A 240,992-nucleotide genomic window follows, 5' to 3' on the forward strand; every position below is an offset into this window, starting at 1 on the left:
AAACTCACATATTGCTCCCTGGGCCCTGCTCTGCACACGTCGTGTCCCTCAGGCAGATGCCCCATCACTGCTGCATGTTCTGCACCTCAGTGAGGAAAAGACACGGGTCACTCAAAGCTTTCCTACATCCTACTTTTTTTTTTTTTTGCAGTTTTTGGCTGGGGCTGGGTTTGAACCCACCACCTCCGGCGTATGGGGCCAGCGCCCTACCCCTTCGAGCCACAGGCGCCGCCCCGTCCTACTTTTTTTTTTTTTTTTACAACTGAGTCAATGAGGCTTGTGGATTGTTTCCCAAAAAATAGATGCCACCTCCTAGGAGCTGGGGACACTGCACCGGCCCTTCATGACCAGCTGTTTCCTTTCTTCCTCTTCGACACGTGCAGGTCTCACCGTCAATGAGCCGGCCGAGCTGACCCAGATCCAGCACTCACAGCACCGCAGTATCAGGGCTGCACCCGCCTTTTGCCAACAAACAAGACTTATAAAGGAATTGACGTCAGCAGATCTTTGTCAGGATAAGTTATTGTGTTATAGGGATGCAGATTTCTGGCTGCAGATTGTGTCAAAGTTGCTTCTAAGCCCAAACTCTGGATGAACAACTATGATTCCATTGTCCTATGGAAAAGGGAAGCACTATGGCTTTATTGTCCTAAAAAAAAAAATGGCAACACAGAAAAGTTTAGGAAAAGATACTTTTAAAAACTTGGATTAGGTCATGTCCATTAAAATGTAGCTTTTCTTTCAGGCCCCAAAGCCCCAAATTCCAAGCTGAAGAGTCAGATGCCGCCTCCAGATGTTCAGTTCTTTCTATAACCTCCCACTTCCTTGCCCCCAAATGCCCGGTGACGGCTATCAGGTGGGAATGATTCGTTCCTCACTTGAATAGACCCTTTAAGTAAGTGTGAGTCATTTTTCTGAGATAAGCCCTTGGCATGAAGTTGTACAATCCTTTTCTAAGCATCGCTCGTGTAAAGGGAGCAGAACGACTTCAATGCTGGGTTTTTAACAGGTGCTTGGAATGGGCAATGCTGGGACTAGAGCGGTTGGGGGCCGGGGAGGAGGGCTGAAGACCCTTTGGCAGATGACGACCCACCTGAACATGGACATTCGGTGCCGTCTCTGCAAAGCCAGGGATGAAACACAAGTGTTTGTTCATCCACTGCACTTTAAGCTGTCATGTCTGCAATGTCTAATAAGTCATTTTTAATTAGCTTTCATCTAACGTGGTGCTCGGCTGGCGCCTTTGTGCTGCTCTCCGGAGCTTTCTACAGGAGGCCCTATTTTATTGGCCACTGATACATCTGCTTAGAGATATCTATCATCAGAAAATATGATTGGTGTTCCCATATGACAGTGGGAGCAGCATTATAAAGCAGCCCAGCTATGATGGGGTGGGCAGTGAGGAATGCCAGGCCTTTGCCTGGACCAAGAGCTTGCCTTTCTATGGCGTGGGCAGTGCTGGACACCGTGCCTTTGCCTGGATCGAGAGCCTGCCTTTCTATGGGGTGGGCAGTGCTAGACGCCGTGCCTTTGCCTGGATCGAGAGCCTGCCTTTCTATGGGGTGGGCAGTGCTGGACGCCGTGCCTTTGCCTGGATCGAGAGCCTGCCTTTCTATGGGGTGGGTAGTGCTGGACACCGTGCCTTTGCCTGGACCAAGAGCTTGCCTTTCTATGGCGTGGGCAGTGCTAGACGCCGTGCCTTTGCCTGGATCGAGAGCCTGCCTTTCTATGGGGTGGGCAGTGCTGGACGCCGTGCCTTTGCCTGGATCGAGAGCCTGCCTTTCTATGGGGTGGGCAGTGCTGGACGCCGTGCCTTTGCCTGGATCGAGAGCCTGCCTTTCTATGGGGTGGGCAGTGCTGGACGCCGTGCCTTTGCCTGGATCGAGAGCCTGCCTTTCTGGGGCCACAGCAGACCAGGACCTGAACACCCAGGACCCAGGGACTATTTTGCTCTCGACTTTCCAATGATTAGGAAGGTGCTGAATCTAACTTCCTAAAAAGGGCACCAGGAAGTGAGTTCTGTCTGGCCATCAGCCTGGACTGGGGTTGGCACTTTGGACAAAGCAGAAAGGAGCTAACAGAAATGAAGACTGACTTGGCTACGTGTGGTGACCCTGACCATCCAGCACATTTCACAGGGAACAGGTGGAGGTGCAGGCTCTGCTTTATGGAGCAGCATTAGGGTGATGATTGCCTTTCAGAACTCCTAGAGGGCTGGTCACCATGCTGTACAGCAAATGTCCGACTGCCCACTGCTTTCCCCTCATACCAAAACCAAAATGCCATCCCGCCAGCTCCTCTGTTTACTCCTCGCTATCTCCCCTCCCTGCCCTGCCCCTGTGGTATCCTCAGTTCACCTTGACTACAGGGGTGAGGGGCTTGACACAGAGGGAGGGAGGGCAGGTATATGACCCACTGAGATCACGGAAAAATCCTGACTTCACGCAGATTCAGCCCATTTTGGCCAAAGCTGGAGGGAAGCTCTATTCAGTGAGGGCTGTGGGAAAGGGTTAGGGTCTGAGAAGAGTAAAATTGCCCCAAATGTCTGGAGGTACAGGCTGCAGAATGGAGGGTGAATGAGAGATGAGGGCATCTTTGGAAATCAGGCAGGCCCTTGAGGTTTCCAGACCTGTCCACTACCTCTCTCTCCCGTGAGGGACACTCAGGGGTCCCAGGCTTGTGCCGAGGGTCAGACAGGTCCGGGTATGTGTCTGTGTGATAAGTGTCCAGCCAAGTAACAAGCACACCCTGGCCCCTCACCACCCCAGCCCTCTGGCCTCCTATTTCTTTGAGGATAAGTTCAGACCCACCCTGGGACAGGCTGAGAAATGTCATCATGCCCACGTCTTCAGATGGCCCCACTCCCCAGGTGAAGCCATCCCGTGTTCCTTGCAACTCTCCTCAAGAGCTCGGCTTTGAGAGGTAATTCAGGCACACACGGTGTCATTCATAGTTTTGCTCATATTGTCACAAAGATCTGGTTTAGGAAGCGGAAACTCCTGTGTTTTACACTAACGAGATGAACTGCGTTCCAAACGCATCTCACCGAGAGCACACTATGCAATTGCAGGAGAAAGAACCATGTCCCCGTGGGGACACTTTGTCAGTTCACCTATGTGCACCTTGTCAACGCGGGTGTCTAGCAGTGCGCTGACACCCACTTTATGAAATCAGATTGGAGGTGGGCACCTGAGAAATGCCCAGGCTGGGTGCCAATACACACAGCAAGGAGAACCTATTTCATTTTAAAAAGCTAAATCTGAATGTTGAATTTCTGTATGTCTTGTAGACATCATACTTTTATCTAATAATTAAGCAAAGGTGCTGATTCATGTGTAGTGCAAAAAAATTCCACTTTTAAAGCGGAACATTTTGAAAGGGCATGTTAAAATTTCCCTTCAGCCTTTTTCAAACACTAGCTGATAATCGGAGTGTCCTGTAGAAGGGGACTACCCGCCCCCCACCGCAAGAGGACACGTCCCAAGAGCCCTGCAGGTGCAAACAGTGGACGAAGTTGCTCGCGGACACAAAGCGCCACCTGCTGCCACCACCTGGAAAATACCTGTCAATTAGGAGCTTGGTTGAAAACAGGTTGGAAAAAAAATAAAACAAAAGGATGGGGGAGGGTGCTATGCATTCTGTGTCCTTAGGTCCAGTGTAGGTACCTGCAGAACTCACCGGGATGGCTCTCCCCCCACGTCCGCAGTAAGCGCTTCCCTCCGGGACTGGGGTCCTGTGCTGAGCACGGGGAAACACAACCTGTGAGCTGTTTGTTACAAAACAGCGCTCGCTCTGGGGCAGCAGCCTGTCTCTGTGCAAGGCACGGAATACATGAAAAATGCAAACGGAATATCTTGTCTCTCCTTTCTTTCTTTACTCATTGGCTACCCGCACTCAGATTACACCTGGGCAGGGGCTGCGACCCGCAGGTCTAACCCCACAGGCTGAGCTGCATTTGCTGCAAGCCAGCCGGAAGTTAGGAGCACATCAGTGTCCCGCCCCCGCCTGTGGGGCGAGGCCCAGGCTTCCCAGCTGGACAGTCCCCAGCACAGGGAGCGGGCCTGGCTCCCTCTCCTCCGCTGGCTTAGGTTTCCACACGTCCTTTATTTTTCCTTCAGGGCCCCTGGCCGACCCCTGGGCAGTGTGGATGGGTGGGAGGGAGCGTTTGCCCGGCTGGACCTGGCTGGACCTGTCCCCTCCGTGAGGGGCCGAGCTGCAGAGCTGGAGGGAGACGGGTCCCTCTTCACTCTGTGCACACAGGGCTGGAGACGGTTCCCGAAGGAAGTTCCTGAAGGAAGGGCCCCCTGACACCGCCCAGCAAGTCACTCGGAGACACAGCCTGTCTTGCCAGCCGCAGTGCTGAGCCCTCAGCGACTAGATTCCTCCATTTTAAATATTTGAGTGGCCAATTTTGATATGAGGACAATTAATGACAATTAAGGTTATGGGGGGGAGGAAAAGCAGAAAGAGGGAGGAGGGAGAGGGATGGGGCCTTGGTGTGTGTCACACTTTATGGGGGCAAGACATGATTGCAAGAGGGACATTACCTAACAATTGCAATCAGTGAATTTTATTGTACCCTCAATGAATCCCCAACAATAAAAAGAAATAAATAAATATTTGAGTGGCGAGTTCTTTCTGGCAGTTCACCCTAAAAGATGACCGTGTGTCATTCACTTCTAACCTGATCTTGGGCTTTGTGTATCTGACTCACAGGGTAGGTCGGCCTCGGAGCGGCCATGGTTGGTCCATCAGCGTCACAGCCCCTGGGCACAGACTTTGCAGAGAATGATGTCAACAGTAATCCTCTCATTTATGCTGAAAGTTCAACTTCTTAAAAGGTGTGCCCTTACTTGCACTGGTATTATCAACACACAACAGCACAAAGGGTATTTCCTGGTGGTGTTTTACGCTCATTTTTACACGTACTGTAACATGGGCAGCTGTGGGGAAATGTCGGCACACCTGCAGGTTCTCAGACTGGGTTGCCACCAGGGAGGACGCCCCTTCTGATAACAAGTGTCCCCTCCTGAGGGAGTGCAGAGGGGACAGGTATTCATGGACTCAGATATTATATGTGCAGAAATGCGGAGCGTGCACAGTTGGAGAACTGGTTGTGCTCGAAGCTTAATGAAGGCAATCTTTCTCAGCTCTGGAGTTGTTCAGATTGTTTTGGGAACATAGGTTTTTTGAGGGGGCAAAAGTGTTTTAAAGCCTGGCCACAAACCACCCCTCACATAGCAACAATTGGTTGCAAGAAGTACAATTTTATAGAGTAATTTTGGATGCTTTATTCTCATGACAAAAATTCACTTGTGTGGTGCAAATAGCTATGGTGCCCCCTCTCAAATAGGGATAAAATATACGTATAAAATAGTAAAATGAGAGAGCCAGTCTCAACAGTTGAAAGAGCAAAGCTGATGAGCCTGAGAGGCAAGTTTCAACATCGGGAGAAAGCGAGTAACCTTGTATATCTGATTTTTATTCCAAGAAAATCACACACTGATGGTTTTTGAGAAAGGAATAGAGAGGACAATGGGAGCCCCACAGAGAGAGACAGAGCACGGGCCCCTCCATCATTCAAAGCAGAGAGGGAGAGGAAATGAGTTGCCAAACTTGTGATTAATGGGTTTATGTCCAGAAATGACAATTCTGTAGTTGGAACAATTTCAAACGTGCTAAGTTTAAGCGGAAAAAAAAAAATCATTTTTGCCTTTTCCAGTATTAAAAAAAGATTATATTAACGCACTGAGTTTGTAGCTGCCCGCCATTCACTCATAAACCTTTGTAGAATCAAAGACTTTGTAAAGTTTATGGAATCTTCAGTCACCAGAGACAGAAGAACAGGCAAGGTAGTCAGTCACCCAGAAAGGTAAGAGTGCAGCTCGCCAAACGGCAAAGTGTTCCCAGAAACAGACCTTTACGTTGTGCTTAGCCAGTGATTGATTTTGCTAGAGTATCAGTGAATTTCATGCCTGGGTATGGATTAGATGCTTTGCGTACATTCCAGGATCTGGAAAAGCTATTCAGTTGCTGGCGTTTAGGTGGAGGGAGAACAGACGCCCCGTAGTAAACACAGATCGAGCTCCTTTTGGCTTTAATTGTGCCCACCTGATCTAAGTTAATTTCGGTTTTAATCGATGTTACATCTCTAACCTTAATTAGAAATTCCTATTGATTCTGGCTGAAAAACAGTTTATTCAAGGCTGGCATCTTAATGAAAAACATCTTTTTAAGTACAAACATAGCTTCAAAAGGTAAAAAAATAGTTTTGATTTACAAAATGTAAAATAAGAAAAGATGTAATGTGTCTCTTCAATCACTGTTGTCTTGTTAACAAAACAAAGACCACACTTACTCATTATGAAATGAACCAGGGATCTTTCCATAGACAACCAGGAAGAGTTGCTCGGGGCCTATCTGGAGAGACAGAGCAGGGAGCTGCACGGCCTGGCCATTATCTTATACAACAGCTTTTTCTGCAGGATATTAAAACACTTTATAAATATTAATTATCCTATTCATCCTCATCACTTGGTATGAGCCACAGACATTATAGATGGCCGGTCACCCAACTCACTCAGCTAAACATCTCAAGCACCTTTCACATGTGGTCATTTCCATTTCAAAATGCTTTCACCTCCCCGTTATTCAGAGGCGTGATTGAGTCTGTGAAGGACCCAGTCCTCTTTGGTTCTTTGTGCCTCCCATTACTGACCACCTTTGAATCACTAACCATTGCTGCCTCTCTCCACCTCTCTCTACATGATAATTTAGCAAATTAGAAAACGTACATCCATAAAAATAAGGGTAAGCCACTCAGAAGCTCGTAATCACTAGTAATTACCACGAATATTTGGTGCGTATCCATCCCAAAGATTTTCTAAACACATACAGTTAGTTTCATCTCCTTCAGTAGTTTTGTGTTCATTAATATCATTATGTTAAGTATATATAATTATTTTACTATGTTATAGACCATTATTTCTAACAGCTGAATATCATGGCTGAGCCATAATGGAATTAACTAAATCCCTGTACCTAAACATTGAGGTCGTTTCTACATTTCTGCTGTTTTAACTTCTGCCTCTGTTCCAGGTAACCAGCCTGGTCTGTTTCCTTCCAAACAATTCTCAGCGGCTGAACAATTATATAAAGACTATTTACACATATAAAAGGTTTTTGTTATTGTTGTTTCCTTTACAAAAATAGTTTTATACCCTGCAACCTGCTTCTCTCATTAAAAAAAGAATATATTATGAAAGTTCTTCCAGAGAATCCTTTTGACAGCTGTACGATATTTTATAATATAAACACATCATTATTTGTGCAGCCATTTTGCTTAATGATGTTTCCTTAATCATTTTCTGATGCTTTTTGCCACACAAATAATGCCGTAGCACACATTCTTGGCTATATTAATAGCACTGGCATATTCGTGAGCACTATCTTAGCGTGAGGGCAAGGAGGTAGGCCTGCTGAGTGGAGCAGCGTGTTTGCAGCGTGGATAGATCTCTTCCAGACACCTCTTCCTAAAGACATCCACAGCAACTTGGGGCAGGTAAAAGCTGCCACGGCTGTTCCTCTCACACAGGTGCTCCCAGCGAGAAACACCAAGGATCTTCTTCATGAACATACAGGCAAAGCAACTGTTGCGCAGAAAAGTGCCAGGACTGTTCAGCTAAACATTTCAGAGCTGGGACCAGGTCTTGGTTTCCTAATTCTTTGACAGGACGTTTTGCATAACTATAAGCCTTTTCCTGGGGGGTGGAATATTGGTGACTGAGGAAGAAAAGGTGTATCAGCCAGCTGTTGTTGGATATCAAATTACTGCAAAAACCTTGGAGGCTAAAACAAGGGCCCATCCTGACTTCCTGCCTACAGGGCTCAGCAGTAGGGCTGGGCTCTGTGGGAGGATTCTCAGGTCTGAGGGGCTTCCTCATGCATGTGTGGTCAGCAGGGGTTGGCTGGGCGTCTTGGCTCTCCTTGCTGTCTCATCCTGGAGAAGGCTAAAAAAGAGTGCAAGTGTGTCAGGTGTCCTGAGGCCCAGGCCAGAGCTAGCACCTCCTGCCATCGTCTATGGCCACAGAGAGTCACACACTAGCCCAGGTCCAAAGGATGATAACACAGGCTCCTTAACCAGAGAAGCTGCAAAGGCGCATTTCAGAGGTTGTGGGTGCAGGAAGAGGTGGACAGTCGGAACCACGTCTGCAATTCACGTGCCAAGTTTTCAGCTAGATTAATTCTTTCGTCTAGTTTTCAAACAATTGCTTTGGTATTATGTTGACTCAGCTGGTTGGAAAATCACGGCTCTGAGTCTGTGAAGGACCACAAATGGGTAGGGATCTCACAAAATGTGCACGCCCTCTCAGGAGTAAAATTAATGGAATCCAAATCCGTGCCATACCAGTTTGTGGGTTTATGGCATCAATTTGGATTACGTATAAGCATAGAGAGGGTAATATTTGTAGTGAAATCTCAAAAAGTTTTCCCAGGATACCTGAGCACATGTGGGGCACTATCATATTAGGTCAAACCTCTTTCCATTTTTAAAAATAGATTATTCTGATAGGAAAAATTAATCACTGCAGCCATTTCATTCTCAGCACCTTTGGGTACCTCATGCGTAGACTTGCCGAGGTATCTGCTTTATGGCTGTTTGAGAGCATCGCAGCCTGACAGGAGGCTGTTTGGGGGTTGCCTGTGCCTTCTTTCCAGCCTGTCTCTGTAATTTTCCATCTCACACAATGAAAACCTAAGAGTGCCCTACCGGCCATAAACAGTAGGCAATAAATAAAGTTAGACGTGGTATACTTTCTTCTAATACTCCTCACAGAAGTGTGATCTTGGAGATGGCGGGTCAGGTGAGGGGCCATAGGCACCCTCAGGGGGACTCCTGTGTGCTGGGGATACAGGAAACTCTATATCTAGAAGTCTCTGGTTTCAGCCAAATATAAATGGATTTTGGATGTCAGTTGAGGACAGGAAGAAAGTACATACATGTTAATAATTCATTTATTCTTTCCTGAATTGGCAGCAGGTTGGACATCGGCCTCCTGGGACGCTCCTGTGTGCCTACCTACAGGCGGGCATGGAAGGAGAAGAGACTGAAGGGAAATTGCAGAGTCTTTACACAGGGCAGCTGGCAGCCAGTCTGAGGGTGCACTGGCAGCCTGTGGATGCACAGTGCCTGAGTTGCCCACCTCTGAGCACAGGCAAGGAGCCCTGTGCTAAAAACACCTGGGATTCTGTGGCCATTCATGGTGGAAATCCCCTGAGAGACTGAGAATATTTAACATGCCTAAAACAAGCAGGTAGGGGAAAGTCCAGGTTCAATTAGAAGTGCTTTACAGGCATTCCATGCAAGAAATTCCTGCTCGGAGGAATCAGGGTACCAGGAAAACTGGATACCCTATTGTTTATGTAAGGGTAGGAAAAGAAATGGGTCGGTGATTTGTTTCCATAGTGACTATTATTAAAATAAGGCACACTGACACCAAACACCAACTTATTCTCCCTATTCAGGCCTCTTCAAAAGGCTGCTTTAATCTGAGTTTGTTCTGAAATATAAACAAGAAGACCAAGTTATATTTTTCCATAATTATTTTTGCCACTCACAAATATTTTTTAAAAACATCAAATTAATGTAATACAAATTCATGCCATACCAGTTTGTGGGTTTATGGCATCGATTTGGATTACGTTAATGTTATTGTTTTTAAAAATATAATGAGTGATTTATATATAGAAATTGTGTTCTGGGTATTTGTAATTTAATCCCAAATTTAAAAGTAATGCTTGTTAGTGCTTTTTCCCCAACTACAAGATAATTTATTTGCTGTTGGTGATCTTTGAGACCACATCGTGGGTGTTTGGTTTATAAATGTGAGCATTTACTCTGTACTCCCAGATGGCCAGTTTAGTCCCCTACCCCCTGCCCCACCGGGCACCAGATGCTGTGTATTACATAATGGTGATCATAAAAGGCCTTAATGGGTAGGGATCTCACAAAATGTGCACGCCCTCTCAGGAGTGAGGGACGTCCTTGCATGACAAAGAGCTGGAAATTAAAGCCACACACACAAATCGGTGGAGTGATTTCTGGCTCAGCTCTTGGAAGGGTGAAAAACTCAGGGAAATTCCCAGGCCCCTGTGCCTGGAAGTGTAGTTCCCAAGGAGCCCGGCCTGCCAGGGTTTCAAGCCCTTGTGGTTCATTTCGTTATCTTCACCCACACAATCATCTTGTTTATTCACTTAATCATTACTTCAGACTGCAAGGAGTTCCACGTGGCTAGAGACCCTTCCAGGTACTGGGGATGCCAAGGTAAGTAAGACAGAGTTGATCTGTCACTGACTAATTACTCATAAGTGTTAAGGAAGCTTGGTTAAGCATGAAGGATATGGAGTTAGATTCAAGTTCAAATCCTGACTCGCCACTTTCCAGCTGGATTTCATTGTGTGTGTGCTTTCCCCCTACTCACCCCACTGACCTGCCATAAGGGGTAAGAGAGAGAGTCCAGGGTGCAGGTGTTCCCAGGGCTCACTACACGCTTGCTCTTGTTGTGGTTATTATAATTATGGAACTCACAATCTAAATCCGATGTTATAGATGAAACTGGCATCAGTAGAAATCTCCATGATTTAAAATGTGATTAAAAGCTACACAGACCTGTGCTAAAGGGCAGCATTTTGGTCAAAGACAGACCACGTACACCGAAGTGGTCCCCTAAGATTAAAATGGAGCTGAAAAATCCTATCACCTAGTGATGCCACCACACTGTAGCACGATGCGCCTCTCACGTGCTGTGGTGACGCTGGTGTGAACACACTGGCCACACCGCCAGCCACAGAAAGGCGCTGCTTGTCAGCTGTGTAAGTGCATGGTCCTGATAGTGGCAGTCACCGTGTTACTTGTTATGTGTTTACTTCTTATTATTATTTTAGAGTTTATTCTTTTTACTTAGGAAAAAAAACCGGTTAACTACAAAACCTCAACTGGACGGTGTCCAGATGAAGGCATCACTGTCCCAGCTCCATTCCAGTTACTGCCCCTGAAGACCGGCCAGGGGGACAAGATGGGGAGGGGGCAGACTGTGATATTGATGACCCTAACCCTGTGTAGACCTAGGCTACTGTGTATGTTCATGTCTTTATTTTTAACAAAAAATTTACAAAGTAAAAATAAATTAATAGAAAAAAGCTTATGGAATAAGCATATAAAGAAAGAAATGTTTTTGTACAGGTAGAATGTGTTTGTGTTTTAAGGTAAGTGTCACTACTGAAGAGCCAAAAAGTTAAAAAAAAAAATTAAAAATTTTGTAAAGCTTATAAGCTAAGGTTAATTATTGAAGAAAAAAAAATAAAAAAAATTTCCTGTATCCTGAGTATGTTGTGCTCCTGAAGCCCATAGCAGTGCCTGGTACTGCCCGAGGCCTGCACCCGACCCCTCACCCCACTCCCCCCACCCCCACTCACCCACACTCACCCACATTCACCCACACTCACGGACCCACCCAGCTCCACGCCAGGCCTGCAGGCTCCATTCATGGTCAGCGCCCTGGACAGGTGCACCAATTTTTATCTTTTTTACCACCTTTTTCCTGAATCTTTTCTGTGTCTAGAGGTGTTTAGATACAGATACCCCCCCCCACCCCACATTGTGTACAGTTGCCTGTGGCACTCAGCGAGGTCAAGTTGTCATAGCAGATGCTCAGCCCAGGAACAAAAGGCTGTAGGTGTGGGGGAGGCTGCAGCACACAGGTGCGCACACCTGCACTCCCTCACGCACAAGGAAATCACCCAAGGAGGCGCTTGCCAGGATATAGCCCTGTCGGTAAGTGGCCATGACCCTGACAGGAGAGCAGACTCAGAGTGAGGACTTTGACCCACAGCACAGCAGAGCTAATCACTCAGTCTACAAGAAGGGAAACTGACCACCTGCAGGGGAGTTCTGCCCCTAGCACTTTATGTCACAGCAACAGAGGGAAGGCATTTTGTTGTGTTCTGTTTGGAATGTGTCCAAAATCCGCGGTTGGTCGCACTTAGCAAGAACAGCCCTCTCCTTCTTTCCTGGGGAGGAGCCACATTCTAGCAGACCCAGGCCAGGAAGTCCTGAGCCAGGGCAATCCAGTACCCTCTTCTCCAATTGTTCATTCTGAAAAGTGAAATCAATTATAACCCAATAAAATCAGAGGAGGCTGTTCCTTTTATTTCCTTGCTTTTGAGGTGTATCTGCCAAATTAAAAATGGACATAACTGAAACATAAATTACTAGTGACAGAAAGCACAGACAAGTCCTGGAAGTTCCAGTGATCATCAGAGACAAAACAAAATGCCAAGTGACAAAACAATGGCGATCAGTTGGTTTTCAAGTTATTTAACAAGTTTCTTAGCAGAAGCATTTCTGTTTAAAAGAGTAAACCACTTTAAAAGAAAGGAAAGGAAGGGAGGGATGGAGGAAGAAGGGCCTATCTTTGAGAATCTGACTTTGTAACTAGTAAAAAAGCAATATTCCTGTTTATAAATGACTCTTAATGAAAGAATTAATAACAGGATTCCTTTCATCTTTGCTTTTGTTTTATTTAAAATTTCTTATGAATTTGGGAATTTTATTAAAAAAATTAGAGACACAAAGGTACAAAGAATTATATAATAACATCATATATCTACCACCTGGCCTAAAAAATCAAAATCAAAATTCCCATTTCTCTCCTCACTCACAAATTTCCTCCCCCAACCATGGTAACCATTACCATGAATTTGATGATTATCACTCCCATGAATTTCTAAATACTTTTTAACATACTGTATTCTTATGTATCCTAAACAATAAATAGTATTTTTGGTATATTTTAAAAATTCTATAATTGATTTTGTTTTGCAAATGGTATATAATACATTGTTTTTACCCCCAACATTTTTTCTGCAACTTTTGTTCTTGTGAGTGTGCCCTGCTAGCCTTCATTCATTTTCACTGCTAGAAAGTGGTCTGATGGGTTGATATGTCACAATTTATTATCCATTCTTATAATCAGGATTCTCTTTAAATAGAGCATTTAAAATGTTATTTAACTGAAAGGCAGGATCCCAGATGTTGAAGGACCGCACCTGTGAGATTCGGATACATTAAAGGATAAAAGTTCTGTGTCGTGGACGCTAACACCAGTGCACCGACTCTCTGCAGCTGGTGCCAAGACTCTGGGTACTGCTGCGGAAAAGCAGTGGGTTAGAAACCAAGTTAATGCAGATGAGGAATCACTTACTTTTGTGCCACTCCTTCACCAAGCTGAGTGACTGGAACATAAATGGCTGTAAGAAATAGTTTTTTCTCAATTACTAAAAACATAATACAAAATAGTAGGCAATATCATAACATATAATATAAAACAGTAGGCAATAATATAAAACATAATATAAAAAGTAAAGTAAAAATGTATTAATAAAGTAGCAAAGGTGTGCATGTGTTTGCGCGTGTGTGTGTGTGTGTGTGTGTGTCTTTGCAATTGAAATAATATACACATACACTTAGGAATACACCACACAAGAGCTGCGCAAACAGGGTCTGGATTGCGGGAACTCCACACATTCACTGAGGAACATGGAAGAGATTAACAAGTGGAAAGAATTGTATTAAAAAGAAATTGTCTCAAAGCTAATTTTAAATTTTAATAAATATCAAGGAAATTTTAAAGGGAATTTTTTTGGTTAAAATAATTCTGAAGTTTGCTTGAAGAAATAATATTAAAAACAGCAAAAAAAAAAATCCAGGAAAAAGCTACTAACAACATTCAAAATATTTCTTTGGGGGGTTAAGTGTGGTGGGGAGGGAGAGGAGAGGCCTCTGGTTTCCACATACGCCCCAAACTTGTCCTTAACCTTATGTCTGCACTACAATGATTACAAATATAAAAAGACACACTTTTGGGTACAAAATAAAAAGTATTGTGTTGCACCTAGCTACACAGGAGTAGACAGAGATGTTAGTGGGGTGGAAAAGACAGCCCAGAATTGTTGTAAGAATTAAAGATAAAAATATCATTTTAAATCAGTGGCACAATTGTTAATAATTTGCAAGTGAAATAAATTTAAAGCACTAATTCAAACACCAATTCAAGAGTAATTAGAAAAGTCAACTTCAAAACGAAAATTTTGTTTAAAAGGGAAGAAACCACAAACCAAGGAAATAAATCCATAGACGGGTGTGTGTGTTTGGGGCATGGTAGAATAGAGACACACAGTGAAGGGTGACACGTTCCAGAAAAGCACGTAAGTAAAATTTAGAAGCCGGTGACCTAAAGAGAGTACTAGGCATTAAAATGATGTCAACATTAATATTAAATTTTAAAGATTCTTTATAAGTTAAGGATAATAAACATCCTAATAAAAACCGGCCCAATAACATAAACAAATAATACAAAGAGGAAGAACCCAAAGAAATAAAAATGTCAGTAAGTCCAAGAACAACTTCAAATTTCTCTCGTACGTAAGTGCATGTTAAAGTAACTGTGAAACTCCGGTAACAGTGAATGAACACATCCCGTGTGCAGCCATTGCTAAGGCCACAGGTGGCTTGGAGTGCATCCTGGGCTGAAATTACTCTCAGACTTTTAGGAAAAAAAGACACCTCCTTGTGAAGCCTCCTGCACCAGGTGAGCAGGACAAGCAGCCAGGCAAAGCATCCCAACCGCCCAAGGAGCTGAAGCCAATTCAAGGGGAAGAAGGGGCATGTCTCCAAATCTGCCCGGCCCCTCGTTTCTGCCTTCGGCAGTAAAATATGAAGTAGAGGAAGAGAGAAAAACATCTGCTCTTCTCTTTTAGTTTGTCGCCAAACCCCTGAAGTGGTGGCCGGAGCTGTTTCCTGGGCCTGGACACCTCCCCATCCCTGCCACCTGCCAGAGCGTCCCTGGAACTCAGTGCTCATTCATGGCTCCTGGGTGAACCACTTCACAACAGGTGTCAAGGGGTCAGTGTGTTTATCCCTCCAAAGAGAACACCCGCGGCGGCGCAGCCCTTCTGAGAAGCATGGCTGGGGACCCAGGCCATGGCTGGAACTTGCCCAGCGTGGGAACAACAGTCAGGACGTGGCGTGAGAACAAGCAGTGAGAGCAAGAAGGGGGAAGGGTAGAATGTGAGTGTCTCAACGGTGACACATGTCACATCCCTGCTGCCAAGTTTCAGGCCTTTCCACAAGGACTCCCACAAGCTGTGTTCTGTGATGTCTTCCAGGACAACCAAAACTCTGCAGAGACCCCTTCAAGACACACCCACCCATAAAGAGAAAATGGGCCTGCTGGGCAGTCAGCACCTGGTCTGGAGCACAGCAGCTCAGCTCCCAGAGACAGAGACACCCTCCAGCTGGCCTTCCCACGGCAGCCTGGACCCTGTTTCATTCTGCACCGTATCTGCGAAGACTGCAGTAATGGCAAGCTTTGGTCCCCAGCCAGTTCTTGGGAGGTGGAATGGTGCGACTTTAAGGCATATTAAGGAGGCCCCAGAGAAAGGAAGCCAGTGGTACGGGCACCGCATCCCGAGGGGACCCTTTCCTTGCTGTGGGCAGGCCGCCCTCCCTGCAGACCAGGCCCCCGGTGTAAGCCACGGGTTCCTACCTGGAGAGAAGGAGAAGCTCCCACTTCTTGGTCCTTTTACCACACTAAGCAGAGTGGCATTTTTATATTTAGTAATAAATGTAAAGACTACAGAAGTATACATATTGGTATATGTGTGTTTATCTAGCAGAAAAACCATGCTGGCCTCCAGGAACCACCTTCGAGGCTCAGGAGGCCCGAGGCTGCCTGGCAGGTGCTCCTGGGGCCTCATCACCACCACTGCGGGTTCCTGGGTCCCACTGGCCACTTCCCAGGGGCTGGACACCAGGCTGCTGACCAGGACACATGTGATTAGCAGCATCACATGGCCCAGAACACACATGTGCTTATGCATGCAAGGGCCTGGCACACCCACCCACCTGTGGACAGGGCTGTGGGGGATCTTCTGGTAGTGTGAGCACGTAACTCAAGCAAACCTTTTGATACATTAAACGTCTTTTTAAAACAAGACAGACATTGAAATTTCAATCCTATTCACGGAGTTTCTAAGTCTTCTGTTTTATAAAATCACCTGTTTCTACAGCCCCTCCCACTCTGTTTCTTGAGGACAGGGGACACACAAAGTCAACACACTTGTCACTTTGTTTCCTGGAGTCTTTTTTTTCCAAATATGAAATATTCCTTTCATCTGTTACAGTTCCTGAGGATTTACTTTCTCATTAATTATAAAAAACAAACCTCGGGTGGCGCCTGTGGCTCAAAGGGGTAGGGCACCAGCCCCATATGCTGGAGGTGGCGGGTTCAAACCCAGCCCCGGCCAAAAACTGAAAGAAAAAAAAAAACAAAACAAAAACAAACCTCACCTTCAAAAAATTGCAGACAGAAAGTCACCTAAACGAATATGACACTGTTGCAACAGACTGGGACCTGGGCCACATTAGCACTGTGGGAACAGGAGCTAGTCCTGCATCCGAGGGAGGCGCCAGCACCTGGAACATAAGCTGGGTGGTCCTGTGCGCACAAGCAAGTTCTGACGTGAGATCCTACTGCAAGTAAGTCCTGGGCTTCCCCCTGCCCTGGCATGGCTGACTTGTTCCTGTAGAACTTTTCAAAAGTTTATTAAAAGGCGTGGCTTAAGAAACCAACCCTGGATAAATCTCTCTCTTATCCCAAAATCTTTAAATATTTGCAATTTAAAAAGAGGAAAAATAAAGTGACACACTGCTTTTAAGGACAGAACTAGGACCAGCTCTTACTACAATGAGCTCTGTAATAAATATGTATCTGTATAAATACCCTCAACTCCCTTTTAGGACCAGGACTATGTTCAATTCACTAGTGATTTGGGTCAAAGTTGAGGGTGTATTTATTCAATGCTAATATAATTATAGGCATACTCCAGGGCAAGTGTTTGCATGTAAGTTATCTCAGGTAATACATGTAATCCCAAAACAAAGGTGTGGGAAGCTACAACCTCACCTGAGGCCCTGAAGTAGAGGGGGGTGAGGGAGTGCCCACCGCCCCATGTCTGTGAAGCAAAGCTCCACGGGTCCCCTCAATGCCTTCTTGGTTCTGATAGTCTGGTGCACTCTGATTCAAGGCACCTGTTCGTTAGAAGGCCAAGAGTCCCACAAGAGTGGGGAAGCCAGACTTCCAGATGCAAAGCCAGGGTGAGGGAGCTCTCTGCGCCTCTTCCAGAAACACCCACCTGGATGGCAGAAGGTGTATCAACATTTCCAGCATATTGCATTTGTGCATGGAGATCAGGAAACAGGTCATCTGGAGTGCAGGGTGGGTGGGCAGGTGCACAGTGGACGTCAAGGATAGTCCAGACAAAACTCGAGATTCTGAGGTCTCACTCCCCTTCTTTCTTCAGCTCTGTCCTCTGTGGCCCCACACCCCCAGCCAGCACCCAGCATGGCTCCCAGGGAACCTGAACTTCCACATCAATCCCCCACTGCCCCAAACCAAAAACTTCTGTTTTTCTTTCACTCTTTCCAGTACTTCATCCTGACAGCATGAGCTTCTGTGATAAGGAAGTGAGTGGCTGGAATAATTTCTACAAAGGTATAAAGGACTCACTGCCAGCCCAGTTGACCATCCCTCTCCCAAAGAACTTTGCATTTTAAGAGTAGCAAGTGAATCCAAATGGAATCCCAGGAAAGGTCAAAGTTACTTTCATTTAAGGAATTATTACTATGTAAGCAAGTCTATGGGTAAGTCAGAGCAGGTCACCCACTCTTCCTGCCTTGCTCCCTCTCTTCTGCCTGGAGATACTATTGATACAGGCTAAGCATCCCTTGTCCAAAATGTCTAGGAACAAAAGTGTTTCAGGTTTTGGAATTTTTCAGATTTTAGAATATGTGCATATTCATAACAAGATATCTTAGGGGTGGCACCCAAGTCTGAACATGAAATCCTTTTATGTTTTATATCTATCTTATACACATAGGCTACAGGTAATTTTATATAATATTTTTAATAATTTTGTGAATGGAAAAAAGTTTTGACTGCATTTGACTGTGACCTGTCGCAGAGTCAGGTGTGGAATTTTCCACTTGTGGCATCACAGTGGCACACAAAAAGTTTTGAATTTTGGAGCATTTCAGGTTTCAGATCAGGATTGCTCAACTGGTGTGATACTTTAAAACTATAATTTCCAGACTTTGGAGGATGCATTTCCATTAGATATCAAAGAAAGCACCAACTCAGTTTTTTGGTTTTACATATATATGCACAACTACTGCACTAATATAATTTGTTTACCACAAACATATACATTTTAAAGGGTGTGATAAAAATAAACATTTAAAACTCTCTTATCCTAACTTTAAAAATACGTTTCTGCTTTCACTCTAACTTGTGTTTTTAGTGCAAGTGGTCGGACTGAACACACACACCAAGTGCAGAACCAGGACTGCCAGTGAGCACACTCTGCCCACCCTCCACTGCCAAGGTGTTCACTCTTTCTTCCGGGTGTCTGTGTGCCTGCCTCATGCGGACAGGTCATTCTGTACAGTTATCAGTAAAGTGTGCTTTTCTCATTTTATTTTAAAAAATGGAAAGTTAAGAGTTTGAATGGCTCTTACTGTATACTGGTTAATTACTGTGGGGTTCCAGTCACTGATCCATACATATCCTTTAAAACAGTAACAGGCTCAGGGCCAGGTTTCACGGAGCTTGAGACTTTTAACAATTTTTGAGGAGAATAAACTCAAGAAAAACATTTGGATGGCTCACTTTTGCAATTTTTAAATGTTTGTGATCTTGAAAATACATGGCTAGGAGACTCCAGGACCACATAAGGCACCCCCAAAGGCCTAAGAGACCAGCTTTCAACAGCCTCGGGGAGGCTCCTCCTGAAAACAAGACAGCTTGGGAAAGAGGGCTGCTTTGCAAAAGGCTGCTTAGTGGACTGGAATTTAAATTTCCTTCCCTGCTTGGGCTCTTGTCAATGGGCCATCGCTCTTAGAAAATCTACCTTTTGGGATGAACAGTTTAAAGACCAGAGCCTGCAGCGCAGAACTTCCAGATCAGTAAGAACAGGAGCTCCAATGTTTATGTAACATCACAACCATTCACTGCGCCTCTTTCCTTTATCTCTTCCCTCCTAAAACACACACTGTGATCTCAAAATAGCAGTGCTCAGGGCTTGAGCGGGACGTCTAACGTTTTAGTGAGGAACACTCTGGACTTACTAAAATAAGTCACGCTGTCAGCTCCTACCCATTAAGGAGGGGCCTATATCCCGTTTCCTTAAAGGAGAGAAATTTGAGATGAAACTAGTCTTGCAGAAATCTCAGCAGTCTCCCTTTTAAGGCATTGTTTTCAAAGTAAGATGGCAAAGGAAAATCCAAGAAAAGACCGTGTGTAGCAGAGGACATTCACGGCCCTGAACACTGGAAGGCAAACAGTGGAGGGGGGATGTCCTTGCGGTAAGTATTAGTAAAGTGTTAGTGCATACAAATTCGGTGGAAGGTGGGAACACCCAATAAATTTTACTTTACAAAAATCACAAATCCATTTCTTCTTTTGACCCCTGAGTCAAACATATGCATCAGACATGTGGCCCTGACTCCAGATCATCCTTTTCTTACATGTTTGTCTGCAGCAAAAAATGCTGAGCTGAAGACGGCTGCTCATGCTCTCAGGGGGCGCGCCATGTCTACTCCCCGCGCCCAGCCGGTCACGTGAGTGGGCCGGTCACGTGGCTGTCACGTGTCCACAGGCGCACGTGCTCGGACCTGCTCTGCCGCCCTTCTCGTGGAGGCTCCAGGTGGCTCTGGTGAAGTCAGGCCCCGCTAAGGGGTTGACGAGGGCCGCTCCCCCGGCGCTGCCCGCGGGCCGTGGTGGGTGCGGAGCCCTAGGAAGAGGCTGGCAGGAGCCTCCTAAGAGGACGTGCGTGTGGGACGAGTTTCCGCAGCAGTTAGTCGGTAAGACCCTCCAGATCAAACGTGACCTCTGTCTAAGAACAAACGAGGGCTGGGCAGCCCGGGCGCGTGTCCCCGGCTGCGGCGATGCCCAAAACAGAGGGGCTGGGTGGCAGGGAAAAGACGAACATCTAGCGCAGAAATTCTGGAGATTTTCACTTGAAGCTGTCGGTAGAGCTCAGAATGTCTGACTTTTAAAAATCGAGGTGAGCGGGCGGCGCCTGTGGCTCAGTCTGTAAGGCGCCGGCCCCATATGCCAAGGGTGGCGGGTTCAAACCCGGCCCCGGCCAAACTGCAACCAAAAAATAGCCGGGCGTTGTGGCGGGCGCCTGTAGTCCCAGCTACTTGGGAGGCTGAGGCAAGAGAATCACTTAAGCCCAGGAGTTGGAGGTTGCTGTGAGCTGTGTGAGGCCACGGCACTCTACCGAGGGCCATAAAGTGAGACTTTATTTAAAAAAAAAAAAAAATGGAGGTGAGCATTCAGGTGGGGTGTAGGAGCCCGGGCCAGCAGCGCGGGAGAGGTCCCTGCGTGGTCCTGGGGCTGGCCTGGGCGCTCTCCAGCTGTTACAGCCGAGCCGCGGAACTGCGGACAGCTGGGCAGCGTCCACGGCTGCGCACACGTGTTCGCAGTCTGCACACGCGCTGTGTAGACGCGGCCCGCGGCGAGTTGAGGCGGCGTGTCCCTCCCGGGCCGGAGCCTGTAGCTTAGGCACCGCTGCCACCTGGTGGCCGTGCCCCAAATTACGACGCTGGTGTTTCGCTCGATGGTTTTGTTTTTGTTTTTGTTTTGGGAGATGAAGGAAACCCCCTTTAAAAGTGGAAAATGTGAGCCTGAAGTTAAGAAGCCTCAAGATATGTGACAGGGGAAGGGAAGAAGTTGAAGACCAGGACAGGATAGGTTATCCTTTGAAATGTTTCCACTGTATAGGGCCCACCCAAAGTGGAAGGACGGACATGCCAAAGACGGAGTACCAGCTGTCTGTTTCATGCACCACCTGGGAGTCTCTGTTTTTACTCTCTTCCTTCATTCCAACGTCAAGTTTCTTAATTACGCCCATACTGCAATACAGATGACACTGGCAGGATGCCTTGCTCAGACCTGCAGCAACCTGCCTTCCAGCAGAACCAGCAAAGAACAAGATACCTCCCCTGCTCTAGAAAACAATCCTCAATAATAACAATGCCAGCTTCAGCCATGCTGGTGTGCGTCACCACGCGAGTCATCTTTGGGTGACATGGAACTCATCACTAAGTTCTGCATTTGTGACCAGTTCTCCATTTTAATGAAAGATGGAATTCGAGAGGCCCCTAGATGGGCACCGGTTCATTGTTGGCATTGCAGTGTGGGGTGGGGTGGGGGGAGATGCAGAGTTGCAGGCACCAGCAGGTGGGCACACTCTGAAGCGAGTGGGCCGCTCTGAGCTGTGTCCTGGGCAGGATGAAGAGGCGGCCTCCCACCTGGTGCTCAGGTGCAGGTGAGTGACTGGCGGTGGAGAGCTGTGGCCTGCTTTTTACTCCTCTCTTCTCAATATCATTAGAACTCGGTTTTAAAAACACCCATCTCCTTCTACATCCTGGGTGTCAGGCAGACACTAAGCTCTTGGCTCAGAAGCTGCCTGGGGTCCACACCCCTTAGGGCCTGTCCTGACCCACAAGAAATGGTGCCAGACAACCACTGCCTGGTGATTTCAGGCAGACCTCTGAGTTCTTTTTTTTTTTTTTTTTTTTTTGTAGAGACAGAGTTTCACTTTATGGCCCTCGGCAGAGTGCCGTGGCCTCACACAGCTCACAGCAACCTCCAACTCCTGGGCTCAAGCGATTCTCTTGCCTCAGCCTCCCGAGTAGCTGGGACTACAGGCGCCCGCCACAACGCCCGGCTATTTTTTGGTTGCAGTTTGGCCGGGGCCGGGCCTGAACCCACCACCCTCGGTATATGGGGCCGGCGCCCTACCAACTGAGCCACAGGGGCCGCCCCGACCTCTGAGTTCTTTGATCATCCAGAACCACAGGACTCCTGAGACAGAAAGCTTCCTAAGGGCCCCACTTGTCAGAGTCATTTCACACAAAAGACATGCCCCATTCTTAAGGTAGTAACTTGGCTGCATGGAGGTGAGCTGGGTGGGGCCTTAGGAAACCCAGGCTGTTGGTCTTTGGACTCAGGAATTAGCAGAGTTCCTTTTGACCAGTCAATATAAGCACAGCCCCTGTAGATTCATGGGCTCAGCCTTCACTGCCAGTTCCCCAGACCTCCCGTCCTTCCCACTGCCCAGAGAATGCATTCTGGGGCCAGCTGTCTGTTTCAGAAGATAGATGCCCTGGGAAAGATGACACTCGGGCTCTACGCACCCTGCCCTGTGGCTCTGTGTCTGGCAGGGTGGTCTGTGTCTGGCAGGGTGGTCTGCAGGTACTTCCACTGTGCAGACTGTTATTGGGCTGGAGAGAGAGGCTGGGATCCTGGAGTTGTGTCTTGACTCTCTCCCCATTGACTTTTCTGGCCCTAAAATGTTACTAAGATTTTTCCCGTCCTAAAATTCAGTCCTTTTGACTTGGCTTTACCTTCGGTGGATTAGAGATTAGGACCTGGGGTCCCAGAGACCTAAGTCCAAGCACTTACTAGCTGTGGGTCTCTGAGCAAATTTCCTGCCCTCTCCAGGTTGACCTCTCGCTGTATGCACATGGAAGCAATAACTGTGTCTCATGGGGTTGTCAGAAGCACTAATCTGAGATGCTGTGTGTACAGGTGAGTGCTTGGTGTGGGGCCTAAACTGGCTGAGAGTTCAGTCAGTAGACGCTGCGCCCCGTGAGTTCACCCCCTTCCCACACACCACCTTGCAGTTGTACCACAGAAAGCAGAGTGCCCAGCAGTGTCCTCAGCTGCTGTCCCCGTGCTCTTCAGAGCCCAGTGTCCCAGTCTGCGCTGCAGCACTTCCAGGTTCTGAGGCCTGTGGCCTTACGGTTTGCTAAGCCAGCTTAGGGGAGGAGGAGGAGGGCAGAGGTGAAAGACGAGGCCAGGTGCTCCACAACTCACAGAATTCCTTCATTAAACGCAGCACATGACACACTAGGGCTGAGAGAACTTGCCACTAACACATGACTTAATTCAGACACGTGCAAGTGCACGGAGAGGTAAAACGCAGCCTGAAGACTGCCCAGTGCCACAGACAGGCACGTTGGAGCCTGCAGGTTCTGGGCTGCCGTCAGGAGGCCTGACTTCTTCCCGCTTCCCGCTCCCCCTCGGACTGTATCACCGTAAACTTGCCAGCAAGCTGGAACTACGAATAAGGAGGTGCAGGTGCAGGTGTGCCAAGTGCATCCAGTCCTCCCCTCTCGTTTTAGGCCTGACTAGACTCGCACAGGGGAAGCCACGTCGGCGCAGGAGTCGGGCCCCCAGCCTGCAGGTTCAGGGGGCAGGTGTCTAAGAGCTGCTCTGTAGGCCCTCTGCAGCCCCCTCTTCTAACTGCTGAGGGCATACATCTCTAACTGCTGTCTCCAAACTCTCCTGGAAAGGGCCCTGCACCGGGCAGGGAGGAGCCCCCACAGGCGCTGAGTGGGGTGGTGAGTGGCTGTAAACAACGTGCTGCTAAAGCCTTGGCTGCTGAAGCTCACTGTCCACTCAGAGCCTGTGGATGAGCCCCCTGGGCCACCTGAGACGGAGTGACACTCCTGGGGATGGAGAACAGCACCAGGTGAGGTGGGAAGCAGCAGGGACAGACTCCAGAGGAGATGAGACATCACGGCGGGCAGCACCTCCCAGTGCTGCTGGCAGTGTGTTGTCAGGACATCTCCACAGAGACCTGCAGTCCAGGCAGCGTTTGGCGGGGCCTGTCCCAGGTGAGGTGTGCTGTCCCTGCTCCGAGAGTACAGAGACGAGGTCTCAGGCTGGGGGGAGCAACAAGGAGCCCCAGTGGCTGTGGGGGGGATGGTGTCGCCCAGTCTAAGAGAAGTGTGAGGTTGTGTGGAAATTGTCACCGGGTGGGGCCCACAGCCCTTGACCCGGGCTCCCACATCTCCCACCTGCTCTGACCCCTTTCTTCCACCAGCCTGAGGCACATCCTTAGTACCTACAGAGCATGGGGTTCAAGGTCAGTGATGAGAGCCAGGCCCCGCTTCTCGTGCTTTCAAGCTCTCATGGTAGACACTCTTCACTAGGCACTGAACTTCAGGAACAGTTGTACAGAAGCAAGTGGCATTACCAGGAAGGTCACAACCAGGCAAGGTTTCTGGCCTGGAGCACCGACCAAGTGTGTGCCCTCTATCAGGGCCCGCCAGAGTTTGCATCGTCCCCTCCAAGTCAGGTGCTGAAATGTAATGTCCACTGTGATGTATTGAGAGGTGGGCCCTTTAAGAGGTGATTAGGCCCTGAGGATACCTCCCTGACAAATGGGATTAAGGCCCTTATAAAGGACACCTGCCCCACAGGAAGACACATCATTCCTCCCCCCAGAAGTCACAGCCTCAGCACCCTCCTCAGATACTGAACCTGTCAGCACCTTGATGTTGGACTCTCCAGGCTCCAGAACCGTGAAGGAGAAATCACCCAGTCTCAAGTATTTTGTTTCAGTATCACAAATGGGCTAAGATATGGTCTTATGTGCCGAGCCCATGATTGTTCTGTAAAATGAAAATAAATGCACCTTTCCCGGGGGTGGTCATGAGGCCTGAGACAGTCTGCCAGTGACCAGGATGCCACAGGAGCCTGCCGGTGGTGGCTGTCAGGCAGTGGTTCAGGGACACACTCTCAGGAGGACAGGATTCTGCCAACTCATTTCTGCCACATGGAAACTGTGTGATAATCTTTCCTTCGTTTGGGTCCTCCATTGCAGGAACCCAAGTCCTACGATGAAGTGACCAGAGTGACCATGGTAAGGAAGTGCAGTGCATAGAGGCTAGAGCAAAGGATGGCCCTAATGGGTGAGCCCTGGCCGTAGGTCATCCAGTGACAGGCCAGGGTCCATGGGTAGTGCCTTGCAGGGAAGGGAAGCTGACTGTGTGCCGGACACCTGCACATTGGGGCCGGGGAGCAGCTGTGCTGAGTGCACACAGGAGCCACTGTCTTAGGACGGGTGTTTTTAGGATTCCCATTGGACAGGGACACGATGAATGAAGGGAAACCCTAGAAAGGAGGATCTTACAGTCTTGAGCAGAGGGTGACAAATTCTTCTGTTGTGTGAAGTGCTGGATAGCAGCTGTCTTAGGCTTTGTGTCTGCACAGACTGGTTCAGTTCTTCAGCTTTTCCACTGTGCACAAGTAGCCACATGCAGCACAGAAATGAGTGGGTGTGGCCATGTTCCCAGAAAACTTCATTTACAAAGCGAGGTGCTGGGCTGCATTTGGCTCTTGGCCTAGTTTGCCAGTTCCCAGTATCGGGGAAGGAACATGGACACTGCGGCGAGCCCAGACCGCGTCTCTGCTCCGCAAGGCACCAGCTCTGCGGCCTTGGGCTCATTTCCTCATTAGTAAAAAGGGATTAACAACATCTGCCTCTTAGAGTCACGATGGTGTGTGCAAAGCTCTGAGGACACCCTAGTGTGTGAGGGCCTCTGCTGAAACACCCAAGTTCTGGGGGTAGGCTAGCTGCAGGCAGCCCTCGTAGGCCCTGACAGTCATCTTCTGCCTCATTTGTTGGGCCTGACTCAGAGCGAACAAAGAGTGTTCCGTTCCATTTGCCCACAGTGCAAATCGAAAGAATACTACATTTGTATTCTTGAAGAAGGTCTTTCCAAACTCACTGATGTGTTATTTCAAACGCTGGCAGCGTTCAGACCTGTGTGGAGTCCCCTGGAAATTCCACTGCACCAGAACATTGCCTGCCCTAAAATTTTAAAATCATAACAGAATTCAAAACAGATGTACCAAATCTGGGAGGGCGAGAGCAACCTTAATTTGCTCCTTGGGAATGCCCTTCATAGCATGTTTTGGGCAGACAATGTGGTAAGAGCCCAGCAATAAAAGATCGCGGCAGATTCTAGACACTGCAATTTTGGCTGTTTGTGTCAGAGAAAATCTGGAAGGCGTGGAAACTGAAACAGAGCTGGTACTCAACTGACTGAATTTATGGCTCAAGCTTTCAGTAGAATACCTGTGTGGAAGACATCACTAATCACAGCAAAGAGAATTTGGAGAGAAAAAATAGATGTAGCTCAGGTAGGTGGAGCCGTTCACTGTGACGCTGATCAGGACTTAGGTATTTAAAACAGGAACTGAGAATGTGGAGAAGACTACACCGGACTGCCACGAATACTGTGAATGTTTGTGAATGGACCAAGAGAAAGACAACACTATTGTGATACCCGGGCTTCTGTCCTCGTTAAGTAAAAAGCTGCTTCAGTGATTACTAAAGCTGGATGGAACAGCTTTCAAAGAGCTCATTAAGAATGCACATTCTTAGGAAAAGGAACAATAAAGTCTTTAAAAAATAGTTTGAAAGACTGAAAGATTGCCCCTAAGACAAGGAAAAAGACAGAGATGTCTGCTTCCAGCTCTGGTGTTAAACACCGTGTTGGAAGTTCTAGGTAGAGTAAATCAGGCTGGACACACAACTTGAAAAGGAAGAAGTAAAACTATTTTTATTGCAGATTACATGGCCTGGTGTATAAAATCTTAAAAAATAATAATTTAAAATTTTAAATATCCTATTAGAGTGTCTTAGTGTATTTTCTGTTGCTATAACAGAATACTGCAGACTAATTTATAAAGCAAAGAAATGTATTTCTTACAGTTCTGGGGGCTGGAAAGTTGAAGTTGAAGGGGTTGCATGGTGAGAGAGCAAGAGTGTGCCATCCCAGGTCTCAAAAATCTCCCCAGCCCTGAGGACTTCATCTAATCCTAATTATCTTCCAAAGGCCCTGCCTCCTGATACTGTTACCATGGGGATTAAGTTTCCAACACACGAATTTTAGAGGGCCTAATAAACTACATGGATACATGATCAATGCAGAAAAATCAGTTGTGTTTTAATGTACTATCAATGAAAAATCGAAAAAGGAGATTAAGATGACAATTCATTTACAGTAGAATCGAAAGAGTTAAAATACCTAGGAATAAATTCAATCAAGGAGGTGGCAGACTTGTATACAGTGCTGAAAGAAATTAAAGGCAACCTATATAAATGGAGAATCATCTCCGATTCATGGATTGAAAGGCTTACCATTGTTAAAATACAAAGCAATCTACAGATGCAAATGTGATCCCTATCAAAATTCTCATGGCACTGAACCAGCCCAGAATGAGCATCTTTTCACTGCTTGTTGGCCATTGGTGTATTTTCTTTGGAGAAAGGTCTGTTCTAGTTATTTGCCCATTTTTAAATTGGTTTTATAGTAGTCGTTTTATCGTGTCACAGAAGTGATTTGTATACCCTCATCAGATACTTTAGCCAAAGAATTTTATATCCTGCCAGAATAAGCTTCATAAATGAAGGAGAAATAAAGTCTTTCCCAGCTAGGTAGACACAGAGCATTTGTGACCACCAGACCAACCCCGTAGGGGGACTGCTTGAAGAGGTCTTAAACGTGGCGTGAAAGGCAAATACTAATCATCGTGAAAACACAAAAAATACGAACGTCACAGAGCTTATAAAGCAATCACACAAAGGAGGAAGAGGAAGGAATTAAAGGATATCATAACAGAAGTTCAGCAAATCACAAAGACAAGAAAACAGAGGAAAAGAACTTATGAAACAACTAGAAATCAGCTAGGAATGTGAGAAGAGCAAGGCATCATCCGCCATGTTAACCTTGAAGGTAAATGGATCAATGCCCCGCTTAAAAGATACAAATAATGGACTGGTTTAAAAATCATGTCCACATTTTTGTTTTGTATGTTATTATTTCTGGTGTTCCAAGATTCCTTCTTTTATAATTTTTTTTCTTCTGTTTTGGAAAATGTCTTTAGCTGTTCTTTTATGGCAGGTCTGCTAGCAACAGATTCTCTCAGTTTTCCTTCTTTCGAAATGTCTTCGTTTTCCTTTCATCCTGAAAATAATTTCCCCAGATATAAATTTCCAGCTAGACAATTCCTTTCCTTCAGCACTTTGAAAATGCCACCCCTTTCTCTCCTGACCTTTACAGTTTCTGCTGTTGGTTTGATGGGTTTCCTTCATAGAATGACTAGATAAATTTTCTCTTGCTGTTGAAATTCTTGAAATTCTCTCTCACCTCAAATGTAGTAATTCTGATTATAATATGCCATAATGGTGTCATTTTTGTGATGTATTTGCCTGGGGATTGGTGAGCCTCCTGTACCTGAATGTCTGACTCTCTTGATAGTCTTAGAAGTTTTCATCAATTCTTTCCTTAAGTAGAATTTTTAAACTTTTTGACCTCTCTTTCCCATTGGGTATACAGGTAATTTAAATTCAGTGAGTTTTATGTAGTCCCAGATGTCTTGAAGCATTTCACTCATTCTTTTTTATTTACTTTTCCTTGTTTTTGTCCAACTGGATTGTTTCAAAATACTTTCCTTCAAGCCTTGAGATTCTTTCTCTGCTTGGTATAGTCTGTTGGAAGCTTTCAAGTGTGTTTTATATTTCCTTCCTTGAATTTTTCAGCTCCAGAATTTCTTTTCATTAAAAAAAAAAAAATCTGTCTCCTTGGTAAATTTCTCACTTGTATCTTGAATTGATTTTCCAATTTCTTTGTATTGATTTTCAGATTTCTCTTGCCGCTTGTTGAGCTTCTGTGGAATCAGTCTCTGGAATTCTCTTTGATTGGGATCCGTTGCTGGACAAGTGTGTACCTTTGGTGGTGTCCTATTTCCTTGAGTTGTTCATATTTCCTGTGTCCGTCCATCAATATTTGCACATCTGATGCATCAGTCACTTGTTTCAATTTTTTAAAATTTCTTTTGAATGGGAAAATGTTTTCTGAAGATGTACGCATGTTACTGATTAAGTAGGACACTTTGGTTTTGATTTGGCATGACTGCAGTAGTGTACGCTTTGTTTGATTTCTTGGGCAGTACATGGAATCAGTGGTATCTGTGATTTCCTCGGTGGCTTAGGAAACAATTATTAGTGGAAGGCACAGTGAAGTTTTGCTGGGGACTTGCAGCTTGAACCCCAGTGGTGGAAGCAGTGGGCTGAGGATGCTGATTTTAGGTCCCAAAGCAGCTTATGCTAGCAGCTGTGTTAGTGTGTCCTGGGGGGTCCAGTTCTTGGGCCTTCAGATGGCTTGCTTAGGAGCTAACAATGGAGCAGAGGTGAGTGTGGGCAGGTTCTCAGGCCCCTGAACAGCAGCAGTGTGATGTGGGAGGTGGCAGTGGCAGGGGTGGAGCTACCCACTGGGGCTCACATCATCTGTACTGTTCTTATTAGCAGTAGCTGTGGTGGTTTGGGCAGGTGAGTCCCCAGTCCCAGACCTTCCTGTAACAGGGTGATAGGTATTGTCCCAAGTGTGAGACCTTGGTTTCCCCTGTCCCCTCCCAACTGGCTATGTCACCTTAAACTTGGCCTGAGGGCGAGGCATGGCCCAGTTTTACATTCTCAAACTGGCTGTCACCTTGGGTCCGTGTCCTGAGAGGGTGGGGCCCCTTGCAGGTAGACGGCATGGAAAGGATGATTGGGGGGTATGGGGGTGCCATCTGCTAATGTCTCAGTCTCATGGGGGCCTGCAGCAGGGTGGTGGGAATTGTCCTGAACACTTGGAAATAAACCAGTAGAAATGCAGGGCTGTGGGTTAATCTCCCAGCAAGCCTGTTTTCTGTGCCCTGTTCTTATGGTCATATGTGTTCTGCAGCCGGTGTGGTTCAGGGGCATGTGGGGTGTTCAGACAAGAGCAAATGTAACACCCCACACACACACAAGCCAAAATCATCCGCTCCAACAATATCATCTGTCCCATGTTTCTCCATTTTGGTTACAAGGACATCAAAATTGTTCATGGCTTCCAAAAACAACAGTATCTAAATTCTCCAGCAAAATTTTCTTGCAAAAAAGAAAATTCAGTTAGTTGGGTAAATTGATTAATAAAATTCATATTGGCTTTTAGTTTTTTGTTTTTCTGAGAGGCCTCCAAATATCTATGATTAGAAGTATTCTAGGGCCAGGAGTAGTGGCTCATGCCTATAATCCTACCACTCTAGAAGCCTGAGGTGGGTGTATTGCTTGAGCTCACAAGTTTGAGACCAGGTTGAGCAAAAGTGAGACTCTGTCTCTACTAAAAGTAGGAAAACTGAGGCAAGAGGATCTCTTGAGCCCAAGAGATCCTCTTGGAGGAGGATCAGCTGGAGATTGCTGTGAGCTATGGCGCCACGGCCCTCTCTGCCCTGGGAGACAGCATGAGATTCTATCTCAAAAAAAAAAAAAAAAAAAAACTAGTAGTATTTCAGGGTTTTCCACCTCTCCTGGAGACATAGCAGGACCCCTCGCTCCTTAACACTGTTGCTCCTTCTAAGGCACCTAAAGGAGGTGGGGCAGCCAAGTGAACAAATGCCATCAAACCTCTCCGCTGTATGAAATAAAAGACACAGAGTGGGGCTGCCTCTCAGACAGGGTAGCTAGAAAGTCCTGGAGGGGGTGAATTTGAAACAGACCTTAGAGGCTGTCTGGGGCCACGGAAGAACCCTGTGGCAGAAAGAGGGGACCTCTGTACCCAGCCCAGCTCCATCTTCCACGAAGCCCACTGTGGGAACTCCTGTCCTTGGGCCTCTGTCGTGTTCCAGGGAATCCACAGAGTGTTCTGGTGAAGCCTTTTATGGAACGAGCAGGTGCACTCCAAGTACAAAGGTTCTGACCAAACTGACGTGAGTTTTTATGCCCCACTGCAGTCTGTGCAGAGAAGGCACCATTCACAGTTACCAGATTTTAAAATAATACTCAACTACCTCAAGCAACATCATTTTAAACTGGATTTTGTTAGGTTTTTAAATTTCACTATGGTCTATATCAGTTTAGAAATTTATAAATGCTTTGTTTACTCAAGTTGAACTAATTGTCTTTAATGATACGTACCAGTTTGGTTATTTAAATTATGGAAAGCATCATACCAAGCATGTAGACTGTTATTATAAATATAAGAAATTAAATGTATAATACATTAAGGTGCTTGGACATTTTAATACCACTTAGAAATTACAAAGATTTTAAAATAACAATCTGTTTAAAATTCAAGAGAATGGAATATAATTGATACTTTCTTAAACACTGCAGTACTTCAAGCAGCACACACATTACCCTGACCTCATCACAGCCGTGTTGATATCGGGGATCTTAACTCCTTCGGTGATTCAGGTGAAAGAGAATGGAAGAAGATGAGCATTTGAATCAGTAGACCCAGTGAAGAGGGTCACCCTCACCAGCATGGGTGGATGCCATCCATTCCCTTCAAGGCTAAAACAGAACTAAAAACTAGAAAAGGGGGTGAATTTACCCTCCCTGTCAGAGCTGGGACATCTGTCCTCTTCTGCCCTCCAGGCTCCCAGGCCTTCTAATGCCACTGGGGACTTTCACCTCCAGCCCCCTGCCTGGGTCCTTGGGTATCAGGCCTTGGGACTCAGACCAAATTGCACCTCTGGTTTTCCTGTTTCTCCAGCTTCCCGATGGCAGATCATGGGACTTCTTGATGCAGGTGGCATCATGGGACTTCTTGACCTCCTTAATCACATGTGCCAATTCCCACGGTAAGTGTGTGTGTGTCTCCTATTGGCTCTGATTCTCCTGAGAGCCTAGCACAATCTAATTCCTCACAGATTGTGGGCTGGAGGCCTTTCCCAGTTCTTGCCCCAAGGGTCTCTGCTCAGGGCAGTTCATGCCCGGCATCTGGCTCCCCCAAAGCCAGTGAGTGAGTGTGAGCATGAGGAAGCCACAGTCGTTTTCCTAACATTGCATCCCACGTGCTGCAGCTTCTCCTTAGACACGAGTCCCCAGTTCCGTTCACACTCTGGTGGAAAGAGTTACAGAAGTGCGAGAGCACCGGGGGGCGGGGGGGGGAGGAGGCTCCCTGGCTGTCTTGGAGGCCGCCTGCCACTGCCTAGAGGTACATCCTGGCGATTCCCCAGATTCACTCCACATGCACCACCTTCCAAAACCTAGCCCTGCAGTGAACTCCTTGGAACAGGTGTTCTCCTTGGAACAGTGTCTCTCCAAAAAACAGTGTTCTCCAAAAACAGTGTCATCGCCATCAAGTACCCGCTGCAGGTGGCAAAAGGGCATTGCTGCAAGAGAGTCAAGGATGACAAGGAGAATGGAGGATGGCAGGCGTGGACTACGTCAGGGGACAAGGGGCAGGGAGGGCCAGGGACAGGCTAGCTAGCACCACCATTTGGGTGAGCGGCTTGGAGGAGGAAGCCTGTACCCATACTTCTGAACCTCTGCTGGAGACTAGAAGCACCTTAGGACAGATGGGGCAGGGGGCACGATTTGAGAAGCTGATGGGGAGGACCCCGGGCTCTGTCCAGGACAGGAAGGAAGGGTGGGGAGTGTCATGTGAGAATGTCCCGTTCTCATGGTCCTGCTACTCGCCCCTCCCCGCCGCATGAGCCTCCCTGTCCTGTAGCAGGGTAGTGACTATCCAGGAATTCATGTTGTGGTATCGCCTCCACTCTTACGTTCTCATCCTGATTCCTTTGTTGAAGGGCAGCCCCCAGCATCTCAGAATGTGACGTGTTGGAGGTGCAGCCTTTGCACAGGGGAAGCTAAATGGTATGCCTGCATCCTTCTGAGAGGGGAGCTCTGGACACACACGCCAGGCATGGCACAGGGCCACCAGGAGCCCAGGGGAGGTGGCAGCAGGTTTTCCCTCCACTTCCAGAGCCACACCGGTCCCTCTTGGTCCCCAACTTCCAGTCCCCAGAACTGTGGGACATTGCATTTCCATGTCTGAGCTTCCCAGTTGTGGGGAGGTGTTTGGGCAGCTGAGCTGACCACTGCAAACACGAGGGAGGACAAAAGCAGCTTGGGGAATGACTCTGAGTGGCTCTTGGGCCCAGAGCTAGGGGGTCACTGTGACCTCTGTCAGTAGGACAGGTTTGGGGGTATAAATGTTAGAGAAATGGAACACTAGTAATTACAGAGAGAGGCTAACTTTCTTCTGATGTGGGGATGGTTCGGGGGGCTTGTGTCAGCACTGACATCCCGGTGTATCTAGGTGTCCCCCAGGGCCTTCCTCTGGACTCAGCAGGGCGATTTTGTTCAAGGCAGGGGAGGGAAGGGGCAGCAATACTGTTCCTTTGTGGAGAAGCAGAAGCAGCCCCCAACAGATGTGGTTTTCACTGCACTGGCCACATGGCCCTCTGTGCTTCTGTCCCTAGGCACCCTGCCTTCCTGAGCAAAGGCAGAGTAGGAGACTCTGGAGTAGGCCCAAAGAGGCCAGCCCCGGGGGGTCTGTTGCTCCGTTGTTTCTATCTGCGCCTGATCAGGGCAAGGTGGGGTGGCGTCTGCAGGGGAATCCAGGATTCTGCTGAGAAAGGAGGTGGCAAGGTGGATGCTGCCAGGGAGCTGGGCTTTGGGGGGGCAGGGGGCAGGTGGGAAGATGTGGGAGGTGCTGGAGGGAAGGGAGCAGAAGGGTTGTGAAGGCATCCCCCAAAGTGCTTCCTCCGACGGAGCCCAACAAGGCCCTATGTGCAGCAGTATTTCCAGACTCCAGGGATCTCTCATCATCTGTGCAAAACCCTGAGAGATAGATGGCTAAATTGTCCCCATTTACAGAAAGGCTTACTGAAGCAAGAGGAGAAGGAAATTCCTAATTCCATGTTGAAAAGAGTAAAATCTGAATGTCCACACTGAAGTTCTGCTCTTGTTATTGGCCTGGGATCTCAAAGTCTGAAGCTGAGGCCCAGCCACAGCCAGTGCCTCGTATGGGAGTCCACGGACTCTGGAAGGCAGAGCCAGTGCCTCGTGTGGGAGTCCACGGACTCTGGAAGTCAGGGCCAGTGCCTCGTGTGGGAGTCCACGGACTCTGGAAGGCAGGGCCAGTGCCTCGTCTGGGAGTCCACGGACCCTGGAAGGCAGGGCCAGTGCCTCGTCTGGGAGTCCACGGACCCTGGAAAGCAGAGCCAGTGCCTCGCGTGGGAGTCCACGGACCCTGGAAGGCAGGGCCAGTGCCTCGTGTGGGAGTCCACGGACTCCGGAAGGCAGGGCCAGTGCCTCGCGTGGGAGTCCACGGACCCTGGAAGGCAGGGCCAGTGCCTCACGTGGGAGTCCACGGACTCTGGAAGGCAGGGCCAGTGCCTCGTCTGGGAGTCCACGGACCCTGGAAGGCAGAGCCATTGCCTCGCGTGGGAGTCCACGGACCCTGGAAGGCAGAGCCAGTGCCTCGTCTGGGAGTCCACGGACTCTGGAAGACCTCCAATCCTTCGGCAACTCTCTGGGTGGTCCAGAGAGAAAGGTCTTCAGAACCACCTCCAAAGCAAAGATAAGGTCAAATAATTAAGAAAAAGAGGCAGGGCGGCGCCTGTGGCTCAAGGAGTAGGGCACCGGTCCCATATGCCTGAGGTGGCGGGTTCAAACCCAGCCCTGGCCAAAAATCACAAAAAAAAAAAAAAGAAAAAGAGGCAAATGTTGAAAATATAAACTGAAGATTTCATAGTGAGGCTGGGAAACAAGAATTCTACACTGCCCACACCCCCACCTCGGCTCCCTCCTACCCCGCCTTGAAGTCCACCCCCAGCCCATAGCAGACCTTGCTGAAAATTTCCAGGACACAAATGAAGGCCCAGGGTCGATTTGGAACTTGTGCTTTAAAATATGTTTGTTACACCTGGACTGGGGAACCACCTGCATGGTCAGCAGAGCCTCCAGAACGTGCTCAGCCTCTCCAGTTCTCGTTCGTGGGGAATTTGTGGATCCTGCCACACAGATGTGACAGGAAATGTTCCTTCTAAATGTTGAAAATACTGATTGGAGCAAGTTGATCCTCTTCCCCAAAGTGGAGATCAGTTTCCACAGCTTGAGAATGACATGGCATTTCCACTGGGAGCTGGATGTCTCCTTCCTGGGGGCACAGGGCTTGGCTGTGGGTCCTGTGTCTTCCCTGACCCTCCCTGACTGATACATTTGTAACCCTGGGTGCCTGGCCTCAATTGGGATGGATGCTGCCACCTGGGACTTAAATATTTTTTTAATTTACTGAGTCCGTTTATCCTTGGCTGTCAAGAACATCTGACAAAATTTATCTCCTCTCTCAAGGAAAAAGAAGAAATCATACCAAATTTGTATAAAGGAAGCAAACAATCCTTTCTGTTGTGCTTAAAACGTCTCTGAGTTAACTAACACCCATTGGCCTATTTTATGACCATTCTCTCATTAGCCAGAGTCTGGGTGGCTACTGGGCACAGCTCTGGTGTCGCCCACAGCCAGCTGGTGGCCTCCTTGGGGGCAGCACTCAAGGGTGCATCCTGCAGGCTGTTTATATGAAGAAGCAGCAGCCTCCAAGATAAAAGTTGCAAGGATTCCTGGAGCTGCTGGAACAGGTTGTACAAACTAGGTGTTGTAAAGCAACAAAAAATTGTCCTCTCACAGCCTTGGAGGTCAGCAGTCCAAACTCGGGGAGTCACCAGGGTGCACGCCCTCTGAAGGCCTGGGGGAGGATCCGTCCTTCGTCTCCCAGCTCCTGGTAGCTCCAGGCAGCTCCTGGTGTCATTAGCTGGTGGCTGCGTCACTCCAGTCTCTACCTGTCGTCACAGGGCTCTCTTGCTTTCTCTGTGTCTGAGTTTCTCTTTTCATTTAAGCAAAGTGAGTGTTGGATCTGTGCCCACACCCAGTGTACTGTGACCTCACCCTAACTCCATCACATCTGCAGAGACCTTCTTTCCAGTAAGGTCACATTTGAAGGTTCCAGGCAGTGTGCATTTGGGGGGCAGCATTGCCAGTGCACAGCACCAGCAAGGAAAGCAAGGGACGCTGAGAGCCATGAGGCCACCTCGTCCTGGAAGGGCCAGAGCTGCCGCAGTGAGCATGGGAATGACCATGACTCCCAGCCCTCGTGCCCCAGGCTGAGGCACAGGGCAGGCCCTGGGGCTGGTATGCATCTTGCCAACGACTTCTTGCTTCCGTTAATTGTAGAAAGGCAGCAAAGAGGCTGGCAGGAGATGAACCCCCAGATTGGGGGAGCCGTGGGCAGGTGGTTCTGATGGCACAGAACAGTGGAAGGCCTGCTGCTTTCTCCAGCGGACCCCCCAGCTGCTCTCTGAACACTCCTGTACACCAGCGACTGGGTGGGCCCCATGGGCACCCCTGCTGGCTTGGTTTTCTTCTACCCCTCCTTGAGCCCCTGTGGATTGTGAACACTCACAGACACGTCCAGATTAGCTTCCAGATATTTTAAAAGGGTCGTTTGAGATGTTAGAGAGATGCCACCCATGTGAGTCATGCTATCGTTGTTTAAAAAATAAAGAAGATTGAAACAGCCAAGCCTGTTTCTGCAAGGGTGCTGTGCAACAGGTGCCCGGCCTCCCGTGAGTCATAGCTGACTCCCACCTTCACGTTCTTCTTGCTGTTAAAATTATGTTCTCAGAAGGCAGCTTCTCTGAGGCCTCCGAGCCCAGCTGCTGGCAGCCCTCACAGCCTGGGGTGTTTTAAGCTGAATGCTAGAGCAGCTGTTAAACATCGGAAGTTCAGCATAGTGTGTTTGGAAGTCAGATCCCTTTCTATTCAATACCACATACAACAGCAGTGTCTTTAATATTTATTTACTCAAGAATTTTTTTCTTAATATTAACAATTGAGTGATTACAATATTATGGTTTCTGTGATTTTTCAGATGCTTAGGGGGTACAGCTCATTGTAGAGCATGTGACCGCAAATGGTTATAAATTAAATGCAAATAGTTATTATCATTGCTCTTCTTGTTACTATTCCGACAGCAGGAACTCTGGGCCATTCTCACCTGCTACAGAAGAAAAGACAAGGAGAAAAACATGGACCAAAAATTGCTCCTTTTTGGCTGACTAGAACGAGGCGCTTACCAGGATGCCAGCTGTGTCTTCCTACGGGCCTTGTAACCACCGGTCCCACATTTTCTGAGACAGTCCTAATTTTAGATGTTCTGTTATTTTCATACGTGTAGCAGGTGCCTTGGCCTATGAGTCTTCATTTTTATTGGACAATCTTATCTAAGGATAAGACGGCACAGAGATGGGGTGAGCTTTTTGTCACAAGCCTGGCGAATGAGTGTGGACAGGCCAAAGCCAGTCTCCTCAGCAACTCCGGGCCCATCCCCACACAGGGCATCTGTGACGCCACCTTCCTCGGTCAGCGATGAGTTTGCAGAAACACATCTGGCGAACAGGCTACTACAGGGTGAAAAAGGGAAGTGGAGAGAAAAAGACTTTCCCTGGGCTGGAAGAACTCAGTGTGAAGGGCAGGCTGTACTTTGCCGGGGCTGGGCAGAGCCGCTAATAGAAATAGCTGTGCGAGGAATTCCTGAGAGGGAGAGAGAGCATTACAGAAGACGGCAAGACAAGTGTCCCCAAAGCTGCCTGGTACACACCCGTGTCCCTGCATGGACACGTTTGAAATGTGTGTCTCCATTCAAGAAACTCGCAGAATGGAAAGTACAGGTTATCTTGGAAACACTAGAAAAATTGCATATTTCAGCTCAAGTTTTTGTTGGAGAGAAAGTCCTATATGTAGCATTCAGATCACAGAGCTAGGTGTGATACTGCCAGGAAGCGGTCAGCTGAAGAGTCCTGCTCTGGTGGTGGAGGGCAGAGGGAGGGAGGTGGCTCTGCCTCCTGTCCCCAGATGCACTTTCTGCACACATGCTGGTAAATCTGTCTAGGGGCCTCGACCTGACCCTTGCTGAGCCAGCCAGTGCTTCTCAAACTCCCACTTGCCCATGAGCAGCTTGCACAGACGGGAGGAGGCTCTCTCTCTAAAAGGAAAGACCTTTACTTGGGAAGAGAACATTGCACTGGGAATATGCATGCCAGAGTGAACTACATGCATGTTTGGGGAGGCAAAAGGAAGACTAAGGTTTTTAAAGGAAAAAAAAAAAAAAGATTACATGATTGTTTTGAAATAGTTATCCTTGGCTACAAAGATCAGTTACAAGAGTGGTGCCTGTCTGGGGTCGGACAGGCAGTTGCTGGGCAGAAGTCCTTGCAGAAGTATTTTTTGTGCAAGGCTGTGGTTTTGCAGAGTCTCTCTCGATATTTTTGGTTATCAGACACAAGCAGGAGCACCTCCGTTTGCAGCCTTCCTGGCTCCATTTTTTAGGATTTTCTTACTGTTAGTGACTCTGTGTTGGTTCTGACAACTTTCACATTTCCCCCTTTTGGTCAAGCTCTTTCTCCAAAAGCATCACTGATAAGTCGTCTTATAGTGGTTTTGATGTCCCTCTGTCCCAGTTTCTGGTCTTGTCGCACTTTGGGGGCAATGAGTGGTGACTAGGAGTCAATGCCAACACCCTCTTACTAGGCTTGAGAGGCTCAGGAGGTTTGGAGAGAGCAGCCCTCACGCCAGGTCTCACCGGAGTCCATCATTAAGTTCAGTTTTGTCTGTTTTGTAGTCTTTTGTCTGTTTTGTAGTCTTTTGTGATCTCAGATTGCTGGGCCAGCATTGGTCTGTTAGGAGTTAGACTTCTGAAACAATTTAATAAGTAACAGTTTAAAAAGGTAAAACACAAAATAAAATTATTAGTAATGTGACAATTCTGGCTTGCATGTGGCTCTAAGCCATGAACCTAGTCTTAAAGACAACCACTTGAATAAATAAAATGACTGGAGGGAATTAGCGAGACCTGTAAGTAACTATAGAACCTATTCCCTCCCTCCCCCTTTCTTTTTCTTCTTTCTTTTCTTTCTTTCTTTCCTTTTTTGACAGAGTCTCACTTTGTCACCCTTGGTAGAGTGCTGTAGCGTCATACCTCACAGCAACCTCAAACTCTTGGCCACAAGTGATTCTCTTGTCTCAGCCTCCCAAGTAGCTGGGACTACAGATACCCGCCACAACACCCGGCTATTTTTGGAGGTGAGGTCTTTCTCTGGCTCAGGCTGGTCTCGAACTCATGAGCTTAGGCGATCCACTCGCCTCAGAGTGCTAGGATTATAGGTGTGAGCCACCACGCCTGACCAGGACCTATTTTCTCATTTTGTTTATATGGGTCTCAACTTTCCCAGAGGAATTTGCCTAGATACAGCAGGAGCATTAACAAGAACACACTTTGTTATTTAGCCAATGGTGCTAAAGGATTTTTTAGATCTATTAAGTTACCAACAGATACTGTAGATTGTGAAATTTAGTTTACCCTTTATTATACCATTATAATAAAAAAGTAGCCAAGTAAAAAAAGTAGCATTAATGGGGGTCCAACTCTCATTCTGATATGGAGCCTTGTTCTGCTGTCTTGGGTGAAGCTTTTATAGTGTGAAAACAGCAGCTTCTCCTGAGCCGTAGTGGGGATGCCTCTGTTCAGGACAGCAATCATTTTGGGGAGCTTTTGTGCGACCTATGCATCAGGCACGAGGCTTGTTCCTTAGAATTTATTTGGTTTCAGTTTGTAGGGCTGCAGGGACAGAGCAGGGTTGTTTTTTTCTCTTTTTTTTTTTAGTTGGAGAGTTATAGGTGAATATTGGAGTAAATTAGGAGAATTTATAGGGTCTGGTCCAGTCTTCAGACAGACAACAGTGCAGAGGGTACACGTTAACAAAACGTGCTTTATGGTTTTGCTTTAGAAATACAACGTTTCCCTCTACACTGATGATGTGAGAATCTCTGATTTAAAACCTCCTGTGGCTAAGAAGCGAAACAAAGGCAGGCTCTAGATCTCACTTATAATCTCCAGGCCCCTGGACTTCACTCGCTATCAGGTGGACGCTCCTGGGGTCCGGCATTTTGTGCACGTTCTTAAATGTAACATTTCAGTCTTGGCCTTGTACCATAGCCAGTGTTTCCAATTGCATACTGTTTATAAACAGAGAGCAGACTTTCATGGAACTTACACAGATAAAAATAAGAATACTCATGAGTAGTTTCTGAATTTTGGACCACTTAAGTAAGTAGGAAAATGTTTTGGCCTTTCACAAAAAATATACTTCCCAAAATTATTGTGAACGATTTTAGCTTCATGAGAGAAAATATCTTTAAATCTAGAAAACAAAATAAGAAAAGAGCCAAAAATGTGTTAAATAAGAGTCATCAGATGAGTAGGGAGAATGTTTCAGAACAGTTATTTATTTACTGGCTAAAAACTCCCTCACAGCCAGTGCCATGCAAGGCGGTGCATTGTTGTGATGCAAGGGCTTTGAGTGGTTGGCAAAAAGTTTAAGTGGTTTTCATCTGCTTCACACAATATTAGCCTTACTTATCAAAAATTTATACAAAATGTTGTGAGCTATGATGCCATGGCACTCTACCAAGGGTGACAAAGTAAGACTCTGTCTCAAAAAAAAAAAAAAATATACAAAGATGATTCTTCATTAGCCTGGGTTTATAGTTGTATGAACTCCATGTCAAACCCTGACATCTTAAAATATCTAGCAGAGACAAACATACCAGTAAACCCAAGCAAAAATGTATGCTGACAATTCTGAGGACATTTTTATTTCTTACCAAAAATTTGAAAATCAGCTCAATTATTAAAAATGTACATAAGTCAGGTGAACTAAAAGATATTTGGGTGAATCACTATGTATTTTAATGAACACTCATTTATCCTGAAAGACTACACCAATTTTACAATGTAGATACAAAGCATGGACATATCTAAACAGACAGAAGTGAAGATCTTACAGCTTTAGGTTAGAATTTAAGTCATGAGGTAGTAACACAAGCTCACCATTTTATAAAAGACAGTTGGATTCTAATAAGGTTCTGACAAAATTGGATCTTGTTGATACAGTTCCCTTTATTTGTCCTGGTGGGTAATCTAATGAAGGGTGTGAACCAGAAGGTTGGGTAAAGCAGTTTCCTTGGCAGTCTGATTAAAAAAAAAAAAAAAAAAAAAAAAACCTCTCTCTCCTCTTTTTTATTCTTCGTTTAGTGTCAAATGAGTTTAAGGTTAAATGTTCAGTGTTCACTTTAGCTAGGACTGGCTGAATTGTGTAAGAAAAACAAAATTTCAAAGTAGCCTTGAATTAGTAACAAATCTATTTTTTATTTGCTGTCTTTATTGCTTTATAGGCAAGTATAGGTTGGGAAGAATTTTAGCAATTTCTTCTTTCTATTCAGCTTTTTGGTTATGGCCCCTGCGTGACAGAACACAGCATTGTCATGTTGAACCTTTGCACTCAGGATTTTGACCCGTTTAATCATATACCTGAACTTCTACAAACATTTACCTAGTTTTCCTTTTAGATTGTTGATTTTTCAGTTAAGCATCCTATCACCATATGCAATTGTTAGGCAAATCTAAATTTATATTTCTAAAAGGTGTGTAGGTTGGTGGTTGCTATGGAGCTGTTATAATTGTAAAACCATTAATTTCAAAGCTCTTTAATACTTCTTTTTTAAAAGGTTGGCTGGAATGCCATAAGCAGTGAGTTTTATCTCAACATCAGTAGAAAAGGCACCAGAAGTAAAATAAGCAGGAAAAACAAAACAAAACAAAACAAAACAAAAAAGCAGAGATAGGCAGATAGCTTTGAAGGTATTAACTCTTTAGTTGTAGGTTTTTCAAACAATGACTATGTGAGCTCTGAATTTTACACAATATAATTTGCTCCTCAGTTTATAAATGTGCACAAGACATTTTTGTAATGTATACAAGAATAATGTGTAGGCGACTGGGGTCCCAGAAAACCTGGCAGGCCGTAATGTTTTAGAATCCCATTCTGTTTCTTATTAATCTCTCAAGAGCATAGAAAACTATATAAATCCTCTCAGGGATTATCAGAAGTTTAGACCGGCATTTTATAAGGTGGCAACGACCCTAGTGGTTTTTATTAGCCATCCTGCAATCACCATCCTGAACGTTTAATTTTGCTCTTGAAAGATCATCAGAAACAAGCAAGGGAAAAGAACCAAACCAAATCAAAACAATCCAAGAGAAGTGTGTTCACAGAAATTTCACCCCAGGTGTGCAGATGCAACAAAGTGTTACAGTGGGCGTGCAAACCAGAGAGGACGTGCCCCACAGATGAGACCCAGAGCTCCGATCCAGTGGGGAGAAAGAAACTCCTGGAAAAGGCAAGTCTTTTTTATCAGCCCAGAAGGAGTGTAAAGTGCTTTGTTAAGGCCGCCTTAGCGGAACCAGGTCCTAAATAATGCTAAAAGGCCTCCACAAAAGGAGGGATGCTGGGCCTGAGCGGATAGCCCGGGACAGCCAGGGTGAGCGTGGAGTGCGCACTCCAAGGGCTCCAGGGAGCATGGCACCCGTGCTGCAAAGCTCACTGATGTCCCTGACAGTGCTCCTGCTCACGTCTCATCTCTGACACCATCTGTGTCAACCTAAGTAAGGGAGCGTGGCTCTCCAAAGGGAATGCGTTTATTTGGGAGTAGGCCCTGCCGTGGGAAGTGTGCACGTGCATGTTCAAGGAGGTCGAGGAAGGCATAGTTTAGAAAGGAAAGAGGAGGAGGATTGCGTAACTGTTTGGAATTAATTATCCCTGGCTACAAAGATCAGTGACGAGGTGGTGCCGTCCAGAGTCGGACAGGCAGCTGCTGGGGACATGTGAGGTTGTGATGGCCTCTGTGCAAGGCGTGGCTTTGTGGAGTCTTGTGATTGTTTTGTTGCTACTCATGGGCAGGAGAACGTCCCTTCACGGCCCCCACCCCTACTCTGTTTGTTAAGGTTTCCTTAACATGGATTCGGACAACTTGTACATCCCCATCCCCACCAAACAAAAAACATCCCCAATGAAAAACAAAACCTTCAAGGGTGTTGGCCCTTCCTCTCCTTAGGCCAATAAGGTCGTGTCATCTCTATTTTGTTTCCGGACTGAGTTTCATGCTCATTTGAACCCGGTTCTCTGCAAGGACTAGTAATAATTATTCACATTTATAGTGCCTGTCTTTACTGACTGTCACCAGGATCAAAGTGACGTTATCTCTACTTTCCAGGTGATAAAACTGAGGCTTATTGACTTTTTCATCAAACAGAAGAGGCAAAGTGGCCCTGGGTCAGCCCTTCTGACTTTGTGTGTCTCCCATTACAGGGACTATCGCTCAGGCAATTGGGGAGGACAGTGGGAAAGGACCCCATCACCTCCTCATTTCTGTGGAGTCCTTTGACTTAAAACAACCAACTTCAGAAGCCCAGATGGGTAGCAATTCATGCTCAGGACCAGACCTATTGCAATTCTCTTAGACACCAAATTTTCAAACCATCCTCTGTGCCAATTTAAAGAGATTCTTAAAATAAGAAAAAGTCTTTTATACTCGTCACACATCCACCATTTCTGGTGCCCTTGGGACACCTGTGAGTGCAGCCTGCCTGAGCGCCATGCTGGGGGTTCCGACACACAGTGACCTGCCCATCACTCTCTCCTAGGCCTGCACCTGCGGGACATGCTCCCTGAGAAGTTCATTCACAACTCAGGGTTACACGCATATTGTTCCTTCTTCATTTGAAAATGTTACAGACAATACAAAAACTAGAACATTCTTTAAAGTAGCGTTCATCTTTTGTATTAGGAAATGGGTTTCCTATGAAACGTCACGTGCAAATGAATCCCCAAACAAAAGCAGAAGCGTGGGGCTGAGTTGTACCATGTCCAGCGCCATCTTCACCGTCCTGCCAAGCAACCTGCCCAGAAACGTCTACCACCAATTAATTATTACTCACACAATAGCCTTGAGAGGTCAGATCCATGACCAGATTGCTTAAACTTCAACTTCCAGGTACATGTGTCAAGCTCCGTCCCGCCCATGTACTGGCAAAGCAGCGTCTCTGCAGCCCGACCGGTGCTGCAGTCTCGGGACTATGGTAGCTTAAAACAGCTTCACTTAAACTTACAGACTCTCATGATGACTCTGTGAGGTTAGCAGACATGAGGGTTTGGGCCAAAATTAATTGCAAGAAGAGAGAAGACTCTTAACAGAATCATAAGCAATTATTGTATTTTGAATAAATTAGGTATTTTCTTCTCTAGGTTGGTGTCATATGAACATAAATGACAGCATCAGAAAAGAAAAGATAAAAATAATTTCATTTCCCTTTAAATTTAAAATTAAAAGGAAAAATTTTTTTGAACATAAGATTTGCTCAGCAGGAGGCTGTAAGGCTCTGCCTCGAATGGTGACGTGTAAGTGACCCGAAACATCTCACGAGGCACAGATCCCCAAAGGGGGTCCCTTCTTTTGAAGAGTGTCCCCGTATTTGTCCTATCTGGGCATGGTGTCCCACTTCTGTAGTCCCAGCTACTCAGGAGGCCAAGGCAGGAGGAGCACCTGAGCCCAGGAGTTCAGGGCTGCTGTGAGTTGCGATTACACCACCACACTGAAGCCAGAGCCACAGAGTAAGACCTTTTCTCTAAACAATAATTTAAAAATTAAATTTTTTTTTAAAAAAACCCAGTTGTCCTCAAAGGGGCGTATGCTACCATCAACATTACGGATACTTTGGTGTGACTTTGATAACAAATAGCTTTCTAATCTGTCAGTTTTCTGGGAACAGGGCTTGGAAGTAGGACTCCTAAGATTGTGTATAAACACTAAAAAGAAATAGTTGTCTAGACATGGAGGAAGCCTAGACACACACTCCCAAGTGGAAGAAGCCAGTCTGAAAAGCTTACCTGCTGCAGCATTCCAACCGTATGACACTCTGGAAAATACGGTCTCTTACAAACTCTGGAAAAGCCACGGAGACAGTAAGATCAGTGATTGTTGGGGGTGGAGGGGAGGTGCAGAGGAGTTTTAGGGTAGTGAAAACACTCTGTATGATACAGCAGTGGTGAATATATTTTGTTATAAATTTGCCCAAACTTGTAGACTACGGGACGGTGAGAGTGAGCCCTCATGTAAACCACAGACTGACTGATGACCGGTCAGTGCAGGTCCACTGGTTGTGACAAACGGGGGGTACGTTAACCAGGGGAGTGACTGTGCCTGTGTGGGGACAGGGACCATCTGGGAACACTATGTTTTCTGCTCAGTTTTGCTGTGAACCTAAAAGTGCTCTAAAATGATAGTATATTTAAAAATTCTAAAAAATTATAATGTGATATCAATTTATATGATGAAAATAAAACACAGCATTTTCTGCAGCAATGTTACTTTATCATACATGACTCCAGTACAAGGCTTGAACATGATTTGTTAAATTTAAGGTTCATTTCTAAATCTAAGAAATTTATTGACAAATCCAAAATTGAAAATTACTTTTCAAAAAGCCACCTAAGGACTAAAATGGCTCAAAAGATGATCTAATTTGGCATTTCTGGCAATAGAGCACAAATTGTGCTACATAGTATTATAATGTAAACAGTGTAATTAGCAATTTTGGTGAAATGAAGAGCAGAAAAAATAAAACTATAAGAAGTTACCAATTTAACACAACACTAGACTCCCAGTCCCGAGGGAAGGGGACATGGAGCCTGCAGGGACTGGGGAGAGAACCTGGGGAGGACCGAGGCCTGCAGCTCCTGGGGGCTGCCCTGCAACTGCATGGGTGGGCCCCAGGGACCCGAGTCATGAAACCCTCCTTGGGACTTTTTGGCAAGGAGGGTGCCTGGGAAAGCAGGTGATGACACCAGCTGTAACACGGCTCATTCACTGCCTCTGTTGTCTTATTTACCTGCTGGCTTTATCGATTATTTCCTGCTAAAATTAGATGCTTCTCATTTGGAACAATTAGGAACTACAGAAAAGCGTTAAGGGTAACTAAATAAAAACCTCAGGAAATATGGTTCCTGAACAGAGATGAGCAATAACGAAGTGATGTTTTTCAGAGTGAAGGTTGGGGGGCTGGAGAGTCTGCCTCCTGCCCTGGGCCCAGGTGACTTTGCTCCCTGACCCGCTTCTCCGCGCTGCTTTGGCTGTGCAAGGCATCTTTTCCCCATGTCTGCACATGTTCGGGGGCAGAAAAGACCAGTGGGCTTCATCCTCTCCTCCCTCCCATGGGTGCTACATCATTTCTCTCTGTTCTCAGGCAGGAGATTCCAGCCCACCAATTTAGGGGCATCTGTAGGTGTACTGCTGACCTGTATTCACCAATTCTATGGTCTCTTACAAATCCTGGTAAAAGCTCCTGGAATTTTAAAGAACGATCATTAAATGTTCCAGTTTAAGGGCATGGTGGCTCACACCTGTAATCCTAGCACTCTGGGAGGCCGAGTCGTGTGGATTGCTTGAGCTAAGGAGTTTGAGACCAGCCTGAACAAGAGCGAGACCCCATCTCTAAAAAATAGCCAGGCGTTGTGGTGGGCACCTGTAGTCCCAGCTACTCAGGAGGCTGAGACAAGAGGATTGCTTGAGCCCAAGAGTTTGAGGTTGCTGTGAGCTACAACACCATGGCACTGTACTAAGGGCGACAAAGTGAGACTCTGTCTCAAAAAAATAAAAATTCCATTTTAAGATAGCTATTTTGTAAGAGTTCATGACAAGGACAAGAAATGATCGAGTTATCCTAGTCCTGTGTTTGCAAGACATGTAATCAAAATGACTTCATTTTCTGGATAGTCCTGTTGGATAACCTATGCAAGTGTTCGTAGCATTCCATGTCACTGGTTAGCTGCTTGAGATTTGTAACAAGTTCATTCAGAAAATGCAAGGCAGCTTGTAAATACCCACCGGCAGCATGTCCGCTGGGGTGTGATTCACTGGTTGTAACTGATGCGCTTTGCAGGGAACGGGAGCGTCCCGTGATCAGCCCACGCCAGTCAGATCTCTGGCCTTCCGGCTGCACATACCTCAGAATGGAACTGCTTGTCTCCACATATTGTCAATTCTTCCTTGACTCTAAAAAGCTACGTTATAAATACTCCTGAAGTGCTGTTATGGTCTTGTCTTTTTCTTTCTTTCCTTTTTTTCTCTTTTTGCACTAGAAATGAATTTTTGGCATTTCTTTGAGAAGAAATTCTTTTAATCTTCTTGTAAGCCATTTGGTGAAATCCTTGGCTGTTAATTCAGAGAGTGCCTGTCACAGAGGCACCTCCACCCTGTGTAAGGCAAACCCTCCAAAATCCGTGTAAGGACACGTGGTGGCAGATGGGGAGGGGGGATCTTCCGGTTCATCATCAAAGGTCGTGGAGTCGGCTGGACGTTTCTTAGTGTCCCAGCTTCGTTCCTTGGCCCCTCTCTGAGGGCCACTCCCTGCCTAGGGCTGTGCCCCTCCCTCAAAGCTGAAAGTCTCCCATGGAGGGAGAGGCCTGGGTGTGCAAGGGACCAGAGGTGTCAGTCAGAGGCCCCGAGCCTGGGTGTCCAGTGTCTCAGCTGCAGGGTGGGCTTGGGGAAGCCTGGCACTGGTAGGGAGCAGGGACACGCAGGCTGGCCACATGCAGACTGGCCAGATGCCTGGCTGAAAGCCACAGGACACCCTTTAAAAGTCACTCAGAGCCACCCTGAGAGGAAGGCACTCCAGGGGACTCCACCTGGACAGGGGTCCAAGACCATGAGCAAGCCCCATGAGGTGACATGGCAGAGCTGAGCAAAATGCTGAGCCCTCGGAGCACACAGTGGTGTGGCCACACCCAGCTCCCAGCAGCTGCGCAGGGGCTCCCCTGTGGCCTCTGCCACGGGAGAGCGTGGATACAGTGTCAGCAGTATCTTCACAGGATCCTTTTTGGATGTGACTCCTGGCATTTTGAGAAGACCAACCAGATCCTCATTCTCATCCTGGTCATGGGGCTGGGCACCTGCACACCTGAGCCCTGAGCTGTCACCCAGCCTCTGAGCAGCCAGCATCCCGGTTCAGTGCTGGTTCCGCTGTCACTGACCACCCTGTTGTTTGGTTTTCAACTGTGTGGAGGCATGTACACACGGGTGTCACCAAATGGTATCTCTGAGTGCACAGCTCCCGGCATCAAGCACACTCACCCCAAGGACAGCCAACACCACCCTCCGTCTCCAGAACTTGCTCGTTGCTGAGACTCTTGGCTACCTTGTTTTATGAATTATCTCTTTTGTTCCACTTCATCTCCTGAGACAGAGTGTATGTCTCTGGAAAGCAGGACGAAGTGTTCACGGGGCCTCAGCACGTAACCCTGCCTGAGGGGAGCTCGGTAAATATCTGGGACCTGGGCAGCATCTCAGGCCAGTCTGGGGCTCAGCACCTCTCTTCTTCAGAGAGCTGCCTCCTTGTCCACCAAGTCCCTTTCTATTAAATTAACCACAGCACCAAGTGTGGGCCAGGGCTGGGCCCCTCACACTAGAGTGGCCAATTAAAATCAATCTTCAAGGCCTTGGATTTGGGACAGAACAAGTGAAATTAGTTCTGGCCTGTGACTGGGAATATGACATTTGAACTGAAAAGCTATGAAATCCCTAAGAAAGCGGAAATACGGGAATGTGGGGAGAGAGGACAGACAGCAGGGATGGCTTCACAGTTGCCGTTCTTCCTTTCCTGAGGCCTAACTCGAGTTTCCTTAGTTCCATGGGGTAACACGTGTGTTCATATAAAGTTCTTCCTTTCACTTATGCAAGTTTTAATTAATGCAGATTTATTAACAATGACCAGTGGGTTGTGGGCTGTCCCCAGAACATGGTGCACGTGGCAGGCTCAGAGCGTGCATTTCCAGGGGCAGCAGTTAGATGCAGGAGACAGGGCCGCCACCTGAGGCTCTGGGACCTTGCACCTGCTGTGGAGGTTCCTCTGTCACCACCTCCGCAGGCTCCAGGACCACTGTCCTCTCTCTGGGGGGAGGAGGGGACAACCTGCAGATGTGTGGTCAGCAGAAAGCACAGTGCAGGCGCAGGGCACTCAGATAGAGACCACGCCCCCTGCACAGAAGGCTTGCAGCCATGGCCGTCCATCAGCTGGACCAGGGACTCCTGCTTCCCTCTTCCACGTGGGCTGCGCATTCCATTTCCAATGAACATCTTAGATCTCAAAGATTAACCCAGCGAAAGTTCCTGTCTCACTCACATCTCCTATAGTGCAAGGCAGGCAGCTGCGGCCCATGCAGTGACTCAGGACCCAGGCTCTGAGGGCTGTACCTCCTTTCTCATGCGTGGTCTGCTGGGGGCTGGGCAGGAGTGAGAAAAGCAGAGCTGCATAGGCAGGCCGGGGGTGAACCCTGCTCCCTCACATGCGTAAGGCCCAGACCTACCTGCCAGGTGGCCTGTTTAGCTGCTTACACACATCGGAGGGAAACAAAATGGGCTTGGTGAATAGGGAGCATTGTCCACCACACATATCAGGATGGTTATTTGTAATGCTTTTCCCCTAGAAGTAACACACAGACATATTTTAATAAAATTCACCTCTTACTTTAGGATTAGATTGAAAAACAGCTGTGTCCATCCTAAGTCCCACTTCCCAAGGGCAATTAGCCAGTTATTCTGATATTTATCCCACTTTTTCTGGATAAAAGATAAACATCTCATCACTTTTTACACACATGTGTTTCCTTTTCCCCACAAGTTTGATTGTGTTTATTGCTATACTTCACTGGAGCATTTTTCCAGGACACCTGCAGAGTCCAAGGGCTGGCAAGTTTGAACAGGTTTTTTTCCACTTTCAGGCTCAATCAGCAATTCCCTTGGGGGAAAGATCCAGGTTACAGTCATTTCTATTCAGAATTTTGAGGGCCTTGGTTCAGTATATCCTAGCATGGAATTTGTTTTGGAAAAGTTCAGTGTCATTCTGATTTTAAAGTGTTTAAAGTTACCTGCACTTTTCCTCTTTCCCTTGCTTCCTGGGAAGTCCTGGGCCCGTCTCTCATCTGCGTTTTGGATGATATGATCCACCTTGGTGTGTGCGCGTTTGTTGTGTAGAAACTTGGTAGGCCCTGTGATCCGGAACTTTCTGTCCTTCAGGTTGGGGAACTTTTCTGGCATTGTTTCTTTGATGATTTCTTCATCCATTTTTTTTTCTTATTTGTCAGCAGCTGGGCGTCCTGAACTGATTCTCTAATCTTGTCGATTTCTGTGTCTGTTTTCTTGAATTACTTTGTTTCTGCTCTAGTATTTTAATTTCCAAGAACTCTTTTATTTTTAGTGTTCCTTTAAACAGCATCTTGCTCATGTTCCTACCTCTCTAGAACATAAATTACAGAGGGCTATTTTTTTTTTGACATTTTCTACTACTTCCTACATTACTTTGCCCCCTGAATTCCATGTCTCTGCTTTGTCCTGTCTCTTATGTGGAAACACTTCCTCAAATGTCTGACATACAATTGTCCATGTTCAACGAGAACAGGTGGTAATGTGCAGAGGGAGAGTGAAGCTGATTGGAAGGTCTGTGGTTGACCCGTGACTCTCCCTCCAGCCAGGTCAGTCAGTAGTCGAGTTCTGGAAAGAGCCAGCAGTGTGCGCTGAGCTTGGGAGGCCAGGTGGTCTCTGCGGTGGCTCTCCCACCTCCACCTAACGGTCGCCCTATGCTATGATGCGGAAAGAGTCACAGACACTACAGAAACAAGTGCGTGTGGCTGTTCCACATTCACCAAAGGAGAACTTTAGTCACAAAAACAGGCAGTGGGCCAGATTTGCCTGCCCCTGTAGCAGCCCAGGGCCAGGCCCACAGCGACACCCAGCACCCTGGGAGTGGTGATCAGACTTCCGAAAGGGGGACTTCCAGGGGACGGCTCTGCAGGCCAGAGACAGACCAGTCCTGTCTCAGTTTATCCCTCAACCTGCATTCAGCAGCAGCTGGAGCCCTGAATTCTAAAGACTGTGGACATCCACTGGCCCCTGGATGATGCCCGCCAGGCCAGCACAGCTTGAACTTCCCCCGACATTTCATCATTTCTCATTTCCCTTGTTCTTACAGTTTTACATCATTTTTTCCCCTTTGAGGTACCTTTGGCTTCAGGACGGTACCGAAGTAGCGTGTTTGTTCAACCCACCACGTTTGGCCAAAATGCCCCTGTGATGTTTTAATATGTTGAACAAGGGCATGCAGAGAATGAGACGAGAAAGGATAATTTCAAGAGAAAAGATAGTGAGCATCAAGGGTGAAAGGTGGGGAATCGAACATTTAAATGTGGGATTTTTTTTCCCCTAAGCACAGAGCAATGAAATGGTGAAACCTCTTTTACTTCAGACTTCATTCTGTCAACATAAAAGACCAGTAAGAAATAAAATAATAAATAGCATTGAGAAGCACATTTTGCCTTAGAGACTGTAGTTAAAATATAGGGAGGCTTCTCTAATTCACTTTCTCAATGTTTGTGCTCAGAGAAAACCAAAAAATATTGCACTAAATGTGAAATGTGGCTTTCATGACAGTGGTATTATTTCTGACAATATTGCAGGGGCCTTTTCTCCACTGCCTGGGAAGTGCTCAGGCAGGAGTCGCATGGAGATCAGATGTGAGGTGATCGCTGCTTCAGGCAACACCCTGTTGGTCCCCCAGCTTCCTCGGCCAAGGTGGGGTATTGCCCCCGCAGCTCAGGAGAGCAAAATGCTTTATCAGGAAGGCTCCTGAGTCAGGATTTTATGTCATCATGACTAATATTATACAGTTAAAATGCCACAGGGCTCTTTCAGAATTAAATAATTGATTTTTAAAGCACTGCTCTTTAGGGAAAGAAGAGAAAATAATCATGTTCTAGAAACAAAAGCATCACGTCACTCCGGCCGCCTCCTCTCCCCTCTCTCTGACTCTTTCAGGCACACACGTGTGCACACATGTCATGTCACCACAGCCACCGCCTCTCTCCTCTCAGGCACACACATGTGCACACATGTCACAGGCACACATCCTCAAACTTGCTGTCTTTCCCTTGGACAAAGTTTTGTTACTTCTACTGGAGCTAACTTCAAAGTTAGTGTATCTGGAGACTGAAGATGAAACCAAGGTGACCTGCACTGTCCTGGAAATACAGCCTCACAAGGGGCAATCAAAGGTCAGAAAGGGCGGCTGCACAGAGCTGGGGGTCCTCTCACTGCGTGGGCCAATGGGGGGTCCACCTGCCCGATAGAGGCTGCCTTGGGCTGTCACTTGCCTCAGGAGGCCTTGGCTGTGAGTGAAGAAGTGATGAGCTTCAGCTTGACCTTGGACTGGCTGTGGTGACAGGTATGAGCAGGAACAAGCCCATTTGACCCACGGACCCATCCCAGTCCCTGTTTACTGGGTGAGACCCTTGAGAAACAGATAAGCCCAGGGGCTTGCTCCAAGTCACCTACAGAATGACAGAGCCAGAATTGGAGCCAAAGCAGTGTGGCTCAACAGTCCAGAGTCATTTCAGATGGGACTGTAGTCCCAGACTTCCTGCAGTTAGAGGCCGTTTAAACCAAGCCTCTAAAGTGGAAAGGGGAGGAGACAGGCAGAGAGGGAATTTGAACCGTGTGGGGCTGGTGCTATGTGGAACTGGAGTGCGCCCAGTCGTGGGTTCGAGATCGAAGCCGCTGAGCAGCTCTGTCTCCGAGAAGCCCCTTGACTTTCCATGGCCGTTGCTTTGTCTGCAACACAAAGAGGTGAAGCCAGACTATCCCTGAGGTCTCTTTCAACTCCAGAATTCTGTAATTCGGGTATCTATGGTCATTGCCTCAGGACTTTCCTGTGAAAAAGGACAGGAACTTCTCTCAGTAAAGAAGCACAGTCCCCGCCAGGCTGTGTGAGTCACAGGGACGTTTCCACTTTGGTTTCATCGGCACACTTGGTATCAAGTGCAAATTTAAACTGTCCTTTTAACAGCTGGCCTTCTTCCTTCACCCTGTGTCCAACCCATCCCCTAATCCTATAAACTACTGCTCCAGATGGGTTGCAACTGCCCAGTCCATTGAGCCCTCTCTCGTCCCATCCACCTGCAGGTTTGGGGTCTCATTGGCCACCAGCACCTTTATACCTCCCACCTCAAACCACCCTGCTGAGATGGCTGGGGAGGGCTCAGACGCAGTGGGATTACCCAGCGTCTCGGCCACTCACTCACGCTGACTCTGCAGTGCACTGCAGACGCCAGCCCCGACCTGCAGAGGCTCTGCCATGCGACTCCCTCCCTCCTGGCCTGGGGCAATGTACTCCAGCCCCACAGAGATTTCTGATTCACAAACATGGTCCATCTTTTCCTGCCCTTTGAGCTTCCCCCCAATTTTTTTTTTTTTTTTTTTGTAGAGACAGAGTCTCACTGTACCGCCCTCAGGTAGAGTGCCGTGGCGTCACACGGCTCACAGCAACCTCCAACTCCTGGGCTTACGCGATTCTCTTGCCTCAGCCTCCCGAGCATCTGGGACTACAGGCGCCCGCCACAACGCCCGGCTATTTTTTTGTTGCAGTTTGGCCGGGGCTGGGTCCGAACCCGCCACCCTCGGCACATGGGGCCGGCGCCCTACTCACTGAGCCACAGGCGCCGCCCCCAATTTATTTTTTATTGAAGTAAAATTCACATACCATATAATTAACCATCTTAAACTGTACAATTCTGTTACATTAAGTACATTTGTATATGGTGCAACCTTCACCACCATCTGGTTCCAGAACCTTTTCATCTCACCCAATGACAACCTCAAGCCCAGAGAGCTGTCTCCCCCACGCCCCCCACGGCCCCTGACGGCCAGCGGCCTGCTTCCCGTCTGTGGCCGGAGCCACTCTGCATCTTTCACGTGATGGAACCACAAGGCAGGCGACCTCCCGTGTCTGACTTCCTCAGTTTTCACGCTGTCTTCAAGGCACATCTGCACTGCATACAGCAGGTGTCAAAACTGCATCCCTTGTTACGGCTGGATAATTTTCCATTGTATGAGTTTATAGTCCACATTTTGTTTCTTCATCCAGCAGCGGATGGACGTTGGGCATTTCCACCTTTCAGCTATTGTGATCAGTGCGGCTGTGAACGCATGTGTAGAAGCTTTGGAGTTCTGGTTCCGTCTTCCGTGGGGCACTTACCTAGGAGTGGAATTACTGGGTCATGTAGCAATTCGATGTTTAAATTTTGATGAAACACCAAACTGTTTCCCACAGTCACATCACCAATTTACATTTCACCAGAAATACATGTGCAAGGGTTTTGTTTCTCCACTGAGGACTGAGTAAGTTTGTGACAGTGTCTCTCTGGAACTCTGATCTACATTCCCTTAACAAATAATGGTGTTGAGCATATTTTTGTGTGCCTACTAGCCATTTCTACGTATTTGTTGGAGAACTGTCTATTCAAGTCTTTTATCCAGTTTTAGTAGGGTTGTTTGTCATGTTGAGTTGTAAGAGGCTTTTTTTTTTTTGAGACAGATTCTCACTTTGTCACCCTTGGTAGAGTTCTGTGGCATCATAGTTCACAGCAAGATCAAGCTATTGGGCTCAAGAGATTCTCTTGCCTCAGCCTCCAACTAGCTGGGACCACAGGTGCCCACCACAACCCCTGGCTATTTTTAGGGATGGGGTCTTGCTCTTACTCAGGCTGGTCTCGAACCTGTGAGCTCAGGCAATCTGCCAGCCTCAGCCTCCTAAGTGCTGGGATTACAGGCGTGAGCCACCTGTATCTATAGATTCTAGATACCAGGTCCTTGCCAAATATGTGATTTTCAAATATATATTTCATTCCATTCTTTTTGTGTGTGTGTGTGTGTGTTTTTTTTGGCCAGGGCTGGGTTTGAACCCGCCACCTCCAGCATATGGGACCGGCGCCCTACTCCTTGAGCCACAGGCGCTGCCCTTCATTCCTTTCTTTATGTTGTCTTTTCATTTTCTTGATAATGTCCTTTGATATACAAAGGTTTTAAATTTTGATCAAGTCTAATTTACCTATTTTTTCTTTTATTCATGTGTTTGGTGTCATATTTATATAAAAAAAATCCACATCAGATTTAAGGTCATGGTCATTCATTCATTTTAAGTTAATTTTTGTTCAGGTTGGGAGGGAGGATCACTTCTTGGCCTTTTGGGTAAGATCAAGTGCAAGTTGGGAGGTAGGGTCTAAGTTTATTCTTTTGCATATGGGTATCCGATTGCCTCAGCATCGTTTGTTGAGGACACTAAACTTTCTGCATTGGGTGGTCTTGTCGTCCTTGCTGGAAGTCAGTTGGCTGATAGGTAAGGGGTCCGTTTCTGGATTCCTGGCACCATCCACATGTCTGCACTCCTGCCAGCACCACACTGGTTTGTCCTCAAAAAGTGTGGGCATAAATGTATTTATGATCTATGTGCAAATGACTTAATAAAAAAAAAAAAGAAAGAAAAAAAAAGAAGTCTATTTTGGTGAATGTCGCATGTGAAGAACAAAATATGTATTATGGTGTTGTTGGGTAAAAAATGTTCCATAAATGTCAATTCATTAAAGTGAAAAGAAAAAAAAAGAAGAAGTGTGGGACAACCTCCTGTCTCTTTTTAAGGTTGTTGTGGCCATTTGGGGTCCCTTCAATTCTATGTGAATTTTAGTGTCACTATTCAGAAAACGTTATTGAGATTTTGGTGGGAATTTCACTGGACACGTGTGTCACCCTGGGGACCTTAGCGTCCTAACGACATCTTGGTGACATTTAGCCCTCCATGTCCCCTTGCTTCGCACTGGGATTTGAGCTCACTGTACCCTCAGGCCTTCCCTGACTCATGTTGTCCTACTTTGTTTCTCTGCACAGCACCTACCGCTGTGAGATGCTTCCCTTATTTACTTGGGTTGTCATTTCCCCAGTGTCTTCTTCACTGGAGTGCAGGCTCCCGGTAGCAGGGCCATGCCCATGCACTTACTCTCCAGCACCTGGATCACAGTGGCACCTGGAAGGCACTTAATAACCACCTGTGATGATCAATGAATGAAAATAGAATGTGGCTGGGGGGCGGGACAGCAAGGGCGCCAAGGAGCAGAGCTGGACTTGTTCTGTCTTCCGTGTGGGGAGTGACAGGCCTGGGACGCTGTGCTTCTGATGCACAGGCTCTCACAGACACTCTAATCTGCGCCATCAAGCATTAGCTAGAAGACAGACAGGATTGACTTTTATAACTTAAAAATTCACAAGAGGTCCCAAATGGTTAGTTTGAATTCACATCTCTTTCATGCTGTCCTTACTGTGCCGTATCTGATGGTACTTGCCTCAGTCTGCACTGTTGCTGTGACATACACCTTGGAGTGGGCAATTCTTAAGGAACAGAAATGTCTTTCCCGGTCTGGGGTCCAGACGTCCAAGAGCAGGATGCCAGCAGGCTCTGCCCTGCTCCCCAGAAGGTGCACAGTTGTTCCATTCTTAGGAGGGGACTAGCAGAGCAAGAAAAAAGGCCAGTCTCTCCAGGCCTTCTGTAAGGAAGTGCCCTGATGCCACCGGGAGGGCTCTACCCCCACAGTCTCACCACCCATAACCCAATCACAAAGTTTCACACATGAATTGGGGGGCAGGGCCACATTCAGACCATAGCAATACTAAAAACAAATTACAGGGAAAGTATGTTTTGCTTAATTTGTTGGTTGTCTCTGTGTGGAAATGAATTATTCAAATCAAGAGGAACCAAAGCATCTCACCCTATGGGTGGCAGACGCCCACCATCCAGGCTACAGGGGCCCCCTATCCAGGCCGCAGGCGCCCACCACCCAGGCTGCCTGGGCTGGGGTTCTTGCCCTGTTCTCCAGTCTCCTGTCATCCTTTACCAAACACACCCTGGCTGTGGTGTTTCCCACTGCAAGCAGTGACTCCTGAACAGCACAGGGACACCCAGAGTGGCCTTACCCCGTAGTTGGGAGGATGGCATGTGGAAGATGTGCCCTGCATGATGTGGGCAGTCATAGAACAAGGCACAGTGGGGCTGGTGACGTGGGCCGTGTGCACACGGTGTGGCCAAGGCTGACTGTTTTATGTGGCTCTGAACCTTGAGCCAGAACCTGCTAATACAAGGCACGATGTATAGACATGTTAGCGCAAAGCAGAGGCTAGACTCTGGAGGCACAGAAGGTGGAGAGGAAGGTGTTTATTCTGAACCCCAGAGAAGCTGTGTGCGAGACCCAGGATTTTTAGAAAAGAAGGAACAAACAGAAGTGCCCCAAAGCCAGCTGGGAGCAGGCAGCCAGTTGGCACAGGCAATGTTCCTGGGTGGGTGATTTCTGACCCTCTCTGCCCTTATTTAATGGAAGATAAGGTTAAATGTACAAATAGTATATCTGGAGCCGGGAAGACACCAGAGCACAGGGGCAGCAGCTAACCCAACTTTCGTAACTGCCACAGGGGGCCATGTGCTCCCAGGGGTGCTCGGGGGAAAGCTGAAGGCTCAACCAAAGTGTTAAATCCACTGAAGCAGGTGGATGTTTTGAATTGTGGACCGTATTCTGAGTGTGGTTCCTTTAGTTGTGTGCTCAGGACAGCAGACCCCTGGCTATAATGGTGCATTATGCCAAACTGGGGGTGGAGGAGGCTTGGCCCACTGTGAGAACTGCCCCCCTGGCCATCCAGCCTCTGCCGGGCCCAGCACAGCCAGCCCCGCCGGCGGCTCCCAGCAGCTTCTTTTAGTGCCAAATCCCACCAACTCCTAGCTACATTTTCTCCAGAAGAATCTTTCCCTACAGGGCTGGATTAGCATGAGTAGAGAAAGCTGTTTTCTTTATTCTTTGCCCCAGTGAATTGGCCAATACCCCCAAGACAGTAAAGTGGCCATGGGCTCAGCAGGGAGCAGCAGGAGAGGGGCTCACAGGGGCCAGGCGCCAGTCGCAGCCCGCAGGGGTCGAGGCAGGTGCATCGTGCATGGTGAGAAGGAGGTTCGCTTCTCCACTGTGCCAGCTCTTATGTTTCTTCCCTATTAATAATCACACGTTGGTTTTACTTGAAAAATAGCAAATATGTTAACCAAATATATTTTATAGGATATTATAAAATGATTCGGGTGGAAATGAACATTTACGGCTTTCTCTCTTAAAAGGGGCTATACTGTTGACCTCCGCGGAGAGCAAGACATTTCCACTTAAGTTTGTAAACTTTCCCCTTTCTTCCTGTTCTGCTGTGCTCAATCTGCCCTTCCATCCTCTCTGTGTTCAGCCTCCTTTATTATTAACAAGTGGAAGCTCTAGTTAAACAATGTGTGGGGAACGAAGCCTTTGAAAGCTGTGTGGATAGGCACTAAGGACGACTTAAGGAGATTAGTGATGCATTGATTTGACGCCCGTGCACTAATGTTCTTTTCTGGGGGCATAACTGAAGCATTGTCTTCCAGCTCCAAGAGGAAATTGTTTGTGATATAGATGAAAATGAAAAACAGGCTTCTAAGGAGGACATTAGGAGCGCTCAGGATGAATTTGAATGTGTACAATAGAACCCTTTCACACTTCAGGGCAACTGAAATGTCAAATAATTCTTAAAGTATAATGTGTGGTTTGTTAATCTCTGCAAAAAGTCTTAATGCTCTTTGTGCAATAAGGAAAATAGAATTGGAGCAGAGCGATAGTGAGACAGGACACTTGTCCAGGACAGGTCCTCCTCCCCCCACATCTGCCCTGTGGCACCAGGAGGATTGTGGGGAAATACACAGAGTGACTTATACAGGAACAGGGAGGCCAGGGCCTCAAGGTGGGAAATTTCCAATCAAGTTTACAATCAGAGATGATAAAGGGGTGTGAATGAGTTACTGATTGATCATTTTAGCCAAGTTCCTAACAATTCATACGTGAAGTGCTCTCACAGATCATTAAGAGGCACCCTCGTAGCCTCGCCCCAGGAGGAAAATAGTTAAGAATCCAAATTAGTATTCACAAAAGAAAATATTAAAAGGCAAGTGAACTGGGCAGCGCCTGTGGCTCAATGAGCAGGGCACCGGCCCCATATGCCGAGGGTGGTGGGTTCAAGCCCAGCCCCGGCCAAACTGCAACAAAAAAATAGCCGGGCGTTGTGGCGGGCGCCTGTAGTCCCAGCTACGCGGGAGGCTGAGGCAGGAGAATCGCGTAAGCCCAAGAGTTAGAGGTTGCTGTGAGCCGTGTGACGCCACGGCACTCTACCAAGGGCGGTACAGTGAGACTCTGTCTCTACAAAAAAAAAAAAGGCAAGTGAACTAATGGAAAACAGTTGGTGAAGAAATGCAAAATTAAAATAGGTAAAATATACCTTTCTTAGCTTCACAAAATGGCAAGGATTTTTTTTTTCTCCCAAATGGTAACACTTAACATTAGCAAAATCTGGGAAATGGGCAATCTTCTGTGCTGTGGTGGGAATATAAGTAGATATCGCTTTGGAGTGTGATGCCCAAATAACATCTTAAACTGAGCAAAATTGCATCTATGTATTTGCTGCTTACCCCCAGGAGAAGTTGTGGATCTGGGTAAAAATGTGGGTATAACTTCAGCACCACACTTCCCAGATGGGAAGTTAGAAGTAGCCTGAACATCAGGCAGAAGCTTCTGGTCACGGTTCCTTGCCTCTCCCTTCCCCCATGAATATAAGTGAATCATTATATTCACTTTTATCTTTTTCTTACCAGATCCATGTGCACCAGCTTGAGTTGACAGTTCTCTTTGCTCCATGGCAAATCACCAAGGTTAGCTTGCACACAGCCCTTTCTCCAAATCTGTTTCTGGACCCTGCGTTCCTCTTCCCTGTGCTCCTCTTAGCAGACAGGGCCATACAGCGTGGTGCCCACCTGTGTGCATGCGCAGTGCGTGTGCGTGTGCGTGTGTGTGGTGCAGAGCATATGCAGTGCAATTATTTCTCCACCTGCACTGTTCTGTGTTCTGATTATGTCATAATTTACTCATGGTGGACCTCACACGATTCCAGGTTTTGCTCCTGAGACCAAAGCTGCTGCCAAGGAATGGCCCCATCATCCCTGCATGCCTCTGCTGGTGTGCGTCTGCAGGTTCTTCCCTGTCACTGGGGTTGTTGTAACACAGTGCCACCAACTGGGTACCATAGAACAACAGAAACTGACACTCTCAGGGGTCTGAAATCCAGGTGGCAGCAGGGCCACGCTCCCTCTGCAGGCTCCTGGGAGGCTCCTTCCCACCTCTCCCAGGGTCTGGCAGGTCCCCACCACCCGTGGGGCTCCCAGGCGTCACTCCATCTCTGCTCTTCTCCATGTGGTGTCCGGCCTGTCCCTCTTACACGAATCCTCTCCTCGGTCATGAGAACCTAGTTACTGGATTAGGACCCGTTCTAGTCCAGTCCCACCTCACTTGATGACACTGCAAAGGCAGTTTCCAAGTAAGATCTCACTTGGAGAGACCGGGAGTTAAGGCTTCAACATGCCTTTTTGAAGGGCACAGTTTAACCCGCAACTGTTATACACCTGGAAGTGTAACTGCTGAGTCCTAAGATTTGTGAGTGTTTGATTTTAAGAGTAAGACTGAATTACTGTCCAGTGTAGTTGTACCAATTTACCCCAAATGGGGTAAATGAAAAACATTTTCAAACAAAGTATTTTAAAATAGGTTTATTCTTTATAAACACCAGAAATAAAATGTGTTGGTTTATTTGGATTTTACATTGATTTTAAAACAATTTTTCTTTTTTAAACTGTTTTACTTAAAATACTTTTGCCAGAATTGGCTCAGATGTCTCAACAGATGGTGTGATGTGTTTAAAAAGACAGATGGTTAAACAACTGTGTGTCCAGCTGCACATACACCAGGTGTGATGGCCACGCCGTGGAATACTACTCAGCAATGAAAAGGAACAGACGATTCCTACATGCAGCAACTTGGCAACTCTCCTGGCAATTAGGGTTAATGAGAGAAGCCAAATGTTATCTATGTAGGATTCCATTTGTAAGTTTTTGAAATGATGAAATTTTGTAAATGAAGATTGTTAGTTGCCAGGGTGTTAGGAAGGCCCACGAGGCACGTCAGTGTGGTTCTGAAAGGGCAGCTCAGGGATTTCTGTGGTACTGAGACTAGGACCATTCAGTGCCTTGACTGTGGCTGGTAGATACACAAATAGTCATCCCCCCACCCTGTGGGTACCAAAATCTTTGGATGCTCAAGTCCATTATGTATGTAAAGTGGGAAGTCTTTCATATAACCCATGCACATCCCCTTATATACTTTAAATCATCTCTAGATTAATTATAGTATCTAATAATGTAACATTTAAATATGAAATTTTATATAAATAATTGTTATATTGTGTTAGATTTTAATTTTTATTGTTGTATTTTGGTGCGTGTGTTTATTTTTCTGAATATTTCAATCCGAAGTTTCAAGAATGTGGAACTTGTGGCTATGGAGGGTTAACTGTACATAGGTGACAAAATTATGTCCAATGTAGTGTACCAATTTATGCCTCAACTAGGATGAATTAAAAAAAAAACCTTCCTGGGCGGTGCCTGTGGCTTAAAGGAGTAGGGCGCTGGCCCCATATGCTGGAAGTAGTGGGTTCAAACCCACCCCCGGCCAAAAACTGCAAAAACAAAACAAAACAAAATAAAAAAAACCTTCCAAACAAAGTATTGTAATACACACATGCATGCAAACACACACACACAAATGAATACAGGTAAAACTTGGAAATATGAATGAGATTGGGGCATTGATTTAAAGCCAATGTCCTGTTGTGATAGTGTGCTGTGGTTTTGCAAAATGTTACCACTGGGTTGAGCAGGGCAAATTGTACAAGGATCTCTTTGTTTTCTTCTTACAACTGCATGTGAATTTTTGATTACATCAATACATTTTTAATTACAAATAGGGTTACCTACCATATTTAACAAATAAAAATATGGATAGCCAATTAAGTTTCAATTTCAGATGAACATACTTTTTTTAGTATAAGTATATCCCAAATATTGTGCAGGACAGATCCATCCCTAGAAGCTGTTGTTGTTCATCTGAGACCCCAACTTAACCCTGCATTTTGTCTGGCAACCTTAGCTCACAGGAGAGGTGGCACTGTCCCCTGTGAAGGTGACACCTGCACCCCAGGGCTACCCAGCGAGGGGCCGGCCACGTTGGCACTTGGTCCCCAGCTTTGTAGGTCCAGAAACCTGATTTTTCTCTTGGACTCTGATGTGAACGTCTCAGTGTTTCAAGTCACATATATAAACTGCAACCCCAACTTATAATTTATAACAAGAAGGATTTGTAAGCATATGAGAAACTCGTATCCGTCCCTCTGTATCTCTTGTGCTGGAAATCTGTCAATGTCACTAGAGGGTTTCTTAGGGGTTCCAGCTTTCATTTATTCCAGAAACATCACTGGGGGTTGTCTTTGTGAGTCTCTGTCCTGCGTGCAGAGGTCACATCAGAAGATGAATTGGACGCAGTCCCTGGCTCTCATGGAATCCACAGTCTATGGACCTAACAGGACAAGAATGGGGAAAGTTCTCGAGGAACCACAGGTTATTATTGCAGAGCACCTGGTGTTGCCTGACTTCCTTGACTGTTTCGCCTACTTGAACACAGCTGTCCAAGCGCAGAGACTGGTGTCCCTCTGCGATATCTACTGCACACCACAGATACGGCTGCAAGCCTGTCTGCTGCCACGACCAGAGTGCTGTGGATTCTCAGCGCAGGAAGGCTCCAAGCAGAGGACAAGCTACAACAGGGCGTGACACGATCCCAATCCCTTAGAGTGTGGGTGGGCAAGTCGCCTGAGAATCTGCAAGCTTCCTCCTGAGCCTGCTCAGTGTGGCTGCTATGGCCTGGATGTTGGTTGCCCCCATCCCAAATTCAGGTACTGAACTGATCGCCAGTGTGATTGTCCTAAGAAGCGGGGCACTCCAGAGGTGATTCTGTGATGAGGGCTGAGTGACCTTATGGCCCTTCAACATCTGCCTGGTGAGGTCTCAGTATTCACCTTGGCCATTTGTACGTCTTCTTTTAGAAATGTCTGTTCAGGTCCTTTGCCCATTTTTAATTGGATTATTTGATTGATTTTTTGCCATCAAGTTGTTGGAGTTCCTTATGCTACGCGTATTCTGGTTATTAATTCCTCATCAGATGGGTCACCTGTAAATACTTTCTCCCATTCTGTGCACTTCTTGTCCCTTTGCTGACTGTTTCTTTGCTGTGCAGAAGCTTTGTAGCTTGATGTGCTCTGACTCATCCAGTTTGATCTGGTTGCTCCTTTCCACTAGTGGGGCAGCAGGGTCTGGAACACATTTCCAGAGGCTTCTCAGAAGGTTCCCACAGGGCCCAGGGTGCCTCCAACTGGAGACCCCTTTCTTGGGTCTGCACACCTGCTCCCTGGGACCATGTACCCAGAGATCCACCTGCATATAGTCTGCCCAGGCCCTGCTCTCAGGTGAACCAGGCTAAAACACTCTACTCCCAAGGTCTCACTGTGCGGAAAGCAAGAGTTCTCCTGTTCGCCATTGACTGAGGAAAATCTTGGTTTCATTTGAAATTTCAATGGCTACAAAATATTATATGTCTCATCTAATTTGTTGACATTCTTCTTTTGCCTTCAGGGGAACTTGTAGCCCTGGACTGATGAGGATTTTGGGGAGGAGGAGCACAAGGAAGCCTCTGAGGGGGGCTGGGGAGGAGGAAAGGAAGGTGTGAAGGCAGGGCAGATGTGCCAGGCAGAGCTGAGGAACTCCAGGCAAACCAGTGGCTGACCTTCCCCGCAGGCTGGCTGTGTGCTCAGGGCTCCTGTGGGATTTTACTTGCACCCTTTATAACTCATAACTGCCCCCTTGTTGCAGAGGCAGGAAGCAACACAGGAAGAGCCCTGGGGGTTCTGACTCCGACTGGCAGGTCCTGCTTCCAAGGATGAGCTCTTGGCTACCACTGCCCAGGCTTTCATGGTAACCTAGAACCATTGGTGTTAATTGTCCCCAAATGGTAGCAGTTGTCTTATTTTAGACCCTGAAGTTTTCATTTTGTTTTTTTTCTTTTTCTTTCTTTCTTTTTTTTTTTGATTAAATCATAGCTGTGTACATTAGTATGATCATGGGGCACCATACACTTGGTTCATAGACCATTTGACACATTTTCATCACACTAGTTAACATAGCCTTCCTGGCATTTTCTTAGTTATTTTGCTAAGACCTTTACATTCCACATTTCCTAAGATTCACATATACCCTTGTAAGATGCACCGCAGGTGTAATCCCATTAATCCCCCTCCCTCCACCTACCTCCCCCCTCCCTTTCCCCCTTCTCCCTATTCTTAGGTTTTATTTATACTTATTTCCGTTACCAAATGTGTCCAGCCCAAGCATTCAACACACATGTTCATCACGCTGGTGTCACAATAATCTGAATGGCGTCTAATTTCCTACATGCTACTCTGAAGTTTGTTTCAGCTCCCAGGTGAGACGATAAAAGCTTTAATCTCCGCCCCCTGCAGCCTGCAGGGGAAGATCGGGCAGACCCTGACTTCTGCAGTTTGTCGTGCAGCAGTTTCCCGTGTCTCAAAGGCAAGCCTCAAAAAATCACAGAATCATTAAAATGTCAGAACTAGAGGGAACATTAGCAATCATTTACTCTTAGTAAATTAATAAAAGGTAGGTGGCTTAGCACACAATTAGTCAATGACCCTAAAAGATCTGGCCTCCCGACCCTTAGACTCTGGACTCCTGGAATTCTCACTCTGTGGTGTCACTCTTCAGAACAGGTCCTGGAGAGATATCTGATGCTATAGGAAGTTACACCATTTGACATTAAAACTCTGCTTTGGTATAGGCAGCGTGTCTAAAAGTGTGCTACTGCCAAGACCTATCTCTGGGAGCAGTAATTACATTACAATATCAAGAAAATTATGAATTAAATATAATTAGAGTCTGTATTTCTAGGGAAGCAAGAGCCAAATAGTGTTGAACAAATGTTGGTGTGTGTTAAGCAACTTGTACCACGGGTCATAATCCTTTGTCAGTTTTGAAACACAGATGTCACATGAAGGAGCAGTCAGTGAGGAGTAAGTTTCCAGACAGGCTATCATGGTTATTTTGCTTTAATTTTATGTCCACAGAAATGAACCTGTGTTTCTGCTATTTCATTATAAATGGGCAATTTAAATAATATTTCTCAAAGTGTTATAAGGATCCACAGATGGTACTATGTATAGGAAATTATTTTAGGGTAACACCCCAACAAATATATTTTATTTAAATCTCCATGTATTTATTTCATATATATTAGAAATATATTACAAAACATGTATCTGACAAAGGACTGGTACCCCCAAATGTACAAAGAACTCCTAAAACTCAATTTCAAGAAAATAACCCAATTTAAACATGGGCAAACATCTGAACAGACACCTCACCAAAGAAGATACACATTTGGTAAATAAGCACATGGAACGATGGATAACATCATATGTCATCAGGGAATTTTGAACTAAAACAGCAAAGTACCACTGCAGCCCTATAAAATGGCTAAAAGAAAGAACACTCACCATGCCGGCCAGGATGTGATGTCCCTTCTTCATTGCCAGTGGGAACGCAAAATGGTACAGACTACACTTTGGAAGACAGTCTTTTGCAAAGCTGAACACAGTCTTACATATGATCCAGTAATTGCACAGGTAGGTTATTTACACAGTGGGGCTGGGAGCTATGTCCACACAAAAACATGGACGTAAATGTTTGTAATGACCTTATTCATTATCATGAAAAACTGGAAGCCACCAGGATGTCCTTCAGCGGGTGGGTGAATAGAGCTTGATACTTCATACAGTGTATTGTCATTTCATGCTAAAAAGAAATGAGCCGGTAAGCCACAGACAGACATGGAGGGGACGTCAGGGCGCAGTGCTGCGCGAAAGAGCCGATCCCAAAGGTCATCCATGGTGTGGACGAGCAGCTGACAGCCCGAAAAGGCGAAATTATGCGACAGTAGAAGGTCGGTGGTTGCCAGGTGGAGCGCAGGAGGATGGACAGGGGCGATGTGCAGAAACAGGACGGCAGGGGAACTTTTCTCCCTGATTCCATAGTGGTGGGTGAATGACGCGCCTTTGCCAAAACCACGTGTCAACACAACAGTGAACCTTAGGTATGGAATTGAGTTAATAATCATGTATCCCCATTGGTTCCTTAATGGTAATAAATGGTAACGCTCACGGAAGGCTGTATTAATTGGGGAAACTTGGGTAGCTACTTACATTTTCTGTAAATCTAAAACCGTAAAAAAAAAAAAATAGTAGTAAGATCATTAATTAAAAACGACCGCCATCCTCCCGGGCGGTCAGCAAAGCCCTGCGGCCTCGCTGAGCGCGATTCCTCCCGTCTCCGCTGGGGGTCGGGTCGGCACCAGGAATGCGCCGCGCGCGGCTCCCGGAGGCGGCGCCGGGACGCCCCGGACCCCAGCTGTCCCTCAGGTCCCCCCTCCCCTGCCGTTGTTTAACTCTTCCCTTCCCGTGGGGCGGTGCCCGGGTAGCCCGAGCTGAGGGGGGGCGAGGAGGGGCGCGAAGGGGCGGCGGCGGGCGCGGGGAGGGTGCGGGGAGGACGGGGGGCGGCGGGGCCGGCGGGGTCAGCGGGACCCCAGGGCCGAGGGCGCGGGGAGGGTGCGGGGAGGACGGGGGGCGGCGGGGTCAGCGGGGTCAGCGGGACCCCAGGGCCGAGGGCGCGGGGAGGGTGCGGGGAGGACGGGGGGCGGCGGGGCCGGCGGGGTCAGCGGGACCCCAGGGCCGAGGGCGCGGGGAGGGTGCGGGGAGGACGGGGGGCGGCGGGGTCAGCGGGGTCAGCGGGACCCCAGGGCCGAGGGCGCGGGGAGGGTGCGGGGAGGACGGGGGGCGGCGGGGTCAGCGGGGTCAGCGGGACCCCAGGGCCGAGGGCGCGGGGAGGGTGCGGGGAGGACGGGGGTCGGCGGGGCCGGCGGGGTCGGCGGGACCCCAGGGCCGAGGGCGCGGGGAGGGTGCGGGGAGGACCCGGGGCGGCGGGGCCGGCGGGGTCGGCGGGGCCCAGGGCCGAGGGCGTCGGGAGGACGCGGAGCCCCGCGCGCCCTTCTTGGCTGGATCCGCCTCCTCTCCCCGCCGGCCTTCTCTCCCTGCGGGCGGGCTTGCCCTGGTCCGCTCGCACACCCCCAGCGAACTCCCTGTTTGATGGATCCTCTGAAATGCTTTCCTCCCTTCCCTCCTTCCCTGGGACGGACGGGGTCGCACTCTGTGGCTCAAGCTGGAGTGCTGTAACGTTCTCATAGCTCCCTACAGCCCTGGGCTCAAACGTGCTAAGTGGATTTTCCTTTCCTTTTTTTTTTTTCTTGTAGCGACAACGAACTTTTGTGTGAAGCCCTCGTCCCGCCTCAGCCTCCCGAGGTTAAAATGCACTTTAGTTAGTGGCCTCTGAGTGGAAACTTTCCCAAGTTCTTGGTGACAATCAGGAGAAGAATTGAATGTGACCCTGCCGCATGTGCCAAACAGTAACTGAACCGGGAGGACCCTCAGAGGGGAGAGCAGCCCCAGGAGGAGGTGGGCTTGGTCTTACTAATTGAACAGAGGAATAGGCAAGGCCAGGGGTTTGGCTTTTACTAAGAATTGGGTAGTAATTCCTAGAACAGGGTCCCACCCATTTTTCTACTTTATATAGCTGTCACAGAACCCTCACAGTGATTTCAAGGGCAGAGAAGTTTTAAAACCACAATGTAAATGATACCATTGTTAACCGAAGTTCCAGCAGGGTGGCAGAGACAGCTGACCAGCTGATCAAAGCCTGTTCTTGCCTGTGGTCAGCAGCCCCCCACCCCCACCCCCAGAGAGCTTCTGCCTGTGGGTTGTTTAGATCAACACCTGGCCGGATCCCCAACCCCTGGGTCTAGTCCAGCCTGTCTCCTGGTCAACACTGTCAGACCCCTTAGCCCTGACTGGGATGTTGTTTTGCCCTTGACTCTTCTGGCCCGGACTGAGATGAGGAAAAGGTTGGTACATAAAACTACATTATAATCAAAACTTGACTTTATCAAATGACTAAGCAAACCGAAATAGGCCACGGATGGAAGAGTTATTTATAGTACATCTGATAGAGTATTAGTATCTATGGGAAGAATTATAAAGGGTCAGTGAAAATATGAACTTATTTTTTAAAAACAGAGAAAAATTAAAATTGTCAAATCAATGGACAGGAAAGAAACAGGAAGAGAAGTTTGACCTCCCTGAAAATTAGGAAAACTCAGAGACTTAACAGGCTACAAATGCTCAGAAGCCTGGTAATGCCAAGAACAGTGAACGGGAATATTCAGACCCTGCTGGTGAGAACGAAAATTACCACAGTCGTGTTGGAAAACCATCCCGGAGACTCGACTCTTAACATCCCAGCATGTTTATACAAACAGAGAGGTGTACACAGAGTGTTTGCAGTGATATTACTTGTAATAAAAGAAAAATAGCCTGAATAATAAGAAAATTATTACAGTCAGACAATGGAAGTGTGCATAGCAATGAAAATGAACAAAATATAACTTCACAATATTGAAAAAGAACAAAGGTCTGAACACAGTGGCTCAGGCCTGTAATCCCAGAATTTTGGAGGCCAGGAGTTCGAGACCAGCCTGAGCAACATAACAAGACCTCATCTCTACAAAAAAAAAAAAAAATTATCTGTGTATGGTGGTGTGTGTCTGTATTCATAGATATTCAGGAGGCTGAGGCAGGAGGATCTCTTGAGCCCAGGAATTAGAAGTTTCAATGAGCTATGACTGCACAGCTTCATTCCCATCTGGGTAACAGAGTGAGACACTGTACAGAAAAAGAGAGAGAAAAGATGGATAAAAATCCACACAGTATGGTACCTACTTATGCAACATAGACAAAGTAACACCCCCCGTAGCTTGGAGATACAGAGGATGGAGAGGTGTCTGGTTTTGGTAAGCCCCAAGCTCTGTCTCTGTGGGTCAGTTCTCAGAGGGAGGGAGAGGCAGGAGAAGGTTGTGCACACAGGCCTCACCCTACATCACAGGAGTGCACAGCGCACCTGGACACCAGCTGTGGCATGGGCAGTGGCCCTGCAGTGAGACTCAGCAAGAGCCGCGAGGACACAGGGCTCCAGCCGTCGTGTGAGAGGGAGTAAGAGATGGGTGTGGGTAGAGATATTTCTACCACTTTATGCATTTTAAGCATCAGGTGTTCTATTTTAGCAAAACCAAATAGGAATTGGCAAACCATCAAAATATTTTAGCAGGGAAGTGAAAGATTGGGCTTAAATTCAAGAAATACAAGGTTCCCAAAAGTTGCCCCTAAAGTTGCCATACATATTTACATAATACTTTCTACGTGTTGGCTGCCTCTTTGGAAAGTTTTGTAATGAATATTTTGTAAGTAAAGGTACATTTAGCTATAATTTCACGTTTTCCCCATATATGGTGACTTCGGACTCTTTAGAACTCTGATGGCAGGATAGAAGGTGAAACGGCCAGGGGAGAGCTTGAAAGCAAAGGTGTTGGCCAGGTGACAAAAGCTGCAAGTGGAGAGGACGCATGTCTTAGGTCAGGATCTGGCCACAGGACCAGTGAAGATGACAAGATTGGTGATAAAACTAGCTGAACCTGGTGACCAGCTGCAGGGGATGTCAGGGAGGTAGCTCAGGGCAGGCTGACCACTCAAATAAGCAAACAAAGGATGGTGCTATGAAGCAAGATCTTGGTAAAAGAGGCAGGTTGGCGGGGGGGAGTCGGTGCAGGTCTGAGCAGGGTCTCTGGCGTTCCCATAGAATTCTCTGTGGAAAGACAGGACGTACTTGGAAAGATACGTCCGGGTATTCATGGGATTGGCAGTGCAAGTGTAGGGGTCACAGTGGGGGTGACCTACACGCTCACCCAAGCAGGTGGCAGGGAAGGGGGAGAAGGCAGTGAGCCCGAGTGGGAGCCCGAGAGGAAGCGCAGTGCGTCAGATTCTGACTGCAGAGAAAAGTGAGGGCTTGAGGGACCAGACCATGGTTGCTGCAGCCGTCTGGGAAATCGGGCGCGTGACTGCTGGGAGTACAGAGTGATCTGCACCGTGGGCAGCTGAGCCTGTAATGCAGCCCGCGGGGGTGGAAGGGTCCTCTGGACAGTGAGGCCTCAGAGGAAGACAGGGATGTTTGTGTGGCCCCGCCTGAGAGCTCCGAGCAGGACTGAAGGGAAGGTTTAGAAGCTGAAAGTGTCGAGTAAGTCCTGGTGATGATGCCATGTAAGTGACCAGGAGCAAAGATCTGAGCCTGTGTGTGACCAGGTAGATCTGGGGTCTGCAGGGACACCAGGAGGAGGGCGCAGGGACCTGGGGTGGTGGGAGAGCAGCAGGCCTGCCGTGCTGCAGCACCTGCTCCCGGGGCTGGCAGGATTCGGACTGAGGAGGAATGGGGTGGAATAGTATCCTGGCTACAAGTTTGGCTGCTGTGTGGATAAGGGGCCGCTCTGTGGTGTCCATGACCCGCATAAATGAAGCAGTCTGAGTTTGCTTGTGAATCATTAGCCCATATTTATTTTTACTGAAGCCAAGTGCAAATCTCACATCAAACAGGAAGGCCCTGAATCCCAATCTGGCGCTGCTCAGGAGCCAGCTCCTTCGGTCTTTTTTGAGCAGTCTTTCTGGCAAATAGTAGTGCTTGCTGTACTGCGAGTGAATGCTGGAGCAGTCACAGAATATTAAACTGCCCGGGGACCTCAGAGAACAGCCAGTTCAACATTCTCATTTTACAGTTTGAGACTTAGAAAGGTAACGTGATTTTTCTTGGGGTTACACAGCTTGACACCTGGATTTTTCTGAGAAGCGAAAAGCTTATAGTTAGCACCTGTCAGGAACCTATGGGAGAAAATATGTTGGATATTTTCAGCTTCATAGAGCCACTGTCGCCCCCCACAATGGCCGTAAGTGTTGCTGCTTCCCCCACTTTCATGTAAGTGTGGAGGATGGGAGTGTGTGGGAGAGGGGTGGGGGGACACAGTAGAAAGGTTCAGTCACATTAAACCTCTCATGTTGGGCGGCACCTGTGGCTCAGTCGGTAAGGTGCCGGCCCCATATACCGAGGGTGGCGGGTTCAAACCGGCGGGCCCCGGCTGAATTGCAACCAAAAAAATAGCCGGGCGTTGTGGCGGGGGCCTGTAGTCTCAGCTACTCGGGAGACTGAGGCAAGAGAATCACTTAAGCCCAGGTGTTGGAGGTTGCTGTGAGCTGTGTGATGCCACGGCACTCTACCCAGGGCCATAAAGTGAGACTCTGTCTCTACAAATAAATAAATAAATAAATAAATAAACCTCTCATGTTCAGGAAGGGATTGAACAAAGGAGGTTTTCCTGCCTCCAAAAACAGGAGTATTTCTGGGGTCTCTTTTTTTTCCAGGAGAAAAGTTGTGAGGCATTTACGCTCACCACAGAGTAACAACAGCGTCTCTCATTTTCTGGAAGAAGGAACTGAAGCTCTTAGCCAGGGCTGGAGGTTAGCAGGCCTGGAAAATGGCTACATGGTGACATTCCTGCGGAATGACAGTGCACAGGGCGTGTTGTGGTTTATTTAGTACACACATAGACCACACTTTCAAATGACAGTAACTGAAGTTCACACTGCCCCAAATGTCCTATAGAAAGGGAAACCTAAAAGATTTATGGCATGCAATCAAACAACATAAACCTACATTTTATTTCTGTAAATGGGGAGATGGATGCAGTTTTGGCAAGATCTGTATAGTCGTGTCAAAGGTATTTAACAACCCCGGAGGAGGTGGCTGTTGACGAGCCCATGGGTCGCAGGGCACATGCTCAGAGGTGCTTTTTATGACCAAACAAGCTTCCCACCCAAGTGAAGCCCCAGGCAAAAAAATGGAAGGAGAACATTGCTCAACTGCTGACCCATGATGGATGTGCCCCACGTGGGGAACAAGCAAGCTCTTTCTTTTACTACACCCAATGCCTCAGTCCTTAGCACAGGTGAATAAAGAAAAAACATCTCAAAGACACCAGAGGGCTGGAGGGAGGTGGTACTGGATCCCGGCATGAATATGGAAAATGGAGATGAAGCTGGTGTGGGTCATGTCCCTATGGAAAAAGCACTGGGATTTGGATCTGAAGATCACTGGAGGACAGCTCCACTGCTTAATTTCTGTAAGATTGAGCAAGTATGTTCCTTAACCCCTTTGGGCCTGACTGTCCTTATGTATAAAATTGGATGGATATCCCTGGTCTACCTCCAGTTGTGCTGTGAGAATGAAGTGATAACTGGACAACTGGATGAAATATTTTACTAAAAAGGGATAGATAGGTATTGTTTGAAAGAATGTGCAATTGAAGAATGCTTCAAAATTGAACTTAAATTCCTCATTATGTCTTTTACGTTCTATGAAAAGATAATCATATAAGAAAATATGAAAATTGTATTCAGAATTTTAACATTTTGCGTAGCAAAGAGGATGCAGAGTCAATATTAAAGAAAAATTGAACAATCAATTTGAAAGTAGATAAACAATACATTTAACAGAACATCAAAAATATGAAACATTCAGGGATATATTTCCCCAAATATGGATAAGACCTGAACTGTAAACTATACCTGATAGAAATGAAAGGAGATTTGAATAAATGTAGAGATAAGCTATGTTTATTGATTGGACAACTAGCGTTGTTAAGGTACGGGTTTCATGCAAATCAATCTATGCATTCAAAGAAATTCTATTCAGAATCAAAGCTGGTTTGATTTGGTTGACAAACACTTAGATTGATTCCATGTCAATACAATTCTGGATTGTGCTGTAATAAACATGTGAGTGCAGGTGTTCTTATGATGTAATGAATTCTTTTCCTTTGGTCAGATACCCAGCAGTGGGGTTGCTGGATTAAATAGTATGTCTACGTTTGATTCTTTGAGAAATCTCCAACCTATTTTCTATAGATGTTGTGCTCATTTACCTTCCCACCAACAGTGTATATGTGTTCCCTTCCTATCACACCTGCACCAACATCTATTGCTTTTTGACTTTTTAATAATGATCATTCTGACTGGGATGAGGTGGAGAAAATCACATCTCAGTGTGGTTCAAATTTGCATTTCCTTGATTATTAGTGATGTGGAGCATTTCCCCATATGTTTCTTGGACATTGTGTGTCTACTTTTGTAATATGTCTGTTCATACCATTTGCCCACTTTTTCATGGAGCTATTTGGTTTTTTCTTGCTGAGTTGAGTTCCTTGTAGATTCTGGATATTAGTCTTTGTTGGACACATAGTTTATGAATAATTTCTCCGATTCTATAGGTTATCTATTTACTTTCTCGGCTATTTCTTTTGCTATGCAGAAGCTCTTTATTTTAAGTATTTAACTTATTTATTTTTGTTTTTGTTGCGTTTGCTTTTGGGGTCTTAGTCATAAATCCTTGGCCTAGGCCAGTGTCCAGAAGAGTCTGTCTTAGGTTTTCTTCTAGAATTTTTTTTTTTTTTTTTATTGTTGGGGATTCATTGAGGGTACAATAAGCCAGGTTACACTGATTGCATTTGTTCCTTCTAGAATTTTTATGGTGTCAGGTCTTACAGTTAAGCCTTTAATCCATAGTAGTAATTTTTGTGTATGGTGAGAGAGAGGGATCCAGTTTCATTCCTCTGTATGTGGCTGTCCAATTTTTCCAGCATCATTTACTGATAGGATGTCCTTTTCCCAATGCATGTTTTTGTCCACTTTGTTGAAGACTACTGGGTTGTAGGTATATGGCTTTGTTTGAGGTTCTCTATTCTGTTCCTTGATTGGTGTGTCTACTTTCATGTCAGTGCCATGCTGTTTGGGTTCCTGTAGCTTTGTGATATGATTTGAAGTTGAGGATGTGATGACTTCAGTTTTTTTCTTTTTGCTTAGGGGGCTTTGGATGTTGGGATCCTTTTTGGTTCCACATGCATTTTATGATTATTTTTTGCTAATTCTGTGAAAAAAAGATATTGTTTTGATAGGAATTTCTAGATTGCTTTGGGCAGGATGGTCATTTTACCAATACTAATTCTTCCAGTCCACGAGCATGGGATGTTTTTCCACTTAATTATGTCATCTATGATTTCTTTCAGCAGAGTGTTGTGTTTCCTTTGTAGAGATATTTTAACTCCTTGGTTAAATATATCCCTAGGTATTTTATTTTGTTTATTTTGTAATTATAAATGGGATGGAGTTCTTTCTCTTTCTTTCTCTCTCTCTCTGTCCCTTTCTTTCTTTTTTGACACAGTCTCATGTGCCACCTGAGCTTTAGAGTACCATGGCCACAGCCTGGCTCACAACAACCTCAAACTCCTGGGCTCAATCCTGGCCTCAGCCTCCCAAGTAGCTGGGACTACAAGTGAGCACATCACACACGTCTCATTTTTCTATTTTCAGTAGGGACAGGTCTTGCTTTGCTTAGACTGGTCTTGAACTTCTGACCTCAAGTGATTTTCCTGCCTCTGCCTCCCAAAGTGCTAGGATTACAGTTGTGAGCCACCTCACCCAGCAGGGATGGAGTTCTTGATGTGATTCTCAGCTTGGTCATTATGGTATATAAATGCTACTAATTTGTCTGTCTCTCTCTTTCTCTCTCTCTTTTCTTTCTTTCCTTCCTTTTCTTTTTCTGTCTTCTTTTTCTCTTTCTTTCTCTCCCTTCCCCCTCCCTGCCTCCCTCTCTTCCTTCCTACTCCCTTCCCTTTCCCACCCTTTCCTTTCCTTGGAGGCAGGGTCTCAGCCTGTCACCCAGGCTAGAGTACAGTGTCATGAGCTCCTAGGCTCAAGTGATACTTTCTCCTTGGCCTCCCAAAGCACTAGGATTACAGAAACAGAATCAAATGCCACCATTAAATCAACCATCGTAGTTGGGGCTGATTTTGTCTGGTGAAAAATCACAGGAAAATCAACAGGACACCAGGTGGTGGAACAGTTCCCTTTGGGGGTTGGGGGGGCAGCCCCTGTGATTTTCCAGGGAGGGTATGTGCCCCTGGACGGCTGGGGGAAAGCTGGGGTGGCCAGAATGGTGAAGGGAAGGTGTGTGCAGGCAAAGGGAACAGGAACAGAAGATGGAGAGTCACCTGGGTAGGAAAAGCCACTGCGGCATTTCTCTGCTGGAGCCGCTGGCTGTCTCTGCTCCCACACAGCCCATGTGGCATGAATATCCAGTCTCAGGTCTCTTGGGTGTCTTCTCACACTTTTGGCCATTGGAAATTGTTCAAATCAATTTTCTCACCTCTTAAAGGGCAGAGAAACAAGTTGCTGTGAGTGCTCCAACCCAGAACGGAGGTGGGAGAGCATCAAGGCATGGTCGGCTACACTCAGGAATAATGTGGAGTGGACAGACTGGGGACAGTGTCTGATGAGTGTGTGCACAGACAAAGGGATCTCCTGGCAGCCTGAAAGAATTAGGGACACCTAATGGGCGGGCTGAGTCACCCTCACTCAGGGCCTCCCCTCGCAGGGTCCATGGCTGTGGTGGTGTCGCCCACATGTGGCTGTGGTGGTACCACCTACATGGCCCCTTTCCCAGCTGCCACACCCAGCATGTCACTGCAGAGCCTCAAGAGTCCCCTCCATGGTCAGGTTAGACAAGAGGCTCCTGACAACAGGTGGTAATCCTGGGGTTGCTATGTTTTGAAAACCTAGAGGTGTTTTATTTCTTAAAGCAGAATCCATCCTATTAATGCCACATCCTTTAAAAAAGGTTATTGAAATAGAATTATGCTGAGGCATGTTAATCAGACAACAAAAGGAGAAGGCAGTTAGCTGTGACGACACCCATAGTGGATTGTGACCAGCCTCAGTGGGTCTTTACTTCAAAACTGTGATTACTGGCCTAGGAGTCTCCTTCCCCTCTCTTCCCTGCACCCACTCGCCGCCCTCTGCGGGGAGCACAGGAGGCTGGTCCCCCCAGGACCACTAACTTTCTCTCCTTGTATCCCAGCATTTGCTGCATCTACCTTCCCCTCAAATCCTAAATTCCTTAAATTGGGGCGCTCTCTTATTCCCCGCTGTACCCCGTTCACATCATTCATATTCCGTGGCATGTGCTGAGGTGATCTCAACTGGAGAGCATCTCTACTCTTTCCCTACAGAGCCCGGTTTAAGGACGAAGAGGACTGGTGTTTTTTCCCCAAGTTTTTGTTTTCTGAGGGTTGGTATTTTAATGTCCGTGGATAGCTTGTTAATAATGAATGACTGATTGCATTCAGGAGGAAGACAGCACTTTCCTTCCCATCTTAATTGTCTTCATGGGCGACCCAGCATGCCCAGAGCTAATCCCAGGTGTGGAAATCAGGGACACCAGGGACTGTCTCCCCACCATGCCACTCAGCCACCGCTGAGCACCTTCCCCTGGGTCTTCACTTCTGCGCTTCTGTGTCACCTGCATTGTCCACTTTGGGCAGAATCCTGCTTAGTCAGTTTATCCAGAAGCCTCACCCTCACTATCTCCTCATGCTCCTCACCCTCCCCCAACCCAAGACGAGGACAGATGGCCCAGCCCACCTTCAGCAAGAATCTTGTTAGGTGAGTGTAGCCACAGTAACCCTTAACCTCTGATGTTTCCTCTCAGTAATTTCTATCCACTGACCCCCTTACCTGCTCCTTGCCTATGAACACCCACTTTTTCTTGTTGTATTTGGAATTGAGCCCAATCCCTCTGCCCCATGGCAGAGTCCCATTGAAGGGGGCCTTGAACCTTGCATAACGGTCATGGCTGCCCTGGAATGAAGTCTTTCAGTGTCTTTATCTAGGGTTGTGGGTTTTGAACAGTGAAAGCAAGCCTGGAAAGGGGTGACAGTAACGGTGCTAATTACTGTAGCTGTCATTTATTCGATAAAGATTATTGTATGTAATCCTTTGAAGCACAAATGTACATTCATTTCTTTTCTTTTCTTTTTTTTTGAGACAAAGCCTCAAGCTGTTGCCCTGGGTAGAGTGCTATGGCATCATAGTTCACAGCAACCTCCAACTCCTGGGCTCAAGCGATTCTCCTGCCTCCGCCTCCCAATTAGCTGGAACTACAGGTGCCCGCCACAATGCCCAGCTGCAGGCTGTCATTTGGTTGCAGCTGTCATTGTTGTTTGGCGGGCTTTGGCTGGATTCGAACCTGCCAGCTCAGGTGTATGTGGCTGGTGCCTTAGCCGCTTGAGCCACAGGCACTGAGCCACATTCATTTCTTTAATGCTGATACCAACCTCATAAATAATCTTCCTCTATTTTATGGATAAAAAGGCTTAGATAAGGCTGGGCGAGGTGGCTCCTGCCTATAATCCTAGCACTCTGGGAGGCCAAAGCAGGTGGATTGCTTGAGATCAGGAGTTCGAGACGAGCCTGACCAAGAGCGAGATCCTGTCTCTACTAAAAATTAAAAAATCAGCCGCGCATGGTGGCAGGTGTCTGTAGTCCCAGCTACCATGGAGCCTGAGGCAAGAAGACTGCTTGAGCCCAGGAGTTTGAGGTTGCTGTGAGCTAGCATGCCATAAACAGTCAATCCAGGGTGACAGAGTAAAACTCTGTTTCAGAAAAAAAGAAGAGATGTTAGATAGCATCCCAACATCACACCCTCAGACATGACATATTTGATCTCAGTCCTTTTCTAATTATGATTCCCTGTGTGCCAGACAATGATTTCTACTAGTTTTCCCCCCAAAATGATACTTACATGTGGTCCATTAACTCTTTAAATTATTGGGTGCTAGAAAAAAAAAAGAATTTAACAATGCTGGAAACTCTTTCATTTAGGTTCTTTTTTTTCTTCTTCTTCTTCTTTTTTTTTTTTTTTTTCCATGAGGCCACCACATTACTGGCAAATAGGTTATTTTCCAGTATCTCCTTTAGGGAAGTCTTTGATCAGTCTTGACAATGGACTAGAGATCTGGTCTATGAAAATTCCTTATTCCTTGGAGATTAATGATTTTTTAACTTGACAAGCTTTTTTCTTGCACCTGATAAAAACAGAAGGAAGCCATCATTAGCGTACAAACTAAAAGTTACAAATATAGAGAACATTATCAGAGTAAATCAAAAACCAAGGCATTGAGAAATTTTGGTGACGTCCTCCCCAGGAGCCTGGTGGTGTAGAGCTTTATGAAGTAGCTGGAGCAGCAATCCTTAGGGGACCCAGCTGTCACTCAGAAAAACCACTTGTATTTGTTCTAACCTTGACCTAGCCTTGTCATTCTTATTGCCCAAGTTCCTGCTTCCTAACTGTGTGCTGTCAACCATGGCGACGTGAATAAACTGTCGTGAAGATCACAATTCATCAGGCTTGACTGTGTGTGGAAATGAACACAGACCAATCTCACGAGAAGAGCAATTCGCCATTCTGAAGTTAGTATCCAGCCTCCTAGACAGTCCCTACAGCTAGCAGTCTGATTCCTGTAAGCCTGACCTACAGCAGGCTTACGGCTGGGTTGTTTATTGTAGGTGAGGGTTTGGTTCCTGGACAGGTTGCTATAGGTTGTGAGTCAAAGTTCTATTTTTATATATGAAGCCAGTAAAGCTTCTGTAAGATGGAGTCTGAGAAGCTAATCTGAGTCAGCACCGCTGACCCAGTCTGCTCAGCTCACAGTCTTTCCCACAGCCCCGTGGTTTTCTAGTTTTCACCATGACTGTGAGGATGTTTGTCTCAGGAGACTTTGAGGAAGTAATCACACACAGATAATAGGTATTGTGATATTGATAAAGGTTACTTTGATAATATGTTTTCTTTGACGATTCTCTTAGATTTTTCGTTTAAGTGAAAATTACCTTTATGTTGTCTAAACACTTTGCATCGTTAGAGCAAAAACTACTTTGATGTTGTTTTCTGTCATATATAGTTAACATTTTCTAGGTTTGTTTCCTGATATTCCCATTATAAAAATCATTAGAACAGTAACTGAGACAGAACAGAATTGAGAGGCTACTCTCACTGTTCTCCAGAATTGCTGGCTTACTGAAAATAAAATTTGGTGGACCTGATCCCCGTCTCTGCATCTGGCTGACCGTGACGGGCAGCCAGACCCTCTTGGTCCGTAACGTACACAGTCTGGCCATTATCCATTTCTGCATTCAAACTTTCATATGCTGCCCAAGCTAAGTATTTCAGTGGCTGGCACACTTCGTGATCTCTGTAATCAGAGCTCAGTCTTCACATTTACGAGAAGAAGTTCGTACTTTTCACCGTATTTCTGGGAACTTTGTTTCTTGTGTTGTTATTGTTTAGTTTTATGTAAACCAAGTAAATTCTCTGGGATCCCGCTTTTCCACCCATCAGAAGAGAGATTTGTATAAGACAATAAGAGCTAACCTAGTTTCTGGCCCACAGATTTTTTTTTAATGACTATAACGAAAATAAATGTATTTTCAGTTTCCCTCACATTCTGTGGAAAAATTCTATAGTTTTTGACATTAATAGGTATATAAAATGAAACCTTATCTAAAGAAATGTGCATTATAAAGAAAGGTATAGAAAACTACAGCAGCCCCTCCGTAAGCAGGTCTTTGTAAAAGCAGCTGCCATGCTCTGCTTAGCGCCAGAAAGCTTGCCCAGTGCTATTGAGATAAAATTCCAACTACCATGTCTGATATTCAAATCCCCCCATAATCTGACCCATCCTAATTTGATGGACCGGTTTCGCCCTCGTTCACTCTATGATGAATCGTCTTCTTTAGTGAAGTGCTTCTTCTTTAGAACATTCTATACCAATATTTGTTGCTCTGCCTGAGAAAATAGTCCAGCTCTTCAAGATCAAGTGTAGATTACAGCTGCTCCATATAGCCATGTTCATTTGTTCATTCAATCATTCATTCATTTGACTTTTTTTTTTTTTTTTTGAAACAGAGTTTCACTGTGTCACCGTGGGTAGAGTGCCGTCATAGCTCACAGCAACTTCAAACTTTTGGGCTCAAGCAACGCTCCTGCCTCAGCCCCCGCAGTAGCTGGGACTATAGGTACCTCCACCATGCTGGACTAATGTTTCTATTTTTAGTAGACTCTGGGTCTTGCTCTTGCTCAGGCTGTTCTTGAACTCCTGAGCTTAAGCAATTGGCCATCTGGGACTCCCAGAGTGTTAGGATTACAGGCGTGAGTCACCCTGCCTGGCCCATTCATTCGGCTTTAAAATGCCCTAGGCGCCTGTGGCTCAGTGCGTAGGGTGCCGGCCCCATATACCGAGGGTGGTGGGTTCAAACCTGGCCCTGGCAAAAGTGCAGCAACAACAACAAAAGAATAGCTGGGCGTTGTGGCAGGCGCCTGTGGTCCCAGCTACTTGGGAGGCTGAGGTAAGAGAATCGCCTAAGCCCAAGAGCTGGAGGTTGCTGGAGCTGTGATGCCACAGCACTCTACCGAGGGTGATAAAGTGAGACTCTGTCTCTACAAAAAAAAAAATAAATAAATACAATAAAATGCCCTAGGCTCAAGGTTGGGCTCTAGGCATAAAACAATGAACCTGCCCTCAGAAATGTTTCTGGTTAGTGGACAAAAGAGGCATTTTTAACGGGAAATGATACTGTAATGTCACAAATGAAATAACAGAAATGCTGACTAAGAAACAGGTATTTAAACAAACAAAAACCAAACCACATTCACAATCTGACATCTGACTCCTGGGTGTGTGACTAGGCCTTAGACCTTCACTTTCTGGGACCATACTCTGAGCTCCAGGAAAGCAGCTTTCTCTGCTTTGCCCTGAAATATGATTAGACTTGGACACCAGCAGAAGGGACTGCTTTCTGTGCAGTGCGGGGCAGACCCTCTGGAATTATATGATTTTAAAACACTTGCTACTTTGTCTATTAATGAGTTACTTACTTCTCTGTTGGTAGGAATTAGAGTATGTAAAATTGATAGCCATGCAAATAATTCTTGTCCATAGAAATGAGAATGAATTTTCTTTCTTTTGTAGAGACAGAGTCTCACCTTATCGCCCACGGTAGAGTGCCATGGCGTCACACAGCTCACAGCAACCTCCAAATCCTTGGGCTTAGGCGATTCTCTTGACTCAGCCTCCCAAGTAGCTGGGACCACAGGCACCCGCCACAACGCCCGGCTATTTTTTTTGTTGCAATTTGGCCGGGGCTGGGTTTGAACCTGCCACCCTCAGCATTTGGGGCCGGCGCCCTACTCGCTGAGCCACAGGTGCCGCCCGAGAATGAATTTTCTTAACTAGAGGTAAAATTGACTTCTGCCTTATAGGAAAGATGACTTGAAAGATTATATTTATGACTTAAAAAATTTTAGTGAAAGGCCAGGCACTGTGGCTCACGCCTGTAATCCTAGCACCCTGGGAGGCTGAGGAGGGTGGATTATTTGAGCTCAGGAGTTTGAGATCAGCCTGAGCCAGAGGGAGACCTCAGTCTCTAAAAATAACCAGACACTGTGGTGGGTGCATGTAGTCCAGGCTAGGTGGGAGGCTGAGACAAGAGAATCACTTGAGCTCAAGAGTGTAAGGTTGCTGTGAGTTATGATGCCATGGCACTCTACCAAGGATGACAAAGTGAGACTCTGTCTCAAAAAAAAAAAAAATTAGTAAAGTATACATAATACAAAATTTACCATTTTTGTATTTGTAAGTGTATAGTCCAGTGGCGTTCACACTCATTTGCAACCATCACCACTCTCTAGATAGAATGAGTAACATTTGACAGCACAATGAGGTGAGTATAGTCAATAATAAGTTAGGGTACACTTTAAAATAAGTAAGACAGTGGAATTGGAATGTTCCTAACACAAAGAAATGATAAATGCCTGAGGTGACGGATCCAGTTATCCTGATTTGATTAATTCACGCTTGGATCTCCCCCCTGCAAAAAGTTGAACGTATTTTGAGGATATGCTGAAAAATTATTTCTAGTGAAATATTTCCTTTATATACTAATGAACTTGATTAAGAAACATTTTAATGTGATAGTAAAATCTGCACTTATTACTTTTGTCAAAACTCATTTGACTAGAAAAAAATAAGTAAATTGAAGACCTGCATTGTCAAACAAAACAAAACAAAGCAAAACACTAATGCTCCATTCTCCCCTCGGCCCCTGGCACTTGCCCTCGACTTACAGTCTCTATGAATTATGAATTTGAGTGTGAGTGGAATCATACAGTATTTCTTTTCTTGTGACTAACATTTTACTTAGCATAATGTCTTCACAGTTTATCCATGTTGTCAGAATTACATTTTTTAAAGGCTGGATAATATTTCATTATCCGTACACACCATATTTTGTTTATACATTCATTGGCCAATGGATATTTGGGTTTCCACCTTCTAGCTACAGTGAATAAAACTGCTATAAACATGTGTGAACAAATTTCTGATTGAGACCCTGATTTCAATTATTTTGGGTATGTTTTGGATTATATGATAATCCTATTTTTAATCTGCTGAGGAACCGACAGACGGGTCTCTGAAAGGTCTGTGCTATTTTACATTCCCATCAGCAGAACCCCAGGGTCTCAATTTCTCCACATTCTTGCCAACACTTATTTTGTTTTTTGCATGTTTTTAATTTTAAAATTTTATAATGGTCACCCAAATGGGTGTCTCATTGTGGTTTAGATTTGCATTTTGCTAATGATTCGTGACGTCCTTTGCTCATTTTTTAATTGGGTTGTCTTATTATTGTTGTTTATGAGATGTATTTATCTATTCTGGGTATTAATCCCTTGTCGGATATAAGATTTGCAATATATTGTCATTCTGTGGGCTGCCATTTTACTCTGTAATAGTGGATAATGTCTTTTCTTTCCTTTTTTAATTTTTTTAAGAGACAGAGTCTCTCTGTTGCTAGAGTGCTGTGGGCCCATCATACCTCACTGTAACCTCAAACTCCTGGACTCAAAAAAATACTCCTGCCTCAACCTCCCGAAATGCTAGGAGATATGAGCCACTGCATACCATCTGATAGTGCTCTTTGATGCACAGAAGCTTTTAATTTTGATGGAGTTTTTCTCTTGTTGCCTGTGCTTTTGATGTCCTATGAGGTCTGACAATGAAGTTCACTAAGTTGCCACTGTGCACTTATGTTGGAAGCACGGCAACACTGTACAAACAGCTCACTGAGGGTCCATAACCTTGGTGTATCAGTGTCTCAATGCTGAGTTTGTTTCGACCTGTGGTGGCGTCATGCAGAATGGCGTTCGTTATTGTTGTTGTGTATTTTTGTGGGTGGCGTCTTGCAGAGTGGCGTTCGTTATTGTTGTTGTGTATTTTTGTGGGTGGCGTCTTGCAGAGTGGCGTTCGTTATTGTGTATTTTTGTGGGTGGCGTCTTGCAGAGCGGCGTTCGTTATTGTTGTTGTGTATTTTTGTGGGTGGCGTCTTGCAGAGTGGTGTTTGTTATTGTTGTGCATTTTTGTGTGCATCACAAGAATGTCAGAGCTTAAATTAGAGCAACAAACATTAAATTTCCTGTTAAATTTCTTCACTTCTGGCAAGAGCAGTAGTGAAATAGCAGCGTACAAATGGAGTAAATGTTTTTCTGAGGAGACAGCAAGTGTCATTGATGAAGAGAGGTCAGGGTGGCCAGTAATGAATACAACTGATGAACACATTGCAAAAATTTGTTGAATTGTGCATCCAAATCATCAGTGACTGTGAGAATCATAACAGATCAAGTGAACATCAATAAACAGGAAAACCTTAGTTGAAAATCTTGATACGAAAAAGGTGTGTGGGCTTGGTGCCTGTAGCTCAGTGGCTAGGGTGCCAGCCACATCCATGGGAGCTGGTGGGTTTGAACCCAGCCCGGGCCCGCCAAACAACAACAACTACAATGAAAAAATAGCCAGGAGTTGTGGTGGGCACCTGTAGTCCCAGGTATTGGGAGGCTGAGGCATGAAAATCAGTTAAGCCCAAGTGTTTGAGGTTGCTGTGAGTTGTGATGTCTCAAAGACAAAAAAAAAGAAAAAGGTATGTGCCAAAATGGTCTTGAAGGAACTCAGTGACGAACAAAAGCAGATTGAACTTTGCCAAGACATTTAGGAGAGGCAAGACAGTGTTCTGGGCTGTGTTATCCCTGGTGATGAAGCATGGGTGTACCGATATGATCCTGAAACAAAGCGTCATGGTGCACAGTGGAAGTCAGCCAGTTCTCCGTGACTTATAAAGTTCTGTCAGTCCAAATCAAGAGTCAAAACAGTGTTGTTAACCTTTTCTGATATCAGAGAGATTGTTCATTATGAATTTGAACCAAATGGACATTTAACCAAGTTTACTATTTGGAAGTGCAGAAAAGCATTCATGAAAAAGTTCAACAAAAATAACCTGAACTCGGGCGGCGCCTGTGGCTCAGTGAGTAGGGTGCTGGCCCCATATACCAAGGGTGGTAGGTTCAAACCTGGCCCTGGCGAATTGCAACAAAAAAATAGCTGGGTGCTGTGGCGGGCACCTGTAGTCCCAGCTACTCGGGAGGCTGAGGCAAGAGAATCACCTAAGCCCAGGAGTTGGAGGTTGCTGTGAGCTGTGAGGCCACAGCACTCTACCGAGGGCCATAAAGTGAGACTCTGTCTCTACAAAAAATAATAATAATAATAATAAATAAATAAATAAAAAATAACCTGAACTCTTCGCCAATTCTTGGCTTTGGCATTACAACAATGCACCAGCTCACACAACACTATCTGTGAGGGAGATTTTAGCCAGTAAACACATAATCGGATTGGAACACCCTCCCCACTCACCTGGTCTGGCCCCAGTGACTTTTTTCTTTACCTGAAGATAAAGGAAATATCTTCATTTTGATGACATTCAGGACATTAAGGGTAATACAATGACAGCTCCAGAAAAAGTGTTTCAAAATTGCTTTGAAGGGTGGACTGGGTGCTGGCATCAGTGCAGAGCTTCCCAAGGGGAGGACTTGATACTCCACGATGAGATATGCAGCACTTTTTCTAGGATGAGTTTGCAAAATTATTAGGCCTCATATATAAGAAGTTCTTTCCACATTCAATGTCCTGAAGTTTTCTTTTAAAAGTTTAATATTTTAGCCCCTAAGTTAGGTTTAGGTCTTTGATCTATCTTTAGTTAATTTTTATGATATATAGTGGAAAGGTCCAGCTTCGTTTGTTTGGATGTGAATATCCAGTTTTTCCATCATCATTTGTTGAAAGACTGTTCTTTGGCCATGGAACTGTTTTGGCACTCTTGCTGAAAATCATTTGACCATATGTATATGAATCTATTTCTGGACTTTTTATTCCATTCCACTGGTTTGAATGTCTGTCTTTAAGTCAGTATCACACTACTTTGATTACTGTAGCTTTGAAGTAGGTCAAGAAGTGCAAGGCTTCCAATTATGACTTCTTTTCCAGGATCGTATCAACTATTCCTTGAAGGGCTCAGAAATCAGCAGGGCTGAGACAGTTTTCCAATCCACTGCTCAAGTTGATCATCTTTAATTTCCTTTGCTTTCAATACTTTTAACACTTTTAATGAGTGTGATAGTTAATTTTCTTCGTTAAGTCAATGAGTTAAAGTATACCTAGATAGCTGGTAAAGTCTTATTTTTGGGAGTGTCAGTGGGAGTGTTTCCTGAGAGATTAGCATTTGAGTCAGTAGCACGGTTAAGGAAGATCCTCCTCACCAGTGAGGCTGGGCATCACCAGACAGAACAAAAAGGGTTGAGGAAGGGCAAATTTGCTCTCTTCCTTTAAGCTGTGACTTCCATCTTCTCCTGCCCCTGGACATTTAGCCCCCAGTTCTTGACCCTTTGGTCTCTGGAACTTAACACCAGCGTCCCTTGGTTTCCAACTTGCATCTAGAGAGAGTGGGACCTCTCAGCCTCCATGGCTATGTGAGCCAGCTCCTGAATAAACACCCTCTTGGATCTTTCCATGTTGCCTGTTGGTTCTTCTTCTCTGAAGAGCCCTGACTAATGTATCAGGCCATTCAATCATTCCCTTAAAAAAATAGGCCAGGCACCGCGGCTCATGACTGTAAACCCAGCATTTTGGGAGGCCAAGGCAGGGGGATCACTTGAGGCCAGGAGCTCCAGACCAGTCTGGGCAATATAGCTAGCTAGCTCCATCTCTAAAAGAAAAATTAAAAAAGATCAGCTGGGCATGGTGGTGTGCCTGTAGTCCCAGCTACTCAGGAGACTGGGGCAGGACCTTGGCTTGAGCCCAGGAATGTAAGGCCCCAGTGAGCGATGATCATGCCACTGCACTCCAGCCAGGGTGACAGAGTGAGACTCTGTCTCCACAAAACATAAATATATAGTAGAATCTCTGTAAGTTGACCACCTAAGGGACTGTAACAAACTAGTTGACATATGAGGGTGGTCAACATAAGAAACTTCCATTGAGTACCCGTGCGGCATGTCCAGTCTATGAAAATTAAGTCAACTTAAGGAGGTGGTCAGTGTAGGTAGGTGGTCAAATATGGAGGTTCTACTGTATAAATAAATAAAAGATAAAAAAGACAGGTCTTCCACCTCAATATTCAGTGAAATGGACTAGATTTAAGCCTTTTTTTTATTATTGGACAACATGTATGACACAATAGCTCTCAAGACTTAAGACATCAGACAGCAAAGGACATTGATCTCTGAGAATCACTGTAAGAAAATGAGGTCTTCTGAGGTGATGCATACCTTACCTTGATCTAATGTCTCATGTCTTGTGAGTGTATATGTGTGTTAAAATGTATCAGATTGTAAACTTAAAATACATGTACTCCAAGGTATGTCACTTATATCTCAGCAAAGCTTTTAGAAATCAGAAATAGCCGGGCTGGGCCCAGTGGCTCATGCCTATAACCCTAGAACTTTGGGATGCTGAGATGGGAGGATCACTTGAGCTCAGAAGTTAGAGACCAGCCTGAGCAAACGGAGACCCATCTCTACTAAAAAATTAGCCAGGTGTGGTGGGGGGCACCTGTAGTCCCAGCTACTAAGGAGGGCGAGGGAGAGCTGCTTGAGCCCAGGATTTTGAAGTTGTTATGAGCTAGGTTGAGGTCATGGCACTTGAGCCTGGGTGACAGAGTGAGACTCTGTAAAAAAAAAAAAAAAAAAAAAAAGTTAGAAATAGTCCAGATATTATGAAGAAAGAGAGAAGCCTGCAACACCTAAAGGAAATACACCAACTCCCAACTCAAGGGGGGAGTTTACCTTTGATTAACAATTAGAAAGTTGGTATGCTGGATTAAATCAAGACTTTATAACTTACAGTGATCAAGACATTTGATTACCTATGAATGATAAGAAAAAATAATGGAATTTTTTTGAGTTTTCATCCTAGAAAGGAGGGGCTCAGCTCACTGAACAGGCTGAAGGAGGTTGTGGGAGCTGCCCTGACATTGCAATGTGACCAGCACTCGGGGTAGCTGTTTGTCAACATGCTTGCCAAGCACTTCACAGATGCTGTGTGTCCTTGCTAAGATCCCCACAGAGCCCTGGAGGGTGTGCTCCATTTTAGGAGAAGGGGTCAAGGAGGACGATGCAGGGAGACTGGTCAGCGGCCAGTGAAGGGCCAGACCTCACCCAAAGCATGCCAATTGGGCATACAAATTACTTGAGCTAAAAGGATTTGAATTTCTGAAATCCCTTGTCTGACTAAAAGCAGAGTGTCCTGGAAGAACTCAGTTGTCATAAATCCCCTCCCAAAAGGCACCACACCCACTGCCCCAGAGTACCAGATCTCCCACCTCTTCTCCCAAGGGTCCAATTGCTGTTCCTCTAGTGATTTTACCTTCTGTCAGTGTCCTTTCTCCTTCCTCTTTTCCCTAAGTTCATGTCCAGACCCCAGATTCTAGCCACCGCTTTGAGTCACTCCTCCCTGAGTGCTTCCATCAATGTGCCTGAAGTGTATGTTAGGAAATGTCTGCTTTTCTCTTTTCCTGAACGTCTGGGCTGCAGCCTGAGTTCAGCTAGAGAGATGCAGGTAGAGCCACAGCTCAGTGCCAACGTGGGAAGTCATGTGACTGAGATCAAGATCATCAGGGGGTGAGTGAAGCAGAAGGCCCAGGTGGGTACCAGCAGCCAAGGCTGAGAAGAAAGGCGTGAAGTCAGAGGAGGACGCAGCTCACCGCAGGATGCACCTGCAGGTTAAGTGAAGGAGGACCTAGACAGGACCACTGTGCTTAACATGGCGGTCACTGTGACCTTGCAGTCATGTCTGGGAAGGGATGGGGTGGTGTGAAGGGAACCTGATTGAAATAGTTCGGAAAGGTTGGACCTGAGGCATTTCTCTCCTGCTAACAAGGGACTAGGTGAAGCAGACCAAGCTTCCCACTGAGGATCACAAAGTGCTCAAAAGCCAGAATCCAAGAGAAGACAAGTCAGTAATTGTGACTGTTTTGCATGGATAGCAATTTTGTTTATATCCAGGGAGGTTGCAGTTTTGATGCCCTCCTGGGCATAGGGGACAGAGTTGGACCAGCTTCTATAAAGGGTGGGATATTATTAAAGTGCTATGCATTTTTTTTGTAGAGACTGGGTCTCACTATGTGCCTAGGCTTAAGCCAGTGGTTCTCAACCTTCCTAATGCCGCATCCCTTTAATACAGTTCCTGCGGGTCGCAACTCACAGGTTAAGAACCGCTGGCTTAAGCAATTCTCCCACCTTGGCCTTCCAAAGTACTGTGATTACAGGTGACTCATGCGGGTCCACACATCTTTCCTCTTTGTGAACTGGAGCACTCATCAAGGATATGATGAAATGGGAACATATTTAGTGCCCCCGAGAGTGGAGGACAGGCAACACCCAAGGAGAAACGCAGGTGCTGCTGCTGGAAGGTTAAGTTTGAAGTGGATGAGATAAGGTGCTTTATACGTCAATGTTTTTGTTTGTTTTGGAAACAAGTCTAGATAAATCAAAGATATCTGAGGTTCTTGCAACAAACACCTGCTTATCCATATTTTCAGCCCGATCCAGAGAAAACTGTCTTTGTATTGTTTGGGACTTGGCTTTTACTGAATTTTGCTTTGGTATTAGACATTCATCTTCTGTTAAGGGATGTTATTAAAAATAATCTTATAAAACTCTGGTAAGAACATAGCTGAAGCTAGTGCTGACTCTATTACAGCACTTTTACCTTATGAACTTTAGTAATTATATAAAGTAATAACTATGAAAACCATAAGAGACAATTTTCTCAGCACTCAGAGAAAATATGCATTACCCAAATCTCAGATTTGTGTGATTTTATGAGTAAGTGCGAATCTTGTAAATAATTATGCCTTTCTCTTTTCCTGGAATAAGAGACCTGGAGTCCAACTTCTAACTCACATTTTATAACTATGTAAGACTTGGTTCAATTAGTTTAGGTACACCCTATTTTTGACTTTTTGTTCTTTATTCCTTCATCCTGATCTCTTCTATTTACTTTACCCTGATACATATTTTTGTAAATTGCTCCAAATCCTTTTCTGAATAGGATATGAATTCATGTATGCATATAATCCGAATTGATTTATATGTCCAAGGACTTTTGTAGTTTGTCCCCAATTTTTTCAGCCTTATATCCTACTTCAATGTATATGCAAAGTCTAATTTTGTCTACACTTATTATGTAGATTCTTGCTTCACTGCAACTAAAAGTAGCAAAGGATTAAGAGATAAGAAGATCTGGGTTTGAGTCTTGGGTCTCCTTCCAAGCTATGTGGCCTTTGGCAAATTACTTAACCCCTCCCAACCTCCATATTTTCAACCATAAAATGGCACTTCAAATGACTGTTCAGGATTACAGGCATTTTACATAAATTACTAAAGTGTAAGGGACCCTCAAAAACAGATGTTAATAAAATAATAATTATTAAATCCTTACTCACTGACTTGGAGTTAATAACCACATAAGTTAAATAACTGCCCCACCTTTAGATCTTTTTTTAAAAATGGATTATGAGCCTTCTTCCCCTCTCCCCAAGGAATTGAATGAACGTAAACATACATGCACACATAACGCTCCTGACACATAAAAGATCCTTAATTTGTTTTTTCCCTTCTTGACTTGGTGCCTCCACTTGGAATGCCCTTTTTTTAACCATCTCTATTTAAATTCATCTTTACAAAAAGCATCTTTCCTATCTGTATAATTGTAATTAATCTTGTTGATCTCAAAGTTCTCCAGGGACTCAAAAGCATCTGTTACAGTTTAACCAGTTTTGGGTCTTTCTTGCCCCACTAGGTTCCCAGTTTCGGGTCGGTTTATCGTTTCACTTTTGTACTCCTTTACAGTATCTTACAGGTAGTTGCCAATCATTATTTACTGTTTTAATTTATCTTACTCTGGATGGCAAGATCATGTTAGACTGCATTTGGCTTATTGAGCAAATGATCCTTCCTTCCCTGGTCAAGTCAGCCCCTGCCTGGCTGGCACGTTAGTGAGTCACATTTTGCCGAAGTTATACCGTGCAAAACCCAAAACACAAGATCAAGGCATCTGAAACTGTCAATTTTAACGCATTACATGGGACGAAAGGAGCATTATTGAGTTCGTGACTTAGGGTTCCAGGCCTTTGGCCACAAGTAGAGTCTGCGCAGAGATGCGCTCAAAGGCCTTTCTAACTGGGGTGCTAAGGCTCCCAAATTCTCACGGTAATTAAAGGGACACATGTAAACACACTCAACGTGTTAAGCGCTCGGCATACGAAGCTCCCTTGGTTCATTCCGGTTCCTTTCCCCGCTCTGCCAAGGCCTCTACCTTGCAGGAAACCTGTTTCCAGCTCCGGGACGGGGCTGGCCGGCCCTGGGCCTGTGGGCTCGCTGCTCCCTGCCCGCCACCCTTGACCCTGGACGTCCTCGGCCCGCCGCCTTAGCGCCCCGGACCCCTCGGCCCACAGCGCCCGGCCAGCTGACCGCCGCGCTCGCCCGCGTCCGCGCCGGGCCCGACGGCGCCGCGCATGCGCCCCGCGCCGCCCCCACCGCGCCCCGCGCCCAACGCCCCCGCCGCGGCCCGCGGGCCATGGAACCCGCCGAGGCCGGCGCGGTTCGAGCGCTCCCGTCCGCGCGTTCGGGCGCCTTCCCCCCGTGAGCCCGGCGGCGCTAGCACCGGGCCGCCCGCCGCCGGGCCGCTCCGCCCGCCCCCACCGCCAGCCGGGCGCGCCCCCGCCCCGGTGCCCGCGCGTGCGCGCCCCCGTCGCCGCCCGTGTGTGTGTGAGTGTGCGAGTGAGGGGTGGTCCGCCGCGCCGACGATGCCGCGGGGCCGCCCCCCGAAGCCCAGGGACAGCAAGGCGCGTGGCGACTCCGGTAAGGCCCGGCGGCCGCCCGCCCTGCCGACCCGCCGGCGGCCGGTGCGCGGGGCCGCCCGCCAGTGCCCGGATGCGGCGCGGGGGGCGCCGGGAGCGCCGGGGCGGGGGCGCGGGCCGCGCGGACCCGGGCCGCCGCCGCGACTGGCCGGGCGGGCCGCAGCGCGGGCGGAATGATACGGGCGAGGCGGCGCGGCCCCTCCGCGCGCTGGGCCTACTTTCCTGGGCCGGGCCGTGGCGGCAGCGGCGGCGGGAGGCGGGAGGCGGGAGGCGAGGGCGCTGGCGGCCGCCCCCTCCCTCTCTGCCCTGCCCTCCCCTCCCCTCCCCTCCCCCGCTCCTTCTCTCTCCCCCTCCGCCTCCCCTCTTCAGCGTCTCCCTTCCCCCTCTCCGCTCTCCCTCCCCTTCGCACTTCCCCCTTCTGTTCCTCCTCCCTCCCTCCCTCCTTCCGTCCACCGCCGCGGTAGACGCTGAAGTTGTGGGAAAGCAGCCGCCCGGCCGGCTCCCCTCGCCCCGAAGCAGGAGGCGGAGGGCCTGTGCCGGCGGGAGGCAGCCTGGCCGGGGCCCTCGGACGCCGCTGCCCTCCGCGCCCCGCGTCCCCGCGGGTCGGCGTCCCCGCTCGGCTAGAGCGGGGACAGCTCAGGGAGCTGCTGCGGGCCGTGAACACTGTAGGCGCCCGCGTGGTCTGAGGGAACTTGGGCCGTGCACTCAGTAGACGCTAGGAAGTGTTTTCCCGCAGTAATTTGTACTGGGTGGTGGTTTGCCATGTTCTTGAAATGACTCGGATTGTTTTCCAGGGAAGGAGGAACGCATGAAACGGGCCCACCCCGCCCGCCCCCGGCTCCCCGCTCGCCTCCCCCCTTCCCTCCCGCTCCTCCCTGCACGTCGCCCCCCCCTTGCCGTGCTGTGGGCGGCGCACCTGCTGCTGCTGCAGGAGTCTGGGGAGCAGGCAGGGGGAAGGCCCTGACTCCGCTGCAGGGCGGTAGTTTATTTCTAGTCCTGGAAGACACTTCTTTACTGGTACTTAGTCCCAGCAGCCCTGGTGCTGAAGTGCCACCTGGAGGTTTCTCCAGCGTGTGGAAAGCATTTTGAAGGGGAACTTTCAAGGTCCACAGTGGCTAGGAATCGGCCAGTGTGCCTCGACTTCCATTTAGTTCTATTTTAATTTAACTGGTTACTTAGGTTAGTGACTCCGTGTTACCCCTTTTTTGGGTCGGGTAATGAGTAAACTGAGGCTAACTACGGAAGAACAAAGATGCCCCAGAACATGTGGGGTATGGAAACCACAAAAGCACGCGTTACTGTCCTCTGAAGCCGTTAGGAAGAAAGATAACCAGTGGGAATCCATGTGAACTTAGTACAGGATGTACCAGACTAGGGATTGCTGTTGTTTTTGATGGAGTTAGGGTGGACCTTGCAGAGGTGAATGTCAGCAAGAGTCTGCACGCTTCCTGTCGGCCTTGTGGACTGCTGGGAGACATGTGGGCTGGATGATGATGCAGGTGTGCAGATGTTTAGCTGGACAGTAACTGCTCTGAATTCTGATGCAGGCTGATGGTGACTGGAAGGAGGTCTTTATTGCCTCTCACTGCTTTGCCCTTGCCTTACTCTATTCAGTGTTGGTTTTTTTTTTGTTAAGGTGACCTACTGCCAAAAATAAGGCAGTGTCTTACAGTTACTTGGAAGAGGCTTAGTGAGAGAAAAAGTGTCAAACTTCAGGGACAGGCTGGGAACGCTCCTCCTTCCCATTCCCATCTTACCATTGGCATCACTGTCCCCTGATGTTTCAAGTTCCAAACCCAAGCATGATCCCATTTCCCTTGTTCCTCCAACACACTTTTGTAATTAAGTTTGTTGCTTCTGTCTCAGAAATGAACTTCTGAATCTCCTTTGCCCATCTCCAGGGTCAGGTGGCCTGGCTTCCTCTCAGGTGGATGCTAGCCTCCTAGAAATCCTACCACTCGAGAGTCTGAATGAATATGATCTTTTTGAATGTAAATCTGATCGCCACGTTTTATTGAAGGTGTGGAATCAATCCACATCCTTTTAGCATGAACATTCTCCTACAGGGTCCTAGCTGACCAGGCCATAGCAGTTTTTGCCTAAGGGACTTTGCTATTTTCTATTCTGAAAAATCACCTCCTTTTGCTCATTTTGTAGCTCTGAGTGCTTTAGCTTCTTCAGAGAGGCCTTTTAACCTTCTCAAAAGCAACTTTTTCCTTTACACCACTTGGTACATACGACAGTGGTTTTCAGAGCATGGTTTATGAACCTTTGGGAGTTCCCTGAGATGCTTTCAGGATTTTTTAAGTAAATAATTTTATAGTGAGACTAAAACTATTTGGCTTTTTCAGTTGGTTATCATTTGCACTAATTGTACTGAAGTAATTGTAGATGCAACTGCTAAGACCATCACATGAGTCAAGGTGGTGGTGGCACTGGACTGTGAGGCTGCCTTAGGTTCATGTATTCCAGTCTAAAATAACATCTTGCAACAGAGCGAGCTCAGAACTCGATATGAGGATCCAACTGTCTTCAATCAAACCAGACTTGAAAATATTTATAAAGATGAAAACTCTTGTTGCTATTTTTTTTGGAAATGTACTTTTTTCATAAAAATATGTATGTTGGCAGGTAATAGACTTATTTTTAAATGAATAAATCTTTTAAAATTGCTATTTCTAATAGGGCAAATGTCAGTAGATAAAACCCATATCAACTAAAGGTCTTTGAGAACATCAATAAATTTAAGAATGTAAAGGGGTCCTGAGCCCAAATTTGAGGCCCATTGCTCTATCCGTTACTTTGTTAACAATGTTTTTTATAATCGAAACTCTTATCTATTTTTTGTTATGCTGTTATGAATTTTATTCCTAAGAAAACTCTGTAAAGTATACAGGGATTTTTCAGAGAGAAGTATTTGGAAGGTCCACCTAGTGGTAGAGTTTGATCTATCTTTGTGTCCAAAACATGTACAGTAGACCTTCTGTAGTTGACTACCTCCTTACATTGACCACCTCTTTAAGCTGACCTTAAATTTTCATAGACCAGACATGCACCACATGTACTGTAATGGAAGTTCCTTATGTTGACCACCCCTCTATGTCAGTGTGTTGACCAGTTTGTTACAGTCCCTACAGCTTGAAGGGATTCTGCATTGATACACATAAAGCCCTTCATGTAGGTTAATTCATTTATTTAACAGCTATTTTTAGAGCACTTACTGTGATAGGTGGGCACCGTGCTGGCATGCAGAGTTGATGGAGACATGATCTCTGTGTCCCATGGTGGTAGAAAATGGTTCTTGGCAGCAGGAACAGGCCCTTGAAGTTTGGGCTTCCTGGAGAAATGATGCTAAAATTGAAACCTAAAGAAATGAGTGAGAATAAGCTTACTCTAAAAACATGCCTTGAAGAAAGAAATACTTGGCTTAGGACATAATTAAAGAAGCCTCCTCACTTGTGGGTTGTTGGGGGTATTTATTGAGCATTTGCTGTGTGCTGGCACTATCCTGGGGCTCTGAGGACTAGTGAGATAGGCCCCTTTTCATCATAATTATTTTCATTTAATAAGCAATAATGTTGCCTTGATGGAAACTACATTTTGGAATCTAGTATGACTTCAGTCATTTTTTTCCTAACAGAATGGTGCAGATTTTTTCCCCCCTCAGTTTGTACCTTTAATTGACTTCCTGCAGAGTTTCTTTTTTCTTTTGGAGAGATATTTGTAATCTTAGTTCATTTCCAGAGAGTTGAGACAGGTAGAGCTTGAGCCAAAGGAAAGAGCAAGTCTTTTAGTGATCATATTACCAGTTTAGGCATTTTATTTTAGTTTTTATTTTATTTTTTGGAGACAGAGTCTCACTTTGTTACCTACTGCAGCGTGCACTGGCATCATAATTCACAGCAATCTCAGACTCTTAGGCTCAAGCAGTTCTCTTGCCTCAGCCTCCCAAGTAGTTGGGACCACAGGCACCTGCCACAACGTCCGGCTGTTTTTTAGAGACAGGGTCTCACTCTTGCTCAGGCTGGTCTTGAACTCCTGAGCTTAAGCAGTCCGCCTGCTTCGGCCTCCCAGAGTGCTAGGGTTATAGGTGTGAAGCCACCTTAGGCACCAGCCTTTAGATTTTGGGGGATGAATTCAGAAGCCCAAGGGCAGAGCACTAACTAGCAGGATAAGCTGGGGTAGTAGGCCTTCCCTCCTTCAGGAGGCAGCAGGGACTGCAATGTCCTCAGGCTGTAGGTAACAGTAGAATACTTACTTCAGCCTGGGCCACAGTAAAGGGGAAGCAGCTTCTGCTTAAAATAGTAACTTTCCAACAATATCAGGTTTCTATCTGAGGGATGAAGAGATTTCTTAAAGGAGCTTCCTCTGCTCTTCACAGTTGAACTTTTTAGGTAGGTATAAACTTGGAAACCTTTAGTATTTTGAAGGAAGTGTAATGGGATAACCTTTAAAGAGTTTATAAATCTGGAATTAAGTAGTAATTTAACATGCGTTCGAAATCTTGGTCTTTCCCAACTAGCTTGGGAGAAACCATACTTCCTTATTAGATGAAGTCAGTCCCACACTTAGGAGTAGGTGTTGTGTATCTGGCTCTCCGTTGTCAGTGTGCAGAAGCAGTGTCTCTACCTTCAAGGACTGCTAGTGCTTTTCACACCTTTTTTTTTTTTTTGTCATAGAATTCCTTTTTCTCCCATCCTGGGGAAGTTTTTAAAGATCCATGTGACCAGACCTCACCTTCTTGGTCCCATCAAAGCTTGCCTTTGAAAAGCCCCCAGGTCAGTGGTTCTCAGCCTTCTTGATGCTGAGGCCCTTTAATACAGTTCCTGTGGGTTGTGATCCACAAGTTGCGAACCACTGCCCCAGGTAGTCCACTGGGCCCCAACGCGGGTCTGGTTGAAGCAAGGGAGGTCAGGAGATTTGTAGACAGCCTACACCTCTGAGGTGCCTTCCCCTAAAATGTCTCTCAGCTTAGTTAAAAACCCTTGCTTTGGTGGATTAAAATCAAGGATTTGTGTAATTTAATGAACTACCAGGAGCAAAGACTGTGCTCTTCATACAGCAGTCAATCCTCAGTTGTCTGTAGGTCAGACAGGTAATGCAAAGCAGCAAAGCATTTTAGGGTAACAGGTAATAGCAGTCAGAAGCTCTTTCTGGGCTTGCAGAGCTGTTATTTTGTCCCACAGGGCAGGCGGCCACTCTCCTGTGTTGAGTTGTTGCCCTATCTTATCATCAAGAGAAGCCAGAAATGTGTCTATTTGAAACCTCTTTATTATTGTATTTGGTAATGTTTTAGTTGACTGGAGTACCAAGATGGGGAGGTCACATGCAGAGCGAGCTCTCAGGGCTCCTGTCACCCTTGTCACTGTCGTCCTGCTTTATGATCACACAGGTTGGCTTTAAACTGAAGTGAATTTAGAGCATTTTCTGGCTTTATTCATACATTATTTGTTTTTATGAGATTATTCCTATTGTGTAGCAGAAATACGTTAATCTTGATAGTTGTTATTATTCCATTGTATAAATATTCCATCAGTTACTCTTCTACTCTTGACATCTGGATTATTTCCAGGTTTTGGCTCTTGAAACTTTGATGGATTTTTGTGACACAGTGGATACTGTTGAACAGTTTTCGAGGGTGATTGTACCGGTTTGCTCTCCTACCAGCAGTGAAGGAGTTCCATTTGTTCTGTAGACTGAGCAGCGCTCAGTGCTGTCTGTCCATAGTAGCCATCCTGCTAATCCGAGTTCTGTGCTAATAAGGTTTTTATGTTTACCAGCCATTTGTTCTCTTTTGCTAGGCTCCAGTTAAGGCTTTGGCCTTTTTTTCTACTGTGCTGTCTTTTTTATTTTTATTTTATTTTGTATTATTTTATTTTGTTTTATTTTTTTGAAACAGTCTCACTTTGTCACTGTTGGTAGGGTGCTGCAACCTCAAACTCTTGGGCTTACGTGCCTCTTGCCTCAGCCTCCTGAGTAGCTGGGACTACAGGTGCCCGCCACAAAGCCTGGCTATTTTTTTAAGAGACAGAGTTATCACTCTTGCTCAGGCTGGTCTTAAACTCGTGAGCTAAAGCAATACACCTGCCTCAGCCTCTCAGAATGCTACGATTATAGGCATGAGCCACTGCGCTTGGACCTTTTTTTTTTTTTTTTAATTAATGCTTTACTTTCTGGAGCAGTTTCACATTTGCACAAAATTGAGCAGATAGTATGAGTTCCTGCACACCTCTCTCCTCCTGGTTCCTGTGTTGTTCACATCTTGCATTAGTATGGAGTGTTTATTACAGTTAACACTGATAGGTTATTTATTATTAATTGGACTCTGTAGTTTGGGTTCGTTCTCTGTGTTGTGTGTCCCGTCATTTATCTACCATGCAGTATCACATAGCAGTTGCATTGCCCAAAAAGTGCCCTGTTCTCCGTTTGTTGTTCCCCTCGCTCCCGGACCCCTGGCAACCACTGATCTTTGACTGTGGTTTTGCCTGCCCCAGAATATCACTCAGTTGGAATCATACAGCCAGTAGCTTTTTCAGAGAGGCTTTACCTAAGCAACAATCATTTTCATTCTTCTGTATCTTTTCATGATTTGATAGCTCTTTTCTTTTCAGTGCTGGGTAGTATCCCGTTGAATGGACATACCATGGTTTATCCATTTAGATTTTGAAGGACATTGTGGTTGCTTCCAGTTTTTGGCAATTGAGAATACGTGCAGGTTTTTGTTGCATGTAAGTTTTTAGCTCATTTGGATAGATAACTGAGGGCTGTGATTGCTGGAGTATATGGTGTGTGTGACCATGTTTAGGCTTTTTTTTTTTTTTTGAGAAAGAGTCTCACTATGTCGCCCTCAGTAGAGTACCGTGGCATCACAGCTCATAGTAACCTCAAACTCTTGGGCTTAGGCGACTCTCTTGCCTCAGCCTCCCAAGTAGCTGGGACTATAGGCGCTCACCACAACACTGGCTAGTTTTTTGTTGTAGTTGTCATTGTTGTTTAGCTGGCCCAGGCTGGGTTTGAACCCACCAGCCTTGGTGTATGTACCTGGTCCCTAACTACTGACTGGTGCCGAGCCCATGTTTAGGTTTGTAACAAACTGTCACACTGTCTTCCAAAGTGGCTGTACCATTTTGTAATCTCACCAGCAGTAAATGAGAGTTTCTTTTGTTCTGTATCTTTAACAGCATTTGATATTTATCATTTTTTGGATTTTGGCATTCTGTTAGGAATGTAGTAGATACCTGGTTTTAATTTGTGATTCCCTGATGACACGTGTCGAGCCTCTTACGGGTTCATTTGCCACCTGTGCATCTTCTTTGGGGAAGGGTCATTTGCCTTTTTCTTACCGAGTCAGAAGTTCTTTACAGTTGGTGGTATTTGTTCTTTGTTTTTTCCTATTTACTGATTTGAAGATACCTTCTGATGAAAGAACTTCTCAATCTTAATGTTGTCTGATTTGTCTGTACTTCCTATTATGTTTTGGAGCCTATTTAGATAATGTTTGATGATTGTCATTCTCTTGGGTTTTCATCTATATCCACCTGATACTGATTTGCAGAGGGGAAGGTTAGAATTTTTTTTTTTTAACGTGTAATTTTATAATTTACCTGCATTATTTGTTGGAAGCATCATAGTTGCTTTTTCAATTTTAAAAATATTTTAACTTTTTAAATTTTTTTTTGAGACTGGGTCTTGCTCTCTTGCCTAGGCTGGAGTACAGTGGTGTGGTCATAGCTCACTGTAGCTTTGAAGTCCTGGGCTTAAGAGTCTTCTGCCTCAGTTTCCCATAGTTTTGATGTGAGCCACCACACCCACCCTGCCTCTTTAGTGTTGTAAGAATGTTTTCTGTATTCTGAATATTAGATCCTGAATAATACATATATGACTTGCAGATATTTTCTCCCATTCTATAGCTTGTCTTTTCACTTTATTGATAGTGCCCCTTGATACACAAAAGTTTTAATTTTTTTTTTTTTTTTTTGAGACAGAGTGTCACTTTCTCACCCCTGGTAGAGTGCTGTGGCGTCACAGCTCACAGCAACCTCAAACACTTGGGCTTAAGTGATTCTCTTGCCTCAGCGTCCCAATTAGTTGGGACTACAGGCTCCAGCCACAACGCCTGGCTGTTTTTAGAGACAGGTCTTACTCTACTTCAGGCTGGTCTGGAATTTGTGCGCTCAGGTAGTCCACCTGCCTTGGCTACCCAGAGTGCTAAGATTATAGGGTGAGCCACTGTGCCTGGTCAAAAGTTTTAATTTTGATGGAGTCCAATTTGTGTTTTCTTTATTTGTAGCTTTTTCATCATTTTTAAAATACCATTGCCAAATCCACAGTCATGAAGCCTTTTCCTTGATGTTTTCTTCTAAGAGTTTTATAGCTTTAGTTTTAAATTGAGGCTTTCATTAAATTTGAGTTAATTTTTGTATGTGTTGTGAGGTAAGGGAGTGAATTCATCATTTTACCTGTATGTATCTACTTATTCAGAACCATTTGTTGAAGAGAATCTTTTTCATTGAATAGTTTTGCCATTCTTGTTAAAAATCAATCAATGATGGGTACCTACAGACCCAGCTACAGTCCCTACTGAGGAGGCTGAGGCAAGAGAATCGCTTGAGCACAAGAGTTAGAGGTTGATGTGAGCTATAACCCCATGACACTCTACCAAGGGTGACAAAGTGAGACTCTGTCTCAAAAAAGAAAATCAATTGATGATAAGATGTATGGGTTTATTTCTGGGCTCTCACGCCTGTTCCACTGGCATATCTGTCTTTGTTTTTATGCCAGCACTATATTGTTTCGATGTGTCTGTTATTTTTTTTTTATTAAATTAAATTTTTTTATTAAATCATAAATACATAGATCATGTATACATTAATGCATTTATGGGGTACAATGTGCTGATTTCATGTAGAATTAGGAACGCTTACATCACACTGGTTAAAATATATACCTCATCTCATTTGCTTATTGTGTTAAGACATTTATACTCTATACTAATAGATCTGACATGTACCCTTGCATTATGCACCATTGACATGATCCCACCATTCACCCTCCCTCGATCTGACCTCCCCCCTCCCTTCACATCCCCCCCTTCATCTTGGGCCATAGTTGTGATCTGTTCTTCATAGGAAAGTGTGAGTGATTGTAAAATGGTTTCATAATAGTACTGAGTATATGGGATATTTTTTCTTCCATTCTTGAGATACTTTACGAAGAAGGATATGTTCCAGCTCCATCCATGTAAATGCAAAAGAGGTAAAGTCTCCATCTTTTTTTAAGGCTGCATAATATTCCATGGCATACATATACCACAATTTATTAATCCATTCATGGGTCAGTGGGCACTTGGGCTTCTTCCATGACTGGGCTATTATGAATTGAGCTGCAATGAATAATCTGGTGCAAATATGTTTGTTATGAAGTGATTTTTGGTCTTTTGGATATACACCTAGTAGAGGAATTGCAGGGTCAAGTGGCAGATCTACTTTTAGATTCCTGAGTGTTCTCCATATTTCTTTCCAAAAGGGACGTATTAGCTTGCACTCTCACCAGCAGGGCAGACGTGTTCCCTTTTCTTCACATCCGCGCCAACATCTCTAGTTGTGGGATTTTTTTATGTGAGCCAGTCTTACAGGAGTTAGATGATATCTCAAAGTGGTTTTGATTTGCCTTTCTCTGTGATTAAAGATGATGAGTGTTTTTTTCATGTGTCTGTAGGCCATGCCCCTGTCTTCAGAGAAGCTTCTGTTCAAGTCCCTTGCCTACAATGAAATGGGATTACTTGTTCTTTTCTTATTAATAAGTTTGAGTTCTCTGTGGATTCTGGTTATCAAACCTTTATCAGAAGCATAAACTGCAAATATCCTCTCCCATTCAGAGGGCTGTCTGCTTGCTTTACTTACTGTGTTCTTGGCTGTGCGGAAGCTTTTTAGTTAGATTAGATCCCAGTAATGTATTTTTGGTGTTGCTTCAATTGCCCTGGGTTGGGGGGTCCTCCTCATAAAGTATTCTCACAGGGCAATTTCTTCAAGTGTTTCTCCTGCACTCTCTCCAAGAATCTTTATAGTTTCATGTTTTAAGTTTAAATCTTTTATCCAGTGAGAGTCAATTTTTGTTAATGGTGAAAGGTGTGGGTCCAGCTTCAGTCTTCTACAAGTCGCCGGCCAATTCTCCCAGTACCATTTTTTAAATAGGGAATCTTTCCCCCCATTTATATTTTTGATAGGCTTATCAAAGATCAAATGACGATAAGTGTCTGGGTTCATCTCTTGGTTCTCAGGTCTGTTCCAGACATCTACCTATTTTTGTGCCAATACCATGATGTTTTGATCATACTAGATTTATACTATAGTCTGAAGTCTGGTAACGTGATTCCTCCTGATTTGTTTTTATTTCTGAGTAATGTCTTGGCTATTTGAGGTTTTTTCTGGTTCCATATAAAACGAAGTACTATTTTTTTCCAAATCTTTAAATTATGACGGTGGTGCTTTGATAGGGATTGCATTAAATTTGTAAATTGCTTTGGGTAATATGTACATTTTAACAACGTTGATTCTTCCTAGCCATTAGCATGGTATGTTTTTCCATTTGTTAATGTCTTCAGCTATTTCTTTTCTCAGAGTTTCATAATTCTCTTTATAGAGATCTTTCATGTCCTTTGTTAGGTACATTCTCAAATACTTCACCTTCTTTGGCACAACTGTAAAGGGAATAGAGTCCTTGACTTTTTTCGGCTTGACTATTATTAGTATATAAAAAAGCTACTGATTTGTGAGTATTGATTTTGTATCCTGAGATGCTACTGTACTCCTTGATCACTTCTAAGAGTTTTGTGGTTGAGTCGCTGGGGTTTTCCAGGTATAAAATCATACCGTCTGCAAAGAGTGAAAGTTTGATCTTCTCTGACCCTATTTGGATACTCTTAATCGCCTTCTCTTGCCTGATTGCAATGGCTAAGACTTCCATTATAATGTTAAAAAGCAGTGGACACAATGGGCAAACTTGCCTGGTTCCTGATCTGAATGGAAATGTTGGCAATTTAATTCCATTCAATGTGATATTGGCTGTGGGTTTGCTGTAGATGGCCTCTATAAAAATATGGAATGCTTCACGAATTTGCGTGTCATCCTTGCGCAGGGGCCATTCTAATCTTCTCGGTATCGTTCCAATTTTAGTATATGTGCTGCCAAAGCGAGTACTGTGTCTGTTATTTTGATGTGTTAATTATACTCTGTGCCAAAATACATTAAAACAAATACCTAGGCATTCAAGTTGTTACTCACTTTTGAGTTACTCACTCACCACCTAAGGTCACTGCAGGAATTGTTGGTGTGTGTGGTGCTTTAAGAATTCTGTCTCTGCACATTATTGGCCACACCCTAAAGCCTACATGCTCATTGTTGCATTTATCAGCTTGAAGGTGCATGGCAGAGAACTTTGAGCAGATTTGTCTTTGTTAACTTTCATAAAATTCTGAATTAGGAGAGCATTCAGTCTTTCTATCCCATGACTAAGATAAAAGGCCTTATTGGCTTTAAGGAAATTATGGTTAAGTAAATATTAGGGCATTTTATTGTGGATCGTAGTGCACAGTGTAGGGCAGAAGATAATGGGAGTTGCAGGGAATGCGGTAGTGATGGGAGTGGTGGAATTGTGATTGACTGTCCAGGGCAGGACCCAACAAGCTTCTTTTCTGTAAAGGGCCACGTGGCGAATGTTTTAGCTTTGTGGGTCCTAACTCCTCACACCTGCTGCTGTGGCCTGACAGCTACCATAGGGAGCACCTAAGTCAATGAGCAGGGCTGTATCTCAGTGAGACTTGGTTCACCAAAAATTAGGCCTTTGTTGACTCCAATCTAGAGGAAAAGATAGGAATAGAAAGTTGTGTATAATAGTACTTTACTATTGAGTGTACTATATTGATATATTAATATGACAGAGAAGAACAGAGATTGTGGTCAACTCAATGTATTTTCACAAAGAGAACTCACTCATGTAATGAACACCCATATTAAGAGATATTAACAGAACCCCGAGAGCTCGTTTGTGCCCTATCCCGATTGGCGCCTTTGTTGGACTAGCCACTGTCCTGATTTCTAACAACATGGGTCTGTTTTGGCCTGTATGTTACACTGTAGTTACAAAATGAAACTACGCAGATTGTTTTCTTGCAAATGGCTTGTGTGTGGCTACTTGTGTTGTGTACGTGAGATTCACCCATGTTTTTGTGTAGAGCAGCAGTCTGTTCTTTTTCACATTTGATAGTGTGCCCATTTTACTCCTGTTTTTTTGGACAGAGTCTTACTTTGTCACCCTTGGTAGAGTGCATTCGCATCACAGCAACCCCAAACTCTTGGGCTTAAGCATTCTCTTGCCTCAGCCTCCCAAGTACCTGGGATGACAGGCGCCTGCCACAGGTGTTTTCTTGTTGTAGTGTTATTGTTGTTTGGCAGGCCTGGGTCGGGTTTGAACCCATCAATCCTGGTGTATGTGGCTGACACCCTAGCTGCTGAGCTACAGGTACTGAGCCCCATTCCACTCCTGAAGGGCATTTGTGCTGTTTTTAGTTGCTGCCAGTTATAAAGAGTGCTACTGGGAATATCTTAAATATGTCTTTTGGGTGCACATGCTTATCCATTTTTATTGCGGTTATACCTAGGAGTGTAATTGCTGGATTATAAATTATGCATGTATTCAGTTTGGGTTTATGCTGCCAAATAGTTTTCCAGACTGATTCTAGCAGTTTTCACCGCCTCTAGCAGTATTTCAGATTTCCAGTTGCTTCATACCATCCTCAGTACTTGGCATTATCTGTTGTTTCATTTTAGCCGTCCTGTTGGGTGTGCACTTTACTTTTTTAGTTTGTTTTCGTTGGGACCGGGAGGGCTTGGTAACTTTTAAAAAACAAAAAAGTATTTAAAAATTGTTTCACATGTTTTACATGTAACTTGAATTGTCATAGCAACCCTGTAAGGCAGGACAGGAATCATGGTAAATCTTTGTGTGATGAGTTAGGCTGAGAGAGATGATTTGGTTGTTTGGAGACCCACACCTGATAGTGTGGCAGGACAGAGACTTCCCTCAAGTCCTCTGACACCAAGTCCGGTTTTTAATCACTGTCTTCCTTGTCTGTGATATGTGTTCATATTTTAATCTATCTGTAGATACCTGTGTTTCAGGATACATGTTTGAAAAGTAGGACTGAATCTCAGCGCGTGCTCTCCACAGCTCTCCATGGCATTGTTGAGCTCTCCTTAGTCTAAAAGTAAATGTTTGTTTTTTTCTGTGCTCACATAAATTGTATGTTTGTGGAGATGACAAATAGAATAATGGCAGCAGGCAGAACAAGAAATTATTCTATCTATAGAAAATTATTTGTTTGCATTGTCAAAGGAAGCATTATAAATGCAATATGCTGCCAGATCACAGAGGCCCTGGAATGCTCATGGTAGACACTTGAGGTTTTATTTTGTTATAATTTAGTGTTCTGTAGTTTTGTTAAGTTTGGATAATGTAGTGTAGGGCCTGAATGTATATCTACCCGAGTTAAAGTCTTTCTGTAGAAATACAGATTTACAGGTAATAAAGCAAATATTTAAAAGGCTGATGTTCTTTCTAAAAATCATGAGAGAGACTGTAGTGATAGGAAGCATGAAAAGAAAGCCCACACAGGTACACACAGATACTGACAGAGTGAGCCTTGAAAGCTTAGCTGGGGAGAGGTGACTCTGTTCCTGGAAACACTTCGCTCTACGAATATGAGTGAACTGATGTTATTAGGGACCATTTAAAGAACAGGTATTTATCTTTATGTCAGAGATAAATTTCATGTAATTTATCATGGTGAATTCTGAAGTTTTAGAATATAACTTTTTTGATTGAAACTACTCATTCTTTTGATAATGAGAGTACTTTTTTTTTGGCTCTTAACTGAATATATTTTATGCTGAAATAACAGTCTGAGGCATGCCCATTGCTATATGATGTTGATAAATTTCAAATTCATCTGTTGTTTTTACACTAGGCACAAAATAGAAACTGGGTCTCATCTCAGAAACCATAACCTTAAGAGTAGTGGAAGTATAATTAATTAGGAGAGAGCCTTGAATCATTAATTGAAGATTAATACTAGTTCTGGCAGTGTTTAATTATGTAATTTTGACCAAGTGGCTTAATTTCTTAGGTGTTAGTTTCCTTAGAACAGGAGTATGGTCTTGAACTCCTAACTTCCAGAGATCTTCCTGCTTTTGTCTCCCCAAATGCTGAGATTATAAGTGTGAGCCCCTGTGGCTATTTTTAATGCTTTTTGAGTAAGTAATATATCATCATGGTTCAGAATTCAGCCATGAAAATTATGTAGGTCTCTGTTACGAACCCCCATTCTCCAGTCAAATATGTCTTTCATACAGGCAACCAATGCTATTATTTTTTTTCTGTAGTGTCATAGGAATGCTTTATACATATATAAGCACATGCATGTAACATCTCTTCTCCCCTCCCCCACTTATTTATTTTTTTTTTTTAAAGAAATAACATCCAGAACATACTACTTTTTCTGTTGAAGATATTTTGGAAAGTATTTTTCTGTATGAATTAATTTTTTTTTTTTTTTTTACAGGCTGAGTTTTGCTTTGTCACCCTCAGTAGAGTGCCTTGGCATCAAAGCTCACAGCAACCTTCAGCTCTTGGGCTTAGGTGATTCTCTTGCCTCAGCCTCCCAAGTAGCTGGGACTACAGGCGCCCACCCCAACACCTGGCTATTTTTTTGTTGCAGTTTGGCTGGGGCTGGGTTTGAACCCGCCACCCTTGGTATGTGGGGCTGGCGTCCAGCTCACTGAGCCATAGGTGCCGCCCTGTATGAATTAAATTTTATTTCCAGATGAGTACCTACTTACAAGTAAATACACTGAATAGATAATAGGTTAAAAAAATAGAAACCTCTCCTCTGGCTGCTCCCACCTCTGCAGGTGCTGGTGCTTTCAAGTTGGCTGGGTATTCCTCCCTAGCAGAAGGCAGGTGCTTATGGCTGATGCTGTTAATCCTATTGGAGTAATTGATCTGAGAGATTCTACAAAGAAAATAATGCAGGCACATTTCAGCTAGTTCCTGGGAACAACCAAACAGCTAGGGCATGCATGTATGAAATAAGAATATTGGGTGGCTCCTGTGGCTCAGTGGGTAGGGTGCTGGCCCCATATACTGAGGGTGGCCGGTTCAAACCTGGTCCCGGCCAAACAGCAACAAGAAAACAGCCAGGTGTTGTGGTGGGCGCCTATAGTCACAGCTACTTGGGAGGCTGAGGCAAGAGAATCGCCTAAGCCTAGGACTTGGAGGTTGTTCTGAGCAGTGTGATGCCACAGTACTCTACTGAGGGTGATAAAGTGAGACTCTGTCTCTACCAAAAAAAAAAAAAAAAAAAAAAATATTAAGAGGATATGTATGTAACAAGGGAGAAATAGATCAAATTTATGTAGGTAACTCTGAGATGGAGGGCATGAGCCAGTCAGACTGGAAGTAGGAATTAGAAAAATTGATCTTGGAAGCTTCAGAAATTAAGAAGAGACTAAAAAAGTCGTGAATGCTTGTCAATCTCCAAATATTAGCACTTACAAAGCCGACCAACCTCCTTAAGTTGACCTAATTTTCCCAGACGGATATGCCTACTGTGCAGTAGGCCCAGTTCCTTATGGTGACCTCCTCCACGTGTTGACCAGTGTGTCACAGTTCCTTGGGGGGGCAGCTTTGAGAAGTTCTGCTGTCCTTGTTAGGCACTCCTTATGTGCCAGGCTTTGTGAAGCAGAAAGGGCTCCTGGGCCCTTAATATTGAGTTTTACCTGTAAAGTCTGGCTGTGGTAACCCTGAACGCTGACATGTGTGGGAGGAGCAGTAGAAAACAAGAGAAAAGAGAGTAGAAGGGAGTTTACAAAAGTAAAGAGGAGGGTGCTGTCAGGCTCCCAGAGATGCCGCGGAGGTGGAGAGTGGGGTCAGGATGGGAGAGCGGGAGCTGCAAAGGGCCTGGCTGGGGGCTGGGTGGCAGAGGGGTGCTGAGAGCAGAGAAGAAGGAAAGATTTTTATTGAAAACATAAAGATAAAAACATGCAACGTCTGAGGGTTGGCACCATTACTGTGGGAACTGAAACGGATATATGTCTCATTCTGATATTAAAAATGCTTCGTTAGGATTTATTGATAACAGATCTTAGATGCACAGGGCTTCAGAGTTTGTCCTGAGAAACAAATTCAGTGAAATCCCTGGGGTGCAGTACGTGTAGTAGGTCTTATCCATCTTAGCATCCTATCCTAGAGGGACATTTTGTGTTAAGAGATTGACCTAGGGTGTTTAGATGGAGATGAATGAAAGCCTTTTCCATTAGGATTCAGCCAGTTATCATGATTTGCTGGTCCTGATGTGAGAGAGCAGTTTGTCTGATCCATTTGAGGAATGGTATGATTACGGAGGAGGGTGTGTAGAGCGGGTGGGCCATGTGGCGATGGCGTGGTAGACTTTTGTTCCAGTACCATCAGGAAGCATTCTTTTATTCATTCTGCACAACCCTGAGGTAAGCTTTATTATTTGGGGGATAGGAGAGGAACAGCTATTATTGTATTCTATTAGAATTTTTATTTATGTAAAGAGTTATATTGATTTTTAAACCAATATCCAAATTACTTTTTCTGAAGACAAACAGAGCTACTCAGACATTTTCTGGTGATTGTATCCTACAATCAGTTTTTGTTTAATTTGATAGTAAATTTAGAGTTCTTGGTAGCAGAAAGGGTGAATAGTTGAAGCAAATGGTAGTCATATTTCTGTTGTAAGGTGACTGGGTAAACTGCCTAAGGCGTCTACATGTGAGTCCCCCTTACCCCTGTGAAGTCTCGTGATGCTTTACCCCTGTCTTCTTGGGAGGCAGAAGCACAGAGCTGAAAATTATTGTTTGGGATGAGCTCTTAGATCTGAGAACGGCTAAATGTAGGTAGCTTTGTGCATATTTTGTGTGTGTGTCTGTGTGTGTGGAAGGGGGTGGCAGAGACTATGTAATCTGAATTGGGAGACAGGAATGTTTCCCAAAAATCTCATGTGAAATTCTTCTTTTAGCTGTTTTTAAAAATGCAACAGTCGTCTTGAAGGCTGTCCTGTTAAGAGGCTGTCATGTATTTGATTGTGTCTATCTTAGATAACCAGCCCCCTGAGGAATCTGATGGCCTCTTGGCTGCAGACACCTCTGGAACACGTAGGCACACTGCCAGGGGGTACACGCAGGCACGGGGCTTGTACATGCATTTTCAGCAGGGTCTGTTATTTCCTGCAGCCCACTGTGACCTCTCTTGGTTGTCAGCCTCACCTAAGGATATGTTAATTTAGACCTCTTCTGAACAGCACATACTCTGGGGACCAGAAGTTTGAATGAACTTGAAAACATGATGGAGGGAGAGGTTAATTTTGAGGCCTAAGACTCTGTCTAGAAACAGCCAACTGAGCAGAAGGAAAGCAAAGGAGGTGCAGCCAGCAGAGGCCAGAGGGCTGGTAGGGACAGGGTGGGCCCTTTTCCAGCAGGGGAGAACTGCCTGCACATAGCCCTGATCCCCGGCACAGTCAGAGTCTAGACACGGTGTGGATCGCCAAGTTGTTAAGCTCAGTATGGGCACTAAAATGTGTGTCTTTACACTTTACATAGTATAAACAAATTAATGTTTTAAGGTTGTCTTTGAACCAAATTAATATTGTGTTATCATTGTTAGGAAAAAGGGACCTACTGAGAAGTAATTTGTTATATTTTTGAGCTTTCTTAAGGAGTCTTGCTTTCTTCAGATAAAAAACTTTTTCTGGAAAAACGTTAATTTATAAGGAAAACAATGTCAGCTTTTCAATTTTTTTTTTTTTTTTTTTTTTTGAGACAGAGTCTCACTTTGTCACCTTGGGTAGAGTGTCCTGGCGATGTAGCTCACAGCAACCTCAAATTCTTGGGCTCAAGAGATCCTCTTGCCTTAGACTCCCATGTAACTGGGATTACAGGTGCCCACCACAACGCCCCGGTAATTGTTAGAGACAGGGTCTTGCTTTTGCCCCGGCTGGTCTTCAACTCCAGAACTCAATCGATCTACCTGCCTCAGCCTCCCAGGGTGCTGGATTATAGGTGTGAGCCAACAAGCCTGGTCAGCTTTTCAATTTTAAATATAAAGTTCCATGTTTCAGGATTATCTATCAATTGCAATAAATTAAGTTCCATCTTATTTTTGGGTAACATATTAAATAGTTTCAACATAGAGAGTGTGAAGTTTGTTTTATTCTACATCCTGACATAACTTTTTAATTTTGCATTTTAGAACTTAGGTTGAAGAACACTTTCATGACTGCATTCATCCTGTAGGGTTAAAAGCACTTGCTAGTGAGTTCTCAAAACACAATTTTCAACAGATATTTTTATTATCCCTTCCTAGCCCTCAAATTATTTCTTACCATACTATAAACTTTCCCAAAGGGAATAGCGTCCCACTTGATATGATCTAGCAGTCATTTTGTTTGGTCTGGGGAGCCTTAAAATATTTTTGCTATTAGTTTCAGTGCAGAAAGGTTGAAAGTAACGTCCTTGAACAGATTGTGAATATGGTTTAGAATATGTAAAATAAAAATGATGTGTATCTTTTTCTTAGTGGATTCATATTTGTTATATATGAGGCTTCAGTCTTTTGAATTACATTAGTATTTCTTGAACCTGGAATTTGCCTCTTCTGGAGGATCTGCAGAAGTGGTGTGAAGCTGCTGCTCCTGGGCACCACACCTGCCCTTCTGTGGCCATCACCCATGCTCACAGGCATGTTCCTCCTGGGCCAGGAGACTTTTGGAAAAAATTAGAACTACAGAATGTTTTATCAAAGTAGGAATTTAAAGGTTTATAGAAAATTCACCACATGGGCTTTCTTTGTTTTGCAGGGTTTTTTTTCGCCAGGGCTGCTGGGTTTGAATCCAGGTGACAAAGTAAGACTCTGCCTCAAGAAAAAAAATAAATAAATTAAAAAAAAAATTGAAAAGCTGACATTGTTTTCCTTATAAATTAAAGTTTTTCCAGAAAAAGGTATGGGATATGGGGCTGGCGCCCTACTCCGTTGAGCCACAGGCGCCGCCTCACCACCTGGGCTTTTGAGAAGTAGGATCTTTTTTGAGTTACTTGGGTCTTAAGCTTAACCTAACCTAGCCTTCTCTCAAACATTTAGCATCTAATGTCTTTGGCTCAGATTTGATAGTAAGAATTATATGGAACATATTTCTAGTCTTTGTATAGTTAAAGTGTATTATATATTTATGTCCAAATTGCAAGACTTGGAGTATATTTACTTATTTTAAAGAATTGCAGAGATTTAGGACATCTTTGTTTTATGACATTCTTCAGTTTTGTGATATGTCACTTTTTTTTTTTTAATGATTAGTCTTATTTGGAAGTACTTTTAAGATGAAAGCCGTTTCCCTGGGTGGGTTTACAGAAACGCTCTGTAAAACTGAGGACTGTCCGGGAGGTTGCAGCCCCTTCTCATCCTAAGTCAGGGCGGTGAGAGAACAAGGCTTTTTTTTGCTGACTGTCTTGTTTTGCAGCAGTTTTTGTAGATAGCTTGATTGTAAATTAGCACAGCAGTTTAGAGGAGACACACCTCCACTGTTTGTAATGACTTTGAAACAAAGTTAAAGAGGTTTCCTAGGTTTAAGAACATGCTGGCTTATATGTATGTGTCTATCTGTCAAGCCTCCAGAATTTAGTCTCAGGTTTCTAAAAATTTTACTAACCAGAGCTAATAAAATTCTCTGTCCCAGTTTCAGCCATCTTAATGCTAACTTTCGAAGAAAGCATGTCCATTTAAAAAATTCAATCTATCATTAATTTTGTCTAAAATCTCTCATAAATCTCTGACATATCTGGTTTTTAAATAATAACCAAATAATTTAGTTTTATTTATATGATAAAAATAGAACTGGTATTTATTGTTTATACTTATGCGATTTTATAGATGGAGTTTTAACATTGAATGCGGAGAACTCTAATTATGCCTATCCAGCCCCAAACTTCCATAAATGTGAAATCTGTCTGCTGTCTTTTCCAAAAGAATCCCAGTTTCAACGCCACATGAAGGACCACGAGCGCAATGACAAGGTATGTATTTTCAAGAGAGCTGCCAGGAGCGTGAGCATTGATACTGGAGGTATTGTAAAAATCAGCACTTACAGCCAAACATTTTCTTATCATTTAGGTCCCTAAGTTGTAGAATATTTCCTATTGTACCAGTAAATATTTTGGCATTTTTGCAGTTGCATTTGTAGTCCCAGCTGCCACCAGGTGGAGAGAGCGAGAGCACCTGTGGGTCTATGAGTGGACAAAGAAATGTTTTAGAAGTACGGCTTTTTTTTTAGGAGTTTCAATTTTCTGTATGATTGAGCTCAGAATTGGTATATTTTGAAGTATTTTTCTCCAGCAGGGACTTTTACCCTTCAGTGGCTTTGCATTTTACAGTGGTGTTCTGTATCACAGCAGGGAGCAGTGCTGTCTCCAGTGGAGATTTGAACCCGGTTTTGCATTTGTAGTGTCTCTCGTGGGATATATCAAGAATTTTAGTGTCTGTGGAAGAATTTGCCTGATAGATGGAAAGTGCAGTTAAAACTAGAATTAAAGTAGTGGTTGTTGACTTTTCTCTAGGTAGGAGAATGTAAGCCATGAATCATTTGAGGCCAGAAAGATACCAGGGATCTCCCCTCTAAAGAAAAGGGTGCTCTGAGCATGCGAGATGATGTTTTAACTACAGGATGTGATACAGACACCAGTACCCACTGGCATTATTTTCTCAGGCTGACCGTCTGCAGATACTTTCTCCTTTAATACTTCAGAGAGGAACTGGGGATTACTATTACCTTCCTATAAGTGGAAGAAAACTTTCCGGTCTGGGAAAATTTTAGACTGAGATGAGCAGCTCTCTTAAAACCTAGTAAAAATTTATGTGATTGCTTACTTTATTTGAAGTGATTTTATTTATAACAGTGGACTTGGTCAGAAATAGAAGGGAAGGGCGGCGCCTGTGGCTCAGTCTGTAAGGCGCCGGCCCCATATACCGAGGGTGGCGGGTTCAAGCCCGGCCCCGGCCAAACTGCAACCAAAAAATAGCCGGGCGTTGTGGCAGGCGCCTATAGTCCCAGCTGCTCGGGAGGCTGAGGCAAGAGAATCACTTAAGCCCAGGAGTTGGAGGTTGCTTTGAGCTGTGTGAGGCTACGGCACTCTACTGAGGGCCATAAAGTGAGACTCTGTCTCTACAAAAAAAAAAAAAGAAAAAAGAAAGATGCATCACCATGGCACTTAAAAAAAAAAGAAATAGAAGGGAAAAAAATCCAGCTTAATGAGTTGAAGTTTCTCACACATACCTTCATAGAGACCACAACCTGATAAATTTATATGCATCATTTCTTATTAGAAGTATTTTCTACATGTATGCATTTTCATTCTTATAATCCTTTGAGAAATTCTGGTAAGGAACTTCAATGGGTCCATTTTGCATTTATTGACTTTATGTCTAGAAGAGACCAGAAGTTTTTTAGTATCTGTAGATTATGGTACTTATTGATATTTTTATAACATTTATTGAACAGTGTCTGTGGAAGGATTGTATTTCAGTGGCTTCTTTACTTTTCTTTCCAAATAGCCACATCGATGTGACCAGTGCCCCCAAACATTTAACGTTGAATTCAACCTGACACTTCATAAATGTACCCACAACGGGGAAGATCCTACCTGCCCTGTGTGTAACAAGAAATTCTCCAGAGTGGCTAGTCTCAAAGCGCATATTATGCTACATGAGAAGGAAGAGGTAATTGTTATCATTTTGCATGTATTTTGTTAACTGGTTGTTCAGTTGCATCTAGTCATTAGGAGGATTTTAGCTATAAAGTGGTTTTAAAAGCCTTTGGTCTAGATTTTTAGGAGCTAATTATCATTAAATTTGCCTTGACTAGTCTCCAGTTCACTGATAAAATGTTTTATCATAGTCAGTACCTTAGGGTAAAGACATTTTAATATGTCCACATTGCAGAGGCCCCCCACCTACCTTCCCTTTTTTTAAAAAGAAATTAACTTTTTGTAGGGTTCTTCAGGACCAAAAGTAACTTTTCTGCTTCTGAAGATAAAAGGAGAATTTCCTTATTTGGCTGTGTCCTCTGATCCTAGGAAGTCTGAGAGAAGAGGAGGAATCACTGTGGTTCACAGCACGTCAGTACCCCCAAGTGAAGGCTCCGGCACCTCTGCCAGCTGAGTTCTAGGGACAGCCCCAAGGGTGACAGGGCCACAGTGCTGGGGGCAGGTGGGGCTGAGCTAAAGTGCACGTGGCTTTTGCTTTAAAAACGTGTTCTTCCTGCTTGCTACCCTTCTTAGGAAAACATAAAAGTAAGAAGGAGAAAATAAAAGTCGTCTCTACTTCTGAGATAAGTGCCCATCACTATTTGGTGTATTTCCTTCCTAAGACAGGAAAACAGATAGATTGTTTAAATTGTATGTACAGACGGTCCTTGATTTAGGCTGGTGTGAAAACTGTATGTGTTTGGTGGTGATGGAGCTTCTCCTGTGATACTGAGTAAGCCCAGTCCCCTTCCGCCAGGTATTTGTGGCTTACACTATTTTTAGTTTGCAGGGGGGATATCAGGACTTAATCCCATCCTAAATCAAAGAGAATCTGTATAAAATTTACATCCTAAAAATTGAATTCATACTTTCTGCATAGGTTTGGATATTCTTTTTATAAGTGCCTTTAATTTTAAAATAATTTATTTTTATCTTTTAAAATCTTATATATATAATTCATGTTTATTTTGGAAAAAGTTAGAAACAAAAATAACATTAAAAGTACCCATAGCAACTTATGCCTATAACCCCAGCACTTTGGGAAGCCAAGGTGGGAGGATTGCTTGAAGCCAGGAGTTCAAGGCCAGCCTGGACAATAAGCAAGATCCTATCTCTACACAAAACAAAACCCTTACAGTGAAGTTTAAAAAGGTCAAACTCATAGGAACAGAGTTAAATAGTGTTACCAGAGGCTGAGGGTGGGAGGACAGGGAGATTGGTCAGAGGCTGCAGTGTTTCTTTTGGACTGGAGGAATAAGGTCAAGAGCTCTGTCATACTGCGGGATAGGTAGCACAGCTAATAACAATGCATCATATGTTTGAAATTTGCTAAGAGAGTAGATTTTGAGTGTTCTCACCACAAAAAAATATTTTGGTTAGTAATGTATATGTTAAATAGGTCGATTTAGCCATTCCACAATGTATACATATGGTATATGTATATCAAAACATGTTATACGACAAATATATACAATTTTTACTTGTCAATTAAAATATAATTAATTAAAAATTTTTATGAAGCATTCGTAACATACTATTTCAGACTTTTAATACATGCTTTCCATGAGTGCTTCTGTGTTTAAATTTTTTTTTAAATTCAGAAATAGGATTATGCTACAGTACAGACTATATCATGACCTGCCTTTTCCCCATGATACAGAGGGCGCCAAAAAAATTTTAATACTCAGCCACATTTGACTTCTGCAATTACAAAAGATATAAGATGAAATGTACTGTGTAAGGTAACAGACATTGTTGGTATATATCAAGTATTACAATTTTAATAGTTTATTCCTTTCCTAAAGTGTGTATACATTTTTGGCCCCCTCTGTATACTATAAATATGTCCTCCTTCTTACTTATTATCATGAGTGTTTTCTCATTTCAATATTTTATTTTATTTTATTGATTGATTGTTGAGGATTCATTGAGGGTACAGATAACCAGGTTACACTGATTGCATTTGTTAGGTAAAGTCCCTCTGATAATTGTGTCACTCTTCAAGAGGTTGTGTGACACACCCTGACCCCCTCACCCCTCTCCCTCTATCCCTCTCCCCGCTCCTCCCTTCCCACACCCCCCACCGTGTACTAGGTCATCAATTGTCCTCATATCAGAATTGAGTACATTGGATTCTTGCTTCTTCATTCTTGTGATGCTTTACTAAGAAAAATATGTTTCAACTCCATCCAGGTTAATGCAAAAGATGTAAACTCTCCACCTTTTTTAGTGTTTGAATAGTATTCCATGGTGTACATATACCACAGCTTGTTAATCCATTCCTGGGTTGGTGGGCATTTAGGCTGTTTCCACATTTTGGCAATTGTAAATTGAGCTGCAATTACAATTCTAGTGCAAGTGTCCTTATGGTAAAAGGATTTCTTTTCTTCTGGGTAGATGCCCAGTAATGGGATTGCAGGATCAAATAGGAAGTCTAGTTTTGAGTTCTCTGAGGATTCTCCTTACTGCCTTCTGGAAGGGTTGTATTATGTTTGCAGTCTACATCCACGCCAGCATCTGCAGCTTTGATATTTTGTAATATGGGTCATTCTCATTGGGGTTAGGTGATATGTCAGGGTGGTTTTGATTTGTATTTCTCTGATAACTAGAGATTATGAGCATTTTTCATATGTTTGTTAGCCAATTGTCTTCTTCACAGAAGGTTCTATTCATCTCTCTTGCCCATTGATGTAAGGGTTTGTGGGCTTTTTGTATATTGATTAATTTGAGTTCTCTGTAGATCCTAGTTATCAAGCTTTTGTCCGATTCGTAATGTGCAAATATCTTTTTCCGTGCTGATGGTTGTCTACTTGCTTTGGTTGTTGTCTCCTTAACTGTACAGAAGCTATTTAGTTTAATTAAGTCCCATTTGTTTATTTTTGTTATTATTGCAATTGGCACTGAATGCAGTATTCATAAAGTCTTTACCCCTCTGATAACTTCGGGTGTTTTCCCCACATTTTCTTGGAGGATTTTTATTGTTTCATTCCTTAGAATAGATTTTTTATCCATCTTAAATCAATTTTAGTGAGTGGAGAAAGGTGCGGGTCCAGTTTTTTAAATGTGGTTATCCAGCACCATTTATCAAATAGGGATTCTTTCCCCCAGTGTATGTTCTTGTGTGGTTTATCAAAGATTAGGTGGCTCTAAGATGTTAGTTTCATCTCATGGCTTTCTATTTGGTTCTAAATGTCAGTGTCTCTATTTTTGTGCCAATACCATGCTGTTTTGATCACTGTGGCCTTGTAGTACAGCCTGAAGTCTGGTAGGCTAATGCCCCTGGCTTTGTTTTTATTGCTAGGAACTGCCTTTGCTGTACAGGTTTTTTCCTGGCTCCATACAAAAAGAAGAATTATTTTTTCCAAATCTTGAAAGTATGATGTTAGGCGAAACTTACTAAATGCAGAATACAAATGTCTACATACAGTAACTAAGAAAATGCCAGGAAGGCCACGTTGAACAGTTTGATGAGAATATTTCAGATTGTATATGAAACCCGCACATTGTACCCCTTGATTGCACTAATGTACACAGCTATGACTTAACAATAAAAATAAATAAATTAAAAAAAAAAGAAAGTATGACGTTGGTATTTTAATGGGGATTACATTGAATCTGTAGATTGCTTTGGTAAGTATAGACATTTTAACAGCCCTGAGCATGGCATATTCTTCCATTTGTTAATATCTTTTGCTATTTCTTTTATTAAGGTTTCCTAGTTTTCTTTATAGAGCTCCTTCACCTCTTTTGTTAGGTATATTTCTAGGTATTTCATTTTCTTTGAATCTACTGTGAAGGGAATTGTGTCCTTGACAGCTTCTTATCTTGTTTGTTATTGGCATATACAAAGGCTTCTGATTTGTGGACATTGATTTTATATCCTGAGACATTATTTTTTGATCATTTCTAGGAGTCTTGTGGTTGGGTCATTGAGGTTCTCTAAGTATAAGATCATGTCGTCAGCAAAAGAGGGAGAGTTTAACTTCCTCTACCCCTATTTGGATGCTCTTTATTACCTTCTCTTGCTTGATTGTATTGGCTAGAACTTCCAGCACGATGTTGAATAGTAGTGGTGATAGAGCATAACCTTGTCTTGTTCCAGTTCTGAGTGGAAAAGCTTTCAGTTTTACTCCATTCAGTATAATATTAGCTGTGGGTTGTCATAGACGGCTTCAATCAGTTTAAGAAATGTGCTGCCAATGCCCATATTCTTCAGAGTTCTAATTAGAAAAGGATGTTGAATTTTATTGAATGCTTTTCCTGCATCTATTGAGAGGATCATATGGTCTTTGTTTATGCTTCTGTTGATATGGTGTTACATTTATGTACTTGGCATATGTTAAACCAGCCTTGCATCCCTTCCCTGGGATGAAACTGATTTGATCGTGATGTGTGATTTTTTTTTAATGATAAGTTGTAATCTGTTGGGTAGGATTTTGTTGAGAATTTTTGCAGAAATTCTCCTTTTTAGTTGGGTCTTTTCCTGTTTTTTTTTTTTTTTTTTAGACTGAATCTCACTATGTTGCCCTCAGTCACAGCTCCCAGCAACCTCAAACTCTTGAGGTTAAGCGATTCTCTTGCCTCAGCCTCCTAAGTTGCTGGGACTACAGGTGCCCACCACAATGCCTACCTGTTTTTTTGTTGTAGTTGTTGTTTGGCAGGCCTGGGCCAGGTTCGAATCCTCCAGCCCCAGTGTATGTCGCCCTAGCTGCTGAGCTACAGGTGCTGAACCTTTTCCTGGTTTTTATATCAGGGTAATATTTGCTTTGTAGAATGTGTTGGGGGAAGATTCCTTCCTTCTCAATTTTTGGGAATAATTTCTGTGGTGTGGGTATAAGCTCTTCTTTGAAGGTTTGATAGAATTCTGGTGTGAAGCCATCTGGACCAGGGCTTTTTCTTGTTGGCTTACTTTTTGTTATTTTTATTTTTTCCTTGGTCTCGGTTCTTGAAATCAGTCTGTTCAAGAGGTCTATTTCTTCTTAAGTCTAGGGAGAGGGTGTGATTCCAGGTATTGATCCATTTCCCCCACATTGTCAAATTTCTGGGGTATAGAGTTTCTTGTAGTACTCAGAGATGATCTCTTGTATCTCTGTGGTATCTGTTGTTATTTCTCTTATATTGTTTCTTTTTTTTTTTTTTTTTTTTTTTTTAATTTGGCCAGGGCTGGGTTTGAACCCGCCACCTCCGGCATGTGGGACCGGCGCCCTACCCGCTGAGCCACAGGCGCCGCCCTTCTCTTATATTGTTTCTGATTGAGGTTATTAGATATTTTACTTTTCTGTTTCTAGTTAATTTTGCCAGAGGTTTATCAATTTTACTTATTTTTTTGAAAAACTTTTTGTTTTGTTAATTTTCTGAATGATTCTTTTGTTTTCAGTTTCATCCATCTCTGATTTAATTTTGGTTATTTCTTTTCTTCTGCTGGTTTGGGATTAAATTGTTCTTTTTCCAGTTTCATAAGATGGTTCATAAGTTTGTTGATGTGTTCTCTTTCTGTTTTTCAAATGTAGGCATCTAAAATGATAAATTTCCCTCTTAAGACTGCTTTTGCTGTATCCTACAGGTTTTGGCAACTTGTGTCTTCATTGTTGTTATGTTTGAGGAATTTAATGATTTCCTCTTTTATCTCTTCCTGAACCCAACTATCATTCAGCATAAGGTTGTTTAATTTCCAAACTTTGTGAGGGGATGAATGTTTTTGTTGGAGTTGAGTTCTATCTTTATTGCCTTGTGGTCTGAGAAGATACAAGGTGTAATTTCTATTCTTTTAATTTTGCTGAGGTTTGATTTGTATCCTAGGATGTGGTTGATTTTGGAGTATGTACTATAGGCTTACAAAAAAAATATATATTCGTTAGCTTTGGGATGGTGTGTTCTATATGTGTCTGTTAATCCCATTTGTTCTAGGGTCACACTTAAGTCCTTTGCATCTTTGTTTAGTTTCTGTTTAGAGGATCTGTCTAGTTCTGTCACAGGGGTGTTAAAGTCCCAAGATACTATGGTGTTATGGGATATCATAATTGCTCAGACCCATCAATGTCTGTTTCATAAATCTGGGAGCATTTAAGTTGGGTGCATAAATATTTAAAATTGAAATTTCTTCTTATTGTGTGTGTGTGTGTGGTTTTTTTTTTTTTTTTTGAGACAGAGTCTCACTTTATCGCCCTTGGTAGAGTGCTGTGGCATCACAGCTCACAGCAACCTCCAACTCCTGGGCGTAGGTAAGTCTCTTGTCTCAGCCTCCAGAGTCACTGGGACTACAGGAGCCTGCCACAACACCCGGCTATTTTTTTGTTGCAGTTTGGCTGGGGGCGGGTTTGAACCCACCACCCTTGGTATATGGGGCCGGTGCCCTACCCACCAGAGCCATAGGTGCTGCCCTTTTTTTCCATCCTTTAACCCTGAGTATCGGTTTGTCCTTCAAGATTAGCTGTGTCTCCTAGAGACAGCATGTGGATGGCTTGTGCTTTTTTATCCTATCAGTCAGCCTGTGTTTCTTCAGTGGAGAGTTCAGTCCATTGACATTTATTGAGAGAACTGATAAGTGAGGTGGAGTTCTACTCATTTTATTTTGTGAAAGTCCATTGTGTTGTTTTATCCTTTGGGCCATTGTGGAAGCTGTGTTTTGTCTTTAGCTTCTGGGAGTTTACTTTGCTGGTGGTCCGTTGTGGTGGTCAGTGTTGAGACTAGGTCTAAGTGTTTCTTGCAGAGCTGGTCTTGTTGTGGCCAGTTTCCTGAGTGCTTATTTATCCTCAAAAGATTTGATTTCTCCGTCAATTTTTAAGTTTAGTTTAGCAGCATACAGACTTCTGGGCTGAAAATTGTTTTGTTTAAGAATGTTGAAGATGGATAATTAGGTTCTTCTAGCTTGGAAAGTTTCAGTTGAAAAGTCTGCTGTCATCTTAATGACTCTGCCTCTGTAGGTCAGTTGGCACTTACTCTTGGCTGCTTGCAGAAAGTTTTCTTTCATCTTGACTTTGGACGGGTTCATTACACTGTGTCTTGGAGAAGCTCTGGTTGAGATGAGATGACCTAGGGTTTGATATCCATCTGAAAGGAGTGTGTTGGGGTCTTTAGTAAAACTTAGGAAGTTTTTTTTTTTTTTTTATGATGGTCTACAGTAGGGCTTCCATTCCTTTGGGACAATCTTCTTCCCCTTCAGAATTCCCTATTATTTGTATATATGAATGCTTCATGGAGTGTCATAGTTCTCTAAGCACCTGTTCTGGTTTTTTTCTTATCTTTTCTGTGTCTTTAACTATCTGGGTAAAGTCAAAAACTTTATCTTCTAGCTCTGAGGTTCTTTCCTCTTCATGGTCTGACCTGTTTTTGATACTTTCTACTGCATCTTTACATTCCCTGATTGTCTCCTTCATTTCCTTAAGCTCTGCCATATCCTTTCTATATTCTACATATCTCTCGTCTGACTTTTGGTTCTGTCTTTCTATTTTCTCATCTATTCCTTTTATTATCTTTATCATCCATATTTTAAATTCCCTTTCTATCAAGTCTGTTAATTCTTTATAGGTAGAGTGTTCTGCATAGCTGCCTCATGGTCCCTTGGGGGAGTTCCTCTGTTTGGGTTTCTCATATTGCCTGAACTTTTCTGTTGGTTCCTCCTCATGTGTTCTTTCTTCTTGTTCACTTCCTTGTCTTTCTTTTTCCTTCTCACGGCCTCCTTTGTTTCAAACAGAAGTTCTTGCTCTTGATGACTGTTTGTTCCATTGTGTCGCCAGGACACCAGGTGGCTCTGTATTTCTTTTTAAGGAGACAGAGAGCACAACCAGCAACCTCTATGGTCCTGATTCCAAACTTAGTTGCCTTCGGTGATCGCCTGATTGTTTTCTCAGCATTCAGACCCTGCTGGGTTGGGATTTTAAATCTCACACGAATCCTTAAGGTGCAGATCTCATAGTGCCCACTGACTCCAGTTCCCATGGGGCGTGGGAGTCCCTCTGCCTGTCCCAAGAGTGGAGTTCATATACTGGCCGGCAAAATTAAGGTGCTTTCGGCCCCCACTAAGACCTTCTCCTATCCTTCCTGTAATGGCAACCCCCCAGGCACCAAGACCTTTCCAGTATGGGAAATCTAAGGCAAATCAACTCTACTGGCATTCAAATCTGTTTGCTGTATACTGTTCAAGTCTGCCCACTCTCCCAAGCTTTCCACTCAACACATAGCTTCTCCCAACAACTGAAAACTCTGGAAAGGCTTCCTCCCATCTGGGACCTCTGTAGGGGAGCAGCCCATCCCAGCTGGTTGCAATCACTTGCCTAATTCATCAGATTTCCACCGCTGTGGATCATACACTGTATCCAGCTCACCATTTCCTCACTGCTCTCTGAGCTGTGACTCTGCACCAGGTATGGCTGGGTTCTCTCTTCTTCCCTAGTCATTCTAGGAGAGCTCAGCTGAATAACCCTTCTGGTCTGCCATGTTGCTCTGCCCCCCTTCCCCATATCGATATTTTAAATTACTTTATTAAAGTCTTCAGCATCTACACTTATCAATAATATTTAATCATTTTAATTATTGTTTAACATTCACATTTATATTTTGTCAATGTTATAAATTTTATAATACATCTTTGTGTACAAATCCATTTTTTCCTTAGGATGGATTTCCTATAGTTGGATTTAGTGAATTAGCAAATACAACTTCTTTTTTCGTATTCTTTATGGTATGCCACGTTATATTTCGGAAAGTACATTCCAATTTATACTTTCTCTTGCAGAGGATAGGAATGCCTGCCTTTTTCACTCTACTATGCTATTCAAACATGATCATAGTTTTATTTTTTTAAAAGGAGAAAATACAGTAAATGATGGTGGGTTAACATATTTTGGAGTAAGTACTACGTACATGGCAGAAATTGAACAGTAGAAAAGGGTTCAGAGAGTGGAAAGCCAAGTTGCCCTTACATACCAGACTTCCCATTCCACTCCCCTGTTGCTGCTTCTGTTCACTATTTCTTTCGTATCCTTCCAGGGATATTCTGTGATGCATAGGACTCTGCTGCACCCCTGTTCATCAACCCAGACTGTTCCCAAACTTTTCTTTAGTTCACTGTTTGTCCTAAGTATGATTTCACATCTATTAATGATAGACCTCATTCTTTTTAATATATGGATGGGTATGTTTGTGTCTTGATTAACAGGTCACTGTTAGGTGTGTAGGTTGTCTGCAGCCTTCTGTGTATGCAGAAAAAGCCATGGTGGGCACATCCCGTTGTATGTGTTTGGGTTCTCAGGATGGGTGGTTTAGTAGACCAGGGGACATTTTGGATGTCACTGCTGCCCACACTGTGCCAAGCACCCACAGTGCACAGGGCAGCCTCCACTACAGACAATGATCTGTCCCCAAATGTCAACGTGAAGTTGGGGAAACTCTGGGCTTCTAGAAATATAAGATCAATCTTAGAATCTTAGAAATGGAATTGTTAGATCAAAGGATATGTGAATTTAAAAGTTTGATACTGTCAAATTATTGTCCAAAGAGGTTTATCATTTTATACTCTACCCAGTAAATAGTATATGAAAATGACCATTTGATAATGCTATTTTCAAAGCTCTACATTGTAAAATCTGTCTTTTCCAATCTGGTAATTTTAATATGGTATATTTTTGTTGTTTTCATTTATACAAGGTTGGACAATTAAGTTTGCCACCCCATCCTAGAAAAAGTGCTACATATCTCATTGCTGAATGTCATTATGGTTACCTTTGAAGTGCTCCTCTTGGCCATCTGGTACTTTCTTTTTTATAACATTCACCTGTTGAATCATTGTTTGTTATTACAGTTGGTAGTGATGGCAACTCCCTCTAAGTTTTTATTCTGAAAAATTTTAAACCTACACAGGAATTGATATTTGCATAACATTCTCTGGACTCACCAATCGTTACAATTTGCCAGATTTTAACACATGTTCCTCCACCTTTTTTTTTTTTAATAATTTTCTAATAAGGGTACAAGAAAACCAGGTTACACTGATAACATTTGTTAGGCAAAGTCCCTCTTAAAATCGTGTCTTTGCCCCCCAAAGGTGTGGCACACACCAAGACCCCACCCCCACCCCCTCCTTCCCTCTCTCTGCTCTTCTCTTCCCCACCCCCCCTCCTCCTTTTTCTCTCTGCTCTCCACTTCCCACACCCCCACCGTGTCCTTAATTGTCATTAATTGTCCTCATATCAAAATTAAGTACATAGGATTCATGCTTCTCCGTTCTTGTGATGTTTTACTAAGAATAATGTCTTCCACTTCCATCCAGGTTAATACAAAGGATGTAAAGTCTCCATTTTTTTAAATGGCTGAATAGTATTCCATGGTGTACAAATACCACAGCTTGTTAATCCATTCCTGCGTTGGTGGGCATTTAGGCTGTTCCCACATTTTGGCGATTGTAAATTGAGCTGCAATAAACAGTCTAGTGCAAGTACCCTTATGATAAAAGGAATTTTTTCCTTCTGGGTAGATGCCCAGTAATGGGATTACAGGATCAAATGGGAGGTCTAGCTTGAGTGCTTTGAGGTTTCTCCATACTTCCTTGGGTTGTAAGGTTGTACTAGTTTGCAGTCCCACCAGCAGTGCAAAAGTGTTCCCTTCTCTCCACATCCACGCCAGCATCTGTAGTTTTGAGATTTTGTGATGTGGGCCGTTCTCGCATTTTTTCATATGTTTGTTAGCCATTCTTCTGTCTTCTTTAGAGAAGGTTCTATTCATGTCTTTTGCCCATTGATATATGGGATTGTTGGGTTTTTTCATGTGGATTAATTTGACTTCTCTATAGGTCCTAGTTATCAAGGATTTTGTCTGATTGAAAATATGCAAAAATCCTTTCCCATTGTGTAGGTTGTCTATTTGCTTTGGTTGTTGTCTCCTGAGCTGTACAGACTATTCAGTTTAATTAAGTCCCATTTGTTTATTTTTGTTGTTGTTGCAATTGCCATGGCAGTCTTCATGAAATCTTTCCCCAGGCCAATATCATCCAGTGTTTTTCCTGTGCTTTCTTTGAGGATTTTATTGTTTCATGCCTTAAATTTCAGTCTTTTTTCCATCTTGAATCAATTTTTGTGAGTAGAGAACGGTATGGGTCCAGTTTCAGTCTTTTACGTGTGGATATCCAGTTCTCCCAACACCATTTATTGAATAGGGAGTCTTTCCCCCAGTGTATGTTCTTGTTTGGTTTATTGAAGATTAGGTGGTGGTAAGATGTTAGTTTCATTTCCTGGTTTTCTATTCAATTCCAAATGTCTATGTCTCTAATTTTGTTCCAGTACCATGCTGTCTTGACCACTATGACTTTACTTGGTATGGTGATGCCCTCAGCTTAATTTTTATTACTAAGAGATGTTAGTTTCATTTCTTGGTTTTCTATTCAATTCCAAATGTCTATGTCTCTATTTTTATGCTAGTACCATGCGGTCTTGACCACTATGGCTTTGTAGTACAGCCTAAAATCTGGTATGGTGATGCCCCCAGCTTTATTTTTATTGCTAAGAACTGCCTTAGTTATATGGGATTTTTTCTGGTTCCATACAAAATGCGGAATCATTTTTTTCCAAATCTTGAAAGTGTGATGTTGGTATTTTAATAGGAATGGCATTGAATAGGTAGATTGCTTTGGGAAGTAGAGACATTTTAACAATGTTGATTCTTTCCAGCCATGAGAATGGTATGTTCTTCCATTGTTAATGTCCTCTGCTGTTTCCTTTCTGAGTATTTTATAATATAGAGGTCCTTCACCTCCTTTGTTAGGTATATTCCTAGGTATTTCATTTTCTTTGAAACTATGGTGAAGGGAATTGTGTCCTTAATTACCCTCTCATCTTGACTGTTATTGGCATATACAAAGGCAACTGATTTGTGGACATTGATTTTATATCCTGAGACATTACTGTGTTTTTTGAAGACTTCCAGGTGTCTTGTGGTTGAGTCTTTGAGATTCTCTAAGTATAAGATCATATCATCAGCAAAGAGGGAGGGTTTGACCTCCTCTGCTCCCATTTGGATTCCCTTTATTTCCTTGTCTTGCCTAATTGTATTGGCTAGAACTTCCAGCACTATGTTGAATAGTAAAGGTGACAGAGGACAACCTTGTCTGGTTCCAGTTCTAAGAGGAAAAGCTTTCAGTTTTACTTCATTCAGTAAAATATTAGCTGTGGGTTTGTCATAGGTAGCTTCAGTTTCAGAAATGTGCCACCTATGCCTATACTCTTCTAATTAGAAACGGATGCTGGATTTTATCTAATGCTTTTTCTGCATCTGTTGGGAGGATCATATGGTCTTCGTTTTTGCTTCTGTTAATATGGTGGATAACATTTATGTACTTGGCGTATGTTAAATCAACCTTGCATCCTTGGGATGAAACCTACTTGATCATGATGTATGACTTTTGATGATAAGCTGTAATCTATTGGCTAGGATTTTGTTGAGAATTTTTGCATCTATATTCATTAGTGAAATTGGTATAAAATTCTCCTTTTTAACTGGGTCTTTTCCTGGTTTTGGTATCAAGGTGATGTTTGCTTCGTAGAACGTGTTTGGAAAGATTCTTTCCTCCTCAATTTTTTGGGAATAATTTCTGCAGTGTGGGAATAAGCTCTTCCTTGAAGGTTTGATAGAATTCTGGAGTGAAGCCATCTGGACCAGGGCATTTTTTGGTTGGAAGATTTTTTTATTGTTTCTTTGATCTCAGTGCTTGAAATTGGTCTGTTCAGGAGCTCTATTTCTTTCTGGCTGAGTCTAGGGAGAGGGTGTGATTCCAAATATTGATCCATTTCTTTCACATTGTCAAATTTCTGGGCATAGAGTTTCTGGTAGTATTCAGAGGTGATCTTTTGTATATCTATGGCATCAGTTGTTATTTCCCCTTTATCGTTTCTGATTGAGGTTACTAGAGACTTTACTTTTCTATTTCTAGTTAATTTGGCCAAAGGTTTATCTATTTTATTTATTTTTTTCAAAAAACCATCTCCTTGTTTCATTAATTTTCTGAATGATTCTTTTGTTTTCAATTTCATTGATTTGTGATTTAATTTTGGATATTTCTTTTCTTCTGCTGGGTTTAGGCTTAGATTGTTCTTCTTTTTCCAATTCCATTAGATGGCTTGTGAGATTGTTGATGCGCTCCCTTTCTGTTTATTCATTTATTTATTTTATTGTTGGGGATTCATTGAGGGTACAATAAGCCAAGTTACACTGATTGCAATTGTTAGGTAAAGTCCCTCTTGCAATCATGTCTTGCCCCCATAAAGTGTGACACACACCAAGGCCCCACCCCCCTCCCTCCGTCCCTCTTTCTGCTTTCCCCCCCCTTTCTGTTTTTTGAATGTAGGCATCTAAAGAGATAAATTTTTCTCTCAAAACTGCTTTTGCAGTATTCCACAGGTTTTGGTAGCTTGTGTCTTCATCATTGTTATACTCAAGGAAGTTAATGATTTCGTGTTTTATTTCTTCCTGAACCCAACTGTCATTTAACAGAAGGTTGTTTAATTTCCATGCCTTTGTGTGGGGTTGAACATTTTTGTTAAGTGTTGAGTTCCACTTTTAGTGCCTTATGGTCTGAGAAGATAGAAGGTAAAATTTCAATTCTTTTGATTTTGTTGAGGTTTGTTTTGTGGCCTAGGATATGATCAATTTTGGAGAATGTTCCATGGGGTGATGAGAAGAATGTATATTCTTTATCTTTGGGATGGAGTGTTCTATATGCGTCTATCAAGCAGTTGTTCTAGGGTCTTGTTTAAGTCCCTTATATCTTTCTTTAATTTCTGTTTAGACGATCTGTCCAGCTCTGTAAGAGGATTGTTAAAATCACCTGTTATTATGGTATTATTGGATATCATATTGCTCAGACTGAGTAAGGTCTGTTTCAAGAATCTGGGAGCATTGAAATTGGGTGCATAAATATTTAGGATTGAAACGTCTTCTTGTTGTATATTTCCCTTGACAAATATAAAGTGACCATCTTTGTCTTTTTTAACTTTAGTTGCTTTAAATCTACATGTATCTAAAAATAAGATCGCAACTCTTTTCTTCTGAATTCCATTTGCCTGAAAAATTGTCTTCCAACCCTTGACTCGGAGTTTTAATTTGTCTTTTGAAGCCAGGTGTTTCCTGCAGACAACAAATGGATGGCTTATGTTTTTTAATCCAGTCAGCCAATCTATACCTCTTCAGTGGTGAATTCAAGCCATTAACATTTATTGAGATAATAGATAAGTGTGGTAGTATTCTATTCATCTTATTTTGTTAGCGTCCATTGCTTGGTTTCATCTTTTGCATCAGTTTGGAAGGTAGGTTCTGTCCTTTAATTGCTGAGTTCTCACTTTGCTGCTGATCCATTGTGTTGGTCAGTGTGTAGAACAGGTTGAAGTATTTCCTGTAGAGCTGGTCTTGTTGTGGCAAATTTCCGCAATGTTTGTATATCAGTAAATGATTTGATTTTTCTGTCAATTTTAAAACTTAGCTTAGCAAGATATGGAATTCTGGGCTGGAAATTGTTCTGTTTAAGTAGATTAAAGGTAGATGACTATTGTCTTCTTGCTTGTAAAGTTTCACTGGAGAAGTTGGCAGTCACCCTGATGGATTTGCCCCTGTAGTTCAACTGGCACTTACTCCTGGCAGTTTGAAGAATCTTTTCTTTTGTTTTGACTTTGGACAGGTTCATCACAATGTGTCTTGGAGAAGCTCGGTTAGAGTTGATGTGACCTGGGGTCCAATATCGTTCTGAATGGAGTGTGTCAGAATCTTTGGTGATATTTGGGAAATTTTCATTTATAATATTCTCTAGTATGGCTTCCATTCCTCTGGGGCATTCTTCTTCCCCTTCTGGAATTCTTATAACTCATATGTTAGAACGCTTCATAAAGTCCCATAATTCTGTCAGTCAACGTTCTGCTTTCTCTCTCTTCTTTTCTGCCTCTTTAACTATCTGAGTTATCTCAAGAGCTTTGTCCTCTACCTCGAGATTCTTTCTTTTGCATGGTCTAATCTTTTGTTGATATTTTCTATTGCATCTTTAAGTTCCCTAATTGACTGCTTCAGTTCCTTCAGCTCTGCTATAACCTTTCTATATTCTTCATATTGTTCATCTCTTATTTGATTCTGTTTTTGGATTTCCTTTTGGTTATTTTCCACTTTATCAGAAGTTTCCTTCTTTGTTTTCATCATCTGTATTCTAAATTCCCTTTCTGTCATTTCTAACATTTCTTTGTAGGTGGAATCCTCTGCAGAAGCTACCTCACATTCCCATGGTGGGGGTTGCTCTGGACTGGTTCTTCATGTTGCTGGGAGTTTTCTGCTGATTGTTCCTCATGTTTTCTTTTATCTATTTCCTTGCCCTCATTTTCCTTTCACTTCCTTTTGCTCTTTAAGTTGCCGTGCCTGTGGACTAGGGTTTCGATGAGTCCTTTTGGTACAGGACCAGAAGGATGAGAAGGTTGAAAAGGAAGAAGGGATAAAAGAAAGGAAGGAAAAAAGAGAAAGGAGAGGGGGTGGGTAAAAGGGAATATTGACAAAAAGAAGAGAGGCACAGAAAGAGGGAGACAGAGCAATATAGGTGTACAGTAGGGTACTTTGACCCAACCTTAAAAAACTCCAGCCTCTGGGGGTGCCGGGTTGGGTGGTTCCCTTAAGGTCAGCAGCTCTTTCGTAGCTTGTTCGGACACAGTAGAGTAAAGCCAAAAGTTCTGTAACTCAAACCAAAACAAGAAAACAGAAAACTTAATGGGATAAAATTGGGGAAAAAAACAAATAATAGGGGTAGAAACACTAGCAAAAATGAAGTTCTAATTGTTGAAAAAGGCAACAACGGGAAATTATATTTAAACTAGAAAAATGGAGAAAGAAAAGAAAGAAAAAAAAGAAAAGAAAAATCTATTAAGAAAAGGTTGAAATTAAAAAAATGAAACAACAGCAGCAACAATGACGACAAAAAAACAACAACAAAAAAAATCCAAAGCAGTACATATATCTTATTGAATTTTGTGTGGGCAACAGGTGAGCTTCTGGGGTATGAGTTGTTAATCACAGTGCTGAAACAACTGGAGGCCTCTGCTGATTTCTCAAACCCTGCAGGGTGGAGAACCTAAATCTCTCCTCAGCTCTCTTAAAAGGCACTTTAAATTGCTAAACTTGGCTAAGCAGAAGCTTTCCCAGGAAAGTGCTTGTAGCGGGGATCACTGCTGAAGTGGCTATCCACTTACCAGTGTGCCAAAACCAGTCGCACTCTGCCCCTGAGGGCTAAGGCTGTAAGGCGGCTCAGTCCCTGCCTTTAGGCTGCTCAGTCACTAGATTACTAGCTCCTGCCTGCTCCTTGCTCTGTGACCCTGAGTGCCGAGCTTGCCAGGGCAGTTCTCTCACAATGGCTCCACAGCTGAACAGTAATCAGCTTCGTCCAGTTCAGCGGCTCAGTCTGGGGCCCCATACAATACCCAAAGTTCTCCGCGCTCCTGCCCAAACTCTCCCAAGGCATTTCAACTGAGTGCCAAGTCCAAAAGAACCAAAACAGTTCACAGGTAAGACCTTTCCAGTTTGTAATCTCTCTGCTGTTGTAGTTACAGCTGCCAGTGGGATTAGACCGAACAAACATATGCAACCACTTGCCAGTTTTCCACTGCTTTTGTCCTCCTCTTGGGGTCCAGAAGTCTCTTCGCTGACTCCCTGTGTCCTCACAGGGATGATTATAGGCAGATCCCACCAGCCAGAAGTGCTTGGAGTCTTGTCTCCACAGACTCACCATGCCCAGTTGCAAGGAAGCTGTTTCTCCGCCGCCATCTTCAAATATGATGCCTCCGCCTTTTTTGAATGGTGTTGATGTAAGCTGCAGATATCCTGACAGTTTACCAGTAAATATAATCAGGATATATCCCCTAAAACTAAAGACACTTTTACTTATTTTCAAAAAACAAAATCACACTCAAGAATTTAACATTGGTATAATAATTCATTTTCAGAGGATTCTCATCTGGAGGGGAAAAGAGTGACTTACCACAAGAGTATGCCAGGCCAGGGAAGATAGTTTTGACCAAAATATACTTCTCTTTTGACTCTATAAGAAAGGGCAGTGGTCAGGTAGAGGAGGGGTGCAGGCTTAGAATGTTGGGGGTCTCAGGTGGAGATGGGTGCAGGTGTAGGATGTTGGGGGTCTCGGGTGGAGATGGGGTGCAGGCGTACGAGGTTGGGAGTCTCGGGTGGAGATGGGTGCAGGCGTAGGAGGTCGGGGGTCTCGGGTGGAGATGGGGTGCAGGTGTAGGTGGTTGGGGGTCTCGGGTGGAGATGGGTGCAGGCGTAGGAGGTCGGGAGTCTCGGGTGGAGATGGGGTGCAGGCTTAGGAGGTCAGGGGTCTTGGTGGAGATGGGGTGCAGGTGTAGGTGGTTGGTCGTCTCGGGTGGAGATGGGGTATAGGCTTAGGAGGTCGGGGGTCTTGGGTGGAGATGGGGTGCAGGTGTAAGAGGTTGTGGGTCTCAGGTGGAGATGGGGTACAGGCGTAGGTGGTTGAGGGTCTCGGGTGGAGATGGGGTGTAGTGGAGGTCACCATGGATAGTCTCCCAGCCTTTTCAGACCGGTTTTCTTAGTGTCTCAGCAAGTTTTCATGGCCCTCAGGCAAAACCCAAGAGCTGTGTTTATGAAATAGTTGAGATTTATAGGATGTAATAGATATTTATGTCTTAATAACTTAGTAGCCCTCTGAAAGACTATGAACAGACACACATGGGTATTGCACAGCTTTTTCACATCCTGGGATTTCTCATTCTGCGATTATTTTCATATTAATATCATAGTAATTTTCATATTATTTTATATTAAGATGGATTTCACCCATCTTTGGTTTTTAACCATAGCACCTATGGAAACTCACCTTCACAAAATTATGATGTTATGGAAATTAAGCTAGTTTTTATTGCATTGGACCAGTGTCAGCACTGCTATTCCCAAGGGCATGTAAACTATCCCTAGTTCCCCTTCGAGTGTGCCCTGGCGCCCGGGGCTTCTGTTCATGGTGGGGACTGAGGTTGCAGATCCTCAGTTTTCCCTGTGAAGTGGGAACATTGTTCTGTCTTCACAGGTGGCAGTGGCCTGCAGGAACTGGAGTAGGTGTGGGAAGCCTGTTTTGGGATATGGGGGCAGAGCCCGAGTGGGGCAGATGTGTGGACTGCCCAGCAGTGTTGAGACTCCACCTGAGCATGGAGTCTCTTCCATGCCCAGATGGCTGGGAGGGGTAGAGAGGCTGGTTCAGGGAGGCTGGGGTTCATGAAGCATGTGTTATGGAGTTACAAGGGAGTCAGGAGTGTGGGGACGAGGCCAGAGGGTTGAAATGCTGAACCGCATGTCTGGGTGGGGAAGGGACACTTGGCTGCGTGTGCTTCTCCTCTAGGAGGAGATAGGCAGGTGCCATGACCTCAGGAGTCTGTGCACACTGCACATTCCGGGCAGCCACCCCGAGGGACGACAAGGGTGGAGATGGCTTTCTGAACCCCTCCACGTATGTCACCAGAACAGTGAGATTTTACTCTCTTCTGTTCTAGCGTTTTTTCACTTATGTGTTCTTAAAATTTATTGTCATTTCCTCCATAATCATAAGGAGAAATAACAGTCACTTACATTTCCAGAAGCTATCATTAGGTTTTTATACTTAAATTTCAAATTCTTTCCTTCATCGAGTTTTGTTTTTTACAGATTTTGTCCATGTTCTTTCCCAGGTCACTCTCGACAGTGGAGCCCGTAGTCCTTCACTGTTTCCTTCCTGTGCTGAGGTCCCTGTCACTGTTGTGATTATGCTGTAATCCCCTGAGGTGGGACCCCTCATCTGAACTCTGTCAGCCTAGTCCCTCTGTTCTGTTTGTGAACTGAACCTCCAGCTGTCTTTGTCTCTCACTGTCGTGGTTGTAAGAGCTCAAACATTTCATAGATTCTGACTCCTTTCTAAAGTTTTTCCGAAGGCCTTTGAGAAATGACTGTTCGTGGAGTCACTTGCATTCATGTTGTGATTACTAACCCTGCCCTGGCTCCCTGTGCAGCACCCAGCAGGTGCTCTCTGATCAGTAGGTGCTAGCAACAGAAGGAAAGGCTGGAGGAGCTACAGAAGGCTTTGCTGCACTGCGGAGGGAAGTGTGTGTGCCCAGAGGAAGCGTCCTAATGCCTAGTCACTGGTCTCAGCAGCCTCACTCTGAGTGTAAGATTTCACACGAGCAAAAGGAAAAGGGGCTTTTTTATAAGCACAAGAACCAAATATGGAAAAGGTGTTGGCAACATATAAAATATGGGGTGCCCTTGTTTTGTTTCTTGGACGGTTGTGTTAGTATGCAGGTGTGGAGTTTGTGCCTCACTTCCCCTCGTGATCTGCTGGCTGAGCCGTCTGCCCCTGGGTTTGTCTGGGTCCTTCTGTGGTCTTGCGTCTGTCACATGTTTCACAGTGACAGAAGGAGGAGGAGGGTGCACTCCTTCTTTTTAAAGGTGTGATCCAGAGGTGAATGCCAGTCCTTCTCATATCCAGTTGTGTAGAACCGGCGAGCTGGTGGTTAGGAAGGTTGGGAAGTGGGTTTCAGTTGGTCAGCCCTGGGCCCAGCTGAGAAACGTATCACTGCAGGAGAGAATGAGATGCTGGAACACAAGTACCAGTGATTCCCCGTATGTTAACATGGGGCCGTCTGCGTCCATTTTGTTTGATTTTATTTCTCTGTTAATTGATTGAATATTATATATTGGTAATAACTATAGGAATAATTTCTGACCTTTTGTTGCATTTAAAAATAACTGTGTGGATGCAGCTAAGATGGAGTGGCTTCATTCTCTCAGGTGTCTCCCTTAAAACTGCAAATACCAGCAGACACAGAGAGACTCTGGAAGGGGGAAAGAGAGTGGTAGACAGCGGAGGATTTGGGGCTTGAGGACCAGGTGGCAGTGAGCTCCCTGGGTTTCCCTTTTTTCCCTCATACACCTGGACAGGGTGCTGGAGAAGTGTGTAGCCTACAGCCAACAAGCGTAGATGAAAACCACACAAAGAAAAGCTTTGTCTAATAGCATGGATCTGTTCATGATGTTCATCCTCTTCCAGCCAAATACTAACTGAAAAATAGCTCAGTGGGACTGCGTGGAGGGTTAACTTCCACTGCTTCTTACAGCACGTTGATCCCCCAGGTGTTTGAGACCAAGCTGGAGCTAACATTGGACCCCTGTCCTGGCAGAAGGAGGTGGCCCCCAGACTCCTGTCTGGTGGTGTTGGCAGAGCCAAGGAGGAAGCCTCCTTCTTTCTCCACCTAGCAGAGCAGGTGGTGTTCTGATTCTCCTGCCAGAGTATTGTCAGTGGGTCCAGGAGGGAGCTGAGTCTTCGCTTTGTCAGCAATGAGACTGAACCAGGTGATGTAAGGCAGACCGGTCTGTACTGTCCTTCCCACTCCCTGGGGACAGTGGGGCCCTGCGAGTTGAGCCTTTGCCCTAGCTGTCCTCATGCTCCGTCTGGAACAGGTGATTGCCTGCCTAAAGAGAGCCTAAGATTGTCTCTCAGCTCAATACCCAAAATGTCTGGGATGGAGACAGGGCATCATGAAACCAGGAACCAGCACTGTCCCCGCTGGAACACAGAAAGACAGCAGGCAGCAACACTGAGATGGCCCAGATGCTGGAGTTATATGACAAGGCTGTCTTTTTTTCTTTCATTCTTTTTGAGACCGAGTCTCATTCTGTCACTCCACCTAGAGTGCAGTGGCATCGTTATCATGTACAGCAACCTTGAATTCCTGGACTCAAGTAATCCTCCTGCCTCAGCCTCCCAAGTAGCTGGGACTACAGACATGTACTACTATACCTGGCTAGTTTTCTATTTATAGTACAGATGGGGTCTCAGTTTTGCTCAGGCTCATCTTGACCTCCTGACCCCAGGCCATCCTCCCACTATGGCCTCCCAGAATGCCAGGATTACAGGCATGAGCTACTGCACCTGGCCCTGACAAAGACTTTAAAGAAGCCGTTATAAAGATGCTTTATGCTGCTTGTCTTAAAACAGAGAAATAGGAGGAAGAAATAAAAGAAAAAAGAACCAAAGGGAAATTGTAGAACTGAAGAATCTAGTGATTGACATTGAGAACTCAGTGGAAGGGCTGAGCTGTGGAATGGGGAGGACCAGAGATAGCAGGTGAGCATGGAGACATGTCAGCAGAAAGAACTCTGCTGAGCAGAGAGAAAGTAAATGGACTGGTGGCTTATAGAGCCTCCAGGACTGGAGATAGTAACAGAAGGCCCAGTGTGGCACCGTAGTCACCAGAGAAGGGCAGGACAGAGTGTGGGGCGCAAAATACTTTGAAGAAGTGATGGTGGAGGTGACTCAGATTTGGCAGAATATGCAACTTGCAGATTTAAGATGGGGATTGTATCCTGAACAGGATAAACCCAGACAAGTCCATACCACGACTCTATAATCGAACATTTGAGAGCTAAACACAAGAAAGAATTTTGGAAGACACTAGGGAAAAATAATCTGTAACTAAAGGGAAACATCAATTTTGATGTCAGCAAATTTCTCGTTGGAATCGATGGAGACTAGGAAAAAACAGCACAACATTTTCAGTTGCTGAAAGAAAAGAATTGTCAATTGCAAATTTTATATATGGTGAAATTACTTTTCAGGAATGAAGGGGAAATAAGGACCTTCACAGATGAAGGAAAACTAAGAGAATTTATCGCCAGCAGACCTGCCCTTAAAGAATCACTAAAAGAAGTTCTCCAAATAGAAAGGAGGTGAAAATAGAAGGAAACTTGGAACTTCAGAAAGCAAAGAGGAAAAGGGTGTGGTGGTTAATTTTTTGTGTTAACTTGGATAGTGTTTTTAGATGAAATTAGATTAATGTTTAAATCATTGAACTTTGAGTAAGCAGATTGCCTTCTGTAATATGAATGGGCCTCATTCCGTCAATGGAAATCCTGAATAGAACAAAAAGACTGGGAAAACAAAGAGACTGTGGCAAGTTTCACATGTCTGTTAAAACCCAGGGCAGTCTCCAGGAGGGCCGTACAGAGTGATGCATGCAAAAATACCATAAACACATTAAAAAGAATTCTAAAAAGTTCTAAAAGTAATGAATTCTAAGTCAAGCAAAGAGAAATAGAAGAAAAAGAAACAATAAGCAGAACAAATAATAAAATGACCAATTTCAGCCTTAAAGCATCAGTAATTACTCAAAATGTAAATGGTCTAAATAAAAAGTTAAAAGACATTGGTGGAGTACATTTAAAAAGAAACAAAACCCTTGCATGATTTAACAGCATATTGCCTCTGAGAAGCTTAAATGTAAAAGGCCCTACACAGTTCCCGGTATGTAGCAGGATTCAACTAGTGACAGTTGTTGAAATTACTACTTCTTAAAACATTCTTTTAGTTCCTAGGATACTCAGAAGAACCTTCCGGGAAATCAGTGTGGTTTGGTAGAAGGTGCAGGCAGGTTGGAGTCTGGGGAGGGGCTATGGTTGCTCCAGAGAGAGTAAGAGATGTATGTGGGTGGGCATCTCATCCGCTGGGTTCAGAGAGCTGGAGGGGATGGCACCAGTGCAGTGTCCTCAGAAACCTTGGAAATAGGACCATGATTGCCTGCTGGGGTTCAACTCTGAAGTCATCTCTGTTGGATTGGGAAAGTGAAAAGTTACACTTAAAATGGATGCCTTTCTTATATGCAAAGTTTGTGTCATTAAAACTGATTTAACACAACCTGTGTCAGGTCTTTTTGTATGGTCCCATGGACTCTAATTAACTTTTTATTTTTTAATTTTAAAAAACATTTTTTAAGGACCCATACATAGAGAGTATGTAATTAACTTTTTATTTTAAGGTGTCCCATTTTTGAATTTTTACTTTTAGAATATTGTAAGCTCATTTTTTACTTATTGAAATTAATAGTCTAAAATTTATAATAGTCACTACTTTATCAAAGTAAATCTCAAAACCGGAAAGATAATTGTTGTTTTAGAATCACTTAGGAATATTTTCTTAAAATGTATGTAACCATTGAAATTCACATTAATTTATGGAGTTAAGTCATGTCCCTTAGGGGCTATGGCAGGATGTTTGGAGACACAGCAGATGCCGCCCCCCCCCCCCATGGAAGGCCATTCACTTTTTTTTGAGACAGAGTCTCTCCCTCTGTCACCCTGGGTAGAGTGCTGTGGTGTCAGCCAACCTCATAGGAACCTCACACTCTTAAGTTCAAGGGTCACTCGTAGTAGCTGGGACTGCTGGTACCCACCACAATGCCTGGCTAATTTTTCTGTTTAGTCAAGACGGGGTCTTGCTCTTGTTCTCGCTCTTGCTCAGGCTGGTCTTGAACTCCTGAGCTCAAGGGATCTTCCCACCTCCGCCTCCCACGGTGCTGGAATTACAGGTGTGAGCCACTGAACCCAGACTGTTGTTCACATTTATTGATCATCTTGGCCGCATGTCCAGACGCAGAGTGTTATAGACCACGTCCTGTCAGTGAGGAGGGAAGAATAGCATTTTGGGAGTGAGTTTTAGGCTTATCTTGTGTGCTGACCACCATTTGAAGTCAACAGAGGTGGGCTACTTTAAGAAGAGAGAATGGCTTCTGAGGAAGCTGGGGCAGGGGTAGGACCGAGTTGTGGGCTGCGGCGTGGCCAGGCAGGCTGGGTCTTGGTGGATGGACACTGCCCTCCTAGTGCCTGGGAGGGCAGCCTTGAGGCAGGCGGCATCTGTCACATTGTGATACCCTCAGCAGGATGGGAGGTGACTAACTGGCCAGCATCCCCAGGGTTAGCCCAGGATAGTCTCTGCTTCAGGAGGAGAGACCATGTGAACTCTGAATGTGAAGGCAGTAAGGGGGAAGGTCTTGTATCCCAGTGACCTGCACTGTGCAGAGATGTTGTTGGCAGTGGAGGGAAGCAGGCTTGCTGGGGAAGCAGAGGGATGGTGATGCTCCTCTGTAAGATGCCCCGTCTTGGCAGTGGCTGGGGAGGGCTTTTTGATGCTGTGCTTATCACCTGACCAAATTGTGCATGAACCAGAGTTTTTCACTCCCGTAATTCTGACAGATGTCTGAGTAATATCTGTGTCCCCTGAGATGTGTTAATCTTATCATGTGGTAAAAAGCAAGTGAAGAGAGAATGGGGGTGAGGTGGGGCGGTAACAGAGTAAGGGTAGGAGACGGGACCAGAGAGAAGTAGGGCTCTTGTTGAAGGCTACTCACTTTCTTTGCTGTACCACCTTCTGGATTGCAGAGCTCATTCATAAGTTGTTTTTAAAGAGGTGCCACAAATTATGACAGATATTTTTTTCTGTTTGGCAGTTTCCCAGAACAAATTTTATTTATTATCAGCAAATTACTAACAGGCTAGTAGTACATTTTCTAAAATTATTATATGATAATAACTTAAAGTTATTTAAGTTGAAATTATTATTGGATTGTTCAAAATATCTCATTTATCCTTGTCTTTTTCTGCAGTGAAGCGCTAGGTAGTGTTAACAACCTCATTTTAATGAGGTTTGCAAGACTAGTGTATAGTATTTAGAAGAAAGTCTGATAGAAATAGCTACGTATTTTGTTATCTGGAAGTAATAGTTGATGCTCATTGGCAGTGATAACCCCTCGTGTCTTCTCATGTCTGGACAGTTCATTTTGAGGATCATTTAAGTAAATACTGTAATTGTGTTATGGAACTCCAACTGAGTGAGCTAATTGAAATTCGTGCTAAGTCAACTGTCATTTTGTTTTCAGGTAGTCTCTCAAGCTCTAATCTTAATTTTTTATTGTCTCTTAACCCTTTTGAGGGAGTGAAGATGTTGTGCTTCTCTGATACATTCATGGGACAGGTGGGCCCAGGGAAAGATACTTAGTGCCCAACTTGAAACCCGATTAGTTCTGTGTTGTTCTCTCATCCATTTCCAAGTGTTTATCTATTTTTTCCAATAAAGAAATGATTTATTTATATTTAAATACATTGTTTGAGAAGTGAAAATGATGATTGCTCCAGAGGAAAGTATTCTTCCTATTTTGACCATTAACACTACAGCTCTTTCGGGGAATAGTGGTTTGTCTCACTACTCACTGGCGGCACTTCCCCTGCAGAACCTCATCTGCTCCGAGTGTGGGGATGAGTTCACTCTGCAGAGCCAGCTGGCCATCCACATGGAGGAGCACCGGCAGGAGCTGGCGGGGACCCGGCCCCACACCTGCAAGGCCTGCAGGAAGGAGTTTGAAGCTTCCTCAGAGCTGAAGGAGCACATGAAGACTCACTATAAAATTAGGTATGCGTCAGAACTTGGGCTTGGCCAAAAGCAAATCTAGATGATCATACTTCACCATGATCAGTTCAACTTCTTTGCTGCAAGAGCACCACACAGTGGAGCCAGCAGATAACCTGGTGTGGTGTGAGAATGTCTGTCATGCCTGTAGTAGGGAAGGTTAGTATGAGCACTACTGAGTAGGCTTCGGGCTGTGGGTAGAAATGGTTAGCGAGGAGGAGGAAAGCTGTAGACCCAGGCACTAGCTGCACATTTGTATGGGCAGGTAACAAAATACGTAGGACGGATTCACAAAGGTTTAATGAACGCTCTTTTTGGTGGGGCTGTGTCTCTGCAGTCCCTGGCTGTTGAGGACTCAGGGTGCTGGCACTGTTTTCAGGTCATGCAGGTCCCTGTTTTGCAGATTAGAAAACTTAAGAGAGATCAGGTAATTTTACAGGGTTTTATAGATCATCGCTCAAGAGTTTGAGATTTAAACCCTACCAGTCTGGGTGTAGGCCTCATAATCTTAACAACTGTAACCATATTTAAATCCATATGTATATTTGTTCCTAGTCATATTCTTAAGACATTTCCTTTTATTCATAAAATTGGAATCAGAGAGTTCTTCCTGCCCCTGTGCTCAGCTATTGGTGGTGATTACTTGTCACACATAGAATTTCTCCAACAAACTGTGAAAGATGTATCAATCATCATTTTAATTATTTTTTATTTAATTATTTTTTTAAAACTGGGTTTTACTTTGTTTTATAAAATAGAATAAGTGTTCCCTATTTTAACTGTTATGCTATCACTTTAGCTTGCTACTATTCTAAGCCCCAATGTTTAGGAAATATCTGTATTTTTTAATAACAATAAGAAATACTATACCAATTAACTTATAAACTTTATAAAATTCCTAATGTTTGTTTTTTCTCTTCAACATTGTATTTTAAAAGTGTGGACTGAATATTTCCATATGATCAACCATCTCTTGCCTTTTTAAAACAAATTTTAATTTATTATTTATTCATGTATTTTTAGAGACAGGGTCTTACTCTGTCACCCACGCTGGAGTGCCATGGTAGAATCATAGCTCACTGCAACCTTGAGATTTTGGGCTCAAATGAACCTCCTGCCTCAGCCTCCTGAGTTGCTGGGAGTATAGGCGTGCACCACCACACTCAACTAATTTTATTTTATTTCAATGGAGCCAGGGTCTTGCTGTGTTGGCCAGGCTAATCTGGAACTCCTGGCCTCAAGCAGTCCTCCTGCCTCAGCCTCCCCAAGTGCTGGATATGAGCCAACCCACCTGGCCTGTTTCAGTGATTTTTTTTTAAACCCTCAAAATGTAAGGCAAGTTTTTGATTCACTCATATTTTTATACTGATGAAGTTTTAATGAGGCATTTTTGATGTTTCTTCAAAAGTTTTAGAAAGAAGTTTGAAGATAGGGTGGTGCCTATGGCTCAGTGGGTAGGGTGCCGGCCCCATATACCGAGGGTGGCAGGTTCAAACCCGGCCCTGGCTGAACTGCAACAACAACAACAAAAATAGCTGGGCATTGTGGCAGGCCCTGTAGGCCCAGCTACTCAGGAGGCTGAGGCAAGAGAATCGCCTAAGCCTAGGAGTTGGAGGTTGCTGTGAGCTGTGTGACACCACGGCAGTCTGCCGAGGGCAATAGAGTGAGATTCTGTCTCTACAAAAAAAAGAAGGTTGAAGATACTTAGTTGGTGGTTATGTTCACAGACAGCCTGGCTTCTAGGTCTTCCCGGGTTGAGGGAAAACCGGGCAGAGGAGGCCTCATCCTCATTCTGTCATTCTGCAGGGGAGAGAATGACCAATGATTGGGTTGGTCGTCAGGAGTCTCAGATAGTGACAGACGTTGAGCAAGAAAGAAAAGTGGGGTGATGTGAAGGTGAGGGAGGGTGGTGAGGGGGTGCATTTGGTAGGAGACTTGGCCGAGGTGCGGGAACCTCTGCGAGTCCAGGGGAGGGTGTTCCAGGTCCTTGGCAGCAGAGAGCGTCTTTTGTTTGAGAAGCAGAAAGGAGGCCCACCTGGTGACAGCTGTCGCCAGTGGGGAGACTGTGTCTGGGGTTGGTGCATAGGGGAGGGGCTGGGCTGTTGGCGGTTGGAGTTTGGAAGTCATCAGCACCTGAGTGGTCTCAAAGGCCTGGAGACTGGAGGAGTGGCAGAGCTCTAGTGTTGATGTGGAAGTTACACCTGTGCATGTTTTGGTTTTTGACCATCATAGGTGGAGCTTCGTCTTGAAGAGACATTTTATACCCTGGGCACCAGTTGTAGTTTTTGACATGGAAAAACCAAGCTTTTCAGAAATAGAAAAAATGAATTTTAGGATTTTGAATGTACAAAAGCAATACATACATATTTATGTATGTGTATATGTTGTGTGTGTATATCGATCGGTTTGTCATCAAAACGTGTTCTATTGGCCAGTCAGATAAACTTTCTGGTAGGGTTTTCACCGTAAGGGAGACAGTGTAATGTGTATTTCCCCCGTGTCATACTAGGGTGTCAAGTACGAGGTCCTACAACCGGAACATTGACAGAAGTGGATTCACATACTCATGTCCACACTGTGGAAAGACGTTTCAAAAGCCAAGTCAGTTAACTCGGCATATTAGGATCCACACAGGTATGAGAAGCGTGTACTTCTGAATGATTTGTTGTGTAACTGGAAGGAAAGAAATGTGCCTTAGGGCGAGTTTGACCTGGAAGCTGATCCTGGCTTTCCCATCATTGGGGAAATTACTTAATCTTTCTGTGGTTTCATTTCCTCACCTGAAAAACGTGGTTATTATGACTATATATAGGTGTCCTAACTTACAAACAGAAAACTAGTGCTTGTAATAGGCCTGATAAATACTAGGCTGTCAGTACTTGGGAGTTGATGTTATTATTGTTACTATTATTGATACGGGATAGATTCATTCACTCAATAAATGTTAAGTATTACTATATGTCAGATGTTATGCTAGGCTAATTTGATGTCAATAAATTATTGGATTTTCATATTCTTTTATAATATTGCCTTCACTAACTAGGCTGTAAAACATTAAAATAATAAAAATTTTATTTCCCTGTGCCTTATCTTGTTTATTTGTTAGTGCTGCATGAATATTGAAAGTGAACACAGCATTCATGGCTGAATATTCCTTATCACCTCATAAAAAAACAGTGTGTAATATTGTATTAATATATACATCTCTAGGAAAGGACAAAGGAAAACTGTACAAATATTTATAGTATTTACAATTAAAATGATCAGTCCCTGTCATTTTGATTTTGTCTACACTTCTGACTCAGTTTTCCTTCATAATGAAAGTAAGAAATCTCACCAGTGTTGGCTGGTGCTATTTTCTGCCCAGTTCTGCATATGCTGTAACACTGTTTACTTTCTCCGTGTCTTAGTGAAATGTCTCTATGTAGAGGATTGTAGAGTTACTCAGATGATGTTAAAATTTATGTGTCAGCATAAAGTTGATCTTTTCAGATATCAGCTGATATTTTTCAGAGCAAGAAAAAAAATAACATCTTTACAAATGTGATAATACATTATATTTGTAGATTATTACACTCGAGTTTATCTTCTTTGAAGTTTTGAAAACGTAGTTCTAAAATGTTACATACTTTAACTGAGGTAGAGACACATAAAGTAAAAGGGAAAGAGAAAGCTTCCATGCCCATTTCCAGATGCCATTTATTTGTACAGTTTCCCTTTCTAAGGGAGCGAGAATTTGGTAAGACTAGAAACTACACTAACCTTGCAGTTAGGTTTGGCCCTCAGCTAGTTTTCTCTTTTTGTTCATTTGATTCAGTGGATTCTTAGCGACTGCACATGTGTGAAGCAGTGCTCTGGGTGCTGAAGAAAGAGGCTCCCAGGGCCTGCTACGTGCATCCTGTAGTGAGGGCTGGTGCATGTGGGGACGTCAGAAGTCAGAGGGGGTGCTGAAGAAAGAGGCACCCAGAGCCTGCTGCGTGCATCCTGTAGTGAGGGCTGGTGCATGTGGGGACATCAGAAGTCAGAGAGTGATAAGCAGGGGGCAGGGCAGAAGGCTCCTGGGAGGGACAGGGGAGGGAGCAGCACTCGAGGCCATGGACTGGAAGGTCCTGGCTGGGAGGGTAGCTTTGAGCAGAGCCCTGAAGAGTAGGAGCCACAGGGTGCCCTTGGGGGAGGATTAGTGGGTGGGAGAGGTGAGACCTCCTGGCATGCTGGGGAGCAGCAGAAGCCTGGGGTGGAGGGAGCTCCTGGAACCATAGCACTGGGGCCAACTGTTGGTGTTGTGAGAATGGTGGCTTTTACTCTGCCTGTGATTGGAAGCCAGTAAGGGTTTTCAGCAGATCTGCTGGGACATAACATGCTAGAAAGGGGCTTTCTGTCTGCTGTGTTGAGAAAAGCCTCTAACGGGGGAGGGTAGAGGTGGCGAGTCTAGCCACGGTCAGTTTGGGGGTACTGGGGGACCTGCTGGGCCTCGTGCCTACCCGTGGTAGTTGTGGGTGGGGAGCAGGGCTGCTCGGGGTATGTCTTGAGGGTGGAAGCAGCAGGGTTTGCTGATACACTGAGTGCAGGGCATGAAGGAAACCAGAGGGTGGGATATGGGATACCTCCAGGGCTTTGAACTCATAGAAGGAGGGCTTTGCCCAGGGAAGACGCAGGTGGAGGAGACGGTTAAGAGCACACTGGGGGTTAACACTGGGATTCTGGGTAGGAAGTCCAGGGAGATGTTTATCTGAAGAAGTAGGTTTGGAGTCTCGAGTTTGGGTAACTTGAATTTTTCTGTTTTTAAACTGTAAGATGCTCACACACATGGAATTATATTTTGATCATTTTTCTCCCTTTCTAGGTGAAAGGCCCTTTAAATGTAGTGAATGTGGGAAAGCTTTTAACCAGAAGGGGGCATTGCAGACGCACATGATCAAGCACACAGGCGAAAAACCCCACGCCTGCGCCTTCTGTCCCGCTGCCTTCTCTCAGAAAGGGAATCTTCAGTCTCACGTGCAGAGAGTCCACTCGGAGGTAAACGCCGCCTTTCTGGGCGTGTGTCAGGTGTCTTTTGAGTTAATGAGTGAAGCAAAGAAAGTCTTTTCCATTTTTAAAATAGGCAGTTTGAGTTTGTACTGAGTATACCCTGTTTTAGAAAATACATATACTTGGGAACCTTTTCAGTTTATTATACGTGGAGTAAATGTAAAATACCATCTTTTTATCTTCTTGCTGACAGAATAGCATTGATGAATAAATGCTTGAAAATGATAATGCCTTTGTTGGCTACAGTCCATTATTCTGAGTATTCTTCTTAGTGTTAATACTACTAGGCTTATACTTGGTCTTAGGAGGCACAGTCACATTCCGTGTCATACACAGTCCTGGTCTATTAATTGCCTGCTAGTTTGCCTGGTAACTATCTCAACTAAAATGAGGTATACAGTTTTCCACTATAATTTTCTGTTGTCTGCAGATCATACGGATTTATTGATCCCCTGGAAGTGTTTCTCTCAAGCAGGGTAACCCTTGATTTTACTAATTGTCATGACTGGTTATGATAAAGAAATATTTAAACAACACAAATAACTTTTATCATGGATCAGTTTATTCAATGAAACTATTTCACAGAATGAAAATGGTTTTATTCTTAAAAGTAAATGTATATCTTTTAATTATTTTCTTGGCATATTACCTTAAGTAACATTAAATGAACTGAGAGTTAACAGTATACCTAATAAAAACAGAACAAATCCCAGAAGTTGTCTGGGATTTTAGACAAACAGAATAACATCTACAGTGAAAAGAAACACCTACAAATGCTATGTAGTCTACAGAATCAGAATTCCATACGCAATGAGTTAATCATTTTATCATCTAAGACACAGAGATAGTAGGAAGGCCATATTAGTGAGGTGCTGAGAATGTGCAGTGAAGTTACCTGGAGATCCAGGCGGGTAAATCGGGCTGCCAGGTCATTCTGTGGCGTTACCTCTGAGCAAAGGTGATGGCCCAGGAGTAACGTGTTTCCCTGCAGCCCCAGACCCACCCTGTGAGCTACTCAGTGCTCCTAAGTTTAGAATTCTTTTAGGGGGCCAGCGATTTCCCTATCCCAGCTGAGGGACATTCCAGGCTTCTACTGGGATAAAGATTGGTATTATCCAATCCTGTAAGGAATCTAAAACCTTAAATTTCATTCTTAATGAGGTGCTAGAAATAGAATGGAAGTCTTGTTACGAAGGGGCATTGAGTTTATGAACCGGCCTTCGTAATTATAACAGGAACTAACTTTGGATTTGAGTAATAGTGCAAGAATATTTTAGATGCTTTTTCTGCTCAAGGCTGTTTTTACTCATTTTACTGTTTTCTGTCTGTTTCTGGCTTTATCATAGCTTTTAAAATTAGTCATTGATAACGGAGTATCAGAATTGATGATGAAAAACTAAATGTATAAATGTATCGAGCTTATTCAGTGTAATACATATTTATAGCTAGCTGGCCTTCATTACTGGGTATTGTATTGAACCGTGTAAAAAATTGTATGCACTGTACATTTGACATTTTATTTTTATAGAATTACAATTACTGAAAAATATGTTTTCTTAGTCCTGAACCATTTCTAATTTATAGAAAAGTCTGAATTTTAGTTAATTTCATACTGGCAATATTGATTAAAGATTTGGTTCATTGATTTTGGAGCTGTCTATTTTTTAATAAAAGCAAAGTTGAAGGGTTAGATTAGTGCTGTCATTTTGAATGGATCTGTAAATTATGATTTGCCATAATTTAAGTATTTTGATCTATTAATGAATTGTATAAAATTATTGTTTTCTTTTTTATTCTTTAAGGTCAAGAATGGTCCTACCTATAATTGTACAGAATGTAGTTGTGTGTTTAAAAGTTTAGGCAGCTTAAACACACATATCAGCAAGATGCATATGGGTGGGCCACAGAATTCAACAAGTTCTTCAGAGACTGCTCATGTTTTAACAGTAAGTTTAGTAATTTGGTTTAAAGGAGGAGTTGTTTTTACTAAAATCTGTCATTTTTAATATGGCCTTTATAATTGAATTTAGTAGCAAAAAGTTGCTTTGAAAGTTTTTTATGTGAAGATATGGTGCTACTTTTTTAAGTTAGTAGAAGTTAATGTTTTTAAGCTATTAGACAATACTGATTTATGGACTGTTACCTGAACCTGTAAAAATATGACAATGTAATCATGCATTTACCAAATTATATATTTGGTAAATATATAATTTACCAAAAATATATATATTTTTCTGAGATAGAGTCTTACTATGTTGCCCTGGGTAGAGTGTGTGGTGTCATACCTCACAGCAGCCTCTAACTCCCGGGCTCAAGTGATCCTCTTTGTCTCAGCCTCCCCAGTAGCTGGGACAACAGGTGCCTGCCACTATGCCTGGCTAGTTTTAGAGGTGGGATTTTGCTCTGGCTCAGGCTTGTCTCAAACTCTTGAGCTCAAGCAATCTACCCGCCTCGGCTTCCTAGATTGCTAGGACTATAGGTGTGAGCTACTGCACCCAGCTTGAAATTATAATTTTTATAGTCAGTGTGTCTTAAAAATTTACTGTAGAACCTCCGTAAGTTGACCCCTGCAAGGGACTGTAACAAATTGGTTAACATGCAGAGGTGGTCAACATAAGGAACTAGGTCTACTGTACTGATAGGTACCTGTGGTGTCTGTCCAGTCTGTGAAAATTAGGTCAACGTAAGCAGGTGGTCAGCGTAGAGAACTGGTCAGCTATGGAGGTTCTACTATATTTCACTTTTTTACTTCTTTTTCTTCTTTCATCAGATTGTTAATGTGCTGACATAACAAGGTTTGTGGGAGGCACATTTCACATATGAGTGTGAAAACCCAGCCAGCACATTTATGAACTACAAAAGGAGCTCAGTGTTATTGATGATTTTCAAATATTCTTTATCTTAATTTAAATATTAGTGATTCTCTGTAGGTAATATTTCTTTTTTTCTAATATGATAGTAATATTTCTGAGGTCTTTATACTTTTGAAACTAAATTATATTTTCCAGTACATGTATTAAAAAATGATTTAACTCTAAACACACACAAGCACATAGGCACACATAGACATGCACACACTTCACAGGTGTACCTGCTCAGAATCACAGACACAAGCAGAGGCACCCACACATTCCACAGGTGCACAGGCTCAGAATCACAGGTACACACAGAGTTACCCACACATTCCACAGGTATACAGGCTCAGAATCACAGGAACACACAGAGATACCCACACACCCCACAGGTACACACAGAGATACCCACACACCCCACAGGTACACAGGCTCAGAATCACAGGTACACACAGAGATACCCACACACCCCACAGGTGCACAGGCTCAGAATCACAGGTACAAACAGAGATACCCACACACCCCACAGGTGCACAGGCTCAGAATCACAGGTACACACAGAGATACCCACACACCCCACAGGTACACAGGCTCAGAATCATAGGTACACACAGAGATACCCACACACCATGCAGGTATACAGGCTCAGAATCACAGGTACACACAGAGATACCCACACAGCCCACAGGTACACAGGCTCAGAATCATAGGTACACACAGAGATACCCACACATTCCACAGGTATACAGGCTCAGAATCACAGGTACACACAGAGATACCCACACACCACGCAGGTATACAGGCTCAGAATCACAGGTAGACACAGAGATACCCACACACTCCACAGGTGTACAGGCTCAGAATCACAGGTACACACAGAGATACCCACACACCCCACAGGTACACAGGCTCAGAATCATAGGTACACACAGAGATACCCACACACCACGCAGGTATACAGGCTCAGAATCACAGGTACACACAGAGATACCCACACACTCCACAGGTACACAGGCTCAGAATCATAGGTACACACAGAGATACCCACACATTCCACAGGTACACAGGCTCAGAATCACAGGTACATACAGAGATACCCACACACCCCACAGGTATACAGGCTCAGAATCACAGGTACACACAGAGATACCCATACACCCCACAGGTGCACAGGCTCAGAATCATAGGTACACACAGAGATACCCACACACCCCACAGGTACACAGGCTCAGAATCACAGGTACACACAGAGATACCCACACACCCCGCAGGTATACAGGCTCAGAATCACAGGTAGACACAGAGATACCCACACACCACGCAGTTATACAGGCTCAGAATTACAGGTACACACAGAGATACCCACACACCCCGCAGGTATACAGGCTCAGAATCACAGGTACACACAGAGACGGGCACATACCCCCAAGATGCTTTAGCTGAGCTTTAATCAATTGTTTCTTCTGTATTATCTTCCCAGTGATAAAAATGGCTAAGTCTAAGCATAGAATGTGTTATCTTAACAGTAGTGGGTGTTAAACAGAAAGTCTCAGAAGTCGCGATGTGTGCTTATGAATGCAGCTAGTTGGTAGTTTAAGTTAACAGCTGCCTCCTGTCAATAGAGAGAATAAGTCTAGTTAATACTCAGTTTGGGTCCACTTTAGTGTTTGTTTTTTTATTTTCTCACAATGTTTCCAGCTTCTGGTAATTTCTTCAGTTTACTCTTGATTGGGACAATGTTGTAAAACAAATAAAACTAGAGAGAATAGCTGTAGTTTAACAATTAAGTTTTGAAAATTCTATTTTGGGCTGAATATTTTTTAAAATAAAATTTTCAATGTTGTATAAATCAACCAAATTATTAGAGTTTTCATCATTTTCTTTGGCAGTATGCAAATCAAAATGTAGATGCAGTGAGCAACTTGGAACAACAATCCAGATAGTTTAAAAATTCATATTCTCCGGTGGCGCCTGTAGCTCAAGTGGCTAAGGCGCCAGCCACATACCCCAGAGCTGGTGGATTTGAATCCGGCTGGGCCTGCCCAACAATAGTGACAACTACAACCAAAAAATAGCCGGGCGTTGTGGCGGCATCTGTAGTCCCAGCTACTTGGGAGGCGGAGGCAGGAGAATCGCTTAAGCCCAGGAGTTGGAGGTTGCTGTGAGCTGTGACGCCACCGCACTCTACCCAGGGTGACAGCTTGAGGCTCTTTCTCAAAAAAAAAAAAAATTCATATTCTCAATGCAAACTGAGTGAACGCAGTCTCAGGCTTTAGCAAGCTGGGATCTGCCCGAGCTGCGTGTGAGCTGGCCTGTGAGAGCCTCATCAGGAGGCACGTGCTCTGTGCGAGGACTGCAGGGCTAAGTGTCCAGCTCTTGGCTTGACCCTGTATGTCTTCTGTTTTGCCTTTCACATTTTCTAACTCTTGGCCTTTTTGCTCTACTTTTGCAAGGTTTCTTTGACTTTATCTTATGACTCCTTTTTTTTTTTATTTTTTTATTTTTTTTTCCTCTGTGAGATTTTTAATTTTTGAGGGTTCTTCCTTGTGATCTGATAGCTCTTTTTCTGAGACTTTTTTTTCTGGTGTGATGCACTCTCTCTGGACCCTAATGAGCATTTTCTTTTTAAAAGAGGTTTTCTGCTGACTGAGTCACCTGTCCCTCATCTTCCCTCCTGCCCAGATTTTGTAATCTTGTGATCTGTGGCTGCCTGCTGGTGTGTGTGTGTGTGTGTGTGTGTGTGTATGTGTGCGCATGGGAGCTGTGTGGACGGTGGGCAGCCCGTGCGGGAGCTGCCTGTGGATGGTGGGCAGCCCGTGCGGGAGCTGCCTGTGGGCGGTGGGCAGCCCGTGTGGGAGCTGCCTGTGGGCGGCGCCCACTGACTTTCTGAGTCATGGGAAGTGTGTGGCAGGAACTAGTCCTTGCAGGGAACACTGTGGCAGAACGCAAAAGGCTTTAATAAGTGCCACAAAAGGTGCCCTGGTTCTCCCAGATACTTTATTTTTTTTAGCTTTTTTAGAAGTAATCCCTCATTTTTTTTGCCTAAATGTAGTGTCTTCCTGCCACTTTTTCTGTGGAGGAAGGTAGGGGGTTCATTTCAGTGTAAATATTTTTCTTTCTTTATTTTTTTCTAAGCTAATAGACAATTTTTAGGAAATTTGAGCACAAGGTTAGAGAATTCCTGTGCTCTCTTCCCTCGAGCCCTCAGGTTCCGATTACTGGCACCTTACACTGGTGTTGTGTGTTTGTTGCAACTGGTGGGTAAATAATGACGTGTTATCGTTAGCTAAAGGCCATAGTATACATGGGCATTCACTCAGGTTGTACCTGTCCCCACTGTACCAGCCTCACACAGAGCACCGTCCCTGCTGTGCTTACCTTGGGTACAGCATTCTCCCTTTGCAGGAGTCAGGTCAGCTCTCTCTTCTGTCTAGGGCCTTCTTAGACTTTCTTGCCTGTTGTGTTACAGAGCATTTATCCTTCCAGTCTCCCTGGGTTTCAGAAATCTGTTAGATTTTTTTTGACTAGTGGTTTTTTTTTTTTCTTAGACAGTCTCACTCTGTTGCCTGGGTTGGTTGCCATGGCCTCATCATAGCTCACAGCAACCTCAAAATCCTGGGCTCAAGTGATCCTCCTGCCTCAGCCTCCTCAGTAGCTGGGACCACAGCCACCGCTGGCTAATTTTTTCTATTTTTGTTGGAGACAGGGTTTTGCTCTTGGTCAGGCTGGTTTCAAACTCTTGAGCTCAGGCAGTTCTCCCTTCTTAACCTCCCAGATTGCTAGGATTACAAGCATGAGCTATCACGCCTGGCTCCTTCCTTACTTAAAAAAAAAAGTTTGTAGGGCGGTGCCTATGGCTCAGTGGTAGGGCGCCGGCCCCATATACTGTGGGTGGCAGGTTCAAACTTGGCCCCTGCCAAACTGCAACAAAAAATAGCCGGGCGTTGTGGTGGGCGCCTGTAGTCCCAGCTACTCGGGAGGCTGAGGCAAGAGAATCGCTTAAGCCCAGGAGTTGGAGTTTCCTGTGAGTTGTGATGCCACAGCATTTTACCCAGAGCGACATAGTGAGACTCTGTCTCAAAAAAAAGTTTGTAACTTTATGCTTGTAAATTCTTTCACATCATTTTAATGGGCTGACAAGAAGATGAAGGTTTGTGTGTTCAATCTGCTATCTTGAACTCTACTCCCACTTAAAACATTTTAAAAAAATGGTAGTTGAACAATTCTATGAGTGTGTTCTTTTAAGAGCCGATATTGTGCCTAATATAAAAATCAGCGACTCATCATATTTAAAATTCATGTTGAGATTTAATGCTGTAAAGAGGGTATTGCCTATTTATTTTTTTAATTGAAGAACAAACCTGTATTTTTAATGAAAATATTGCGTTTTCAGGCCACACTTTTTCAGACGTTACCTCTTCAGCAGACAGAAGCTCAAGTCACGTCAGCCCCAAGTCAGCAGAATTCTCAGGCAGTGACTGATGTCATCCAGCAGCTTCTGGAGCTCTCGGAGCCGGGGCCAGTGGAGTCGCACCCATCCCCTCAGCCTGGGCAGCAACTCAGTATCACAGTGGGCATCAGCCAGGACATCTTACAGGTGAAGCACGTTTGCCCGAGGGCGCGGAATCTGTGCATGTGTGGTCTGCAGAAACCAGGCGGTCACTGAAGACAGACGTGCAGGGCTTGTCGCATAGTCGTATTCTAATTAGAAAAATTACCATGAGACAAATAGGCTTACCTAATTGCTATGGACATTGCAAAATTCTAAACGATTTATTAATCTACAAATTAAAAAATTTGAAAGCCCTTATTTTTTCTCTGTAAGTGAATTTACTGAATGAGAATAGGCCTTTCAGAACTAGATCTGTTGATAGATTGGAAGAAATAATTTGTTCGTAAGGTTCTGGTGTATGATTTTGAGATGGTTGTAGGTGTTTATAATTCTGCACATGTCAGGACTTGTCCAGTGTCTGTGCCTATGCAAGAAGAGGGGAGGGGAGCGCAGCATTATGGGGGAGTGGTGGAGGGGAGGGGAGCATGGAGCTCAGTGACAGAGGGGAGCGAGGGGAGCACAGAGCTTATTTCTACACTGAGGTGCCTTCCCCTCACTTTCTCCTCTGGTGTTTGTTAAACTGACCTCCCTGCCTTCATGCTGAGAAATTGGTCAGGAGCATAGGAGTCTGGGGATGTTATTACACAGTCAGTATCTTAAAGGTAAACCTAGTGTACTTTATGCCCCAAATAGGGACCTATTTAGAGACAATGACAGTTGTCTGGGGTAAGATTTCAAAAAATAAAGTTAATTAATTCGTAAATGGTTGTCACATTTTGGGTGGGGATGAGATATCAGATATCAAAAGGGCTGTTACAGCCTCAGGGACCTGGAACCCTCACGTGTGTGTGATCACTTGGAGTTACAGATTTTTATTTCCTGGGGTGCAGTTAGAATTCTATAGGTATAGCTTTGTGAGATCTTTGTGACTGATTTTGGTAGGCAGATTTGGGCATCGTCTCTTCTAACCTTTTAGTTTTGTTCTGTCTTAGCAAGCCTTAGAAAACAGTGGGCTGTCTTCAATTCCAGCTGCAGCACACCCCAACGACCCCAGTCATGCCACGGCTTCTGGAACGCAGATTCGGGATCCAGACGTCTCCAGTGTGTCCCATGAGCAGACTAACCCCGGAGAGGCGGAGCAAGAGAAAGAACAGGAGAGCTCAGAGAAGTTGGAAAAGAAAGAAAAAAGAATTATAAAGAAGAAATCACCATTTCTACCTGGTAATTTTTATAGGCTTTAATATTTGGACATTTTAGATAGTATATGGCTTGTTTTTAAGAAATATTCCGCTCCCTGAATGTTCGACTCTCGCTGTAGTTGATTACTGTTTAAAAAGGATTTCTTACACTTCTTTCTTTTCTTTTCTCATCTTGGTGAGTTCCTCCCGACTAGTCCACAGGGCCTGAAACCTGCCTTGTCCCTGCCGTTCTGTCAGCTGTGTCTGGGCGTCTCCTTTAGGCTCAAGCCCATTGCTTTCCTTCCGTTCTTGCCCCAGAGGCTTCCTGGGTGTGGCTGTGGTCCTGGTATCTCCTGACCAGTGTTTTCCTCCTGTCCCATCTAAATGTTGCCTGAGCAGGTGTCTGCCCCAGCCCAGCTCCCTCACGTGCCTGGCCCTTTGCTGTTACGTTCATCCATCTCTTGGCTGCTGAGTCCTCCATGACCTGTCCACCCTGCATCTCCAGCTTCCCTTCCCCTGCTCTTCTGGGTACAGACTCACATCACAGTCAAGCTGGATTCCTGCTGTTTATAAACATTCCCGTGTCTTCAGAACATCATGCTTTTCTGCAGGCTGTCTTCTGCTTCAAGACTGTCTTCTTCCTGATCTTCCTCTGTTCTCTGCCAAATCTTGGTCATCCTTCAAGGCCAGCTAACTATTGCCTCTCCCCACCTTGTGTGGCACTTAGGCTGGTCCACGTTCTTACATCCGGTCCTGTGAGCTGTTGTGCAGATGCGGTCTGAGGTGTTTCTGCATAGCTCCTTAGCTGGCTCTGGTCTGGATCACATTCTGTTCACTTCCAAATGTCCTGCAGAGCACAATGTGGCTGTTTGCGCAGGAGCAGACATTCACTGACTTGTTCTTGGGTAAGATAGATACCCATCTTTTGGGCAGAACTGTCCCTATGAAAACTTTTTGCGGGGGTCTTGCTGGGAAGCATGGAGTAGCATTGCCGTCTCTGTTAGTGCTGCCTCCCTAGAGTGTACCCTCTCGTTAACCGTGTGATGGTGAGCTCCTTGTTTGTCCAGCTATGTGACACTAGTCCTGCTCTTCACCTTCATCTGGCCCTTTTCTCTTCAAGTGAAAAAGTGCTGGAACCTACACAGTTTATGCTGCGGGGTTTCCAGGAGCCCCACAGGGTGTAGTGCTTGGGTGTTGCTGTTATACTGTGCAAACCCACTGCCTTGGGAAGGGTTTCTTCTGAGGCCCCCGGGCTGTTGTCTTTAGTTAGGGTGCTAAATTAAAGGCGCTCTTACACGTGTGCAGGCTGCTGGGTAAGGAGTGATGTCAGACTTCCCTCCCTGAAAATCCCAGGTAGCAACAGCCCCTGAGACTGAGAAGGTGGGCTTCACTGCAACATGCCCCTTCCAGACCTCCAGATATCACAGCGGCTTTCTGAGCTTCCTCCTCTGCACCCCCACTAGCCAGGGAGTTCAGGGTGGAGTTGCAAGGGAGCTTCCTGCAGTGGTTCTGATTTGGAGTGCTCTGCACACTGAGTTTGTAAAGATTATGTGCATGACTTTCTGAAATACTTGAATAAATTAAATACATACATAGAGGACTGAGCAAGTCTATGCACTTCTAGTAATTTTAGATTAAATGGGATCCTTAGTGCAAGTTGGAGCCAGCATTTTTGTAAAAAAATAAATAAATAAAAAGATGATCTCTTTTCTGATATTGTGATTGGGGGCATGTTTCTATATAAAGATAGCTCTTTTGATGAAAATTTTCGATGACCAGTACACTTTTAGCATCGTGATTATGTCTGAAAATACTTCTCCAAAGACAGAATATCATTTGATGTCCTGGGAAGACTGTGAGCAAAACCATTCTTGAATCATAGTCCTAACATTTTCTTAAGTGCTTATAATTAACCTTAATTATATCCCCAAGTTGGACATACTCTGCCAAATCAAGTTATTACTGTTTGATTTTTCAGTTTTATCAGAATGAATATTTTTGGTAGAATTTGCTTTGTTTTTTTTTTTAAGAGGTTTGTATAATAAAATTTCAGTAAATATTTTTATAATTGTCATACACCTTGTGACAGATAAACCATTGTGAATTTTTAGTAAAGTTTGAAATTTATTGTAGTCAAGCATTGGCATTTTAAAAATCATAGTGGAAAGTGTTTTAGAAAGCTGATGATTTGTTCCTTTAAGTATGAAAATGGTGTAACTATTTTGTGTGGAAACTCTTCTGAAAGTTGTTGCAGACTTGACTTTCTTAGACCAAACAGTGTGGTTTGTGAACTGTTTTCTCCATGACTTGGGGTCATTGCTGTGAGCTCTGGTTCGTTGTGTTGTGCTGTGACAGGGGGGCGTCCTGCTGCCCCAGTGCAGTATGTAGGCTCCAAGATGCTGTGGTTTGTAGGCTCACCTGCTTTTGAAAAATAAATGTATTAACCCTGAGTGCTGTTTCTAATTTCCTGTAGCAAGCCTTTTTCTTTTTCTTCTTGTAACATGCATGTGATTGTATCTCTGATAGGCTTGATTTTTCTAATTGTCTCTGTCCATGGGTTCCACATTTGTGGGTTCAGCCGATCACAGTTTGAAAATGTTTCAGGGGGAAAAAAGGCATCTGTACACATACAGACTTTTTTCTTGTCATCATTCCCTAAACAATACAGTACAACCTTTATTTACACAGAATTTTCATCGTATTAGGTGGACCAGCAATCTCGAGATGGTTGCAGGTGTGTGGAGGCTGTGCACGTGTTATGTGCAAGGCAGGCACGTTGCTGTCTGTGGGAGATCCTGAACCAGTCCCCCATGGAGACTGAGGGCCCCTTAGTTACATTTGCTCTTGGTCAGATTCTTTGCAACCTTTGCAATTTTTCTATAAATAAGTACATGAATATGTTTGGATTTTTACATATGCTTTGAATAATTCAAGAGATCTTTTTATTACTGCTTTCGTCTTTTAGTATAAATTCACACAGATTACCTATTATTCTGTATTATTTCACAGTTTCTATATATGAATGTGTTTTAGAAAACTTTCAAAAATTCTTATTTATTTGGACATAGATAAATGCAGTTTGAAAATTTAACAGTTTATCTTATTTGTGTAAAATTCTTTGATAGTAAAATATTAAAAGTTCATGAGATTTTCTTTGGGTTCTGTTTTGAATATTTAATTCGGTGTAATTTTTATCGTTCTTTAATTTTTTAAGATGGGGTAATCTAGTTTGAGCTGAGTGCCCGTCATCTACTAAATCTAACATACTGTATAAATACACAAATATTAAAAAGAGTAATGACCTACTAGGAGTTTGTAATGTGAGTGAAGAGTCCCATCGACAATGCGTAGCAGTGTAAAGTCAGATAGAGTAATTTTCAGATTACACTTAGGACGTCAGGTGATTGCTCCCTGCAGGAAGTGCCCTGACTTTAGAAATAAGCTGCTGGGCCGTGTGAGGAGAGCAAAGGCATCACTGAGATGGTGGAGGAGAACCAACTCCATCACTGAGATGGTGGAGGAGAACCAACTCCATCACTGAGATGGTGGAGGAGAACCAACTATTGATACTCCCTCTGTGAAGCAAGCAGCTGTGGAGTTAGATTTAGATGAGACAGGAGAACCTTCTGCTCTAAGGATCACTTTCGCAATTGCATTTTAAGTGTTTTCACATATTAACCATTTTGTAGTATTAAATTTTGTTAGGATATTGCTATTAATTATGCAACCCATACACTTAGATGAGCGTGTATTTGGCTGTAGTCATGCACACAGAAATTGTGCACAGGTCACAAGAGGCAAGTTTTAACCATTCTCTGTTACCCAGGTTTACATTTTAGAAGGGACTTGAAAAGTCATTTACTGTCTTCCCCATAGATCCCTGTTTCCTTTTTCTGTTGGATTGTCTTTTTCTTACTGATTTGTTACTTTATTGTTTATTGGTGTTTCAAATATTTTCTTCAGTTTGAACTTCTCCTTTTACTCTTTTTAAGGTATTTTTTTCTTTTAGGTATATTTTGATGAACATATGAAGAGAAGCTGACTTTTAATGAAGTTGTATTGATTGGTCTTCTTATTTATAGTTTGGGCATCTTGTGTTAAGAAATCTCTCCTTACTCATGTTAAATTTCCTCATGTGTTCTAACGAAAGTACGTGTGTTAAGATTTGGCTTTCATGTTTACTTCGTGAGCTCACCTGGAATTTATTTTTGTGTATGATAAGAGGTAGGATTGAAATTTGACTTTCTCATGTTTGATAACTCGTCCAGCACCACCGATGGAGATACCTGTCCTTTCCCCTGTGATGCGTGACGCCAGTTTGACGCAGGCCTGGTCTTCCTCCAGGTGTGTCCAGATCTGGACTCCGGGTTCTGTTTCTGACGCCACTTTGACGCAGGCCTGGTCTCCCTTCAGGTGTGTCCAGATCTGGACTCCGGGTTCTGTTTCTGACCCCAGTTTGACGCAGGCCTGGTCTCCCTCCAGGTGTGTCCAGATCTGGACTCCTGGTTCTGTTTCTAACGCCAGTTTGACGCAGGCCTGGTCTCCCTCCAGGTGTGTCCAGATCTGGACTCCTGGTTCTGTTTCTGACTCCAGTTTGACGCAGGCCTTGTCTCCCTCCAGGTGTGTCCAGATCTGGACTCCTGGTTCTGTTTCTGACTCCAGTTTGACGCAGGCCTGGTCTCCCTCCAGGTGTGTCCAGATCTGGACTCCTGGTTCTGTTTCTGACTCCAGTTTGATGCAGGCCTGGTCTCCCTCCAGGTGTGTCCAGATCTGGACTCCTGGTTCTGTTTCTTTGAGTTACTGTCAGCACCACAGCATCTCCGTTACTTCACTGCTCTTGAAATGCATACAATAGATTATCTTTCATTCTCTTCGGGATTATCCTGGTCTTTAGCTACAAAAATTGATGTCTTTGAAATACACTTGTCTCTTGGTGCTTGTGGAGGTTTAGTTCTAGGAACCCCATGATACCCAAATCCACAGATGCTCAAGTCCCAGATGTATAATGATGCAGAATCTGTGTATAAGCTACATACATCCTCCTGTACTCTCCATCTCTAGAGGATGGGTGACACTTAACACGATGTAAATGCCACAGAAGTAGTTGTCACACTGTATTGTGTAGGGAATAATGACAACAGAAAAATACTTGCACATTTTCAGTACAGATCTACTTGTCCCGAATATTGTTTGACCTGTTGGTTGAATTTGTGGATGTGGAACCCCCCAGATAAAAAGGGCCAACATTACCATTTCTTTTGTATCTTTGAATGTCTCTCTGTTGATGTCATTTGGTTGGTACACAAAGCTTCTGCAAACCTTCTATTAGACTTACTCTTTTACCTTCCTTTTTTTGTTTTTGTAAACTGCCTTTAAGTTCCCATTTGTTGTTGGTATATACAAAGGTAATTAACTTTTGTTTATTGATTTTAAACCTAACGTCCTCCTGTTTTAATTTTAGCAGTTTGTGGTGACACTGGGCTTCCATGCAGACAACTGTGTTGTATGTGAAGAGGGACAGCCTTTCTGTCTAGCGGCTTGGACTTTTCTGGTGTCGTGAGAAGCATCGGCAGGGGTCTGCCTCCTTCCTGATTCTTAAAGGGGATGATTAGTGTCTCATACCCGAGGTTGGCTGTTTACTGTAGGTTGGTTATCTTTCAGAGTTAGGATGTTCTCTTACATTGTTACTTTTGCTAAGAGGTTGCTCTTTTCCGTCTACTGCTACGATCATATTTTTAATGTCCAATGTGGTAAATTAGAATAACTGATTTAGTATGGACAGAGAATGCATTTTATCTGGGCTGTGATCTTTTATCCTTTCCTTTTCTTCCTTTATATTTTCTTTTTTACACATTGCTGGATTCACTTGACCAATTATTGTCTTTATTTTGTTTTGATAAAAATTATATCATACCAGCATCTACTTTTATGTATTTATTTTTAAAAGTCCAGAATATTACAGGAGTACAGATGTTTTGGTTACATAAGTTGCTTTTGTACAGTTTGAGTCAAGCCAATAGGCATGCCATACTCAGATAGTGTGCATGGTGCCCATTAGCTGTGAATTTACCCGTTTCCACCCCCACCAGCTTGATTTCCAATGAGTGTTCATCCATATATGCACACCAGAGTCGATCAGTTAGTTCCAATTTAATAGTACGTGTGGTGTTTGTTTTTCCAATCTTGTGACACTTTACTTAGAAGAATGGTCTCCAGATTAGCCTTTTCCTTTAATTAATTAATTAAGCCACTTTCTCTGGTAGAATATACATTGGCATTGAAACAATTTAAAGAACTATGATTACTAACTGCAAAAAATTAGTTTTAGTTGTATTCCATCTTTACTTTTATCTGCATACACAAAAGACGATGAAGCTTTTTAACATTAGTATTCAGCATTGAAAACAAGTACACTGTTTTCCACTGCTGTGGTCTTCCTGAAGGACTTAAAGTTTCAAGTTAAAAAAAATAAGGTACTGGGATAGCTCTGCTGTATGTTTTAACAGTGCTTTTACATAGAACAATTTAAGTCAGCATGCAGGCGACTTCTCTTATCACATACCTATATTTTAGGGAAGATTATACCCATTTCAACTTCCAGGCAAATATACTGCCATAAGCTAAAAGCAGTGTTAAAAATACCAATGTGAATGGCACAAAAACAGTGGTCCATCCTAAGTCACTGGAACTCCTGGTCATGGACAGAGGTGGGGAGCACCTTAAATAATTTTTTAAAAACTTCATCCTTGGCTAGACACAGTGGCTCACACCTGTAATCCTAGCACTCTGGGAGGCGGAGGCAGGTAGATTACTTCAGCTCTCGGGTTTGAGACCAGCCTGTGCAAAAGAGAGACCCCGTCTCTACTAAAAATAGAAAAAACTGAGGCAAGAGGATCACTTGAGCCCAAGAATTGGAGGTTACGGCGAACTATGACGCCACGGCACTCTATTCAAGGCAATAGCTTGAGATTCTGTCTCCAAAAAAACAAAAAACAAACCAAACAACTTCATCCTCATGTCACTGAAGTGCTTGATGCCTGTCCTGAACTGTTTCTGGAATGACTTGCAAGAGGGCAGGTGTCCCTGGAACCCTGCACGCATTCTGGGCTGCATCTGAGTGGACTGTTGTCCAGATGAGCCAGTACAGTTGGTACGTCTGTCAGCGCCCAGATGTGTCCTGAAGGTGCTTGGAGCCACTTGAGAGTAATGTGCTGGTCACAAGATAGGCAAGTCCCTCTGGTCCCTCTGTCCCTCTTCTGAGTTCTGCAACTTTGAAAGACAAGTTTCTGTGCAGTTGAACCTGGCATTCAGCTGCTCCTCTGGTGACAGTGACCTGCACTTGCTCGCTTGCGCTCTCCTGTGCTTCTTGGTTTGTCATGCCTCTGCTCTTTCCACTGCCAGCGGCTGTGTGAGGGGAGTGAAGTGACTCCTCCCCACACCTCTTCTTGGAGGCAGCAAGCTGTGTGTTTTCTTCTGCTGGTTGGAGCAGCTTTTCAACAGCTGCATGAGCAAAGCAGTGAGCACCTGCCACTGATCCGGGCTCCTGTGTCCCAGCCTTGGCTGGAATCTGCTTGGCAGGAGGAAGAAGCTCACGGGGTCTCCCCCTGCACAGTCTCCAAACACAAATCTGAGCAGACTAAGGAATGGAAGGGCTTTTCCCCCAGGCAAATAACCCTGATGTGACAACCCGCAGGAACACCCCCCTGAGGCTGTCCTCTGGCAAGGCGCCCTGAAGGTGGCACTGTCTGCAGCGGTCCTGATGAACCAGCATGCCCTCGCTGCTTCACAGTCAGCTGGTTGTGCAGGCTTTGCTGGGTCCCCTGGCAAGCCCAACAGCGTGGTTGAGACAACTGTCTCCTAGAGATGCTCACCTGCCTTCACCTGGTACCACAATCAGGTCTTCTAACAGAATGTAAACTTTTCCACTAGGGGAGTCAACAGTTTCCTCATTAATGCTTGCTCCCTTTCTAAGTCTGACTGCTATTTGCCGCCAATCATTAGCACTCCAGCTGTCTCATAAATACATACTTGACTGTGGGTATTCAACAAGGATTAGCAACCATTTTCAGGTGGAGAAAGTGCTAGTAAGTCATGTTCTGTTCAGAATATCCTCAGTGAAAGGGTCTGTTTGTTTCGTGAGAGGGCTGACTAGTCGAGATGGCAGGTGAGCAGTTAGTTCTGCGTTCACATGCATCGTGTAATGCACCGAGGCTCAGCCTAGAAAACTTCATATGTGACAAACTGCTCGGAAGAACTCTGGTGTCACAGAGTTGTGCTAATAGGAGCTAACTCCTGATGTTACCGGAGTCTAAATCATGTCCTGTGAAACACTAGCCATCGAACCATCACCTCCACGGAAGTGTGGTAATACCTGGGCCATTCGGTGAGACATTCTGTGTCAGAAAGCAAGAAGATGGCTTGGGCAGCTGTGTTTCATATAAAGGTCTTCTCTGGCTGGGGAGTCAGCATATGAGCTTGAAGCCAAGAAATGAGTATCTTCCTAATCAGTTATTGAACAGCAGTTCTGAATATTTGTACTTAATGAGACTTCACTTTGCCTTCATTGAGTGTCATCTGGCCTAGAATCTGCAATACTTGGCAGGCTTCAGGCCAATCCCAGCCCTTTGTCAGAACCAGCATGTAGGTTTTGCCCCAGAAGAGCACATCCCCTTCAGCTGCTGTACTTGGAGTTTTCTGATTACAGTAGGCATCCTCCGATCTCACAGAAGAATCCACAGACGTCTTTCTGGCCACACCATCCCACCTGCACTGCCCAGGGCCAGCTAGCAGGGTGCAGCGCTCGCCCTTATCACCCTCTCCCTCGTGCTCAGCTGATGCCCAACACTAGCTGGCTGGGCCAGGTCCTCTAGAGTGTTCTCCTGCCTGGGAGCCAACTGGACCGTGATGAGAGCACATCTAGGCTATTTCCTTTTCTTCCAAGAACTCTTCTGTGGCAGGTAAGGCTTACTGTAATCTAGTCCTGTCCAAATCTCAAGGTCTGACCCTGTGATTCTCACCAGACGTCCCACACCTCAGCAGTGTTCAACTTGCTAAGAGGATTAAAGCTGCAGCCGGCACCTCTGTGGCCTTGCCATTTCACACGTGGGAATTTATCTATGGGGACACTTCTAGAAGTGGCAGAGATTTCAAAGGGTAAATTCTATGAATATTGCTTTGTTTTAATTTTAAAATAGTTTTAACAGAAATGTTTCAAAAACAATATTCCCCCAAATGTTACAATTTTACTACATTTGCTTTACTTTTTTTTTTTTTTTTTATATTTTTTTTTGTAGAGACAGAGTTTCACTTTATGGCCCTTGGTAGAGTGCCGTGGCCTCACACAGCTCACAGCAACCTCCCAACTCCTGGGCTTAGGCGATTCTCCTGCCTCAGCCTCCCGAGTAGCTGGGACCACAGGCGCCCGCCACAACACCCGGCTATTTTTTGGTTGCAGTTTGGCCGGGGCCGGGTATGAACCCGCCACCCTCGGTATATGGGGCCGGCGCCCTACTCACTGAGCCACAGGCGCCGCCCTTGCTTTACTCTTTTTTTTCTTTAGAGACAGAGTCTCACTTTATCACCATCACTAGAGTGCCGCGGTGTCACACAGCTCACAGCAACCGCCAGCTCCTGGACTTAAGCGATTCTCTTGCCTCTGTCTCCCGAGTAGCTGGGATGACAGGCACCCGCCACAAAGCCCGGCTATTTTTTTGTTGCAGTTAGGCTGGGGCCGGGTTTGAACCTGCCACCTTCCATATATGGGGCCAACGCTGTACTCACTGAGCCACAGGCACTGCCCCCATTTGCTTACCTTTTTACCTGAATTTTCAGAAAGTGACTTATAATGTTTCTTTACCTCTAAATACTTCAGTATGTATTTCCTAAAATCAAGGACGTTTTCTTACATAATCATAGTGGAATCATCAATATCAGGAAATTAAAATTGATCCAAGGTCCAATCTACAGACCTTATTCAGATTTCATTATTTATGTAAGTAAGGTGGTTGATAACAAAACACTTGTACATACCTTTATAATTTTGATAGACTGTAGCGGCCTGTATGGCCTATGGCTAGGAGTGAGAGTTATAAGAAGTACCTGTATAGCTCAATAATGGAACACCTTGGTGAAAAGGGCAGGGAGAGGGATTTAGCTCTCCTAACAAGCATGAGAGCTCGCGACATGAGAGCATTGGTGACTTGGTGGTGTTGAGAGGCAGGAGATCAGACTTATAGTAGGCTGCAGGAGAAGGCAGTCGGGAGCATGCACATTCTATCACAGATGTGCTTACTCTGACTCTGTCTCCTCTCCTGCCTGCAGAAGCACAGCTTCTCTCTGCTGAAGACCACTAAGCTCTGCTAAAGATTAAGATCTATCTTACTAAGAAGACCGCTTTACTCTCTGAAAGACTATCCCCCCCATCTCAGCTAAAGTAAATAGCCTTCAGGCATCTAAGAGCAATTGTTCCTAAGCAAAGATAGCACAGCTGTCCTTGTCCAGAACATAACTAGATAGGCTGGGGCCAGAGACCAGCCAGTCCCAGGCCTTGATAATAGATGTTTACAATTTCCTTTCATTGAGTTGCGTGGATTTATACACCCAACAGCACTGTATGGAAGTGTCTGTTTCCTCATGGCCTGTACAAGCAATTGTTTTCAAAATTTAGGGAAATTTACTTGGTGGGCGTCACCGTCATCTTGCTGGTTACTTATCTGATGGGGGCAAGACATGATTGCAAGAGAGACTTTACCTAATAATTGCAATCAGTGTAACCTGGCTTATTGTACCCTCAATGGATCCCCAACAATAAAAAAAAAAAAAAACAAAAGAAAAGAATAACTCGATTTAATAAAAAGAGGATTCAAAACAAACAAACAAAAAAGGCTATCAGTTTTCATTGGTATTTCTCTTTTAAGGAGTAAGGTCAGGAAACTTTCATGTTCAAGAGTAATTGTATTTTTCCATTAGACTAATCTTGGTTTGTATCGGCCATGATATGTTAAAGATAGTAGTATTTTGTGAGCTAAATTTGTGGCATACAGTTGATCCTTGAAGGACATGGGTTTGAGCTATCTATTGTTATATGTGGATTTTTTCCACTTATATGTGGATTTTCATTCACCACTGCCCTTTCTGAGACACAAAACCAGCCCTCCAGTTCTTCCTTCTGCTCAATGTGAAGATGACACGGGTGGGGACCTGAGGGAGGAGCCCCTTCCACTTTATGAATAGTCAGTGTATTTTCCTTCTGAGTCTCTTAGTAACTTTTTCTTTTTCCTAGCTTACTTGTAAGTAAGGAAAAAGCTTACTTGTAAGCTAGGAAAAAGAAATTGTTGTTTGGCAGGCTTGGGCCAGGTACATATGACATATAAAATACATATTAATTGACTGACATGTTACTGGTTGAGGCTTCTGGTTAATAGCAGGCTATTAGTAGTTATATTTTTGAGGAGTCAGAAGTTATAAGCAGATTTTCATCTGCACAGGGTTGGCACCCCTAAGCTCCAAGTTACTTGAGTGTCAATTATACGTTCTTTTCTAATTTGTTTGCTTTTTTGAGTTACAAAGAAAACTTTTTAACGGGGAGAAATGTTTTGTCTCTATATAGCCAAGTTTGCCAATGTCCTATGTTCTGGGCTCATGTGGTGTTTAGATTTCAACACTGATATTATGGAAACATCACCTCTTCTTTTGTCTATCACTTGTATAATGTTTTACACTAAATCTTTGATTCAATTTTATTTTTTTTCAGGTGGCCACCCAGCTATTCAAATGCCATTTGTTAATAAATAAGTCATATGTGGATCACTACAAAAGTTTTGAGACAGACTGTTACGGTCCATTATTTCACTTCCAAGAAACTTAGTTGATAGCATCCCTTCTGATCACCAGTGCAAGTTTGACCTTGCTCAGCTTATTGGTGTTGCTGGGAGGGCTTCACTTGTTTCAGTCTCAGTAGATTTTATATTTCTTGATTTTTGTGTATCTTGAAACTTTCATAATGACCCACATATTTTCCTCACTGGAGTGTAATGCTACCTTCCTCACACTTTATACTCCCCAAATTGGTTTCTATTCTACTCTGCTTATCTTTCTTTTTATTGATAGGTTCGGGTATCTTTTAGTGTACTTTAATAACAGGAAGTCTTTTTTATCTTTTATTTTTTTTGAGACAGAGTCTCACTGTGTCACCCTGGCGACAAGCAAAGAATTTGTAACTAAGATCCCCAAAGCAAATATAACAAAAAACAACACTCTGGGTAGAGTGCCGTAGTGTTACAGCTCACAGCAACCTCCAAGTCTTGGGCTTATGCTGTTCTCTTGCCTCAACCTCCCAAGTAACTGGGACCCCGGGCGCCCACCACAACACTCGGCTATTTTTTGTAGTTGTCATTGTTGTTTGGCAGGCTTGGGCCAGGTTCGAACCCACCTGCCTTGTTGTATGTGGCTGGCGCCCTAGCCGCTGAGCTACAGGTGCTGAGACTAAAGGTGTATTCTTGACCATTTTCACGTATGTATTTTTTCAGATGTACTTTGGGATCTTCTGCTAAAGTTCCAAAGACTTTAGTCCAAAAGTCAGTCATCTTAGTATTTATATATACTTTATAGTGATAAATCAGGGAGAACTGACATCTTTATAACTTTTAGTCTTTGTAGCAAGGTATAGGTATGCATTTTTTTTTTTTTTTGTTTTGTTTTGTGGGTTTTTTGGCCGGGGCTGGGTTTGAACCTGCCACCTCCGGCATATGGGACTGGCGCCTTACCACTTTGAGCCACAGGCGCCGCCCGGTATGCATTTTTATTAATTCATCTTTTTTCCCCTTCTTAACAAATATTTCAATAGAATTTTAAAATTTCTTCTGGATATTGTTTTTAAATTGCAAGGGTGTTGAATTTCATGTATTAAAACTTGGCCTTCTTGATTAAAGACTGAAATGTAAGATTTGACACCATAAAAATTCTGGAAGAAAAATTAGGAAAAATTCTTCTGGACACAGGCCCATTGGCTTAAGTGAAGAATTTATAACTAAGATCCCCCAAGCAAATACAACAAAAAAACAAAAATAAATAAATGGGATTTAATTAAACTACCAAGTTTCTGCACAGCTAAAGAAATAATTAACAGAGTAAACAGACAGCTTACAGAATAGAAGAAAATATTCACAAACTATACATCTCACAAAGGACTAAATATCCGGAATCTACAAGGGATTCAGATTAGCAAGAAAAAAAAAGAAAACCCCCATCCAAAAGTGGGCAAAAGAAAGGAACAGAGTGTTTTTCAAAAAAGATAGATAAATGGCCAACAAACATATAGAGAAAATATTCAACATCATTAATTATCAGGGAACTGATTGTGATGGATGTGTTACTTAGTTCAATGTCAACATTTCATATTGTATATCGAAGCAGTACTCTGAACCCCATAAATGCATCATGTACAAAGTTATGATTTAATAAAAAATAATTAAAAAAAGAAAAAAGATGCAGAAGAATATGAATGGTATACAACTGTGTAAATGAAAAATAAATATGCCCATACAGAAAAAAAATAATAAAATAAAATACTTGTCACCTGAAAAAAAAGAGTACACTAAAATACCATCTTTCCTCTGTCAGAATGGTCATTATTAAAAAGTCTAAAAACAATAGATGTTGGTACAGATGTGGTGAAAAGGGAAAACTTACATTCTCTTGCTGGGAATGTAAACTAGTACAACCTCTATGGAAAACAGCTTGGAGGTTCCTCAAAGAGCTAAAAGTAGACCTACCATTTGATCCAGCAACTCCATCTACCCAGAGGAAAAGAAGTCATTATATTAAAGACATGTGTGCTCATATGTTTATTATAGCATGTTTCAGAATTGCAAAGACATGGAACCAACCTAAGTGGCCACCAGCCAAAGACTAAAGAAAATGTGGTATAGAACCACGCAATAGTACTCAGCCATAAAAAAGAATGAAAGAATGCCTTTTGCAGCAACTTTGATGAAACTGGAAGTCATCATCCTAAGTGAAGTATCTCAGTAATGGAAAAATAAATACCTCATGAACACACCTGTAAGTGGGAGCTGTACAGTGGATGCATGCGGTCATAAAGAGTAGGAAAATGGACTTTGGAGACTCAGAGTGAGGAACTAAAAATTATTAGGTACAGCGCTCACTATTCAGGTGATGGGTTAAAAGCTCTGACATCACCACTATACAGTGCATCCACATAGGAAAACACTTGTCCCCCCAGATCTACTGAGATAATAATTAAAACCTCCCAAACTTGGGCATCTTTCTGAGTTTAGCTTTTTTAGATCATATGATTATATCATTTGTAAATAATGATCTTATATGTTCTTTCTAGTTTACGTTACATACTTTTTCTTATGTCTTTGACTAGTATCTCTAGAAAACTATAAATCAGTGGCAGTTACAGTGGATGTTTCTTCTCCTTGACTTTAATATGAATGCTTTTAGTATTTTTCTATTAAGTTGAAAAGTTAATAGAATTGTATATTTTATTCACCTCTTCTTTCTTTTCAGACTTTTTTTTTTAAGACTAGATACTGAGTTTTAGCAGATGCCTCTCATGTGGAAGCATGAGTTCATACTCATGTTTTTCTATCTAAATTTATTAGTATGTTTGAAGAGGGGAACTATTGCTCAGCTCCAGGAGGCTTGCCACGTAGGAATGCAGATCTGGTTCTCCAGATCTTCAGTTTGTCAGATTTGGAAATCTGGATTCCGTTTTCCTTTTTTAACATTGTGTGGGCCAGGTAAAACCTATGTGGGCCAGATTTGGAGAAACGAGCACAGTTTGTAGTCTCTATTCCAGCCTATTCCTAGAAATAATTAGAACCGGGTGGTAGTCTGACCTATGTAATAACAGAAATATTTTAATGTGGAAAAAATTCTGTTTTCTGGGGTGATTTCCTAATTTAAGCTATCAGAGTTCTGTCATACTTGTTTTTATTTTTAAATTTGTTCATTTGAGCCCCTGCTTGAGCATTTCCTATCATTTTATACCTTGCATTTTTAATTTGTCATGATAAGCCTTTAAGTAATTATGTACATTTCTGAAATAATTTTTGCCTATTAGTTTTTAGCAATCTTGAGTTTTAGATTTCTTTAAAATACGCAATATCACAAAAAATATTTTTCATTTTAGAACCATTTCCCTTGTTTTCTGCTTTATGGTTGTAGTTTCTTTCTGTTCCTTTCTTTGTCCTCGTTTCTATTCCGTCAATTTTTAAAAAAATTTTTTTAATCCAACTTCCTTTTCTGTGTGAATTACTGTCCTAAAGAATATTATATTAGGGGGCGGCGCCTGTGGCTCAGCGGGTAGGGTGCCGGTCCCATATGCCGGAGGTGGTGGGTTCAAACCCAGCCCCGGCCAAAAAAAAAAAAAGAAAAAAAAGAATATTATATTAGGAAAAACCCATTCTCTTCCTTTACAGATTCACTTGCATATATGGAGAATTCCGTGTAATTACTGATAAGAAAGTCTCCAAAGAAAATTATGTCTGTACAGATGTGGCTAAGCACGGTTCAGTTAAATGAAATTCTAATGAATTTCATTACCATGGCCAAAATCTTTGATTTTATATGATTCTTTACCTTGATTATCTTTTTAATTTCTGTAGATGTCTTATTTATTATAATTTCAGATGCATAAGTCTTACCAAAAAATTTAAAAATAAAAAGTGATTCTGCTGAATTTTGTTCCTTGATTTTTTCATATGGGAGAAATCATTCCACAGCAGTTCCCCCTTATTTGTAGTTTCACTCTTTTAAGGTTTGGTCACCTGAGGTAAACTGAGCTCCAAAAATGTAATGTGGAAAATTCCATAAACAAACAATTTTAGTGCGTTTTAAATTGCATGCGGTTTAGTCTAGCTGTCCTGCTCCACCTGGGCAGGGCGTGGATCACCCCTGTGTCCAGCAGTGTTTGCTCTGTACGCTGCCCGCGGTGAGTCACTGGCGGCCAGAACAGGCCCGGGCTTGGTTCCGCGGGCTCTGCTGCGCTCCTTTGGGGCCTGGGGACGCAAGAGCCACAGGCGCAGGAGGGACTGCCGGCTCATTACAGTTCCGTGGATTTTATTAGTGGTTTTTTTTCTGGTAGGAATATTTTTTTTTTTTTTGTAGAGACAGAGTCTCACTTCATGGCCCTCGGTAGAGTGCTGTGGCGTCACACAGCTCACAGCAACCTCCAATTCCTGGGCTTAAGCGATTCTCCAGCCTCAGCCTCCCGAGCAGCTGGGACTACAGGCGCCCGCCACAATGCCCGGCTATTTTTTTGTTGCAGTTGGGCAGGGGCTGGGTTTGAACCCGCCACCCTCGGCATATGGGGCCGGCGCCCTACTCACTGAGCCACAGGCGCCGCCCTGGTAGGAATATTTTTAATGTAATTCAAAGCTGCATAACAATATTTAGAATTATAGAAAGCAACATTTAGATTTGATCACGAGTTCATATTTACCGTTTATCTTTATTTATGTTTCAGAGCATAAGAGCTTACCGTTGCTTACAATTTTGTGCATTTGTAGTATTTTTTATTTGTGATATCAGGTTCAATAGATCCTTAACTCGGATCTCATCCTTCCCTTTGTGTTCTTTGGGTTCGGCTTGAAGTCGTTTTGTCACTTCGCTGTCTGCTTGGGAGCGCTCGGCGGCGCCTGGTCTGTGTAGATAGGGGTCTTGTCCCTCAGGTGCTCTGAGGCCTGTGGTCCAGACCGTTTGGGTCTCCTGCAAGATTAAATCCTACGTAGCCCTTGACAATTCCAGCGATCAAGGAGATGACAGCTGTCCCCGTAAGCAATCCGCTGTGCTAGCTCTGGCCAGTGCGCGTCTTTCTGCAGGGAGGGTGCACCCCGAGCCTCCCTGGGGGGCCCGGCAGGGCTGTCGCCGTCCCGCCCACACATGGGTCGGCCCCGCAGACGTGTGCCTCTCTGTCGCGCAGGCTCGGTCCGGGAGGAGAACGGCGTGCGCTGGCACGTGTGCCCCTACTGCACCAAGGAGTTCCGCAAGCCCAGCGACCTGGTGCGCCACATCCGCATCCACACGCACGAGAAGCCCTTCAAGTGCCCGCAGTGCTTCCGGGCCTTCGCCGTGAAGAGCACGCTGACGGCGCACATCAAGACGCACACGGGCATCAAGGCCTTCAAGTGCCAGTACTGCATGAAGAGCTTCTCCACCTCGGGCAGCCTCAAGGTGCACATCCGGCTGCACACAGGTGCGCGGGGCGGCGCGAGCTCGCCCTTCTCTTTCCCTCCTCTTGCCTTCTGCAGCCTGGTACCTGAGGGTGGAGAACAAAGGACTTTGACCTCTGTGCACTAACTGTGTACTGGGGAGGCTTTAAACAGGCGACATTTGTGCATGTCTGTTGCAGAGGGTGGAGAGGCTGCCCGTGGGGACCGGAGGTAAGCACGCGGGTCCGAGAGGCTTTCGGAGGGAGAGGCCCGTCTCCTGCGCCTGCAAGGACTTGGAGGCTTTAGCTGCGGCCGGGAGGGGCTGGGAGACCACAATGCCTATATTCGGATGTGTTTTTAATCTGTATTAAGGCATGAAATGGTTTTTTTGTTTGGGCTCTAATTTTACTAAATAACAGCTTCATTGGGCGGCGCCTGTGGCTCAAAGGAGTGGGGCGCCGGCCCCAGACACCGGAGGTGGTGGGTTCAAACCCGGCCCCAGCTAAAAACTGCAAAAAAAAAAAATTAAATAAATAAAAATAAAACCCCAGCTTTACTGAGATATAATTCACATATAAAATTCACGTTCTTACAGTGTAGGATTCAGAATTGTGCAACCCCACAAATGGTTGATTCTGGAACGTTTTTTCTTCCCTGGAAGAAACCGGGCCCTCATATACTCATGAGCAGTTATCTCCCTGTTCCCTCCAGGCTCCCTGGCTGGGTGACCATATTGATGAGCATTCAAAAAAGTAAATTTAGTTTTTAAAAACACGTCTTTCTTTGGGATCTACATTTTTCACTTACCAGTAAAGTAATAAAAGAAGGAAATTTTGTTCAGAAAGTGGGCACAGTAGTATAGGATCATTAAGAGGGTATTATTATTGTCATTATTGTTTATGGTCAGTAACAATGACCATTTATTGCTTGTTTATAAAATACGTGACATTGCAAAATGCTATTTAAGCATTAATGTGTATAATCCCAGCAACAACCCAGGAAGTGGGCATTGTGATGCTGCTTTGCAGATGGCAGTTTGTGAGAGCGCAGTTTTATACACTGTAGAATTCTGAAGGACTCTAGTTGTTGGAGTATCTGTACTTTACAATTGATGGCTTGTCTCGAAAACAGTAAGTGCTCCTTTTACTGGCAGTGCTCTGACTCCATGCTGTGGTGTCCATAACGTGTATAATATGCCCTGTCAACAAGGGGAAACTCTAATGAATAATATCTGAAATTAGAAGCATTTAATAACAAATAGAATATTCAAATTAATATTAGAAATATTTTATGTTAGCATTCACTGTTGAGGTTTAATTACTTGAAATAATTTTTAAATGTGCTTTTATTTTTTTTAGGAGTTAGACCTTTTGCGTGTCCTCACTGTGACAAAAAATTTCGAACCTCAGGCCATCGGAAGACTCACATTGCTTCCCACTTCAAACACACGGAATTAAGGAAGGTGAGGCACCAGCGTAAACCCGTGAAGGTTCGTGTGGGCAAGACGGACGTCCCAGTGCCTGACATTCCTTTGCAAGAGCCGATTCTCATAACAGACTTAGGTGAGAGGGACGGGAAGGTGTCTTTACGATTTACTGAGCATTGGTATTTTACGAATTTTATGGTCTGTGTAGTTAAATAGTTGTAGGCGTGGTAATAATGAAATGTTCATTAAGCCTAATTTTGCTTTGGGAGCTATTGTGTTCCATAGTTAAGATTAAAATCCTAGTTGCATCTGAACTACTGCTAAAATTGTGTTCTTGGTTCCAAGAGAACTGTGCCTGGGTGAAGATAGTCATATATATGTCCTTGTAGATACCTTGCTGCCTGAGTCGCACTATTGAAGGTGACGGGAGTCCGTGTGAAACGCACAGTGCTCTTTGTTGTTTCCAGCATTGGACTCCCATGTGGAGTGTGACAGATTATTATTTGGGCTGCTTTAATTTTTAGATTAAAAAGGAAAAGAAAATACCAGCTTTTAAGTTCTTTTTAGTTCAATGTTATTATAATCAATCCAAACCAGCCAAAAAGAATACAGTTTTGCTAGAATCTTTAGAAAAACAATTTTTTCTAAGTACTAGAGAAAAGCTTAATAAACTTTTATTGCTTCAGTACATTTGGGCTGCTATCACAGAATGCCATGAACTGGGTAGCTTATAAATTATAGAAATTTATTTCTCAGAGGTGTGCAGGCTGTTGAGTCTGAGACCAGGGTGCTGGCAGGTACAGTGTCTGGGTGCTCCCTCTCACAGCGCTTCCTGGCTGTGTCGTCACATGGCAGAAGGAAGGTGTTGGGCAGTTCCCCGCCTTGTGGAAGCTTTGCCCTCACCACCTAATCACCTCCTAAAGGCTGTTGTTCTTACTACGCTCACATTGAGAATAGTGTTCAACATAGGAACTTGGGGGACACAAACATTCACATCATAGCACCTATTAAATTCTACATGTAAATTTATATTTTTATGTAGTTTCTGTATTTTATCTTCTAGGAAAGATAATCCAGTCAATAGGTAAAACTAAAATAAAATATAATTCAGTGTGAATGAAGGTTAAATGGTATATTGAGAGTTTTTTTATTTTTAATAATCGTGGGTACATAATAGTTGTATGTTTTTACAGGGTAAATGCATGTCATGTTTTGATACAGGCATACAAGGTGGATTAATCAAATCAGGGTGTTGGGTATTCATCACTTCAGGCATTTAACATTTCTTTGTGGTAGGCACATTCCAATTCAGCTCTGTTAGTTATTTTAAAGTATATTCTAACTTCCTGATTATAGTCACTTTGTTGTGCTATCCAGTATTGTTCACTCCAGCTATATTTTTGCACTCTTTAACCATTCCCACTTTATCCCTGCCTTCCCACTACCCTTCCCAGCCTCTGGTAGCTGTCATCCCACTCTGTCTTCATGAGATCAGTTGTTTTTAATATTTAGCTTTCATGTATCAGTGAGAACAGGGCAGTTTTGTCTTTCTGTGCTTGGCTTATTTCACGTCACATAATGTTCTCCAATTCCATACACATAATAAATGGCAGGATTTTGTTCTTTTTATGGCTATATGATATTCCATTGTATATATTTCCTACAATTTCTTTATCCATTTACCAGTTGATAGTCACTTAGGTTGATTCCAAATCCTGGCTGTTGTCAGTAGTGCGTCAGTAAGGGTGAGAGTGCAGATGCTTTTTCTGACGTACTGAATTCCCTTACTTCAGATAGGAGGCTAGCACTGAGACTGCTGGGTCGGGTGGGGTTTGTATTTTCTGTTCTCCGTAGTGACTGCTCTAATTTACACCCCTCTCAGCAGCGCGTACAGTCCCCCTCTGTCCACATCATCACCCGCATTCCTTACTGTCTGTTTTTTTTCTTCTTTTTGGTAAAAGCCATTTTAAGTGGGATAAGATGATATCTCACTGTAGTTTTGATTTGCATTTCTCTGATAACTAATGATGTTGAGCATTTTTTTATAGATTTGTTGGACATTTATATGCTTTATTTTGAGAAATGTCTATTCAAGTCCTTTGCCCATTCTTAATCAGATACATGATTTTTTGAAGCTCTGCATATATTCCAGTTACTAATCCCTTGTCAGATGGGTCATTTACAAGTGCAACAGAACCTCCGTAGTTGACCTGACCTCCACAGACTGGACGTGAACCGCTCTGAGCACAGCCGGCCGGTCCTTGGTGTTGAGCGCCCCCGTTGGTTGACCAGTGTGCTGTAGTCCCTTGGGTGGTCACCTCATAGTGGTCGTACTGTTTTTTCTCCCATTGTATACATGGTCTCATGACTTTGTTGATTGTTTCCTTTGCTGTGCAGAAGCTTTTTGGCTTAATGTGATCCTATTTTTCCCAATTTTGCTTTGGCTATTTGTGCTTTGGAGGTATTACTCAAGAAGTCCTTGCCCAGATGAATTTCCTAAAGCATTCTGTCAATGTTTTCTGTTAGTAGTTTTATAATTTCAGCTTTTAGGTTTAAGTATTTAATCCATTTTGATTTGATTTCTGTATATGGTGAGAGATAAGGGTCTCATTTCATTCTTCTGCAAATGCGGTTTTCCCAGCATTAATTTATTGAGGAGACTACCCTTTCCCCGCTGTATGTTCTTGCCGCCTTTGTCAAAGGAAAGTTCGCTACAGATGTATAGAATTATTTCTGAGCTCCCTGTTCTGTACCCTTGGTCTGTGTTTCTGCTCTGACATCAGTACTGTGCTGTTTGGTCACTACAGCTCTGTAGTACAATTTGACTGTACTACAAATCACAGGTAATGTGATTTTTCCAGTTATGTTCTTTTTGCTCAGGATGGCTTTGGCTGTTCTGGGTCTTTGGTGGTTGCATATAAATTTTGGGGTTATTTTTCTATTTCTGTGAAGAATGTCATTGGTATTTTGATGGGGATTACATTGAATCTGTAGTTTGCTTTGGATAGCATGACATTTTCTTTCTTTCTTTTTTTTTTTTGCAGTTTTTGGCCAGGGCTGGGTTTGAACCTGCCACCTCTGGTATATGGGGCCGGTGCCCTACTCCTTTGAGCCACAGGCGCCGCCCAAGGATAGCATGACATTTTAACCATATTGATTCTGTCAATCCACGAGCATGATATATTTCTCCATTTTTTTGGTGTGTGGCCTCTTTAGTTTCTTTCATCAGTTTTTCAGAGTTTTCATTATAATAATCTCTTGTTTATTTGGTTAAAAGTTTATTCTTAGGCTTGGTGCCCATAGCACAGTGGTTACAGCGCCAGCCACATACACTGAGGGTGTGGGTTTGAGCCGGGCCTGGGTCAGCTAAACAACAATGACAACTACAACCAAAAATAGCTGGGGATTGTGGCAGGCGCCTGTAGTCCCAGCTACTCAGGAGGCTGAGGCAAGAGAATCTCTTAAGCCCAAGAGTTTGAGGTTGCTGTGAGCTGTGATGCCACGGTACTCTACTGAGGACAACATACTGAGATTCTGTCTCAGATAAAAAAGAAAAAGTTTATTCTTAGGTATTTTATTTGTAGTTATAGGTTATTTGTTTTTTTTTCTTTTTTTTTTTTGTACAGATTGTTTACTGTTGGCACAGAAAAATATTGCTGATTTCAGATGTTAATGTGTCCTGCAACTTTATTGAATTCGTTTATCAATTTTAATAATTTTTACATGTGGAGTCTTTAGCCTTCTCTAGGTATAAAATCATAGCATCTGTAAACAAGGATAATTTGGCTTCATCCTTTCTAGTTTGGATACCATTCATCGGCATCTTTCTCTTTTCTGAGTACTCCAGCTAGAACTTCCGGAACTTGTTAACAGTGGTACAGGCAGGCATCCTGTCTCTTTCAGGTCTTAGAGGAACGGCTTTGAGCTTTTCTCCATTCACTGTGATAATGTAATAGTGTCGGTCACATATGGCTTTTACTGTGTTGAGGTATGTTTTTTCTATACCAGGGTTTTGGGGGATTTTTGAGGGTTTTTATCCTGAAGGGCTGTTGAATGTCATCATATGCTTTTTCAGCACCAATGACATGATCCTGAAGTTTTTTTCTTCCTTCTCTTTTTTTTTTGTAGAGACAGAGTCTCACTTTATGGCCCTCGGTAGAGTGCCGTGGCCTTACACAGCTCACAGCAACCTCTAACTCCTGGGCTTAAGCGATTCTTTTGCCTCAGCCTCCAGAGTGGCTGGGACTACAGGCACCCGCCACAAGGCCCGGCTGTTTTTTGGTTGCAGTTTGGCCGGGGCTGGGTTTGAACCCGCCACCCTCGGTATATGGGGCCGGCGCCTTACGGACTGAGCCACAGGCGCCGCCCTCTTCCTTCTCTTAATAGGATGTGTCTTACTGATTGGTTTGCGTATGGGATGAATTCCTTGCATCCTTGCATCCCTGGGATGAATTCCACTTGATCGTGACGAGTCTTTTCGATGTTGTTGAATTCTCCTCACTAATACTGCGTTGTGTTTGTGAGGGGTATTGGCTTATGGTTTTTTGTTGCTGTTGTTGTGACTTCATCTGGGTTTGGTATCAGAATGACGTAGGTCTTTTAGGGTGTGCTTTCTGCCTCAGGTTTTTGGAATAGTTGAAGTAGGATTCGTATTCTTCTTTGAAGGCTTAGTAGAATTTAGCAGTGAAGCCGTCAGGTCCTGGGCTTTTCATGATGGGAGACTTTTTATTGCTGCTTCTGTGTTGGGCCTTCTCACTGGTTTATTCAGGTTTTGGATTTCTTTCTGGTGCAATCTTGGTAGGTGTAGGCTGTATGTGGATGGGCATTTATCCATTCCTTGTAGGTTTTCCAGTTTATTGGCATGTAGTTGCTTATAGTTATCCCTAATGACAGTACTTTGGATTTCTGAAGTATCAATTGTAATGTCTTTTTTTTTTTTTTATCTCTAATTTCATTTATTTGTGTCTTCTCTCTTTTTTCCTGAATCTGGCTAAAGGTATGTTCATTTATCTGTCTGAGCACAGCTTTGATACATTAATTCTGTTAATGTAATTCTCTCATTTATAATGTCCTATGTCAGTTTTGAGTCTTTCCCCCCATATAATTACATTTTGTATAGCTATTTTTTTATTGTTTTATATTTTCATTGATCTGTAATCAAAGATTGTATCCAGTAAAATAGCAGGCCACATTCAATAATTCAAAGTTTGTACCCAGGTTTGCCCTGATTTGCATATTAATAGCTCAATCAAGTCCCATTTAGTAGGAGGTTAGCCTGAAGGAATTCTTTATGTAGTAAGTGTATATAAAATGTGAAATACTGGAGTTAGTCATTTTGCTATTTGTAGATATCCTTTTAGTAAAGTGTCTATAAAGACACTGACCTTTTTTAGAACAAAGGATCATATGAGAATCACTGTGTTTTGAATTTCTTATGCTATCTAGAATATAGTATTCATATTGAATAAACGTGGCATTTAAAATCCTGATTAATCTAAACTTGGGACATAGTTATGTAAATTCCATGTCCACAAATGTCCAGATAGAAAAGACATGTAGAAATCCATTTAAAAATAGCCGTAGAATCCAGGGAAGTCATTGTGACAATATAGATAATTCTCATTTTGAGAAAATACACTTCCAAAGATAACACCAGACTCCTATCTTCCAAATTTTGAAAAATTTTTTTCCTGTAGGCATTTTTTAAATGGCCAGTTTCTAATATAATTAAAGTAACATTTAGTTGCAACACTGAAATCTTCACTTTAACTCACCAGGATCTTCATCTTCTAGGTAAAGCAGATGGCTTGTGATGTTCAATTTTATAGTATTATTGATAGGGAATTATTCCTGCTGTCTCTCTCTCTTTTTTTTTTTTATAGGTCTTATCCAGCCCATTCCAAGAAACCAGTTTTTCCAAAGTTATTTTAATAATAATTTTGTAAATGAAGCAGATAGACCCTACAAATGTTTTTATTGTCATCGTGCATATAAAAAATCCTGCCACCTTAAACAACACATCAGGTAAGGTGAATAGGTTCAGAGATGGAAATTTAGTATGAGAACAGTGATTGAGTGAGCTGGTGATGTCCAGAAGTTTTTAGGACGGTAGTTTTAGCTTCTGGTGTCTAAGCCGTCAGGTCGGACTCGGATGTATTTGATAATTAATGTTGCCATTCTTCATTGTCTTCACTCTGTGACTCAGAAGCTGCCACTGAATTTTATTTATATGTCTACCATACTTCAGGATCTGCAGTTTCCAGGAAACATCAAAGAAGCATTTGGTTTATTTCTTTAGAACTGTGTTTATGTTTTTCAAGTGTATCCCTCAGAGTTTAGATTAATTTTTGGTGCTAACAACAGTGAAAAAGTACAAACTTGATCATGGGAGACGGTACAATGTCATGAACAAGTATAGAAGTTAGAAAACGTGGGTTCTAGGTTTGTCTCATTTGCATGCTACTGTGTGACTTCAGGCAAGTCACTTAATTCCTCTGAGTCTCAGGTTTCCTCATTTGTGAAAAGCAGAGAGCAACATCTTTGCTGCTTAGCTTAAAAAATGTGATGAGCAAATGAAATATTATACAAGTGTATTATAGTTGTAAAGCATTATAAAAGTGTTAGAAACTTACTCATTACAATTTTATTTTTTTTAGGTCACATACAGGTGAAAAACCTTTTAAATGCTCTCAGTGTGGGAGAGGCTTTGTTTCCGCGGGAGTGCTCAAAGCACATGTCCGGACACACACGGGACTCAAATCTTTCAAGTGTCTGATATGTAACGGAGCCTTTACTACCGGCGGCAGCTTGAGGCGACACATGGGCATACATAACGACCTTCGCCCGTACATGTGTCCCTATTGCCAGAAAACATTCAAGACCTCACTAAACTGCAAAAAGCACATGAAAACCCATAGGTAGGTGTAATTCTGGTGGCTGCTTTTTATAATTTTTATAATTCCTAAACGGTGATGAGGAATGTTTTTGGGATAAATCGTCTCTGATTCTTGCATAATTTTTTTCTAGCTTATAGCGTATGGGCTAAAGAAAGTTACGTATCAGTGTCTAAGGATGTAATGAGAGCCACAGGCTATGAAGTATTAAAGTTTGGATTTTTAATTTAATATTGAAGGGTTTGTGTGAGCTGTATTGAAGCTGGGAGTTGACAGTTAGATGAAATGCTAGACTGTGCCCCATACGGTCAGGGAGTGGAGATGCCTGAAAAGAGACTCTCAGGTGACTCTTTGATTCTTAAGAGATTCCTTAAATCTGTCATTCAGTTCTTACCTGATGGGAAGGGTGGCTCATCTCTAGGTGGAGATCATCCTAAAGATGTGCATTTTTGAGGAGTGCTGGGGTGCCACAGCACGTCCTACGAGATTTGTAGTAAGAGTCACTAAACCTGCTGCCCCACAGCATTTGCTTCTGGATAGCATTTAACTCAGATTTGTCTGCTCAGATGTTCCTTATAAAACAAAACACCAAATACTAGAATCAGGTAACTGTGATAGGGTCTTCTATGTTTTGTTCTGACGTTACCAGTCTGAGTGCTAGGTGCACTTGACAGAAGAGCCTTTTGATTTTGCCACCACTTAGCCCAGAACGTGACCTGCATTTGTGTGTGGGAGCCTTGGGAAAGGTGATACTGGAGGTGTTGTATAGGGGCCTCCTGCCGCTCACACACCCAGTGTTGTTACGCTCCATGGGGGAAGTGAGCTGCTACCTGCGGGTCTGGGAACCATGGGCCACGGGTGCGTACATGTTCCCGATGCACACCGCAGCAGGATGACCAGGCTAAGAAGATGGGGCCTGGCTTGCTCCGGGCACATCACAGCAGGACGACCAGAGTTCACCAGGCTCAGAAGATGGGGCCTGGCTTGCTCCAGGCACACCACAGCAGGACGACCAGAGTTCACCAGGCTCAGAAGACGGGGCCTGGCTTGCTCCGGGCACACCACAGCAGGACGACCAGAGTTCACCAGGCTCAGAAGACGGGGCCTGGCTTGCTCGGGGCACACCACAGCAGGACGACCAGAGTTCACCAGTCTCAGAAGATGGGGCCTGGCTTGCTCGGGGCACACCGCAGCAGGACGACCAGAGATTATTTGGCAGGGGTTGCATGGAGGGACATGAGTAGGGGTCAGGGTCAGACTTTGAGTCTGTCACCTTGCTGCGTTCGGTACTTTTCTCTTATAGATTGTGTGCACTTTGAATCCACTTGCAAGGTTTCCTCCCTTTATTTGAAGTGTTGGGAATTCCTCAAATACCACATATCCTATGTTAAAGAGAGGTACAAAACGTTATTGTAGTGAACTACAATAGGAAAAAGAAGGACAAGCGAGCAAACAGAAAGCAGCCTCCCCGCCCCCCAGACACCACATGAGGCACGTGTCTTTGGGGGAGAGGGCAGTGGCGGGCACCACATGGGTTGCTGTGCCAGGACTGTCACTATAAAGATGTGACCCGTGTTTCCTGAGCCGTTGCTCTTGTGTGTTATGTTTTGGTTCTCCCTTGAACAGTGACATTCACTGGGAATTGATGATTTTTATTTTATTTTTTTTTTTTGGAGACTCAGTTTCACTATGCGCCCTCAGCAGAGTGCAGTGGCATCACAGCTCACAGCAGCCTCCCACTCTTGGGCTTAAGTGATTCTCTGGCCTCAGCCTCCCAAGTAGCTGGGACCACATGTGTCCACCACAACGCCCGGGTATTTTTTTGTTGTTGTTGCAGTTGTCATTGTTGCTTTAGGAATTGACTTTTTTATATCAAAACATTCAGAAGTTTTATTTGGAATTAAGAATGAAATTCTGAGAGGGCCGATCCGTAAGATCCTGGAGTAGAGCAGGTGATGGGGCTCGTGTGGCTCTGGCCCTGGGGCTGTGGGGGAGGGGAGTGGATGGCCTGCTGTCTCAGCTGCTGTGCACGTCACCTGGTCTGGTCATCAGACGATGACTGAGGTGGTGCTTCTTTTAAGATCCTAGATTCCTTCACTGAATTCATTGTTCATCTTTTTTATTTTTTTGGAAGAAAAATCATCGACATTGATGAAATAAACTGGACATATTTTATGCACATAAATGTTGCTAAAAGCATCATGAATGTCAGTCTGGCCCTGGGCCTCATGTTAAGTGTCTTGTAGTGCATTGGTCACAGAAACTGTCTGTGGCCCTGGACGCTGTGAGGCAGCCTCTAGATGTCACCCTCCGTGTCTGTGCACAAGTTTGGTCGTGAACTGAGTCCAATGTTTCAGGCATGGCCTCATCAAGTGCACTTCTGTTTTAGAAGACGAGCTCATCACAGAATTTGAGCTGGCAGAGTTTTACGTTTAAATATGTGGCATCTTTGTTTTAGAACTTTAAAGAATTCCAGTGCATGCCATCCTCCACCTTCACTGTGCCCTCGTGTCCTGTAGCCTGTAAGGCACTTGGGATGGGCAGCCAGGCCCTCCTCGGAGCTCAGTGGTGCCTTGTGTTGGCCTGGACTGCCCTCCAACTCCAAATGAAATGATTTAAGAATAACAAGTGTTACTAGTAACGTACAACCTTCACGGTGGTATCCCTTGTAAGTAACCACAGACCTTTGGGAGTATCTAATTGTATGAATTATTCCTGATTTTTCTGAAGGTACGAACTTGCCCAGCAGCTCCAGCAGCATCAGCATGTGGCCTCAGCAGGGGACGGTGCCGTGGACCAGCAGGCCGTGCAGATGCAGGTGGAGATGGAGAGCGGGGAGTTGCCGCAGCCTGCCGAGGTGGTGGCAGCCAACCCCGAGGCCATGCTGCACCTGGAGCCGCCGCACGGGGTGGGCACAGAGGAGGCAGGGCTTGGACAGCAGCTGACGGAGCAGCCTCTGGACACAGATGAAGGTGAACATTTCAGGAATGATCTCGTTGAGAGTGGCAGCCCCTCACCTGGAGGCAGTCCAGCTGCTCTCCCCGTCTATGTCTTTTAACCTTTCTGAGTCACAGTCTGTGCTGTGTGTCCGTGTGTGGGAGAGTGAACTATTTTCTATCACCCTGTGTACTCTTGTGTGTGATTAAACAGTTGTGTTAATTGACAGCGATACACAGTACGGGGTACAGAGGGATGTATAGTATCAGAGCAGGGTAATTAGCATGCTTATTGTTTGTTTGCACCGGGAACATTCCGTATCCCTCTATCTGTTTGGAACGACAGGATATGTTGTTGTTACCGGGCATCCTGCAGTGGTACAGAGCAGCGAGACCTGTCCTTCCTGTCCGGCTGTGTCTTGTATCCTTTGACACCTGTCTGCCTGTCCTCCCTTCCCTTCACCCCTCCACCTCTGTGCACGTCGTCCCACTTTATACTTCTATGAGATGAGCTTCCCAGTGTGAGTGAGGACACAGCCGTGTTTTACTTCTGCTCCTGACTAACTTCACTTGGCATCATGCCCTTCAGTTCCATCCACCTTGCCGAGAAGGACAGACGGGATTTTACTCTTCGAGAGCTGCAGTAAACGTGGGCGTGCAGACCTCTCTTTGAGAGACTGATTTCCTGGCCTTTGAGTGAATGCCCAGCAGCGGGGTCGCTGGATCGCATGGTGGATCTGGTTGTGGTTTCGGAGGAGCCTCATGCTGCTCCCCTCAGCGGCTGCCCTAGTTTACATCCCCACCAGCAGGGAGTATGCGCGCCCTCTTCTCTGCGTCCTTGCCAGCATGTTTTATCTTTTGTCTTTTTGATAATAGCTATGCTGGGTAAGATGATTCCTGACTGTGGTTTTGATGTACATTTCCCTGATGGTTGGTGATGTTGAACATTTTTTATGGCCAGTTGTATATCTTCTTTTGAGAAATGTCTGTTTAGATCATTTACCCATATTTCTTGCCCATACTTTAATCAGATTGCTTGGCTTCTCTTTTGTTTGTTTGGCTTGTGAGATATTTGAGTTCCTGGTATATTCTGGATGTTAATCACTGGCTGGACGGGTTGTTTGCAAGTATTTTTTCCTGTTCACTTAGTTTGTCTTTTCCCTCTTTTTTTTTTTGGGGGGGGGGGGATTCATTGAGGGTACAAGAAACCAGGTCACACTGATTGCATTTGTTAGGTCAAGTCCCTCTTAGAATCGTGTGTCTTTTCACTCTTGGTTCCTTCCTTTCTGGGTAGAACCTTTTTAGTTTTATATAATACCATTTATTTGTTTTCTTTTGTTGCCTGTGCTTTTGAGGTCTTACTCAGAAAATCTTTGTTTTCCTCATGTTTTCTTCTAGTTTTGTAGTTTTATTGTGTCAGGTCTTAAGTCTTTAATCTATTTTGATGAAAATTACTACATCCACTTTGACATCTGCAAAATCTGTCATCCATATTTTTCATGTACTTGCTGCCACTTTTTTCCGTATGAACGTGCAGGCGTGTGTGTGTGGATTGGGGTCCTTCTGTGCAGACTTTTTTGTAACCTACTTTAATTCCTTTATATTTTAAGAATATCTTTCCTTTTATCTGTGGTCATTTTAGTATTATACTCTGTGTATAGACCCTCAAGACTAATGCGGGTCAGCTGACTCTGTTAGGAGTCTGTATGAGACCAGGCTCCTCTCTCAGAAACAGGCAGCGCGCTGCTTCCTTCATCAGTAAAGTCTGGCTGTAAACGGATGGCAGCGCGTTGCTTCCTTCATCAGTAAAGTCTGGCTGTAAACGGATGGCAGCGCGTTGCTTCCTTCATCAGTAAAGTCTGGCTGTAAACGGATGGCAGCGCGTTGCTTCCTTCATCAGTAAAGTCTGGCTGTAAACGGATGGCAGCGCGTTGCTTCCTTCATCAGTAAAGTCTGGCTGTAAACGGATGGCAGCGCGCTGCTTCCTTCATCAGTAAAGTCTGGCTGTAAACGGATGGCAGCGCGTTGCTTCCTTCATCAGTAAAGTCTGGCTGTAAACGGATGGCAGCCCAGCTATGGGCAGCTGCTCTGTGATGTGGCCGTGAGCATCTGGCATACGCTGCTTATCTCGGGCAGGTCTGTCAATAGTGTGCTGACCAGTTTACTGCTTTGTTGTACAGATATCCCAAAATCTTTTAGTCTGTGGGAAGGAACGTCTGCTTCTCATGTCCTTTAAAGCCTGGAACAGTCCATATAGGAAAGATTCTAAGTGACTGTTGAATGTCATCATACAGCAACACATTGTTTTATGAGAGTGTCTGAGTTTTAGGATGGACTGTGAAGACTTTAAGTGGTGATATTTTGAAGATACAAAGATAGTGCTTTAACCATATTATAGTTACACACAGTGCCAAAATATTGTACGCACATTTTAATACTGGAGATAGCTGTGTTAAAATCGTAACATTCAAGTCATGTTGACTTCTGCAATTCCAAGAGATACAAGATACAACCTTTAAGATGATAAAGATTATTGGTATATATTGAGTATTACAATTTTAATACAGTTTTTCCCTTTCTTAAAACGTGTGCACATTTTTTTTGACAGTGTGTGCGTATGCATCTGTGTATCTGTAGCCTTCCTGTTGTCTTTCCAAAGAGGGGGCTGATTTTTAAAAACTCACTCCAGTGTCCCTTTGGGCAGACTTGGTAGATAGGGAGCAATTTCCGAATGTGTGAGTCTCCATTCCTGTCTTACCTCCAGATGGCTTTGTGGCTGCACAGGACCCTCTGCAGGGACACGTTGGTCAGTTTGAAGAGCAGACATCCCAGCAGCCCTTTGAACCAGTGGGGCTGTCCCAAGGTCAGTGTGGGCTTCAGTGGAATTTGCAAATGAGCCTTACTTGGATTGGCTTTAATTTTATAGCCACCTGAGGTATTTTCTCTTAAGGCCCTTCTAAAGTGTATGGTCACAAACCAAATAACTTTTGCAGGTATTATAGGATTTTTTTAAATTGATACATAGTCTTTTGTGGTCTGCTTAGATCTTTTATAACTGTCTTACATGTAGTTTCTGGTCAAGGAAAGGTGCTGGAGTAGAAAGTGGGACATGGGGGGGATTGGGTGTTGGTGGTTGCTCTGTGAAGCCTTCACTCAGTGGCGTGGGCTGAGCACAGTCTCCTGCCTGTTGGCAAATCAACACTGCCTCTAATTCAGAAATAAAAATGTCCCTTTAGACATTTTTTTTATTTATAAACCCACGTATGTGTGTGTGCATTTGTGTAAAACTCTTAATTTTTTTGGTAAAACTCCTAATTTATTCCAGATTTTACAGTGACTGATTCGTACAATCAACAGACTCAGTTTCCACCTGTCCAACAGCTACAAGATTCCAGCACACTTGAGTCTCAGGCCCTCTCCACGAGTTTCCACCAGCCAAACTTACTGCAGGTTCCTACCTCTGATACAATCAGTGCAGTGAGTATTGACCGAGGAGTATATACTTACTATTTAGCAGATGCTACTTTATTTTTATTTATGGAATCTTAAAAGAAATGTGTTAGGAGGAAAACATAATGAATGTTTGACATTAAAAAATAAATGTTCAGTGCATCACTTTGAAGTTTCTCAAGTTGGAGACATTAAAATGTATTTTGTTTTGATTTTTCTTTTTTTGGAGTTTTTTAATAGTGATTAAAATGATTGATCAATCAGTCATTCTCTTTCTTTTCAATCTACTCTCATTAGCTCCCCTGCCCCCGTTGTGGGCCTGGACCCGCCCGTGGAAGTTTCAGAGCATTTTTCTGCTGCTAGAAATGGCAGAGTTGACAGGAGGCACCGGATCTGGGGGGTCCTTGGTGGCGCCTTTTGTGGCGGAGCTCTGAGTGAGACTGCAAGCTCGGTGGCTGTCACGCAGTCGGGCCTGGGGGTTTGGGGTTACCGTGAGTTCTCTGCATATGCAGGATGCTGCTCCTTGACATAGCAGCTTAGCCTCCTTCTCCCCTGTGTCGTCTGTGACATGAGGAGACTTAACATTTGCTAAAAGTAGTAATTTTTTTCTCTGTCAGTAAGAGTAGAGCAGATGGAAGAGTAATCTCTTGGTAAGATGTATAAGAATAGATTACCAAGAATCAGTAAATCAATAAAATAGGTATTTATTTAATTTATTTAATCATATCTATGTAAAGTTTTATTATTGTTCTGGCTCAAATGATTTTAGTGTACTCTTTGGGGTTTTTTCCTTTTAAATACACATTTTATGAATGTTCTTATCCTTAGTTGATTGTTTTGTATTCATTCATAAATATTCAATTAGCCTGCTTTATACTTCTCTTAAATTTTAGACAACTCGTTTGATTCAAGAGTCACCCCGAGAGGAACTCGACCTGCAGGCACAGCATCCCCAGACCCTGGAGGACAGCGAGGACCAGAGCAGGCGCTCATACAGGTGCTGTCCTCCCAGACCAGCTCGCAGGCCCGTGACCCTCAGCGGTACAGCGTGGCAGTGACTCTGCACCCCAACCCTCCCACAGTTCTACCAAGTAGTTTCCATTATCATCCACGTTTTATGAATAAAGGATATGAGACAAAGCGGATTAACTTGCTAACATTCTACTGCCAATAAGCAACAGGGCCAAGATTTGGGTGTAGTATTCTTCTCCAGCCTGTGCATTAAGCCACTTTCCTCTGACTCCCTGTCACTGCTTTAAGTCACTGTTACCACGTTTTGAGAAGTAACTCAGATTTATGTTGTGCCCTTTGTCCTAAGACTATATGCGTTACAACCTGTGTGCCAAGGTAGAGCCTGATCGCAGAGATGCTCTGAGATGCATTGTCTACTCACTCCGCAATATGCACTATTATTTTTATTTTTAGAGAAAATCATGCGAAAACATAATTGCTCAAAATAATGGCTCTGCCGCCCAGCTGGAGCACAGTGGCACAGTCATAGCTCAGTGTAGCCTTAACTAATGGGCTCAAGTTGTCATCTCACTGTGGCCCCCCATATAGCTGGGCCTAGAGGTGCACACCACCACACCAGGCTAATTTTTAAATTATTTGTAGAGACAGGATCTTGTCCTGTTGCGCAGGCTAGTCTCAAACTTCTGGCCTCAAGCGATCCTCTTGCCTTGGTCTCCCAGAGTGCTGAGATTACAGGTGTGAGCCACTGCACCTGGCCTCTATTTCTATGAAATGAAAGATGAATATATATGTATTAAAAATTGAAATGGCTATTATTTTTTATGGAGATGTCTTATCTCTTTATTATTTTGTCATTTGCTTAAAATGCTGTTTTTCCCCGTAGCCATTTAACAGCAAACTATGTCTCATTAGTTTATTATAGTCACTCTTCAGAACTAAGGAGCCATCATACCTCACAAGAATCTTCTTCATTAAGATTTTGAAAATGCATAGGTTTTGCTAATATTAGCACATAAATTTTGATAGACCAGTTAACTGCTTTGTTTCCCATCCGTAGGATTTGGCTAGATGTTAGGTTCCTCGGACCAGTGTTCTTGTGCTTTAGATCTTGACCTTCAGAGGGTGATCCTGAGGTCTTTATGAGTTTTGCAATTTCAGAAATACCTGAGCGCAGTGCTTTGTGCCTTGGGGTCTGCTTGTTTTGCAGGGATGCACATACACGGGCTGGGGGACTTCTCTGAGTCTCCAGATATTTTATTTACACTTCCATTTGTTCAATACATGTTTGTTCAGTGTTATGTTATTTGGGATATTGCATCATCATTTTGAAGTGCGATCGTGTTTTCATGTGATTCCTTCATGGAACTTGCTCAGGCATCATTGGACTTGTAGTCATGTATCCTCCATCTGTCCATTCCTTTGACGTTGGTCCAGGACCAGGACGTGCTGAGCACAGGGCTGTGTTAGTCAGCTCTGGTGGAGTCCACATTCTCTTAGACAGAGGTAGTAGCGAGTACACAGGGACCCTGCATGGTGTACGGAAGTGACTGCGGCTGCAGGGAAGAATGAAGCGGGAAGAGGATGCTCCCTGTCATGTGTTAGCAGATTGAAAAGTTGTCACTGCTGTTGTAAGAAAAGCAGCAAATTCTGGATGTATTTAGAAAGTGGAACCTACAGGGTTAATTGTAGGTCAAGATGTGAGAGAAACAAGGGTGATACTAGGATTTTGATCTGAGCAACTAGAAGGATAAAACTATTGTTATTTGGGAAAGGGGGATCTTTGGTGGAGCAGGTTTTGGTGTGAAGACCAAGGTTTGGTTTTGAGTCAGGAAGATGGATGTTTGAGAAGAAACGGCACACAGGCAGTTCTTCCTACCGACTGACACTAGGAGAGAAGGTCAGGCTGGCAGGAGCCGTCAGGACAGGTAGCGTTTAATCCTGGGGAGATGTGTGTCCAAGAAGGAGAAACGGCTGGAAGACTGTGCCCGCCCCTCCACTGGATTGCGAGCAAGGGGAGGGAGGAGGAGCCAGCCTTGGAGAGAGATGCTTACGTGCGTGTGTTATCTTTTTGAGGAGAGGATATGTAATTTTCTTTGAATTCTCTAAGAATCAAGGAACCTCCAGCCTCTGGTTTTCCTAAAGTACAGCACTAGTGGAGAACAGCGAGGCTGCACACAGATGTGCTTGTGAGCCTCAGACGGGCTGTCCTGTGAGCACTGTCCCTGGGACCTTGGCATGTCCCCCAGGCCCTTCTAGCCAGTCTTGTTTTGGGAATACACCTCAACTGTCAGGGAAAGGGTTAGCTGAGATTCTGTGCAAGACCAGCAGGCACCAGGGTGTCTCACAGTGTGGTTGCTAGAAGTGTCAGCTTTGACAATTTGGGCTGGTGTCAGAGTAACGGAAGAACAGCAGTGGCCGGCAGGGCGGGTGGGGGACCCCACAGTCTGTGAACTGTGGGGCTCCATCTAATGTGAGGAGAGCTTGGTTCCAAGGTGGGAGAGAAGCCATTGGCAGGGCCCAGGTGGCTTGGGTTCTGCTTGTCACATTGTTTCCTGGAGGATGAGCTATTTTTCTCTATATCATAAACAACATTGTTTTTTTGGTGATGTTTGGATTTAATTAATAGATATGTCTCTTTTCCTTATTAGGGAACCTTTTCTCAGTTGATAGAGGTGATTTAATGATATTCAATTCTGCAAAGAGATTTTCTACTTTTGATGTGCCTACCAGAATTAATCCCAGTCTCATTTGCAGAATTACCTTTTTTTTGGCAATTTTTTGCAGTTTTTTTTGACTGGGGCCGTGTTTGAACCCACCACTTCCGGTATATGGGGCCGGTGGCCTACTCCTTTGAGCCACAGATGCTGCCCTGCAGAATTATCTTTTTAAAATCTGTGGGGAATATTGTTTGCTTGTTTTCTGTTTTTATTTATTTATTTTTTTTGAGACAGAGCCTCATTATGTCACCCTCTGTAGAGTGCTCTGGCATCACAGTTCATAGCAACCTCAAACTCTGGGGTTTAAGCAATTCTTTTGCCTCAGCCTCCCAACTAGCTGGACCACAGGCACCCGCCACAATGCCCGGCCATTTTTCTGTTGTGGTTGTCATTGTTCTTTAGCAGGCCCCAGGCCAGGTTTGAACCCGCCAGCCATAGTGTGTGTGGCCGGCGGCCTAACCACTGAACTGGGGGCGCCAGGCCTTGCTTTCTGTTTTTAGTAGATAGCTTCACCCAACCAAATGTGTACATAGGAGTGAAATTTCAGAATGTATTTGCAGCTTTCAGTCTTTAGTTTAGTCTTTCAGAGGACTATCTCTGCAGATACCCAATGTACACAGAGGCTGTTGTGTGGAGACTTCATTGACTTCCTGCTGGAGATTAAAACTTGGGAACAGAAAATACAGGGGTGTACTCAGTGGATTAACTGTTAATAACATGTGAAGAGGAATTTTGAAATTCGTAATTATTTTAATTGTTAAAGTAATTTTCATCTATTCAGCAACAATTAAAGGGGAAATAATGCTGCATGTTTTTATATGTTAATTTGTACGATCTGTTTTTTATTTTATAAACCAAAGGAGTATGTGGCTTGGCAGGTAGACTCAGCAGTAATTCTGACTCTGAGGCAGTGGGAGGTTTCACGTGTCTAATGACTTAGCAAAGAAAGTAGCCCATAATAAAATTTCTTTCTGTTTAGAAAAATGTCTAATTATATATTATGTCTGCTAGGGAGTTATTGCAGGGTTTACTAATTTTGAAATAATACATTCAGAACTACAAATACACTAAGCAGACTTTGATCTAATAAAGTATTGTTGCTAATATTTTGTGTTTTATGATTTTGTAAGTGTTAGCACCCTGGGCTCTGTAACAGTTGAGGCTGGATGTTGGTGGCGCTGGTGGAGTCTGCTGGCTCTCCATGCCCACCGCAGATGCCCTGCGCAGCTGTGCTGTGTCGCCAGCCTAAGCTCTGTGTTGCCTTGCAGGTGTGACTACTGCAGCAAAGGCTTTAAGAAGTCCAGCCATCTGAAGCAGCATGTGCGCTCCCACACGGGGGAGAAGCCCTACAAGTGCAAGCTCTGTGGGCGCGGCTTCGTCTCCTCCGGGGTCCTCAAGTCCCATGAGAAGACACACACAGGTCACTGTCTGCCTCACACTTGGCGATTATGTCTATCCTATGGTTTAAAAAAACTTAAATGAAGCAGCTTTAATGAGCCATAACCCACATACTTTTCAGCTCACCCACATAAAATGCACAGTTCAGTGGGGGTAGTGTGTTCACTAGAGATCTTCAGCCAACACCCCTGTCTAGTTTTGGGTTCTGCACCCATTAGCACCCACTCCCCATTTCCCTTCAACACCTGCAACACTGGACAAATGCTGGTCCCCTCTGCCTGTGGACTTGCCTGCTCCAGACAGTGTACAGGATGGGCTCACCTGATGTGGGGACTGTTGCCTGGTCTCCTTCCGGTGGCAGTGTCGGAGCTGTCCATGTTGTGAGGCACGGGTCAGTCAGTGCCTCCTCACTTTCTGTGGACGAGTAGCACGTGCCACATTTTATTAGCCGTTCGTCCATTGACGGACACTGGGGTTGTTTGCATTTCTTGACTGTAAGTAATCCTGCTGTGAACATTTATGGACAAGTTTTATGTGTACATGTCTTCACTTTTTTACTTAGGAGTGACATTGTTTGGACTTAAGATACCTCAGTTAAAACTTGCGAGTTAATCAGACTTTTCCAAAGCAGCTGCACCATTTTCCATGCCCGTTAGCAGTGTAGGAGGGTTCTGATTTTTCCACATCCTTGCCAGTGTATCCACCTGCACGTCTCTTTTTGTGACTGTTCATCTTTTTTGTGGCTGTCCTTATGGCTGCGATGTTGCATCTCATTTTGTTGTTGATTTTCTTTTCTGCAGTGGCAGGAACGCTGAACATCTTTGCATGTGCTTATTGAGAAATGCTCATTCTTATTCTGTGCCCATTTTTAAATAAGATTTTTTTGTCTAGTTATTATTGAGTTACAAGTGGTGTTTTTGAATACATTCTGACTACCAGCCTTTATCAGATAGATGGTTTGCACCTAAATATATTTTTAACGTATTACTTTTATTTGTTAATACATTTAATATGTTTGGTATATTACACATATATTTAATATCAACGTGTGTTTTGCAAAGGCTTTATTTGAAACTGAAAGTATATCACTTAGAAATATACAGGCAAACAAAAGAGGGAAAAGTTTTATCAACTAGTGTATAGGTTGGAGATTGAGAGGTGGTTTCAGTGGCTGTTGGAGAGAGTGGCTGAGAGGCACTTCTGTGTGCTTGCTCATAGATACTGCCGGGAGGTGGAGGGAGCTGAGGCACGGCCCTCAGCAGGCGCAGAGCGGGGGAGAGACTGAGGGGAGCTGGGCACTCACTTCTGTGTCATTGGAGCCAAGGAGAGAGGGTCTTCTCTGTGGACTTGGAAAGTAAAGCTGTATTATACGTAGGTTTTATCCTATTCTTTAGGATAGGGGCCTAATCTACATCATTTGCTGTGGGAATGACAAAAAGATGGGTTTGAAAAACACTTGTGGAGTAGAATCCACTAGCATGCTGCCAGCTTAACCGTGGAAGAGGGAGGTAGAGAGGACTGCCTTGTTTTGAGAAACGTGTCTTTTTAGAGGCTGTTGATTTCTGTAGCGAGCACTGAGACGTGCTATGTCTGTTTCCACGTTCTTAGACCTAACTGGAAATGGGAGTCTATAGGAGATAAAGTGTCTTCAGTTTTCTGACTTACCGAACATATCTTTGTTTGCTCTTGACCATTGTGGTTTTAAGGTAAAGAAAGACAGTTTTCCCGGCCCCATTTCCTGTCGTTTCTGTCGCCGCAGGAGTAAAGGCATTCAGCTGCAGCGTCTGCAGCGCCTCCTTCACCACCAACGGCAGCCTCACACGGCACACGGCCACTCACATGAGCACGAAGCCCTACAAGTGCCCCTTTTGTGAGGAGGGGTTCCGGACCACCGTCCACTGTAAAAAGCACATGAAGAGGCACCAGACGGTCCCCTCTGCTGTGTCAGCCACTGGGGAGACAGAAGGAGGAGGTATTGTCCATTTGTTGGTTCAAGGTTTACTAACTAATTAGTGGTAAATTTAGTGGTAAATCAATTTACTAGTCATTCAACCTGGCTGTGTACAGCATAAGCTTAGCAAAAACGCTGGACTGAAATAGTACTTAATTTTATTTTCTGATTATGAAGCCCTGTGTCCTCTTGGAAGATAAATTCCGAGAGGCATGATAAAGGAAACACCCACTTGCACTGTCACCTCACACGGCCACCACGACCGCTTCACTCTAGCACTTGTGTTCTTCCCACCCTGCTGGCGCTTTGGTGTCGGTAGGGATTTTAATTTTTTAACATGGTATCATGCTGTGTGCGGTGTTGTAGTCTGCTTAATGTCCCCTTCACTGAAGTTTATCATAGGTGTATGTAACGTATTAAACAGAGCTCTGCATCAGCTCAAATGACGACAGGCTATGGAATTACATTGTGTTTTATTATATAATTTCTTTCGATGTGCAGCTAATATCTGGTCTTTCACTGAAACGGTAATAGCATTTTTGGAGTGCTTTAACCCTTGGAAAAACCTATGTTTACCATTTTATTATCTCATGTGATTGGCATTAGATGCTGTGTAGTTTGGGAGATTAATTCTGTGCATGAGCCACCTAAACGTTAGGCAAGTCAGTTTGCCCAATTCCCACGCCAAGTGGAGTAATTCTAAGTGATATTTTTGTGCTTGTGCTTTTTATATTTATCAGATGCCAACTTTTTAGTAAATTCTACAGGGGATACCACAGCGTTGAGTGTCTGCACATGTGTGTCTGGCACATAGAGCCAGCGCACGGTGTTGCCTTTACTCTCAGTGTCTGTCCTCACACCTGTGTGAGCCATGCTGTCCTGTCCTGGCACTGCTGGAGCTCAGCGTTTGTCCCTGGCTATCAGAGCAGGAGCTGCTATGGTCTGGGTGGTATCCCCAGGAGCCCGGCTGCACGACTCCTTGGTGCTTAGGCCTCCACTTCCTCTGCGTCCATCTGAACTCAGGGTCCAGTGAGACCTTTAGGGTCCCTTGTGCATTAGGCTGAAAGGATGGCAGTGTGGCTTTCTCTTACCTTCTGAGGGAAGTCTTTGCAGGTAGGTCCTAACCTACTTCGAAGTAACAAGACTCTGACTTACCCATGGCCAGGGCCTCAGCCCATCCATCCCTCAGGAGGTGACCCTGAGTCTCCCGAGTTTCTGACCTGTGGTCCTTGGTGAAGTTGTCCAAACTATTCAATCAGTGCTACTTAGCAAAGTCTTTATTTTTGTTTTAAAAATTCTGTCTTGAGAATCAGTAAAGTTTAAAAAGAAAATAATTATCTCTTTTCCTTCAAATGAACTAAAGAATGGGCTATCCAGGTGTTATTTCTAGACCCCTGTGGTTTGCAGGGTGTCAGCTGGTGAGCTAGGACACGCGCCCCTCCGTCTGAGTGCACGCTCCTTCTCAGCAGCTGATACCGCCCAGCGCTCTTGAGTCTCTGCTGTGGGGAGACTGGGGCTGTGTCAGGCGTCCTCTCACACCGCGTATGTACGTAGATGTGCTCACATTTGTCTCCTGGTTTTCTTCTTTTGGATCATTGGGGAAAAAAATAAAACAAAAAGTTTTTTTTTTTTTTATTAACTTGCTTGTCCACAGGAGAAAAGTCCCTTGTTAAATTGTGTCATTTTGCCCAAACCTAGAGCCTTGTAATCAACTTTGATTCCCTTGCGTTTGCTGTGATGTTGCTGTCTGACCAGACCCGCGCTGCCGTCCTGTGCCTCCTGCCCGCTGCGCTTTGCTCTGCGGCCCCTGCTCACTCCTGCCTGGCACTGGACGGTTGTGTTCTTGGTGACGTCAGGAATTTTGACACAGTTATCTCCATGTTTCTTTATGAGTGTCGGTGAGGACCAGTATTTATAGTCTTCCCTGAAATCTGTCCAGATTTTTTTTTTTTTTTTTTGTAGAGACAGAGTTTCACTTTATGGTCCTCGGTAGAGTGCCGTGGCCTCACACAGCTCACAGCAACCTCCAACTCCTGGGCTTAGGCGATTCTCCTGCCTCAGCCTCCCGAGTAGCTGGGACCACAGGCACCCGCCACAACACCCGGCTATTTTTTGGTTGCAGTTTGGCCGGGGCCGGGCTTGAACCCGCCACCCTCGGCATATGGGGCCGGCGCCTTACCGACTGAGCCACAGGCGCTGCCCGATCTGTCCAGATTTTACTGAAGCGATGTGGGATTTTAGCCCCGTGTGTTTTCTGCATGGTCTGGACCTGCAGCCCTCCTCCGTGACTGACCCCAGCCCCCCGCTTTTCCTCTGTTACCCTCCTTTTCTCCTGTCCTCCTCCTTTCCCTCATTTTTTTTTTTACCTTTTTTGTTCTAACAAAAACTATTGATTTGTTTTTTTAATTCACTAATTTGGTTTTAATTGTCCATTTTGCTCTTCCATGTTTTTGTTGTGTTTTAAGTTTTTTTACTCATTTGTGCAATAATGGCCTCCTTGCTTACAGCCAAACATTTTTTCCTTCTCTGTTGTGTTTTAATAAGAGTGTGTTCTTGGTTTTAATCTATTCTAACATATCCTTACATTTCATGAGAGAATACTTAGGCATATAATTGTTTCTCGGTACCTTGGGAGATTGATTTGGGAGCTGCTGCAGATGCAGAACCCTGACTCCACAGATGGGCAAGACCCCTGTCCATTGGCCTCCGGGGCTGTGTGCAGTGTCCCCAAATCCCCCTCTGTGCTTAAATTGTCTCTGGATTGCAGATGACACCAAATACAATGTAAATGCTATGGCAGAGGTTGTATTGTTTAGGGCAAGAGAAGAATAAACAGTCTGTGCATGTTTACTACAGATGCGACCATTAATTTTTTTCCCAAGTATTTTCAACCTGTGGTTGGTTAAATCCATAGATTTGGAGCCCACAGTTTGCAGGATTGGCTGTATATGTTTTCAGTGTTTTACTTTCTTTACAGAAAGTGAATTGGGGGCTGTTTGCTAATTTATCAATTTGGCCCGCCTTTTGTAAGCTCCTGATTTTTTTAACCGTGTGATAATTTATTTTTGCCTACAATAATAAAGGGGTGTCTGTAGTTATGAATACTGGTGGCTCGTATGGACGCTGACGGTTCAGAGCTTGCTGCTGGGGGTGCGGGGAGGAGGTGATGCCAACCCCCAGCGCCTTCAGCGGGCAGCTCCCGGCACATCCCTCCTGGGTGCTTTCTGTTCTCCATCCTTCTCAGGTTCTCAGCAGGAACGGTGGGGCGCAGGGAGGGAGGTGGGCAACTCTCTACCCTCTTAAACATAGCTCCCTTGACTCACTCATTTTAACCTTACATACGTACCTTTTTAGTTTTAACTTACTCATTACATTAGGATTGTGATCCCTTTTCCTTTGTTTTGTTTAGACATGTGTATGGAGGAAGAGGAAGAAAATTCTGACAGAAATGCATCGCGTAAGTCTCGTCCTGAGGTCATCACTTTCACAGAGGAAGAGACAGCCCAGTTAGCCAAAATTCGGCCCCAGGAAAGTGCAACCGTGTCTGAGAAGGTCCTGGTGCAGTCAGCAGCAGAGAAGGATCGTATCAGCGAGATGAGGGACAGGCAGGCGGAGCTGCAGGATGAGCCCAAGCACGCCAACTGCTGCACCTACTGCCCCAAGAGCTTCAAGAAGCCCAGCGACCTGGTCAGGTGAGGCTGCAGCCCCGGGAGCATCTCTGCTGCACTGAGTACAGCCAGTTTCTGAGCCTGCCCTCAAGCCATGGCTACTCACCTACTGAGTATGTGGTTTGAAACCAGTGTTACTAATTTAGAGAACACTCACTCAGAATGTCAGGGAGAAAATCTGCTTTCTCTTTAGATTATTTGGGCTATTTCTACAAGATTGTGGTGGTAGGAAAAAATGAAAATGAATTTATATATTGAGGAGGACAGGGCGCTAAGCTTTGAAGACATGCAGAGAGCACCAGGCAGTGCCGGCCCCTGTGTGTGCAGCGCAGACGCAGCCTGTGACACTGACACGCTGCAGACTGGAGCTGTCACAAGGCAGTTGGCCAAGTAGCAGTGCTTGGTGCTTGAGATCATGGGTAGCAGGACAGTGGAGAAGCTGGAAACCAAAACCCCTGGGGAAGAACAGAAGGAGCTTGAGGGATATCCAGACTGGGGGACAAAAGCAGACCGAGGTAAAAACACTCCCCTAAAACACAAGACGAGTTTGTGCACGGTTAGGAAACTCTTGCCTTGTGCTCTAGGAAGTAGAGTGAACGGGCACAGCTACAGAGCAGCTCAGTGACAGGAAGCATCACTGAGACGTTGGTGCGACGGGCTGCTCCAGGGAGCTGGAGAGGGTGGTTTCCTCACGTTTTCATCCCACAAAGCATGCCATGGGGCCGCAGCAGGCGGCTGGGAAAGGAAGGTAGTTACCGAGCACACAGGTGCCCCCGGGAATGGGAAGTTTGTCTAGCCAGACAGTACCCACAAGGGAAGGGGGAGTAGGTTAGAAAGAGTCCAGTGCAGCTGGTTCATTCAGGGGTTCAGGCACACTTTTTTTTCCCTTTTATATATTTACTTATTTTCAATTTCAAAATATTTCAGAGCTACAAACATTTTTGGTTATATGTATCAGTTTTGTCATGCTTCCATCAGGGTTACAACTGCCCACCACCCAGACAGCGTTCACTGTACCCGTTAGATCCGTCTCTGCTCAACTCCTCCTCCCCAGCCCTGCCTGATTTCCAGTGAGTTTTCCTTCCCTCCAGGCGCGTGTGTGCTCATCGGGCAGCTCCAGTTTAATAGGAGCACATGTGGTGTGTGTTTTTCCATTCTTCAGGTACTTCACTTAGTTAGGATAAGTCTCTAGTTCTATCCAAATTGTTTCAAAAGGCCTTAGTCATCCTTTGTCATGGCTGAGTAGTACTCCACAGTATACACATACCACATTTTGTTAGTCCACTTATGAATCACTGGGCACTTGGGTTAATTCCACACTTTTGCAATTGTGAATTGTTGTGCAGTAAACATTTGAGTGCAGCTGTCTTTTTGGTAAAATGACTTCTTTTCCTCTGGACAATGCCCAGTAGTGGCGTTAGATCAGATGGTAGGTGTGCGCGTGGTTCTTTGAGCCGTCTCCAGACTGTTTCCTATAGAGGCTGTGTTAATGTGCAGCCCCACCAGCTGCGTGTGAGCCTGCCGTTCTCTCTGCGTCCATGCCAGCATCTATTGTTTTTGGACTTTTTAATAAAAGCCATTCTAACCTGGGCAAGGTTCTATCTCACTGAGGTTTTAATTTGCATTTCCCTGCTAATTAGTGATGTTGAGCATTTTTTCATGTTTATTGGCCATTTGTCTTCTTTTGAAAAGCTCCTCTTCATGTCTTTTGCTCACTTTTTTAATGGGATTGTTTTTCCTTGCTGATTTGCTTGCATTCTTTGTAAATCCTTTTATTAGCCTTTGATTGGATGTCTACTGGTTGAATATTTTCTCACATTCTGTTGGTTATTTATTTCATTAATGGTACAGAGCATGAGTATGTTGCACACCTTCCCACGGGTGTTTTGGATGTCTGTATTTCTTGTTCTTGAACTCCGGGCATTGCCTATTTTTTTGCTCTGATGTCGGTTGTCTTCATTGGCAGAGCAGTTTGGTTTTTAAAAAAGTGGGCCTTGTATTTATTTTTCTTGCAAATATTTTTTATTCTTACTTGGATTTGTTTATGATGTTTTTTGTACGGAATGAAGCTTAATGTTTTTACCTGGCCAAATTTAAATCAGAACATATTAATACATAATTTTTACTTAAATGGTTAAAGTGTTCAAGTTATGAAGTTGTTTGTAAATGTGTATATATTTAAAAAGAAAACCACTTAATTGCAAATGTTTTTTAATAGGCATGTTCGAATCCATACTGGAGAAAAGCCATATAAATGCGACGAATGTGGGAAGAGCTTCACTGTTAAATCCACTCTGGATTGCCACGTGAAGACTCACACAGGTAAGGCACAGGTGGCTGCATTATTGGGGTGTGCCTTATGATAGCATGTTATATTTCTGTTACTATATATTTATGCACGCAAATATTTTCAAAATGATAGAAAGTTTAAAAATTAGGAACCATGACGAAATGGATATAAAAATGTTTCATCGTGACATAGGGAAAAATGTCTAGATAACAGTAAGAAAAAAGGCGTAGGTATCAGAAGTTGAGTTACAAATTTGTCTTGTATTCTTATTCACACTGAAGTATCTCTGTTGAAAAGATTACTTCTTGGTTTCACTTAGGCCAAAGAGATTTGTTTGTTAAGATTTCGTAAAAACTGAAGATGTAGCAAATCCAACTATATAGTTATCAGATTGTAATTTTTCTTATGCAAGGAGAACGTTTTATGAAGGGAAAAATAAATGTCCAGTTTTCACGGCCTTTTTGTTACTTTTGTATAATTTGAGGAACCAAAGGTGGATTATATGAACAAGTGTCAAGCCTTTGCTTCCTGAGTTCTGCACACAGGCGTCCTGGTGGTTATGGGCACCACCAACCTTCTCCTGCCTGTGAATTCTGTGTCCCTCGTGAGCGCTTCTCTAAGCCGGGGAGCTGACCATAGTACTTCTTCAGTGGGTGTTGAGATGCATTAAAACGTTTAAGTAACTTAGAGAAGTGTGCGCCCTGTGGTGACCTCTCAGCGAATGGAGAGCTACTACTATTATGATGCATAGACTGTGATTATCAAACTGATTTATGTTTTTAAATTTGGGTTATAAGCAGAATTGAACAAGTACATAGGGAATTTCACGTATTTATATGAAGCCCTGTGATTCTTTACTGATGGGCTAATATTTGGAACTAAATAAATGGATATGTGACTTTGTAATAATAAGACTGTCCTCTGTGCAGTTTTTCTGTTGTTTCATTATGGTCCCTTATCTGTCCATCTTGTGTAGTGCTGTGACCTTGAGGAGGGTGAGGAGAGGGCCCAGGCTTCCCTGTCTCTGCCCCCAGGCCTAGCGTGGACTCAACACAGAGGCAGTGCCCAGCAGCGTTCATGACAACGTGGCACGTGCTGCTCAGCTGTCTGCTTGGGTTGGGAGCTTAGTGTAGGCTACATGGATGAGAAGTAGAAGGAGAACGCTGGAAAGTTCCTTTCAGAGCCCCTTTGTTTATTGTGAAGTGATATGATTTGAGGGGCCCACAGAACAGTGTCAGGATAACAGGTGTCCCGGTCCCCTCGTGGGTCCTCGTGCCTGCCGTCTCTGGTGACGGTCGGTCCCTGTCCCCCGTCCCCCCGTGGGTCCAAGTGCCTGCCGTCTCTGGTGACGGTCGGTCCCTGTCCCCCGTCCCCCCGTGGGTCCGCGTGCCTGCCGTCTCTGGTGACGGTCGGTCCCTGTCCCCCGTCCCCCCGTGGGTCCAAGTACCTGCCGTCTCTGGTGACGGTCGGTCCCTGTCCCCCGTCCCCCCGTGGGTCCTCGTGCCTGCCGTCTCTGGTGAGAGTCGGTCCCTGTCCCCCGTCCCCCCGTGGGTCCTCGTGCCTGCCGTCTCTGGTGACGGTCGGTCCCTGTCCCCCGTCCCCCCGTGGGTCCAAGTGCCTGCCGTCTCTGGTGACGGTCGGTCCCTGTCCCCCGTCCCCCCGTGGGTCCGCGTGCCTGCCGTCTCTGGTGACGGTCGGTCCCTGTCCCCCGTCCCCCCGTGGGTCCAAGTACCTGCCGTCTCTGGTGACGGTCGGTCCCTGTCCCCCGTCCCCCTGTGGGTCCTCGTGCCTGCCGTCTCTGGTGAGAGTCGGTCCCTGTCCCCCGTCCCCCCGTGGGTCCTCGTGCCTGCCGTCTCTGGTGACGGTCGGTCCCTGTCCCCTATCCCCCCGTGGGTCCGCGTGCCTGCCGTCTCTGGTGAGAGTCAGTCCCTGTCCCCCGTCCCCCCGTGGGTCCTCGTGCCTGCCGTCTCTGGTGACGGTCGGTCCCTGTCCCCCGTCCCCCGCTGGGTCCGCGTGCCTGCCGTCTCTGGTGAGAGTCGGTCCCTGTCCCCTGTCCCCCCGTGGGTCCTCGTGCCTGCCGTCTCTGGTGACGGTCGGTCCCTGTCCCCCGTCCCCCCGTGGGTCCACGTGCCTGCCGTCTCTGGTGAGAGTCGGTCCCTTTCCCCCGTCCCCCCGTGGGCCCTCGTGCCTGCCGTCTCTGGTGAGGGTCGGCACCTATTGCTGGGCCAGTAGAGCAAACAGAAAACCAGGCTGTTTTCTACTCCCACGGCACTGGCAGGGCAGTGTCACTGCCAATGACACCTATCACATTTGTGGCCTTTGTCATACCCACTGATCAGGGAAAGAACGTGTGCAGTGGTGAGGAATATGCTGTTAGGCCTCTAGCTCTTTGGCTCAGAAAGGAACTTTCCTTTCTGCATTCTCCAGGTGTGATGCCTGCCTGTGTTCATGTTTTGGTTGCCCCTGTTTGGCAAGAGAGAAAGTAAAAGGGACGCTGAGACATCCAAGTGTCCTTTGTAAAAATCAAAGAGGAGGGACAGCAGTGCAGAGCCGGGCCAGTGCCACTCACCTATGGCTTCTGCTAAACATAGGCCTTGTGCTGTCTTCACGATTCACTGCAATGGTTTGGAGATGCCACAGACCTCATGGGCCGTGAAAATACCCAGTTCAGACTGTGGACAGTGTGCTGTTAAATTTCCACAGCAGCTGCCCGTCACGTCATAATCTTGTGGGTGAGAGGGGTGTGTTGACAGCACTTCACCCATGTGTCCCACACATTGCCGTCCACGTTGGGCAGGTTCCTTGTGGGTGTCGCGGTTGTCACTGACAGTTGAATCTCGCTGGCCTCTCCGCAGGTCAGAAGCTCTTCAGCTGCCATGTCTGCAGCAACGCGTTCTCCACAAAGGGGAGTCTGAAGGTGCACATGCGCTTGCACACGGGTGCCAAGCCCTTCAAGTGCCCGCACTGCGAGCTGCGCTTCCGCACCTCCGGGCGGAGGAAGACCCACATGCAGTTTCATTATAAGCCAGACTCGAAGAAGGCCAGGAAGCCCGCCACGCGGAGCTCACCCGAAGGACTGCAGCCCGTGAACCTCCTCAGCCCACCGCCCGCTGACCCCAGTGTGTTCATCATGAACAACTCTGTCCTCACGGGACAGTTTGACCAGAATCTGCTGCAGCAAGGGCTGGTGGGCCAGGCGGTCCTCCCTGCCTCGGTGACAGGTACCTGCTGAGCCGGGGTGCAGGGGACTTCATTCTCCAGACACAGTTACCTTCCATTTCTCGTTTTGTCTTCTGTGACACCTGCTTTTAACATCTAGTGTTTTGTAAAACTTTTGTTTTTAATGGGTTTAAACTTGGTCTTTCTCATTTGGAGTTCTCATAAATTTAGCGGTGAGATACGTAATTGCAGATAGTCATTAGCATTGTTTTTAACACAGTGGAGTTATCCAGTTGTTCTTGGGTCCTTGGACACTTGGAGAGTTACATTTTTTGGCTGGTTTATTTACGTACTCACATGTAGGTGTGGCAGTGGTGGCAGTGGCCTCCCATCTGCCTTTCTCTTTCTGTGCTTGAGGCTTGATTGCAGCTGACTACAGGTAGTGATGTTGGTTCAAACCTTTACTAACTGATGGAATAATAATGGATAATAATATTCATTTTAAATGACATATAATAATGGATAATATTCATTTTAAACATGAATATTATTAAAATGAATATTATTATAATTTCAAAGAGTTTTGTAATGTTTAAATTAGATCATGTATGTGTGTGGTAGATAGTAAATATTAGTATCCTTAACAAGATCACATTGATATGTAAAAGAAGAATTCTTTCAGTTTTGAGAAACATTGATAATTTTTCCCTGTCTTTCTCTTTGGCCAGCAGGGGGTGACCTGACGGTGTCCCTGACAGATGGGAGCCTGGCCACGCTGGAGGGCATCCAGTTGCAGCTGGCAGCCAACCTGGTTGGGCCCAACGTTCAGATTTCGGGAATCGACGCCTCCAGTATTAACAACATCACGCTGCAGGTGTGGTGCCTGAGAGGTCTTCTGTGCTTTCGTAGCATCTCCACACACAGGGGCCTAAGCTTTTCACAGCACATGTCTGTGTTGCTTTTCAGATCGACCCGAGTATTTTGCAGCAGACGCTACAGCAGGGCAACGTGCTCACACAGCAGCTTCCAGGGGAGCCCAGCTCGATGCCACAGAGCAGCACGCTGCAGACACCGGATGGCACTGTCCCCACCAGTGTGGTCATCCAGCCCCTCTCAGGCCTGTCCTTGCAGCCCGCGGTGACATCTGCTAATCTGACCATAGGCCCGCTGGCCGAGCAGGAGTCAGTGCTGGCCGCTGGCGGCGGTGGTGAGAACCTTTCACTCCTGCCTGCCCCCGCAGCGGGAGTCTCACTTTCCTGCTCGTAGTTCCTTCTAGGACATTCTCATGCCACTTTCCTCTCTTAGTAAAGCTCACCAGAGAAATCAGATGTCTTTAGATTTCAAAAAAGCCTTTCTTAGGGTAAATGATGTCTATTCAAAATGTGCGTTTAGATTACTCCTATATGTTTCTATGATTATTCTTCACATTGGCTTCCCCCTTCCTCACTAGCCCTTCTATCATTTTAAAAGTTGGAATTAGAGTTGAATGATACTTTATTTTGAGGGGGTTCTCTTTTTGCCATAACATTTTAACTAAAATATTTCTAATATAAAAAAGGAGAAAAATGTTATTTTAAAACAAGACTGTTTTGCTTTGTAATGATGATCAGGGACCCAAGACCTCACTCAAGTGATGGCCCCGCAGGGCCTGGTGTCCCCCTCCAGCGGGCCCCACGAGATCACCCTGACCATCAACAACTCAAGCCTAAGCCAGGTCCTGGCTGCTGGACCCTCCGCCACGTCATCCTCGGGGTCTCCGCAGGAGATCACCCTGACTATCTCTGGTTAGTAAGTTGATGCTCTAAACATCCTTTCACCTGCAGCTTCCGTACTGTGTACCTACTGTGTGGCTGCTTCTGTGATGCTCAGCTTTGCATGGAGGCAGTGCTCAGTAAGTTTTTGTAAATTTACACAAGAAGTTCAAGTTTAGTAAAAACAGCATGTTAAAATTCAAATCTAGTATCAGAAATTAGAAATATAGTTTCTCATGTCGCTCATTCCAGTTTGAGTCAGTCAGGTAATCAATTTTTAAAGAGTTAAGTTATTTTTCAGTGAACAAAGAGCAGAAAACAAAGCTTCATGATTCTTACTCATGTGCCATTAAACTAAAGAAGTCTTGGTGTAAACTGTACATGGGGACGTCACAGAGGGAGGCCTGTGGCCCTCCCCTTCTCTGATATATTCAGAATTCCATTTGGATTTTATAAAACATTTAAAATATCATAAAGCAGATAAACAGGAGATGCCCTTTGCCAGTAAAGCTCACTTTTTTTAATAAAATTGACAGACCAATCCTATGTGTCAGTCACCAAGCTTGCTCCCTGTTGGGCCACAACGGTCGCAGTTGGATCCTCCGTAGCTGTGTCCGCTTATTCTCCCGTCTCCGGGCGCTCAGGCTGCCCTTCTCCACGTGAGCCCGGGGCATCCTCCTCAGCTGTGCCCCTTCCTCTCCCGTCTCTGGGCGCTCAGGCTGCCCTTCTCCACGTGAGCCCGGGGCATCCTCCTCAGCTGTGCCCCTTCCTCTCCCGTCTCTGGGCGCTCAGGCTGCCCTTCTCCACGTGAGCCCGGGGCATCCTCCTCAGCTGTGCCCCTTCCTCTCCCGTCTCTGGGCGCTCAGGCTGCCCTTCTCCACGTGAGCCCGGGGCATCCTCCTCAGCTGTGCCCCTTCCTCTCCCGTCTCTGGGCGCTCAGGCTGCCCTTCTCCACGTGAGCCCGGGGCATCCTCCTCAGCTGTGCCCCTTCCTCTCCCGTCTCTGGGCGCTCAGGCTGCCCTTCTCCACGTGAGCCCGGGGCATCCTCCTCAGCTGTGCCCCTTCCTCTCCCGTCTCTGGGCGCTCAGGCTGCCCTTCTCCACGTGAGCCCGGGGCATCCTCCTCAGCTGTGCCCCTTCCTCTCCCGTCTCTGGGCGCTCAGGCTGCCCTTCTCCACGTGAGCCCGGGGCATCCTCCTCAGCTGTGCCCCTTCCTCTCCCGTCTCTGGGCGCTCAGGCTGCCCTTCTCCACGTGAGCCCGGGGCATCCTCCTCAGCTGTGCCCCTTCCTCTCCCGTCTCTGGGCGCTCAGGCTGCCCTTCTCCACGTGAGCCCGGGGCATCCTTCTCAGCTGTGCCCCTTCCTCTCCCGTCTCTGGGCGCTCAGGCTGCCCTTCTCCACGTGAGCCCGGGGCATCCTCCTCAGCTGTGCCCCTTCCTCTCCCGTCTCTGGGCGCTCAGGCTGCCCTTCTCCACGTGAGCCCGGGGCATGTTTTCTTGGTGTCCTTTCCCCACGTGATTCTTACTATGAGCTTCTTATGTTAACTTGAGCCATTTTTTAATTTAACAGTTTTCCTAACCCTTACTATGTACCAGGCATTATTCTAGTGACTTTTACAAATATTAACTCATTTAATTTTTTTTGAGACAGAGTCTCACTTTGTCACACTTGGTAGAGTGCTGTAGCATCACAGCTCACAGCAGCCTCAAACTCTTGGGCACAAGTGATCCTCTTGCTTCAGCCTCCCCAGCTGGGACAACAGGCAGCTGCTCCAACACCCAGCTATTCTTAGAGATGGAGTCTTGCTATTGCTCAGTCTGGTCTCCAACTCCTGAGCCCAGGCAATCCACACCCCTTGGCCTACCCGAGTGCTATGATTACACGCGTGATTAAAATGAAATGCTCATTTAATATTAAATCATTTAAGCCTCCTAACTATCTTATGAGTGTGTTGGGGAAACATCTGCTGGCATTCATGATGGCCTCTGTGGAGATGCAGGACGACGGGGGCTCCCCCGGTGTCCTGCAAACAGGCCTGAGCAGGTGGACACCCCACTGTGAGAGCCAGCAGAGCGTGGTCTCCCTTGTTTCTGTAAAAAATTTAGAAGAAAACCAAAACCTTTCTTTTTTAGGAGGGTGTCTATTTTTTTTTTTAATATGTGAGAAATTTGAGGGAACTGTCTTTACTTTTAAATGACATGGAGTGATTTTTAGATGCTGTTGGACAGTAACCTTCTTCCTTTCATTATATAGGTATCTGGATTGTAATGTTGAAGATACAGAAAGGTTATCTAATATCGTTAAGATAGCTGTTTTGTTTATCAGGTTAACTTCTGGGCCCTCTTGGTGTCGGGGGTGCTATGCAGCCTGTCCAGCAGGCGTGGCGCACGGAGGCCCCAGGCAGCCCGTCCAGCAGGCATGGCGCACGGAGGCCCCATGCAGCCCGTCCAGCAGGCATGGCGTACGGAGGCCTCATGCAGCCCGTCCAGCAGGCGTGGCGCACGGAGGCCCCATGCAGCCCGTCCAACAGGCGTGGCGTACGGAGGCCTCATGCAGCCCGTCCAGCAGGCGTGGTGCACGGAGGCCTCATGCAGCCCGTCCAGCAGGCGTGGTGCACGGAGGCCCCATGCAGCCCGTCCAGCAGGCGTGGTGCACGGAGGCCCCATGCAGCCCGTCCAGCAGGTGTGGCGTACTGAGGCCTCATGCAGCCCGTCCAGCAGGCGTGGCGCACGGAGGCCCCATGCAGCCCGTCCAGCAGGCGTGGCGCACGGAGGCCCCATGCAGCCCGTCCAGCAGGCGTGGCGCACGGAGGCCCCATGCAGCCCGTCCAGCAGGCGTGGCGCACGGAGGCCCCATGCAGCCCGTCCAGCAGGCGTGGCGCACGGAGGCCCCATGCAGCCCGTCCAGCAGGCGTGGCGCACGGAGGCCCCATGCAGCCCGTCCAGCAGGCGTGGCGCACGGAGGCCCCATGCAGCCCGTCCAGCAGGCGTGGCGCACGGAGGCCCCATGCAGCCCGTCCAGCAGGCGTGGCGTACGGAGGCCCCATGCAGCCCGTCCAGCAGGCGTGGCGCACGGAGGCCCCATGCAGCCCGTCCAGCAGGCGTGGTGCACGGAGGCCCCATGCAGCCCGTCCAGCAGGCGTGGTGCACGGAGGCCCCATGCAGCCCGTCCAGCAGGCGTGGCACATGGTGCTTGCTTGTTGCTCAGGAAACTGTCAGGCACTGTGTGGACTCTGCTTCCGTTTCTATTATGTTTTCCTGTTTTTTGGTCATTTGGTTATTTTATTCCTCATCAGTGTATTTGAAAATGTAGGTGAATAAGTAACTAATTTTTTAAACATTTGGTTTTAAGGTTTCTTCTCATAATTATGGATAATGAGAACAGGCTGCAGTGACTTAAGTCAAACCTCATTGTGCCATTCTGAACAGGGCTCAAAAAACATGTAACTTGCCGTCATCTGTAAAAGAATCTAGATATGCTATAGAAATTTTCAGTTGTTTTGACTGGTAGTCTCTTTTCCTCTAAGGCGTAGAATTATAAATGCGTGCAAACACTGGAAAATGCAAATCATGCTTCAGTTGAGTGCTGTAGACGTCAGGCAGTTCATGAGTCCTGCATTTGGAGTAAAATAATTAAATATTGGGTATAAGGCAAGTCCTTTGCCTTCTTGAATCATCTTGTATAAATGCAACAAAAGTCCTCTTACCTGATGTTTTCAACCCAGTTTTAATAAAAAAAATTTTGTGAAATAGGGACATAAACAGTGGCACCTTCACACTTTGAGCTTTGATTCGTGGATCTTTTTTTGCCTGTGCTCATGCGTGTAATGTGTAGTCTTGTTCCCTGCTTCTGTTCCTTTAGAGAGGTGTGGGGACACAGGTGATTGTCGACATCACAGCAAAGCCTCCTCTGTCTGTCACAGAACCCCCACCCCGGTTCTGTACAGTCTAACTTGACCGCAGAATTTTTAAAGTGTCTTCTCCTTATCAAGTCTTTCTGCAGCATTCAGTTTGCTTTTCACTGGAACTTTGACAGCCTTGTCCTCATGCTCCTTTACGATTTGATACTGTCTGCACCACATGCTTGCAGCAGGTAGTGAAGCTGTATTAAACTGCACAGCACCTTTGGGTATGACTCTGAGGCCTGTGTGTTAGATGTGTTGGTGAGCCACAGAGGCTGGAGACACGTCAGCACGCCCCCATCTCTTGCAAGCCCCCTACACCAGCAGGCCCCCTGCACCTGCAGGCTCCCTCACCTGCAGGCCCCTTCACCTGCAGGAACCCTACACCTATAGGCTCCTTTCACCTGGCAGGCCCCCTTCACCTGCAGGACCATTTTTCCCTACAGGCCTCTACACCTGCAGGCCCCCTACACCTGCAGGACCCCTACACCTACAGGCCCCCTTTCACCTGCAGGACCCCTACATCTGCAGGCCCCATTTCACCTGCAGGCCCCCTACACCTACAGGCCCCCTTTCACCTGCAAGCGCCCCTACACCTGCAGGCCCCCTTCAGCTGCAGGCCCCCCTACACCTGCAGGCCCCCTTCAGCTGCAGGCTGTTACATGTGCACATATCTTCAGTTCAGTGAAAGTTGTTTTTTTTTTTTTTTTCAAGGTATTTATTCAACTTTATTTTTAGCAGCATGAAACTGCCAAATATTTTCACAGTGTGTCCATTTTGTCCTTGAGTGGTTCTGAGTCCAGGTGGTCTCCCCTGTGCAGCCCTGAGTTAATGTTTCTCTCCTGGTTCCTGTCTCCTGCCCAGCTGCCTACACGCCTACCTTCCCCAACCTGGGTGTTGGCACAGGGCTAGTTCTGCACTTTGGTCTCCAGCCTCTGGCTTGTTATCCAGTGGGTGACACAGAGCTACAGAGCTTGTTTTTCTCAGTTAATTTTTATAAATGCCTCAAAGAAAAAAAATCCCCAAAATATTAGTCCCTGTCCCCAAAGATCTGAGACTGATAAAGTCAGTTTCATTATCTTGTTGTGTGATAGGGCATTTTCTTTTCCTTTTTTTCCCTTACAGTTTGAGCATTTTGGTACTTTGTAAATACAGTGCACACAGCCAGGTTATTTTCCTGTTTGCAATAACAGGAAGTGATCCTGCTTAGAAGTAGTTACATAGCACATTTCAACACGCCGTTATTGGGGTGTGCATGTTTCTAATGCTAACAGAAGTTACACAGCACATTTCAAGTTCTATTTTCCGCGCAGAAGTCTGTTTGAGATCCTTTTGACTTCTCGTTACAGGGTTAAACAGGGTTACTTAGCCCCTACCTTGCATAAAGTGATGCTGAACCTTTGGGTGGGGAATCAAATCATAGTGTATGATTTTATACTTCTTACTAGAGGCTCAATGTTGCCTTACATCATTCAGTAAAAGAATGGTGATTGCTTTCTGATTGATTTAAGTAATATGCACGTAGTATTCAGAGAACGTAAGTAGCAATAGGGCATATGTGATGTGCTGTGTTGGCTAATTCCCACCCTCCTTCCTGTCTTAGCTCAGATGTCATCTCTAGAAGGCCTGCTCCGAGCACCTAATTTCCGACAGCCTCCACCCACTCGCGGCTCTTACAGTCATTCTGACTTGCTCCTTGTCTTTTTTTGCTTAGCAGGGATCACCTAACGTAATTTTCTCGTTGTGTGTCTTCTGTCTCTAGACTATAAGATCCATGAAGGCAAAAACTTTTTGTTAATTGGTTTATGCAAATTGTTCAGAACAGCGTCATGTATATGGCTGGTGCTCAAAAACTACTGAAGTGGTATTTTCTGATAGGACCAAAGCACTAGGTAATTCACTTGAAAATGGAACTATTCATAAAAGCACATTTTACAAATAGGCCCTTCAGGGTACCTTGGGAGCCCGTTGGAACTTATTAGAAAGAAGATTTGGAGGCAGAAAATAAGGCTTTAATCATAGCTCTGCCACTTGAGTAGATCTGTGACATGGACCAATTTGTCATCTGCACAGATGAAATTCTGAGTTCCCTTCCACTCAGAAGATGGCTCCTGAGACTCGATCCTGCCCAGCAGGGAGGATCTTCTCTGTGATACCGTCCTTGAGGATGGATTTTCTTGATGGCAGTGGCTATTTGTCCTCAAAGACAGTACTCTGGGTCTCCTTTTCTATGGCAGCAGGTAAAAACGGGAGACGTGACACAGATGTTGTCACACATCAACAGCTACAATCTGAGCCTTTCTTCTGGTCCCGAAAGCCAGAACTCCGGGGAAGCCACCAAGTGCTTTCCGGATGCGGCTTGGAAGCACAGGGGCTGCGGCCTGAGCTGGAGCTGAGCCCACCCGCATCCGTGGGGGCTGTAGACAGGGAGGGTCGCGGAGGATGTAGCTTGTCTTCCTGTGTTTTCGTCTCCTTCAGTGAAAGTTTTGTTCAGCAACACAAGTGATTTTAAGTGCCTAGATACTGTAGCTCAAGTTGGACTCTGAGGAAGTACTTTCAAAATATAAAGTGAAACTCTGTCTCTACAAAAAAAAAAAAAAAAAAAAAAAATACTTTGTAGCTTAAAACGTGTACACAAATACTGTCACTTAGGGAAATTATTTCCTGGTCCCTCTGCCTGCCACCTAATTCCTCTCATCTGGCGTTTCCATTAATCTCAGGAAAAACTGATATTTTTAAACTACTTATGAAACCTTATAAAATTATAAACTTTCTTAGAAGTCGCCCTCTTGGTGGAAAAGCCATCGAGTTAAGAACATGTTAAGGGTTCTCCATTTGAGCTAAAGTGTAAGCTCTGCACCATCTGGGGTTGTGCATTGTTCTTTCTGAGCTCGTGTGAGGGTTCAGTTTAGCTAAATGACACACCAGCTTCTGTTTTCTTTCTTAGATTTCTCAGGTAGCACAGTCCTGGGACCTTTTGATACCTGATCACTAGATGGTCAGAATTTTTTCCCTGGTGTAAGGGGGGGAAAGGCACTTGGCTCTTGTATTTCAGGAGTCAGGTGAGGTTGGGGTCCTTGGCCGCACTTGCTTTGCTTTATTCTCTCCAGGTGTGATTCTGTGTGAGCCTCGTGGGACATGGGTGTCTTCCCCAGGCCACCTCCAGCACTTGTCGCTGCCTGGGTGGCTCCACTACACACCCTCCACTACACACCCTCCATTACACACCCTCCACTACACGCCCTCCACTACACGCCCTCCACTACACACTCTCCAGACGGCCTCCACTACACGCCCTCCACACGCCCTCCACTACACACCCTCCAGACGGCCTCCACTACACACCCTCCACTACACACCCTCCAGACGGCCTCCACTACACGCCCTCCACTACACACCCTCCACTACACACCCTCCACTACACGCCCTCCACTACACGCCCTCCACTACACACTCTCCAGACGGCCTCCACTACACGCCCTCCACACGCCCTCCACTACACACCCTCCAGATGGCCTCCACTACACACCCTCCACTACACACTCTCCACTACACACCCTCCACTACACACCCTCCAGACGGCCTCCACTACACACCCTCCACTACACACCCTCCACTACACACCCTCCACTACACACCCTCCAGACGGCCTCCACTACACACCCTCCACTACACACCCTCCAGACGGCCTCCACTACACACCCTCCACTACACACCCTCCACTACACACTCTCCACTACACACCCTCCACTACACACCCTCCAGACGGCCTCCAATACACACCCTCCACTACACACCCTCCAGACGGCCTCCACTACACACCCTCCACTACACACCCTCCAGACGGCCTCCACTACACACCCTCCACTACACACCCTCCACTACACACTCTCCAGACGGCCTCCACTACACACCCTCCACACGCCCTCCACTACACACCCTCCACTACACACTCTCCACTACACACCCTCCACTACACACTCTCCAGACGGCCTCCACTACACACCCTCCACACGCCCTCCACTACACACCCTCCACTACACACTCTCCACTACACACCCTCCACTACACACTCTCCAGACGGCCTCCACTACACACCCTCCACTACACACTCTCCACACGCCCTCCACTACACACCCTCCACTACACACTCTCCACTACACACCCTCCACTACACACCCTCCACTACACACCCTCCAGACGGCCTCCACTACACACCCTCCACTACACACTCTCCACTACACACCCTCCACTACACACCCTCCAGACGGCCTCCACTACACACCCTCCACTACACACTCTCCAGACGGCCTCCAGTACACACCCTCCATTACACACTCTCCACACGCCCTCCACTACACACCCTCCACTACACACTCTCCACACGGCCTCCACTACACACCCTCCACTACACACCCTCCACTACACACTCTCCAGACGGCCTCCAGTACACACCCTCCATTACACACTCTCCACACGCCCTCCACTACACACTCTCCACACGGCCTCCACTACACACCCTCCACTACACACCCTCCACTGCACACTCTCCACACACCCTGCACTACACACTCTCCAGACGGCCTCCACTACACACCCTCCACTACACACTCTCCAGACGGCCTCCACTACACACCCTCCACTACACACCCTCCACTACACACCCTCCACTACACACCCTCCACTACAGACCCTCCACTACACACCCTCCAGACGGCCTCCACTACAGACCCTCCACTACACACCCTCCACTACACACCCTCCACTACACACCCTCCAGACGGCCTCCACTACACACCCTCCACTACACACCCTCCACTACACACCCTCCACTACACACCCTCCACTACAGACCCTCCACTACACACCCTCCACTACACACTCTCCAGACGGCCTCCACTACACACCCTCCACTACACACTCTCCACACGCCCTCCACTACACACCCTCCACTACACACTCTCCACACGCCCTCCACTACACACCCTCCACTACACACTCTCCACACGGCCTCCACTACACACCCTCCACTACACACCCTCCACTACACACCCTCCACTACACACTCTCCAGACGGCCTCCACTACACACCCTCCATTACACACCCTCCACTACACACCCTCCACTACACACCCTCCACTACACACCCTCCATTACACACTCTCCAGACGGCCTCCACTACACACCCTCCACTACACACTCTCCACACGCCCTCCACTACACACTCTCCAGACGGCCTCCACTACACACCCTCCACTACACACTCTCCACACGCCCTCCACTACACACTCTCCAGACGGCCTCCACTACACACCCTCCACTACACACTCTCCAGACGGCCTCCACTACACACCCTCCACTACACACCCTCCATTACACACTCTCCAGACGGCCTCCACTACACACCCTCCACTACACACCCTCCAGACGGCCTCCACTACACACCCTCCAGACGGCCTCCACTACACACCCTCCACTACACACCCTCCATTACACACTCTCCAGACGGCCTCCACTACACACCCTCCACTACACACCCTCCACTACACACCCTCCATTACACACCTTCCACTACACATCCTTCACTACACACTCTCCACTACACACCCTCCATTACACACTCTCCAGACGGCCTCCACTACACACCCTCCACTACACACTCTCCAGACGGCCTCCACTACACACCCTCCACTACAGACCCTCCACTACACACCCTCCACTACACACCCTCCACTACACACTCTCCAGACGGCCTCCAGTACACACCCTCCACTACACACCCTCCACTACACACCCTCCATTACACACCCTCCACTACACACTCTCCAGACGGCCTCCACTACACACCCTCCACTACACACCCTCCATTACACACTCTCCACACGGCCTCCACTATACACCCTCCACTACACATCCTCCACACGCCCTCCACTACACACCCTTTACACGGCCTCCACTACACGCCCTCCACACGCCCTCTGCACACCTTCCGCAAATCCACACTCCTCTGTTCTGTCCAGTGTGTCTGAGGAGCTCACTCTACACAGAACACAAGGGCCAGCAGGAGGTGACTGGCTGGGCTTCTGTCTTCTTTGCACTGGGAGTCACAGAGTGGGACCCCAAGAGTGCAGCTCCATGCAGTGCTGTGCGTGGAGCACCCCTGCTGGACGTGACCCAGGTCACAGCCAAGTGTTGACAGGTGTTCTTTTTGGTTTAAACCTAATTAGGAAGTAGCTTTTTGCCTGATCTTTTAGTTGTCCTCTTGGAACCCTAGCACCTGGCACAGTGGCTGAGGCACGTGGACAGCACTCGAGGGCTATCTGGAAGGTGTCTAACCAGGCAGCTTGAAAAGTGGAGACACATGGCCGGAGACTTTCCAGACAGGCCTCACGTGTTTTAAGTGGAGACACATGGCCGGAGACGTTCCAGACAGGCCTCACGTGTTTTAAATCGAGACACATGGCTGGAGATGTTCCAGACAGGCCTCACGTGTTTTAAACGAACAAATAGACGGTGAGAACAAAGCGTGTATGCCTGTGTGTCCATGCGTGTTGTTGCTTACAGGTAAAGGCTTTAGAAGTGGCTTTTGTTGGTGCCTACTGCAAGACGTTGACAGTCCCCTTCTAAGCCCATCTCACTGGCCAGTAGAGCATGGGAGAGTCTGTTTCATACAAGAAAAGGCTTTTCTTTGCCAGATTCTGTCCCAGATGTCTTCCTTTCTCTTATCATTAGCTACCAGGGGAAAAGAAAATATTTAAAAGTTTCGTTGTTTTTTCCCCAAAGAAAAGAAAAGTAAGATGTCTTGATAGATAAATTACAACTTAAAGTATTTCATGAGGTTTATTTTGATTGCCTGCTTTTCTGCATAAGTAGTCAGGAAAGGCGATGAAAGTGAGAAAGTGAGGAAAGATGCCAGTTTCACCCACTGACCTCTGGAAGTTGTCACTGCTCTTATGGACAGTGTTTGATTCTTTCTCCAGCTGTCTGTTTTGTCCAGGGCAGGCTCAGTGTCCCGGAACTCTTGTCTGAGCTCTCATTCTGCAGTGGTGGCAGCAACTGGGGCTGTACAGTCCTGTGTTCATTTTCACTCTTTTCACTGGTTTTCTCTTTATTGTTGTTAAAAAGCAGAGTGTGTTCATGCCTAAAGACACTTAAAAACTCAAAAAACCTTACTGTGAAATTCGGATGAAGAACTCGGCGATTGCCTTGATGCAATTTCACAAGCTCTTTGTGGAAACCGTTCTTCCCTTGCCCTGAGAATTTGATGCCTCTGGCTCTTCCACTGACCTGCTTATTTTATCTCTTTTGTAGAACTTAACACTACAAGCGGAGGCCTCCCTTCGTCAACACCGATGTCTCCATCGGCCATCTCAACTCAGAACCTGGTCATGTCTTCGTCAGGTGTGGGGGGCGATGCCAGTGTCACGCTGACGCTGGCCGATGCCCAGGGCATGCTGTCTGGGAGCCTGGACACCGTCACGCTGAACATCACCTCTCAGGCAAGTGTCTGGGGGAGGAGTTGAAAGACCCTTTCAGAAAGCCATCTTTACAAACTCTATTAATTTGTTCTTTCCTAAGTATATATTCTGATTTTTTTTTTTTTAAATTGAAGTGGCTTTTTTCCTGATTAAAAAAAGTAATGTGTTAAATGTAAAAAGGAGAATAAGGGAAATTCAGACAATACAGAAAAATATTAACGATAAACTTAAAAAAAGCCAAACCTTTAATCCCACTACCCAAACAGAAGTATGTTTAACCCTTTAATATATGTATCTTTCTAAACATTTGTGTATGTACACACATGCACATATTTAAAATTGTTACAGAAATAAGTTCATGTGTAAGTCATGTAGAATGAACTTTTTCCCTTTTACTATATCATGAGCATTTTCCCCTATCAATAATGTTAGCCTTACAAAACTTTTCAAATGGCTGTACAATATTTAGTTTTGAAAATAAGCTTTATCGAGAGGCATTGTGTTGTATTCAAGGTCTCCGTATGTGGTGTGACGTTTCTTGCCCTTAATCACTCAGGTTCTTAGGTGAATTCCTCCTGGTAGATAGGCCGTGTGCAGAGGTTTGTTGCACGGATATTAGAGAGGATTCAGGTGAACAGATGTGTGGGTGGGTGTGCACACTCCCTGTCCCCCTCCAAGAGCCCACTATGTCAGCTGTCTGGAAGCTCCAGGATGCACATTTTTATATGATGCCTTGAGCTGACATGCTGAAAAGCTTTTTAGAGTTCAATTAGAAAAATCATAGTGATAAATTATGACTAATTAAAATGAAGAGTCTTTATAATAAAGCTTGTGTCAAAGTTTTGGTAGTTGGCTGTAAAAATCTGTCCCTAGAAGTTGATGTAAATTCTGATGATGCCTGTGGGTCGTCCCTGGCAGTGAGGACAGCAGGGTGTGCTGCGGAGTTGGAGAGCTGACCTCTTCTTGGCGCTTTGTGCCTCTCTCCAGCAGCTCCCTTTCTCTGATAGTCCTGTCCAGTGTTCAAACTCACTGTGAGAAAAACAGTGAAGATTTTGGCATCTAAAGCAAGATTGCTTCTAATCCTGTCACAACCCGGTGCTGGAGATATCAGGCGTGGCGTCTCCTCTGTGGGGCAGCGTGCAGGCAGCTCCAGTGGCACGCCCTTGGAAAGCAGGGCTTTCCCCTGGCCCTCCCACCCCCAGCACAGCTGCCACATTTCCTAGGTTACAGTCTTGCTGCCGGCCAGCTGGCCCCTAGCTAGGAACAGGCTTCCCTCTGGCGGCCGGCGGTGGGCCGTGTCTGCACCAGGAACAAAACGAGCTATGTTCTGCTCAGCAGCGTTCCTTCCCGAGTGCGGTTGACACAGTTTAATGACGTGTGTGTTCTTACGTGTTACTCAGTCCTGTCCGTCACAACGTTGGTAACCTTCTAGATATTAAAGATAAGTCATGCATTTAAAAATTATAGTTAGAACCAAAGTAGCCATCTGATGATGTACATTGAGGTCCTATGATGTCATCTGATGACATGGTCTTACGATATGAATGACTGGAGTGTTTGTTTTTGGGTGCAGAAGCGTGATGGCTTTAGGGTGGTGGCCTGGCTGTGCTTATTCTTTCCTGCTCTCAGTTCCACGTCACAGGCCAAGGCCACTTCCAGTGCGGGGGCAGAGAAGGGAGGGCCCTTCCCTTACTTTTTGCACTTCAGTGTCCAGTGTTCTGTGTTTGGCGTTTGTATACAGCACACAAAAATCTCCCTGAGGAACTAAAAGGAAACAGCGTAAATTTCAGTTATTATAAATTTTAAAAATACAGAAAAACATATGTTTATTACATATATTAAGTAATAACAGGTCTTATTTAATATATATATAAATTGGCCATGTCTTTATAAGTCCATCAAATAAAATGGTTCACAAAGAAAGGTGGTCTTTAAAAAGTTTACTTAAATTGTATTCTTAGCTCATGTTTAATGGGCAAAGTTAAATCCCTAATAGCAGAAAGTAGGGAACAAATATGTTTTTATAAGTTCATAATTAATCTTAATTTAAAATTTGAAAATGGCTCAATTGTAGAAGAAATGGTAATTCTACTTTAAAGAAAATTAGTTTATTTTAAAATACAATTTTATTGAAAAAGAAGTTAAAATGCAGTGATAGGAAACATAATAAAGCATGAGGAAATTATTTTAAAAAATCAGTGGGTTATAAAACTATTTTTTACTTACAAATTTAAAATGATTTATTTTTCGGGGTGAGGAGGGTCAGGCTGCGGGCACTGTGTTGCTGGTTGGCCTCTTAAATCTGACAGCTGGTGAGGAGCTACAACACAGACATGTCTGTAAAAAAGTTCACACAAGGAAGGGAAATGATTTTCAGTTCCTAATCTGAATATGAAAAGCAATTGATGATGAAGAGAATTCCATTTTACATGAATCATTTTATTATTTTTTAACCTCTATTATTACAGATAATTGGCCACGTATAAAACATACACATTTATATGTCTAAATACCAACTTGTAATTTTTTTTAATTTTATTGAATTGTCAAAATTTGTGTGGTGAACTGGAAATTAACAAGTCTTGTTTAAGACTCCAAATGAGAAAAGTGGCCGATTCTAAAGTGATCAAGCTCCTTCCAGTGTGAGAACTGGAATTGTCTGGCGCGCTGTGTGACCTTTCTTAATCAGGTGCCTTTCTTCGCTTCCTCGGGTTGACCTGTGCTTCTGAATATCTCGTCATTCTTATTGACGCACAGTGTTCGTTTTCACTAATTATTAATAATATTGGCAGTGAAGTCATGAATACTGAGAAGAATATTTCTGAGTAGCACTCGTGAGTAGTAATAGGTTGACTTGTGGGTGTTTGGAAATGACAGAGCAGTGTCTGCTGGCTGTCACATTGCATGTCATCCATCTGTCCCCTAGCTTGGCTGATGACAGGCGTTGGGGTCTCAGCAGCTCTGGTTGGTTCAGCCGGAACCTGCATGGTCCCCAGCCGTGCCCGGGGCCCGCTCCCTGCCTGGGCCTGCTCCTCCACGGCTCCCGCAGATCGCCCTGTGCACCTGGGGAGTGCAAATTCTTCTAGGTTCTACATCAGTATGAATGAAATATAACACAGGAACAGACCGCAGACTGTAATGAAAACCAAAGTGCAGGGCTTGCAGAGCACCGTGTCAGGGGGCTCACGTCCTGCTCCCACAGGCCTGGCTCAGTGTATAGTGCAGACTGTACTGGACACTCTATTTTTGAGCCAGTGCATTTGCATTAAGAATGCTTAATTAAAGGTTTTATTTTGAGATAATTATAGATTTACAGGCAGTTGTAAGAAATAATACAGGGAGATCCCCCACCCTGTAGCATCTTGCAAAGTTGTGGTGCAGTGTCACGGGCACTGCTGCCACCCAGGCTGCCCAGACGCAGCGTGTCCCGTCTCCAGGGCACCACTCGCACCCCTGGTGAGCTGTGTCCACCCTCTCAGCCCACTGCCACTTGGGTCTGTGTTTCTATAATTTTGTCATTTCAAAACAAAAAGATGATAGATTTTCCCTTGATACACTTGTGTAAGCTAAGAATCTTGAATGTCTTAGGTTTGGTTGAGAATATTTGCATTTATTGAGTCAACGGTGGGTTTTATGCATGTCAGGGTTTCTAGCCACTGTTTTTTTTTTTTTTTTTTTTTTTTGCTTTTGATTAATAAAATACAGAAAGGTGAATTAATAAGCCCAGTTTGATTGATACCATTTTTCAGATTGGACAATCTGTGGAGAGGTGGCGGCAGCAGCCACAATAGTCACATAACAGAAATGGAGCAATAACTGGCATTTGAAAATAGCAATATTTAGTGAACTTCCCTACGTAAGGGGGGTAGGGAACATGAAGCTTTATTAGTATAGGTAAGGATTTTTCTTTTTATTGTTGGGGATTCATTGAGGGTACAAAGAACCAGGTTACATTGACTGCATTTGTTAGATAAAGACCCTCGTATAATTGTGTCCCACCTCAAAGGGTGTGCCACACACCTTGACCCCCGCACCCCCGCCTTCTTCCTCTCTCTGCTCTCCCCTTCCCCACTCCCCACCATGTACTAGGTCATTAATATCAAAATTGAGTACATAGGATTCTTGCTTCTCCATTCTTGTGATGCTTTACTAAGAATAATGTCTTCCACTTCTATCCAGGTTAATACGAAGGATGTAAAAAAAAGTCTCCATTTTTTTTAATAGCTGAGTAGTATTCCATGGTATACATATACCACAGTTTGTTAGTCTGTTCCTGGGTTGGTGGACATTTAGGCTGTTTCCACATTTTGGTGATTGTAAATTGAGCTGTAATAAACAGTGTAGTGCAAGTGTCCTTATGATAAAAGGATTTCTTTCCTTCTGGGTAGATGCCCAGTAATGGGATTGCAGGATCAGGTGGGAGGTTCTAGCTTGAGTGCTTTGAGGTTTCTCCATACTTCCTTCCAAAAAGGTTGTACTAGTTTGCAGTCCCACCAGCAGTGTAAAAGTGTTCCCTTCTCTCCACATCCACGCCAGCATCTGCAGTTTTGAGATTTTGTGATGTGGGCCATTCTCACTGGGGTTAGATGATATCTCAGGGTGGTTTTGATTTGCATTTCTCCAATAATTAGGAAAGATGAGCATTTTTTCATATGTTTGTTAGCCATTCCTGTCTTCTTGCGAGAAGATTCTGTTCATCTCTCTTGCCAATTGGTGTAAGGGATTGTTGGCTTTTTTAATGTTGATTAATTTGTGTTCTCTATAGATCCTAGTTATCAAGCTTTTGTCCATCCAAAATATGCAAATGTCCTTTCCCATTGTGTAGGTTGTCTGTTTGCTTTGATTGTTGTCTCCTTAGCTATGTGGAAGTGTTTTAGTTTAATTAAGTCCCATTCATTTATTTTTGTTGTTAAGGATTTTTCTTATTTAGTCTATGTTTATGTAAAAAAAAAAAAAAAAATGGTGCTGATAGATGGAGATACCTAAGTTCACTATTTAAAAAAGATGCATATGGGCCGGGCGCAGTGGCTCATGCTTGTAATCCCAGCACTTTGGGAAGCTGAGGCAGGTGGATTGCCTGAGCTCATGAGTTTGAGACCAGCATGAGCCAGAGCTCAACCCTTTCTCTAAAAACAGCCGGACATTGTGGCCGGCGTCTGCAGTCTCAGCTGCTTGGGAGGCCGAGGCAAGAGTTTTGCTTAAGTCCTGGAGTCTGAGGTTGCTGTGAACTATGACACCACAGCATTCTACACGGGGTGACATAGTGCGATTCTGTCTCAAAAAAAAAAAAAAAAATGCATATGTGAAATAAAGAATCTACACCAGTTTGGAGCTCTCTTTTCCGACACTCTCCAGTGAAAACTTTGTAGGTTTTTTGGCTTGATTTTACTACCTGCTCAGGTAGTTTCTTCCCTGTAAGAAGTGGCCCTGAAGTCCTCTGATGGATGAAGTTTATTTTAAATGTCAGCTCAGTCCTGTTTCTCCTCTGCCTAACCCTCCCCAGTCTCATCTTCCCAGCTGGAGGCTCAGCTCATGTAGTTCACCTGTGTCATTGAGAGGCGTCCCTCACCTTCCACTGCAGGCCTCTGTGACCAGCTGCTCACTTAACTGTGTGTAAATGTGTCCCTAGTCAGCAGTGACCTTGGCAGTTGAGGGAGCATGCCGAGGTGTGTGTCAGTTCAGCTGCTGCGGGGCGTCCTTCTCTCTGTTCCTGGGCCCCACCCGCCCTCCCCTCCCAGTTCTGTCTGTGTCACTCAGTGCTATTCCACAGACGAGCGCGTACTGGAGCGTCATAGACTTACATCGTTTTGTAGAGCAGGCAAAACTGTGTTTTTAAACAAACGTGTTTTATGTATACACAGAAACATCAAGATATATATCAGAATTTATTTTTTATATTTATTTTTTCTTAAATTTTTCATTTTAATATTATGGGTACATAATAGTTGTTATTTCTGGGGTACCTGTGATGTTTTGGTTTAGGCATACGAGTTATATCGATCTAGTTGGGGTAACTGGGATGTCCATCTCCTCAAGGATGTGTCATCTGTCAGAAACAGTGCAGCTCCTGTGTGAGCTGTGTCCGCTGTGCCCCAGCGCACGCCGCTGCAGTAGCTGCGCTGTGCTCCCTTATGCTGTCCATTCTCTTACTATACACCTGTTTATTTGCAGTGCACAATTTAAAGACTTTTTGTGTATTTAGAGTCATGTGACTGTCCCTATACCCCAATTCTAGAGAATCCCTTACACTGCAGAGAAACCCAGGCCCACAGGCGGTCTCTCTATGTCCCCTCACCACAGGCTCCTTTGCCCCCAGCCCCTGGCAGCCGCTGGTGTCCTCCTGGGCCTCTGTAGCTCTATCTGTTCTGTTTTCATATGAGTGGGATCGTACTTGTACAACATAGGGTCTTCTGTGACTTCTCTTTCTGTTTAGCACAGTCTTTTCAAGGCTCCTCCATGCTGTGGTGTGTTTCAGGAGTACTCCAGACCTGTGTCTCTCCAGGAGTATCCTGTGTGGGCTGGGACGGTGCTGCTACTGTGCGGGTGGGGTCCAGGGTCCCATTTTTTTCCAGGTGGGTAGTCTAGGCTTTTTTCTAGGTGATAGCTATGTGGGTCACTATTTAAGGAATGATAAGCTGTTTCCCAAAGTGACTGCTCCGTGCAAGATTTCCTGAGTCATTCCTTGCTCTGCCAGTGTCACAGCTCCTAAAACCTTGATGTTCTTTCTCAGGGCCAGCAGTTCCCAGCATTGCTCGCAGACCCCCCGCTCTCGGGCCGAGGGGCAGCAGGCTCCCCGCAAGTCATCCTGGTGAGCCACGCCCCGCAGTCGCCAGCTGCCCCCTGTGAGGAGATAGCCTACCAGGTAGGGGACTTGCCCCCAGGCAGCTTTTGCAGCTCAGACACTTGCTGGGGCTGCCCTGGGCGGGTGTGTGCCGTGACAGGTGCAAGACCTCACTCATGCCAGGACTCGATTCCTAGAGGATTAGGTTTTAGTATCATAAAATTAGATGACATGATCACTGATCTGCAAATCTAGTTTTAAATCTGTAATAATTTGTATTTGCCCACTGGTCGGACTTCACACAGCTGTTTGTCTGTATTTAGCTCTTTCTGCAGATTTTCTTGTAATACCTTTGCTGGTTCTGTTTTGTCTCATGACTTTTTTTTTATGTACACATGGGTAGATTTGTGTATGTAAGACCTATTTGTCATTTAACTCATTATTTTTCCTTAAAATTCATGTTTTTAGAGGGCGAAAGTTTTAGTAAATGACAGTCTAAATATAGAAGAGCCTAAAAGTCCCTATATTAATACTTTCTAGAGTTAGAATTAAAGCATAGATGATAAATAATCTCTGAGTTTTAGGAAGTATTAGACATCGTTCTTAAGCATTTTTAGAGCAGGAGTTTTCAGAGTAATTACTAGGTTTTCAGTAGTACAAGGACTTTCTCGTATAGAAATTAGGTGTGACCAGCCCTGGGGTTTCCCCCATCTGGCCTGATTCAGCAGAACTCTTCTGGGTAAATACCATTTGTTTAACTTTCACACTGTCCGTGCACTGGACTCAGGTGTGATGACTCACTGCAAGATCTCACAGGACCCAGACAAGCCTACTAAACTCGTGGTTATAGTTCACACGGTGGTTACAGTGGAAGGGGACACACCACAACCAGCAGGAGCAAAGACCCATGGCATGGCGTCTGGACAGCTGGGCTCATTCCCCTGGCGCCCTCTCCAGTGGGGTCACTTGGACAGTGCTGGGCAGAAGCCCTGCTGTGGGGTTCTACGGGCTCAGCCGTGCAGAGGAGGGGCGCCCGCAGGATGGGGTTTCTGCCGTGCAGCCTTCAGCCCAGTCTTTCTCACTGTGGGGTGCCCAGGCCCTGGTGAGACAAGCAGGTGCTTACCAAGAACCTCATTGCTAGCACAGACTGTCGGCACCACCCAGGGTCCTGGATGTTAAAATAGACTCCTAGGTGCCAGGATGTTTCAGGGCTTTGTAGTTTATCCCAAGAGCTGCCAGGGGTGTGGATAGAGTGCGCAGGGTTTGAGGAGGCTGCGCCTAGTGAGGGAAGTGTTTAACACTACACACATTGATTGCTGGATAGAAAAAGCAATGACTTTTTTTTTTTATAAGACAGAGTCTCATTCTGTCACCTAGATAGACAGCCCTGGTGTCAGCTCACAGCAGCCTCAGGCTCCTGGGTTCAAGAGATCCTCTTGCTTCAGCCTCCCAAGTAGCTGGGTCTACAGGCACCACCACCACACTTGGCTAGTTTTTCTATTTTTAATAGAGACAGGGCCTTGCTCTTACTTGGGCTGGTCTCAAACTCCTGAGCTCAAACAATCTACCACCTCGGCATCCCAGAATGCAAGTCTTACAGGCATGAGCCATCGTGCCTGGCCAGCCTTGATTTTTTGATCATATTTTTATGATGCTTTTATAACGAAACTTTATTAGTCTCGTGTTTTGAAGAGTTCCTGATTCACAAGGCACACCTTCCTAAGGTAGGTGGAAGTTGCTTTTGTCAGATAAGGAAATAGGAACAGAAGGAGTGCGTTGCCCAGAGTGGCCGGGACAGGGACACCGAGCTCCGCGGCCACTGCCCTGTGGTCTCTGTCTGTGCTGTGCATTCTGCCCAGAGTGGCCGGCACAGGGACACCGAGCTCCGTGGCCACTGCCCTGTGGTCTCCGTCTGTGCTGTGCATTCTGGCCTGATGGAACGCTGAAGGTGTCCCTGACCAAACTTACTAAAATGGTAAAACTTGTGTAGTCTGGGCTTGGCATAGCCACACAGGGCAGGTGCCCATCAGCTCGGTGGGGGTCTGTCAGCTCACACACGCTCTGGTCTGGTGAAGTCTGTGGAAGGTCATGCGTTCCTAACTCTGTCTAGGTGGCTGACATTTCTGGGAACCTGGCCCAGGGTGGCCAGCCTGAGAAGGAGGGCCGGGTGCACCAGTGCTTGGAGTGTGAGCGAGCCTTCTCGTCAGCCGCCGTGCTGATGCACCACAGCAAGGAGGTCCATGGCAAGGAGCGTGTCCACGGCTGCCGCGTGTGCGGGAAGGCATTCAAGCGCGCCACACACCTCAAGGTGGGCCTGCGAACTCGGTTCCTTGCGCGGTAGAGGGGAGTAAAAGGCCTGACTAGTACACTTCCCTACTTTCTCAAGGAAACGGTGAAGGGGTGGGAATGTATTTTCCAGGTTGTTTAACTTGGAGTAGGTCTGTGATATACAGTGAATAGACCCAAGTTGCCGTGTAGACTTTCAAAGACTCCAAGTAGCATCACCATGGCTGGGCAGCGGTGGGGAGGACGAGGAGGGGCCAGGCAGGAAGAACAAGGATTTCACAGGCAGAGCCCCTCTCCCTGGGGGTCGGTGCAGGGCCAGTCCCTGTAGCTGTCTGAAGAAGCAGTGTGAGTGGGGTTGAGGACACACTGCTCAGCTGTTAGAAACTGGTGGGCTCTCCTGTAGTCCCCACTCTGTGCCCCAAGAAGGGCTGAGCTTCTGTGTCCTGGGAAGTGACAGGTTCTGAGAGGCAGAGTCGCTGCCTCTGCTCTGCCCCTGCTTTTCTCCCTGGGCAGGCTGTTCCTCCAGAGACCATCACCACGCTCCTGACAGCCCAACAAACAGTGGCTGCACACCATGTGCACAGAAAGTGCCCCAGAAATAGATGGGTTGACTCTGTCGTGATGGTCGAATTGTAGTCATGTTTCTCCTTTGCTGTTTCAAATGTCTAGAGTTCCGTCTTGATTTTTAAATCCTCTCTCATCTCTCTTGCCTCCGCCAGGAGCACATGCAGACACACCAGGCCGGCCCCTCTTTGAGCTCTCAAAAACCCAGAGTGTTCAAATGCGACACTTGTGAAAAGGCATTTGCCAAGCCCAGCCAGCTGGAGCGCCACAGCCGTATCCACACAGGTAATGGAGTTGGTGGGGGGAGGGGCTTCTGCGGCCCTGCTCTGTGAAGTGGACGGTCTCTGACGAGGAAGCAGGTTTCCACATGTGAACACTCACAGTGTGATGCATTAGTTATAAACCAAGGTCCACATGCTCTGCTTAGCCCTAATATTTGATCTGTTTATCATCTTGACTTTTTTAAGTAGCAGATTTTGCTATTTACATTATGACCATAGGAAACAGAAGCCATTAGACAAAAACTACTGCGCTGCCCCAGAAGGTGGACACTTTGACACAGTCCCCTCTCCCGTCCTGCTAGGACAGACAGAAGTCCTCCAGGCTTCCAGGCCCGTCTCCCATCGTCATCTTTCTCTTCTGTCTTAAAACTCTTTGTCTCTACTGATTTTTCCTATCACCACCTAAATCTGTGCAAGCCCCGTGCCTTAGAGGAAAAAAAACAACAGAACAAAGAAGCAGGCTTCCCCCTTGTCCACGCCCATCCTACTGGGTCTGACAGTCACCAGGGCCAGGGTATCCATGTGGCTCTCGCTTCCTCTGCCCCACCTGCTGTGTCCTCCACAGGACACCTGGCCGGCCTCACTCCTGCTCTTCCCACAGCTCCTGCAGCTCAGGAGATAGCCGACAGGAGCCCGAGAGGCAAGGCTGAGCGTAGGGTCCCTCTCCTTCGCCCTGCAGAGAGCCTGGTGTCCTCCTGTGCCTGTCAAGCCTCACAGTCCACAGCTGACCCCCACTGCACTGGCCGTGGGGCGTCTAAGATTGGCAGTCACCTTCTCTCTGGTGTCTCCAACTTGTGTAGAGGAGTCTGTGCCTCTGGTCATCCTCCCAGCCCTTCCCTCTTGACCATTTCATGACTCATCTTCAGGAGTCAGCTTGCTTGGCTGTCATCTCTTCCCCAGGAGGCCTTTGTCACCACCAGCACCCCGCCCAAGGCCAGCTTCCCACGTCCCTTCCCTGGCTGTGGTCTCTGCATTGGTCCATGTCCTCTGCTGCCCTGTGATGCTGGGTATGTGCCCATGTCTTGCTGCAGGCCTTGTCCTTTGTGGTCAGCTCAGACCCTTGCATCAGCCAGGTGTACAGCACTTAGTTCCTGCATGAGAAGTGTCCTGACGTCTCATTCAAAAACATAATTTAAAGAGATAAACTGCTGTCTGTCTTTCCTAGTAACACAGAGGCACAATGAAAGGTTGGGGTAAATCCACTCAATACAAATGACTGTGTGCTTTAGAAACACAAGATGAATAGTGCCTCAGGTGCCTGTGTGGTCTAGCAGGAAACCTCAGGGATTCTGACACATGTGATCTGGAGGGAGCTGTGTGTACCGCTTCCCGGGCGCTGTGGTCTTTGGTCCCAGCCCAGTGATTTAGTGTCAAACACGAGTCCTGTGTGTCTGTAGTTAGCTGGACTTGCTGTCCTGTCATTATCTGAAGGCCTGTTTGAATCTTTACTAAATGTTTCTGTAGTATTTCTGAAAACTTAGTGATTTAATACTATGTCGTCTCTGGCTTAGAATGTGAATGTTTCCATTTCAGTTTCTATGGAAACTGTGGATCATTTAATATTTTATTTGTATTTGATTGTGAAAATTACTATTGTAATCCTGTTTCTGAATTTTTTCTCTTCATTAGTAATCCCACATGATCTGGCTGTAGCATCTGATGGCACTTATATCTTCTATAGTTTTGTGTTTCATGGAGACGGATGTTAAACTTTGAGCAGTATTTTAAAATTGTTTTGGCAGGAAAACACTCATCCTGATAGCCTAGTTTTTAATTAGCAGATTGCCTTATGCCATTTTATGTTGGTTGGTGGGTGAGCATTCAGTCATGGTTTACTCTTCTTGGTGGAGAGACTGGCTGAGGGCTCTGCGTCCTTCTCTGTGAGCTCAGAGCCTGTAGAAGGGATTGGACGTTCCTGGGGCTCTGAAGTCCTGAAAGGCTGCAGGCATGGACGCCAGGCAGTGAGCCTGGGCTCCCACATTTCTCTCCTTGGGCTGCTTGTGTCCCTGTACAGCCCCTCAGTCCTTTCTCTTGTGGTCAGTCTGGCTTCCTAGCACCAGGGGTCCCGTCCCTGCAGCCTTCTTGGCCCTCTGGGGCACCCCATCCCTGCAGCCTTCTTGGCCCTCTGGGGCACCCCATCCCTGCAGACTTCTTGGCCCTCTGGGGCACCCCATCCCTGCAGACTTCTTGGCCCTCTGGGGCACCCCATCCCTGCAGACTTCTTGGCCCTCTGGGGCACCCCATCCCTGCAGCCTTCTTGGCTCTCTTGGGCCTGCCTGACGTCTGAGGGCTCCAGGGATGAGTTCATCAGACTTCTCAGATGATCGTGTTTTAAATCATACGCGTTGGCTGAGATTTAAAAAGCAGCAAAGGGTGGGGCATGGTATTTGTTCCTTTTGTTCTTTAATAAATTGCCACAAATGTAACTGCTTCATGTGACCTCCACCAGTCATTCTTGCAGATCTTCAGGTCAGAAGGCCAGACAGCTTGGCCATTCTCTACTCAGAGCCTCATAGGCCAGGGCGAGCCAGCCCCACTGGGCGATTGTCTGCAGACCTGACAGTCAGTGATGCCCACTGAGGCTCCCCTGAGTGGGGCATCTGCTGCAGGTGGTGCAGGGACTCAGCAACACCCAGCTCTTTGGATGGGAGCACAGCTTCTTCCTGTCAGACTGGTCCCATCTGGCTCATCTCCCTTCTCACCCAAAACCAGCTGATGAGCAGCTGTGATTACTAAGGTAGTGAGATGAGCCTTCAGCAGATTCAGACTCCAGGGTGTGGGCCCAAAGCCCTGGGGCTGTTGTTAGGACTGTGCCTACCTTATGTAGGCATTAAGGGGGCGCGCCATCTCAGCCGGGGATGGGGGTGGTGGTGGTGGTGGGTAAGGCCAGGTGCTTTCAGAGCACGCAGGGCCGAGTGCCACTGTGTGGTCCTGGAGGCCTCGGGGGAAGGGACCAGTGGGAGACTGAGAGGCAGCCAACCGAGCATGTGGAATAGAGCCTTCTAGGTGGGGTGGGGACCTGTCTCAGACTGGGGGTAGGGGCTTCAGATTCAGCAGCTGTTCTTGCATTGTCAATCTCTACATTAACTTGAAAGCAATTAAATAACATTTTTAAAATACCATATAAGTCATAGTTTTTAGTAAGTGGTTTTGCTCTTCTCGTGTCTTTAATGTCGTTTTCTTTGCTGCCCCAAATGCATTAGAAACATCGTAGGCCATAGATGCTCAACTTTTATTTCGGATGCTTCTGTGACTTGCAGTAGCTTTTGATTAAACTAATTTTGTGACTTGACGTGGAGTGAGTGCCCTAGAATCCTGTTGAATGGCAGTCCGAGTAACGGCGCCAGGATGAGCACCACTCGGATCTTTTTAAAGACGGCGTCTTTCTGCACAGTCACCTCCTCCCACAGCCTGTCAGAGGGTCTCTGCAGTGACACTGAGGCGTGCCTTTTCTGTGCAGGGGAGCGGCCGTTCCACTGCACGCTCTGTGAGAAGGCCTTCAACCAGAAGAGTGCCCTGCAGGTGCACATGAAGAAACACACGGGGGAGCGGCCCTACAAGTGCGACTACTGCGTCATGGGCTTCACGCAGAAGAGCAACATGAAGCTGCACGTGAAGCGGGCGCACAGCTGCATCGGTGAGGGGCGTCTCTCCTCGGTCACATGGGGGTCGGGCCTCAGTTCACCGGCTGGAGCTGGTGCTTTGTCTGCTGATACTCAGTGTGCGGGGTCTCCAGGGCTGTGTGTGGGATACCCTCCCCCTCCCCCCAACACACACACACACTCAGAATTGGATGACATTTCTGATTCATCCTGGGGAGGATGCAGAGATTTCTCGGGGGCAAGAGGGCCGCCCTCAGCCTGAGCACGAGCAGTGTTTTTGAGCCGCTGGTTCTCAGTGCTGCTCCCACGTGTGTGCGTAGTCAGCAGCCGGGGCAGCGCCTCCGTCTCCGCAGGGTTTCTGAAGCCCCAGCCTGCTGTGGGCAGGTGAGGGCCATTATGCTGCTCAGGGGCACAGGTGTCGGAGCCAGGGTGATCCTGATGCTGGCAGGGAAAGTGGCAGCGTCTGGCCGCATGCTTCTGCGTCCTGCTGACTCTGCACAAACTACAGCTGGGCCTTGGTTTTCTCTGAGGGTTCCCTGACACTGATGCTGTCAGGGTCGGGGGTTGGGTCTGGCTGTGAGTCTGCCGCCTGCCTTTTCACTCCTGACTCTCACCCTGTGCCCGCACGGGGTCTGGCAGTGCATCTGTCTCCATTTCAGGAAGGAGAGGAACTGATAACCTTGCCAGGCCGAGGAGCTGTGAGGGGAGTTAAAATACAGCTCTGAGCAGAGCCGTCCGGAGCTCCGAGGGCACCACTGGGGCCCGTGCTCTGGGGGGTGGGGGAGTTGGGGGGTAGCGCCCTGGCGGGTAGGAACTCAGGAGGAGGACTACATGTTGTGGGGAAGTGAGGAGGAAAAGGATGATTTTCTAACACCCACACTCTAGTGCCTCTGGTACTTTCTATTATAGAAATTACACGTTAATATTTAAGTATTAGTTGCTTATTACTGATGCTGTATTAATATAACCTTTATGGGAGTAAGTGTGTGTCATGAGTGCTCTGATGTGCTCACAGTCACCCAACAGTGACTGCGGCCGACGCAGCCATTTATCCTGTGGCTCAAGTTACTCCTTCATTAGGATTGAAAGCATATTAATTCAGAAATTTGTCTCTGTTGATCCAGGAGTCTCCCTCTCCCCCCTCTTTCTTTTTTCTGTCTTAGTTTATTGTGTTCTAAATTGTAAATTACTTTTAGCCCCATATACAGTTATTTTATAGGGATTTACAAAAGGTCATTATCCAGACGTAGCTCCAAGCTGGAATATTTGTGGTAATAGTTGCTTAATAATTGCATAGTGCTTTATTGTTTGCTAAGCACTACCACCTAAGTAATTAAATTTAATTTTCACACCATCCCTGTTAGAATAGATAGAACTATTGCCCTTTGGGCCAGGCGAGGTGGCTCACACTTGTAATCCCAGCACTCTGGGAGGCCAAGGCAGGTGGATCTCTTGAGCTCACAAGTTTGAGACCAGCTTGAGCAAGAGTGACACCCAGCTAAAAATAGCTGGGCATTGTGGAGGATGAGGCAAGAGGATCTCTTGAACCGAACAGTTTGAGGTTGTTGTGAGCTATGAGGCCACGGTACTCTACCCAGGGTGACAAAGTGAGACTCAAAAAAGAACTATTACCCTTTAAACAAATAAATACTCAGAGACTGATGAAAATTGGCACAAAGCTTAGCTCAAGGAAGTCTTTATTTAAAAGTGAATTATTTTGTGCTGTCAAAGGTCTGAGACTCTGCTGTGTTTCCTCTGCCTATGTGACAGGAGCTTTGCAGGCGTCTGCTGGTCGCCTGGAGCAGGACGGCGAGGAGCTGAGCCAGACCCTGCACCTGGAGGAGGTGGTGCAGGAGGCGGGGGGCGAGTGGCAGGCCCTCACCAACGTGTTCTGATGCGGGCGGGCGCCCTGGAGAGCACATCTGAAGTTACAGTTTGCGAAGAACAAAGCACTTGGAACTTCTTTTTTAAAGCTTCAAGTGTTGAAATGTTACCACAATAGTTTTGTAGCTATAAAATTATCTAAAGAATCATTGTATTTCAGAGACTTTTAGGAAAAAAACTGGGGAAAATGTAAACGCGTTGTTCTCATTCATCTGCAAATCTCTGAACTCAGGTACTCCAGCAGCAGTCTCGCCTTCCACCGTGGCCGGTGTCTCGTCAGCAGAGACTCTGACTGGGTCTCACATCACTGGAGTGTGTTTTTGTTTCTTTGTGTCAGCAAAGACAGATGTTAACACGGAAAAGTGTGTGAGATTTCCTTCCTGCTTTCTGTTCTAAGAAGCATAGCTTACAAAACAAACACAAGAGGTGCATCAAGTTCAGAAAAAATGCTACCACACACACAGGGAAGTGTTTTCCATGTTTTTCTCTGTGCATTTTGAAAATGACTAGAAATCGACTCTTTTTAGTCTACCACAGTCAATATAACCAATACCTTGAGAGATGGCTGGACCAATTCTCTCTCCTTACAAAGACCTAATCATCAGTTCCAAGAATGCAGTCTCTGGGACGTCCACACAGGGAATCGTGTAGACCTGACTCACTAGTAAGGACCACACCGTCCTCACGGGGCAGCGGCACTCTCCCTGCGCAGATCTGCGCTCAGGCCCGTGGGTTAGGTGATCGCAGAAGCACAAGCCATACGTTGCGAACAGGAGATCACAGAGCTGTCTCCTAGGAACAGGACCTGTGGCCCTTTCCACCTCAGTACATAAGAAGTGTGTTTGTAGTTAAGAATCCGTAAAAACTCCACGATTTTCTCTTCATGCGTAAACAGATGTATTTTTTTATTTCAGGGAATTCTTTAATATCATCCATGGTGCCACGTTAAATACGCCCCAAACCAAATCTCCCCCGTGCTGGGGCAGAGTGCGCGCACGTTGTTCCTGCAGCATTCCAAAGATGGAAGGTTCTCTGCTTCATGTTAATTTTCCTTTGAAATTATTTATATGTTCTATATATAAATACATATGTACATAGACAGATATATGGGCCTCTGTGTGGCTGAACAGTATATTTTGTAAATATAAGCACTAGTCCCAATTGCAGAGAGAGCGTCCGAGTGTCACCTCCCTCCAAGCACTTCAGATCAGTATTGTATTCATTTTACCAATAAATGGGTATCTTTTTCATTGTAATATAAAGCCGGGTTTTATTTTTTTTCTCCTGAAAAATAATTGCCTTTATTTTCTCTCATTGCCTCCTTTGTTTCAGAAGAGAGTAGTTTTATTATAAATATTGTATGGACTTTGTATATTAAGAGAGGGGCTCATTTCAGATTCCTAAAGAAACAGATATTTCACTGTTATTTTGAAAGGGCATCTTTTGATTTTTTTGTTGTTCACTTTTGACATGTATATAAATATTAATGGTGATATAAAACTTATGTGAAAATATTTAAGTCAGAAAACTGTTAAATAATATTACTTTTTTTTCAAAACTGCTTTGTGTATTGTATATTTTTTTAAGAAAAAAAGCCTTATTTGACTTATTCTTGTGATCCTGGACTTATAAATCCTGAGGTTTCCTTGAACGTCAGTGTGTTTACCTGGCTATCGTCAGTGTATTCAGAATAATTGTAATTGTGCTGAAGTTTTAAAGTTTCTTGCTTTTTATGCACTTTTTCTTTTATAATTTTGTATTAAAATATTTTAGAAATGTTTATTAATTTGGTAAAAAAAAAAATACCCCCAAAGTTTAAATTATTGGAATTTTAAATTTTTGTTCTTGCTGGATTATTTATTTTACTTTTAGCATTAAATGTCATCTCAGGACGTCTCTAAAAAGGGGTTGTTTAATTCCTGATTGTATAGAAAGCATAGGTTAGTGAACTGTATTGGTTAATTGCCTATTTAAGGCCTTAACAGGAGAATCTAAAACCTACATTTATTTAGGTTAAAGAAAAAAAAAAATCTATCAATTCCATTTTCTATCTCTTCTCCATTTGTTAGCAGGGACAAACACCAGACATTTATGTATTATTTTTATTTACTCCCTAATTATAAAAGCTGCTGCTTTGCAAAAAACATTCCTTGAAAATATAAGTTTTTAAAAAGACAATTTCACTTGAATGTTTGTGGGATACAGGTCGATCTTTATATTTTACTCGCTGGTTAAAATCTTTTCTTGGAAAAGAGATTTCTAGCCTCATGTGTAACCAGGGTTTTGAGGATAAGAACTGTATTTTTAGATCTATCTCATCATAGCATATCTGCTTTGGAATAACTATAAATAAAAAAAAAAAACGAAGTTAGGAAATGTGATTAATTTTTCCTTTAAAAAAATATTCAAGGTAAAATAGTTTGGCACATGAATGAACTAATTTCAAGCTCAGATATTTTTTACAAAAAAGACATTTAATGATATTTTTCATCTATCTTTTGTGAATTCCAGATAATGAAAGTTTACCCTTGCAGTGTCTGTTGGAAAGGCTCCAACCTCAGAAGTCAGGGTGTGGCTCAGGTGACAGGAGGTCATGTATGAGCCTAGTCTGTGCCAGCCCCACTTCTATTCTCATCTTCTGTAGCTGATCCCGTGAACGGCAGGAGATGTCTAGGAACCTTTTTAAAGTTTGTAACTGTCTTTAACCCACATCCTAAAGTAATCCAGAGGATTGGGACTTTTCCAAAGACTCTGACCTCAAAGCTGGGATGTAGATTCAAGGGAGCAGAAGGGACACAGCCCATGTAGGACCCCACCCGTGAGACACTGCAAGTGGGCAGGTTTAAATAGGGTGGCGATAGATTAAAAACGTGTTTACAAACATGTGAGCTTCAATCCTCCCCCAGCCCCATTGCCGTCAAAAAGCTCTACTCTTGCCCTTGTCAGTACCTGGAGCGTTCAGGTCCTACTGAGTAGAGGGAGGCCCTGGTGGTCAGCTGGCCTCAGCCCTGAGTGGGGCTGGGTGACACCGGCTGGCCTCCCTGGAGGGGAGACACATCTGGAGAACCATGCTGAGGGGGAGTTTGCACCTAGCCAGCCTTCGCCTGGAAACGTCTTTGGTGTGATGTTTTGTGCTCCTTCGTTGTCATGTTTAAGGAAATTAGATTTTGGAAACGACACTAGTGCTCTCTTCTTCTGTGAACTCTGGGTGACGTGTCCGTGCGAGGTGCATGTGTCAGCACGGGGCAGGTGACGGTGCAGGAGCGGGTTTCTGTTGGCATGGATGGCCATCGTTTTCAGAGGAAATTCACAACTCATTAAGATTCCTATTTTGGTATTAAGTGACCAACATACAAATTTATGGAAGTAACTTTTCAAAGGAAATACAAAGATACACAGAGCTTTCTAGTTAATCATAAAGGTGGTCTCGTGCATGCTGCTTACATGATTTTTTTTTTCCAAAGCTTATTTCAAAATCATTGCTGTGCCCTCCCTCCACCAAAAAACAACCCAAGGATGGGTCGTTGCTAATTTATCCTTTTTCTACAACCTACAGCATAGTAACTGAGGCAGGAATGAGATGACACAGCCCATAGGTGCAATCTGGACTCGCTTTGGATTCTTAGGAATGAAATTTCCAAAGCACCTGTGTACACATCCCAGCTTAACATCTTGTGTCTGTTTGGGCCTCTGTCTTCACTTTATTCTAATGAAAATGTCACACGCCACAGACAGCTGTGCTGAGACCTTCTTCACTCTCCAACAAGTGGGAGCAACAGTACACCTGGTGAAGACAGACATCTCGCACACTCTTCGTAGAGACTGTTTCTTTGCCCTGGGGTTCCTGAGCCACCTGTCCTACTTGGCCACTGTTTATCCTCCCCAAATTCGTTTCCCTTCTTCAGACCCGGGGCCCCAACAGCACCCCTCCCATCCGGCCCCTTCACACTTGCCCTGCACAGAGGCATTATGGGAGTTTTTGACATGGATGACTAATAAATAAAGTGCTAAAAAAATAAAGATTGGTATGAAATGGCAGGTACAATGGGCAGTAATACGAGATTTTGCTATTTAATTTTTTAATGTGTAATATTTTACAGCATGAAGACTTTTGTACTAAATTGAGATTTGTATTATATTTGACAAATTCTAAAGTGACATAGTGATTCTTTGATTCACAGTAAAGAAAATTTTTAAAGTTAATTTTTTTTTTTTTTATTTACAGAAGAGTTCTCTTTTTACCTTCAAAATTGTTTCATGGTCTATTTATACATTGGATGCTATTTATTTAATCCAGTTTTGTATTAGAAACGGATAGTTATGCCAAAAGCCACTGTGCTGGCTTTAAAAATAATAAAGATAGTTTTTGCATTATTTTAAAACTTCTGTATATTTACTTATTTGGGTTTTGGGTGAGTTTGTAACTGTCTAAAGGTAGACATTTTCTGTAGGAAGCACGTTCAGCCTGGTTCACACAGCACGATGATACCCAGTCAGTAATAATTCAAGCCCCTGGGACTGATTCACACAGGGCACAATGCCACATTTGGCTTCTTGAGAATGTTCTCTCTGGGCTTTCTGGTTTGAAAGGTGTTTATTTCCGGGGATGGTGGCTCACACCTGTAACGCCAGCACTCTGGGAGGCCGAGGTGCGAGGATCCCTTGAGCTCAGTAATTCGAGACCAGCCTGAGCAAGAGCGAGGCCCCCGTCTCTACTAAAAATAGAAAAATCGGCTGGGTATTGTGGCCTGCACCTGTAGTCCCAGATACTTGGGAGGCTGAGGCAGGAGTATCGCTTGAGCCCAGGAGTTTGAAGTTTCTGTGAGCTCTGATATTATGACACTCTACCCAGCACAACAAGAGTGAGACTCTAACTCAGAAAAAAAAGAAAGTTGTTTATCTGTTTATGAGGTGTATGGATGTTGCGCTGGCCCAGAAACACTAAAGGGGTTAATTTATATTATCGAATCCTTTTAAAATATATGTAAATATGTTTTAGTATGTACTACATTTCTAAACTGCTAGAATTTTGCAGTTTGTAGAGTCGTTACCCTGTTAAAATAAATGTATTTTTCCTCTGTCACCTTATTTATAGCACAGGATAGGGACTCAGTGCGTTTTGGGACTGAAATAGCCTGTAGTGGTTTTAACTTCCTGGCAAGAAGCTGGCTCACCCTCTGGCTGATTGTTTTCATTTGTAGGAGGCACGTTGCTCTAATAGTTTGTGAAATATAGTTGGTAGGAGAAGGGTAGTTTTTATTTTTATTTCTTATTATTTTTTATTTTTGGCCGGGGCTGGGTTTGAACCCGCCACCTCTGGCATATGGGGCCGGAGCCCTAGTCCTTTGAGCCACAGGCACTGCCCAAGGGTAGTTTTTTTAAACTATCAAATTATGTAAAATTTGTTCCCACTACAGTGAATAGTCTCAACTATTTAAAATGCTTTTCCAGATCAGTTTTCCCCAATGCTGGAACTCTGTTACCATGTGGGGTGCGTCCATGTTGAAACACCAGTGCATCAGCACATGGGTTGTGTGTGACAACTGGAGGAAGATGACCTTGAGACTCCCTCTCAGACCACCTCTCACCCCAACAGCTGCCCAGCTCAGTCAAGTTCTCTACGCCTCTCTTTGTCTATTAAATTAGTCCATTAAACTGTATTCTTTCCCAGCTCAACCTTCTTGTTCTCAATTGACAGGTGGGTGATGAGATGTTGGGAGACAGTTCTGTCTGGCTCTCCCTCTGTCTGTCTTGTGAGCAGCACACTGTCCATCCTTGTTCCAGCTGATCTTGTCAAGGCTGTTGGGAAGGAGCACAGCCGTGGAAGACAGGGAGAGCGTCTTCCCCTGAGCAAAGGGATGCTGTGTACAGACCGGCGTAATCAGGATGTCCCTCTCTGCAGCGAAGGTTACACAGGCGCACTGTGGAGCAGGGAGGGTTCCCGTTCCATAAATGACAGCACGACCCCCTGTGCACCTGTGTCACCCTGGGCGTGAGGGCTCAGGTGTCCACACACACTGGTGATCCAGCTGCTGCCGCTGCCGTTTGACTCTGCCTCGGAGCCTTGTGTCTTCTGCCGGCATCCGGGACACAGCAGGCTCCCGTGGGAGGAAGGTGGGGAAGGACCTAAGAAAGACGTTCCCAGTTGCTGACTGTGTGTGTCGATCCACCCCACAGCCCCAGCCTATGAATGGGGTTGTGTTTACACTCATCTCCCACGGTCCCACTCTGTCCGTGGTGCCATTTCCCTCTTGGAGGAACCTTTATGTTTCCTGGTGCCTCTGCAGGCTGACATTTCTTCGGTCCCCAAGGAAAGACTGAGAAGTGACAGTGTGCGCACCCGCATGCTGCCTCATCGCTCCTTCCCGCCAGGTAGCAGATGTACCTCCAATAGTTTTTTTTATTCTGGGCCAACCAAGATTGACGATTTTCTGATGCTGTTTTAGTAACAGAACAAGGCAATCATTGGTTAGTCTGACAACTAAGCTCTGTTTAAGAAAGAGATTCTCACATTTAACACAAGATAGCTCACTTTGATGTTAGCTCAGCCCCCCATTTTGGTGTCCTGGGTAAAGACAGACAGCCACTGGCCTGCTGCCGAGAGATTCTCTTTACCACACTGTTTCTCTTTCAGATTAGTAGTCTAAAGTCTTTATTCTTTTTTTTTTTTTTTTTTTTTTTGTAGAGACAGAGTCTCACTTTATGGCCCTCGGTAGAGTGCCGTGGCCTCACACAGCTCACAGCAACCTCCAACTCCTGGGCTTAAGCGATTCTCTTGCCTCAGCCTCCCGAGTAGCTGGGACTACAGGCGCCCGCCACAACGCCCGGCTATTTTTTGGTTGCAGTTTGGCCGGGGCCGGGTTTGAACCCGCCACCCTCGGTATATGGGGCCGGCGCCTTACCGACTGAGCCACAGGCGCCGCCCAAGTCTTTATTCTTTTTATATAACCTTTATTTTTATAGCAGTTTCAAAGTTACAGAAACACCGTGAGAACAAATGACTATCCTGTGCTGGTCAGCACAGACCTGCCTGTGCGCTGCCCAGTCTCTGAGCAGCAGGGCCCCCATGCAGACAGGCCCGCTGGACTCCAGGTCCCCTGCCACGTCCTGCGTCCTGCCCAGTGTCTGAGCAGCAGGGCTCCCATGCAGACAGGCCCGCTGGACTCCAGGCCCCCTGCCACGTCCTGCGTCCTGCCCAGTGTCTGAGCAGCAGGGCCCCCATGCAGACAGGCCCGCTGGACTCCAGGCCCCCTGCCACGTCCTGCCCAGTGTCTGAGCAGCAGGGCCCCATGCAGACAGGCCCGCTGGACTCCAGGCCCCCTGCCACGTCCTGCCCAGTGTCTGAGCAGCAGGGCCCCCATGCAGACAGGCCCGCTGGACTCCAGGCCCCCTGCCACTTCCTGCCCAGTGTCTGAGCAGCAGGGCCCCCATGCAGACAGGCCCGCTGGACTCCAGGCCCCCTGCCACGTCCTGCCCAGTGTCTGAGCAGCAGGGCCCCCATGCAGACAGGCCCGCTGGACTCCAGGCCCCCTGCCACGTCCTGCCCAGTGTCTGAGCAGCAGGGCCCCCATGCAGACAGGCCCGCTGGACTCCAGGCCCCCTGCCACTTCCTGCCCAGTGTCTGAGCAGCAGGGCCCCCATGCAGACAGGCCCGCTGGACTCCAGGCCCCCTGCCACGTCCTGCCCAGTGTCTGAGCAGCAGGGCCCCCGTGCAGACGGCCCGCTGCACCCCCACTCCCCCTGCGGTGTCCTGCATCCTGCCCACTGGCATGGCACCCCTCACTACTTGCCTATTGTTACCTGACATTTCTGAAAACTACGGGTCAGTCATTCAGCAATTGTGTCCACATTGTTCATCCAACATTTCTTCACGATGGGAGACGCTGCAGAAGTGAGGCTGCTTCCTGCTGGCGCCTTGTCAAGGTGACACGCAATGTGCATTTGTCCCGTGGCTAAGGCTCTTTTGGTCACTTGAGAGTCAATGCCATATTTATTCCTGTGATAAGCTCCCTGTGTAACCAATGTGTGTTTTGTGAGCAGCCCTGAGACTGTGACCTCCTCCTCCCTGTTGTCACCTGACAGCCTGCCAGGATACTGTCTGGGGGTTTCCAAATGGAGAGTTGCTAGTCACATGGTTCCTGCTGCGTTTATCAGTCAACATTTGATTAAGGAAGGGCTGTGTTTTCTCCCACCTTTAGACGTTGTGTTTACATTGGTTTGGCCTCAGGAATTCCCTTCTTGTTCAACTGGCTATGATTCCTTAGCGCCCTCATTTATTTTTATACTCATAAATCTAAGACTTCGCCTGTAGGAGCTGCTTCCAGAGAGCGTTTGAGTTTTAGACGTGGCCACTTTCTGGCTTCCTGACACAATAAATTGTTCTCTTTCTCAGCCCTGGAATCACCTGTTTCCTCAAGGTTCCCTGATGACCTTAGTGGAAATTGGTGCTTAGAAACCAGGACCTGAGGGGTAGGTGTGCTCAGAGTGGGCAGAGGCAGGAAATGCCGTGTGTGCTTGTGTGGCAGGTACACTGTGTTGTGGGTGCACATGTATGTGTGCATGTGTGTGTGGCAGGTGCACTGTGTGGTGGGTGCACATGTATGTGTGCATGTGTGTGTGGCAGGTGCACTGTGTGGTGGGTGCACATGTATGTGTGTATGTGTGGCAGGTGCACTGTGTGGTGGGTGCACATGTATGTGTGGCAGGTGCACTGTGTGGTGGGTGCACATGTATGTGTGCATGTGTGGCAGGTGCACTGTGTGGTGGGTACACATTTATGTGTGGCAGGTGCACTGTGATGGGTGCACATGTATGTGTGCACGTGTGGCAGGTGAACTGTGTGGTGGGTACACATGTATGTGTGCATGTATGTGTGGCAGGTGCACTGTGTGGTGGGTACACATGTATGTGTGGCAGGTGTACTGTGATGGGTGCACATGTATGTGTGCATGTATGTGTGGCAGGTGCACTGTGGTGATTGCACATGTATGTGTGCATGTGTGTGTGGCTGGTGCACTGTGTGGTGGGTGCACATGTATGTGTGCATGTGTGTGTGGCAGGTGCACTGTGTGGTGGGTACACATGTATGTGTGCATGTATGTGTGGCAGGTGCACTGTGTGGTGGGTACACATGTATGTGTGGCAGGTGCACTGTGATGGGTGCACATGTATGTGTGCATGTATGTGTGGCAGGTGCACTGTGGTGGGTGCACATGTATGTGTGCATGTGTGTGTGGCAGGTGCACTGTGTGGTGGGTACACATGTATGTGTGCATGTATGTGTGGCAGGTGCACTGTGGTGGGTGCACATGTATGTGTGCATGTGTGTGTGGCAGGTGCACTGTGGTGGGTGCACACATGTGCGTGTGCATGTGCGAGTGGTGGGTGCAGGTGTGTGGTGGATGTACATGAGCATGTTTGTGTGTGTGAGTGCACGTGAGCCTGTGTGACAGGTGCACACTTACACCCTTCGTGTTGTAACCCTCCGTTACTCAGTCTGGACATGAGACCAGGGGCTCCCAGGCCTCCCAACTCCAGCCAACACCTGGGGTTTCTTCTAGCGCCTCTGCTCCCTCTGGATCTGCCCCAGCACAAAGTCGCCAGGCCCCTGCCTCCTGCCACACGGCCACTCACAGGCCCTTTCCTGATCCAGCTCTGGGCAGGGACCATCTGCTCCAACCCTGCTTCTCACAGGCTGCCCTCAAGCAAGGAAGGAGGAGTCGTCCCCCAAATACTGACATTTCTAGGCAAGCACCTGCCCCCCACAACAGCCGCATAGGACAAGCAGCCTTATCTTGCTTGTGGCTCTAAAGCTTGCTTGCTCAGTTATAGATAAACCTGGGAGCTGCCCAACTTAGGTGGCAGAGGCATTATCTTAAGTGATTTGCCACAATCCGTGGTTGGGAAGGTTGGCAGGCTGACAGGCCCATGGACACACATGGGGCACCACGCTGTAGAGCAGAGCTGACCCGGCATCCTCCAGCTTTCTGGCGAGATTTAAATCTGAGGCTGGGACTGGGTGCAGAACCGGGGAGGCCCTGGCTGAGGCTCGATGTAAGTGAAGGATTCCTAATTTTCTGGATGCTCCCAGGACTCTGGAGCTGGGTGAGCATGTGACTTCCCACACAGTGGCAGAGGGTGTGGGGTTGGGTTGAGAGGAGAGGGCCCTGCCCTGTCCTGTTGGGGCAAGGCTGGAGTCATCCTGAAGGTGGTGAGAGGACAGCAGCACTGTAGGCGTGAGTGTGTTTCTGACCAAACAGACTGTCCCACAGCCAGTGCAGACACCACTGGAGAAAGCTGCTCCAGTCTCACCCTGCAAACCACATTGTTGGCAGTGGTGAGGTCTGTTCACCATGGGGACTCGCTGTGTACAGGGTGCACTGCACATCACTTTTGGGGAGGAGAGGCCAGAGCTCTGCAGTCTTAGGATTTAACTGCAGCATTGTGCACAGTCGGGGGTTGAAGATATTTGTGGTCATCTGAGAAAAATGTATACCTGTTATGGATAGAAGTGTGTCCCCTTGTCCCCAAATCCATAGGTTTTGAGGTTGTATCTCCCAGTGCTACTCATGGTATTCAGAGACGGGACCTGTAAGGGGTGGTTAAGATTAAACGGGGTCATCAGGTTACGGCCTAGTGTCCTCAGTGAGGGAGAGACACCAGAGCACTCTCTCTGCCCTGTGGGGACACAGCAAGAAGACGGCCACCTGCAAGCTGAGGACAGAGCCCTCCTACAACCTGCCCACCAGCACCTCGTCTCAGACTCCGGCCTCCAGAACCTTGAGAAAATAACATTTTTATGGTTTAAGCTGTTCCATCTGTGGTATTCTGTTGTGGCAGCCCTAATGGGCTAGTAGAACACCAAAGATTAATTCATGGCTTAGCGTTTTTTTGTAAAATTGCTGCTGTAACAGAACTTTTTGTGTGCTGTTTTATAGTTTTTCTTCCATCCCAGTTTCATACTTCACTGTGGCCCCCACACCCGCATGCCCGACGCCAACCTGGCTGTGCCTCCAGCTGTCCACCGGGTCTGTCCCCTGTGCAGTTGCCACTTCTCTGCTCGGAGCCTCCTGCCCGCTGGTGGTGGCTGTGCAGGTGGGCGTGGGCCATGGTACGTTCCTGCTTGACCCTCGTGGGCCCTCGAGGCCCTGCCCGCCCATCTGGCCTTGCCAGTGCCAACCGGGGAAGAGTGGTCTCAGCCTGGGAAGCCAGCTTTCAGTCAATGCTGTGGAAAAATGCAGCCTCCTAGACATGTGTTCAGCAGGAACACAAGTCCAGGCTTTGTTTTACTTAAAAATATCCACCTGTGTACTTTAATTTCATGGAAATGCCAGCTGATTTGGGATATGCCTTCAGGTTACCATTTAATGCTTTTCTTTAACACGTGCAACATCAAAAGAATACAATTTTGAAAATGTAATTATATTTTCATGATTATATAAATTCCTCAGGCAGAAGGCACTGGGCAGGGAGGGACGTGGAAAGAGGTGGACTGGGCAGTGGTCTGGGGCGGGGCCATGCTCCTGAGCCACTGCCCTCGGTGCCCACCCAGGATTCTGGAGCTTACAGGCTCCTGGGGTCCCCTCTCGTTCCAGAGAGCACGGTACAGGCATGTCCCACAGTCTCCACAGAGACACATGCAGGAACCAAAAAAATAAAACCCAAATGGGTGAATAGTTTATCTTTTTGAAAAAAATCATGTAATATTGTCATCTCTGTTGGAGGAAATGTGGCAGGAGCGATTCTCCTGTAGTACCCAGCAAAAGGTCCCCTAAAGACCCCTAACTGTCTCAGCCCGAGTCCCCGCACGTCTCAACCCCCCCCCCACCCCCTTGGGTTAATTCTGAGAACAGGTTTCAGAATAGAACAAGGAAGTTCCCTGAGTTCCCAAGAACTCCTAGCAACAGGTAACAATGGGAAAACTTACCCCAACTCCCTAACACTGGGTAAACAATGGTGAAAAAAACCTATGTGTCGTTCCCAAGGTCCTGCGTCCCCCAAGTTGTCCCCATGCCACCACCACGTAGTACACCTCGTGGTCGCCACGCTGTAACCCCCGAGCTAACTCGTTGTAACTCCGCCCCAGCTAACTGCCACGTTCTGCTTTTGTTTTCGCTTGCTTACATGACAACCAAAAAGGTATAAAAGGCAACCTGCTTTTCTCTTCGGGGCCGTTCGCCTTTGGGCGGTGGCCTGCCTGCACAGGTGTAATAAATCACCATCTGATTTATACCTGAAGTGGGGTCCGAGTCTTCCTTACAGGTGGCACATGAGTACAACACTCCAGGATTCCGGGGTTCACGTGAACAAGGTGTTCACACCAGCAAGCCACAGGCCTCGCCAGACTCCAGAAGTTTGTCCAGATAGACTGGAAAATGTGCTCCTTGGGAGTCAGTTAGAGGTCAGAGGTCAGAGGACCGGTGCCCCACAACCACCTCATTCCAAAGTGACACTACAGTGCCCCTCAAAATGGTCTTGTCAGGTGGCCTGGGGACTCCTAACCCCAACGTACACTCACTCACTCTTGAGACACGACCATCACTTTGTATGGGCATGTAGTCTGCAAACCTCACAAGACACCCACGCAGACACCATTAAACATTCATTATTTTATTTCAATACTCGAGAGCAGGGTGCTCCATGAGTGGATGTCACCGCAGCACAAGCTGCGGCCGTGAGTGGCGGTCACGCCGCCCACAACCCGCTCGAGGACGCAGAGTGCTTATGTGGTGAACATGTGGGAAGTTTCGTTTCTGGAATTTTGTTCCTTTTGATTTTTTCCTTACCCTCTCATCATTGAGGCTATGTGTTAATAGATGCTATGTTAAACCCACACGGGGCATTCAGTTAGGGGTTAGGGGCCTGGCAGCCACACGGTAGCTTCTCCTGTCCTCGCTTCTGAGGGAGGCTGATGCCCGTGTGGGGCTCTTGGGAGCCTACGAAGCACACACTAAAATCAAAAGG

General features: G+C 45.1%; 1 protein-coding gene and 2 non-coding genes across 7 annotated transcripts; 1 reads left to right on the forward strand and 2 right to left on the reverse strand.

Moving 5' to 3' along the window:
- The first annotated feature begins 90,597 nt into the window (after positions 1 to 90,597).
- Positions 90,598 to 230,068, forward strand: ZNF236 (zinc finger protein 236). Of its 5 annotated transcripts, none has more exons than XM_053571725.1 (31): positions 90,598 to 90,745; positions 110,746 to 110,888; positions 112,423 to 112,587; positions 137,678 to 137,856; positions 140,363 to 140,487; positions 142,697 to 142,869; positions 144,684 to 144,827; positions 150,127 to 150,330; positions 151,278 to 151,506; positions 168,415 to 168,687; positions 170,002 to 170,205; positions 175,952 to 176,093; positions 176,726 to 176,986; positions 179,693 to 179,934; positions 182,663 to 182,761; positions 183,224 to 183,375; positions 184,242 to 184,345; positions 188,306 to 188,457; positions 190,195 to 190,407; positions 193,796 to 194,078; positions 196,273 to 196,376; positions 199,200 to 199,565; positions 200,232 to 200,377; positions 200,470 to 200,710; positions 201,114 to 201,287; positions 212,465 to 212,652; positions 219,362 to 219,493; positions 221,523 to 221,720; positions 222,418 to 222,547; positions 226,004 to 226,180; positions 227,877 to 230,068. In XM_053571725.1, exons 1-31 carry the CDS (start codon positions 90,691 to 90,693, stop codon positions 228,038 to 228,040), a joined length of 5,562 nt encoding a protein of 1,853 aa, XP_053427700.1. In that variant the 5' UTR covers positions 90,598 to 90,690; the 3' UTR covers positions 228,041 to 230,068. The 5 variants fall into 5 exon arrangements, with proteins under 5 accessions (XP_053427700.1, XP_053427697.1, XP_053427701.1 ...); XM_053571722.1 differs by lacking the exon at positions 90,598 to 90,745 and adding an exon at positions 91,833 to 92,243; XM_053571726.1 differs by lacking the exon at positions 90,598 to 90,745 and adding an exon at positions 91,833 to 92,243 and having other exon boundaries at positions 227,916 to 230,068.
- On the reverse strand, positions 101,836 to 101,942 carry LOC128572145 (U6 spliceosomal RNA). The gene has a single exon (XR_008376058.1). It is a non-coding gene; the product is annotated as a U6 spliceosomal RNA (small nuclear RNA).
- On the reverse strand, positions 145,646 to 145,746 carry LOC128572222 (small nucleolar RNA U13). Its single transcript, XR_008376126.1, has one exon. It is a non-coding gene; the product is annotated as a small nucleolar RNA U13 (small nucleolar RNA).
- Positions 230,069 to 240,992: the final 10,924 nt, after the last annotated feature.

Source organism: Nycticebus coucang, chromosome 19 (assembly GCF_027406575.1).
Source record: "Nycticebus coucang isolate mNycCou1 chromosome 19, mNycCou1.pri, whole genome shotgun sequence".
Taxonomy (NCBI): Eukaryota; Metazoa; Chordata; class Mammalia; order Primates; family Lorisidae; genus Nycticebus; species Nycticebus coucang.

Excerpts from the sequence above, each read along its gene's own strand:
- ZNF236 (XM_053571722.1), top strand. The coding sequence starts at position 92,168 with ATGTCAGCAAGAGTCTGCACGCTTCCTGTCGGCCTTGTGGACTGCTGG. Across the intron at positions 150,331-151,277 it reads TCAGCCAGGACATCTTACAG|CAAGCCTTAGAAAACAGTGG; the intron begins GTGAAGCACGTT and ends GTTCTGTCTTAG. Across the intron at positions 168,688-170,001 it reads GCACATCCGGCTGCACACAG|GAGTTAGACCTTTTGCGTGT; the intron begins GTGCGCGGGGCG and ends TATTTTTTTTAG.